The following is a 288358-nucleotide window of genomic DNA, read 5'->3' as shown; positions in this document are numbered from 1 at the left end:
ATGGGGTACTGTGTGAAGGGGCTTTATTGCGCGAGCAGAGGCATGACGCGTTTCGGCTTGGTGCCTTTCTCAAATGCCAGCTCTCACCCCACCATGTAGCAACAGTCCATTTTAATGCTCTCAGTCGCCCCGCCTTCAATGGTTATCCTGATAGGTCGGTTGGAGTCACGAACAGTTCAGTAGTTTATGTGGTAAACTACAGATCCCAGCATGCACTGCCACGGCATGCGAAGTAAGTGTTCCTCCCAACAACGGCGTAGTCCGTGATTATCAGGTATTTTACAGGGGCGCTGTTGTGGAATGCAGCTGACAGGGTACTTGAAACAAAGCTGACCTTCTGAGTCCCCAAGACGCCTCAAATCACACATATATATATTCACTGAAAAAACCATAGGTTAGAGACCATATATAGTTAGCTGGACATTTTATTGACATAAAACCAATGAAATTCCATATATAGTTAGTTGCACTAACTATATATCGCGCACCCGCAATCCACTGCTGATGATGTCACATATTACATCATTCATGACATGGTCAGTGACATCACTGATGACATCACTGATGACATCTCAAATGACATCACTGATGACATCACTGATGACATCTCAAATGACATCACTGATGACATCTTCTAGTGTCTGTGTGTTTTTGTAAAGTTTAAATATGTTTTACATATTGAAGAATGAGTGGATGTATGGAAGACTGAGTGTGTGTATGGCTGGCTGGGAGGTGTGTGACTCTGTGCATATCAATGTGTACTTGTATCAGTGATTGTATAAGAGAGTAAGTATGTGTTAGTATATGTGTGAAAAGTATGGTGTTCTGTGTTTAACTGTATAGATGAGGAAATCGAAGTGTGATTGATTCTTCACAGGACTGACTAGGTGTATGAGTGCATATGATAGTGTTGTAATAATGAGTGACTGTATGTATGAGTGATTGTATGGGTGAATGAGTGAATGTGGGTGTAGACGTAGGAATCAGTGAGTGCGTATGTAGTAACTGGTATTGGTGTGTCATTATGTCATCAGTGATGTCATTTGAGATGTCATCAGTGATGTCATTTGAGATGTCATTAGTGATGTCATCAGTGATGTCACTGAAGTATGGTGTTCTGTGTTTAACTGTATAGATGAGGAAATGGAAGTGTGATTGATTCTTTACAGGACTGACTAGGTGTGTGAGTAACTCCATGGATGAGTGGCAGTGTGTGAGTGTCTGCATAGGTGTATGAGTGCATATGATAGTGTTGTAATAATGAGTGACTGTATGTATGAGTGATTGTATGGGTGAATGAGTGAATGTGTGTGTAGACGTAGGAATCAGTGAGTGCGTATGTAGTAACTGGTATTGGTGTGTCATGATGTCATCAGTGATGTCATTTGAGATGTCATCAGTGATGTCATTTGAGATGTCATCAGTGATGTCATCAGTGATGTCACTGACCATGTCATGAATGAAGTAATATGTGACATCATCAGCAGTGGATTGCGGGTGCGCGATATATAGTTAGTGCAACTAACTATATATGGAATTTCATTGGTTTTATGTCAATAAAATGTCCAGCTAACTATATATGGTCTCTAACCTATGGTTTTTTCAGTGAATTTTCAAGGTTTTGTAAATGCAAATTCCTAACTATATGGTCTATAACCTATGGTTTTTTCAGTGAATTTCATTGGTTTTTTAAAAGCTAATATCTATAGCTGTAAAATATATTCTTTATTACGTGACGTATCACGTAGCCACGTGAGACGCCTCATGACGCGTCGCATAACCGTGACGTATCGGCTCTGCAGCGCAAACAAAACCCGTAACGTAAGCGTGCCGGAGCACGCTTACAGATATATATATTTTTTTTAACCTTAATTAGACAAAATCCACACGTGCACATATCTTGAGGCCTTGCAAAGGCACATCAAACAAACAGTCCCTACAATTTTGCCAAGTTTGCTGGAAATCTATTCCCTTAATTTTTTTTTACTGTTTCTCTTGGTTTTCCCCTTGTTACGCTTACCAGGACGCTACCCGGTACGCGAACCGGACGCTCCAAAAACACAAGATGGCAGACTCCCGTTACGCTGCCGGTTAGCTACCCGGTTCGCGTACCGGGAAGCGCCTCTACCGCGAAAAATCGCAGGGGACTTTAATATCCCCCTCATCAATCCTAGGGGGTCAGGAGGGGTTTACCTTGCCCCTTTCCTTCATTTCCCCCTTCTTTTTTCACCACATCTTGTCTCTCGAACTTACCGAGAGACAAGATGGCGGCCGCTCCGGACTGTTTACAATGTTGACAGCTACGCTGCCGGTTAGCTGCCCGGTTAGCTGCCCAGTGAGCTGCCCAGTGAGCTGCCCAGTTCGCTGCCCGGTTCGCGTACCGGGACGCGCCTCTACGGCGTAAAATCGCATATCCCCCTCATCAATCCTAGGGGGTCAGGAGTGGTCTACCTTGCCCCCTTTCCTTCATTTCCCCCTTCATTTTTCACCACATCTTGTCTCTCGATCGTACCGAGAGACAAGATGGCGGCCGCTCCGGACTGTTTAGAATGTTGACAGACACCGGAGAGCCAATCAGCTTCGCTTCGCGAAGTTCCGTTACGCGTCAGGTACGCGAACCGGGGCGCTAACCGGAGCGCTGTCACAGATATATATATTTTTTTAAACGTTAATTTCTCAAAATCCACTGGAGCACATATATTGAGACATAGCAAAGGCACGTCGGGCAAACCATATCTACAATTTTGCCAAGTTTCATGTAAATCTATTCAGCCGTTCGAGCTAAAAGTGAGTCCAACCGCTCTATGGAAAAATGAATGGGAAAAACGCGTTTTGGGACCCCCCTTTTTTCTCGGCCCCCCCTTGACGAAACCCCCCCAAATTTTATGGGGCTGCTCAGAAACAAACTGTGCCATTTTCCTGAAAATGTCAGCCAATTCCGTCCACAAACGCTAAAGTTATTAGACATAGAATTTTCAGAAATCCCATAGAGAAAAAATCCTAACTATATATACCCACTGGCTATCGCCAGTAGGTAATATACATATATAAACATATATAATCTGCATATCTATATAAATATAAATGCATGCATACATATACATATATGCATACATATGCATGTTATTTACATGAAAGTTTTAAAAACACTAATCAAAGCAAAGCTAAAAAGCCACCTCATTACAAACAGAATGGCTTTAACTTAAACGAGGGCGAGATCTATTGCATTTTCAATGCTTGTTTACTTTGGTTCTATCAAGAAGGCATTCAGATGTGTCACACATTTGCCATAAATTCTGAATGTTAGCACTCTAGTTGCTCATTAGATCACTGTAGTAAAGCTAGTGCTCACCAGGGAAGTCTGCTGCTAATCATGGTTTGCAGCCATTTTCCCGCATTTTTTATCCCGCAGACTTTCAGTCCGCATACCATTATCCCGCAAGGTCATTGACCTCGCATACCATTATCCCGCATTTTTTCAAAACGCATGTGCATTTATCGCGCATGCCTTTACAAAGAATTACGTTTTAAAGGCATGTATGGTAAATGCATTTGCGTTGTGAAAACCACGATGACGAGAGAGGTAAGTGGGTTTGTGTTAATTTTTTCGTGGGTTAGTGATTGTGTAGTGTAGTGTAGTGTTGTGTAGTGTAGTGTTGTGTTAGTGTAGTGTAGAGTTGTGGTGGTTGTTTAGTGTAGGGTCATGCTGGGGGTAGTGTTTTAGGGTTTAGGGTTGTGTTGTAGTGTTTGCGTAGTGTAGGGTCATGCTGGGGGTAGTGTTTTAGGGTTTAGGGTAGTGTTGTAGTGTTTGCGTAGCGTAGGGTCATGCTGGGCATAGTGTTTTAGGGTTTAGGGTTGTGTTGTAGTGTTTGCGTAGTGTAGGGTCATGCTGGGGCTAGTGTTTTAGGGTTTAGGGTAGTGTTGTAGTGTTTGCGTAGTGTAGGGTCATGCTGGGCGTAGTGTTTTAGGGTTTAGGATAGTGTTGTAGTGTTTGCGTAGTGTAGGGTCATGCTGGGGCTAGTGTTTTAGGGTTTTGGGTAGTGTTGTAGTGTTTGCGTAGTGTAGAGTCATGCTGGGGTGTAGTATTTTAGGGTTTAGGGTAGTGTTGTAGTGTTTGCGTAGTGTAGGGTCATGCTGGGGGTAGTGTTTTAGGGTTTTGGGTAGTGTTGTAGTGTTTGCGTAGTATAGGGTCATGCTGGGGGTAGTGTTTTAGGGTTTTGGGTAGTGTTGTAGTGTTTGCGTAGTGTAGGGTCATGCTGGGGTGTAGTGTTTTAGGGTTTTGGGTAGTGTTGTAGTGTTTGCGTAGTGTAGGGTCATGCTGGGGTATAGTGTTTTGGGTAGTGTTGTAGTGTTTGCGTAGTGTAGGGTCATGCTGGGGGTAGTGTTTTAGGGTTTTGGGTAGTGTTGTAGTGTTTGCGTATTGTAGGGTCATGCTGGGGATAGTGTTTTAAGGTTTTGGGTAGTGTTGTAGTGTTTGCGTAGTGTAGGGTCATATAGTTAGGATTTTTTCTCTATGGAACTTTTGAAAATTCTATGTCTAATAACTTTGGCGTTTGTGGACGGAATTGGCTGAAATTTTCAGGAAAATGGCACATTTTGTTTCTGAGCAGCTCCTGAAAATTTGGGGGGGGGTCGTCAAGGGGGGCCGAGAAAAAAGGGGGGTCCCAAAACGCGTTTTTCCCATTCATTTTTCCATAGGGCGGTTGGCCTCACTTTTAGCTCGAAAGGCTGAATGGATTTGCACGAAACTTGGCAAAATTGTAGGGACTGTTAGCCCGATGTGCCTTTGCTAGGTCTCAATATATGTGCTTCAGTGGATTTTGAGAAATTAACGTTTAAAACAAGATATATATCTGTAACAGCGCTCCGGGCAGCGCTCCGGTTCGCGTACTTTTCGCGTAACGGAACTTTGCGATGCGAAGCTGATTGGCTCTCCGGTGTCTGTCAACATTCTAAACAGTCCGGAGCGGCCGCCATCTTGTCTCTCGGTAGGATCGAGAGACAAGAGGAGGCCAAAACAAAGGGGGAAATGAAGGAAAGGGGGCAAGGTAGACCCCTTCTGACCCCCTAGGATTGATGAGGGGGATATTATAGAGCCACGCGGGGCCCAAAAAAAAAAAAAATTCCGATTTTTTCGCCGTAGAGACCCGTCTTGGTACGCGAACCGGGCAGCTAACCGGGCAGCTAACCGGGAAGCTAACCGGCAGTGTAACGGGAGTCTGAGGAGTAGCTGATTGGCTGTCAACATTGTAAACAGTCCGGAGCGGCCGCCATCTTGTCTCTCGGAAGGATCGAGAGACAAGAGGAGGCCAAAACAAAGGGGGAAATGAAGGAAAGAGGGCAAGGTAGACCCCTTCTGACCCCCTAGGATTGATGAGGGGGATATTATAAAGCCACACGGGGTAAAAAAAAAAAAAAAAAAATCCGATTTTTTTCGCCGTAGAGACGCGTCTTGGTACGCGAACCGGGCAGCTAACCGGGCAGCTAACCGGGAAGCTAACCGGCAGTGTAACGGGAGTCTGAGGAGTAGCTGATTGGCTGTCAACATTGTAAACAGTCCGGAGCGGCCGCCATCTTGTCTCTCGGTAGGATCGAGAGACAAGAGGAGGCCAAAACAAAGGGGAAAATGAAGGAAAGAGGGCAAGGTAGACCCCTTCTGACCCCCTAGGATTGATGAGGGGGATATTATAAAGCCACACGGGGCCAAAAAAAAAAAAAATCCGATTTTTTCGCTGTAGAGACGCGTCTTGGTAGGCGAACCGGGCAGCTAACCGGGCAGCTAACCGGGAAGCTAACCGGCAGTGTAACGGGAGTCTGAGGAGAAGCTGATTGGCTGTTAACATTGTAAACAGTCTGGAGCGGCCGCCATATTGTCTCTCTGTGGGATCGAGAGACAAGAGGTGGAAAAAAAAAAGGTGTAAATGAATGAAAGGGGTAAGGCAGACCCCTCCTGAACCCCTAGGATTGATGAGGGGGCTATTAAAGTTCCCTGCGGGGCAAAAGAAAAAAAAAATTGCGATTTTTCGCGGTAAAGGTGCTTCCTGGTACGTTAACCGGGCAGCTAGCCGGCAGCGTAACAGGAGTCCGACATATTGTGTTTTTTGAACGTTTGTGATATGTGCACGTGTGGATTTTGTCTAATTAAGGTTAAAAATATATATATATATCTTTAAGCGTGTTCTGGCGCGCTTACGTTTTGGGTTTGGTTTGAGCTGCAGAGACGATACGTCACGGTTATGCGATGCATCATGAGGCGTCTCACGGGCTACGTGATACGTCACTTAATAAAGAATATATTTTACAGCTATAGATATTAGCTTTTAAAAAACCAATGAAATTCACAGAAAAAACCAGGGGTTATAGACCATATATAGTTAGGAATTTGCATTTACAAAACCTTGAAAATTCACTGAAAAAACCATAGGTTATAGACCATATATAGTTAGGGATTAGCATTTACAAAACCTTATTTTATTTGCACAAAACCATTGAAATTCCATATACAGTTAGTTGCACTAACTATATATCGCGGACCCGCAATCCACTGCTAATGATGTCACATATTACATCATTCATGACATGGTCAGTGACATCACTGATGACATCACTGATGACATCTCAAATGACATCACTGATGACATCACTGATGACAACACCCAGTGACTGTATGTTTCTGTAAAGTTAAAATATGTCTTACATATTGAAGAATGAGTAGATGTATAAGTGTCTGGATGAAGGATTTAGTAGGTGCATGACTGACTGTATGAGAGAATGATTAAATGTGTCTCACTGAGTGCATAGGTTAGTGATTAAAGTGTCTTAATTTGGCAATCATTATATATGTTGTTCTGTAAAGTGCTGCATGTTTAAATCAGTAGCTATATCAGTAACTATATGGGTTATTGAATGGTTGCCCAAGTATTTGTATGGGAGACTGAGTATGTGTGTGGGTGGCTGGGAGGTGTATAACTCTGTGCATAGATGTGTGAGCAGTTGATTCCCTAGGTGTATGGGTTCAAAAGTGCATGTAGAAACAGCTGTATGGACAGTTGACTGTGTGCATGAGTGTATTGGTGAGTGAATGGATATCTCAGTGCGACATGTAAAAGTAAGTACATATGTAAAACACAGTCCATGTGAGAGTTGACATATATAAATAACTGAACATAAGAGCCAGTGAATGTGAGAGTGGCTGTATGAATCATTGTGAACTTGTATCACGGATTGTATAAGAGAGTAAATATGTGTTAGTGTATGTTTGATTAAGTAAGGTGTGTATAACTGTATAGTTGAGGAAATGGAGATGTGATTAATTCTTTGCATGACTGACTAGGTGTGTGAGTAACTCCATGGATGTGTGACAGTCTGTGAGTGCCTGTTTACACTGAGTGTATCTAAGGTTATATTAGAGTCTGAAGATGTATTATCACATAAATGATATCATCAGTGATGTAATCAGTAATGTCAAATGAGATGTCAGTGATGTCATCAGTGATGTCATTTCAGATGTCATCAGTGATGTCATCAGTGATGTCATTTGAGATGTCATCAGTGATGTCATCAGTGATGTCACTGACCATGTCATGAATGATGTAATATGTGACATCATTAGCAGTGGATTGCGGGTCCGCGATATATAGTTAGTGCAACTAACTATATATGGAATTTCAATGGTTTTGTGCAAATAAAATAAGGTTTTGTAAATGCTAATCCCTAACTATATATGGTCTATAACCTATGGTTTTTTCAGTGAATATATATATATATATATATATATATATATATATATATATATTACCTACTGGCGTTCGCCAGTAGGTATATATAGTTAGGATTTTTTCCCTATGGCATTTCTGAAAATTCTATGTCTAATAACTTTGGCGTTTGTGGACGGAATCGGCTGAAATTTTCAGGAAAATGGCACATTTTGTTTCTGAGCAGCCCCTGAAAATTTGGTGGGGTTTCGTCAAGGGGGGGCTGAGAAAAAAGGGGGGTCCCAAAACGTGTTTTCCCCATGTTAATTTCCATAGGGCGGTTGGACTCACTTTTAGCTCGAACGGCTGAATGGATTTGCACGAAACTTGGCAAAATTATAGGGACTGTTAGCCAGATGTGCCTTTGCTAGGTCTCAATATATGTGCTTCAGTGGATTTTGAGAAATTAACGTTCAAAACAAGATATATATCTGTAACAGCGCTCTGGGCAGCGATCCGGTCCGCTTACTTTTCGCGAAACGGAACTTTGCGCGCAGAAAGCTGATTGGCTCTCCGGTGTCTGTCAACATTCTAAACAGTCCGGAGCGGCCGCCATCTTGTCTCTCGGTAGGATCGAGAGAGAAGAAGAGGTGAAAAACGAAAGGGGAATTTAATGAAAGGGGGCAAGGTATCCCCCTCTTGACCCCCTAGGAATGTTGTTGGGGTTATAAAAAGGTCCCGTGGGGAAAAGAAAAAAAAAATGATTTTTCACGGTAGAAGCGCTTCACGGGCCGCGAACTGGGCTGCAAACTGGTAGCAAAACGGGAATTCGCCATTTTGTGCTTCGTTAATTAAATTATTAGGTATAAGGGGGTGCGGGAGACGTATCCTAATCCCCTATGTTTCCTGAGGGTGGCTGAGGAGGCTGATATATGTTGATACATCTCTTCCAGCGGCTGTGCGTGAGCTTTTATTTTTTTTGCTGCGTGACAGTCCGGAGCGGCCGCCATCTTGTCTCTCGGTAGGATCGAGAGAGAAGAAGAGGTGAAAAACGAAAGGGGAATTTAATGAAAGGGGGCAAGGTATCCCCCTCTTGACCCCCTAGGAATGTTGTTGGGGTTATTAAAGGGTCCCGTGGGGAAAAGAAAAAAAAAATGATTTTTCACGGTAGAAGCGCTTCACGGGCCGCGAACTGGGCCGCAAACTGGTAGCGAAACGGGAATTCGCCATTTTGTGCTTCGTTTTAATTGTTTAGAGATAAAAATTATCGCCGCACATCGGCCACAATGCATGAGTATCGTTGAAAAGTCAGCGATATTCATGCATTATCCAGCAAATGCTCTTAGCCGTGTTATCCACCTTCCATTGGATAACATGGTTAAAAACTGCTCTGTGCGTGAGCTTTTTTTTTTTTTTTTTTTTTTTTGCTGCGTGACGTCTGTTAACGTTCGATTCGATGGAAATCAGGAAGTGTTGACCACCATTTTGTCACTGCGAGTAAATATTTTGTTATAAATGAATCCTTATTGAAAAACATTGTCTGCGCCATCTTGCCTTTTTGTCCAATGCCACAATTTTGTCGTGCACGGCAGCCATTTTAGATGCCTTGACCAGGCCCACTCTCTGCACGCCGCCGATCCTCAGCATGGCTTCCCACCCTCGCAAGCATCTCCCCCACGCACTGGTCATCCCCGCTCTCTCTCTCATGCATGGGCCATATACTTCCCCCCATCTGCGCTGCTCTTCTCTGAGAATCACACCCTGTGCCCTCCCGACACCTCTCTTTCACCCTATTCACTACCGCACCCTCTGACACTCCTCTTCCTCTGTGTCCGATTGTCCAGGCCGGACCTAGGCTATCACCTACCCCTGCGGATGTAGTTTATGGCCCCAGCTGTAGAGAATTCAGACATGCCAACCCTCCCGATTCAGGCGTGAGACTACTGATTTCAGTGCTAGTCTCCCGCCTCCCGATTTCTGCAAGCAAAAACTCGGGGGCATATTACGAACAACTAGCGATAATTTTTGTCTCTAACTTGTTTAGAGACAAAAATTATCGCCGCACATCGGCGATTTTTATCGCAGATAAACCTTGCTATTATCGCAGAAAAGTCAGCGATATTCATGTATTATCGAGCAAATGCTCTTAGCCATGTTATCCACCTCCCATTGGATAACATGGCTAAGAACTGCTCAGGGCAGGTGTTAGATTTTGGAGATATTCGCGCTTAGCGCGAATATCTCCAAAAGTTGGTAATAGGAGATAGCGATGTTAGGGACTGTTTCCAGTCGCTAACATCTTGGCACGCCCGCTTTGCATGTCATTAGTGATAAGTATCACTGACATGCAAAGCGGGGCCCAAGATGGTCGCTATCTCCTTTTAGCTGTCACTAACTGGTGTTAGCGACAGCTTGGTAATAGGGAGATATTTTTATCTCCGCTTTCTTGGCTTTTAAAGCCAAAAAAGCGGAGATAAACCCCCTTGATAATATGCCCCACGATTCCTTGGGGGTTTCAGCTGACAGGGCTTGGTATTGTGTTACATGGTAATTTTACCAGGAAACGTCAGAGGGTCGATGCAGGGGTTCTAGAAGAGGTGATAAACCATTTAAGCCTCATGAACAAGCGCATGGTCTTTTAAAGATTTGTGAAGTACTCGGGGCGGCGGTGTGTGTGTGTCCTCTTTCAGGAGCGGGCGGGGGGGGGGGCACTGCCAGCAACTTGCCAGGTCAGGTAGTGTTCAACACGTGCATCACCCTTTCTCTGCCTGCTATTGCGCTCCATGCTTCGGAAAGGTAAGAAAAAGAACGTGCATTTGAGTTTGAAATGTCCGATCCTGCAGCAGCACACTTCCAAAGCCCACACATGACAATAACCCGATTCAAGGCCCCATTCACCCGTTTTAAAAAAAATAGATAACACTCCAACAAAGTAAGATTATAAAACTTTATTAACTATTAACTATAACGAACGGAACAAAAACTAAAAACATTTAAACATTTTTCAACACAAAAAGCAACAATGGTTAGAAGCTGTCTTTTGTGCGAATAGTCCCAAGGCAGCACAACGTGCAGAGTTCTGGACGGCAACCAGGTGATGTCGCCTGGGTGCCGCACTGGTTTTGGGATCCTACAATGCAGCACAGAAAAACAGCGTGGGGTCTCCCGGGTGGTGCGGGGGGAGGCCTCGTCAGTAGCGGTCTGTTGTGCGAATAGTCCCAAGGCAGCAGAACGCGTTGAGATGTTGATGGGACTGTGTCCAGTGTCACATGGCTGACACAACATGTACAACAGGCACCCAGGTGATGTCCAGTAAACTGCCGCACTGGTTTTGGTATCCTACAATGCTGCTCCGAAAATTGGCGTGCGGCGGCCCGGGGGTGGGGGAGGCGGCGTGAACGGGCCTCCCCAGGTGGCGGCCATCTAGCTGAGTTGCGCTCGCTTTTGCGGCTACAGCGTCTCGCTCACCATGTTGTTGAGTTGCTTCCACTCTTGCAGTGCAGCGATAGGCGGCTGCCACATGGCTCTTAAAATGGCGGACGGCTCCTCGGTTTTGGGCCTGGTCCACTGAAATGGCCCTGGGACACCTTGGAACTCGGACGCTTGCCTGCTAGGGCTTGGGCTCCATTCTCGAAAAGCGTCCCCTCAGCCGTGAAGATTCTACAAAAGTCTTGGGGGCCCCCGACTCCCGCAGGCTTCCGGTGGGGAGCGGCTGCCATGATTGCTCGCGGAATGACCACGACGGAGCCACGAGATGGTGGTGCTCTCATGCTGACGCCAGCTTCAGTCTGAATGATCCAGAAACAAGGTGGGGCTTTCATCGTTTGGGAAAAAAAAATGTTCTAAACCAATGAAAAGTGTTATTTTTAGGTCATATGACCAAGCCTTCCATCTTTAGGAAACCAAAAGTAAAATGAACCAATGAAAAGTTTTATAAACAAGTCACATGACCTGTTATGCGGCATAGGGCTACAAAAAGCGTAGAAAATCCGTTGGCACGTGAGGCGGCGTCAGTAGCGGACCGATGTGCGAATAGGCCGAAGGCAGCACAATGCGCCGAGATCCGGATGGCACCGAGGTGGTGTCCAGCAAATTGCCGCACTGGTGTGGCCATCCTACAATGCTGCGCCGAAAGACGGCGTGTCCAGCTGAGTTGCGGTCACTGTTGCGGTACAGTGACTCGAACGCGCCGAGATCCGGATGGCACCGAGGTGGTGTCCAGCAAATTGCCGCACTGGTGTGGCCATCCTACAATGCTGCGCCGAAAGACGGCGTGTCCAGCTGAATTGCGGTCACTGTTGCGGTACAGTGACTCGAACGCGCCGAGATCCGGATGGCACCGAGGTGGTGTCCAGCAAATTGCCGCACTGGTGTGGCCATCCTACAATGCTGCGCCGAAAGACGGCATGTCCAGCTGAGTTGCGGTCACTGTTGCGGTACAGTGAGTCGAACGCGCCGAGATCTGGATGGCTCCGATGTTGTGTCCAGCAAGTTGCCGCACTGGTGTGGCCATCCTACAATGCTGCGCCGAAAGTCGGCGTGGGGTGCCCCGTTGGCTTATGAGGTGATGTCAGTAGTGGACCGATGTGTGAATAGGTCGGAACCAGCACAAGGCGCCAAGATCCGAATGGCAAGTCCTGGATGTTGAGGGCCTCAGTTGAGAGTTCTGAGCAGTGCTTGTAAGACTATCTGAAGTTTATTATAAGAATCAGAGTAAGTTGAAGACTGTCTGAAGCTTATTTGCACCTTTTGCAGCTTCACTATTGCCCAAGGTGGTGTTCAGCGGAACTTTTTTCCTTTTCCTTTCTGCTTCTTTTCCTACAATCCGTTTCATCTGAAGACACGACCAGGTCCCTGAATGTGTGTAGGGGGACGCTATTGAGTGAATGAAAATGGCGGCTTGTCCAGCTGAATTGCGGTCACTGTTGCGGTACAGTGAGTCGAATGCGCCGAGATCCAGGACCGATGTGTGAATAGGTCGGAACCAGCACAAGGCGCCAAGATTCGAATGGCAAGTCCTGGATGTTGAGTGCCTCAGTTGAGATTTCTGAGCAGTGCTTGTAAGATTGTCTGAAGCTTATTTGCATCTGCTGCAGCTTCACTATTGCCCTTGTGTGGCCAAAGGTCGCACATGACATAGGCGGCCGGCTCCCGAGGTCCGGCGGAACTTTTTGCCTTTTCCTTTCTGCTTCTTTTCCTACAATCCGTTTCATCTGAAGACACGACCAGGTCCCTGAATGTGTGCAGGGGGACGCTATTGATTGAATGAAAATGGCGGCTTGACACAAAGCTGACTCAAGCGTTACTGTTGATGCTATACAGACAAAAATTGGTTTTCAGTTTGTACATTCTTCATGTTTTTTTTTTCCATCCAAGTCTGATTGAGAGTTTGTAGAAAAATGGCTTCAGATTTTCCACATACTACTCTTCAACATTCTTCCTAAATGTAACAATGTGAAACTCACTAGGAGAACGGCTGTTTCTGTTTCCTTTCAAATGCTGCCAACAATATTTTCTGAATGGAAGACACCATCTTGTAGCATAAAGGGCCGAAAGGGGTTCTGGTCTGGCCGATGGTTGGTGGAGACATTTTGACTATATCTTGGACCTGCCCGGCCTCGCCCAAAATGGTGCCGGTATAAATGGGACTCGTAACTCCTTGCCCGCAAATGTATATCTAGAAAATGTTATTGTAAGTGGCCCTGTCCTATTTTAATTACAAAATGTATGTCCACCGATTCCGCAACTGTTAGACACCTTAGTTCTTGCAACCTAATGGCCCGCTCGTTACGTTCCTCTACAGTGTAAATGTCTCCTCATCATATACGATTTCAATTTGCTCCGTGGCCGGCCCACGTGGTTATAGGCCCGTATTTGTATACTGACATTTTCACAATAAAGGTTTTTAAAACAAAACACGGTAGTAGTATTTACATTGGTAAAGTTTTTACTTTTAGTCACTGTTTTCGAATCAGTAAAAGGCAAGTGAAATAAAGCAGTCCAATTACATGACGGATAAAAGGTATAATATGTAGGAACGCAGTAAAGATAAATGGTCAAGGGCAGTTGTGTTTTTCATGTCTGCAACATAAAGTGATCGATAAGAATCTGATAATCAGGCGTATCGGCGACTAAGACAGCAGGCCGAATCTCTTTTACTCAACGGTTCCGTCATGGAAGGAAGAAACGCCCTTTTTCTCGAAAAAGGAATATATTTTACTTGCAAGACAGTTGTAAATTTTCCGGGAAAGTACATTAGCCTGGAATATTATAACATATGTTTGAAAAAAAAATATTGTTCGAAAACAATAAAAAGCGTAATTTTTAGGTCATATGACCAAGCTTTTCATCATTAAATTAACAAAAGTAAAATGAACCAATGAAAAGTTTTATTAACAAGTCACATGACCTGTTATGCTTACGTTACGCGCTGCGCGCCGCGCCTCGGATCACTTCCGGGTGCGCTAACGCGGCGTGTCATATAACGCATTACGCGACAACGTAGGTCAAGAATATAGTCAAAATGTCTCCACCAACCAGCGTTCAGAACACAACCCCTTTCAGCAGTCCAAAAAGTTCTGTTAAATGACAACAGAGGGGACAGGCAACAAGAACCATCAGTCAAAGAGGGGAGGGCAAGTTCTTCTCTTCCGGGTCATGTTGGGGCGCTACCGGAACTGATCGAATTGGTAGTCTACAGTGTTTCTGGATGTTTCAGACTAAAGCTGGCGTCAGCATGAGACCACTACCATCTCGTAGCTCCGTCGTGGCCATTCCACGAGCAATCATGGCAGCCGCTCCCCACCAGAAGCCTGCGGGAGTCGGAGGCCCCCAAGACTTTTGTAGAATCTTCACGGCTGAGGGGACGCTTTTCGAGAATGGGACCCAAGCCCTATCAGGGAAGCGTCCGAGTTCCAAGGTGTCCCAGGGCCATTTTAGTGGACCAGGCCCAAAACCGAAGAGCCGGCCGCCATTTTGAGAGCCCTGTGGCAGCCGCCTATCGCTGCACCGCAAGAGCGGGAGCAACTCAACTACATGGTGAGCGAGACGCTGTAGTCGCAAGAGCGGGCGGTAAACAGCTGAATGGCGGAAGAGGCACAGTGTAGCAAAAGCGGGCGGAATGGCAACTAAAACGGTAAAGAGGCGCCCCACTACAGCTTGTCTTCAGGTGAAACGGATTGTGGGACAAGGTCCAGAATTGAAGAGTCATCAAAAGGCAAAAAGTTCCGCGGGACCCCGGGAGCCGGCCGCCTATGTCGGGGGCGATCTCAGGCTACACCAGTGCTATAAGACTTGGGGAGGGTGTCGGAGCCAAGCGTCTTCTCCGAGTCCATGGCCATCACACCGCCCAAGTTTTCTAATGCAGTCAGGTCCACAAACGACACTCACTTACTTTGAGAATAGTGAAGCTGCAGTAGGTGGAAATAAGCTTCAGACAGTGTTACAAGCGCTGCTCAGAACTCTGAACTATGGCACCCAACATCCAGAACTTATGCTATTTGAGAATGGCAGTGACATCGAAGCATCTCAGGGACCAAAACCATTAACGTACTTTCACGTATGAAAATCTTACTTGGGGAGGGGGCAGGAGCGAAGCGCCCCCTCCCAGTCAGCGCCACCACACCGTATGTTGAAAATTTGAAGCCATCGTTCTACAAAGTCAACCAAACTTGGATTGAAAAATCTAGAAAAATGTACAAACTGAAAACCAGTTTTGGTCTGCATAGCATCAGTAGCAACGCTTGAGTCAGCTTTGTGTCAAGCCGCCATTTTGATTCAACAAAGCACAGGCATTGAAAAAGGCTCAAATTCAGAACTCTAAACTATGGCACCCAACATCCAGGAGCTTGCCATCCGGATCTTGGAGCCTTGTGCTGCTTTCGATCTATTCACACATCGGTCCACTACTGATATCATCTTATAAACCAACGTTATGTAAATAGTTTTTTAATAAAATGTTTTACCCTGTTTCTTTGCTGGTGTGTTGTCTATATTTTTAATATTTGCATAGGGTTTGTCGTTATTTTGTGCGGGATGGGTGATGGAGCCGAGCTGTCTTGCAGCCCTCATGGTGTGGAGCTCAGTTCATCTCACTATTTTCGTATTTCTCATGTATGGTTGTTCCTAATATTTCTATTTTAGCGAGGTCAAAAAGAGATCCAATTAGTGGCCTACTGATTTTGCTCGATTACTTTTATTTTTTTTACACGATTTTTCACTATCTGCAAAGACTAAACAGAGTATTGCGACTTTGTGCTTGTTTGTAAATAGAGAATGATCCAAAGAGAACCAATTCTAAAACAGTAAATGCTTGGACAACAATCAATCAAATGGAGAGACAAGCAGGCACGACGGATTAAAAAGGGGGGAAAGGCTTTGCGTTAACTACCGTTCACTATCTGCAAAGAGAGAGTACTACTAAGACAAAAGAGGGGAGGGGGGGGGGGTGCAGCGTTCAAAGCACATCAGCGTGCATAAATACGAAAATGTTTTCATCTATCACGTACTTGACATTTTAAAGCTTTTCATATTTGCTATTAAAAAAACAATGAAATTCACAGAAAAAACCATAGGTTATAGTGGATATATAGTTAGGAATTTGCATTTACAAAACCTTGAAAATTCAATGAAAAAACCATTGGTTTTAGGCCATATATAGTTAGGGATTTGCATTTACAAAACCTTATTTTACTCGCATAAAACCATTGAAATTCCATATATAGTTATAAGCGCTAACTATATATCGCGCACCCGCAATCCACTGCTGATGATGTCACATATTACATCATTCATGACATGGTTAGTGACATCACTGATGACATCACTGATGACATCACTGAAAACATCTCATTTGACATGACTGATAACATCACTGATGATATCATTCATGTGATAATACGATGAACCTCTTCAGACTCTAATATAACCTTAGATACAATCAGTGTAAACAGACACTCACAGACTGTCACTCATCCATGGAGTTACTCACACACCTAGTCAGTCATGCAAAGAATCAATCACACCTCCATTTCCTCAACTATACAGTTATACAAAATTTACTTATTCAAACATATACTAACACATATTTACTCTATTATACAATCCCTGATACAAGTTCACAATGATCCATACAGCCACTCACACATTCACTGGCTCTTATGCACAGTTATTTATATATGTCAACTCTCACATGTACTGTGTTTTACATATGTACTTACTTTGACATGTAGCACTGAGATATCCATTCACTCTCCAATGCACTCATGCACACAGTCAACCGCCCATACAGCTGTTTCCACATGCACTTTTGAAACCATACATCTAGTGAATCAACTGCTCACACATCTATGCACAGAGTCATACACCTCCCAGCCACCTACACACACACTCAGTATCCCATACAAATACTTGGGCAACCAATCAATAACCCATATAGTTACTCATATAGCTACTTATCAACACATGCAACAGTTCACAGAACAACAGACATAATGATGCACAAATTAAGACAGTTTAGTCACTAACCCATGCACTCAGTGAGACACATTTAATCACTCACTCATACAGTCAGTCATGCACCTACTAAATCCTTCATCCAGACACTTATATATCCACTCATTCTTCAATATGTAAGAGATATTTTAACTTTACAGAAACATACAGTCACTGCATGTTGTCATCAGTGATGTCATCAGTGATGTCATTTGAGATGTCATCAGTGATGTCATCAGTGATGTCACTAACCATGTCATGAATGATGTAATATGTGACATCATCAGCAGTGGATTGCGGGTGCGCGATATATAGTTAGCGCTTATAACTATATATGGAATTTCAATGGTTTTATGCGAGTAAAATAAGGTTTTGTAAATGCAAATCCCTAACTATATATGGCCTAAAACCAATGGTTTTTTCATTGAATATATATATATATATATATATGTGTGTATATACTTTCACACTTTCGTCTATTCAAACGAAACAGACAGCACTCTAAGGTCGTGTTCGTGGAAAAGATTTATTGGCAGACCCCCTGCCCCCTCCGACAGACGCGTTTCGCCTTTCGCTTCGTCAGTGTCAACGAGTGAGTGAGAAGGAAACCATTATACATCCGCATTAATCATAGAGAGTGAAAGGGGACTACCACACCCTACGTTTCGCGGTGGCCAACTTGTAATGGACCAGTAAATACAAGTTTGCAAGTGCATAATTAAAAAATACATATGTATCGAATGAACATTTCATATAAGAGTTTGAGTTTGAGTTTCAGTTGGGATTTGTAAAGCTCGTAGCTACCCTAGGGCGTCCCAGCGCAGGCATGACCTAAGTACCAGAGGGGAGAGTAGAAGAATTGACAGGTTTATGGAAAGAGCCAAGTTTTTAGTTGCCTCCGAAAAGCCAGGAGGTTATGTTCTCTCCGCATGGCAACTGGGAGGGCGTTCCACAGTTTTGGGGCATTGTAGGAGAACAAGCGCCCCCCTGATCAGGACTTTTTTATTCTTGGAACGCTGGCGAGGGAGAGGGAGTCAGATCTGAGTTGTTTATTAGAATGGTAGGGTTTAACGAAGGGTCTCAGAATCGGGGGGCCTCTGCCTTGCATTATCTTGTGCGAGATGCATAAGGTCTTAAAGGTAATCCTTTCTTTGACTGGGAGCCAGTGCAGGCTCTTAAGTGCTGGTCTAGCCGAGCCTCTCGATTTGGTTCCAGTTAGGAGTCTGGCGGCAGCGTTCTGGGCGCATTGCAGTCTATAAATAACAGATGCCAGTGCCCCCAAGTACAGGACGTTGCCATAGTCCAGTCTGGCGTTCACCAACCCCTGAATCAGCAGTTTCCTTGATTGGAAGGGGATCAGGTGGAGGATTTTTCGCGCCATCCGAATGAGGCCAAAGCAGGTGCCCGAGGTTTTTCTGACCTGAGTTTTGAAGTTAAGGTCTTGGTCCAGCCAAATGCCAAGACTTTTGACTTCGGGTTTAGGGGTAGGAGGCGTTCCCATGCATGGCAGCCAATAAAGGGATGGGGGGGAGTTTGTGAGGGTTCCCCAGGAGAAGTATCTCAGATTTTTCTCTGTTCAGTTTTAATCAAGATTCGCACATCCAATGGATAACACTCTCGAGACAATTTGCCAGATTATCTAGGCTATTGCTCCGCTGGTTAATAGAAACCACCAGCTGGGTGTCGTTGGCATACATGACTGTTTTTATGCCAAACGGGGCAATAATGTCCTCTAAAGGGGACATGTTAACATTAAAAAGTGTGGGGCTCAGGGAGGAGCCCTGGGGGACCCCACACTGAAGTGGCAGGGCTTTGGACATGGTGCAGCCATCAGAAACTTGGAAGGTTCTTTCTTCCAGAAAGGTCTTGATCCAGGACAGGGCGGAGTCGGCGACTCCTATCAAACTTAGCCGGTGGATGAGGATGGCATGATCCACCGTGTCGAAGGTGGCACTTAGGTCGAGGAGGATCACTGCCACTGATCCTCCAGCGTCCATGATGGTTCTTGCCTCTTCGACCACGGCTAGCAGAGCAGTGTCCGTTCCCTGTCCTGGTCTAAACCCTGTCTGAGATTGGCGCAGGAGTTTATTGGCTTCAAGGAAATTAGAGAGTTGGTGGTTGACAATTCGTTCGGCCACTTTGCTGATAGCAGGAAGAAGAAAGATGGGTCTGAAGTTGGTTGGGTCCAAGGGATCGAGGTGGGGTTTCTTTAGAAGAGCCCTTACAGTGGCTTTCTTCCAGTTGGCAGGAACAGAGCCCTGTGTAAAGGAGGCGTTAATGAGGTCAGTGAAAGGAGGGGCAACCATGGAGGCGACCAATTTTAATTTCAGTTTTTTCTCCAGAGGCACTCAAGTTTTCTACATTTCTTCCTGAGATTTCGTAATTCTTGGGTGAACCACAGGGATTTGGCTGATTTCTTTATACTGGGGAGGGATTTGATTGGCAGGGTAACGTCGAGGGACTGGTTGATCCACTCGTGTAGTTGGACATCTGCTCTGGAGGGGTCTGGGTCCAGTACTGGTAAGGTGGAAGAGAGTACTTGTGCCCAGGAGTTTATGTCCAGAGTTTTCCAAGGACGGGAGGGTGCTTGGGGGGGTCTCTCAGGTGCCTCAGCCGAGAGTTTTAGCCTAAAGGGGACTAAAAAGTGCTCTGACCATGGGATAGGGATGGGGGAATTTACTACTAATCTCATAAGATTGATAAATATGGGGTCCAATAAGTGGCCCTTATTATGGGTGGGTTGGTTGCTTTGTAGTTCGAGACTTAACGAGGCTAGGTCTGCTTTGAGATCAGCAGCTATTTTATTAGAGAGGTCATCGAAGTGGAGATTCAAATCTCCCAAGACCGTGAAGTTCGGGGATAAGCATGCGAGGGAGTAAATGGTGTCCATTAGGGAGTCACAGAAACAGCGTTGCAGTCCTGGTGGGCGATACACTAGTTTCCCTGAGATGGTGGTAGAAGGTGGCCGGTGGATAGAGAAATTTACGTTTTCACAGTCCAAGATGGGGCTTTCTTTGAACTGGCAGAACAGATAGTCTCGATATATAATCGCTATCCCACCTCCGATACCGGACGGTCTATTCTGGTGCTTTATAAGGTAACCAGGTGGGAGCGATTGAATGATATCTGGCTCTGAGTCTGCAGTGAGCCAAGTTTCTGTGAGGAAGAGTGCCTCGATTTCCGAATCCTGTAGGAGTGAGTTGATTTCTGTCTGGTGCTTCGGGAGGGATCTGCAATTAAGCAGGGCCATCCCGAGACAGGATGGTTTAGTGAAGAAGTGTGGGGTTAGCCTGTAGGTACAATTTGGACAGCGGGAATGTCCTTCCTCTAAGGAAATAGTACAGCGACAGTGGGCGGCTGAGAGATTCTTTAGCCTGTATAGTGTTTCCTGGATATATCTAAGGGGTAATGGAGTGGGCGAAGCAGAGGTTATGGGCTCTGGGCTCGGTCTGGCGCGGATGGGCGCAGACGGGCTTGCCTTAGGTGCGCCTTCGGCGCGCAAACAGCGCTCCTTCGGTGCGCAAACGGCTCTCCCGCTGCGCTCGTCCGCTGTGCTTCCGGTGGATGCACATGTTTTTATGCCGGAGTGAGGGGGGATGGATGGGCGTGACCTAAAAAGGGGGGGTGGTCTCCCTCGTGGCTGGTAATGGGGTCAGGGGGAGTGTTGTGGGAGGCTGCACGGCAGCGCTGAGATCCGCTGTGCGTGCCTGTCCCAAGTCGAGCGAGTGCTCTGAAGGTGCTCTCACTAGCTGGTGAGTTTTGTTTTTTTAAAGTACAGGTTATTAGTGACAATCAAGTTTTAAAAAGAGTAAGTGCACGAAATACAACTCCCGGCTTCCGCCTCAGGAGATAGGTCTTTCTGGCGAGCCGCTTGTAATCAGCGATTTTATACTCGGCGGCGGTGAGGAGCGTGGCCTAAAAAGGGTGCGTGGCCTCCCTCGTGGCCAGTAATGGCGTCAGGGGGAGTGTTGTTGGATGCTGCGCGGCAGCGCTGAGATCCACTGTGCGTGCCTGTCCCAAGTCGAGCGAGTGCTCTGAAGGTGCTCTCACTAGCTGGTGAGTTTTGTTTTTTTAAAGTACAGGTTATTAGTGACAATCAAGTTTTAAAAAGAGTAAGTGCACGAAATACAACTCCCGGCTTCCGTCTCAGGAGATAGGTCTGTCTGGCGAGTCGCTTGTAATCAGCGATTTTAAACTCAGCGGCAGCGAGGGACGTGGCCTAAAAAGGGGGTGTGGCCTCCCTCGTGGCCGGTAATGGCGTCAGGGGGAGTGTTGCGAGAGGCTGCGCGGCAGCGCTGAGATCCGCTGTGCGTGCCTGTCCCAAGTCGAGCAAGTGCTCTGAAGGTGCTCTCACTAGCTGGTGAGTTTTTTTTTTTAAGTACAGGTTATTAGTGACAATCAAGTTTTAAAAAGAGTAAGTGCATGAAATACAACTCCCGGCTTCCGCCTCAGGAGATAGGTCTGTCTGGCGAGTCGCTTGTAATCAGCGATTTTATACTTGGCGGCAAGGGGCGTGGCCTAAAAAGGGGGCATGGCCTCCCTCGTGGCCGGTAATGGCATCAGGGGGAGTGTTGTGGGAGGCTGCGCGGCAGCGCTGAGATCCCCTGTGCGTGCTTGTCCCAAGTCTAGCGAGTGCTGTGAAGCTGCTCTCACTAGCTGGTGAGTGGTTTTTTTTAAAGTACAGGTTATTAGTGACAATCAAGTTTTAAAAAGAGTAAGTGCACGAAATACAACTCCCGGCTTCCGCCTCAGGAGATTCTTATTTATACCATACACGATTCTTAAGGCAATGTCATTACGTTTTTAACTTTGAAAAATATCTACAATTCGATATTTATCACTGTAATGAACACTACGGGCCATAGTTTTGGGGATGCAGTGTCAGACATATTATTGTCCTATTATGTAATGAGTTGTTTTCATGGTACACTGTCACTGCTAGTGCAAGTCATAAGTTGCGCATTTTTGTCAACCTTTGGCCTTTATTATCAACAAATTTGTAATGGTATACTTGATCTTATTTTTGAAAAAAATATATATATATATATCTTTATATATATTCCAAAAAGGTGCTCCGCGGGTTGCTTGAGGCCCCTAGGGAGGTGGCGTGTACTCCGGTCGAGCACGCCGGAAGTCCAATTCTGGTCAGAAGTGCACAGTAAACACGCTCTCCACGGCAGCCAAAGATACGCAAAACAAGATCAGTCCAAGGGTGTTTAATCACCTGTTACATGTTTCGGCTTCTCACAAGCCTTGATCACGCAAATGACAGAGGTGTGCAAAAGGGTTTAAATGAGGTAAATCAAAAGAGATAGAAATGGGACTGCGGGACAAAATGAGGGCAGACATCTTGTGCAGAAATCCATAAAAGTATGGACCACCCTCTGGGCAGACCCATAGTGTCTTCCAAGGGCAGCGTGGCAGAGCATGTCTCTAAATATGTGGATCACTATCTCAGGGACTGGGTCCAGGGGCTGGCAAGCTATGTGAAAGACACCAAAGATTTCCTGTCCAAAATTCACAACCTAACCTGGGATGAGAACTACTTACTCATCACCATGGATGTCCAAGCACTTTATACTATTATAGACCACAAACAAGGCTTGGATGCTTGCAAGCACTTCCTCAATGGGCGTCCACTACGCCTCAGGGAGCACAGCAAAATGCTCCTCGAAATGATGGAATTCTGCCTGAAGAACAATTTCTTTCTTTTTGATGGTGCCATCTATAAACAAGAGATTGGTACTGCGATGGGTTCGTGTTTTGCCCCTAGTTTCGCAAATCTTTTCATGGGACATTGGGAGCAGACAATCTTCACGGACCCATCTTTGACTGAACAAGTGAGCCACGTAGTTACATGGTGGAGGTACATTGATGACCTCTTCATGGTCTGGAAGGGTACAGAAGATGAAGCTTTGCGCTTCATCGACATCCTCCATAACAACAGTCACAACATCAGACTCACTAGCAACATCAACAGGGAGATGGCAGAGTACCTTGATGTCAGAATTGACATCAAGGATAACATAATCAACAGCTCTCTCTTTAGGAAAGCCACTGCTGGCAACAGTATTCTCCATGCCCTCAGCAGCTACCCAGAACCCCTCAAATGGAGTATTCAATACGGAAAACTGCTGAGGGCAAAAAGAAGCTGTAACACGGAAAGCAGCTATCAACAAGCTGCTTCCGAAATGATGGAACACTTCAAACTCAAGAATTATCCAGCCTGGGTTCTCAAGAAAGCCAAAATCAGGGCTGACTCCGTTCAACGCAATGACAACTTGCGTGATGAATCCTCAGAAGAGACATTGTGTGATGAAAACAACGCACGACTCATCCTCACATACAATAGGGAGTCGAAAAAAATACACAAAATAGTAGCCAAGAATTGGAATATCTTAAAATGTGATACCACCAACGGCCATCTCATTGCGGACAGGCCCAGTATCACTTACAGGAAAGGAAAGAATATCAAGGACTTATGTGTCCGCAGTGACATCACGGTTTACCCCAACAGCCAAGATCTTGGTCTGAAAGGGTTTTTTCCGTGTGGCTACTGCAAGGCCTGCAGATACAGCACCTCGATCAAGAAGGCTACATAGAATGGGGTCAGCAAGGAAATCACTCAATTCCTCACCTGTAATACCATGTTTGTAGTCTACGTCATTGTATGTCCCTGCGGACTATGGTATATTGGCAGCACCACCGCGCATGCCAAAAAACGCATCCTCGAGCACTACCGTGCCATTATTCACAAAGATGCCAAGTACTCAGTGGCTAGACATTTCAGTGAACAACATTTCTCCAATCCCTCTCTGATGAAATTCTTCATTTTAGAGCAGGTAACCAGGAACCCCAGGGGCGGTAACAGAATACTCAAAAGGAGGCAGATGGAATACAAATACATCATTTCCTTCCACACCAAGGCCCCGGGAGGGTTAAATCACGATGAAGAACTAGCCGATCATCTGAAAGATGACTATACATAGACCTGCAGTCTTTCTTTCGCCCATTATTCGACCTGAAACTGTATTTCTCCATGTTGTTGAACTTGTTTATGAGTGCATGCACATGATGTTGTCATGTTGATTTTAACACTGTTCTCTTTTTTTCAGAGCACCCCAGGAACATAGCCCTTCACAGCACTCCGCACAGGGCGTGCCAACCTTCATGTTCCTGCCTACACTTTAAAGAGCACGCCCACTTGGGCATCACTGAACACATCACGGGCTTTAATGCGGGCACTGGGTTATGACGTGCAGACCTGACCTCCACTCTCTTAATCACCTAGGACCCCTGCACTGCCTTGCAGGTATTTTACCTTTAACTCTGCCTCCAGTACAAGGCATTTGACCTGGCCTTCGTTATTCAAGGCATTGCCTTATTTATCGCACTTTGGCACTTGTCTTGTTATTTGCATGTACACGTCATGCCCTTTATTTTCCACAGGGCATGTCCACTTGGCCAGCGTAATTTGGTGCTGTCACTTTAATGACAAAGACAGCACAAGAAACCTTCCACCTTCCCCTGGTGATTCCGCGCCACTGCAGATAAACAATGCTTCATGCCCCCGGCCCACGGATTTTCATGCATAAACAATCTATGCCCCTGGCTTATGGAAATTCAAATAATTTTTGATGTAATACCATCTGCTGCACATGCAATTTTATGCGAGTTTTTGCGGGGGACATTTGGCGCATTTGAGAACATTGGCATTATTTTCTGTACTTCGTGACTTTGATATGATTTGAATATCAATTCCATGTTACTCTGCATGTAAAACTTGCCTATTGCTTTCCGTTCATCATGGTTCTCAGGTTACCAACATGATTGAACTTGAATGTTCCGCACAATATGTCTGCCCTCATTTTGTCCCGCAGTCCCATTTCTATCTCTTTTGATTTACCTCATTTAAACCCTTTTGCATACCTCTGTCATTTGCGTGATCAAGGCTTGTGAGAAGCCGAAACATGTAGCAGGTGATTAAACACTCTTGGACTGATCTTGTTTTGCATATCTTCGGCTGCCGCTGAGAGCGTGTTTACTGTGCACTTCCGACCAGAATCTTTATATATATATATATATATATATATATATATATATATATATATATATATATATATATATATTTATACCACACAACGGTAAGAAAGTAAGAAGCATGCTCGGGAAATGTCATTTAATGGATTTCAGTTGTGACACGTTTTGACAAACAAGCTGTCTTGTTCACACAACTAAAGAAAACAGTGGATCCTTTCCATATCCTTGTACAGACATAAACAAAGGACTTGATGAAGCGTTGCTGAAAACATTACCCAAATGGGGTGGTCATCTTGGAACATAACAGGTTAATGGATATACTGTAATAAGACATTCTAATTAATCATAGCCCAGTACTTAAAGTAATGTAGTATATCATAAAATATATACATTTTGGATGTATTTGCCAAAACCTCCGAAATGCATTGTGCAGATGTACTTAAAGTAAAAAACATATATAAGGTATGACACCAAGGAAACAGTGTATTACTGTGCTTCATAGTGGCATATTTGTCATGTCAGTAGAGTCGAGAGCTTGTGGACCCATAGGACCTAGCTTGACCTGCATGAATGCTTAATGTAATCCTGCTGATTATATAATATGACTGCAAAGATATAGTTCATAATGTAAATGCCTGAGCCAAGTTGCGGCAAACTCTACCCATAGACACCCCCAGGGTAATAATTAAGAAGTACAGCAAAGTTTGACTGTACTAAGAATATCACATAGTCCACAAAAGTTTACAAAAATGGTAGATTACCGTACTAAGACAATAAAGAACCAAGGAAAATAAATAAATAGTATCTCAAAGATGCAAGTGCTCATGAATGAAGAGGAAGACAGGTAGGGGACCAGTGTGCCAACACCCTCCGTCATCAGGGGGTCCCTTCCTTTCCTTGTGAAATAATATTTTTAAAAAAACATGATTATAAAGATGAAAATGAGCACAATGATCAAATCAATGCATTACAGTTACATATGTCCTACAATTTGTCGAGACAGGTGGAGAAGTAGAAAACTTCAATTAGTCATCATGAAGATATAGCGCTAACTCCTCATCAAGATTATGTCTCCCTGGATGCTTGGTTTAGAGATCCATAATACACTTAGATTCACGTTTGCGGAGCTTTAAAACCTGGTTGCCACCCCTGGAGCCTGTGTGAATTTGCTCAATTGCAAAGAAACGTAAAAGGGAACTGTTTCCTAAGTGATATTACATGAGTGATGTAATATGTATCAGCAGTGCATTGCAGGGGCACAAGTTATAGTTAGTTCAACTAAATATAACTGCTGAATTTCTCTGGTTTTGTACGAGTTTTTTCAGTGAATTTCTAAGGTTTTTTAAATGCTAATTTCAATGCTCGTTCGCTGATTAAAAATAATATTGTATTCAAGGAACTGGTTTTAGATAAAACACCTTCCTGGGTTTTTATCACGGAGACCTGGGCCAAAGACTCTTCAGGCCCTGATCTGGTCGAAGCGGTCCCTGAGGGCTACTGCCTAACTCGATATGACAGATTAGGCCGTGTTGGCGGTGGCCTGGCTATTTTGTAACAGAACAAATTCCACTGCCACACTATACCCCTTTCTGACCCCAAGGACGTATTCCAGGTCTTATATTTTTCCCTCTCTGATTCTGTTAACCCAGCATTTAATGGAATCTTGGTCTATCGCCCCCCTGGCCCAAGAGCAGGATTTGGGCTGAAACTGATGCAGGTTTTGGAACCCTATTTCGGCCGACAAAATCTAACCATTCTAGGTGATTTCAATTTCCACCTAGAGCTATTGGAGGCTCACGACACTATTTCCCTGGTGGAAATGATGTCAGCCTGTGGACTCACCCAACTGGTGAATGGTCCCACCCACCGAGCGGGGCACACGCTCGATGGCATCTTCTCTAACGACCCTAGGCTGACAGTTACCAACCCCTTCCATCTCTCTTGGTCGGACCATCTGGCCGTTCCCTTCAATATGACGTATCCTACACGGGGCTTTATTAGAAGGGCCTCGAGCACTATGGAAGTGCGAAGGAACCTCAAAAAGATCAGGGAAGACTCCTTCCATCCATGGACATCCAGTCTGTCCATTCCTCGGGAGGCAGATACCCCCACAGCGGTCTCTATAGTTGAAACCATCATTTCGGAGGCCTTAGAGGAGCTGGCTCCTGCAAGGTCCTGTTATTCTGCTAGGAAAAGACCTTCAGCTCCCTGGTTCTCTGAACAGCTCCGGCTTCGGAGACAGGAAGTAAGAAGGCAGGAACGCTTATGGCATTCAAGCTGGGCCCCTAAGGATAGAGAAGCCCATAGGGTCCTGCTTAAAAACTACAAATTGGAAGTTATCAAGACCAAGCAGGAATATTTCACGGCACTCACTTCCTCACTTTCATCTCCTAGAGAACTCTTTAGGATTGTTGATTCCCTTACGGCCCTTCAGACCCCGGATCCTGTGGTTGCCTCTCAGGACCTGTGTAATAAGATAGCTGCCTTCTTTCAGTCAAAGATCGCTGACATCTACGCTGCTCTGGAGGTCCAAAAATCCCTGACCGCCGTTCCCTTGCTGCCTGCTCTTCCTGAGCCCGGTGTTGTTGAATCTTCTCAACATCAGGATCTGATTTCCTTTCCTCCTCTTTCCTGTCAGGATCTTGAAATCCTGCTTGATAAAACCAAATCTGGCTCTCCGCTGGATGTCTGCCCGCTAAAGATCCTCAAGCAGTGCAGAGAATCTCTCCTTCCTCCTCTGGTTGACATCATGAACAGGGCGATGAAGGAAGGCATTTTTCCCCAGCAGTGGAAGAATGCTGTAGTAAAACCTCTGCTTAAAAAGCCTTCTCTGGACCCCGGGGTGTTAAAAAACTTTCGCCCCATCTCACTGCTCCCGGCTCCCGCAAAGATGCTCGAAGCCCATCTGAATAAACATCTGGCTGCATTTGTGGAGAGCTCGGGCTGTTTGGATCTTTCCCAGCATGGTTTCAGGAGGGAGCATAGCACAGAGTCTGCCCTCACCATAGTGCTGGATAATATCAGCACTAGAGTTGATGAGGGTCAGACCTCCCTCCTGATCCTTCTAGATCTCACAGCGGCCTTCGATACCCTGTCTCCCGTGGTGTTAACATCTCGCCTGAGGGAGATTGGGGTCCGCGGGCCTGCTCTGGGACTCCTTTCCTCTTTTCTCGACCAAAGAGAACAAAGGATAATGCTGGGATCGTTTCTATCTCCATCCCTGTCTGTGCAATGTGGGGTCCCTCAAGGGTCAGCGCTTAGTCCTACCCTTTTTAATATCTATGTGACCCCCCTTGCCAGACTCATTAGATCTTTTGGGATGGAGGTAGTTTCCTACGCGGACGACACTCAGATCCTAGTCTCTCTCTCCAAGTCAGCTACGTCAACTGCCGCCAATTTTAGATCTTGCATGGAGGCAGTTGGCCAGTGGATGATCCACAACTCACTAAAACTGAATGGGGAGAAGACGGAGGTAATGGTCTTTGGAGGAAAGGAAACGATCTGGTCGGCGGAGTGGTGGCCGAACTCGCTAGGCTTATGTCCCGAGCCCACCTCGTCAGCAAAAAACTTGGGAGTCATGATCGACCCCACCCTTAGTATGTGCCAACAGGTCAACAGGACTGTTTCGACCTGCTGGGGGATTATCCACATTCTAAGGAAAATCAGGCATTTTTTGTCACCCCAGGCAAGAAAGCAACTTGCTGTCGCTCTCCTGGGCTCGCGACTGGATTACTGCAATGCGCTGTATGCAGGACTGAACAAGAGTCATCTACAGCGCTTGCAGGTGGTCCAGAACGCGGCAGCGAGATTTGCTCTTGACCTACCGAAATGTGCCTCTGCCACCGAAGCCCGAAAACAACTTCACTGGCTCCCCGTTGAGTACCGGATCCTTTTCAAATCAATGTGCCTGGTGTATAAAGCCTTAGCTAAATCCAGCCCTACAGGCATGGGATCCATTCTTTCTCAGCATAACCCCTGTAGGAATCTTCGCTCCAGTCACAAACTTCTTCTCTCTGTACCTCGTGTCAGAAAAGCAAGATGGGGAGGCAAGGCCTTTTCCTACCTGGCACCTAAATGGTGGAATGCCCTCCCTTTGGAAGTAAGATCCCGCCCCTCTCTGCAAACCTTTAGATCCGCGCTAAAGACCCACCTTTTTACACGTGCATACCCTTAGTGGTGCTCTGCAAACTTTGATTGATTGGTTTTGATAGGCGCCTTGACACCTTCGGGTTTAGTTTGCGCGTTATAAGTTGCATAATAATAATAAATAATAACAATAGCGTCCCTGAAACCTGTGTTTTTTCCAGTGAATTTCGAAGGATTTTTAAATGCTAATTACTAACCATAACTTCCTGGAAACCTATGTTTTTTTTAGTGAATTTCCAAGGTTTTTAAATGCTTATTTATAATTATAACGTAGTTGTCTCATTTGCAGAGTGGTGCAGACAGAGGGCTGGGCCTCTGACCAGCACTCAGGAATTTCGCTGTGAATGCCCTAGAGGAGGTACCAGTAGGGCTTCTTGGCACCCAAAGTCCCTCAGGAGTAAAGTGGACTTCATCCCTCAAACTGTAGTGTGCCAGGAGGCGTGTTTGTAGAGTTTTGGAGAAAGGGTGCGTGGCCTCCGAAGACCTCTTAGCAATGCCACTATGTGGGACTTACTGATTGTAACAGGAGGGGTAGTTGGCCCCAAGGACAACCTTGGGGGCAAACTACCCCTCCTATTACATCCAGTAAGTTTCATGAATTCTAAAACACATATATCCACCGATAATAAATTATTTTACACACTAGGGGTTTCTTAAATTATTCTCTAAAGTCATGTTTTTTTAGAGAGTTTCTGAAAAAAACATCCTGAAAACCTATTTTATCTTTTTGCTGTGACTCTGGAGATCGCAATGCCACTGGTAATTGTGATACCTGCCGACATGTCGTGAAAGCGGAAAACAAAAGCAGATATTCAATGGCCACGAACACATCCGCAAATAATATGTAAAACAATCCATTCTGAACGTTGCACTGCACATATTACTATATAAATATTTCATTCAAAGCATGTTTAAACTTACATTTTTGTACTAAGTTTCTTTAAATACCGTCTTCCAGACCTGTTTTCTTTTTTTGCTGGTATTTTGGACATTGCAACATCGCCGTTAACCGCAGCAGTTGCGCCTTTTCCAATAAGTGAAAACACGCATATGCACACATATTACAGTATTTAACACACTAGGGGTTTATTACTGTACACTTCAAACTCATGTCTTTCTAGTGTATTTCTAGAAAAACTATCTCTGAAACCTATTTTCTATTTTGTCTGTGAGGCTGGAGTTCCCGATGATGGTAGGTTGTCGCGAACCTCGCAGTTACATCATGAAAGATGAAAGTAAAAGTAGGAATTCAACAGCCACCACCAAAAATAAAAAATTATAACTGTATAATAAATTCTAACCAGCACAAGTAGATAACTCACTATATAAAGAACCTTATAAAAAGCATTTATGAAAATCGCTATAACATTTTGTAATAATGATTCACTAATATTTTTTTTATATTTCCACCAATATTCACAATGACATTAATAGTCGCAGTTGAGGGCCACAGGGAGGGTCGCACTGTCATCACGAACAACGCAGCAATTCATAAAAAAATTTTGAACACATAACTTGTGTCAATAATACCCCCATTTCTCAAACATGGGGTCAGAGTACCCCTACTCTGAGCCCTTATTTTAGCTTTTATCAGAAATTCAAAGCCCCGTAAACCGTTCCCGATAGATGAAATGGTGGCCACAACTTTCTGTGCAGATTGCATCCAGTCAATCATAGCATTTCCATTAGTGCATGCATTTGCAAGTAATCGGAAAACCGCTGTGAAATATCCACAGCCAGATATCACTATAATTTTCGGCTTAAATGTCACAAAAACTACTGAACAGATTTACATCAAATAGGCAAAAGGCACTTCCTTGAACCAACATCTGCCTACCTGCCAAAGTTGGTGTAAGTCCGTTCAGTGGTTCGGGCTGTATGTATGGCTAAAAGTTTCAATTGGAATTAACCTTATAAGCGTACCCTTATTTCGCACCCCAAATTCTAGGTCTCCACTGCACAGATCACCCCCCAACTGTCCATGACAACCAGACCCTACCTTGACACTGTTTTTGGAAACATTTATGAAGATTGCCTAAATGACATCAAAGTTATTGGCAACTCAAAAAATACTTTTTATATGAAAACATGGTCCTAACTATAACTACCTCCAGTAGGTAATATTTCTATTTAAAACAAAATGTTATGGCTAACACCAGACCTGGTGAGAAACAACCAATTGATGGCTGCCGCATGGTCACTTGCATGTCAGACTTCTGCATGCAAAGATATTTTCTGACAGAATTGTTTTTTTAGAAAATATTGTTTAGAGAAATATTGCCCGGTTGATTATAGATATGTATTATTAACTCCAAATGGGCTTTACGTGATAGCCCATATGATATGTAGGACACAATGTTTCTATCAGACAATAGCTTGCCATTAATATTATGGTTCCATACTTTCAGGCACTTACTCAAGTAAGAGCAGTATTTTAATTACTATTTGCCACCTAGGACTGCCTGGGACAGACCCTGTGAAATCATCTAATACTTTCCGATTTCCAACTGTGCCCGTTTGTTTAAGCCCTATGTAGGTCAAACCATGTTTATATGTCCATCATTTAAGCCCACAGTATGCCCAGTTGATAAAATTAATCAACTGCAGTGATGTTTTACGGGCCATATAGTGTCATCTGAAGTATGATACTATTGTTAAAGAGCTATCTTAAGGATTTTGAAGCACTGACATATTTTGAACGCAAGTATTTGACAATGTGTGCAGAAAATATACTTCTTTATGACCCATTTTCCCATGTCGATTTCAGGATGACAGGAGACTTAGAGTTGTTGTAACAGCTAGATCTCGAAATATTACATTTTGAAAATATGTAACTATTTCAGGTGAAGCTAATTGATTAAAGAGTAAACTTGAGCAAATATTTGTGAGTGTTCTGAATTTCTCTATCTTACAAGTCGTATGTATTCCTGTAAAGCAAGTCCTGGGTCATGGAGGTTTACATGTGTTTGGCACCAATCCATATAGGCCTGTCATGTGTACAATGTTCACCTCTGCTTTTGCAAAACTCACTTGTCACAATCACAAGACGTATATGAGATTTTCATCGGCAAATTTGTGTGGGCTAAGCATGTAAGATGTATAACCAAGTGGCTGAATCTGATGTCTTAGGGTGCAGCCTGTGAGACATGTTTAACCATAGGGGTAGGTCTGCTGTGTAGGGCATGAGCATGTATAATGTGAAATGAAATGAAAAATGTATAAAGAGCATTAAACCCAGGGGTGTCTAAGCGCTATACCAGAAACAGGGCTCAAACACAGCAACACTATGAGTATTAAGATTTAAAAAAGCCTGGTTTTCAAGGATTTTTAAAAGCAGAGTAAAGGAATTCAGGTTGCTAATATGGGTGGGCAGGGAATTCAAAAGCTAGGAGCAACGGCAGAGAAGGATTAGCCGCCCCATCTAGCTTTTCAGAATTTAGGAATACTGACTTTCCTCCAGAAGGGTATCTAAGTGACCTGCCAGATATATACCAGTCAAGCAGGGCCAAAAGTTGTTTAGACCATTTAGGATGGTGAGCTTGGAAAAAGCCTTATAGACAATGTGCTTTTTAACAGGGAACCAGTGCAGTGCCTAGATACCCTCTCTGACAGATGCATGCTAAAGAATATCAGGAATAATGGGTTTTAAATCACTCACAACTTATTCAATGAGGAGGTCTTGATATTCAAATAATGGGCATTGCAGTAGTCAAGTCTACATGAAACTAAAGCAATGTCCACAACATGGAACAGATCAGCAGAAATAAAAGGGAAGATCATCCTAAGAGTCTTAATGATTTTGGGGTCGATTCACTGAACTAATCTGAGATAAAATCCTAAACTTACTACTTTTGGTATTCACAGAAGGCATTTAGTAGTAGTAAAGTTAGGACTCCTAACTTTATTACTACTAAATGCCTTCTGTGAATACCTAAAGTCATAAAGTTAGGATTTTGTCTCTGTTTAGTAGTAGTAAAGTTAGGAGTCCTAACTGTATTACCACTAAATGCCTTCTGTGAGTACCATATAAACAGGTGATAGTGGTACGATTGACATGCAGCTCAGAATTCACAAGGGTATCAAAAACCACCCCTTGATTTTTAGCTGATTTAACTGGAGTGGGCAATGGGTCGCAATCATCTGGCCATCAACTGCCAGACCAGATGGATTCTTGCCCCGTGAACACCAACACCTCAGTTTTCTCCATAGTCAATCTGAGAAAATTTTCCTTCATCCAGATATTTATTCTGGTCATGCAGAGATTAAATCTGTTGGCAACAAGGGGCAGGTTATCTGAGCGATATACTATAATCTGTGTGTCGTCCGCATAGAAAATGATTGCATGTCTCACAAACATATGACCTCAATGAGCAGAGCGACATACATATTTAAAAGAGTAGGGCTTAGCAAGGACTCCTGAGGGTTCCCACAAGGGAGACTAAAAGCATTAGCTTTAAAGTCACCACAACTGACCACTTGCACTAACGTAAAGCAATGGAGGAGATTAAGGCCCACCCCCCCTAACACCTGCCTGATATAGATGCTGTACCAGGTGTGTGGGTGAGATGGTGTCCAAGGCCGGTGACAGATGCAGCAGCGTAAGGACAGCCACCCCACACTGGTCCCTCTTGTGACTGATGTTATCAGAGGCAGCCAAAAGCTCTGTTTCAGTACTATGGCCCCTCCTGAAGTCATTCTGTGAAAAATCAAGAATGTTACAGGTGCCAATACATTTGATTATTAACTAGTAAAGATATTTCTCCAGGGTGTTTGCAGGTGTGGGCAAAAGTAAGATGGGACAAAAAGTTCTCATATCCTTAGGATCAACATTAGCTTTTTTAAAGTGGAATCACAAACTGATGGTCAAATCACAAATTAATTAACATTGCACTAACACTGAAGTAGAGATAGTCCAGTAACGACAGAGAGGATAAAAGTTTGCAAACCATAACGATTTATTAACAAATGAGTAATGTTACAATCTCCAAGCACATCAACTTGGCAGAAATTGAAATATACCTGACTACATCATCCATCCATATAATCCAAATCATTTGATTAGCAATATGGATATTGCATTATTAAAGACAACGTATGCTTAACAAAGGAGAGACCTGTATCCATAAAGGTAACTCCCTAAAGTTAAGCTAATGTTGTAGGCAGTTCAGGAAAGTGTCAGAAGCAACAGTTGACAACAAATAAAGCTTCAAAAGAAAAACCAAATAAGGTTCCATTTAGAATGAGGAGGAAGGTATTTGATCGTAAGAGTGTCTGTAGTAGCAGGAAAATAAGGAACATTAGTCTGAAGAGGAGGAGGCAAATGGACATCCGCCTACAAAGGTAAGTGATCTAAATAAAACAACAAGCTTCACAGAGTTAAAACATAAATTCCATCTAAATAAAACATTCTTCGAGTTCCCACCAGGCAGGAATCAATCAAAATCGTGTGTTTTCTTGGTACTTGGTGAGGGTCTCATTCTCACGGAAAATAAAATGACAGCTTCTACTGTCATTGTGGCCCCCATTATATTTCACAAAGAAGTATTCACTTTGTCAGTTTCTAATTCCTTGCAGGTGCTGGAATCACTGTACAAATCAATTAGTTGCTACTCTACGATCTTAAAAATGTAAGCTAACAAAGAATACATTTCTAAATGAGCCCATGGGGAGTCTGATGTCAGAAACAGAAAAAGTGTAATGCATAAGCCTCTGTGGTGAGCTCCTCTCCGTTCACAGCTCTAGGAATCTTGAAAAACTCCTCGCTTGTTCGCCAACATCAAGTTAGCAAGTGTGAGTGAGGAAAATCCTCCTTCCGGCGACATTTTACTCGTTAGCGATCATCAATGTCAATTCGGTGAACGTGGAAAATCAACCTTCCAGCAAGCGGCCCATTTTTCTCATTGTGGGTGGTCGCGTTTACTCTTGACTGCTTGCGTTAGAAACCGTCCTTTCGCCTTGAGAAAGCTGCAGCTCGAGTAAAAAATATACTCGAGTGGCATAAAGAAAGCTTTGACCGCTTGCACTGTGCATGGTGCCCTCCACCGCTTGGAGAGCTTCGCGTAGCGCTGTAGAGTTTTGTTTGCACTTCCCAGAACTCCACAAACTCTGCCCATGCTTAGTTATGCATAGAAAGCAGAAATTAAATGTTTATTTCAAAGGCATGTAGGTCTGCTCAGGTCAATATTAAATTCCACATATAAGGGTAGATGCATCAACGTTTAAATTTGCGATTCCTTATTTGCGAAAAATAAGGAATCGCAAATAAGGAATCGCAAATGGCAATGCATCATTCAGTAAAAATCGCAATTTTAACCGAATCGCATTAAATTTGCGAATTCTTAATTGCGAATTCGCAATTTGCGATATCGCAAATTGCGAATTTACACACATGATGCATCTCATTGACTCAACTGCCTGAAAGCCAGTACAGCAATCAGGCGCAGCTGCTCCCTAGTTTGAAGGTGTGGTTTGGCAGTTTGCTGTGTGAGCTTTCCCTGGAGGTTTCTGCTGCAGTCTGTGCCTCACTTTGTATTTGAAAATGGAAAATGAGAATCCAGTTGAAGAGGGGCCAGCCAGAAAAAGGAAAATTAAGTTTTCTGATCAAGAATTGGAAATCCTCATTGAGGAGGTGACTGCAAGACAGGAGCAGCTTTTTGGTAAGTTGTCTCTTAAGGTCCCTGAGGCTGTTAAAAGGAACCTATGGATTGCCATACAATCAAAGGTCAATGCAGTAGGAGTGGCACATCGCGATATTAATATTCTCCAAAAAAGATGGTATGACCTGTGCAGCCATGCAAAAGAGAAGCTTGCAAAGAGAATGAAATCTGCTTAGCTTACTGGAGGCGGAACACCCAGGGATAGGCCCAACACTCCCCTTGAAGAAATGGTGGAAGCCACACTGTTGACTGAGGATGTAGTTGGAGTAACAAACATTGATACTTCTGAGATACCAAATCCTACAGAAGGTAAGTGAATTGTATGTGGTTTTCAAAGTGTGAATGGAGACCATTAATTTTTGACTGCTGATGTGTGATCAACATTGTAAATAAGTTGGGTATGAAATGATCTGACTGTGTCACCACCAACCTCCAAGTAATATTAGTTAACTGAAACCAGTGCATTATGGGAGTTGTAGTTAATATGAATCCGTTTTGTACAAAAAGATAACATTTTCAGTATCCTAAAACATTGATATCAACAAATATCAAGAATGAGACTAGATTCATTTCAGTGGCAATATTTTTAGACTTTATTACATATTGTAAGGGAAGTGCAAACTAAAATTAACAACATGTTTGCATTTTTTTAAATCATAGAGGCACTGCAAGACCTAATTGAGCAGGATTTAAGGGATTTCCACTACCAAGATGTTCAAGAAAAACAGATGGAAAATGCTCCCAGTACTTCATCAGCCAATTCACAACCATGTGAAAGACAGAGAGTGCGACAACTGCTCCAGACAGATTCAGAAACTGAGCAGAATGTCAATGTTACAGAAAGCCAGCCTCAAAGCACTCCTACAGTCACAAATTCAAGGATGAGTAGGCGAAGGAGACTTCAGCAGTTTACTATGCGTCGAGGTACTGTGCGTGAAAGTGGTCAGGTTGGAGAGGGTCCCTTCACTGGCAATCTTGTTGAGGACAAAATATTAAAGGTACAGTGTCTGCAAGGAAAAGATGCAGAAACATCAAAAGATCAGTGGTAAAAGGCAGGTTCAACTCCTGACCAACATGCAGGCCCATAACAGGGAAATGACTTGCCTTTCTAATTGTACACGTGCCCTCTGAAAGCAGACCCTTTCAACCCAGGTACTCCTAAAGAAAACTTTTAAACATATTCAAAAAGGAGTTGGGGCTACCTTTGAGCCATCAGCAAATTCACAGTCCAAGGCATCCCCAGAAAAGCAAATACCAATGGGAGAGAGTGGTACCGGCAGTGCTGTGAGTGGCACATCTGAGCATTGCTTGAGTGGCACACGGCGAAGTAATAGAAAGCAGAATGATGCCACTAATGTCAACATGCACACTGGGAAAAATACAGGGAAGGCATTAGGAGTGTGTGGGCATAAGAAATGACATTGCAATGCCTCTTGAGTGGTATTCATGAGGTCTAAGTTGTTTGAGATTCACTGCTTTTCATTTGTACATGCCTGATTTAAAAGCCCACAATTAAGTTTGGAATACAGTTTAACCCCTTCGAGGCTAATGACGAGCTGGCCTCGTCATGGCGCTTACCTGCCGTGCGCGGATGACAAGGCCAGCTCGTCATGAAACAATAAAAAAGAATAAAACCCAGCGCAGGACGGGAAAACGCCTAGCAGCCATGGGGTTAAGTCCACAAACTATAGCTTTTCAATTTCATTTACAATTAAATTTCACATTGCTTGCAACAAAATTACTTTTTCAGAGTTTTTCTTACCTCATTTAGAAGTAATGCTGTGTGATGTCTGCCCTTCTCCTTCTCCCCTCTGCTGCCTCTGGTCCATGTGCTCTTGGTTGTGGTTGTGGAGGCTGATTTACATTTGGAGGTAAAACATCATCCTCATCAAGTTCTATGCCTCTCTCAGTTGCTAGATTATGTAGCATTGCACATGCTGCTACAATTTTACAGCAAATGTCTGGTTGGTACTGCAATGCTCCTCCAGTTTTATGAAGTATTCTGAAGCGTGATTTCATCACTCCAAATGTCCGCTCTATGACATTCCTGGTTGATATGTGCGCCTGGTTGTAGTGCTGCTCTTTCCTTGTACTTGGGTTTAGGTATGGAGTTAAGATGTAAGACCTCACTGCATAGGCACTATCTCCTGCAATGGAAAGCAATGTAAATGTAATGTAAGCAAAAATGTGTGCAGTTCAATTATAAGTTAGATGAGTGGAGTGAAACATTTACCTAGCAGGTATCCATCTCCAAATTCACCAGCAAGCGGTCTAGCATGAATGGCACTATGTCTAAAAATAAAGGAGTCATGGGCACTTCCTGGGTAACTAGCAACTAGGTCTGTAATTATGGTTTTAGAATTACAGACAGCTTGAATATTAAGTGAATGGAAGCATTTCCTGTTGCGATAAATATATTCATTTTCTGAGGGAGGGCAGATGGGGACATGTGTGCCATCTACACAGCCAATAACATGAGGAAATTGAGCCATGTTGTAGAAATCCTGTTTGGTCTTCATTAAATCCTGTTGTGTGCTAGGGAATTTAATATGAAACCTTATTCTTTGTAACATGGCATTTAAAAAGGCATTAAAAAATCTGGAGAGGGAACTCTGGGACACACCACCAGCAATGGCCACTACCCCCTGAAATGACCCAGATGCAAGGAGGTGCAATGAACACAATAACTGCACATGGGTAGGTATGGCTTGTGTCCTGCGTGTTTGCCTCTGCAGAATTGGGTCCAATTCATGGATTAAATCTAATAAGTGCCATTCAGCCTATATTTCTTAAATATCTCTGCCTCAGTCTGCCCCAATAAGGTTATGCGCACTCTAAAGATTCTCTCCTGTATGAGCCTTCTCCTCCAACCTGCAGCTACTCTCAGCCTCTGCCTGCGTGCCAAAAAGTAAAGTGCAGCCATCTTGAAAGGCTGGGTCAAGGACTATGAGGTCCTTATATGCTGCACAGATGATTGACAGATGCAGTTGAACCAGTTAGTCAAATTAGTACCAGGTTCAAGTTCTTCTAATTTTAAGAATTCCTAATTGCAATTTTTAAAAAAATCGCAAATTGCGATTTTTGATGCATTGCATTTTTTCGCAATTTCACAAAGAATCGCAATTTTAGCGATTTTTTAAAGAAATCGCAAATGATATTGCGATTCCTAAATATGCGGAAAAAAAATTAAAATGATGCATTCCAAAAGCATGAATTGCATTAGCAAACGGCCGATTTTTGCGATTCGCACCGTTTGCGAATGCAATTTTCTTTGATGCATCTGGGCAATGGTGTAGGAAGCTGGGTTTCTGTTGCAGTAACCCCCACCCTGCCTTTTGCCAGATTCCTGATCCACTTTGACTTGCTGTTCCCTGGGTCACTGCCAATCAGGTTCCCAGGGCATGTTTTCTGTCCAAAAACTGTCCCTTTTTACCCCCAATTGGCACCTCTCTGGCCACATGTAAGTTCCGTGTAAAAGGTACCATGGATACCAAGGGCACTGTGTCCAGGGAAGGCCTCTAAGAGCTGCAGCACATATGGTGCCACCCTTAGAGATCCTGTACCCTAACACACACTGCCATTGTAGGCTGCGTGTTTTGTTGCGAAAAAAGTGAAAAATCGACATGGCACACATACCTGTGTGCCATGCCTGCAACCCTCTGCCTATGGTATACATGAACAGTGGTTCTGCCACCAAGTAGCTTTAGAAAGCGCCAACAATTATTTTTACAATAGGTCCCTCTACTGACGAAAGTCCAAACCAAAACAAAAGAAGCTCATGCACTTCTGAATAAGTGTATGATTTTATAGCAATTTCGTGAAAGTTGTGTACTCTAAAATGAGAACAACACATATATATGCACACACAGATATACACTATATAACAACAATTGTTATCAAATTAATGATGTGAAGTGAAAACAAAGAAATATATTTACATGTCACATCACATTATATACATAACAAATGAACATACTTCAGGACATACACTTAGACACAGTGTGAGGTATATGAAAATATGTTTCAACCCAACTAGCAATTAGTCTAGTTATTCTTGATTGTTCTGGTTGAACACTAACACTTGATAGTATGCGTTGACTTTTTGACCCCTGGGCAATAGTGTGATTATGTAATCATCTCTGGGGGGTCTTCTTCAGGACTATGGATAGAGTCTGTGTGAGGCCTTCAATAAGGTTCCACCTGCTTTAAGATAAAAGGTATTGACAGCACGGCAGCATGTGAAAAAAAGATAGTTGTCCTGAATCAAAAGCAGCTCCCGGATATTCATTGTAGGACATTCAGTGCCAGAGAGAATTCCGAGGAAATAATTAGCCTGCTGTCCCACGAGGGAGTTTTGTGTGGAGGTGGTCGGCCCCAACAAACATTGCCCTAATAGTGGAGTTTTGATGAATATCTGAAGACCCTGAGCGCTAGATGCCGGAGAGCTGAAGGCACGTTCGTGTCACTGACTACTAAAACCAGCCGAGAAGGAGAGCTGCTTTTAATTCAGGTCAACTACCTTTTTTTGTACAAGCTGCCGTGCTGGCAATATCTTTTATCTTAAAGCAGGTGGTATTGAAGGCCACACGCAGACTCTATACATAGTACTGAAGTATGTTCATTTGTTATGTATATAATGTGTTGTGACATGTAAATATATTTCTTTGTTTTCACTCCACGTCATTAATTTGATACCAATTGTAGTTATATAGTGTATATCTGTTTGTGCATATATATGTGTCGTTCTCATTTTTGAGTACACAACTTTCACAAAATTGAGATGAAATCATACACTTATTCAGAAGTACATTAAGTCTCTTGTTTTGGTTTGGACTTTCTTCATTAAATGATAGTCTCATCTGTGTAGAGGGACCAATTGTAAAAATAATTGTTGACGCTTTCTAAAGCTACTTGGTGGCAGAACCACTGTTCACCTAATGTACGAATGCCCAGGTTCTGCACATAACTGAGATACCCCATTGCTTTATATTGACTTATGGTATAAGTGAGACACCCCTCTAGCTAGGTGCACTATACCACTGGTGAGGAAAAGTTCCATGAGCACTGTACCCCTACAGTGTCTAAGTCCATTCTTAGACATTGTAAATGCAGTAAAACCATGAAGAGTATATGGTCTGGGAGTTTGTCATTATGAACTCCCCAACACCATAATGGCTATACTGAATTCTGGGAAGTTTGGTAGCAACCTTCTCAGGATAATGAACACACACAGATAACAATGTGGGATTTATTATACCAAGCACTCAGAGGGCATCTTAGAGATGCCCCCTGAAAAAGGACCAGCCTCTGGTGGGTTCCCTGAGCGGTAAACACTAGCCTGCCACCAGAAGACATATTTCTGGATCCCTAGGTTGGGAGTCTTCTCTCCCTGGACCCAGAAAGAAAGCCTTTCCTGGGCAGAGGTGGTAACACCGCCCCCAGGTCCGGAAGACCCATCTGTGGCAGGGGAGCTTTAAAGGCCTTTCCTCCTTTTTCGGCATGAGGACGGGGAGGTAAATTGAAGCCCACTCCTTATTACCCACCATCTTGCAGATAGCAGGCACTCGCTAATCAGTTTTGGGATTGCGCCCACTTCCCAACATCGGGTGAGCACACAGGGGGTGTAGTCACGCTAAGGTCAGTAGCACATTGGCTACTGACCTAGAAAAACCACTACATCGCCCTCTAAATACAGAATTTAGGGGTCAGCCCTGAATCAAGAAGACAGATTTCTGCAGCCTACAAAGAGGAAGGACGAATTAAGACGACCAGCAGAGGAGACTGCAGAGAAGAACTGACTTGGCCCCAGCCCTACCGGCCAGTTTGCACTTTCCAAAGATCTGGCACCAAAAGCTGCCTTGTCCTGCAGCCAGCAACCTCCAGAACCACTGGGAGGTCTGACTGCCTTCCACAAAGCCGGATCTCCTGTCAACAGCAGGTCTGTTAAAAAGAATCTCCAAAGTAAGACTCAGAGCCTGCTGAAAATAATGAAACCCGATTCCTGTAACCACCACTGCACCCATCGCCTATGGCCCAAGTCCGAGTGGCACACAAATCCTAGTGAGGTCCCCCAGCACTCCAGAGTCCGATTTCACCATGGATGACCTCTCCAGGACTTCCCGTTGCGTGCTGCTTCTGCACATAGACCCCTCTCAACCACTAGTTGCCCGGTAAGGTGAAATCTGAATTCAAAAAACACCCCAACATCCAGCCGTCCTGCACCCTGAAGAAGAGGACCTGAGGTGCACCTACATCCCTTTGCCCTTTAAATTACCGTCCCAGCTGTTGTTTCCTCCCAGAAGACTTCCTGGACTGAGCCTGCAGCAAAAGTTCCAACCCTGCAACTCCCACTGATAAGAATAGGGCACTCTATGCCAAATCAGCACTCCGCACCTGGCCGCCCTCTCTGCACCTTGTGTGCTAACTCGGATCCCCCTAAGTCCTGAGCTAAACCCTAGGAGCTTTGTTCCCACATCCAAGTGGCATGGCTGTGACCACCCACCAACCGGAGGCCCCTGATACCCCTTTAAATAGCATTGGGCCTCAGCACTCTATACCCGACCTCCCTAGTGTCGCTGAGGGTGTTCTTTGTGTACATCCTTAACCATAGGGAACCCTTGTTCTAACCCAATAGGATTGCATTGACTGTTTTCCTCTGAAAAACTTTAAAGTGTTGAGGGTGTTTTGTATGGAAACCTAAGAAACTGTGTTTTGATAAAAACTGTTTTACTCACCTTTTATCCAGGAAATGTCCCAGTGTGATATCTAGACATAGCACACAGAGTAGAAAAAATAATCTGATAAGTAACTTAAAACGTAATCACAAAGTAATTTCAAAGTAACTGGAAAGTAATTGTAACTATTTTTCTAAACATTTGACCTACCTAGATTTACATTCAACTGCATTCCACTGTAGTATCAGAAATTATTTATTTTTACTTACCTGCCCCAAGTCTGGCTTGGTTCTAAAAATCAAATACAACAATGAAATATTTTTATATAAACAAATTGGTCTGAGTTCAGTCTTTGGGTGTATGGAATGATATTTTGCCTGAGTGTGTACAGCAAATGCTTAACACTACCCTCTGATAAAGCCTTACTGCTCAACCCACACTACCACAAATACAGAATGAGGCATTATCTACTTTACCCTCTGCCAACCTTTTAGGACACACTGGACTCTGTGTGAACACTATGCCTTACTTTGGTAAAGTCAAACAGAGCCATCTTCCTTGGTATGCTAACTAGAGTTTTTCAAAATATATGATTTATTCACTCTGAAAAACCTAAATAAAAAACAACATGAAAAAATATGTTATAACATGCATAAATTATGAATACATCATGTGTAAATCATATATGCTATGGTTATGTGGGTTAAAGATTATCATAATATTGAGCTCAAATAAGCGATGATGACACTGCATCATCAATTCCCTCCTCTGATAAGTCTGGGAACAATCACACAAAACTCCCACCATTTTCCCTTTTGAAACTTTCGAAACCACTTGCGGTCTACTACTGCTTGAAACTAGATCACTCTAAATCCTTCAAATCAAAATAGACATAACACCATATTTCCTCCATCTCTATTTCGTCCCTGTTTCTTTTTAAGCCCCTACCTTCTGATGCTGTCCCTCTCTTCTTTTGTACCAATTTCATCCCTCCTTACATCAACTAAAATCCCTTTATGAATAAAAACAAATCATACAAACAGCACTAATCCATATGGGTCTTAATGTAAAACATAAAAGCCTACTACCAAGCTTACCAAGTAAGCTACATATAGCATAAAAGCCTTTCCTAATTGCTCCCCAAGCACCCAGCTATTGCAATGCCTTTAAATCTTTCAACAAATCTGTGATACACATACATGTTGGTCTCCTTAATCTTATCTGGAACATAAGTGCAGCACTGCTGAATGTGCAAAATGTTGCAAACTCGCTCTCCTTTGCTAGCAAAATGTCTAAAGCAAGGCAGATTTGAAACACCCAAGCTCTCATTACTATTACTTCTGAGTGTATCTAATGCACCTGGGGTGTCAACTCCGAGTCTATCAACTAAGGTAGACAATTTTCTTATTTTTAGGTCATTGAAAACCACAGCCACTGAAAGAATCATAGCATCAAAGATATCACACACTACTTGTCATGCACTACAAACTGATCTCTCATGTGTATATCTACTCTTGCCCTCTAACTTATCAACATGAGATATTTTTTGCAACACTAAACCCATGTCACAACTACCCACGAGTTAGATGGAAGCTGAAAATAAACATTAGTCCTATATATATAATACACTCCAGAAACTGCAGGTTCGTTATCCAGACAGTATGCAGTCATTTTTTCTTCTACTTCCTGTACACAAATATTTCACCCTTTCTCTAGTGGTTTCCTAACTAATTGTTACACCCTAACAAAAACTAACTTTTCTTTATTTAGCATATCCAGACTCAATTTAAGATATGCTCCGCATCCTTTAATTCCCGTTCTTTATTTTCCCAACTAGTAGCCTTGCTGGTCCTTGAACTGAAATAAAATTAATAAAAAATAATTTGTAAAATGGGCTAATACCATTAGGTGTCTTGGCGCTGAAACCACAGCCTCTAGAAGATAGCACTATAGAAGGAAAAAGAGCTTGAAAACATTAGAAACTAGGCACTAAACCGCCATGTTTTAAGAGCATTCCTAAATTGGCTATGTCTGACTAAAGATTTGATGCACAGAAGTAGAGAGTCCAGGACTTTGCTGACACCAAATCAAAAGTCCTACCTCCCCAACATTTGCCAGCAACTTTAGTTACCACAATAATCTTACTATCTGTGGAGACTACATGTGGATGCATATTGTTGAAATTTATATTTCATGTACCTTATGCCTGAGATGTGTAAGGCTTTATGTACTAGACAGAGAGTCTTAAATAGAATTTACTTCCTAACTGGAACCCAATGCAACTTAAGTAATCCATGGAAGACAGATTGGAATTCACTAATAGAGGGCCAGATGTATGAAAGCATTCTTCATTTGCAAATGGGGCGAATCTCCAAATTCAGCCGTTAGCGAATGGAAACTTGCCTTTTCCCTCATGTATGAAAGGCTTTTGGAGTCGCAATTTAGGTAATTGCAGTATTTTGTGATTAGTTAAATTGCTAATGCAAATTGGGAATTGCAATTTGGAAATCCCTAAAGCACATGTAGGAAGCCTTTCCAAAATGCGAACTCTGCATTTAGGAAATGGTAATTACCATCAACTTCAAGTTGATGATAACCATATTAAAACTTAGAAAAATGTGCAAAAATACATGTTTGAAAGTGCCATGTAGTGCACACATGCCCCTAGAGTATGTATGTGCTTTACATGTGCACACTTGCTTTTTTTAGGGTGCTTCAGAGGGGCATTAGGCCCCCGGGCACCCTTGGCTTCGTATTTGCAAATTTGAGAATACCAATCAGATAATCACAAATTAGCAAATGCAAAACCATTTGCACCTATGTGCCTGTAATTCCATAAGAATGAATGGAGTCATATTACCTAACAGCGATCCACTATTTAGTGAATCGCCGTTAGGTAATATTAAATAATCACAATAACTTTACAGATTCCTACATACATAGCATTTTGCGATTCCCAAATAGCGATTTGGTAAAAATTGCTATTTGGGAATCGTAAAATTCTTTTTTGATACTTCTGGCCCATTGAGAATAAGGCAGGCAGCCACATTTTGTACGGTCTGGAAATTGTTAAGCAACTATTGATTTATGATCAAGTATAAGGTATTGCAGTAATTTATGCACGAGGAGATCACTGCTATGACAACCGTTTTTCACACGGAGGTAAGTCTAAAAGGAAAGCATTTCTTAAGCATTCTGATGATGTTGAAACATGAGGACATAACCTGATTGATCTGGGTGGCAACCGTAAGCAGCAAAAGTACGCTTGTCAGCAAAGATCACCTCAAGATTTTTAGCGGTATTGACCAGTCAGAAGAACACCAAACTCACTAAACCAACACATAGGAGTCCAAAAGGATGGCATGTTGCCAAACAAAAATACTTCAATATTATCAGTATTATATTTTAGACAATTTCTTTCATCCAAAGCCCTAGTTGGCGCATGCAGTTGTGGAAATTTGATGCTGCGTCTTGCTTGTTACAGGAAGATGATACTTTACTTTGGATGTCGCCTGCATATGGCACCACAGTTAAACCAAACGGTCAAATGAAATGGGTCGGAGGAGAAACATAATGACGGAATAAAGTAGGGCTCAGGCATTCCCTGTGGAACTCTTCATGGGAGAGAGTGAGGCTTAGAAATGAAATTATTTATAGAAACAGTTTGGGACCTATCTGTCAGAAATGAGCTAAGCAATTCAAGAGCCTTATCCCTGACCCCTAGCTAGGCCAGGCAGGTGATGAGCACAGATGTCTAATGGTGTCAAACACCGCTGAGAGGTCCAAGAAAATATGGGAAGCCTTTCATCCTTTGTCCAGTCTCATTCTAATGTTGTCGGTAGTTGTGACCAAGGCTGATTCCATATTATGGCCACTTCTAAAACCCAATTGTGAAGAAACAAATAGGTCATGATTGTCCAAATACAACATACATTTTTCATCAAGTGCCTTTTCCAAGACTTTTGCTGCCATAGGGAAAAGGGAAACAGGACGGTACATTTTGAGGGCTGGCATTTCTAATTTTGTAGCAATGGAATCACTGTGTCTTTTCCCAAATCATGGCAAAAGTTTCCTGAGTCAATTATTTTATTTTACACCATGGTAAGGTGTTTGGCTATAATTTCAGAAATGAGTTGTAAGATCCTAGTGGTCAAGGATCAGATGAAGCCCCAAATTAAAAGGTGCAAATTATTCCCTTTACCAGATGCACCGTGAGATAGGAACATTTCTTAAGAACAGGTCTAACAGCTCCGCTAGCTACTGGGTCGGAAAAGGCAGTTGTAACTGATTGATGAAGTGAAGAGAATTCTTTGTAGATAGTTTTGATCTTCAACTGAAAAAAATCTGATAGATTATCGCGGAAAGACTGAGGGATTTCATAGTTCGTGGTGTTAGGGTGGCTAGTAAAGACTGTGATCATTAAGAAAAGTTCTTTAGAAGAGATTTTGAATGAATTGCCAATGGAAGAGAAATATTTAGATTTCTCAACACAGATGAATATCTTATAATAATGGATGATATCCATATATTTCGATTTTTTTAAAGGGCAACCTGTTCTCATCTTATTTCTAACTCTTCCATGAAATCCTTTTCCTCCCTGTTCATCTTACAAGTAAAATTCCCCTTATTGTAAGACAGGGTAATCTCACTGTCAAGAAAGTATTCCCATTCATTTACATGTGCATCCTGCACATACAGAATCACTGTCTTAAACATAGGTGCATTGTTCATGTGCTTGTGATCATTTCAAAAATTATAACTGAAGCTAACTTGTCTATGAAACAAACAAGTAATAATGATACAAGTTAGAGCGTATGTTAGTGAAATATGATGATAGTTCGTAATACCATCACCAACTGATGACAGCAGATAAGTGTACAAATAGCACACTTTAGTGTCTTAACTGTGGATAACCATGCAAATGCTTAAAGATTTATTTTGAATTACATTTATTTCATTGCTTCTAATACAGAACAAAACCTGATTTCTCTCTGCATTTTGGGAGGGTGCATCTTCAAAATGGCAGAAATTCTCTATTGAGACACCTTCTAGCTAATTGTTCATGTGATGAACTGGATATAGGAGTTCTTTCTCACAGTACTGTAGCTTGGCTGGGGACACTTTTAGTCAATTTTTGACTGGACGATTCTACAGTGCTAAGGTATTTTGCCTGCATGCTTTTGTGTTGTTGATGCCACCAACAGGTGAGAAATTGTGGGTGACATTTGCATACAGGCAAGGCTGTCTGGAGGTAGGGGTCCTTCTTGCCTTCCCTTTGCATGGTGAATTGTGGGTCTCTTCCTTTCCACTAGGAAACCTTGTTAGAAATTGGGCCTTTAGTTGTGCGCTATACAAATCTAGATAACATTAACATTAACAAAGGTTTGCACCCTGTCCAAGTAGGGACCACAATCCTAGTCAGTGTAAATCAGATACACAGCCTAAATTAACCTGGGCTCACCCTCTAGTAGTTTGGCACAGAGCAGTCAGGTTTAACTTAAGAGCCAATATGAAAAATATTCGTGCACACTTTCATTCAGTAACACAGTGAAAACACCAAAATAAGTCTCCTTAAATAATGAATATTTATCTAAGTAAACCAAGACTGAAATGACTAATATCCAATAAGTCGAATTTGAGAGGCAAATTTTTAAAGATTAAAAACAACAACAGTGCTAAGTAGTCAATAACACTAAAAGGTTACTTGAGGTCGTGCTAGACCGTGGTAAATCCAAATTTCCAGGTTGACCATGGCAAAGGACAGGCTGGCTACATACCCACGCAAAAATTACCTTGGGTGGAGCAAGCGTTGGTGCCAAAGACTTCATGCGTTGGATCTGATTCACGCAGATGCGTAGATGCACCGAAGTCGCGCCTCACATTCTGGTCTCAAGTCGTTGGTGAACCCCTCATGATGCAGGCTCTGAATCATCATCAGGCCTCACAGTCAGGACCTCAGATCCGTACTGCGTCACCGTTGAGCCTCACAGTTGGTCCCACGTCACCGCTGAGCAGCGCAGGGTTGTCTTCAGAACAGCACTGCATCTGCCTCAGAGGGCGCGGTGTCTGTTTCTATCACACAGAGATGACAATGCATCAATATTAGAACAAAACAACTGCAGAACCCACTTCTGTAGCCAAGGACTGGAGGGGCACCTCAGGCAAGGGAAGTCTCAAAGATGGCAGAGTCCTACAGATGAAGACATGAGACTTCAAGAACAGGGGAAAAGCTGGCAAGCCCTTGAAGAAACGTAGGTCCAAGGATGTAGACAGCAGATCCAGTCCTTCTCACTCCGAGGTAAGAACCATTAGGCAGCAGGCCACCACAGCAAAAAATTTAGCAAAGTGGCAGTCCCTCCTGAATCACAGCAACTCTTCCAACAATCAGAATGTCCTTCCTTCCAGCAAAGGTCTGATTTGGTGGTGCTAGGGGCCCAGTATATATACCCAGTTGTGCCTTTGAAGTGGAGGAGACTTCAAAAAGGCCTTTGAAAATAAGAAGGTCCCCACCTTTTCTGCCCTGGCTCTAGACACACTGCAGGGGGTATGCAGCTATTTGTGTGGAGACAGGAATAGCCCTATTCAGGTGCCTTTGTCACACCCTAGCTTCCTTGGTGAGAATGGCTAGAGGGAAATGAGCAAAGCCAAGTTGTCCCTCAACCATGATGTGTATTCAGGGACAGGCAGAGGTGCAGAATGGTTAAAGTAAGAATACACTAACCTCCTAAAAGTGTAATTTTCAGACTTGCAATTTAAAATTCAACTTCATACTAGGTTGTGATTTCAAATTTTGGATCCAGAGACACCAAACTCCCAATCTCTAGCTTTTTAGCTTTTTAAGTCAATCCCAATGTTAGCCTATGAGAGAGATAGGCCTTGCATTAGTGAAAAATGAATGTAGCAGTTTTTCACTACCTGGTAATTTAAACTCAAAAGTAAATGCCCTACTGTTTAAATACAATGCACTCTGCCCATAGGGCTTCCTATGGCCTACCTTAGGGGTGACTTATATGTAATAAAAGAGAAGGTTTGGGCCTTACAAGGAGGTTAACATAAAGTGTGAAGACAGTGACAGGATGCACTCCAATTTGTGCTGGTCATACTAGTGGTGACATTGCAAGTGCCCATTTCAAGGTTGTAAAAGTAGCCAGAATGTCCATATTAGCCTTGGAAAAAGGCAAAAATGAGAGGCCAAAATCCTAAATTTGTTGGATTGTGTCCTGTAGCACCAACATGTCACGATATATTGAACGATGACTGAATTACACAGCAGCTTTAAATCGTTTTAGGAGCTCTCTGTCTACCTTTGAGGAACTCAACACCATTCCAGAACTCTGCTTCCAGACTGGAATTCAAAAGGAACTGCCTGTCTTTGTGCAAAGGAATGGAAAAGAATGTTTAGCGCATGTTGATCGCTGCAAGCCACTCAGCGGCACAAGGGAACTGAAACAGCAGTTCAGCTGGATTTCGTACCACAGGATAACATGCAACTACAATATTGTTTTTTTAGAGCTTTTGAATGACCCTCAACTTCTTACTTGATTTCTGTATCCCCAGGACTGAAGATTTGCAGGGACTTAATACAATCTCTTTAAAAATGTTTTGCTCTATCATGGTTTCAATCACAGGGTTGATTCCAACCACTACCTGGTGAGAGGTTGTCCTGGATTATTTGAGGAAATGTAAGGGTTATGTTTATGGGTATACCAGCTATAAGAAGGCCTATATATTTACCACCATAATCCCACACGTCCCCTTTTACAGAATAGTTTAAGTAGGGAGGCAAATCTTCCTTTGTCAGAATGGGGAATAACTAAACAATAGGTTTATGGATGCTCACACAATCCTCTTACTCTCTTAGGCAGCATTATTGCGATTGATCTGACCCTGGGTGTTCAAAGGTGTCAAAGTTCTGATTTGGTGGTGCTAGGGGCCCAGTATATATACCCAGTTGTGCCTTTGAAGTGGAGGGGACTTCAAAAAGGCCTTTGAAAATAAGAAGGTCCCCACCTTTTCTGCCCTGGCTCTAGACACACTGCAGGGGGTATGCAGCTCTTTGTGTGGAGACAGGAACAGCCCTATTCAGGTGCCTTTGTCACACTCTAGCTTCCTTGGTGTAAATTGTAAAATGTAAATTGATACTTGTATAGCGCACTACTCACCCGCAAGGGTCTCAAGGCGCTTGTAAGAATACCGCTGTCGAACCCATCCTGGCTTTCCCTGTGAGGCGTCCACTCCTGGGCACCCCAAGGTGGAGGCCAGGCATCCTTAGCGTTGTGGGGGTCGTTGTGGAGATTAAGCAAGCTATTGCCCAGAGTTGCAGAGTGGGACTCCATGATTGGAATAGGCACTGTGGCAAGAAATATCAGGTCCGTGGAATTTTGAGCCAAAGACCCGCCCGAGTCGGGGAAATGAACCCTGGTCCCGGGCTAGATGTCTGCATCAGGGTCTGCCGCTCTAACCATTGTGTATACCTCTGCCAACTAGAGACAGCCAAGTCTAACATTGGTGGGTCAGCGGTGAGGATTTGAACTTTGCATTTATGACCCATGTGCAGTGATTAGTGTGCGCTACATAGTGAAAGCAGACCATAGCGCAACCACAATCTAAAGAATAGTTGCTTTTGATACTAAAGACTTTTTGTGCTAAGAAGAAACTACACTTGAACTATTATTTTCCCTTCCAAGAGTATTTATTAAGATTGTGGTATATTTTTGTCGTTATTTGGTCTTGTGCTAAGCCTTATATAAAAATCCTTATTTTTATAATACTACTGTGTCGTGTCCATTTGTAGTGTATTCACTTTATTACTGTATGTGGTCATAAATGCTTAAAGCACTGCCTCTGAGATAAGCCTGTCTGCTTTGCCAAGCTACCAAGGGGGTGAGCAGGGGAATTGTCTAGAGGAAATGAGCAAAGCCCAGTTGTCCCTCAACCCAGATGTATATTCAGGAACAGGCAGAGGTGCAGAATGGTTAAAGTAGGAATACACTAACCTCCTAAAAGTGTCATTTTCAGACTTGCAATTTAAAATTCAACTTCATACTAGGTTGTGATTTCAAATTTTGGATCCAGAGACACCAAACTACCAATCTCTAGCTTTTTGGCTTTTTAAGTCAATCCCAATGTTAGCCTATGAGAGAGATAGGCCTTGCATTAGTGAAAAATGAATGTAGCAGGGTTTTAAGCTTTAAGAAGGCCTATATATTTACCACCATAATCCCACACTTTACCTTTTACAGAATAGTTTAAGTAGGGTGGCAAATCTTCCTTTGTCAGAATGGGGAATAACTAAGCAATAGGTTTATGGATGCTCACACAATCCTCTTACTCTCTTAGGCAGCATTATTGCGATTGATCTGACCCTGGGTGTTCAAAGGTGTCAAAGTCTAAGAACTTTTGGATAGTATTTAAGCTCCAGAATGGGTTTTTTTCCAGCTTGTGCACTGACATTTGCATTGAACATTTGAGTGTTCAGATTATGCTACATCATGGGGACCTGTGGCATGTTAGGATTGGCTGGTCTTTAAACCTGGGCTTTTCGATTGGCATAACATTCATATTCGGCCCTTGGCCATCAAAATGTACTCAGTTTGGTTTCAAACAACACTAATTTTTCCTGTGCCCAAATTTATTACAATAATGACATGGTGTCGATTTCTTCAGCTTAGATATATAATTTTTCAAATTCAGGTTAACAGGCATTCCATGCCCTCTCCTGAGTGTGCCGCCATTTCCACCCTCCATCATCCAACCACAATCATGACATCCAATTTCCTGCATTCCATTTCCACCACGAGGACCATAACTAGGGGTTGGTTGGGGCTCGCAGATGTTCACTCCATATTCATAAGGGCTGGTCTTTCAACACCTGCCTCAAATTATCAAATATTCTCATGTTAAAGGTATCATGGGGAGGAAACAGCAAGGACCCTTTGATTGCAGTGATATTACTTAGTCAGTGAAAACCAAATACAAGTGTGTAAAACAATACTGGTTTGGGCAGGAATACCCTTGGAAGGAGCCTAATCACCCTCGCGGACAGGTAGCCAGCGCTACTCTGTTGCCGTCTGTGTTATCGTTTGCAGCGCATTTTTCACCGAAACTGACCTCATTTTTGTTGACTGCTGTCTGCTTGGGTATAGCGCTCTGCTTATTGGCTTTTCATTATTGCTAGCGTTTGCTCACTGCTGCATTCAAGTTTTCCCCCAGGCGCTCCTGCCGTGCTGACCCCTCCATTTTGTGTGTTGTTGTCCTCGTGTGCCCGCCCCGCCTCCCAGCTGAGACGCCCTCGCCCCTCCCCCTTCCCACTATCCATATATGACCGTCACATTCGCGCGCAGCGTCCACCCCCAGCGTTCGCGCCCAATCCGCGCCGAAGGTGCGCCAAAGGTAAGCCCGTCTACGCCCGTCCGCGCCTGGACCGCGCCCAGCGCCAGACCCCCTGCCCCACGCGCTGCCCAGCCCTCCCGCATTACCTACGATACCGCCACCCTCCTAGCCCTCGACCCCGGTCGCGCCCCCATCTGCGTCCAAGCCGCTCCTGGACACACCCATGGCCCTTTCTCCTGCTACTCCTGCAAATTCAGCGGCACCGACAACATCTCAGCTACGACCACACCTCAGATTCCCGACCCCAACCACCTACAATGCATCCTTCTCAACACCAGATCGATCCACAGGCATGCCATTGACCTATGGAATCTACTAGACACCATTTCTCCGGACATCGCCTTCCTTACGGAAACATGGATGAATGCTTCCTCCGCACCAGACATCACAATTGCCATTCCTGAAGACTATAAGATCACCCGCAAAGACCGTACCAGCCACACAGGAGGAGGAATCGCTATCGTCCATAAGAAATCTATCTGCATCTCAACCAGCTCTGACGTCAATCTCGCTAACTCCGAACACCTTCACTTCCAGATCCACATCGATCCCAAAACAACACTCAGAGGCACTCTCCTCTACAGACCACCAGGACCCCGCGCAAAATTCAGTGAAGACATCACGGACTTCATCACCCCACACGCGCTCCCCTCCAAAGACTACATCCTTCTGGGAGACCTCAACTTTCACCTTGAAAAGACCAATGACCGCAACACCACCACCCTCTTGGACAACCTCGCCAACCTCGGACTTAAACAACTAGTCACTTCCCCCACCCACATCGCAGGTCACACACTCGACCCCATCGTCACATCCAGCAACCATGTCTCCTTCAGCCACACCACGGATCTCCTCTGGACCGACCACAGCTGCGTTCACTTCATCTACAACAAGCCGAAACCCATCAACCACTCCCAACCTACCCTGCAAAGAAACTGGAACAAAATCACCACGGACCAAATCTCCGCATCGCTCCTTCGAAACTCCCCAGCCCCCTCTTCCAACGCCAACGAAGCCGCCGCCAACCTCACCCTATGGTTATCCAACACCGCCGACACCTTAGCTTCACTGAAAAAACGTCAAAGCAAACCTGGCAGCAAGAAAGCCTCATGGTTCAACGATGATCTCAAGAAGTCCAAGAAACTCTGCCGCTCCCTTGAAAAGGCCTGGAAAAAAGACCCAACCACCAGCACCAAGGACGCCTTCAAAAGCGCCACCCGCTCTCACCACCAACTGATCCGAAAAGCCAAGAAAACAGCATTCAAGGATCGACTTGACAACAACGCCCACAACAGCAAGGAACTTTTCAACATCGTCAAGGAATTTTCCAATCCCTCAGCCAACTCCAACGACATCACACCCTCTCAAACCCTCTGCGACTCCCTAGCCTCTTTTTTCCACAACAAGATTGCAGACATCCACAACAGCTTTGACAACCAACCCGGAAACCAGCCCACCCTACCATCTGCTGACCATCTTCCCCCCGTGAACACCCTTAACGCTTGGAACCCAATTTCCACTGAGGACACCATCCGCCTGATGAATTCCATCCACTCAGGATCCCCAACAGACCCATGCCCTCACCACATCTTCAACAAAGCAGACTCCGTCATCGCACCGCACCTCCGAGACGTCATCAATTGCTCCTTCAACTCCGCCACCTTCCCAGAAGACTGGAAACACGCTGAACTCACCGTCCTTCTGAAAAAACCAACAGCGGACCCCACCGAACTCAAAAATTACCGCCCCATCTCGCTTCTTCCATTCCCGGCCAAAGTCATCGAGAAAGCCGTCAACAACCAGCTCGCCGCTTTCCTCGAAGCCAACAAATCCCTCGACCCCTCACAATCTGGCTTCCGAGCAAAACATAGCACTGAGACCGCCCTCATCGCAGCAACAGACGACATTCGAACTCTACTGGACAGTGGAGACACAGTCGCCCTCATCCCCCTCGACCTCTCTGCAGCATTCGACACAGTCTGCCACAGCACCCTTCTACAACGCCTCAATAACATCGAAATCCAAGGAAAAGCTCTTGAATGGATCACCTCGTTCCTCACCGGAAGAACCCAGAGAGTCCGCCTTCCTCCATTCAAGTCCGAGGCCTCTGATGTCATCTGTGGCGTACCTCAAGGATCCTCACTCAGTCCCACCCTCTTCAACGTATACATGAGCCCCCTCGCGGCCATCGCACGCCAACACAACCTCAACATCATCTCCTACGCGGACGACACTCAACTAATCCTTTCTCTCACCAATGACCCCAGCACCGCCAAAACTAACCTACACGAAGGAATGAAAGAAGTTGCCGAATGGATGAAGCTAAGCCGTCTGAAACTGAACTCAGACAAAACAGAAGTCCTCATCTTAGGTACTTCCCCCTCTGCATGGGACGACTCCTGGTGGCCGGAAGCCCTCGGAAAAGCACCCATCCCGACAGACCACGCACGGAACCTAGGCGTTATCCTGGATTCTTCACTTTCAATGAACAGACAAGTCAGCGCCGTATCCTCTTCCTGCTTCAACATTCTTCGCATGCTCAGAAAAACATTTCGCTGGATCCCCTCCGAAACAAGGAAAACAGTCACCCACGCTCTGGTCACGAGCCGACTGGACTACGGAAACACCCTCTACGCGGGCACTACCGCAAAACTCCAGAAGAAACTCCAACGAATCCAAAACGCATCAGCCAGGCTCATATTAGACATCCCACGCAACGAACACATCTCTGGTCACCTTAAAGACCTCCACTGGCTACCCGTCAATAAGAGGATCACTTTCCGACTGCTTACCCACGCACACAAATCACTCTACGACATCGGACCAGATTGCCTCAACTCTCGACTGTCCTTCTACACCCCCCCCGCCAACTACGGTCTTCCAGCCAAGCCCTCGCCACTGTACCTCGCATCAACAAGACCACCATGGGAGGCAGATCCTTTTCATACCTGGCTGCTAAAACATGGAACTCACTCCCCGCTTACCTGCGCCTCACCCAGAACCACCTAGCGTTCAGAAAGCAGCTTAAAACGTGGATATTTGACAAATAATCCTCCTCCCCTCCCTAAGCGCCTTGAAACCCTCTGGGTATGTAGTGCGCTATACAAATTTTATGACTTGACTTTATGAATGAAATGTCAATTGAAAAAACAGGTCGTTCTTAGCAAATCATACGTTTACATGCAACGAAACTGACATGCAATCCCAGTGTGACACCACAACAGTGTTCACTCACAACACGACACTCTGACGTAATGATCAATCCAGCATGGCACACACACCAACCAACCAATACCACTGCTTCACCCTATGACACACCTCGCAGCACCTCACAGCAGTTCTCAATCAACAACAATTCAGCTTTGCAATAGCAAATCATTGAAAACCAAAAAGAAACCTCATGTCTGTTACACTAAAGGCAAATTCAAAGTACATAATCGCTTCAGAGAAATCAGAGAATAAAACTAGAAGGACATTATCACACACCCAAAGTGAAATCTTGACCAGCGAGAAGTCACCCTAACTAATATGGTCCTCTTTACTATGCAAAAGGAATCACCAAATACCAATCTCAATTTTTCACTCTCATCATAGAGGTTTAACAAGTCTCTAGCTCAATGTGCAGCACCTAGCACTTCACGTTCTGAAGCCACACACCTTAACAGACAGTTACAACATAATATACTCAATATATAGCCCAGGAACTTAAACTTTGATAGGCCCAATAGCCAAAACTTCAACTTTACAGCAAGTGCATTTTTCTTCATAAGCCCAAGTAATATACATTAGACAATATTACACATCTCATAACATACTGGGGCTCTCTTGGACTCAAAATAACACCTCTCAAAGCAACAAACTAACTCATCAAAACCCACAAATACTGCAATGCTTGGCACTTTCAAAGATGTATACCTCTACTATACTCACAAACCGAGGACTCTACAGCGCTTAGAAATCCCGGAACACCACCAATTCTCCAAATTGGACCATTGGAAACTCAGGGATACAGATTGGGTTGGAACAGATTCAGATGGATTTTGGGGCAAATTCTAAGAAAACCGTCCTCTCTTACCAGATTTGATAGATAAGGATGGTATTTGCACAACTTGGAGCAAATTCGGAACTCCACTATGTTCACAAGGATGAATCTTTTATATTCGACTGAGGCTAAAATTACAAATTCTTTCATATTGCATTGATAGCAAAGAAGACATTGCCCAGTAATTACAGGGCGGATTAAGTTTGTAAACCATAAAGGCTTACAATCTCCAATAAAATCACTAAGGCAGAAATTGAAATGTATCTAAATACAGTAATCACGAATATCATCCAAATAATTTGATTAGTAATATGGATATTGCTTTAGTAAAGGCAAATATACAAATCAAAGCACAGACCTGTTTCCATTAAAAGAACTGCCCTAAAATTAAGATAAAGTTGTAGACAGTTCAGGGAAATTCCGAAGCAGCAGGTGTCAGGAAATACAGCTTCGAAAGAAGAACCAAATAAAGGTTCCTACCAGAATGTAGAGGAATGTTTTTGCTCTCAAGATTGGGGCATATTACCAACAACTAATTACTGTCCAAACCTGCTTATTCCTACTTTATGACTTTCAAAATGTAAGCTAATAAAGTGTTTAATTTCTAAATGAGTGCACACTGGTGTCTGAAACAGAAAAAGTGTTATGCATAGAAAGCAGAAATACAACGTTCATTTCAAACGTAAAGTTAGGCACATAGGCTTACTCATCAATCTTAAGTTTCACATATGCTAACTAAAGTTACTCAAAATATATGATTCATTCAGTCTGCTAAAGCTGAATATGAAACAACATAACAATATGTCAAATATAACGTGTATATAATTAATAAATCATGTGTAAATCATGAAAGCTATGGTTATGTGGGTTACAGGTTAACATTATTGAGTGCAAATAAGTGATGATGACACAGCAAGGTAAACATTTGATGTAAAACAACAATTGTTCATTGAACTACCACCAAAATATTTATGAATAATGATAAGATTAGTCACTCCTGTGAAACAGTAGAGCACATATAAGTATACACAGCAAATGAGTTGCTGAATGAAGGGAGAAGGATAGAAAAGGAAAATACACCTATTCAGGTTGCAAGACAGCATGAGCAAAAGATTCAACAATAAGGTGTTCATACGTTAAAAGCATGCACTTAAAACACATGGACAATGTACCCATTTTTGACTGCCAGTCCTCTGTCCTCTGTTGGAAACTGGCATTTTTCACTGAACATTTGGTTGCATAACACCAAATATACACTTGCACGCATGTACAGTGGGGAAATACCTGCACTTAGTTCCCAGTGGGCTTTAAGCAGTGATAAATGTGTAGCATTTAATGCATAGGCCCAAAGTTTAGCTGAGGAGCCTGGCACCTCCAGTGCCAAATGCCTTGCTGTCACAAGACGCTCATTATGTCTGCAGGCAAAGTCTCAGTAGAGACTGTCCAGTGCTTTCAAGTGTGGAAAGAACTGTTAGTAACATCATTTACTATATAATCATGGAGATGGCAAGCAAATGCACCTTTGGTGTGTTTAAGAGCAGCTGACATGGCAGATGAGCTTCTTGTCTTTGTCTTCAGTTTATGTGCTTATAGCAAGAATTTTGAACTCTTTGGGGCATATTTACAAGAGTTAATACCACCAGAATGTCACTTTTTGTGACATACTGGTACTGTTAAGTCCTTCGCCTTATTTACAAGTCGGCGTTAAACCACTTAACGTGTCTTAATGCCACCTTGTAAATAATGCCCCTGTTCACACAGCACTTAGTGTGAAAGGGGAGGGCAATGGGTGTTGCAGTTGGCATTCCTCTGCAAAACCCATAGTTTTTTTATGCTGCCCCATATTTTGAAGGTATGGAGCAGTGCCAAAAATAAGACCATAAAAATACTTGGTCTTAAACAGGCGATACGAGGAGAGATGTTATATTCCTCCTTGTATATTGCTCTTTCCACGTGTACTGCATTCTGCCACACACATGGCTAGAGCAATTGGCCTATTAAGATTGTTTATGTGCAGTGAGTGACATCTTACTGCAGATAAACAGTTCCCCCTGCAGTGCAGGCACCCTAGTAAAATTGCGCTAAAGTGCCTGCACTGGTTCTTGGCAGCTTGTTTAAGGCCAGAGCTGGAGGAAATGCAGGGGTGCGCCATATTTTTTGTAAATTCAGCACATCACTGCATTTTGAAACTGAGAGAGCACAGTGTTAACAATTTTGGCGTAACATCACACTTTGCCAGTTTCTTGTACATATGCCCCATCTTGTTGAAACCAGATTGGCTAACCATTTCAGTAAGTTAGAGATAATATTTTCAAGTATCTTATTCTTTTTAGATATAGCAACGGTGTCATGGTTGGGAATTTAATACTAAGTACATGTGAGCCATTGCTGTCTCCATATTTTGATTATGCTGAGCCTGCACTTGTTTCTTTAGCAGCATCAGCAAAAAAAATATATATATTTTGTGGATAATTGTAGGCAATGTAGCTCAGGATTAGTTTGGCCGGTATTAATATTAGTTCTTTTATTTTTCAAAGAAGTTTCAGATTATACTTTGGATTTGTAGATTGATGATTACTAAAATAATTACAGTTTTTGACTATCCAAATACCTTGAATTTAAAGTTTGATTTTAAAGAGGTGTTGACTTCTGTTACAGGGGTTAAGAGAAATCGGTAGGAAAAGAGCAAGAGCAGGGCTGGACTGACTACCGGGCAGTTTGGAATGCTGCCGAGCTGGGGGCTGATTTCGTTCATAGAGACCTGCGTGTGCTCCGAAATAATTAATGTAAAACGAATTTCGTTTAGCACACGCAGGTCTCCATGAACGAAATCACCCCCCAGCTCAGCAGCATTCCAAACTGTCGACTATCCAGTCCGGCCCTGAGCAAGAGGAATTTGGGTTGCACCTTTCGCTATTTGTTGTTTAGCAGGGTTGGTAATAGGACCACTCTTACCTCTAAGGCGCGAGTACACCTATGTTTCCCTTTACGCATTATAAAATGTAAAGCGCGCACAGGCAACAGAGGACCTTCACACCGCCGCTTTTAAAATGCATGCGGCACGAAAACAGTCAGATTGTGTTGCTTTTTGTAAGTAATCATGTTAATCGCAACATCCGTCACGCGCTGCAATTAAGATGATTACTGTAACAAAGGCACACAATCTGCCCTGCAGTTGGGCCCTTTTAACAAATGAAAGGCAGCAAGTCTACAAGCATGTTTCATTTGTGAATAGAGTGGGGCAGATTGTGTTGTGGGCTAGGCTGGGCAGTGTCTGGAGTCTTATCTCCGGCATGCCCAAGTTTTCTTCTTGAGAAGAAAAAAAGGGGTGGTTTTCAGTATGGGAACGTTTCAACCTTTGAACATAACAGCTGTAACAGGCATATCTCTTCAATGTTGATTCAAACATATTCTAGGACAGAACATAGAAGGTATGCATGTTGTGTTTATAGGTACATAATGTCGTTTTTTTAAATGTCATAGTATGTAATATTGTTTTATTTATTCTAAAAAATAATGTGTTGTTATCATTTTGATAATTTTAGTTATTATGGCATTATAAGGAATTAGTATTATATTATTAGTTTTTTGTATTGTCTGTAATTTATAATCTGCAATTTAATTGTTTTTAAATGTAATTTGAAATTTCTGATTTACTAGTGGGTTGTAAAGTATTGCTTTTAATTTATAGTTATTTACTCATTTAATGAATGTATTAATTGCCCAGTTCTTGGCGCACATAGCATTTGCTGCAGCGCACAGAGGAAAATAATTAGAGGGAGCATTGAATAGGACACTGGAAAAATAGAAGAAACAGCATAGTTAGCTTTAAAACTTGGGATTAATTCAATAAAAATAGATTTAATTGACTACAAGGAGGGAAGAGGACTTCTGATTAAACCAACAAGAAGTTGTAGAGCTACCACCATTACTCTCCTTCCCTACGTTCCCCTATCATTGAAGGTGACTGTACCATCCTTGTGTTCTTCTTTTGTCACAGTTTTCCCACTGTTCTGTTTCCCCTTTTTTCTGCTTTTCTGCCTCTGTCCGTCTTGCTCCTGGTCAAAGTATTATGGAGAAACCGAGTCCTAGACCTCAAACGTGAGTGCCTGTACCCACCATAAACAAGCAGAGCTTAAATGGCTAAGGTGCTGGGCCAGAACTAACACAGACTGTGTCTTAAAAGGTATTTAGTGTATCACAGTGAAAAAACACTACTAACAAATAGTGCTAATAACAAAAGCACATATTAATATCAATATTTTAAAAATGCAAAAGCAATTACTGTAGAATTCTAAATAGTATGATATTTGATTGAATTACTGTAAGCGTGAATTGTAGGGTTACCTTGTTATCACTGTCATGGACAATATCCATCGTTTATAATCCAGAGTCACGTGCGGAGTGCAGTGAGCGGCATTTGGTGCAGCGTTGGACCTCGGAGCTCGGAGCCCAAAGCCCGAAGCCCGGAACCCTGTGCCGGTGCTTGAGGTCGGTGTTCAGTCTTCGGGCGAGAGGGGACAGCGGGGTACAGCTCTTGGAACTTGCTTGGGGCTTGCGCCCGGAGACTGGAGACCGGAGTGTGGCAAGAGCGGCAGCGGCCTCGGTTGCGGAGCGGGGGCGGGTGGTCTGGAGCAGAGCAGCAGAGCAGCAGAGACTCGAGGGGCTGCCTGTCTGTTCACCCTTGGCCTGATTCCAGCTTCGGAGCCTGTGTCCTGCCTGTGTCAGCCGCTGCAGCACTCCGCTGCTGCATTCCGCTGTGCTCCGGCGTATTTTGGTGTCCTGCAGAGGCTCCCCTGACGAGGTCAGCAGTGGAAGCGAAACGTGGTGAGCCTCCCTTTCCTTGCCTCCAGCACCACAACCCTTTCCGTAGTTGCCCTCTACCTGCCTCTAACTGCCATTACCTGCCAAGCCCGCAGAAAAGAGAGAAAGAGGTGCAGAGGGGAGAGTGTGTGTGAACTGTGAGCTATAAAGCGAAATGACAGAGACAATACCCGCTGCAGCCTAGCCTCCATTTTTCTGATCAAAATTGTAATACCTGTCTGCGAAGAACATCATTGAGTTGCAACTGAGCCACTGAGCTGCCACGGAGCCGCCACAGTATTGCCACAGTATTGGGGGGGGTCTGTCATCTTGGCTATCTTGGTCTTCCACTGCCTCCCCCACTGAGGCGTTGTTGACAAGTGTGAGCGCTGCATCGTGAGCGCTGCAATAACAACGCCGTCCAACGCTACCTCAACGCTGCCTCAAAGCAGCCTCAGCCTCAGCTACTCGAAGACCGCCCGCAGACTTTGAGATCAGGGACCAGGGAGAAGTCCAGGTGGCACAAGGCGCAAGGTGTGAGCGCTAAGCTCTGGTGAGCCGAGCGCTGTGAGAACAACACCAGCGCTGGAGGAACAGCACCTGGCAAAACCCACATCCCATAACTCATCCTCAGGCAGTTCTAACCAGGGAAAGGAGCAAGAAAGAGCTAGGCCACGTCCAGGTGTGAGCACCTAGCCCAGCTGAGTCAAGCGCTGGGAGAAAGCAGCAGACGGGAGGAGCCATTAAGACCTTCTCACTACAGGTACCCCGCTAGCACTGCTATCATCTGGGTTGGGAAAGAGGAGTGTCTGGGCAGCAAAGCAGACAAGTGGGTTGTAGGAGAGGAACAGCCACGGATTTGAACTGTACGCCACACACACAGCGAGCGGCTAGACTACATAATCCCAGCTAGCCCAACTAGCCCAGCCAGCCCACAAACAACACAAAATACCTGCGATTAAGACCGTTACAAACTACCAATTCCATATTAGCGGTTATTGCAGCCAGGTGTAGCGCTGTGCTGGGTGCGGGGGCCCACGGATGAATTGTTCCCATTTTCGGCATCCCTGTGAGGGTATAACAAAGGACAACTAAGGGACTATAAATAGGCAGAGCAATGAGATCAGGAACAATCAGACTTGAACCAAAGCCTAAAGCACCTGCCAAATCCAAAACGAGGAAAAGGAAACAGGCCAACCTAGAGCTGAGCGCTTCACCGAATTCAGGACATGTCCAGGCCACCAACCTTAAAGCGTGCAACAACACTGGAGAGGATCGTACGCTAGTAGTCGTGGATATACCATCACCCAACCAACCTCTAGCCCCAATTGAATCATTGGACATGTTGTCACCTAACCAGCCTCTAACCCAAACTGAAACCACCAGGCATCCTTGGCCCACTTGCAGCTTTGTCCAATTAATGCCCCCCACAACTTACAAAGGCCCTCTCAAAAGCCATCACAAGCAGCCCTGGAAAACTTGGTAACAATTGACGGAATGCCGCCGAAGAAAAAGATATGTTCATATCAGCCTAAGATCTACACAAAGTTCTCCTTTCTTAAAGACCCAGGGACAGCCATATTTTCAAAGACAGGGGACATCAGTGGCCTCCAAACTCCACTACTAAAAGGTGCAGCAGTCGATACCCACACAACAAAGAGCCTAGCAGGCTCATTCAACTGCTTAAATGACTTTGCTTCACTTAGCAGCGGGGTAGCCATACTCGCGTCAATACCACCACAATCAACATCAACAGACCCAGGGGACTTGGCTATACTCAATTCTACAACTAGTCATGCTTATACTACCATCTTTAACTTTCCGGAAAATGGGTCAGTCACAAAAAACAATATGGGCGAGCAGAGTACTGCAAACGAGGCAGAAATAATTGAGCCAATGTGTGTGCAGACCTTATCCACCTCTAACTTGACTCAACCGAGTAAGCACTGCCTACCTGCCTTGAGTAACCCAGAGAGGTCTCAGGAAACCATGTCCATGGTCCACAGGGAAGTGGAAAGAGAAGACTCGCCTGGCCTCCATCGATTTAGCAGTTCTCCAACTCGTGCAAGCAGTTCTCCAACTCGTGCAATCACTGGTATGGAAACTCGAGGCGTATGCACGGAGCCACCAGTGGAGTCACCAATGGCTTTAATAAGAGAAGAAAGTGGGCATCTCTTGCCCCAATCGCCAGGACTTCCTTTGACTCCCATAAAAAACTTCCAAGGCAACCTGAGCAGAATCATCGAACAACTAACTCCAACCACTGGACCAACGATGTTAACAGCATCTCAACGACGTACATTGCTGCAGTTTAATGACTCCCAATCTACAAATAATTCTATAAACAATGATATGGCTTCTATTTCTGCACAAGAGTGGGAGGAATTAGTTGCGGCCTACAATGCCAAACCCCCCGAAGAGAAACCGACGATCAATGCCTCCCTAAGATCGAAAGGGGGCACTAACTTAGGCAATTCAGTCCCGGATACCCTATGGTCTACAATCCTAAGCACTTTGCAACAATCGGCCACCGCTCTGGACTTTCAGTCACAAAAAATGGACTCACAGCTGACCGTCTTACAGTCAATGGCCGAGTCAATTTCAGGGATTGACTGGAAATCTCGGAACTAAACGGACTGATAAGGAGGGGCCAAGATGCAGTCCTTGCAGATCATCCAGTTACCATCCAACCCTCCCTTTATGACACCCTCTTAGATAAATTATCATCTTTACCATCTATGCTAGGGGACCTGATAAGCGACTTAAAAGCATCAGTCCTCCAACCATTAAAGCAATATACCGCCGACCCTCCTGCAGTTCCTCCGGTAACTGCTTCAAGGCAAGAGATCAAGTTGCCAAGTGTCCAGAGCCTAGCCATTACCTCGCCGCCCTAAGCTTCACCCACTGAGCTACCGGAAATAGAGGAAGCGACCACTACCACGAGCACAGCTGAACCTCCGACTCAAACCAACGCAAAGTCTCGCAGAAAGAACAAAAGGAAAGGTAGGAACCGTACCCTAATAGGGGTAAGGCTCAATATAGAAGAACTATCCCCATCCACTGCGGTTTCAGACACCGATGGCCGGAGCCCGTCACCCAGTGCCCACCGGTCCCCCTTGCCCAAAGCCCGAGACAGCGCGCCAACAGTGCCCCCATCACAGTGCTCAAAGTCAACATATAATCCCATAAAAAAGATGACACCAAAAAAATGCACCAAACAGAAACTTTTACAATTCGAAATAATCAAGCCAGGTCAGACTCCGGACAATAGTATAATTAAATTGGGTGAAGAACCCGCAAAAAACAGGTGGAACGCCACCCCTCCGGTTTCGATCTCTGAGATATGTTCGGAGTCCAAGCCGAAAACAACTAGTACCACAATTATGACCTCGGAAACTTGTCCTGAGCCCAAGCCGAAAAAAAACAGTGCCCTCTGGTCTACGAAGCTAGACAATGACCAAGGCGGGGGCTCACTCGCCTTAGGTGCATCATCTTCTAGCCATGCCCTTGATCAAGCTTCTCTGGCCATCAAGGGCCTACCGATGGTTCCAATAAAAGTGTGATGTAAGAGCATTCCAACCTCAATTCTGTTTATTCCAGAATATATATCTAGAGGGAATGAAGACACATTGAATAGGGGGAACATACTAAGACTCCTGCACTCTTCAACAAATCTAGCAAACATCAGCTCGAACGACCTTTTACAAGTAGGGTTCCAATCCAACACCTTGACCCATCAGCCTGATATTACCAAAACTACCTGGATCTCGCCGGAGATAGCTAACAAAATCTTGGAAGAGGAGGCAATGTTCCAGCAATGGGGAATTGCCTTGAAGCTGGAAAGGCAACCCTGCTATCCAACTCTGCTTTTACTCTCCATCCAACCTCAGCTTCAAAGAAACTCCACTTCAGCGTTAAAGGGAGCTAGGAGCTGGTCACTGGGGCAAGGTTACCGACACATTAAAAGTCCCCAACTGGGTCAATATTGCAATCAAGATACGAACCTGTCGTTATCGACAGACCCTAATTGGAGATGTATTCAGCGTACTATCGCGATAACGACTGCTGATGTTTGACAGAATGGGAAAGTGCCCTTTAACCCCTTGGTGGCACGTAGGGTTATAAGAATCTGCTCATGGAACATCAATGGCTTAGTTAATAAAAAGAACGATCCGGAGCTCCTACAATATTTAACCTCATTTGATCTCTTGTTAATACAAGAAACTTGGGAAGATAAGGGATTTGATCTTCAGGGGTTTACGTCACTCTGTACGCCAGCAACCAAAACTTCAACCTTCGGCCGCGGTTCAGGAGGACTGATGGTATTCGCCTCTATAACGACAATAGGCGAAATTAGGGCTCTGGACTTTCATATAACCCCCCCAAGTGTCATACAAGTGGCAAAGCTCTCACTCCCTCTAACAAAGCAGCACCAGGAAGTCATTATTATAAATACATATATTCACCCCAAATGGAAACAAAAATCGGTGGAAGAGCTGGGGCACGTTTTATAAAAAAATAAGGGACTCCGGGGAGTCTGACACCTTCATCCTGGCTGGTGATTTTAACATGCTTCTCATCAACAATGAGCAAGGCACTGACCTCTCTTATGAATTAGACGCAGCATGGGGCGTGCCGCTGCAAGGTCGAACAAAAAATAACAACTTAACGAAACATTAAAAAAACCTTCTTTGGCAACTGAATATCCATAAATGGACGTTATGCTGAAGACGATCCACCGGCAGCCACTTTCCACTCTAGCACACAATCCTCGCATTTGGATTACATGTTCATGTCCTTAGACATGTTCAGCTGGATAACTTCTTTCAAAATAGACGTGAATGATTTCAGCGACCACCTGCCCTTGGTGGCTGAGATAAAATCCAATTCGGCAGAGGAAAAAGAACGCTACATTGGCCCAGAAACAGAAGTCAGTGCAAACTTAAAACGGATACGGTGCAATCTTGACAACATCGACCTTATTGGTTCAATTGCGAAAACCTTCTTCCACCAAATTCATTGCTCATCTAAGTTGGCAAATGTCTGGCATGACTTCATCACCACCATCGGGGAACAACTGGGCAGTACCAGGCCTACCAATTTCCGCCTTGTGAGGGGACCCTAAAGCACGAGACAGATGCGGTTGGAAATGAAAACACAAAAACGTTTGATTAACCAAACTCTGAGGCGGATACGAAAGGATCAGGGAAACCCTAGTTTGCAAGTAGCGCTGAGAGAAGCAAAAAAGCAACTCAAACGGCTGAAATGGGTAAGCCAAAAACAAAGGAACAAAGAACTTTGGGGGAAACTTGTCCACGAAGGAAAGCAGAAAAACAGCTCTAGGTTCTGGCAAATGGTAAAAAGAATCCAGAACCCTGACCATCTGGGGCAAAATTCGCACATAGCAGAGGAAGTATGGATCAAATACTTATTGTCACACTTCAATAATGACAATATAGGAGACACCACAACAAAGTCTCCCTGCATGGAAATCACAAAGTTTGATCGCGATGGTAACCCCAGCAATCAATGGGGGACAAGCATGCATGGATTGGGATACACCCCAGTAGACATCGGGCGGCGAATCACCAAGGGACGACCAAATGGGGCTCCGGGACCGAATGGAATCCCCCCCATGTTTTACAAATCTGACGTAGCCTTTTGGAGTGTATCCTTGGGCCAGGTCTTTAACGAGGCCAGACTTACTTTATCCCTTCCGGACTCCTGGCATGGGTCCGTCATTAGTCCGATATATAAACAAGGGAGCAAGAGTAATCCGAACAGCTACCGTCTCATTGCTTTGCTTGACATTGAAGCAAAATGTTACAGCGGGCTCATTCTTGAAGAACTATCGACGTGGGCATCCAAAAAAGCCATCATCCCTCCCAACCAAACAGGCTTCCGTAAAGGCCAAGGGACAACAACCAACATCATGGCCCTGTCCCTACTGATGGGCGAAGCTAAAACCATCAAGCTACCGCTATTCCTTTCATTTATCGATTATATGGCAGCTTTCGACCATGTGGACCGAAACAAACTTTGGGAAAAACTATTCAATTGGGGCATTCCGAAACATCTCCTAGACGTCCTAATACTGCTTCACTCTAACACCTGGGTTAAAATTAAACTTGGAACTGGCCAGCACCTCTCGAAGCAGATTAGGACAACTAAAGGTCTAAAGCAGGGGTGCTTATTAGCGCCAATTCTATTCAATCTGTTTATTTCGGACTTACTGGAAGAACTTGACAAATGCTGCAATCATGCGCCCAAGCTAGGAAAAGTCACCCTTCCTAGTCTGTTATATGCGGATGATTTAGTGCTGATAAGCCGGTCGCCAATAGGCCTTCAGCATCTTTTGAATTGTACCCACGCCTTCTCTGTAAAGAATGCCCTAGAAATAAACCTCAATAAATCTAAGGTTATGACGGTGAACTACTGGAAGAAAAGGATCCCTTGTTGGTACCTGAACGGAGTAAAGCTCGAACGGGTAGCCACATAAAAGTACCTTGGCGTCGTGCTGGATTCTAAGAACACGTCTAGGCCTCAGCTCCAGTCTATCCGAGGGAAGGCATCAATGACTCACCTCGTACTGAAATCACTAAAGACCAAACTCCCTGACCTCACCCTTAAATCCTTCCTTGAAATCCTCCGAGCGAAACTTCAACCAACGCTCACCAACGGGAGTGAATCGCTGCATGGGAAGGATGTTGCATTGTTAGACACCATCATAGCCAAATGCTACAGGGCCATTTTCAATATTCCCAAATACACGTCTCCGGCCCAAATTCGTTTAGAATTCGGGGTGGTCAAACAAACACTAGAAAGACGGAGCGCATATGTAACTAACTGGCGCAAGATCCGCGACGCAGACCCTGACTCCTTAAATGCCAGAGTTTGGGAAGAGCTACTTAGATGTCGCACTTCACTGCCTAGGGACTACCTAATTGGATCTCTTGATGTGCTAGGCTTATCCGATATTTGGGAAACCGCCATAGACCACCAGGCCTTCAAAAAGTTGGCAAAAAAATCTGCCCGATTAATCTCGGCAATAGAAGATAAGAAAGACCTAGCCAACAGGGCGCATGGATGGATAACGGTGGGAGACTACGGCAAAATACAGCCACAACCGTACCTTAATATCAGGATGAAAAGAAAAATCAAAGAAAAGTTCCTGAAACTGCGCCTTAGAGCTATACCGATATTACCGCATCTGCCACCATGGGAGAGAACTCACGCCTCGGCCCTAGGTACCTACAAGAGTCTCAGTAGAAAGTAATTTTCTACTATTTGTAAGTCACTTGTATCCCCAATAAACCATATCTCTGCGCCATACACCGCTGAGTAAATTCTTTTAGCATTATAAAGGGTGCGCATCTAGGCAGTAGGTTTGTTGCCTAGCTTCGAGGCAAACCACATCAGACCTCCATTAATCCTGCTCATATTGAAATGCAGATCTCCCTATGGCGCTTCCAAACCAGTTTAGATGAAAACAGGATCCCCACATAACTAAAGGCGTTGATATATTGAAGTTCCCTCCCTTTAAAAACTTAGGGGGATATTATCAAGAAAGGGCCATACAATATCGCCGCTTTTATCGGTGGGAAACTGCCGATAAAGCGGCGATAATGGGCTTGATAATATGCTCTATGGAATTCCAATCAAGGCCCATGTTACATGTCTTCACATCTAAAATGGCTTAGATTTGAATTCATAGAGCATACTATCAAGCCCATTATCGCCGCTTTATCGGCAGGTTCCTGCCGATAAAGCGGCGATAATGTAAGGCCCTTTCTTGATAATATGCCCCAGAGATATGCTGTTTCCCTCCTGCAGAACCACAACTCATTCGGTAAGGTTTGTAATTATTGATTTTCATACTCCTCTTGCCCATAAATTCTGTAAATGTGTCTATTAAAAGCTGCAGACTTCTTGAGGTACATGCTAAGACAGCTGCATCGTCAGCATACAGGAGTGTTGGGACCGGCCACCTCCCAACGCAGCTATTTCAAAACAAACACTACAGCAAATAAGAAAAGAAGAGATTGTTTTGCTCCTAGCTGCTCGCAAATACTTAATGAGATAAGACACATGAAGCAGGGCAGCATGTGTGTTTGTCCTGCTGACTTAAGATATGGATCAGAGGGAACCTAGAGGGTTTCAGTAAATATAAATAGCTCAAATCGGTTCCCCGATAAGTCTCTGTGTAAAATCATTTGCCTTGGGCTTTATGGATTACTGTATAATATTCTAGGCAAACAGGAAACCATCCCAAATTACATACGCGTCCCGAGCCTTGTTTGCCCACAATAAATCTGTTTATCTAAATATTGCAGCATATCAAAACAGATGACAATTGCACATAAGGAACCTGTGCACAGATTTAGTGTGTGTATGGCCGTTCGTTTGAGTCTCTAAAAATAATACTAAACAGAGGTAACCGATGCAAACAAACACGTTAATCAACTTTTTGCATTCAAAAGGATTTCTGTGCAGATATTTCTCACAAATACAGTTATAAACAGTATTCTGTCTCACCAGCTCGAAAGTAAGGCTGTTCCAAATTGAAAAGTTTAATATTTAAACGTTGCATATGTTTTAGAAAACGTTGCCATATTTGGGAAGGGAAATGTGTTGATTTTTCAAACTAAATAAACAAGCAAGCAAACACCTAAATAAATATCTAAAGCTGCAAGAAAGGAACCATGTGCAACATCAGGAGCTGCAGCTTACCATTTCCTGAAGAGTTGGTTACTTGTTCATATACATCATTGCTAGAAGTCCTCTTGAGGGACTTTTTGTCAACAGAAGTGAACAGCTTGTTGGGTGTTAGGCGTTGTACCTATGAGTATGCCTAGGGAGGTGTGAAAGTTGCAGGTTCCCAGAAATACTACTGGAAAAAGTTGGTGAATTAGGCATGTATGGTAATGCAGAGGTAGTTCTGCATGTGTGCAATTGCACATTATAACTTTTTTCTCCATTGAGTTGAGTACATCTCAGACTCTTTTCAGTGTGGGTATGGGTGGCAAAAAAGTGTGTGGAAACTCATAAACCAGTGCGTTTGTGGTTGTTTTCAGAGGTTCAGGAAATTGTCACCCTCAAATTCTACTCTTGTGTCAATTAATCTTTCTCAATGAGTTTTATGAACTGCAAAATTGACAACCTCTCAATCGATTTGTGTGAATGATGATAGATTAATAAATGTATATTAAGAAGCCTGCTTACAGTGTATTTAGATTATTATATTTATTATGCAATGGCTAACATACATTGACACATGCAATAAGCTAATCACATTAGCCAAAGCAAATTACTATACCAACACCATCAATGAAGCTAACAACCGAAATAGAACTCTATTCAAGTCAATCAAACACTGCATGAACCCCCTGCTGGACTCACCTATTCCTCCCTTCACAGAAAAATGCAAATACATCAACCTCTTTTTTAGTGAAAAAATACATAAGATCCAACAGCATATCATAAACACCAAGCCTGTTTCATCTGTTAGACATGTCCCTTACCATAGAATGCAGCAATGATCATCCTTCAAAGCCCCATCTCTCTCAGATCTTGCAGACATACACACATCTCTCAAAGCCACTTCTTATGCATCATACACACCACAGCAGAACTCTGTTGTGGCCTCTGGACTGAACCCTATTCAAAACCAGTTACATCCTTTACAAAGCCATCCCACACAGCACCCTCCGTTATCTCGCATACAAATTCACCATCTCTGGTAGTTCTTAGCACACCCAAAGCAAGGACACCATCAGACTACAGAGTAAGAAATATGAAAAAGAAATATACAAAAAAGCACACAGTTTCCATCTAAGCACCTAGGTTCTGGACCAATATCCCTGTATGCATTAGGACTGCCCCTCCACTGCGCCAAGTTAGGAAAGAGGTGAAGACTCACCTCTTTAAAGAACACTGCATCACAAAGCATTATGCTTGTCTTTTACCATGTGTAGTGCTCTGCTGCCTTTTGGCTATGTTCGCATTACAGAAATATTTTATACATACATACATACATACATATATTGCTGGACATTTATGCACATTCTCCTATGTATACTAGGTGTAATCTATTTTTGTGTACATATACAGATCAGACAACCAAATAGCTCAAAAAGGGGCACATCAAGTACATAACAAACCAACTGCCAAGTCAATTAATATTTTGTTAGTTGGGTTAAATTGTGGGCCTATATTTGAAAAAATCTAATCAGATAGACTAAGACAAGACACATACACCTAGCTCTCTTACCATCACTTGTTCTACGTAGTACTTTATTTGTTTGCTATGTCCTAGTCAGCCTATACTAACATAAAATCACCAATATATTGCCACCCTCTCCCCGTTTCGACCTTTATCTCGTCCCTAATGCCCAACTGTACACTTTAGTGATAATAAATGTTTGAATATTATTCAAATCAATTTCATCATTTGTAAATTAAATACAGTTTAACTATATATTGTGCCCTTAAATTGATCTTCAACCCAAAATGTTTTAAAGTAAGTAAGTACGTTTTTATTGCGCAATTAATTAAAATCATTGCAATATACACACACTAGAATGACGGTTACGTATTGGGGGAGTAAAAAATACACTGAACTATTATTAACAGAAAAAATTATTCATTAATGAAAAAGACGCGCGATAATGTCAACGGGAGATAAAAGAACTCAAGATCGGTCAGAAAACGAATTAAGGGAATTAATTTCTAGAATAAACTTAAAACGAGTCGCCAACTGCTGAAAGTCTCCCCTCATACAAGCGTCTAGTGCTTCCTGGCAGGTCCTGATGTTGAGAAGAAGCCAAATGGGACACAACCAGAAGTTTCTTTGGGCTCAGAGTTTTTGGCAAATGCACAATATGTGGATACGATTTTCCTCCTCCTGTTTGCAAAAGCGGCATTGAGACAATGCCTTTTTCCTATACCCCTGGCCAAATTTGTATGCCATCAGTGGGATTAAACAAAATCGGAATCCCATTAATTGAAGTTTTATGTGTACTTTCATGGGAGCTGCTAGATATAACGAAAGAATTTTCTGGGTTTATAATTTAGAGACCCAGGGGCCATGAAAGAGCTGGTTGACCCGTTGCTCGTCGTGGTCGCTTAATAGAGTTTTTGCTGGTTTGGTTAGAAGTTTTGTTTTTACCGCAATGGGCAACGGGGATGACCATATGTCCTTTGCTTTGAGGGATTCTAAACATGATATCAGATATTTGTTCAACGGTGTTTTGTGGTTGCTAAAGACTAACCATAGACAGCTCTTTAAGGAGTGGGGGCTAGCGTGCTTTATTTTTAAACAATAGTTAATGTAGCTTGCACCCATTATCCACCTCTGGGAGGACAATGAAAATTCTTCCCGAATTTGGGCGTGGGCAGTTGAATTTGGCAGCCGAAACACCCCACGGTAGCAAGACGATTGTGCTCTGTCCAACCAATTATTCATTTTGTCCTTGAATATTATTGCACCAAAGGAGATAGTGAAGAGTAATTTTGCGGCGATCAGTTTTATTAATGGTACTAGGTTTTGAGAGTGCAGAGCACTTTTCGTTCTTATAGAGGCCCCTTCCAGACTACGGGCAACGGCCTGCATTTGGGTTGTATGCACAGAGGGTCTCCCTTTGGGGTCGATCCACACCCCAAAATACTTATAGGCAGTGACAGTTTCCAATCTTTTCCCTTCGATGAACCACATGGTCTTTTGGTGTTTCCTGGTGATATTATCATTGCTTTGGTTATCGTCACGTTTATCTCAAGCATGTTCGTATTGCAGTACTGGGCGAGGGAGTCGAACAGTCTCTGGAGACCAACCTGGGTTTGATATAGCAGAATGGTGTCTTCTGCATATTGAAGAGTTTGGATCCTTCTTGACTCTATTCCAGGAGGGAAAGCACGAGTGCGCGACAACCATTCGGGAAGGTCCGCGAGGTACAGATTGAAAAGCATTGGTGCAAGGACACACCCTTGCTTTAAACCTCTGGTGGTATAGATTTTATTGGAGGTCGACCAACTCGACGTAACTCACACTTTGACCCAGGTGTCAGTGTGTAAAGCAATTAATTGCTTTAAGTAACGACTGTGGAATGCCCCATCTTTCAGTTTTTTCCCATCATTTTGGCCTACTTACACTGTCAAAGGCTTTTCGAAAATCGATAAAACCAAGGTGTAAGGTTGTACCTTTTACGGCTAAGGTGGATTCCATCAGATGAGCAATGCATATCAAGTTGTCTTCAATGTGGCAGCCTATTTGGAAACCGGTTTGAGTGAAGGGAACTAGGTTGTTGGTTTCCGTCCACCTAGTAAGTGCAGTTAGAAGAATGCTGGCATATGCCTTCCCGTCCACGTCTAAGAGAGCTATCATCCGATAATTATTGGGGTTAGAGCGCAATCCTTTCTTGTGAAAGAGGACAAGAAGCAATCCTTGCCAAGACGCCGGAATGGGGCCACCCACTATTCCGACCTCAAAGAGGGATGTCAATATCCGGGCCCATTTTCCAGCAGAAGCTTTAAAAACTTGGGTTGGGAATCCGTTGGGTCCAGGGGCCCCACCCCAGCGCATTTTCTTTATTATTCTGCTTATGTCGTCCGTTAGTGTATTGACAATGGTGGGGGTTTCTTCCTGGTTGACTGGTTGATCGAGAACGGCCGGGCTATTAGTAATCTGGCCATGTGGAGCTGTGTAGAGCATTTTAACGTACATTTCCCAATCCGCGGGGGAGGTGTTGGTTGCAGTAAGTGGTTTGGTGGTTTTGCTGGCCTTATTAACCCAATTCCAGAATTTCCTTTGGTCTTTAAATTTTATAATCTCAAAGGCTGTTACCCAATGCTGGTCTTCCTCCAATTTCTTTAGGGTGAAGCGTTCCTTCCTATAGGCTTTCCGCGCAGCCGTGATGTCCTCCTTCAAAAGTTTATGGTCATTTTCGTTGTGGGCAGTTGTTCTTTGTAGCTTGTTTAGTTTACTCTTGGCAGTTCTTATGTGTTGTTGTTGCACTGACAGAATTGTCAGAGTCGGAGTGACCCTAGGGAGGTAGTTTGGCGGTTTTGAGGCGAAAAGGTCTCTAAAGCTGGTCAGTATAGCTTCCCAGGTGGGGGCTGTCGCCTGGATGCAAGCAGCTGTTGGGCCTCTGGTCATAAGTTTATCCACCTCCTTTTCAAATGCATCCTGGTTACTTTCCGACCATCGGAGTTTTCTCACAGTCTGCATACCTGAAGCAGTCTCTATTGGATTTATATTCGGACGATGTAGTGGCCCGAGGGCAATGCTGCATGTTAAAATGGCATGATCGCTGTCTGAAGACGGTGTCAGCAGAAAATGGGACACCAGATGGAAGGCCATTAGCGATATCCATATATAATCTAGGGTGGCCTTTCGAGAGGAGGATATGTGTGAATAGGCGGCCGGTTGATCTGTAGCCATCCTTCCATTGAGGATGCGCAGGCCGATATGGTTCAGTTTTGTTGCCAGCTTTATTCTATTCATATCCTTTCGCTGATACTGGGATTTTATCTCCGGAATTGCCCACATTGCATTAAAAGATGATATTTGGGAGGATTGGGTAGGATCGATTTCCATTAGATTTGCATTATAATCGCCCATTATCAGCCAGAGGTCAGTTGGATAAAGAACTTCCAGGTTGTTCATAATTGGTAGTAACGTGCTCAAGGTGGACCTGGGCCCGTTTTTGTTGGATGTAAATAGACGCAGCCAAGGATCATTTTTTGCTTTGGATTCCCCTTTGCCTGACTCGCAGTCTCTATGCTGATAAAGACATGGTCGCCGTCCCCACTATGGAGCATTTCACTCTTCGTAGTCAGGGAGTTCTTCACGGCTATCAGCACTCTCCCAGATGCGTGGCCGCCCACCTTGGAAGGAGTGGCAATGGATTCTATTACAGTAAAGTCTTCCCAGATGGTGTTTTCCAGGGCCCAGGTTTCCTGTAGGGCAAAGTCTTCGTGGGTCTTCAGCAGACCTGAAGTTAATCGCTCTGTTTTCTCCTGTGTGAGGCCCCGAATATTCCAAGAGCTTATGTTTAAATGATGGACCGTCTCATGGTTAGGTTTATGGCCATACACAGGTATCGGTGCATTACCCTAGCACCTGAGAGAGCCAAGACAAGTTTTCCGATTTGTGAGGTTTTAATATGCATTTTCGTGGGCCGCCAGCTGTGGAGGCAATTACTTGCAGTGGGTTCTCAGTCCATGAGACTGTTTTCGGGTCTTGCCGGAGGCCCAGCAGCATCGAAGATGACTGGGAAGAATGCTTTACTTGTTTTTGGTCCGGTCTGGTATTGGTAGACATAGCTATGTCAGAGAGGTTTTTCAGGAAGGACGGGTAGTTGGTGATGATATAAGGGCTGGCCTGGATGCCCCATTCGTTCAGTTGTTTTTTATTCTTCATTAGCATGGCCCGCGTTCTGGATTAAAGAAAGTTACCAGTGTGGACTCATTTCTTTGTCCTAAGACAGGGTCTATGAAGGACACTGTCTCAATATCCGTTGAGGTCACGCTTTCTAGACCCGGTAAGTGCAGGCATAGCTGTAAGATATGGCCTCTATTTAAGATATCCTATTGTCCCTGGGATTCCTACTCCGGATAGAGCAATATTTTCCTATGCTGTTGTTGTCCAAGGCAAGGATCTTGAAACAGTGAGGCTGGGTTGATGCTAGGAGCGTCAAAGTCAATGCCCGGGGGCTCTGTGTTGGCTTGTGTGCTTGATTTAATCATTAATGGGCGAGGCATTCTTGGTGGCTCGCCACTCGATGGGGGTTATTGGGGACAGGGCATTTTACTGTCAGAACTATTTGCATTTGCATTAACTTTGGGCTGTTTTTTTTCCTCTCCAAGACAAGTCAATGGGGAGGCACCCGCCACTATTTCTTCTTTTGGACTTTGGTCCTTCATAGCGGGTTGATGAATATCTAATGTTGATGAATAGCTAATTATTTATATTTAGTTTTAATTACTTTGTTTTACTTCCCATTATCTTAAATGTAATTAAATAAAAGTTCAATGTCTTGGGTTAGTCCTAACACTTACATTATCACTTACATCAAACATATATTTACTTTATATTAAATACATTAATTTAAATGAAACCAGTCAAACAACTCTACTCTAACTGTAATTCATATACCAATCACAAGCCTAACAGATGTTAACTATATCATTACTAAAATTACATTAAATTAAGTGCAGTTGTATTTTTATAGCTGGTGCTCTTATCCACAACCCATCATGCTAACCCTTATCCAAATACTAATCAGTAGTTATTATTTAATTATGTTATTTGTATTACATTAAATCAAGTTTCATTAACTAGAAAACGTTATCCTTTAACGGTAACTAAACTCAAAACTAATCCTAATTTTCAGATTTACCTTCGAATAGAGTGAATATTTTATTTATACAGTATCAAATTATTTAAGAACAATGACACAAAATCCCTGCCCTCACAGTAATTCTAATCCTAAACATAACATATGTTACTACAGGGAATCTAGTCAATTTACTGGAATGTAATGAAGCAGAGAAACAATGTACTTTAAACAATAAAACGTGAAATATATAAATTTGGAAGTTTCATGTTATTGAAGATATTGTGTGATTTTATCAGGCAATTTGTCAACTGTACTGAATAACACAACTGAGGGCAAGCATCAGTACCAAGAAGGCAAGAACTCCCCCACCCCCTCCCTTGCCTTCAAAACCACAAGACCATTAAAAGACTTTGATCCGAAGAACAAAAGGAGCTGGGGGAACATACCTCATAGGCCTATTTTTGATAAGTGGTGGGAGTTCTGAGAGAGCACATGATGAGTTGCACAAGGGACCTGGAATGTCCAATAAATAGGCCAACAATAATGTTCCTTCAGCAATGATACTGTCTGATTGAACACACAGGCACCTGTAAGCAATTAAGTCATGGTGCTTTGGATTTAACAAGGCAGTGGGCCCTTTTTACAACTAAAGATAAGCACTGTTGTCCAACTAAAACCATCTAGGGTGGTAACTGCCTACATATGGTCATTTCAGTTCAGGTACAAGTTATGGTGTAACTTAAATAAGCAGGGTGAGGACACATACACAACATAAAAGACAAAGGGACAGCTCAGTGTCAACCTAGAGGCAGAAGTTCTTAGCCAATGAGACCAGTTTGAACGCAGACTTACCACAAGTAACGATACGCAGCTTATCCTAGTACTGGACAAAGACACTAAGGACTGAGAAGAAAACTTTAAGAGCTGCCTATCAGCCACTTTCGAGTGGATGGGTAGGAATCATTTGAAGTGCAATACGGGAAAAACGGAAATCTTGCCGTTCGGCCCACAAAATAACTTTGTTCCCAAACAATGGTGGCCTGAAGATGTGGAGGTGCCTCCAAACACGACTAATGCAGCACGAAACATAGGCTTTAAGTTTGACGCCTCCCTATCTTTTAAACAACAGGCTCCGGCAGTAGCAGGCACCTGTTTTAATGTTATAAAGGGCTTAAGAAAATTCTTTGATCTACTGCCACTATCAGCCAGAAAAATGGTAGCAGTCGCCCTAGTAACACGAGACTCGACTACTGTAATAGTCTGTATGCGGGAACCAACAAGGTTGTCATACACAAGCTGCAAATGGTACAACACGCGGCGGCCAGGCTTGTATTGAAGTGGCCTAGGATATCCTCAGCGTCTGCCGCACTGAACACTCTCCACTGGCTACCAATTTACAAACGGGTATTGTTCAAAGACCTAGTAATCACCTTTAGAGGTTTTCACTCACGAGGACCAAAGTACCTACAAAAGAGGTTCTTGCTTTACCATCCATCACGCAACCTTAGATCCTCTAATGCCAATTTGTTGGCTATCCCGACTTTCAGACTCATCTCGAAGGGAGGTAAATCCCTGGCAGTTCTTGGACCCAAAGCATTGAATAAACTCCCCACACATCTCCATGCTATGGCCTTGGAATCTGAGTTCAGAAAATCCCTGAAGACTTGGATTTTTAGTCTCCCGGACATGTGCGCTAGAGCTTTAATATGAGTACCCTGGCCTTACTACTGGAAGCAGCACGAACAGACCCTTCACCTTTTCTGGTCTTTCAGCGTCAAGATGCTCCTTGGAGTGATAGCCGTGCTTTATAAAAAACTGACTTACATTACATTACAAGTCAGGGATGTCACCAATAGCCACCATATCAGTTTAACCAAAGTTAAACCTGAGCCAATCCAATGATTTACCTCCACCTTACAACATTGGCAACTTGGCCTCGAGGCACCCAGATTGTTATCCAACTGGAGGAGTGTATGTGTATCATCCTCATACATATGAGGCTTGAAGCACCTAGCTCAGACATACCTACCTTTATGGAGAAAGAATGAGGCTCCACATAGTTATCAACACGATTTAATAGTGATGATCCTTTTAGGACCCTAACAAAAAGACTTGGCATTTTACAACATGTTTAAAAAGTCTGCATCTAGTTATTGAGAATGAACATTCATGGACCATGCTACTTACCTCATGTTAGATGATGTGAATTCCAATGGTGTCTCATACTTCTGAGAGGTCAAATAAAATCAAGTCACAGACACAGCTGAAATTCAATATCGTCTTCATGTTATACAGTACAGAAGACAGGACTGATTTAGAGCTTCAGCATCATAATTCCTCCTGCAACCCATGCAAAAAACTGGTATTTAAGTTGTCCCCTAATTCGGTAATGCCCACATATCTAAACCCTTCCTACCTGCCATCAGTAAGAAATAACAGAAGACAAAGCCAAAAGCTTGGCTGATTGATGAAGTCTAGATCCAGGTTTTTAGTATTATGGTGATAGTAGCCTATCTGTACCTGGTGGGGAAAATTACAATCTGGAGTGAAAGATTAAAAAATGGTAATAAAAAAAAGCCTCCTTTTCACATCAACGTTTTAAAGGTCACTGACTAGGAATGGATCCAACTGGTACCCTGAGTTACGCCTTTCTGGTCTCATGCATATGTAACTTTCACCAAAAAATGTGATTGGTTAAATATGGAAGTTTAATGCCCCTTGGTTAAACCTGGTGAGTGGTCACAGAGCAGCATTATTTTGTGATAGGGTTATGATTCTATCATGCATTGTGGGAAAATCAAGCACTTTAATATTAAAAAACTTCTTCTTGTATTTGATGCTTGCCTTCAGAATCTGATTAAAGATCAGAATGGAGATATCAACTTAATCCTTAGTTGGATCATAGGACATGTGCAAGGCATGTTTTCGTGTTTTTTCTCTACAGGTATTTTTTATTTTTTTCAGGGATATACAGCCTGAGATGGAAGTAACCCAGTTCAAGACAGCCCTGTGTGCTACTGGCTAGTTTACTTGCTGAGAAATGCCTGAGGTTGGACCTTCCTCTTTCTGGAGTTCTCCCAGTTACTGGGAGGGCTGTTGCAGGCCTATGTGGGCACAGAGATGTGCCATAGATATGGAAGTTCAAAGTAAATTATAAAATGATCTAACCAGTAAAGTGGCAAACTGTACACATAAGAATCCACTCCTGAAGTTGCAAGAATAAAATGCAGGGTAAGGTTGGCACTTTGGTTCCAGCCTTAGCATCACACAATAACTAAGGCCTAACTTTAGAACTCCTAAATGCCTTCTGTGAATACCGAAAGTCTTACAGTTAGGATTTCCCTCAGTTTAGAAGTAGTAAAGTTAGGAGTCCCAACTTTAGGACTACTAAATGTCTTCTGTAAATACCGAAAGTCTTAAAGTTAGGATTTCTTTCAGTTTAGGAGTGGTAAACTTAGGAGTCCTAACTTTAGGACTGCTAAATGCCTTCTGTGAATACTAAAATGAGTAAGTTCCTTCTGTGACGACTAAAATGAGTAAGTGGTTTCTGTGAATACCAAAATGGAAGTAAGTTTAGAATTTTGTCTTAAGTTAGTTCTATGAATCAGGCTCATAGATAACCTTTCATTAAATAATATGATATCAAAACAACAAAAATCCAATCAATAGAAACAGAGATTTTTAAAGTTTTCAGTAGAAATAATGCATAAAATCAGAAAGCACAATGAGACAATCATAGTTATCTGGAAGTGACAACCAGGTCACAATGAAAGGTTTAGACAGACAGCAATGGAGCGCAGGTCAGATAGAGGGATCAGGTTTGTGTGGTGGTGGTCCACCCCCGTATTACAAGTACAACAGTTGGACTGCCACTGGACCACTCCTACTGCCTGGATCCCTGATCCTGTTGCGGTGGTGCAACAATCTGAGGAAATAATATACTGATGGTGCTGCTGCGGCACCACTGAGCATATTATGAGTTTCCCTACTGCCCTCCTTTTCATGGCGGTGAGCCGGCCATGGAAAGGGTGGGATTGTGGAAACTAAGGTGTCTCCTGTGTGCATGGGGGGTGCATGCAAGGGGGCACATGATGTGCCCCCCAGTCTGCATGTGCTCCGTGTTCCTGCACAATATGGACTGCACAGTCCATGCCATGCAGGAACATGCTGTGTCGCTCGCACAGTGCTGCATTTCTAAGGCTCTCCTATGAACCTTAGAAAGACACTGCCATGGCACCTCCGCTGCATGACCACCCACCAGGATTACAAACTCGTAATCCAGTGGGTGGACTGTATATGGGTTTGGTGGTCCTAAAGTCAGGTGCTAGTGTGGTGGCACTCTCAAAGAAACACCACCAAACTCATAATCACTCCCTTAATCTTGTTTCATGCGAGAAGCTCTTGTTGACAAGGCCATCTATGGGTTGGGCTGCAGGATGGATCCAATAGTCCTAAAACCTCTCTTAAGTGCGTTCTTGTAATCAATAAGATATTTCCCCAAAACTAAAATGTCATCTTGTAAAGCTGTCGCTCATATCAGGCTTTCTAGCATTTCCTTCATTGTTCTCTGGAATGTGTCAGCAGCACTCATTAGCCCAAAGGCCATCATTCTATACTGAAATAGATCCTCTGGTGTGATAAATGATGTTAAAAATGTTGTCTTTATGCAATACTACCTGATTATATGCACTAATCTAGTACAATGAAAACAGTGCTCCTGCTAATGTCTAGGCTAAGTCATGAATGTTGGGCAGAGGGCGTTGATCTACCCAAATAGCAAATGTAAAAGCCTAAATGAAGTTCTCAAATTACTTCAAGAATATTGTAACTGGAGAAATTCAAGGTCAAAGAAGGGTAGGCAATATAATACATTTGTCATACAAATCCTGTAACATATTTTTAAGTTTCCCTCTATAATTTCTTAAGACATTCCTGATCTTATAAAACACTGGTGTCACACCTTCCTTGAGTATAAACGATGTTTAAAACTTCTATATACTCTTAGCATGACTCCAAGAACTCCTGAAATCTTCCCTCTCAGGGTCTTCACTAAACAGTTGTGCTTTTTCCCCCCCACTTTGTCCCAGACAATTTGTTTCCCTCTTTGTCCAAAACAGAATAAACTGGAGGTGTAGCGCAGGGATATTGTTTTATCCTTGAATCTTGCTGATGCAGCCGACCTAAATTTGAATAACCCTTGTCGGCAATACAAAACTTTCCTTTTGGGCTTTCCACTCAGGATTCCAATACCACTCAAATGAAATCCAAATGTTGATTCTGTGTCCAGTGTAACAACCAAGACTAACCTCGGTATGTAATTATTACCTATCTGGCTACAATGACATGAACAACTCATGTGTGGTGTCTGACAAGGGTGTTTTCTGGCACCACTTTTATTTATCTTACACATAAATAATCTCTAACTGTTTTTAAGTAATATAATCCTGATGTTCCCAAAATTAAAGGCTCCTTGATGCCTTCTCTTTTGTACGTGGATGACTCTGTTTTGATGGCAGGCACACCTAGAGCCCTGTGTCTTTTAATTCATGGTTTTATAGATTTTATGGCCTGGTTTAAACTACAAACAAATTATATGAAATATTATATCCTGGCCTGTCTCTCTATGAAACACCCTAAGTCATCTTTTTCAATAGGCAATAGCACTTTAAATTGCACAAGCACTTTTACATATCTGGGCCTAACATTTGCAGATACAGCATCCTGGGCACACCACACATTTTGCATTCTTGGGCACGACATTCAAGGACAATTGACACTTTATTTAATTTACCTAAGCCCAGGGAAGGGGGTGCCTTGTTACCCCTACAACAAATCTATACAATTCAATGCATTCCCACAGCAACATATGTCGCCAAAATTTGGATATTCGAAAATGCAGCTCTGTGCAGATCGAGTAGAACAGGTTTTGTAGAAGGGTTTTAATGGCTCCAATCTCGTCCCCTCACCTAATGTGTCACAGAGAATTGTGTCTTTCATATGTTGAAGACTTCATTAAAGCTCCGGCCCCCTTGCCTAGCTTTCCATTTGGAAAAATAAGGAGGCATGCCTTCATAGGGAAATCCTCAAGAACTGTGTTAGACGTGGCATCTTTCGGCATGTTTCCCCTCTCTTTTTGCTGTCTGACCTCCTGGTTTCGCCTCTGTTTTTGCTAGTTTTGTGTCTCTGCGCACTTTCTCACTTCTGTACCTTGTTAAAGTGCACGTGCTTCTATTATAAATTGGATTATGGATTGGTGTTAGCATGATTGGCATATTTGATATACTGGTAAGTCCCTAGTAAAGTGCACTGATAGTGCCAGGGCCTGTAAATAAAATGCTGCACTGATTGTGCCACCAACACGAGCAGCCTTTCAAAGAGTTCTTAGAGCTTCCACTGAGTACAGTTTCAACTGCCATGTTGACTTGGCAAGTGCACCCACTTGACAACCCCTAACCTTCCTTTCATTACATGTAAGTCACCCGTATAATAGCCCAAAGGTACCCCTATGGGCAGGGTACAGTGAAGGAGAAAAGTAGGACATGTATTGGTGCGTGAACATGTCCTGATAGTGAAATACAGTGTCATTTGTTTTTCACTATTGAAAGGCAATCTGTCCCATATGATAGAATGGGGAATACTATGTAAACATTTTATGAGTATATCTTCCCATTGGGACAAGTTAGAGAACTGGACTAGTATGCCTGAACTCAGAATGTAGAAATGCATCTTTAATAAATATGATTTGTATGTTCTGTGTTTGAAAATACCACTTTTTGAAAGTAGGTATTTTTTTGCTTAGCCATCCTGTGTGCCTCTGCTGGCTTGTGGATTGACTGTTTAACTTTGGAGTGACAGGGGCTGGGGATGTGCATTCTCTTCAGACAACCACTGTTGGGGTTGAGGTGTGTTCTGCCTGTCCTGAATGAGTCAGGGCTGGGCTAAATAGACCTGTGCTGCATTTAGAGTAGTGGGAGGATATTTCCTTGCACCTGAATGGGCCTGGCTTGCCTCGGATCATGCTGTCTCAACATCCTGCCAGGAAGTTGGGCAAGAGAGGACCAAACTGGTTTAAACTGAGCACAGACACTCCCTGCCCAAGAGAAAAAAGAGAAACTGGGTATACATATTGGGGACCAGACCCCAGAACTTTGGAACTCGCTTGGATCAAGGAACTTGCCAAGAGGAAGAGCTGGTAAAACTGCCAGGAGGAGTACTGCCCCTTTGCTGTGTTGTTGCTTTGCTGGGTTGACCAGCAGTTGCTGCCTCTGCCTTGGGCAGTGAAAGGACTGGACTGACCTTTCTTTACTTGTCGCTGAGTATCTCCAAGGACTTGAAATAGAGCTTGCCTCCTGTTCACAAAGTCGGAGGGACAGCAAAGACTTCACTTACCTCTGGTACTGCCTCTGGAACCATGGGTTTCACTTGCCACAGAGGGGGAAATCAGCTGCCACCATCACCAATATGGATGCTAGTTCCGTGTCTTGAAAGCAACGCAGAAGGCATCACCGTACTTGGCACGCTACCCTGGTATCACCGACGATGACGACCATTGCTGCCACTGAGCTTCTGCTTGCACCACGACCAGGGGCACCACACTCCGCACCGCCTCGCTTCACTTTACTGGCCTGGTCTCACCGATGATGTCGCTGCATGCTGGCCTCAACACCCGTGCCTGCACTGGGGTTTGGGGGCTCTGCTCGTAAGTCAAAATACACTGCCCCATCCCACACTACAGTCTGGACTGCCTGACACCAGCCCCCATCAACCCGCACAGTCACTTGCACTGTGGCCTGTCAGCACCGCCACTAGCAGTGCCTCAATCTACACCACAGCCTGGTCACACTGATGACACTGGACGACCGTCACCGAGCAGCTGCCTGCACCACGACTTGAGGGCACCACACGCTGCACCGCTATGCTTCACATCACAACAGCAAAGGATGCCATGACCGTCCCACACCGACGAGGTTGACCAGAAAAAAAGGTACTGTTACAAGTCTATTGACACTAATGCAGGTCCACACCAACGCGGTCAGCTGGAAATGTTTGATTCTGGTTTTTTTCAGCACCACTGTAACCCCAGATGGAGCTACCGGCTTTAAGGAACTGCATTTTGTAGTTATTCTTATAAGGTGCATATATTTTATTACTGTATGTTGGTCTTTCACTGTGTTGGTCTTGTTTGCACAGATGAATATTGGTTCTTTTTCTAAAACTGGTTTGGTGTCCTTTTGTAGTGTTTTCACTGTATTAATGTATGTCATGTGCAAATGCTTTACACACAGCCTCAAAGACAAGCCTGACTTCTCGTGCCGAGCTACCAAGGAGGTGAGCAGGGGTTATTTTTTAAGTGTATCTCCCTTATCCTGTCTGTATTGAAGGGTCTCTATTTGGACAAAGGTGCAAACCATTGCCTACTAGAGCTGCCATTTCTAACAGACTGTCTTAAATGTGACATAGGTTCCGAGATACCCTGGCTTGCATGTGTAATCTAGCCTGAGCTTGTTTAATCTATAGCAGCTATTTATGGTTCCAGAGGCATATCTCCACATGAACAAAAAACAACTACACCAAGCGCTATGTGATTTAGCGGACACAGAAACAATGGTATCAGAGAGGCGGAAGACAAGTGTGGCCACTTATATGAATTTGATACCGCAATGTCAGAAATACATGACCAGACCAATGGGTCATTGGGAATGTAGTTTACTGTTCCATTCCAGGGCAAGCCCTCCAAAATATAGGTTATGTTTTCCATTGCATTTTAATTCTAATCTTGATTCCCTCCCACGTCCCTGGGATGGGAAGTCTGGCCCAATAATGTTGCACTGTACTTTTGTTTGTGGGTATTATGCTATGTATTCCAGACAATTTCTGCTGTCTTTTTTAAAGAAACACCAAACAAGCAATTTAAGAGAAGCCTTAAATGTATTGTTTCAGCTTATAGACGATGAAGCAACAATTCAGTTGGGTGCTTTGTTAAGAACTGTGGTACTAGTTTGTGGGTCAATGAACACAGGGTAGATGCAGCAGATGGCTTGATGTACTATTTTTGTGCCATTTTTAGACATATGTTTTATTCAATTGTTTTATAGTATAAATGCATTTTATTGACGTTTATGAATACTCTGGTATTCAAAAAATGTTTTTTAACAGAACTGAACTGTCTACAAACATAGACAGGGTTTAGTTCCAAAAGTTAATGCCATCTGAAAAGGAGGCTTTAACGGGAGAAAGGTTTTCATTTCTCCTTTCTTTTCCTACTTTGCATGCCTGCTGCACTATTCAGCACACATACAAAGTGAGAAAAGTGTTTGAACTTGTCTAAGCATAGTATTTTATACAGGAAGGCTACAATTCCTGTACAAAATCTATGCTAGAGTCAGGCAAGCACCTTAGCGCTATGGTGCTAAGGTGTGTGCCTGGTGTACGGCAGCTAAAATCAGTGACGGCACTTGGGAAAGGGGAGAAGAGAGACATATCTCTGTAGTTATAGCACTCTCCTGCTCTTTCCAAGTCACACCACGTAGATCAGCCTCTTTGAGGGATACACTGCATTGCATGCTTTTTTCAAAAATCTGGCCCTACATCTGTTATACGGTTCCTACGATTCAAGGAGGACTGTGTATCTGGACAACATAAACCACAGAATATGGGGACTCTGTTCATATCATCAGCGTATGTTGACTAAGTATGGGCGAAATTTGTGAATTCGCGGCACGCGAAAGTGAATTTGTGGTCCGAAAAATCGGCAAATTTGTGCGAACTTGCAGATGTTTTTATTTTTGCGTGTTCGCGGTTTTTTTCAGCGCGGCTACCGCGAACTTACCCATGCAGTCGTTTTTGGTCGCGGCCATCTTGTTCGCGGGAGGAAAACAACTCGGCAAACTCAGAATCAAGGTAAGTCAACGCAGCTCAGTTTTTTTGCAGCGCGGCTACCGCGAACTTACCCATGCGGTCGTTTTTGGGAGCGGTCATCTTGTTCACAAGAGGAAAACATCTCGGCAAACTCAGAATCAAGGTAAGTCAACTCAGCACGCGCAAGGTTGTATTTTTGAAGCGCGAACAAGCAAAAAAAATTCACAAACTTGCGAATTGTGGATTGTTTGGCAATTTTGCGCAATTCGCGGACCGCGGAATTGCCCAAAAATCCGCAAATTCCGCAAGCAGAACGAATTTTCAGCCCATGCTTAATGTTGACCCAATTTCTATCTTGCTCAACAGTGCACCATCTGAACTCCTAACCTAGCAAGGCAGCACATCGTATCTGCAACCTTAGAATATGGCTACTCTAATTCTCCAAGGAAATCGGGGGAATAGATCTACCCTTTTGTTGTCACTTAGGCATGCCCAAAGGGAGACACAAGAAATATACAAAGTAATGTTTCGAACATTTATTGAAGTAATTGTACTCTTGTGTAAAAAAAACATGAGCTGCAATTATCAGAAGGAGGAAGCAAAGCATTGTTATCAGCATTACAAGAATGGTGAAAAAGAAAAACAGTTCAACTATTTTGATGCTAGAGTGATTTTATGAATATAAATGGATGTATCATACTTACACTACTACCTAATTATACCTGAATTATAGAGAGCATAGTGGGAGTAACCTCTGCCAGATCTCTTGGGACAAACTAACTCCCTATACCTGTGTAAGATGTATCAGGAAGCCTGTCTGGTGTAGAACAGGCCGCCATCCTTTGCAGGATATAGATTACAGTCAGCAGGGTTGCATCTCAGTCATAGTTCAGCTTTCCAGGATGATCCGTAGAAGTGTTCTTCCAAGAGATCTGGCTTTTAAATTGTTTATATAATCCAAGCCTTGGTCTAATTGTACTGTGTCAGAGGTGCGACACTGTTGTGATTGTTTATCTTTCCGATTTAGAGCTGTCTCCAACCAGACAACCAAAGAAAGTGCAATGTGCTCAGTTTCCTTAGCCTTGGACAGAGTGTACAAATATCAAGATATGATGCTTATGAGAAAATGTGCAGCAGACAGAATACTTTCTAAATATGGTATCCTATACATGCAAAGCATGTAAAAAGTAACCGTCTAAAGTTATGTCTAGTTAAATGTTTAAAATGAAGACATTTAAGCATGGGCCATGTTGAACCTTACAACACCCACTCCTTGACAGGAGGAAGACTTTCACTTCAAACTTAGGGCCTGATTTAGAGGTTGGAGGACCTGATCTTGTGGAGCACTCGCTGAATAAGGAAAGCACACTTCACTGAAGAGAATTGCAGAGAGAGCAGCCTCACCAGAGTTCTCCATCGCAAAAGTTTCGTCAGGGTAGCGCGGCGTTGTTAAGACCGTCATTATAGTGTCTTGGGTTTCTGGTTACAGTAAGGAGTCTGGTATTGGATGTAGTGTCACAACTCAGAGTATGCTTATTGTAAAGTAAGTAGCTTCTCTCCCATGAGATGGTGCTTTTGTAATTTTGTTACTCCCATAGATACAACAGAGTGACTAGTGTTCAGTAAGACATCAAACTGAGAGTACTGCTTAGTTTCCTAATAGCATTTCTCTCATCTATGTTATGTCAATTAAGAACAGATACCAGCAATAATTTAAGATTTGAACTTACTTGTTGCTTTTGCAATACAAGTCTCTCCAACATCATTAATTGGAGACTCATAAGTTATTAGCAAGAGAGACAAATCTGACAAAAGAAATTAAGTGCTTGCCTGTGTGTTCCTGAAGTACTGTCTCCTTCTGTCTTCTCCACCTCCTGGTGCAAGCAGGTTTTCCTCTGGAAGAAACAGACATTTAATTGCATGGTAATTGTTGCACAGAGTAAAAGAGAAATACAGCATCTATAATGCAGTTAAACTGAAGACGTCCAGCTTTACAAGTATATACATATGCAAGAGTACAGCTTTATAATACATCAGAAGAGGAGCTGAAGTCTTAGACAGATTGAGTTAGTAATAGTATCATTTTAATATTAGTTAGAACAGTAGACAGTTCAGAGTAAATATGAAGTTTAACCATGTTTGTGTACTTTTGCAGTTTCTTGAAAACTCCACAAGGAAGGGATTGTTAGTGTCAATAGGAAAGCAGCTAGAAGATAGGAACACTGTACAGGAGAAGAAACCAACTGTTGCAGGCTGTCTCCTCTTTCTTTTCCTCATCTCCTTTTCCCCTTGGAGTGCCTCTGTTGTTCAGTGATTAATCAGGAAAACAGACTGTGTTCAAGTTGGGCATTGGGAACTATTGTCATTCTGCTCCAATGCAAGTCATAGATAAAAGCCTTCTGACAGAGTGAAGTGAACACACTGTAATACTTGTACTGGGCAAAATTGCAGAAGAATGTGACTTTTAAACTTTGGGAGAAATTGTAGAGTGCATCCAAAAAGAGTTAGTGACAGTGAGGGAAGATAACAAGACCTTGAGGCAACAGATAGTAAATTCCAGAAGAGCCACGTCTTATTTAGCTGCAAGGATTAGTGGGTTAATGTCAGGGGCTAATTTTAAAATCCCCTCACCTAAAGATTCTAGCTCTACCAAAAGCTCCTTGTCATGCACACCTACCAAAGTCATTCACTTGTTATCTCCAGTTATGCCCTTAGCCCCCACAGAGCATTGTGGTGGAGATCCTCAAAAGACTAAAGTTTTTCTAAGGCAATGCTCTGTGCACTTTATATGCTGACCCATGATTTTCCGAGATACTCAATATCGAATAGCCTTTATTTTGTCATATCTCAAAAGTGATGCAGCTGATACATTGACATGTGTAGCGTGATTACTGTGTAAAGTTAGCATGAGCGTTTTAGGAGTTTAAACGCCATTTTCCTTTCTGCTGCTTTTGCACACGGCACATATCTACTGCTTTAGCTTTGAGCCAAGTAAAATGTTTTCGGTTCATGCGAGAATAATATGTTGTTGCCCTGATATCAGTCTTGCTTGGCGAGCTGTGTCTGTACAGTAAGTGCTGACGTTCAAGGATATCTCAACACAGTATTTGTTATGAGCACTGATCTTCGCACGTTTCCTAGACATAACATATATGCAGCTGCAGCCAAGTTCTGGCTTTAGGCGCATTTTATATTGCTTTGCACAAGAGCATACAAACACACATGATGGTGATTCACATGCAGATAGCTGGTTGCTGATGATGTGATCCCTTACCACTAGGATCTTGAGGTATGGGGCCGCTCTGCTAAAACCCACAAGAGAACTTCTTAGATATAATATAACATACTAGCTAGGGAGGGTGAGAATTAGGTTTTGTTAAACCCTATTCATTTTAGTATAATATTATGCTTTCACCATTTGTGTTCTATGGACTAGTGACTATGCTGAATACTTTGTTTCTTATAATATGTTTACTTGTATTGGCTAATATACTGCGCTTGAGAGCACGGCATTAGTGAATAAACATTTCAAATATGCACGTGTCCTCTTTTACTCCTTGTTATGGATTGAAATGATTGTATAACGAAAGAGTGTTTCTGTGTTCCACGTTACCTGAGGTGTACTAAGTTCATGTTCTAGTTTGTCTAAGCATTGGGAGTTTATGATAACCAATGAGGCACTGTAGCTAGTCTGGTAGGGGATTTTGGGTACTAAGGTGAGTTTTGGCACACCCTAATTCACTGAGGTTCCAAGCCTCTATGCACAGTTCTGTCTGAGCACGGAATCCCTGAGACACAGCATCTTGGTCCATGCCCTTAGTGGCTAGAGATGAACCGATGTTATACAACTTCGAAGAATTCAAAAAGGAATTTCTCTTAATCTTCAAAAGAAAGATTGCATCAAAAGCAACCGATAATGAGCTACTGGAGCTAAAACAGGGAAATTGTGAATCATTAGCTTACCTAGCCCAATTTAACCAACTGGTAATAGAAAGAGAATGGCCAGGATGTGGTTTTCTACCGAGGTCTAAAGGACGAATTGAAGAACGCATTAGCCTAAGAGACCAATAGAAATCTCTGCATTAGTGGATTTGGTTCTGTGGATAGATTTTCGGCAGAATGAGAGGAGAGGAGAAAAGAAACAAGAATTCCATTCCAGTGTACCAACGTTTGGTAGAATTAACACAGAAAATGCAAAGATCACATCATCAGGTGTGGAACCCATGCAAATAGGCACTATCAGTGGTCCACTATATAAAGCAGAAAAGGAGAAAAGAAGACAAAACAATCTATGCCTATACTGTGGGACAAGTGGGCAGTTTGTGGAGGTGTACCCAAAGTTAACGCTGAAGGAAAACTCAAGGCACCATCAGTAAGAGGGGTTGGACTGGTGAGTGCAGATTTGGAAACAACTCCGAAAAACCATCAAGTAGCGAACACACTGTCATTTCCTCATCTAGTCCTTTCAGTGAAATAAAAATGTTGACACATTATTCTAAAGGAGATATCAGAAATGAATGATTCCAGGGCCACTGGATAAATGTGTTACCTGAAGTTTACAGATAAAATTGGCTTGAAGGCTACAAGAAAAACAAAGAGGGAAGGAGTTCAATCTGTCAATGGCACAAATCTTTCTTCTGGACCAATTGTGAATCATACTGAATCAGTGAAATTAATATTTCAAGAAGGATATCAAGAAGTTATCCAATTTAACATAATTGACACGCCACAATTTTGAATCATATTAGGACTTTCATGGTTGACAGAACACTCCCAGCAAAAATTATGGAGAGAAACATGAACATGCAAGTCAAGGTGTTTTTACAAGAAACACTGGTGTTAAATACAACCCAGTATGGTTTCAGAGAGGGATATAGCACGGAGACAGCGCTACTCAAATCCACGGAGGAGATTAGGACCACTCTTGATAAGGGAGGAAAGGCTGCATTGATTATGCTGGATCTCTCAGCAGCCTTTGATACGGTCCATCATGCTTTGCTGATGGGACAATTGCACAAGATCGGATTCCAGGGCACCACCTGGAAACTCTTCAATTCCTTCCTATCCAACAGAGCCCAAACGGGTGCCCTGGGCGAATACAAGGCTGATTCATTCTCACTACCCTGTGGAGTGCTGCAAGGGTGTTCATTGAGTCTGACACTTTTTTATATTTATGTGCCCTCATTAGTGCCTCTAATTGAATATTTTGGTTTCAATCTGACTTCCTACGCGAACGACACCCAAATAGTGGTGTCTATATGGCCAGAGGAAGTGCCAAGAACTGCGTCCCGGCTCCAGGATTGTATGAGTGCCGTAGGGGTCTGGATTGCACAAAATTGCCTAAAACTAAACTCCAGTAAAACTGAGGTTGTATTGTTTGGCAATAACCCCAAACTATGGACCTCTGACTGTTGGCCAGACACTTCAGGGCCCCTTCCCACAAGCAGCAGGAAAGTGAAAATCTGGGAGTGTGGATTGATAACAACCTTAGCTTTAGGGACCAGGTCAACACAGTAGCGTTGCATATTTCCTATATTTTGAGATCCTGCAGGAAAATAATGCCTCTGTTCCCCAAAGACTCCCAAAAAACAGTCATTACAGCGTTAACAATATCCAGACTGGACTATTGTAAATAAGGGTGGGCGCAAGACTACGCTCTGCCCACTGGGTGTACATAGTGTTGCCTACTTTGCATTTTGCAAAGTAGGCGTAGTAGGCAACACTACGCATGCTCCGTGGACCGAGCGAAGTTGCCCACCACCCGCCTCCCTCCCGCCCTCCTTTACATACATAAATTTAAGTAATAAGTGCAGTAAAAGTAAATAAAAGCACTTACCTGGTCCGCGGCGTCCCGGGGCTCCCACTTCTATTTTGCGCCGACTTCTCCCATCGAAATGCGCATGCGCGGCCGCTCGCACATGCGCATTTGAGAAATGCGCATGCACAGCCACCCGCGCATGCGTATTTCTCCAATACGCATGTGCGGGCGGCCGCGCATTTCGATGGGAGAAGTCGGCGCAAAATAGAAGAGGGAGCCCTGGGACGCCGCGGACCAGGTAAGTGCTTTTATTTACTTTTACTGTACTTATAACTTAAATTTATGCATGTAAAGGAGGGCAGGAGGGAGGCGGAACGCGTGTAGTGGGGCTACGCGAAGCATGTGAGGGGGCGTAGCATCATGCTCACTTTACGTAGCTTCGTGTAGCCCCACTACGCCTACTACGCCCACCCTTAATTGTAAAATCTTATATTTCAATATCCATGAAGGACTACTGAACAAATTACAGATCCTACAGAATGCGGCAGCCAGACTCCTGACTGGCACACCCAAGTATGCCTCCATTTCGGCTGAGATAAAAAAAAAACTTCACTGGCTGCCGGTTAGAAAACGCACCCGATTTAAAGCCTTATGTTTGGTTTTCAAAGCCCTTCATGGAACTGGGTAGACTACCTCTAACAGAGATTACGCTGGTATGCACTGAAGAATTTGTTGAGGTCATCAGATGGAAAAACGGTGATGATGCCTTGTGTGAAAAAAGCCAGTTGGGAGGGGCAGAAGTTTTGTATGCAATGCTGCCAAAACATGGAACGATCTACCAATAACCTCAGAACTATGACCAATCTGCTGGCCTTTAGGAAAGTATAAAATCATGGCATTTCATTAAATATTGTCATTGTTACTTCTTCCACTCTCTTTTTTTTCTGTAGGACTTCATACAGCACCAGGACACCTTCGGGTAGCAGTAGTGCTCAAAAAATGTCAATACCATAACCTAACATAACATAACACAACCCAACCATTGGCTGGAGTGCAAGAACAGCTGTAATGCATTCAGAATATTGCCCAGAAAATTGATTTGAAGGGTGTGAACCACTTCAAGGGTAGACCACAGCAGCTTTACTTTGTGAAGGTGGAGCTTCAGATTGCGTGATACAAAGTATAGAGATTATGCAGATGTAATTATTGAAGTGGAGGCAGAGTAACTTCCCCAACATAGATTTTAAGACTGCAAAATAGTGTTGGAACCAGTTCTCAAACTTACTCTGCAGCACCAATGGGATACTCTGCGGCAAACATACCAAATAAAAGCTTTTCTGTTTCTTTACCTGTACTGCAGTGCATCTTTTTCCACTGTCTACTTATGGCAGACAGGATATCCGCATTTTTTATCTGACTTGTGTAATATATTATTGTCGTCTGCCTCTTTAGGCTCAGGGTAGAATTGAACAGCAACCGGGGAAGAGCAGGGCCATTGGATTTAAAATAAGATAATAAACTGTCTATTACAGCTGCCCCAGGGGTAGTCTGGAGAAAGTAGTAAAGTACCTGATGAAATAGCTTGCCTTTGTTAATTTAGCACAAGAAGCATACTTGTCTTTCATATTGCCTAATGCGTTGAGAGGTAATTTTTTTTGTTTTCAGTTTTTTACACACAAAGTGTTAGTTTAGTTTTTTTATTAGGAAATCCTTTAAAAAGAAAAAAATCACTTAGCTTTAATCTGGTGGTATAGCAATCTGGCTTATTTACTTGGAGCCAGTCAGTGCTTCTTTTATGTGAGACATGCGTTGGGAAAACTTGGCCCTGTTACTAATCACATCGAACATTTCAATTGCCCTAGGGGACCAGCAATGTACTGCTACTGCTGTGCCACTATAGAAACAAGAGTTTGCATTGGGAATTATTTAAAATCTGTCCTTTTTCTTTTAGCTACTCCTGCTGGCCCACCATCTGAGCAGGAGATTGCAGCCTGGCTCCGACAGCAGCAGATGGAGGCCATCCATGCTGAATTCACTGACTGGTGCATCTGGAGAAGGGAGCTGCCATTACTGCCCCTGTTCCTCCAGCCAGCCACCAACATTCTCTGTCCCAGCCACAATGTTGACAGTGCTGCCTGCAGCGAGAATCCTTATCCCAATCCACCACTACTGCCCCTCTCTGACCCAGACCACTTCCAATGCCAAGGGGTCCATGAGCTGTTATGGCTTCACCAGAAAGTGGCAATCCTTTGTCAGGAGGTGTAAAGCTTTAGCTTTAAAGTTTATGATCTCTAATGACCTTTTTTTTTGCTTTGGTGGGAGGGAGTTTTGTTGTGGGTGGGGCGAGTGGTAATTAGGTAGCGAAAGTTGGACTTTTGGACATTCTTTGTTTTGGACAGTGAAGGAAGAGGCCCTTAGGGGCCACCCGGGTTAATTACAACCACCTGCTTCCCAAGAATGAAGAGTCGGTCAGACAGTAGAAATTATAAACATACATATTATTAGCAAAACTCTGCAGAGGATTCCATCCTGACCTGAACCCTAAGATGTCTGCCGAAGGACTGGCCCCCCAATAGACTACACCACGTAATGAATCCTCCCAACAGCCTCCAAACATGCCCACAGTGGAAAGTTACCGGCCTGGGCCGAACATAAACAAAGAGGACACAGAGGGATACACTACGACCTGACAGATGGGTACTTGTTATTGGCAACTCTAGGTTGCCGTGCAGGGCCTCAGCGTCTCTTAATGTGGGAGCAGAATTACACACTCAGTTAGGTATGCAAGGGCAAAATTATTAGTAAGTCGAGAAAGAGCCTTGAACAGAAGAGAAAATAATAACAAAATCTGCTGAGGGAAGCAATACGAATAATGAGACCTAGTTTCGGCACAGTCTAAGCAGTCTAATAGGCATTATGAAATGCAAAATGAAGTCACACTCACTAACTGAAGCCTGCATATTACAGGGATAGCTCAGTGAGTTGCATATCATGAATACAAATGGCATCCAGTTAGCCACACACTGTTAACCTAATATAGCATGAATCTAGTGCATTGCAGGATGGGAATTTCAAACCTAACAGACCCTCCTCTCAGCAAGGGTGGCTAAATGCTTTCTTGAGCTTTCTGGTAGGGTCTTTACAATTCTAAGGGGAGGGAGCAAATGCATAGGTACTCATGTGATAATCATGTGACAATGGCAAAGAAAATAACACACTTAGTAGTAAAATCCACCTAGTACTCAAAAATGCCCTTAACTATGAGCATCATATCCTGGATATCCTACATCATCATAGTATAGACCTTGTTATCACTTCCTGAGAACTTAGGAGTAGGGGTGAGCTTGCTCACACAATAGGTGCAACATGCTGGAAGGCAATTAATACATAATCAACATGTAAAGATGACACCTGTGATAGCTATTAGGACAAGTAGTATCTTCTAACCCCATGATGTCAATAGACCTCAGTGCCACCCTGTGAGGGACCATGAACCATTATCCTGATGGATGTCTGAAGCAAGTCTGTGTAATTTCTCTATTGCGGAGTATACGGTAGGGGCGCTATCAGGAATGTACAAGCAGCAGCTGCTGCCGATGACGGTGCAGGCTCCACCCCAATCAGCCAGAAAACCATCGAATTTTGAAGAGCAACGAGCCTTGTAGCCTGAAGCTCGACTGTAATATTAGTCAGTATACCTACAGTAGTATTATTAAATCCCTCACTTACTCTGGCAAGGCAACAAATATTACAGCTATTGAACATGGGACCCCAAAATGACAGAATCCCCTTCATTATGTCAGTAAATTGCTGTAAGGAAGTATCGGTCTGATCAATATCATCTGAATGACAACTCTCTTAACTCGAATCAGATGGAGATCCCTATGCTAATAGCCCATGATCCTTGTGATAATTAGACTGTGCAATGTAAACGGGAGGTAGGAAGAAAGAGACAAAACACCGCCCGGACCATCCCCTGGGAAGCCATGTATATGCCTGTTTCCCACAGATGAAGTATACATTCGGAGTTGTAAGCAAAGGTGAGCTACTAGTAGTGTTCAATCGGTATGTGTAGTTATACCTGATCTCTACTACAGGAGCGTTCCCTTAGCCTTTAACACAGAAACTAGCTTTTGCATTGATCACAGGTATGGGCATGGCTTTGTCTTTGGTGATATTTTGCTTCCGGAAACCTTTGAAGTATTCAGTAACATTAAATCCTTGGAAATCTAGCATTTCATTTTGTAACCAAGTGACATTTTAATTAGCCCCGAAGAGGTTCATGCAAGCTTCTGGATGCAGGGTACCCTCCTTACCATCTGCCTCAGGTGTATATCCCTGGTGTACCACTATATACTCCAACACTGCTTGGTAATCAGACTGTACCATTTTCATAGTGTCAGCATGATAGTGCATGTATACCATAGAAAGCCATTGAAACCATGCCTCACAAATACCCAAATATGACAGGGGCAATGACACCAGTAAATCATTCTTGGGCATAACGAAGTGGAGTAACCCACACACCCAACAATTTGAGGCATTCGTGGTACTGTGTACCTGATGCAGCATCTGAAGAAATGCATTCTCGGTATAAGTCTCTCTATGTCTCTCTTTATGCGGTGCAATGTAACAAATAGGTGCTCAGGGGGAATCAGGGTGGTCCCTACCGGAGTGTGCACAGGATGCTGTTCTTCTAAATACCAAACCACCCAAAATAATGTTAGCGTGACAATGAGGATGCCAACTACCAGTACCACCCTACTTCCAGTAGACCAACTAGACCACACAGGACCATTCTGATGTAATGGAAGGGCCGCCAGGGGGTGCTCCTCCTTTCTGGCTTTATGGCCAGATGGGTACATAGAAAGAAATCTTAAGAATTGTAGCCACAAAAATACAACCGACCAGAGGGGTACAAGTTACCCAGCATCTGTCTAGAGCCTCGCCGGTAGGCTCCTAATGTTAATCAACAATGATGCTATGAAGCATTCCCACGGGTTAGCTGCACATCTGGAGCCCTTGCTGAAAAACAAATCCTCTTCTTTCAGGATAAGGCACCCTTTCTCTGGGCAAGTACCCTCAACTCTCCTGTACAGTGTCAACAGCAGTGCACCAGTGTAACTCACTCTAGTCTAATATAACCACTTTAGGCACAGCACCTGCACCCTAAGCTCAAGTCCTTCCCTAACTCCTGGACTGTTCGGTTGGTGCACAGTTCTTCTTTCGGGCCGCAAATTATAGTTTGTTATTCCAGGCACTGTTGTATCAACAAAAAGGGGCAGAAACTCAGGATCAGGTGGGCATTGAGACTCAGATTCTGGTGCATTGGAAACAGGGTTATCCGAGGCGGCACTTATCTCTGGGGGATCACCTCAAACAGGGCTGTGTCACTTTATTCGTCCATCTGCACCCACCTCAATCGAGCATCAGAGAAGGGAATGAAGCATGGCACACACTATCCTTCCTGATCAGAAATGCCTTTGAGGACCCAGCAGTTATACAGAAGCGGTAGGGTAGGGTATAGGGTTGACGTGTGATCCATGGACCGAGTGTTTTCGACCATCAAGCTTCACTGCTGTGTGGGTGGCGAGAACGACAAGGAGAGCCCTTTCCACCTTGGCTCCAAGCAGCTTTTCCGTTGAAAGTTATTGGCAAGAACAAAGTCCCTGGGCTGTATCTGATGCCTATGCCCCTTTGGTACTGGTTGCAGCGTGATGTGAATCTGTTGGTGAAGAGAATGAAGATCTTTAGACAACTCATACAGATAATCTACAAGCAAGGGGTACTCTAGCTCGGAAAAGTGCTTGGGTCTTGGGATACTCCACCCCATACCACCTCATACGGGACAATCCTGTTCTAGAATGCGCTGTCACTCTGGTAGATAATAAAGCCAAAGGTACTGCATCTGGCCATCGCAGTCCCTTGCTTTCTTGGATCTTCGCTAACATCAGTTTGAGAGTACCATTGTACTTCTCAACCAGACCTGCTGACTGAGGGTGGTTCGCTGCATGAAACTTCTCCTTAATATGCAAATCTTTGCACACCAATTCAATGACTTTTGAATTGAAGTGACTGCCAGTGTCACTCCAAATCACACGCGGCAATCTATAGTGCAGGAAGAACTCTTTAAGAGTGCCTTCACAGTCGCCATAGCTGTATTCCCTTTAGTTGGGTAAGCCTCATTCCATTTACTGAATGCACAAATTACTACTAGCACTTACCTCAAATTGGTAAATCGTTTCATTTCGATGAACTCCATCTGGAGAACCTCGAAAGGGAAGGAAGATGGTGCAAAGTTACCAGCCAGTGTAGGAGTACCGTTTCCAGGATTATGCTTCCAACAAATGATATAATGCTTCACTAGGTGTCTGGCTACCTTAGTGATATTATAATTCTGACGTACTGGGTCCAGTAACTTGCATATTCCTTTGGCACTAATATACGCTGGACCACGGGCAATGGTAACAACAGGGAGCAAATATGAATTGAGCAGCAACCATCGCTGTTTCCCAGACAAGTCAGTCCAGCACCCACCCTCGTCCAAACGACCAGTGCTCTCCTCCTACATTGCCAATTCATTTAGGGTCGCCTCACCCTGAATTTCCCTGACATTTTCCAATGTGTCCTCAAACATTCCATTGTCTGGGACCCACCTAGCGGGATCTGCCACAAACATATCTTTCATCTTTGATCAAGCTGTCTCCTTAGCTGTCTGGTCTGAGAACGCATTACTTACCCAACATCGACAGTGATGGCTTTGTGAGCGCTGCATTTTATTATTGCTAACTTATCAGGAAGTGTTAATGCGGATAGCAATCTATGTATCAATGGGCCGTTCTGTATTCTCAGTCCATGCAAAGTCAAGAACCCTCTCTCCGCCCAGAGGCGCCAAAAATTATGGGCTACCCCAAAGGCGTACTGGCTGTCAGTGTATACATTAACAGCCAGTCCCTCACTCAACTCACACATGAGCCCTAAGTAGGGCAACTGACTCTGCAGTTTAGGCCGATTGGTATCGGATACAGGATGTCTCCACTACAGTGTGTAACGTGATTGCATAGGCTGCAGTGGTGGTGCCATATGGTAATTTCAAACAAGAGCCATCAACATATAGTTCCCCTGGATGGCCAGATAAGGTAACATCACTCAAGTCTACCCGTCCTCTTGTTTCTTCCTCAGTCCGAAATAAACAATCAATGACATCATTGCCCTTTTTTTCAAAAGGGAGGGGTAGTAACGTGTTTGGGTTCAGAGTGATGCATCATTTAAGGGTAATGTGTGGAGCTAACAAAGTTAACTCATATCCAGTCAGATGCGCACAAGTAAGGTGAGCGGCTTTGTCTTATTCAATAGCGTATCCACAGCAAGAGGTACCATTACTGTGAGATTAGTATCAAGGACGAGCCCTGCCGATTGTCTGATATAAACTGTCACCAACACAGCAGCTTTGAAGCAGGTCAGGAGAGCTCTGGTGACGTTATCAAACATGGCAGAGAAATAGGCACAGGGTCTCTGCTTACCAACGAAACCCTGTGTTAGAACAAAAAGCGCGCAACCATCTGCCTCATGTATGTAGAGCACAAAAGGCTTCTGGTAATCAGAAGTACCAAGCATAGGAGCAGAGCAAAGCGCCACCTTTAATTGCTCAAAAGCTTGCTGGTATGCAAATGTCCTTGGTGAGGTTATGTGGTTTTCGACTTCGCTTCGTATCTAGCCGCCATTTTGTATTTAACCGCCATTTTGTGTTGCCTCACTCAGGCAGCACGGCGGATGTAGTGAACGCAATGTTTTTGCTTTTTCAGCTGCTACGTGTCCTTCCCGTTAAAGAGTAACTTCTGCCTATGTTTATGAAACCGATGTCAATGTCTCCCGAGTTTTGTAAATCCATGTTTAGACTGATTAATCCATGTCTTACTCCACTGTTTGGGTCCCACCATTCTTCTCGACTTTATCTTGTTTTATTGGTCTTCGCTATTCTTTTCGTGTGTTCTCTTGTTACATAGACTGTCCTTTGAAGCATTCAATGTGTTCTACACCTGCAAATTGAATTACAGACACTAGTGTTTATTAACTTGTGGGGAGGAGAGCACACAGGGTCTGAAAGGAGGGTGTGTTTTAGACATTTGATAGCTTGTTTTCAAACTATTCCTATTTGTCAGTTTTGTATGTTTTGGGAGTTGGTATTGTAAACATATGTGCTGTAAGAGACTGTGAGCCACGGAATGAAGTGGCAGTCTCCTGATAACCTACCATTGGTGTACTTACAGGACCACTGTGCTTAGCTGCAGCTAATAAATCTGCTTTTCCATGCCTAAAAGAGTGTCTTGTGTCTCTGTCTGCCAAAGCAGGTGAACCCGGAGATCTCAGGCGTACCCTGCGCCGCCTGGCCCGTAAGGTCAGGTTCTCCAATTGGCGGCCCAACGTGTGGGCGACTTCAGCGGTAGTAGTTTTGCCCGAACGTCGTGAGGAGCTTCGCAAGAAAATTCTGGAGGATTTTGCGAACCACGCGAGCGACCCTTGTATGTCGAAGTGGACTCCTTCCCGATGGCTGCTGACGACTGCTGCCCTGACTGTCGCCCTGCTTTGGCCCCTGGTGATGATTCGTATTGTGAGACGTTAGATGGACATCTGTTGGCGTGAGAAAACATTTAGTTAAGTATTCGTGGGTAGCGCCCACCTTTTTGTATTTGATTTTTGTTATTCGATTAGTGCACTAACCAAAGCCAAGGGGTAAGTACGTTTGTTAGTCAAAAGGGGGAATCCCTGGAGTCGGCTGGTCGACCGATAACTATTGGCCTTTCCTATTTGAGAAGAAAAGGTCACAAAGTGCAGTGGGTATTTAAACGAATATAAAAATAGGTTTCCACAAAGAAATAGAATCGTTAACAATCTATATTTATTAAAAGTACAATCAATCAAGCAATAAAAAGCAAAGCAAATTCATACAATTTTTGCAAAACAATTTAAAATCCAAGGAAAAGGTACCTTGGAGGGATAAAAATTAAATATTCAACAATATTACACAAACACAATATTACGGTACACGATAAATAGAGACACAGCTAAAGCATATTTACAGTAAATAGACGGCAAACTACATGTAATCACAAAAAAACCCCTAGTGCATATGTGGCTCACCAGATATCTCTGCCACTGAATTTAACCAGATCCAATGGCCTGAATAAATTCTGTTACTATAAAGCTTTAGTGGAAAAATGAAATACCCATCTAAAGTTTTACCCGGCCCTGACTGGATTCTTTTAAACAAAAAACAGTGCGTCGACGCGTTTCGGTGCTGTACAGTTGATTTTGTGGCACCTTCCTCAGGACTTCTCTTTTCTGGGGTTTCAGGGAACGGATGGTTACACCATATCTGTAGATATATTAGGAGAGATGTACGGAGTCAATTATCGTGCATAATACCTGTTTCTTTTTCTCTTGAAACGGTGAGTATTGGCTTCTATTTTCTCAGATGCACATTATAGCTTACCCACCATGAGTTAGCTCCCATTGTTGTCTGACAATTCCTATTCTCCATTATAGGAGCTCACATCCCAGGAATCTTAGGGCAAATGTTCCGTATGGGCAACTTCTTCGCATCAGAAGAAATTGCTCAGACATCAAACATTATGACCAACATGGACAGACCTTCTGTGAAGAAATGTGTCAAAGGGGGTATCCCAGTAAGTTGTTAAAACATTCTTACAAAAGAGCACGATACACCCCGAGAGAGTGTCTTTTTGAGACTAAAGTCAAACGAGACTTAGAGAATCTGGTGTGCGTCACTACTTTCTGCGCAGAGACACATAAGATACGACAAATGGTGCTCAAGCATTGGCATCTTTTGGAAGAACTAGAAGTACCCTTTCCACGCCCAATCTTTGCGTTTAAGAAAAACCAAAGCATTGGTCAACAGATAGTCCGTGCTGATATAAGGTTAAATAAACCCAAAAGTGATTTATTATCGCAATGGGGTTTAAAACCAATCGAAGGCCATCATAGATGTGGAAATTGTGTGGCTTGTGATTCCACCATTGAAGGTAATACTTTTCACCATGCAAATTTAAGCTGGCCACACACTGCCTTTTCAAACTGCAGAACAAAAAATGTAGTGTACGCCATCGTTTGTCCCTGTCCAAAAGTGTACATAGGGAAAACGACCCAACAAGTAAATGCACGCATGACGCAACACCGATCACGTCTTAAAAATAAAGTCCAGACTGCACCCCTTGTACAACACTACATTGATAGCAATCATGTGGATAACGACTTTCAGTGGACTGTCTTATACAGCCTGAAGCAAATGAAACCTGGAATAAACATCGAACAAGTGTTGCTTAAAAAGGAGGCTTATTTAATTTTAAAATTCAACAGTGCCCAAACAGGCCTGAATTCACTGTCTGAGGTCGCAAGGCTTTAAGCACTTGCAATCTCCAAAAGACGTTTGCCAAACTACATATACCATAATGCCTAGCGGTGACTTAACCTAGTGGAAGAGCCAACATGCTGCCACGCAATTGGAGGAAAGTTCAGAACGCTGTGAATCCAGACTGAGAGGAAGGTGAGCGGGGAAGAGGGGCGAAAATAGCCTGATTAATCTTGGCATTAGCTCCCTAATCTAAACTGCAATACCTTTTTGCAGAACTAAAGCGCGAATTGAAACGCTGCCGGGTTGACCGTTTTAGGACACCGAGTGAATGCCCTGATCGGCAGGATTAATGCAGCGAGCAACACGAGGCCCGTGAAGAATACCACTCTGTGTGCAGCGGTAAAACAGCACAGGTACGCCGGGCTCCGGTTGTGAAATAATTTGTAGTTAAAAAAACAAGCAATATATATTGACAAGTGTTGCCCACCATGTTTTACAGGAGTGTGAACCCCCGTGCGAGTACGGAGGACTTCTCCTACACCTTCGGAATTTCAAACTAAAAAACACCTCCACGTGATAAACAGCAATAGAGGTAGGAAACCTCAGCTTTTCTGTCTGTATAGCAGACTGTCTTAGGAGTGGCTATGATCAGAAATAGTAAACATCCCTCATTTCATACAATAGGTCTACAGTCACAGAAACAGGACCCTGGAAGCTATTAGCTCCGTTACACATATTGGACCCGCGGGACCGCGTAGCCCATGGATCAAGGTAATAGAGGATATGACATCAGTCTTTTATAAGGGGATAAATATGTAGAATTATGGTTCAGAAGTATCTTTCTCTTCCATGAAAACTTGAATTTGATAAAAATTGCAACAGGTTTAAATAAAATACCTGCACAAACTGAATAGTTTCTTTGTTTGTGCTTTTTTGATTAAATTTCTCGCAATAATCATCATCGTGGGGGCTAGCAAACTCCTTTATGTTCACAATTCCTATCTCCTGGCACTAAGATAGTTGCTCAAAGAATACACATTCAGTCACTTCTGGTTTGTTAACAGGTACATCTGGCAACTCGGTTTTGTTTGCATTGTGCATTGCTATTACTTCAGGACACTCACATTTGCCATAAAACTATTAGGCAACTAGCACATCATTCCCTCCGAGTCGTTTTCAGTGTGGAAAACCTTTTAATTAAGGGGGGACTCCTACACCCAGGGACCCGAGGGAGGTAGGAAATGTGAAATCTCACCCTTAGAGTCGTGTGGGCGATGTTCCAGGATGGGGTCTGCTTGATATCGCACTTTGCTTCAGCAAATTTTGTTCTTGAAGCCTTCTGTCAAATAATAATATCCTTCTATTAGGGATGGGATCTCCTGCACCCTACCGACTAGGCGGATCTATGTGTTGACATAATTACCTCTCTCCTGACCTAGGAGCTCCTTGTCTTGGGGTTTCTTTCTTTCAAGTTGTCAGGCGTTTTCTCGATTTTCATGTATCTATAATATTAATGTACATTGGATATTTTTACAGTGTCTTAACTATATGCCTGTATCTCATCTAAATCTTACAGTGTCTTAAATATATGCCTGGATCTCATTAATAGCTTTATGGTGAAAGTATCTTACCTCATATAATTTTAAAACGTACTTTGAACGGGCATGCAATGTCGCTGGTCTATTCCAGAACTGGATATGTTCTGTTGGATGAAGACAAATGTGAAGCAGTCATTGCTACTTATGTTTTAGGTACTACAAGATTTTCTAATACTAGCTTTGTTGTTGTCCCCAGAGCATAACTTGCACCTCTCTTTTTGATACTCTCTTATGTTTGCTGCTGTAGTTTACCCTTATCCTAATGGACACCTTATGTGCTTAAGTTCCTATTTCTTGCTCCTATTTTTAGAAGGAGCCAGGGGTGCCTAATTATTTGTTATATTAACGCTACCCGCATAGCTGCGATTTGAATCTAGGACCCAGAGCCCCCACCCAGGATCAATAGTCAATGTAGAGAGTCATCCCTCCCCTATAACATTTGGTGATGTGGGGCTAAGGGTGTCCACTGTCTTTGTTCCTTGCAAAACATTCATTCCTGCTGTTTAAATTAAAATCTAAGTGGCTTCCCCTGGGATGATACCCCTGCTAAAGGGACATATGGGCTTGGTATACACTTACCAGAATTACGCTGTGGTGGTGCTTCTGCCTCGTTTCTTTACTCGCTCTAGTGTGTGGTGTTTGGTGCATGTATTTATATCTGGTCCTAATTATTAAAGTGCTCACACCTGTCGAAAAACGCGCCGAATTAGCGCTTCAGTAAACAATGCTAGCGTGGGCGCCATCTTTGAACGGTGTTTGAAACCGCGGTTTATAACGTGAGGTCTCCCCGCGTGCTATTTGTATGTATTGACACGGCACCCAAAGCATGCGTGCATTCATCTATCGAATATTTAGGTGATATACAAGGCCGATGTATATTTGAATTGCGGGAACGGGCCGAATTGGTAATGGGCGCCGTATTGTAGTGCTATTATAAGGACTAGAGAGGATTGCTCTCGAGTTGTTTCTCGGTCTCGATTTGTTGTGCACTAACCGATATTGTGACATCTTGAACAGTTTACACGGTCCAGGTCTGAAAATGAATATTTTATTTAGACCAATGGGCCGCCCCGATGTATACACTCGGTGTGGGCGCCATATTGGACTAGTAATTCAGATGCACGTTTCTTCGGCTCAGAAGAAATTGTACGGATTTAGCAGATTTCCATAAACATGCTCAAGAAATGAAAAAGAAATTTAAGGACCGAGGTTATCCCAAAAAACTGATCAACCACTCGCTCAAAAGAGCACAATGCTACAATAGGGATTGTCTGATCAACAAAAACAGACAATAAGAAGACACAGGACAAAATAGTTATGGTGAGCCAACACTCAGTTATAGCCAACCAAATCAAGAATATCATCAACCACAATTGGAAAATCCTAAACAACGGCCCAGACGTTACTCCTCTGGAGCGCCCCCTGTATGCATACAGGAAAAACAAGAACCTGAGGTCCAATCTTGTGCATACATATAGAGAGGACAGGATAGAGACCCAAACCACCCTGAGTGGACAGAAAGCAACGGGTAACAACAAGTGTGGAAACTGCTGCATCTGCGAGTTATGTATAGTAACCAAAACAGTGGTACACAATGGAACCACACATACAATCACCACCCTAAATAACTGTAGAACAAAGAATGCAATATATATGATCCTGTGTCCTTGCAACCAGGCATATATAGGTGAAACTGGCAGAGAAGTTAGGCTCAGGATAGGGGGACACAAATCTGCAATAAATAATAACAAAGAAAATGCCCCTCTTGTGTCTCATTGGAAGGAAAATGGACATGCAATAAAGGACCTCAGTTGGGTCATCCTAGAAAGAGTTAGGGAACTCACAAGATCAGGAGACAGCACAAAGAGACGAAAACAACAGGAACAATGGTATATGGTCAAATTCAATACCATCAGGAAAGGATTAAATTCTAGGGAAGAGTGGGAGGCTCTTATTTAGGCAGCCTATCTTGCCATGATACAACCTATTAACTACTCTAACCTAACAAACTGGACTGCAGGCAGATAGCCCTATACTTAAAAGAATCAATCACTGAAAGTTATAGCCTTACTAAAACAAGCGGGTAACATTAGTGATACCAGCAGGGGACTCTCTCTGCACGTATACATGTGGGATTGAGGAGATAGGTATTACCTATAGGTAGATTGCAGCCCACTAGCACTCAGAATTGGACCCAATAGCGCTGTAAACGTGCATCTGAATTACTAGTCCAATATGGCGCCCACAGCGAGTGTATACATCGGGGCAGCCCATTGGTCTAAATAAAATATTCATTTTCAGACCTGGACCGTGTAAACTGTTCAAGATGTCACAATATCGGTTAGTGCACAACAAATCGAGACCGAGAAACAACTCGAGAGCAATCCTCTCTAGTCCTTATAATAGCACTACAATACGGCGCCCATTACCAATTCGGCCAGTTCCCGCAATTCAAATATACATCGTTCTTGTATATCACCTAAATATTCGATAGATGAATGCACGCATGCTTTGGGTGCCGTGTCAATACATACAAATAGCACGCGGGGAGACCTCACGTTATAAACCGCGGTTTCAAACACCGTTCAAAGATGGCGCCCACGCTAGCATTGTTTACTGAAGCGCTAATTCGGCGCGTTTTTCGACAGGTGGGAGCACTTTAATAATTAGGACCAGATATAAATACATGCACCAAACACCACACACTAGAGCGAGTAAAGGAACGAGGCAGAAGCACGACCACAGCGTAATTCTGGTAAGTGTATACCAAGCCCATATGTCCCTTTAGCAGGGGTATCATCCCAGGGGAAGCCACTTAGATTTTAATTTAAACAGCAGGAATGAATGTTTTGCAAGGAACAAAGACAGTGGACACCCTTAGCCCCACATCACCAAATGTTATAGGGGAGGGATGACTCTCTACATTGACTATTGATCCTGGGTGGGGGCTCTGGGTCCTAGATTCAAATCGCAGCTATGCGGGTAGCGTTAATATAACAAATAATTAGGCACCCCTGGCTCCTTCTAAAAATAGGAGCAAGAAATAGGAACTTAAGCACTTAAGGTGTCCATTAGGATAAGGGTAAACTACAGCAGCAAACATAAGAGAGTATCAAAAAGAGAGGTGCAAGTTATGCTCTGGGGACAACAACAAAGCTAGTATTAGAAAATCTTGTAGTACCTAAAACATAAGTAGCAATGACTGCTTCACATTTGTCTTCATCCAACAGAACATATCCAGTTCTGGAATAGACCAGCGACATTGCATGCCCGTTCAAAGTACGTTTTAAAATTATATGAGGTAAGATACTTTCACCATAAAGCTATTAATGAGATCCAGGCATATATTTAAGACACTGTAAGATTTAGATGAGATACAGGCATATAGTTAAGACACTGTAAAAATATCCAATGTACATTAATATTATAGATACATGAAAATCGAGAAAACGCCTGACAACTTGAAAGAAAGAAACCCCAAGACAAGGAGCTCCTAGGTCAGGAGGGAGGTAATTATGTCAACACATAGATCCACCTAGTCGGTAGGGTGCAGGAGATCCCATCCCTAATAGAAGGATATTATTATTTGACAGAAGGCTTCAAGAACAAAATTTGCTGAAGCAAAGTGCGATATCAAGCAGACCCCATCCTGGAACATCGCCCACACGACTCTAAGGGTGAGATTTCACATTTCCTACCTCCCTCGGGTCCCTGGGTGTAGGAGTCCCCCCTTAATTAAAAGGTTTTCCACACTGAAAACGACTCGGAGGGAATGATTTGCTAGTTGCCTAATAGTTTTATGGCAAATGTGAGTGTCCTGAAGTAATAGCAATGCACAATGCAAACAAAACCGAGTTGCGAGATGTACCTTTTAACAAACCAGAAGTGACTGAATGTGTATTCTTTGAGCAACTATCTTAGTGCCAGGAGATAGGAATTGTCAGACAACAATGGGAGCTAACTCATAGTGGGTAAGCTATAATGTGCATCTAAGAAAATAGAAGCCAATACTCACCGTTTCAAGAGAAAAAGAAACAGGTATTATGCACGATAATTGACTCCGTACATCTCTCCTAATATATCTACAGATACGGTGTAACCATCCGTTCCCTGAAACCCCAGAAAAGAGAAGTCCTGAGGAAGGTGCCACAAAATCAACTGTACAGCACCGAAACGCGTTGACGCACTGTTTTTTGTTTAAAAGAATCCAGTCAGGGCCGGGTAAAACTTTAGATGGGTATTTCATTTTTCCACTAAAGCTTTATAGTAACAGAATTGGTTCAGGCCATTGGATCTGGTTAAATTCAGTGGCAGAGATATCTGGTGAGCCACATATGCACTAGGGTTTTTTTTGTGATTACATGTAGTTTGCCGTCTATTTACTGTAAATATGCTTTAGCTGTGTCTCTATTTATCGTGTACCGTAATATTGTGTTTGTGTAATATTGTTGAATATTTAATTTTTATCCCTCCAAGGTACCTTTTCCTTGGATTTTAAATTGTTTTGCAAAAATTGTATGAATTTGCTTTGCTTTTTATTGCTTGATTGATTGTACTTTTAATAAATATAGATTGTTAACGATTCTATTTCTTTGTGGAAACCTATTTTTATATTCGTTTAAATACCCACTGCACTTTGTGACCTTTTCTTCTCAAATAGGAAAGGCCAATAGTTATTGGTCGACCAGCCGACTCCAGGGATTCCCCCTTTTGACTAACTGTCTTCCTACCCTGTTCCCTGGTGAAAGTGGGGTACCCTCTCCTTTTGAAACCAGGTAAGTACGTTTGTGCTGTGACTATATTGTCTAAAATCCCTTGACGTTTGTAAGTAGTCCAGTTCGTTACGAAATGCCTGGATTTAGTAAGTTTAAGAAATTTTGTTGTTTTGGTTGTATTAGGGATTTCCGGCTAGAGGATTCTTGTCCGATTCCTCCAGTTGGAACTGTATCTAAAGACCAACTGCCACTCGAACTACGTTCGCTTCCTGCTACGCTTTGGTCTAGGGGTCGGAATGATGTTGGTTTGCTTCACATTCCACCTTATGTGATTACTGTGAAGCCTGATGTTAAGTTACCACGTATTCCACAATACAAAATCTCGAACGATGGTGAGAGAGCTCTGTTGGCTATTGTTCATGACTTTGTTCAGAAGGGTGTGGTTGAGGAGACCACAGGAAATGTTTGTAACAGTCCTGTTCTGCCTGTTCTTAAGCGTACTGACTGTGTATCGTTTTGTGATAGATCTCCGAGAGGTCAACAACATTGTTGTCCCTCAGTTTCCTGTTGTTCCAGACATTACTGCTTTGCTTACTATGATTCCTGCTTCGGCAGTTTGGTTCTCGGTTATTGATCTCAAAAATGCTTTCTTTATCATTCCCATTGCTGAGGAAAGTAGGGATCTCTTTGGTTTCTCTCTCGGAGGCCGAAGTTTCCGATTTAAGTGTGCATCTCAAGGCTATTGTGACAATCCCTCCATCTATAGTCAAGCTTTGAAGTCTCAGCTTGACACCTTTTCTTTGCCATCAGGTGCTACTCTTGTCCAATATGTGGATGATTTGTTAGTGGCTGCCGATTCGGAAGATGTCTGTAAGAATGCAACCGTATCACTTTTGCAACTTTTGTCTGATTTCCATCACAAAGTGTCGCTTTCTAAGTTACAATATTGCCGACAAGAGGTTACCTATATAGGTCATCTCCTGTCGAAGGAGGGAAGGCGTTTAACACCAGAACGTATCCAAGCAATTGCGCAAATGTCTGTACCATCAAAGAGAGGTGCATGCATTTTTAGGTATCACCTCTTATTGTAGACAATGGATTCCGAACTTTTCTCTATTAGCTAAACCCTTGTTGGCACTCACCTTGAAAGATACGCCCCAACCTCTTCCTTGGACTGATGAATGTCAAAAGAGTTTTTCTGATTTACGTTCTGCTTTGTGTTTGGCTCCTGTGTTGGGTACTCCAGATTACAGCAAACCTTTTACACTCTATGTGCATGAAAGAGAAGGTTGTGCATTATCAGTTCTGACACAACAATTCGGAGGGAAACAAAGGCAATGTGTCTATTTCTCAGCTACATTAGATCCAGTTGCTAAAGCATTACCCAGTTGTCTTAGAGCAACAGCAGCAGCAGCAATTTCTATTCATCAATCTGCTGGACTGGTGTTGGATCATACTCTTCATGTTATGGTGCCACACGCAGTAGATACTCTCTTGAATAGGACGAAAACCCAGCACTTAACGAGTGCTCGTTTGTCTGGATATGAGTTGATGCTTTTAGCTAGTCACATATATATCAGGAGATGTAATGTTTTGAATCCAGCAACATTGTTGCTTATTTTGGATGAGAAAAATGTACAAGATCAGCATGATTGTTTTCGTGGTACGAAAGAAGAAACTAAGGGTCGAATTGATTTAAAAGATACACCACTTACGGATCTGGAAGGGATCTTGTGGGTAGATGGGTCTTGCTTCAAGCTTCCTAATGGTGAGACGACAGCAGCTTATGCTGTTACAACCTTACATACGATAGTGGAAACTGCACGCATTTCACAGAATTCAGCACAAGCTGCAGAGTTGATTGCGTTGACAAGAGTGTGTGTGTTGGCGAAAGGAAAGAGAGTGACTGTTTACACAGATAGTCAATACGCGTTTGGTGTTGCCCATAGTTTCGGTCATTTGTGGAGAGAGAGAGGATTCTTTACCTCCCACGGCACTAAAATACAGCATGGTCAGTTAGTGACCGACCTCCTGGAATTACTTGCTTTGCCTACTCAAATAGCGTTTGTGAAGTGTAGTGCTCATAAAAAGATCATTGATGACGTGGGTCGAGTAAATGCATTTGCGGATGAAATAGCGAGGGAAACGGCAAAGAATGTTGAAAGTCGCATGTATGTTGCAGGACCGGCAAGTTGGGTCCCAGAGGCTGGTATGTGTGAAGACACCGTGGAAAGTGTGAAAATGATTCAGAAGGAAGGAACTGAGAAAGAATTCAGTAAGTGGAAAGAAGGTACGGGAATGTTGGATACGATGGGATGTTGGACGGAATTGTCAGAGCATCAGCGATGGTTGTTACCAGATGCATATGTATTACCTGTGGTTACTATGGCTCATGGACCAGCTCATATTAATGCAAGGGGTATATGTAAACTTCTAGTTCCAGTATGGCAGAATGAAAATATTCCTAAATGTGCAGAAAATGTAGTGAAGCATTGCATTCTTTGTTTGATGCATAATCCAGGAAAGGAAACTCCAACTCCAGCAGGTCACTTTGCTCCCCCTACGTTTCCTTTTGAGGTACTGCAAATAGACTACATCCATATGGAACCTTTCAACAATCTCAAGTATGTCCTGGTGGTGGTTTGCACCTTTTCCAGATGGATAGAGGCCTACCCCCTAAAGGACAATACTGCTTTGTCTACTGCCAAAGTCCTTCTGAAGGAATTTTTCCCGAAGTTTGGTTTGCCGCGCATTGTCTGGAGTGACAATGGGAGTGAATTTGTAGGTCAGATTATGCAGAAAGTGTGTGTGGGTCTTGGAATGAGACAGAAATTTCACGCGGCAAACCATCCTCAGTTAGCAGGTTTGGTAGAGTGTTATAATGGCACTCTCAAACTCAAGTTAGCAAAGATCCAGATTAGTACAGGCCTTTCTTGGCCTGATGCCTTGCCTCTGGCACTTCTTTCAACAAGAACGACTGTCCATTCTCGTTTGGGGCTTAGCCCATATGAGATTGTTTTTGGGCGCCCTGCCAATGTCTGGGGAGTCCATCGCCCCAAAAAGTATTCAGATATTCCGTATCCATTGTTGGTTGATTATTTGCATGACCTCACCACTAAATTATGTGTTATTCGTCAGCAGGTCCAAAACGCTTTGCCGGAGGCCTCTCCAGATCCTAGACACCCATCCAACCCGGTGACTGGGTGTGTCTAAAGAACTTCCAGTGGAAAAAGAACCTGGAACCTTGTTGGGGGCCGCCGAGACAAGTCCTATTGGTCACCCGTACAGCAGTGAAAGTCGTCGGTAAACGAAATTGGATCCACGGCGTGCACTGTAAGAGGGTACCATTACCTTTACCTTACGGCCAGTGGGTCTGAGAAGGCATTGGTGATAGTGAATGCGAAAAGGTACCCAGATTTGTACCGTTTAGCAGTGCACGCCTGGATTGGACTAGTTCTGAGAAAGAGGATGATGATGTTTTGCAGGAAGCTGTACCTCCACACTTACGACTAAACACATCGGATCCAGAGACTTTATTCAAGGACGTGACGATACCTGGCAAGACACGATACAACCTGAGAGAAAGGTTGCCTAAGAACGATTAAACTCCGTGCTTCATAATTTTGCCTTTTGTCAAAAAGCGAACCATTTCTTTTCCATTATCCATCAAGTTGCAGGGTCACGGTAGGAGTCTTAGGCTGTGACCTGAATAGTGACTAGGTCAACAGGACTTGCAGTGTCATAGGACGGCTAACAATCACAGCCAAGTGATTAAGGAAGATTATCATGAGCAACACCTTTAGAGTAATGGACAGCGCAGGAAAAGAGAATGATGTCAAAATAATGAAAAGAAATCATTATGAGAAATTAATATTTAGTCGTTGTGGCGTGGCATTATGTATTCCAGTATGTTTATGCAGTTTATTAGCATGTGTAGGATGGATCGTACACAGTATGCGGCCAATGTCTGTTCCTAATTCTATTCCTTTGATTTCCTCTACTACTGTTTCTCCACATAAATTTTATGCACTCCCAGACCATGAGCAGATGAGAAGAATGGAATATGTTAACAATTCATTTATCCAACTGTTACATCAACATCAACTGGTTGTTAATACCACTGATTGTTGGGTTTGTGGACTCATACCACATAACACAGAGAGGGATGCCGTATTTAGCCCTTCCATTTACATATGAAGGTTCTGCTTGGGCTTATCTGGTTATGTTTTCCAATGCATACCTGAACCTATTCCAATATCCTCCTGATAGGACCTATAATGGTGGAGTGGATTTCAGTCATAACTCTTTGATAAAGGGGAAAGTGACGATGGCAAAAGTAGCTGATATCATTAAGATTCCCAAAGATGAGAAGAGAGCATGCGATGGATGGTACGTGACTCGGTATATCACTAGTCTTACTGATAAAGTCAAACAGAAGAGATCACCAATTTGGGTTTTACCCCAGAGAGGTAATCTGTGTTTACAGATAAATGGCCAGAATACTAAAATTAAGCAAGAGAGGAGTAATTGTTCCCACACATATGTCTATACACCCTTGACTCCTTCACCGTTAGTGCCATCTCAAGGTACATACTTTGTCTGTCACGACAAAGCTTATACATGGCTTCCCACACATTTCTTGGAGACGTGTTATATAGGTTTTCTTCTTCCTCCGACACATACTGCTCCTGCAGATCACCATAGAAAGAGATTTGGTAGAGGGGTTATTAATGCGGAAGACACAGCCGGACAAGAGGGGGGATATTTTCTGAAAGGTTTTCTTCCTTTTTGGGGTCCAATGGCAAATAGTAGAAACATTAGACGCTTAGTTCGTGTGGTCGACGCTACCATAAATATAACTTCTGGAGCATTGACTAATCTGACAGCTGAACTTCAGGCGGATCGCCTTATGACTTTGCAGAACCGAATGGTTCTAGACATTGTCCTTGCAGATAGAGGCAGAGTCTGTAAACTGATTGGGTCTAGTTGCTGCATTTACGTTCCAGATAATGCCCCTACAGTATACCAAGCCATCTCAAAGCTAGACTTCATCTCCGAGTCCATTCATCAGGACACTGGAGATTGGTCTGTGAGGGGATGGTTTTGAGGACTGCTGTCCACATGGGGATGGAAAGTGTTAACTTTACTTGGAGCGATTCTAGCAGTCATCTTTTCTTGTTCTCTTTGTTTACAGTGCAGTCCAGCTATTTGCGGACTCTGTGCCACTGTGTGTGTCTCTAAGCCAGTTACACAGGAAACAGAGAATATCAGAATGATGTTGCAGCAACACCTTAAAGACCTCATGACCATTGATATCGACTCAGACTAACATGAGTCTTTTGTGCTTTGCCTGAGTATGGCAAAAGGAGGGTCTGAGGTTACGTGGTTTTAGACTTCACTTCGTATCTAGCCGTCATTTTGTATTTAACCGCCATTTTGTGTTGCCTCACTCAGGCAACACGGCAGACGTAGTGAACGCGATGTTTTTGCTTTTCAGCTGCTACGTGTCCTTCCCATTAAAGAGTAACTTCTGCCTATGTTTATGAAACCGATGTCAAGGTCTCCCGAGTTTTGTAAATCCATGTCTAGACTGATTAGTCCATGTCTTACTCCACTATTTGGGTCCCACCATTCTTCTTGACTTTATCTTGTTTTATTGGCCTTCGCTATTCTTTTTGTGTGTTCTCTTGTTACATAGACTGTCCTTTGAAGCATTCAATGTGTTCTACCACCTGCAAATTGAATTATGGACACTAGTGTTGATTAACTTGTGGGGAGGAGAGCAGACAGGCTCTGAAAGGAGGGTGTGTTTTAGACATTCAATAGTTTATTTTCAAACTATTCCTATTTGTCAGTTTTGTATGTTTTGGGAGTTGGCATTGTAAACATATGTGCTATAAGAGACTGTGAGCCACGGAATGAAGTGGCAGTCTCCTGATAACCTACCCGTTGGTGTACATACAGGACCACTGTGCATAGCTGCAGCTAATAAATCTGCTTTTCCACGCCTGACAGAGTGTCTTGTGTCTCTGTCTGCCAAAGCAGGTGAACCCGGAGATCTCAGGCGTACCCTGCGCCGCCTGGCCCGTAAGGTCAGGTTCTCCAAAGGCAACGGTTCATGCACATCTTTGGTGGTCAGGTAAATAAGGGGTTTTGTTAGTAGAGAATAATTAGGGATCCTGTGCTGACAATACAAAGTTATCCCAATAAACGCGCGTACCTCGCATTGGGTATTAGGAACAGGCATATTAGTAATAGCAACTATGCATTCAGGTGTTAGTCTACGACCCTCCTTTGACAGTAGGTGACCTAAATAGGTGACCTCCTGCCGACAATATTGGAATTTCAAAAGTGACACCTTGTGTCCGAGGTGTGCAAAATGCAACAACAATTTAACTGTGGCTTCTTTGCAACCATCCTCAGTGTCTGAGGCCACAAGGAGGTTGTCAATGTACTGCAACAGCACATTACCAGGGTGAAGCTCCAAATAATCTAATTGAGCTTTCAAGGCTTGGCTATGGATACTAGAACTTTCTGTATAGCCTTGTGGAGCACAGCAGAATCTAAAGCTCCGACCGGCTATTGCAAATCCAAATAGATATCTGATATCTATATGGATTGGTATGCTGGAGAAAGCATTCTTCAAATTTATGACGGAAAAGAATTTTGCTGATGGGGGAATAATTGTTAAGATCATAGTAATGTCTGGGACCACAGGTTCTGGGAAACCACTATTTTATTTACCTCCTTAAGGTCTATCAGAAAACGGTAAACTTCAGGGTGGGCATCAGAAAAATCTAAGGGTGTCTATTTAAGAATAGGAATAATAGGGCTATTACACACATTCCTCCACCAAAGCAAACTTAAATCCTGAAATATTTGTAATAAAACTTTTTCTCCTGCCTGTGAGCCCTTGTACTCGGGAATGTGTGGCGATTTGGTGTTGTCCTTTATATGGATGGAGACCGGTGGGATCTGGAGCAACCCCACGTCCTTGTCCCCTGTAACCCACAACTTGTGTGGCATGTTCTTAAACTCTGCAGGGTGGGGAGTGTATTTCGCGAAGCACTGTTTTGCACAGGCCACCTTCGGTCCAATAGTCACGTATACACTATCAGGGGAACAAAATATGGTTGCATGTAACCTTTTTAACAAGTCCAGTCCCAACAAATTCACCCCACAATTGGACGTCAATAAAAATGGTGAATCAACCTTGAAGGGGCCGATAGTCAAAGCAATAGGCTTGGATATGGGGCTAACAACCGCATGCCTGAAAAGCCTACCAACACATTATTTTAGCCAGACAGAGCTGCCCCCGGGACTAGTGAACAGAAAACAGAGCTATTCATAGCCCCTGTATCAACTAGAAATATCTTGGTCATACCCTACAAATCCACCTTAACATCATGTCCACGCTGATCTACAGGCACCCAAACCGTTCCCTTACACTGTCCCTGGCGGTCCTAGCTATGGGACAACTCTGTCACCTCATCCATGTCATAGTCATCATGATAGTATCATGATCATGATAGTCATCAAAATATTTCTCACTCTGTTCATTGTGAGATGTATTGTCTGACTGCAGCTCCCCATGGCCTCCACCTCCTTGTCCATGCCCTCTAAACCCTTGACCTCTCGGGGCCTCTCCTTTCTGCAACAACTTAGTCTGCCAATGTCCCTCCTGCTTACAATACGCACATTGGTTAAGCCCAAGTAGTGCACTCGAAGCACCACCCCTATTAGGCCTGGGTAACCGTTGAGCCGAACCTCTGCCTCTCCCCCTCGAAACCTGCTGCCTCAACACCCTTGTCTTCAAATCCTTTGACTTTTTCTCCACCTTTTCTTTGTCCTCATTCTCTCTATGCTCATAGTACTGTGCCATACTCAAAATTACTGATGGAGATGAGGTCGTCCAAGTTCTTTCCAAATCCTGCAACCTGATTGCGATCTCGGGAAGTAGATTAGTAACAAATCTGGTTACATACAAACGAACACCACCCTCCTGACAGTTGCTGGCCACTAAAATCTAAAAATAGCCCTTCAAATCTAGTAAAGAAATCAAACACACTTTTATCCTTCTTCTGACGACATGCAGTCAAATTATCCCAATCCACTCGCCTTGGCGGGATAGGGGAGTGCATGTAAGTAATAATACGCTCCGGCAAAGCTAGGAGCTCCACTTTCGGCTTGTTGCCAAGCTTATGCTCCTTATCCCATGCCTTTATCTCATCCCATGTGCCACTCAACTCCAGTGCATGGTCCTGCATATGTACCTGCCTCCATATATCTACTTGTACCAGCAGACCAAAGAACAATTCAATATCAGCTAACGTCATCACCGTGGAGGAGGCCGCCTCTGTGAATTCTTTATAATATGTAGTGGGGTTTTCCCGATGGTACAGCAGCTGGCTCTTTAGGGATAGGAGAACCTCACTCCTCTTCCAAGGAGTATAGATCCACTGTTCCTGGAACCGAGCATCAACCCATGGTCTAATTATGTTGTACCTGGAGTTATGCAGTTCTGGTATTTCAGGATGGTAAATGGGATGGACCTACGTCATATGGGGCTGTGTCCTGATCGTCGTAACCACTTTCCGCAATCTGCCACGGTAACGCACCAGTGTTGTTACATTGCTAAAAAACGAATTGGGAGTCATACCTCTAGCATATATCCTGTCCTGAACGTCATAGATTATCTGCGGTGCAACACCCTGAAAACCCTCTTCCCACAGTCCTACTAACTTGGCAGACAGGTGCTTAAGAGCATGCAGCTGTATGAAGGGCTGATAATCCTTCATCATACTCCACACATTTTCCACACTATAAATCGTGTTCTGAGCCCACTGAGCAGCTTGGTTCGCCACCATTTGCTTTTCCTCATCACCCACAGCAAAATGCACTTCATGCATCCCACGGGCAGGCGTTTCAACATTCGACAATGTTTTAGGTGGCACACCCAAGGGGGAAAGAGCGGTTGCAGAGACAGGTACCATCATGTAGGGAGACAGTGTTGTAGGGATGAAAGGGGGCATAGCAGTCTAAACTGAACCAATAGACATAACAGGAGTGCTAATGGAGAAGCAAGTGGGGCCAGGGCTGAGGCAGTAGTGCTAGAAACAGAAACACTACAGAGGGTGGCACTAGGGGCTGAAGACTGGGACATCAGAACCGTCGGGTATATCAGTTCAGGGGCATAAGGAGGTGGGGGTGAGAATTAGGCCAAGGTTGTAAATTCCGTTCCGCTCGCAGAATTTGCGGAATTTGGGTAATTTGAATTTCGCGTTCCGCGGAGAACGCAAATTGGCCCAAAATTCTTGCTTGTTCGCGTTCTAAAATGAGGGTGGCACTAGGGGCTGAAGACTGGGACATCAGAACCGTCGGGTATATCAGTTCAGGGGCATAAGGAGATGGGGGTGAGAATTAGGCCTAGGTTGTAAATTCCGTTCCGTTCGCAGAATTTGCGGAATTTGGGTAATTTCGTGTTCCGCGGAGAACGCAAATTGGCCCAAAATTCTTGCTTGTTTGCGTTCTAAAATGATTGTTCGCAAGATATTTCCCCCCGAGCACATGAACAGCAATTGCGAACAGGAAAAAAGCATTGTGAACAAGCAATTCCGTGTGTTCGCGGAATTTCTGCGTGTTGGCAGAGATTTTTTACCATTTCGCAGAGATTTGCGTAACACGATTACACAAATTCCACCTACCCCTAGTGAGAATCCAATAGCTCTCCAACAAAATCATCACCTTCCTTTCTAGTAACATAACATTGATCAGTCTGTAATCGTAACTTTCTATCCGCGCATTCTATGCCTTTTTCTCTTTTTCCCTTTCATAGGCTACTGCTTTCTGTGTTATAGTTTGCGTCTGCCTCTTCCGGGCCACTTTCTCTGCTCTCACACGCCACTGCTATGCTTCTTTCTGCCATACTCTTAGAGAATCAAACACAGACTGCCTGCTCTTTGTCCTACAAGAAATTCAATTTTTGTTCATCAAATGAATCAGTAAGTGGCCATTGCAGCTCAGCATTGTCCCTTGTATATTTATGCCACAACATGCTAAACATAATATGGCCAATACCATGCTTGAAGTGACGTATATGTAGAAATTTGGAGAACCCTCTGAAGGCGCAGGCTGGCTCTCTTCCAATCGAGCATCAGTAGAATAACATTGACATCCAAAACATCCAAACTTACTTAAAAAAGGCATCTTAATATAAAACACATACGTTGTCCCCAACGAACAAATACCACATCAACGATAATAATAGAAGGTAAATAAACAAGAGAACAATTGTTTGAGAGCCAAAACAAAATGGTCCGCAAGTCAGGAGACTGTACCAAATTCAAGAAGACAGGCTCTAGCCCCAGACCTTTTTGAGGAAAAACCAAACTACGAGTTGGCCTCGCAGACTTTTCGCAAACACTCTGTGTCTTTTAAAAGGGTCTGCAAACCCACCAAGTTCAAACCAAAACAGCCCAAAAGACCGTACCAAGACACAGCACGTTGGCTTGTGCTGTTCAAGCAAGGCAGTCTATAAAGTGCATTGAGGCAGTCAGGAGATTGTATCAAGACACAGCCCGCAGGCTCGTGCCGTTCAACAATTGCACAATTTTTCCAAGAATCATACCACTCACCTGGTGCACTCAGGTTGAGTCAAATTATTCTCCACTGCCGACTCTTCAGACCAAAAGGTCAACTCCAAGGTTTCGCCTTCTCAGGACCGCAGCCGATGACCACTAGACGAGGAGTCGCCCGATCAGACGGGTGGGGCAACTGCAAGAACCAAGCTTGATCACGTGGGGTAACCTGATCCGCCGACCAAACGGACGTAACCCGACCCTGCAACCCGTTTTTGGGTGAGTGGAGTCACCTTGCGGGGTTCCTGTTCGGGCTCCAAATTAAGGAAGTGGCCCTTGAGAGCCACCCGGTTTCTCACAACCACCTGCTATGCCTTCCCAAGAATAAAGAGTCGGTCATCAAGTAGAGAATACAAACATACATTTATCAGCAATACTCTCCAGAGGAGTCCATCCTGACCTGCACCCTAAGATGTTTGCTGAGGGACTGGCACCCAAATGGACTACAACACTATGAATCTACCCAACAGCCTCCAACTATGACCACAGTGGAAAGTTATTGGCCTGGGCCAAACATGAACAAAGAGGGCACAGAGGGATGCGCTACAACCTGCAAGGTGGGTACATGTTATCAGCAACTCAAGGTTGTCATGCTGGGCCACAGTGTCTCCTAACGTGGGAGCAGAACTACACACTTGGATAGGTATGCGACGGCAGAATGGCCTATTCATTAGTAAGTCGAGAAACAGCCTTGAACAGAAGAGAAAATAATAATGAAATACAGTGCTCTGCTGAGGTAAGCAATACGAGTAATGAGGCCTAGTTCAGGCACAGTCTAAGCAGTCTAATAGGGATTACGAAATGCAAAATGGAGTCATACTCGCTAACTGAAGCCTGCATATTACGGGGATAACTCAGTGGGTTGCAAAACGTGAATACAATTGGCATCTATTTAGCCGCACACTGCTAACCTAATATAGAATGAAACAAGTACATTGCAGTAGTGGTAATCTCAAACCTAACAAGTGGCTGGGGATGTGGTGGTATTTGGGGAGAGGTCTGGGCCTTTTGTGAGTGGGGAAGAAGGATTTCATATTGTTATTGTTAACAAAACTTAAAGGGAAATATTATTCAACTTCATGCCTCAAATTTTTGGGATGTTTTACATTGCACTGCTGCCTGTTTTTTTAAATCTGCTTAAGAAGTTTATACAACTTAGTTATACCATTGCCCACTACTGCCTGTAACTATATTGACCATCGGGGATTGCCATTGCCTATATTGCCTATGCCTATACCAACATAAATAAACGCCATTTCCAGTAGAAGTTATTACTAACTAAACTAGATCACTTCACTCTATAGTACTCTTACCTGAATAGATGAAGTGATGGCTGCTACTTCTCTCAATATTCTTACAGCAAGGTTTCCCAAGGTGCCTTCTTAATGGTGGTGGTAATAGTAGCAGGCTAGTGTGCTAACATTGAAGACATCACAAGTAAGATCCCACTCCTACCTAGGTGAACTACAACTGTGGATTAACCAAAGGGATATCCATCATAGGCAACTAGATTGAAAGAACCACAACTAAGTTAGTGGGTATTATTATATTTATATCATAAATTTAGAAAGACTGAGCTCAGACTATTACCCTGGCACAACAAAAAAACTAATATTATTACAAAAATTGGTAATAGTAACTTATTCTGAGCAATGGGGAGCTAATATTTAATTCAAACAAAACGAAATCATTGAGTCAGCAGAAGGGGACTCATAGACAGGGTTAACCATTTAATAAACGTAAGGCCTGAATGATGGCGATGAATTCTGTACTTCTATATATAAGATAGGGACCCCTTTTATGCATGGATGGGTAAGTGGGGCTGCTGTGGGTAACTACTCAGGTAATGTAAGATCCTCCAGTGAGTTGGTGTCACTTTAACCACTTCCGCCCCACCAAGTGTGTGATCTATTTATGATGTGAATTAAGCCACAACTCAAAAAATTACACTGCCCAGGGAAAGAGGGTTAGGGGTTTGAAGAATGGATGGGAAAGGGGATTTAGGGGAATATGCGACAAAGACTACACAATAATTCATCAAGGCCATGTGCAACGCATCATCTTCAATCTGTTGTGGAAGGTAATGAAGGAATGAGTATGACACAGCTCAGTTAAATGCATTGCAAACAGTCCTTCAGCCCCAGATGTGTAGTTGGCCTTGTGTGCAGGGCTCATATTGAGTTACCCCTGTGGTGCCTTATGGTGCCAATGATAACTTGTCTGAGTTTCCCAGAGACCACTGATTCCACTAACATTCAGTGCAGTGTTATTCCTCAACCCACAAGTGCCCTTAATCCTTGACCCTGTGTAAGCTACCCTTGTGGCGCCATATGGCACACTACTATTCCATGCTTGTGTTTCCCCTTTCCCCTCAGATTCCATCATGCCCGAGCTTGCAAGCATTTACTGAACATGTGAACCAATGGCTTGCCTTGCTTCCGCTGTTCCAGGGATCTTGGAGTGTATCCCTTCATGAATGTGTAGACAAAATGAAATATTTGTTTCCTGTTAAGTGATTTCATCCATTAGTTTACACCTGCTCTTCCTGTAAGGTTAAGCCAGTGTGCTCACACATATTTCATTCAGGAGTCTTGGAGATTGCTAAATACGCCACATACCACACATGATCCCGTTGTATCTATTGGACCCCTAGACTGTATATAAAGCACACCCAAACTCGAGCCCTTACTTGGCCTACAAACTCAGTGGAATAAGCTTTCCGCTTTCCCACTCATCTAAAGAATTGATCAGACCGGGTTTTGGTTTTCTTAGCTGCAGTTCAAGCCCTCAGGTGATTCCCTTGGCTCAAGCTCCCTCAACACACCCCTTGACTCCATCTCCTGCTCAGCCTTCCTCAGTGACTTCCTGAGTCAAGACCTTGAGACCTTCCTCAAACTCAGGACAAGTTCAAGTACTAGGCTAAGTACTTGATATCAGGTCGGTGCACACTATACATTTATAGTAGTAAGCTCGCTGTAGTATAGGCATCCTCAAGACTATGGACTTGTCTTCAAGTTCCCTCTCAGTGACTTACGTCCAGTTCACCTTGATTGTTCTTGCTCTTGACCCTTCCTGCAACTATGGCCTGTTAACAGTGTTCTCTACAAGGAATAAAACCTTTGATCTGTGTTTCTCAGATGAAAAGTAGTGCCTAGAGAATTTTCCTTTGAGAGTTTGATTTATGTGTGATCCTTCTACCAAGATCAATGTAACGTGAATACCTTGGGAGTGTCACACTCTAATCTGTGTTTTAGTATCTTTTGGGAGTTGCATACCCCAATCCATGTTCCTAGTATACTGTGGGGGTGTCATACTACTGTCGTAATTTGACGATGGCCGGGTTAGCGCTTAGCTTTGCTACACGTTGTTCCCCTTAACTTGGCCATATTAGAAAACACCATTTTGTATGTTACGGCGGCCATTTTGGGAATGAGCGGCCTCGTGGTCGGCATGCCCTTTTGTCCGTTGTCCGTACCACTGACCACTCGACTTTGCCCAGCAACAGGCTATTTTTAGCAACGGTCAAGCCTGTGCATGCGCAGTTCCAACTGACCAGTCACCCCTCAGGAATGTTCCTCCAAAACTGACCAGTGGAGTTGTAACCCCTCCCATGAGTTGGCTGTGCTCCAAAATGACCATATATGTACATAAAGCTCTGTAACCTTGTACCGCCTACCTTTTATTACCTGTAAAATTGTATAAAAGACGGAATCACACCAACGTTCGGTGTGATACTTCTAGCATTGCCGAAGGGTGCTGTAGGAATGTACCACCACCCCATGAGGTCTTAATAAACTTGTCCTTTGTACTTTTCAGTTTCCGTGCCAACAGTTCTTTGGTGTAAGTGGGTATTTCCGTGGAGCATGTAGGCCTTGGGAACCCGATACCACAAATTGGCGACCACGAAGGGACTCATCGGCGACTCGGATGCCCGAAGGAGAGGTCGTGACGAAGGATTGGAAACTCGCCATGGACGCGTACGCTGCCACCGAGTGACCAGAGTCTTGGCACCCACGGTGTTTTCTTCCTTTCCTTCTGATCTGACCTTCCAGGTGGCGCCGGTCTCCGACTGAGTTCTTGATCGTCTGCGTTGCTGGATAGTGCCGTTTGGCTGATTCGATTAAAGACCTTGGCAGTTGGAATCTGGACTTTTGAGATTTGGGTAAGATTTGTGATCGGTAAGGTAGTCTACGGACGCTTACCGAAGTTCTGTGATTGTGACTTTGATTTGAGTTAGCTAACATTTTGACTTTGTGAACTTTGAACCTATATGTGTAGTGCACTTCACATAGGCAGGCATGTAGAGATGTTTCTCTAATTTTGTTTTGTACTCTGAGCGGCACATTTGTGTGAAGTACTGTAAGTGCCATTTATATGGTATCACGCTTTTCGTGATACTTTTTGAACATGCCTGTTTTAAGCACACTCCGAGGGATGTGCTGCCTTGGAAATGGTACCACAATTAGGTTAGCGGAATCACAGCCGGCTCCCCCAGAAGGAACGCCAAATCGTGAGATGTACGTAAAATTCGGCCTTCCCCCTATATTGTACAGCAAAATATGGCATAAATATACCAGAACCGATCCCGAGTTGCAATGGCCACTACATGGGTCGTTTGATTTACGAAAGGTTCAGTTTGTGGAACAATGTTTGTTTCAGCGCAGGTCTAGACAGAATATGTTCGATTGTGTACGAATGTGGGAGAAAGCGGTGCGTGAACGTATGAAGCGTGAAGTTGCCTTGGCGGATAAAGAGCAGCGCAAGGCTGCTCGAGATAAGGCTTTACAGCTTGAGGAAAAGGAGGCCCAGGAAAAGAAAGAGAGGGAGGAACGGGAACGTAATCTGCAAACGACCGGTCAATTTCCTATTCGACGACCGCTTTATCCTGTCCTTACTAATGAAATTGATGATTTTTCGTTATTAGATCGATCACCGCCTCCGTATGTTCTTCCTACGGCTCCGATTGCAGATTCTGATGATGAAGGACAGATTAAGTCGGAAAAAGGGGATAAGTCCAGTGTCAGGTTATCCGCGGAGAAAGCTGCAGACTTGCGTAGTTGGGCCCGTAAATTGAATTTAAATTATGTAACTGTGTCCGACGTTGTTGCTGAGAGGGGTAAATGGACAGAACGAGAATTGATGTGTTTTTTGCATACTCTTGCTGATGAAGTTGTTGCTACATTTCGTAAATATTCAGAGACTTTAGAACCTAAGGCTGTGTCGGTTTATCGTGAGAATCTGGATAAAGGTTTATTTGTTCTTGCAGATGTTGATGCATTTTTCAAACAACTGATCACGCTACGGGATGAGAAGAAAAAGGAGTCTGCGCCGGGGTCACAAGAGCAGATTAAGGAGTGTTCTCTCCGGGGTTCAGATAAGAATTCTAAAGTGCATGTTATGCCTATGCGTGAAGCTGCACCCTTGTATGTTCCACCTAAAGGGGACGGTACAGATGAGGATAAAAGATCGAAGGATGCAAAGGGGTATTTTATATATAATTGGGTGTATACGCCTTGGAATAGAGCAGATGTTATGGCGTTGAAAAATTCTTTACCTGATCTTCGTAAAAATCCAGCCGCATTCTATGAAGGGGTGGAGGGGGCCATTTCCTCTTGTGTTATGACTCTTGTTGATATAGATCTGTTTTTTGGGTTTATTCTTCCACCTGATATGTGGAGATTGATTCGTAAAAATAATGATGAAACACTACTTGGGGGTACGTGGAAGGAAATAAACCAGGCAGATTTAGACAGAGAGCCTGCATGTAAACCGTGCGATTTGATTCTACAACTCCCAGCGGCTATCCTAACTAAACTAAAAACGCTTGTTCCTTCTAAAAAGATTGATTGGACTATGTTAGCTTCATGCAAACAAAAATTAGATGAAACGGTATCAGATTTCTTTACACGCTTCGAAGAAGCGTTTCATGATTACAGTGGTCAATCGTTAACAGATGATACGGGTAGGAATTTGTTTGTAGATAAGTACGTGGCTAACCTCCTACCGGAGATTGCAAAACGATTAAAGACGAGTGAAAGTTCCTGGGTCACGGCGACCCCTGCGTCTTTGTTAACTATGGCTCAGTATTATGAGCGGCAGGAAGTGGAGGCTAAAGAAAGTGTTGATAAGAAAGCGAAGGAATTGAAAACGAAGGTGATGTTGGCACAGGTTCGCAGAACGCAATCTAGAGGGAATGATAGAGGCAGAAGAGATGGGAGTAATGCGTCGTATGGTCGTACGGATATAGCGGAGGATCAATGTGCCTATTGTAAGGAGTTTGGGCATTGGGCTGAAGATTGTCCGGTACTTCGTGAGCAGCGTAGTCAGCGTGGTCGAGGAGGTGGACGGTCGAGGGCCAGTTATTCGGGGGCGAGAGGTGGAGGAGGTGATCGTGGTAGGGTTGAAGAGAGGGGCCGTGGCCAGGACGAACATAATACTTTTGATAGAAGGAATCAGTATCAGATATCGGAGGGTGAGAATGTGGAGCATCAGGATTACGTGCATGCATAGGACTGCATAGGATGGGGTACGGAATCAGTTGAAGTGCCAGTAGATCAGAGAGGTCTATATGTATCAGCGGGCATTTTGGGTTCTACTGATCAGTTTTTAGTCGACACAGGAGCTACTCGTAGCACTTTGTCTAAAAACTTGGTTCCGAGGGATCCCCTGTCTGGCGAAACGATAACATGTATAGGGTTTGATGGCACACCCTCTCCTAGCCCATTATCAAAACCTCTTGCACTGTGTCTTGATACATTTTTCAGTTTTGGTCAATTTTTGTTGTCACCCCATACCCCAGATAACATTCTGGGCATCGATTTGCTCAAATATTTTTGAGCAACGATACGTTGCGCTCCCGAGGGAGTGCTTGTTATTTTGAACGATAATTATCCAGATTCAGACAGATTTTGCACTATACAAGAAATCGAAGCATTAGCCTCTCTCCCGCACACGTTATGGGCGACCTCAGATACGGATGTGGGACAGATGCTTATTCCACCTATTCGAATCACTGTCAAGGAGGGAGTACTTTTGCCACGTGTGCCACAGTATAAGATTTCCAGGGAAGGTGAAATTGCCCTGACGCACATTGTTCAAGATTTGATCATTGCAGGAGTAGTGGAGGAGGTTCCTTATAATGTTTGCAACAGCCCTATTCTTCCGATCCTTAAGAAAGATACTGACGACAAGGTTTATCGATTTATTATTGATCTGAGAGAAATTAACAAAATTGTCATTCCCCAATATCCGGTGGTGTCCGACATCACGACATTGCTCACATTGGTTCCCCCAACGGCGACGACCTTTAGTGTCATTGACCTCAAAAATGCGTTCTTTTCCATTCCCATCCATCCTGATAGCAGATATTTGTTTGGCTTTACGTTAAATAATAAATCGTATCGATTTTGTCGTGTTCCTCAAGGTTACACTGAGAGTCCAAGTATCTACAGCCAGGCTTTAAAAAGATAGCTTGATTCTTTTGAATTGCAATCTGGAGTTGCCCTTATCCAGTATGTTGATGACCTCTTGTTAGCTGCAGACACTTATGTACAATGTGAGGAGAGTACTCTCGCCTTGCTTTCCTTTCTGGCTCAGAATAACCATAAAGTCTCGAAGAAAAAGCTTCAATACTGTAGACCCAAGGTGACCTACCTCGGTCATCTTTTGTCTAAGGAGGGGCGTGCATTAACTTCAGATCAAATTCAGGTGATTTTAGATACACCAGTCCCCCGCACTCAGAGAGATGTGCGTGCCTTTATAGGATTAACGTCCTTTTGTAGACAGTGGATCATGGGGTTTTCGCACATTATAAAACCTTTGTTAGCATTACTGTCCAAAACTACACCAATGCCCCTCGAATGGACAGATGAATGTCAAAATTCTTTTGATCAACTGAGACAAGCCCTTTGCTCTGCACCCGTGTTAGGTACACCAGATTACACAAAGATTTTCACATTGTACGTGCACGAGAAAGATGGGTGCGCGTTATCAGTGTTAGTGCAGGCACACGGGGATAAGCAGAGGCCATGTGCGTATTTCTCCGCTATTCTTGATCCTGTAGCACGAGGGTTACCTGGGTGTTTCCGAGCAGTCGCAGCAACAGCAGTAGCTATACGGCAAAGTGAGGGAATAGTTTTGTCACACAAATTGTTGGTACTAGTTCCCCATGCAGTAGATGCCTTGTTAAACCAAACAAAGACGCAGTATCTTACGAGTGCACGCTTAACAGGATATGAGCTTACACTCTTGGCGCCACATATCACACTGAAACGATGCGCTACCCTGAACCCTGCTACTTTATTGCCCTATCCGGTTGAGGAGGGTCAGGAAGAAAAACATCACGATTGTGTCTTCCTGACCGAGGAACAGACAAAGGGTCGTGTCGACTTACCGGATATGCCACTTCTACATGTGGATGGGGAACTGTGGGTTGATGGATCGTGTTTGAGGCTGCCAGATGGTACGACTTCCGCAGCATATGCGATCACGACACTAAAGACAGTGGTAAAAACAGCTAGAATACCACAGAAATCGGCTCAAGCAGCAGAGCTGATAGCCTTGACAAGAGCCTGCGAATTGAGTGCTGGCCTATGTGTGAACATATACACAGACAGCCGGTACGCCTTCAGAGTAGCGCATGATTTCGGGCTACTCTGGAGAGAACGTGGGTTTTTGACTTCTCATGGAGTACACATTATGCACGGAGAACTAGTGTGTGATCTTCTAAACGTGTTGCTTTGTCCAAAGAAAGTAGCGATAATTAAATGTAGTGCCCATAAAAAGATCACTGATAAAGTGGGTCAAGGAAATGCTTTTGCAGATAGTATAGCAAGACAAACAGCTATGTCCCGAACTGACTCCCTCATGTATGTAACAAAATCACAGGCTGAGCGATGGTATGATGCTAGAGCGGAGATACTACATATCCAAAAATCAGCGACTGAATCAGAACTTGCGGCATGGGCAGCAGAAGGGGTACTAGATGATGAGGGTTGTTGGAGAAGTAAGGATATGGAGAGATGGAAATTGCCTGCAGCTTACTTGCAGGCGATGGTTCAGATGACACACGGATTAGCGCATGTGGGAGCCCTTGCAATCACTCGATTGTTAACACGAGTTTGGGAGCATCCTGAGATTGCCAATACTGCCAAGAGAGTAGTGCAGACCTGTCTGATATGTTTACAACACAATCCTGCGAAAGGGACTCATACTCCGAAAGGAGGGTTCATTCCACCTTCTGCACCATTCGAGGTACTCCAAATGGATTACATTCAGCTTGAGCGCTGCAATAACCTTAAGTATGTCTTAGTGGTGGTGTGTGCCTTTAGCAAATGGGTTGAGGCCTTCCCCACGAAAGATAATACAGCTTTGACAACGGCTAAGGTGTTGCTCAAGGAGTACTTCCCTCGATTTGGAGTTTGCAAATTTTTGTGGAGCGATAATGGGCCTCATTTCGTTGGGAAAATTGTGGAGTATGTACTGAAGGGGTTGGGTATCCTGCAGAAGTTTCATGCTGTGTTCCACCCTCAGTCAGCAGGTCTTGTCGAGCGGTACAATGCTACGTTGAAGTTGAAACTGGCTAAGATTGTGGCGTCCACGTCATTGAAGTGGCCTGATGCCTTGCCGCTAGCATTACTCTCTCTTAGATCAGTGCCCCACTCTTGAACAGGCCTCACACCGTATGAAGTGGTGTTTGGAAGGCCTATGAACATATGGGGAGTGCCTAAGCTGCGATTGATACATGATGTGCCTTGTATAATGATAAACGATTATTTGGCACGATTAACAAATGATTTGCTTTCTATTCATCAACAGGTTCGAGAAGCGCTCTCTGACAGTTCTACTGGAGAGGCTCACAATCTTCGTCCTGAAGATTTTGTGATGGTGAAATCGTTTGAGAGGGCGAATAGTTTGGAACCGAGGTGGCGTGGCCCCGAGCAAGTCCTCCTGGCAACTCGAACAGCTGTGCGAGTGACCAACAGAAAGCGGTGGGTGCACTCAACTCACTGCCGCCGTGTTTCTCCGGATCTGGTGAATCCTACTGTGCTAACCGACTACAAGGAGATTCTGGATAAAGAAAAGAGCCCAGCTGTGACATCGGCCGAAGTCGAGGGAGCCTTCCCGGACCACACTGTTTCTGGACGACAGCGTTACGATCTGCGGCCACGATAGGAAGACGATTTTTGTTTTTCGAGACTGGTTGGTTACCGCTCTGGGGTTTGTGAAACGGAAGCCGGGAATCTCAAGGGGGGGGGATCAGTTCTGCCAAGAGTAGCGACACCCGTCTTGACCCCGGAGAAGAAAACAACGGCTACCTCGGAGCTCAGCACCGTATTTTTCTTTTTTAGGTATTCACATTTGAGACATTGTGAACTCTTTGAACTATGGCGTCTTCTGCATCACGAGACAAAAGAATACTTGGTGCCATCTTGTTCGTATTGACAATTGTGGTGATAGCGGTGATAGCCTGGGTAGTAGAACTTGTGGTGCCTGTACGTGAACATTTGCTGCCGACTACCCCGGCTCCATCTGAACATTTTCACTTCACTTTGCCCTACCATGAAGAACGGCACCGACAGACTTACTTGAACAATAGCTTCATTCAGATTTTGCATCATACTCACAATATGACGAACACTTCGAATTGTTGGGTGTGTGGGATGTTGCCTGGTCATCAGAAGAAAGGGGGCACTCCACTTATCCCACTCCCATTTTCGCATAATGGCTCCTGCAATGCCAGGTACACTCTTCTATTCACTTTGCGTTGGCCAACGAAAGGGGGGGTGCTCTTCCGCTTGAACAAAGTTTGTTACCATGACCGGGATGGGTATCCACGAGCTGAGGGCACTCGATTTGAATGGGAAGAGTACCGCCCCGATAATGTGTCTGCACCCCGTGTTTACAGTAATCAAAGGAACATCAATATGTCCAGTTCACATGTTATTAATGTTATCACTACAAAGGCAGATCTCTGCATTCGTAATAAAGGTACAATCCCGGTTGGGAAAAGTGAATGTAACACTACACTTACATTTGACAGTCCGAATGGCATATCATTTGTGGCGTCTCGAAATACTTACTTTATCTGTGGCAATAAAGGTTATCATCAGCTTCCTTTAGGATGGTTAGGCACATGTTATGTATCCTTTGTATTGCCCCCTGTATTCACTGCCCCGCCAATGTACCATAATGATTATATACTCTACCATGACTTTGTATTAAATCGTGTTAAACGTGCTGTGGTCTTGGACGATATTGACCAGACCGATACTGCTTTACAACAATATGTAGATTTTAATTTGGGACTGTTTTCCTTTGTGGGGGCTGCTTTGAATAGTCGGAAAATACGACGGCTGACTCGTGTTGTTGAGGCTGTATCCAATGATACTGCTATTGCATTGGGGAACATAATGGAAGAACTTCAGATTTCTAGAATTGTTACGCTCCAAAATCGTATGGTTCTAGATGTGGTTCTAGCTGACCGTGGGGGGGGGGGCGTGTAGAGTCATCGGAAGTAGTTGTTGTGTTTACGTGCCTGATAATTCGCCTTCTGTTTATGATGCCATTTCGAAGCTACACAAAATAGCTGCTGAAATACATCCGCACAATGGCACTTGGACTCTTTCAGGGTGGTTCTGGTCAGTGCTTACCGCTTGGGGCTGGAAACTGCTGACGGTTTTATGTATCATTGTTGAGATACTGTTCTTTGTATGTTTATGTATACAATGCGGTCCTGCTTTATGTTCCATGTGTTTTATCAGCTTGTATCCCATCCAGACGAGCTCTTGCTCAAAATGAAATGATGCTTCATAAAGAAGTAGCTCAACTAATGTTAATTGATATTGAGGATGAGTATGCCGACTACGTCCACTATGAGGTAGCTTCAGCTAAACGCTAAAAGGGTCGTCTGTCGTAATTTGACGATGGCCGGGTTAGCGCTTAGCTTTGCTACACGTTGTTCCCCTTAACTTGGCCATATTAGAAAACACCATTTTGTATGTTACGGCGGCCATTTTGGGAATGAGCGGCCTCGTGGTCGGCATGCCCTTTTGTCCGTTGTCCGTACCACTGACCACTCGACTTTGCCCAGCAACAGGCTATTTTTAGCAACGGTCAAGCCTGTGCATGCGCAGTTCCAACTGACCAGTCACCCCTCAGGAATGTACCGCCAAAACTGACCAGTGGAGTTGTAACCCCTCCCATGAGTTGGCTGTGCTCCAAAAATGACCATATATGTACATAAAGCTCTGTAACCTTGTACCACCTACCTTTTATTACCTGTAAAATTGTATAAAAGACGGAATCACACCAACGTTCGGTGTGATACTTCTTGCATTGCCGAAGGGTGCTGTAGGAATGTACCACCACCCCATGGGGTCTTAATAAACTTGTCCTTTGTACTTTTCAGTTTCCGTGCCAACAGTTCTTTGGTGTAAGTGGGTATTTCCGTGGAGCATGTAGGCCTTGGGAACCCGATACCACACTACAACCTGTGTGCCTAGGTTTACCTTGGGAATGTAATACCTCAATCTGTATTCCTAGTACACCTTGTGGGTGACAGAAACTCCAATCAATGTTTCCAGTGTGACCTTGGGAGTATCAGAAACTCCAACTCATGTTTCATGTGTAATCTTGGGAGTGCCAGAAACTCCACCCATGTTTTGAGTTTTACCTTGCGGAATGCTATGTTGTAGAAGAATCATGTCAGTGAATGTTATGTATATTAGTTCAATAACAATGAATAAGAAGGCCTGCTAGTGTAGTGATGGTAATTTACTTTTCTTATTGTTTCCACTTTTATTGCTTCATCAAAAAACCATACATTCCCATCTTCGTAGACACAGAAGGTCTCAAGAGCAACACATCCTGCCACCAGTGTCCATTGCCTCAGAGAAGATCAAGTATTGCAAGTTCTCTTTTCCTATTTTGTCCCTAGGCCCCTTTGCCTGATTTAGTAGTTGTATCCATGGTTCTCACACTTATACAAGAGGGATAGGAGGAACAGGATTGACCCCAGTGTCATCTACTCGATGTGCATGACACCAGAGACCCAAGTTTTTATATAACTAAATTACCTGTCACCTAGGTTTGGAAAATAGTAAATACAAATTATTGACGAGTGAAGTGAATCCACATAGTTCTAAAAATGATGATTGTTAAAAGAAAAATGATACTGTAATGCCAAATTAGGCGGTGCATTTGCATTCTTCTTGGTATGTATGCCACCCATGGGTGCCTAGCTGAAACAGTCTGGTAAGGTAAACAGGGCTGTTATGGAGCTTTCGCCTTTCCTGCAGGAGAAGATTAAGGCCTTCAGATTGTAAACAGAAACAATATTCTAGAGTCAAGGAGAAGGACAGAAGGTAAGCTTCATGAGGAGTGTACCATGAAGACCAAGAGGCAGATGTCAGGCCTCATGCAGCTTGTTCCATAGTTTGGAACAGTATTTGAATATTGTGGTGCAATTCTTGTGTGAGTATATAGACCAGATCCCTCATTGCACAATTACTAACTAAAATACAATGTTGTACATTTTCCTTTAGAAAACAACATTTAATCTCACTCCCTTAAGCCAAGGTTAAAAGTAATGTCTCAGGAAAAAGCCCTTGCTTGGCTTACTGTTCTGGGATCGTGTCCACGCCCCTTCGGATCCACTGTTCGGAAACCTTGTTCTAGTTGAAGATGGCTCTGGAGCTGGCTGTTGCTGTTTCCCAATTCCTATTATGGCCGTAGGCTGTGCTTCTTCCTTCCCCCTCTGAGTGAGCCACTGACTCACTCCTTCCTGGCAGAGCTGTGTTTTCTTTGCTGGCAGCCTGCTGCTGCAACAGACTGGGATGGTTGTTTACAAACCGACTCTGGATTGGCTTTAAGAGGCCCCCGGCTGCCTGCTCTCCACTGCAAGAGAATTCTGGACTCTCGCTGTATGCTTATAGCCGTTAACGTTTTTTTTTTACAATTTGCGAGTCGGTGCGGCACCGGCTTAAAGACTCCATTTCTTTTCTTCATAATGGAGTCACTCGTAAGCAGGAGCTTACGCGAGGAGATATAAACTTTCATCACACAATTACTTGGGGAATTATTAATATGCTCCTTTTGTTATTATATTTTTGGACTTCCAGAGCCTTCCAACTATTTCCTAACCCTTGAGAATTATTATCACTTACTATAGAAGTTCTACCAGGAGTGAAGATAACTCCTACCTTCTGGGAAGGAATGAGAGACGTGTGAATTTGGTAAGTGGATCGTCTCTTATACATGAATCGCAGTAGCCATAACAGGGGTATTAGAATGTACTAATAGGTTGTGTTGTTCTCTCCCATACAGATTGAAATTCTTATGCTTTACCACCAGACGTGATATGCTTCTGTGGCTGTGCTGAAGTGGTGTGGTCTTTCCCTGGATCTACCCTCCAACAGTCTCTCAGGGGAGAGTGGTCTATGTTGGAGTAGCATTCTTTTTCTCCTTGTGGCACTATCTTCTGGGAGCGAGGGGGACTCCTCTTCATTCCTGTGGATTCTGGTAAACTACAGGTTAGTGGTTATTCTGTGAGTAACAGCAGAGCAACAGCATAGGTTGCTGCAATTTTTCAATTTGATACTCAAGAACAATTAATTAACTGAGAAGTGAGAGCAATTTTACAGTCCATCATGGACGAGTACTAGCTGCATGTACCGGGCTGAGCAATCTCACAACTGCCATCATAATATTAGTCGAGTTTTGCATCATATGATGATGTGACAGCACGCCTGTCCCCATGTAGAACAACAGGACAACCACATAATAGAAGAGTTTCACATTTGAGCCAGCACACTCACCCAGTAGCAGCATTTAAAAAAATCAATGCACCTCTCTCCAGTCCATGGAGCAAAGTAGGTGTTCTAGAGTCATCATCTTTTTGGTTTTCAAAATGCTGTGAGACAACAGTACTGCCCCCTCTGAAAGTTAAAGTCGGCACCCCAGAACCTTTGCCCAGGAGTGGGACTCTAATGACCAGCCTTTCTTGTTCCAGGTCTCTGGCTCGCTCAACAATAAACGTCTTGTATTGTGAAACATCCCATTCTGAAAAAAGAATAAAAGTGGCCAGTAATTTTTTTACCTTTGATCAAGTATTGTGGCACAGATGTACACTTTGGACAGTATGATGTGTCTTTGCAGCCTTGTATTATCAGTTGAGCGAAGGATTAAACTCTCTACCAACTAATGAGCACCTTCATTTTCATTCCCACCTGTGAGTGCACACCTTTAAGACAACTTTTTAACTGGTCCTGTAGCAAATGCAACAATGTGATAGCTCAAACAGATATTGCAACATGCAATAGGTTGAATTCCAGCATGTTGGCACCTCCTGTATGATGGCCCTAACTGGTACTCTGTTAGCACGCAGAATGATCCTCAACTGCTTCCACGCTTAAAATGAATGACTGAAATGAGAGCAAATTCTTCTGCAGGTGATCAGTAAGTTGCTAACTAGATCTTCTTTTTTGAAACCTGTAAAATGATTCTGACGCAATGCACCAAACACAGGACCCTAAAATATTTACCATCAGCCATGGCCTTAACTATATTGCTGCCATTTTCTGAGGAAACAAATCCAATTCTGAGAACTCTGAGTCACAGCCATTCAAAATTCTTGCTGTTAAAGTATTCCCAGATGTTTGCAACTGTATGGGATTTGTCCATGCCAAACATGGCGGCTGTTGCATACCACCGAATGCTCTTAAAAGTTTAATCAGAGCAGAGACCTGTAATTAGCTGTTGCCTAACATCTACAAAAGAGATCCATTCTGCAAGGATACTCATGTAATCAATGACTTGACAATTGGTCCTCATGTCTGTTGACAGGTGGATAGTGTGAACAGCACTCTGCTGCAAAGCTTGTCCAACCAATTTCAGCACAACATGATGGAGTGCTGGAAAAGCAACTCTGGCACAATAGTTTGTTGTGGGGTGACAAAATCTCCCATGCAGACTCTTCTTGGCAATGCAAAGACAGAATTTACTAACCGTCGCAACGGGGAGAAAAACCCATCGGACTGTACCTCAGTCCTACTCAGGCTATCACTTGGGTTTTTCTCACGTGGATGTTCACAGACAGGCCTTCTTATACAAGTCAATACAATACTTTATTACACACAGTGAATAATAGTTGACTTGCAAGTTACACATTTAAGATGGAAAAACAATCAAAGATGCAACCTCATAATCCTAAAATCCTGAACTGAACCATTACACATTCTTCGTTATACTTCTGACAATAGTTAATGACAGATTATTCTTTGGCCTATGAATGTGGGTGTGCTTCATGGCAGATACAATTTATGTGAAGTGTGTGCTGGCAGCATAGTGTGCCTGAGCACTTTGTGTGCTCAGAACTAAGTTTCTGCCCTCCACCCATTGTTCAATCAAGCAAATGTGTGCTCTGGGCTACTTCGATTATGAACCCATTGTCTAATCAGGCCACAATCTGCTTGAAGGCATGGACTGTGTGCTGGGGGACTTGTGTGTTGGTGTCATAAATACTTTCAATCCTGTTAGACAGGAGTTGGCCTTTAACTGAAAAACCATTAACATTTCATATTCCTCTACTTTCTTTAGTGAACTTTTCACCTTGCTAGTGTCAATGTGGGATTTGGGTCTAAATTTGTGTTTAATCAGGAACAGCTGTGTGGTTTCTACCTGTGCTTGATATTTTGCAATATTTTCATGTTTCATATTTTCTAGTGTGTTAATTTTTTACATTTCCTACAACAAGGTCCATCTGGTAAGATTCCATTTTGACCAGATGGCCACCACAAATTCTAAAAACCCACTCCTTCCACCAAAGAAAAAAGGGACAAGGTCCAGCGCTAACATTTCAGCCATCTGCCATCTGCTCATTGTACAATTGTGCTGTTGGGTGGTTGAGTTTCCACAGGCCCTCATGCATAAACATGACAGTAATTGTAGCCTGGATAATTTTCCTTGCCACTGATGCATCCGATCTGCAGAGAGAAGAACCAGAAGGTAGACTCATGAAAATGGCTGTTCTGTGACACACTTTATGCATATGAAGTTAGGTAACTGCCTAAATTTTTTCATTAGAGATGGACTTTGCGAATGACCTTGTAGATCCCCCCGCTGATTTCTTGCCAACGTTCCATGGTAGGCACAATATTGACCTCAAGAAACTAAAGGACTAATATGTTCCTTTATTCACCCACCACATGGTCCTGAAGAAATCCCACTGACCCTGAGAGGCGAACAGGGCTGAAACATGTCGACCTTTTAAATCACGAAAAAGGATAGCGTGAGAATCTTAAAAATTCTTGCCACGCATATCTGAAATATTTTCATCACTAACTCGAATCCAGAAAAATAAACATAGCGAACTGGCTGTCCGAGTTATTTTAAAGTCACCACTACCACTATTCACTGGACACTACTGCTTTTACCTTGGGTTTCTTCCTCCGGGTGGAGGCTGCATACCTACTAACCCCGTGATTATGCAGACACGAGAGTAATTATAGCGGAGAACCAAGATATACCGCTACCAGACAACACCAACTCACGTGTATGAGGGTTTTTACCAAGGGACATCCCATTTTCCTGTAAATCCAGGTAAGCAGGACAAGTGATCCTTCCTCCCCCTAATTGATTTGAGAGCTTATATTTAAAGGAAACTGGATGGATCACATATCTTTTCCTTCTTCCCCGTCTATGATAAGGAATAATTAGCTGCGCACAGCAGTGGGAGTTACTAATACACTAGCGCATGATAGGTATCTGTAATACAAAACCATAGAGTAACTAAGCTGAACACCATTATGGCCGAAAATTTTGGCCTCAGTTACTCTATAGAAGAGATCGATGCAATACTCGCCAGACCACCGCCATTGGCAGATAGAAATCTGACTCAGACCCTGGCTAACACCAACGAATGGGACAAACTCTCTGATCTAAAAAAAGAACAAGTACGCACAGCAGTCCATGGGATCATCATGACTGAGTACCTAAGGGTCAACCCAGCACCCCGAGGACTTTGGGTGACAAATTCTCCACAAATTTTCTTGAAGGACCTAGCATTCCGTAAAGACTGGTCCGCAATATCGTGGAAGTGCACTAGAGACTATCTAGTCCTTATCATTAAACTGCAACCAGACTAACAGAGGAATTGACCATCAAAATTCAACTGATTGAGACCCAACTTACCAACATGGTAAATATCACAGTTTACAAGACTAAACTGGACGAAATCAACAAAGAGATGAGCGATACACAAGAGTTCCTGACACAGACCAAATTACAGAAACTAGCAAAAGAATTGAAAAAATTCTCCATCGAACGGATCCACCCGTACAGCAGCAAAGATTACAAGAGTAGTGACAATGCTTTCAATTATGGCTCTAACAATGGTTCACAAAAGGGCTCTTCTGGAGAAGGAAGTGATTCCAGGGGAGAAGAATACCCCGCCTACAACAGACGAGGATATCCGAACAAAAGAGGCAACCGAAGAGGACGAAACATGTGGCCAAATTACCATATGGTTCCATCAAAAATATTCCATTCCAACCCTTTAACCCCCACTTCCAAGGGTGGATGAATCCATATTTTCAAGGACGATCACCTATGACTCATCAACATCAACCCCAGTTAGGAGCGAATTACAATCAACGGATTCCTTTTTTAGGGGGAGGCCGTGCACCTCAAAATCAAAGGCGAAGAGAAGTGACGTGGTCAGATCAGACGCGTCAGGTTCAGACCAGGAGTGTCACGAAGGCGAAAGCAGGGCAGAGTACAGCTCCATCATCGTAAATTTAAGTGACAAACTATTATCCCCGGATGAAACCAGAGTCCTCAACAAAGGCATAGGCTATGTACCGACCCCAAGCCTAGATGTTTTCAAGACGAAATGCGAAATATCAGAGTTTTGTAGGAAATTGAAACTTAAGGCTTTTTTTTACCAACCGGGCATCATCATCCACAGATGGGGATACGTCCTTACGACAAAAATCTAAATTTTGTCCATGGAACTCTCAGGTACGGATGGAGATTGCGTCCTTTGAACAAGCCATGATGAAGGAAATTGACGATCTGAGTGAAAATATAACTAAACCTTTTCAGAATATAACGAAATTGGAACAAAGAGCACTGAATACACTAATAAATGATGACAGCCTTGTAATAAAACAAGCAGACAAAGGGGGTGGAGTAGTCGTACTCAGCAGAAAGGGCTACAATAAACAATGCCAGGACCTCCTTTCGGATCGAAAATTCCACGAGATCATCACAATTGATCCTAAACCCAGGCTACAAAGAACAATAACGCTAATGGTGGATGAAGCGGTCACCAACAATTGGATTTCAAAAAAGGAAGGATAGTTCCAAGAAACGAAAACACCAAGAATTCCCTATTTTTACTCCCTCCCAAAAACTCATAAAGCACGCCATCCACCGCCCGGCAGACCCATTGTTTCTGGCATAGGGTCTGTGCTGGAACCACTCTCTCAATTTGCTGACGAATATCTCAAACCACTAATCCAACAGACTCCGACCTATCTAAAAGATACGAGAGATCTTTTGAATCTGCTAACACAAGTCAATTATTCTGAAAGAACGATGATCCTAGTAGGGATGGACGTCGAAAGTCTTTACACTATTTTTCCACAAAAAAAGACCCTGGACACCTTAGAGAATCTCCTCTTCGATACAGAATGAAACTATAAAACTCCACAACATTTCGTCTTGGAGTGCTGCAAACTTGCATTGACAGAAACATTTTTGCATACAACCCCACCATGTACAGACAATGCCATGGAACTTCTGTGGGCAGCACATTTGTCCCTAGTGTGGCTGGGCTTTATGTGAGTAATTTTGAAAAACTAATCATCAATAACCAAGAAAACCCTTACCATCACCAGATTTATTTCTGGAAACATTACATAAATGATATTCTGCTCATTTGGCAAGGAGACATAGAAAGTCTAATTGATTTTCATACATTGCTAAACACAAAAGATGAGTGGTTGAAATTCACCTATACTGCTGATAAAAAGAGCTTAGACTTCTTGGATATAACCATCTATGTCGAGAACGACACACTGCAGACTAGGACTTTTTTCAAATCAACTGCAAAAAATAGCTTGTTGTCCTTTAACAGTTATCATCTTCGCCCTTTACGGGAAAATCTCCCCTACAGCCAATTCCTCCGTTTACGTTGGAATTGCAGTAAACCTGAAGACTATAAGTCCCAAGCCACTGACCTCTGTAAGAAACTAGAGGCACGAGATTATCCCAAAAAAGTGATTAATGCTTGCAAAAAAAGAGCAAGAAATCAAAATCAAGAAGGCCTACTGGAAACCACCATCAGAGCCCCTCATGAAGACCTGCTCACATGTGTAACAATGTATGGTCCTGCCACGAACAAGGTGAAGAAAATTATAAACAAACATTGGAGGATCCTTACTTCAGCAAACCTGTCTTGGCCTAAACCACGTTTTGCTAATAAAAGAACGACAAACCTAAAAGATCTATTGGTCCACACGAGACAAAAACCCACTGTACCACAGAAACAATCCACCTTGTGGAACCTGCCACCAATTATAGGACATTTTCCTTGTGGATCCTGCTCAGTCTGCCCACTAACTAGCCCCACTAAAGAATTACAGCTCCTACCGAACCTGAAATGGACATTGCGGCATCATACTAATTGCAATACGTGTCATGTTATTTACATGATCACATGCCCATGAAATATGGTCTATATAGGCATGATGTGCAGGAAAGCAAAACAAAGAATTATTGAGCATCGCAGCAACGTCAAGTGTAAGAAAGAAACAGCCAAAATGGCGACACACTACCTGGAAAAAGGCCACACAGTGGATGACCTTCAATGGGTAATTCTGGAAACTCTTCAAACCAAGGACCACAATGCAGATCGCATTCTCTTCTAAAAGGAACAGAGGTGGGTCCACAGACTGGGTACTGATGTAGGAGGCCTCAACGATAATATTCCATGGACCAGTCTGACTAGATGATCACCGAATAACCATAAGCCTTATCTGAGCCACGTAAAGACTGTGGGCACCATACTGCTCTCCTGAGTTATTTACAATTAATAACTAAATGAACCTACATACCTAATTAATACTTAAAATTAATTAAAGAATCTAGCTCAATCTTTATAATAGTTAGCAGAAGTTCCATGGCATTGTCTGTACATGGTGGTGTTGTATGCAAAAAAGTTTTCTTTCAATGCAAGTTTGCAGCACTCCAAGACGAAATGTCGTGGAGTTTTATAGTTCCATTCTGTATCGAAGAGGAGATTCTCTAAGGTGTCCAGGGTCTTTTTTTGTGGTAAACTAGTGTAAATACTTTTGACGTCCATCCCTACTAGGATCATCGTTCTTTCAGAATAATTGACTAGTGTTAGCAGATTCAAAAGATCTCTTGTATCTTTTGAATCCTTGGGTTTCTTCCTCCGGGTGGAGGCTGCATACCTACTAACCCGGTGATTATGCAGACACAAGAGTAATTATAGCAGAGAACCAAGATATACCGCTACCAGACAACACCAACTCACGTGTATGAGGGTTTTTACCAAGGGACATCCCACTTACCTGTAAATCCAGGTTAGCAGGACAAGTGATCCTTCCTTCCCCTAATTGATTTGAGAGCTTATATTTAAAGGAAACTGAATGGATCACATATCTTTTCCTTCTCCCCTGTCTATGATAAGGAATATTTAGCTGCGCACAGCAGTGGGAGTTACTAATACACTAGCGCATGATAGGTATCTGTAATACAAAACCATATAGTAACTAAGCTGAACACCATTATGGCAGAAAATTTTGGCCTCAGTTACTCTATAGAAGAGATCGATGCAATACTCGCCAGACCACCGCCATTGGCAGATAGAAATCTGACTCAATCCCTGGCTAACACCAACGAATGGGACAAACTCTCAGATCTAAAAAAAGAACAAGTATGCACAGCAGTCCATGGGATCACCATGACTGAGTACCTAGGGGTCAACGCAGCACCCCGAGGACTTAGGGTGACAAATTCCCCATGTATTTTCTTGAAGGACCTAGCATTCCATAAAGACTGGTCCGCAATATCGTGGAAGTGCACTAGAGACTATCTAGTCCTTATCATAAAAACTGCAACCAGACTAACAGAAGAATTGACCATCAAAATTCAACTGATTGAGACCCAACTTAACAACATGGTATATTTCACTTTTTACAAGACTAAACTGGAAGAAATCAACAAAGAGATGAGCGATACACAAGAGTTCCTGACACATACCAAATTACAGAAACTAGCAAAAGAATTGAAAAAATTCTCCATCGAACGGATCCACCCGTACAGCAGCAAAGATTACAAGAGTTGTGACAATGCTTCCAATTATGGCTCTAACAATGGTTCACAAAAGGGCTCTTCTGGAGACGGAAGTGATCCCAGCGGAGAAGAATACCCTGCCTACAATAGACGAGGATATCCAAACAAAAGAGGCAACTGAAGAGGAGGAAACATGTGGCCAAATTACCATATGGTTCTACCAAATATTCCATTCCAACCCTTTAACCCCCACTTCCAAGGGTGGATGAATCCATATTTTCAAGGACCCTCACCTATGACTCATCAACATCAACCCCAGTTAGGAGCGAATTACAATCAACGGATTCCTTTTTTAGGGGGAGGCCGTGCACCTCAAAATCAAAAGCGAAGAGGAGTGACGTGGTCAGATCAGACGCGTCAGGTTCAGACCAGGAGTGTCAAGAAGGCGAAAGCAGGGACGAGTACAGTTCCATCATCGTAAATTTAAGTGACAGACCATTATCCCCGGATGAAATCAGAGTCCTCAACAAAGGCCTAGGCTATGTACCGACCCCAAGCCTAGATGTTTTTAAGACTAAATGCGAAATATCAGAGTTTTGTAGGAAATTGAAACTTAAGGCTTTTTTTACCAACCGGGCATCATCATCCACACATGGAAATACGTCCTTACAACAAAAATCTAAATTTTGCCCATTGAACTCTCAGGTACCGATGGAGATTGCGATCTTTGAACAAGCCGTGATGAAGGAAATTGACGATCTGACTGAAAATATAACTAAACCTTTTCAGAATATAACTAAATTGGAACAAAGAGCAATGAATACACTAATAAATGATGACAGCCTTGTAATAAAACAAGCAGACAAAGGGGGTGGAGTAGTCGTACTCAGCAGAGAGGGCTACGATAAACAATGCCAGGACCTCCTTTCGGATCGAAAATTCTACGAGATCATCACAATTGATCATATACCAAGGCTACAAAGAACAATAACGCTAATGGTGGAGGAAGCGGTCACCAACAATTGGATTTCAAAAAAGGAAGGAGAGTTCCTAGAAACGAAAACACCAAGAATTCCCTATTTTTACTCCCTCCCAAAAACTCATAAAGCACGCCATCCACCGCCGGGCATACCCATTGTTTCTGGCATAGGGTCTGTGCTGGAACCACTCTCTCAATTTGTTGACGAATATCTCAAACCACTAATCCAACAGACTCCGACCTATCTAAAAGATACAAGGACGTTCTGATTGAAGTTCGAATTCACAATCACTCCGACAAAAAAACGAGTGTAGTGAATACTCAATTTATAAGCAAATATGGTAATAAAGACGTTCCTTAATGACAAGTATCTCTTCCTAATATAGTCTGTTTACACTTCCCATGACTGGGAAGTAATTTAGCGAGGCTCGACAGTCCCAGAATCCTACCGGGTCCAGGACGGCAGAGTCAGCACAAGCAGGACAGGAGGCGCCGAGCCACAGGTACACGCGAGGACGGAGCGGCGTTTGCAGGGATAAGTACAAACTAACTAACAATTTACTCCCTCTTTTTAGTGAAGGGCCACGCTCCCATTGACTCCTTGGTACCCGAGGAAGCGCGTAGTAAAAGGTGCAAATGTATATTTTAACGAAAATAATTGATTAAGCACGTGCATGCAATTGTTTGTCAGAGAGACCCCCCTCCCTTCCCGGGACTCCGCCTTTAAATAATGAAATAATAACGTAAAACCTTCCCAGCGTTCAAATCGTTATCCTGTCCAACACCAAAATAATAATAACAGAACAGTGAAAGGTACCGCAGCAGGCAGATACCTTGTAGAATTTACTCTGCATGAGACATTTTACTAACACCATATAACTATCAGTAAATGTTAGTACCACAGAGATACCTTAACATGCAGACAAGGAACTTTATTCACAGCAAACCACATTTAACCTGCACCATTTGACCGCAGTAATCTGGTTAAAATGAGACACTATGAAGACCTGACGAGCAGATTGAATCTAATCCACAAGTATAGCTTCAGCCATTCGTTTGAGTATGTGGTTTCTACTGTAAAGGTAGTGATGGAAAGAGTACTGCAACTTTGTACAGTCCAATAGTTGGACTCCAATGTATTAATATGTATAAACTACCCCCTTCATCTCCACCATAAGTTACCCACAATGTTTGTATTTTCAGGCACAATATTGACCTCAAGAAACTAAAGGACTAATACATTCCTTTATTCACCCACCACATGGTCCTGAAGAAAGCCCACTGACCCTGAGAGGTGAACAGGGCTGAAACATGTCGACCTTTTAAATCACGAAAAAGGATAGTTTGAGAATCTTAATAATTCTTGCCACGCATATCTGAAATATTTTTATCACTAACTCAAATCCAGAAAAATAAACATAGCGAACTGGCTGTCCGAGGTATTTTAAAGTCACCACTACCACTATTCAGTGGACACTTCTGCTTTTACCTTGAGTTTCTTCCTCCGGGTGGAGGCTGCATACCTACTAACCCCGTGATTATGCAGACACAAGAGTAATTATAGCGGAGAACCAAGATATACCGCTACCATACAACACCAACTCACATGTATGAGGGTTTTTACCAAGGGACATCCCATTTACCTGTAAATCCAGGTTAGCAGGACAAGTGATCCTTCCTCCCCCTAATTGATTTGAGAGCAGGCCAGTAGGCAACAGATATTGCTACTAATGTGGCCTGCCCAGACCATGTATCATCGCTGGCTGCACACACGCTGAGTGCTTTAGGTGCCACTAACTCTGTACAGCTCAAGTGAACGCCACATGGCTGTTGGCCCTTGCTGACCGCTGGCTCTGGCCTAAACTGTGGTCAGCAGGGCTGACTCCCATCTGACTTTAAAAGAGAGCATTTGATTGGTTCATTAAGTTTCCCATTCTAACAGTTGAAGGACCCCACCTATTTTCTTCATTCTCTCTGCAGCTTCACAGGAGAGACACCTGTTGTGTTTTTGCAGCTAGTCTGTACATTTTGTGGGTGTTTTTTGGAAAGATTTGGAAATGGCTTCTTCCAATCCTCAGCAAGAACATACTTCTGATGAAGAAGAGATAGAAGAACCACCTCCCAAAAAGAGATCAGAATCTATCATGTGGAGATTTTTTGCCATCCCAGATGGTGAAAAGAGAGCCAACGCAAGGAAGGTCAGTTGTAGTCTCTGTCCACTGATTTTGTCTAGAGGTAGTGACAAAAAATACTCTTGTGGCACGTCGAGCATGTACAAGCACCCCCAGGCAATCCACCCCAGACACTTGTACAAAATATGCAACACGGTAGCCAGGGAGCTGGTCCCAGAACTTCAGAAGCGTACATCATCTCAGGGACCAGACATACGCTGTGGGCCCTTGCTGTCTGCTGCCTCTGGCCTACACTGCGGTCAGCAGGGCTGACAATTCAGAAGGAGTCACGATTGCAGATGACGCAGTCCAGTAGGCAACAATCCTTTCTCACAGTGCGGCCCTCCCGGACCACGCATCATCGATTGCTGCACACACGCTGAGTGCTTCAGGTGCCACTAACTCTGTGCATCTCAACTCAATGCCACATGCCTGTGGGACCTTGCTGACAACTGCCTCCGGCCTATACTACGGTCAGCAGGGCTCACAATTCAAATTCAGTCTTGATTCATTAATGTCAAAGTCCAATAGGCAACTAACTATAACGCCCCTGAAACCTACATATTTGGACAATGTATTCCAAACATATTTCATGTTTTGTTCCATACGCCTACACGGCGGTCAGTAGGGCTCACAATATGAATTCAGTCTTGATTTATTAATTGCAGAGCCCAGTAGGCAACATGCATTGCATCCACTGCGGCCTGCCTGCATGAAGCATCATGGCTGGCTGCGCACACGCTGAGTGCTTAAGGTGCCACTAACTCTGTGCAGATCAAGCCAACATCACATGGCTGAGGGTCCTTGCTGACCGCTGCCTCCGGCCTACACTGTGGTCACCAGGGCTCACAATTCAGACTGAGTCACGATTGTAATTGACGCAGTGCAGTAGGCAAAAGACATTGCTCCCAGTGCGGCCCGCTTTGACCACGCATCATTGCTGGCTGCACACACACTGAGTGCTTCAGGTGCCACTAACTCAGTGCAACACAAGTCACCGACATCTGGCCTTAATGAGGCAGAATTCATTAGGCATAAGTAAACCCGTTTCAGGGGCTCTAGGTGGCACACGAGCAGAATGACGGCACTGTGTGAGGCTCCTGTGGCTCAGTGCATTGATCCGATAAAATATCCTGCTCAGATGGTCCCAATCAATTATTAACAGAGGCGCCGTAAAGACTATCTGTTCGTACCTGCCTTCGTGAAGTTTGGCGCCTGGGGCATGCTGCTAACTACTTCTGCGACTCCGATGTGTAACCCCTGCTGCTAGTGACCTGAGCGTCTAGAACTGCAGCAGGGCTGACTTCGCCATGCAAGCACCGCAGCGCCCATATGGTGACTGGGCCTCTCATCGGTGACAGCCTGCAACTCAGGACTAAAAGATAACTGAGGTGAGTTTTGCCAATAATTTGCTCCTGCAGCGCACTGCTGTGCCATATCCTGGATTAGCTGGCCACAAAATAAGCCTCACAGAATTACACGCCACACAGCCTCTCTCGCTTTCATTGCCTTTCTCGTTGGCTTCGGCTGCCATCATCACCTGGGACAGAGTTGCGGCGGTACTGACTTAGCGCTGGCAGCACGGAGATCACGACCATGCCACTGCTGGCAAATGCTGAAATAGACCTCAAATCCTGCAACGATCCCCCCGGTACAGTAGAGAGCCACAAACTGACATTTACAGCGCACCGTAAACCATTGTGGCAGGCGTGCCAGAAATCGTGCCTGAAGCCCCCTTTTTAAAAAAGCGCTACAGCACAATTACATGAGGCACACTAATACTGTGAGAGTAGAAGAGAGGGACTATGGCTAACCATAGGACTGTGACAATCACCACTGCTTACTGCCACCTCATACATGCTCTGCACCACACGAGCCCCTGCATGAGAAAACGCTGCGTTGCACGAAAACTGATCAAGGACTCACTGTGGCCTTTGCAATAACCCACTGGGACAGAAATCGACATGTGGTGATGCAAAGGGTCGTGGCCCAACCCACTCCATTGCATTTTTGAAAGCATTTGATTTCTTACCATCACACGGTGTGACAGACAAATCCAAGAGCCATACAACCATTGACTGGCAAGGCCCCACAGTTTAGCTACCACAAACATGGGAAGACAGATCCGAAACAGCCTAGACTGGTGTTCGATGCCAGGAAAAGCAACTGCACATAGCAACATGATCCTAGCACGACCAATGACGCACATACATTAGGCTCGACTCCTGCACCCGATTATGACTTGAAAGCCATTCTCCAGCAGGAGGTGTGCTAAGGTCTCACATCGATAGCTGAGAAAATGGACACAATGAATACCTGCATGGACGCCATTGTGCACAAACTGGAAGAGCGCAACAAAGAAGCGAGTGGCGCATCTCTGACACTGAGGATGCCATGTCCCATCTCCAGGCAAACGTGGAACACATGGACAAGCTGCTGAAGGTCATTGCTGCAAAAAATGAAGACTTAGAAGTGCGCAGCAGAAGGAACAACATACGAGTCCTGTGCAGTCCCGAAATCACCAACACTGGGAAGATGGAAGAATATATATTGAGTGGCTCCGGCGCAACACAATTGGCGCTGAATCTTTCTCACCCCAATTCATTGTTGAACGAGTGCCCAGAGCTTTTGGTGCCAGACCTCCTCCGGGAAGCACGCTTCTCCCAATCATTGCCCTGCTGCTGAATTTTCGGGACTGAGGCACCTCTCTCAAAGCAGACCGTGAAAAGCACCAATTGACCTTCGAAGGGAATCACTTCTCTGTATGCCCAGACTTCACAGCAACTGTGCAGGAAGAGCAACGCAAGCTCATGCCCGCCAAAAAGAAATCACGAGAGGCCCAAATCGACTACGCCCTCCTTTACCTGGCGCGCTTGCGAGTCCCTCACCAAGGAAAACAGACATTCTTCACCAAGCCACGCCAAGTGGAGGATTTCCTAATGCGACTCAAGCATCACAACAATCCCCCTACCATGCCAACTTCATCACCCAGACCTAGATCTCCGGCCACAGATTAGCAGTTGCCGGGAGCATGACGCGCCGCCTCCCGAGGTGCCGAAGAAATCGGATTGACATAGAGGCAGCTGATGGTGGAAGTCACACCCCTTGGACTTGGCTGCCTGGCAGATAGCTTTGGCTCAGAGATGGGGCCGGCCCACTGGCAACGAGCACATAGAGAGGGGGGAGGGTTACACCAGTCTGGCATGTTTGGGATGCTTCAGTGACAGGGGGTGGGTACAGGATCGTTTTTGGAGTTTATTTACAACACACATGTGATGAAAAATTGTATTGTTGCTAATACTATCTTCCTCACAGGCACAGAGTAGCTACCTAAACGCTCATCCTAACTCGCCAATACGCATGGCTAACCTAAAGTCTTCCCAAATGTACAGATCCTTACCTGAAATGTCAGGGTTTGGGGGACCCGACAAAACGCCCCAAGTGCTGGCATATATAGATAGGAATCAGGTCCAAATAGCAATGCTCCAGGAGACACACATCAATCTGAGTCACAATAACAACACATTTGCAAGTAAATGGGCAGAACACAGAATTTTCTCTTTGTACTCCAGAGGGACAGCCATAGTCATTAGGAAAAACACCCCTCTGCTCTGGCCGGCTCGGCAGAAGATCAGAACAGATGATACTGCCTAGCGTGGGGTAGGTTGGGCAAAGAGTCTGTCACTTTAGCATGCTGTTGTTGCCAAAATGTGGATTCCCCCTGACTTTTTAACACGCTTTGGGGTAAGATCATGGAGACAGGATCTACCCACTTTATATGGGGAGGTGATTTTAATGTTGCCCCAGACCCAGCTGTAGATGGAACTACCCCTGCCTGCACCACTATACTGGCTCACAAAAAGTGCTATGCAGCATAACAGCGACTAACAGCTTGATTGACGCATGGGGCCACTTCAATCTGCATGCAACTGAAGGCACACATTACGCGACTCAATTTGGGCCCGACTAGACTTTTCCTACTTATACGAGTGTTGGGTCCCTTGATTTCTAGCACTACGCACTTTGCGAGAACATACTTTGACCACACTCCAGCTCCAGCCCTTAGCCCTACTCGATGCGGTGTTCCATGATGAATTAGGTCAGGAAATACAAGAATTTCTGCAGAGAAATCAAGGTTCTATAGGCAGCGTAGAGACCATCTGGGAAGCCTTCAAGGTCAAAATTAGAGGGTTCTGTATTTCTAAGAGCTCGAGCGTCCTGCGGGACATACAGGGTTCTCTGAAAAAACTAGAAAATGAGATCAAGCAACTAGAGATGCGGCTTGCTGCCGGCAACGATAGGCAAGTCCAATGAGAACTCAGATGTAAAATAACTGAGTACACCGCCACCTCCGGCAGGGAAGCGTAATTTAGAGGCAAACACTGGGTCGCCAGATGGTACGGAGAGGGGGAATGCCCTGGGAAGGCGTTGGCTAAAATGATACGAAGGCCCGCTTTTCCAACCATGTATTAGAAATTATGGGGCCTGGGGACGTCATATATAGAGACACTGTTGATTTACTGCGTATCTTCTCCACACACTACTCTACGCTGCACACATCGCAACAACACGACAAACTAGATCTCACCGCCTACCTAGAATAAGTGGTATTGGGGTGGCTGGGTGATGCCACAAAAGCAACACAAGAATGTGCTCACACTACCAAGAGAAATACCAGACACCATATATCAGAAGCACTACAGTGGGTGATCCTGGAGGCATTTTCCAACATCTCTAAGAATGCCCTTTTTGTGAAGGAGCAGAGATGGATACACAGATTGTCCTCGCCTATAACAGGATTAAATGAGGAAATACCATAGAGCTCACTAAGAATTTAATATCAATAGATTAACTATCGACATATAAGTTACAGACTAACACAACATAACCCGGAGATCAGTAACAAGAGACAATAAGTGCACTGATTAAAGGTTACCCATACCCCCATGCGCTAACACACTCGCTGGACGTAAGGATCCTAGGGGCTTTCACCAATTGCCTGAATCCCACATTAAGCTTCTGCCACACTCAACATCAACAAACAGATATTGCAGGACACTGTGATCCAATGGGACTCTCACTAATTGCCTTCAAACCACCAAGGCACTTTTCGTAGAATGCTAACTTAATAGCATTATTTTTGACTACCGACTACAGGGGGTATTTTGATTTATTAGATGATACAAACACCTAGGGACTTAATGTGGTCAGGGTTACACATCACCGGGTAGACCTTGGTAAGCAAAAGACTCCAACTCACCACTAGGTGATGGCCGCGATTTTGCAGCATCGCACACCATAGAGACCCAGAAGGAAGTAAACACCAGTCTAAGATGGCCACCAAATAAACCACCTTTCCGACTAGGATACACATTCCAGCCTGAGTGGCAAAGAGAATGCCTACTAGTGACACACTCAAAGGACTATAAAAGTAGAGGTCTCTTTGACCACTCCACCTCCCAGACCCGGTAGACGTGGGTAGGTCGACTAGGATCTTGACTACAGTGCAACAGTGAGTATTACCGCAGTGCGGGCTGGCTGGCACCCCGCCCTGGCCACTACCCCCTTTCCCTACTTACACGTACTTACACGTTAGTTAACCGCAGCTAAGTGCTTGTTTAGGGGCATAGGAAACCAACAGGTGGCGTGCTTCACAGCAAAAACACCCTGTAATGTCACGAGGATGCTTCTAACATGCATCTAACATGAATATGAACTATGCACTAGCTAAAGATATCCCCGTAGTTGCCTATAGTAGCAGTGATGATTGAGTCCAAGTAAGACGCTCGAGGGCACTGAGAAGTAGCAAGTATTGGGCTGCACTTATATCAAAACAAACTGAGATGCCTTAATATGCACCCAACATGATTACAATAAAACGGGGGCCAGCAATAGGCACCTTGATTCCACGAATGTGTGTAGAACGCATCAAACATGATGACAATAAAGCGCTGAATAGGGAAATACACATTGACATCGCAAAGGTTTGTAGAAGTATTTCCCGAGCACGAGAACATTTATCTGCTCAATTCCACGCTCTTCTCTCTTCGATTAGATACCACAGTCGAAGGAGCTGATTAATTTTAAATGAACTAACATATGCATAAAACACCAGCTTAGACATATAAGACCGACGTAGAACCTGGTGGCCTATGATGCGCTTCACATTGAGTGTATGTATTTTCCAATTCATAAGATCTCTGCGCTTTTAAATATATACAGATAAGCATGAACGTGTCAAGACCAAGAAATGCCATTGAGAGCCTTGATCTGGAATACATATTTGACCCACTTATTGAGTATAAATGCACAAAACGAACTGACCTGACGAGTGTGACCAAATCTCTGTGCACCATACATATTGTTCCCCCCCTACCAGAGTTGGTCCAACACTAGAGGAACCCCTCTGGTTTGACCTACCGGGTACCGATGACGCCTGGTTAACTCACAACATAGGGTCCGAATAGATCTGCTGCATTTTATATATGCCACAAGGGTTAGAGCTCACACTAATCCATTAAAGGCACTCTCCATGTGGCACTGTTTATTTCTGTTTTATGTTCCATCATGATTTGGCTTACACATTCACAGGTAAGCCAAGTTGGAGTCACAAGGTAAATGTAACTGCCTATATATTGCGATATGTACCTTATGAGCATGATCAAGGTCAATCTTTTCTTCCCACAAAGGTAGTTCCAGGTTTGACAGGTACACATATAGGTATTTGTTTGGCTGACGTGAGTGTGTTGCCATGTCGCCATCCATAGAGTGTAGATAGTTTTCACAATAGAGGTCCTGTTGAATCGCATGTATACTTTTACATGGAGCGAGAAATATGCTGACCATATTATACCAATAGAGACGCTTTGACCTGAGACATGACACTTAGCTAAGTGCTGCACTGTTTATTTTAACTAGGGTAGGAGACTCATTGATTAAATTTGTTCACACGGGTACTCTGAGCCCTCATTTAAATCACATACATAAACCATACATCTATACAGTTTTGGCCCTACACCCGCGCTTCACCATACGGCAGTTGGAAAAAGATCCTAGCAAAAGTGCCCCTACTACAGGGAGCCCATTGGGTATTGCACTGCCGACCCAACGAGGAGCAGCCCAGATGATGAAGCATGACAACCATTCGGGTGTGTGAGTGCATTACAATCCAACAAATAGATTTCCAACTCTAAACCAAACGGTAAGGTTGGTGTCATTTCCCTTGCACAGACAATTTTTTACTGAGGAACAGCATAACATTAATTTCTCATAAGTGGCTGGGTGATGCCTAGGGGGAATTCCTGAGTGCCCCCTTTGAGCTGGACGAAATACGGGAAGCCATAATGCACACGAAATGTGGGAAAGCCCCCAGTTCAGATGGGCTTCCCATAGAATTTTACAAAACATACATAGTCTACTTAGCTCCCAACCTTCTAGAGGAATATGAAGATGCTCTGGACAAGGGTACAATTTCCCGTCCATGAGGAAGGCACTCATCAGATCCCTGCTGAAAACTAGAATATGCGCTCTCCCCTGTGACTCTTACAGGCCGTTCTCTCTTATTAATTGCAACACAAAATTCCTGTTCAAAGTCCTAGCTAACAGACTTTATCTACTCATGGACAAGCTGGCCCTCCCTGACCAAGCAGGCTTCATTCCCGGCAGAGCAACCACACACGATCTCTGCACATTCTTTGCGATTCTCCATAATGTAGACCCTGATTTGCCACTCGCTGCGGTATTCTTGGACGCTACTAAGGTGTCCGATTCTGTCAAATGGGATTACCTAATAGGGACTTTGCAGTGAATGGGCTTTCCCCCACTGTTCCTCTTCTTTATCAATTTACTCTACTGTCTTCCTGTAGCTAAAGTCTGCATAAATGGACACTTATCACCGGCAATCATATCTCCAGGGGCAGTCGGCTGGGGTGCCCACTATCATCCCTGCTCTTTGCCCTAGCGGTAGAGCCCTTGGCAGCCAAACTACGACAACACTATCAGGACAAAGCACTGGACTGCAATCTGAACCAAATCTTGCTATCTCTTTATGCAGACAATATCACCCTATACGTTCATGACCCGCAAACTAACCTTAAACCACTCCTCCATGAATTTATTGTGTTTGGGAAATTATCGGGATTCATATAAACTGGGGAAAGTCACAAATGTTTCCCCTTACCTCCACAGCCACACTATTCCCCATAGACTTCCCACTGAAGTGGTGCCACTCAGACATGCCCTACCTAGGGATCTGCATCACTAGAGACAGAGAAGAGCTCACGCCCTTAAACTATGGCAGAGCCTTGGACCATATCACAGACAAAGTCACTCCATGGATTTCTCTGCCCCTCTCACTGGTGGGCTGTGCCTCCTTGATCAAGATGATCGTTCTCCCACAATTGCTATATTTATTTCTCAATATCCCTTATAACCCCGGCCAACATTTCTTCACAGCCTTATGAACGGAAATGATCAGACTAGTATGGGGGGGCAAACAGCCTTGACTGCAATGGAACATACTCTCCACGCCCTACGCACAGGGAGGCTTCGATATCCCGAACGTTGAGCTTTATTATAAATGTGCCCAAGCACACAACACCTATTATTAGTTTCACCCTCCCCGCTATATGACACAGGTCATGGCAGAGCACTGGCTGGCTGACCCTGTACCGCTAGAGGGCATACTATGCGATCCTCCATCGCTACGAGATAAGACACAAACCACAGTCACCTACACGGTCGATGCCTGGCATCGCATATTAAGTCTATCACAATGCCCCATGTTCTACTCTCCACTGCTCCCCCTGACATATCACCCCACATGCATCTCCAACAGGAAAAAGGGATTCCACACACTCATGGACCGGACTAAAATTGCCATGTGGGGGACCTTTACCATAATGGGCAGTTTCAGGCACTAAACCACATATTCCAAGAGTTCCAGCCATCCCACCTAGATGTCTTCCTCTACGTGTGATCGCAGCATGGTTTCTGTTAAGTCACTCCAGAGTTCCCACACGAGCCCCCCACACGGGCCCCTTTGCACTTGGTGTTGTAGGCCCTCTCACCAGGGCATATGATCTCCACACTCTACCACACCATAAATACGACACAAGAGATGCCACCATGTCCCTCCAGAGCACTCTGGGACTCAGAGTTAGGCTACAAGCTCACAGACGACCAATGGAAATACTGTTGTTTGCAAACAGAGCGAATCTCTGCAAGCAATCAACTGTGAATTACACACTACAAATTCCTGCATCGCTTGTATTATACCCCAGTAAAAATGCACAAATATAAGTTAAAAGACACTGATTGCTGCGCACTCTGCAATACCCCTAAAGCCAATTTTCTTCAATTAGCATGGGAATGCCTGGCAGTGCGCACAAACTGGGAACACGTATTCTAAGCCCTGGACCAGATGATGATGCTGTCACTAGAACATACTCCCCTTGTCGCCTTACTTGGCTACACAAAACCTATTGCTAAACTGTATCACAAATACCTCGCCATTGCCTTACTAATGGCCAAGCACTGTGTTGCATGTCGATGGGGCAGAAGGCGTGCGACAAAGTTCAAAGACTAGCTCACTGATCTGCTATATTGCCAGGGGCAACTAACGAATGATGCAGAATTACTTCACAGGGCATTGCGTCTCCAGGATATATGGGACCCCCTAAAAAATGGCCTCATGCATCCCCTACATGCGGCTGAAGCCGATTCATCTGCATAATCATTGCAGTTACGCACCCCAGTGCTACCCCTAGTGATGCAGGCACCTCACCCCTTTGGTTCCCCGCCTTCTCCTCGTCCATCATCATGCTTTGGCACTGGGACTGTGGAATGAACACTAACACCACTTTGTTGCTGTTTGAACCTGTAATGTGACAAATACTTATGTCAAATGTGCAGATGTAATTGATATATGGGTTACCTAGCATTGCACACAAGGTTGTACTGCAACGTTGCACTGGAGGGCAGACTGAAATAATGGTATGGGCTAATACACCAATTCTCCACGCCAAGACACTCACCTGTGAGGAAAGCACTAGCTTTATATATCTGTAAATCACTGGCATGCTTGCACATGTCTGATATTGTGACTGTACGAGTTTATTATGATAAAAACTAATAAACACAGTTTAAAAAAAATAGTACATCCATTTCAGGCTATTGTTCATATGGAGCCTAAAACAGGTAAGCTGCCTCCATCAGATTTACAAAGAGGCTTAAAAGGAAGAGATGTGTATTTACCTTTAGATTTAAAAAAAAAATCTTGAAACCATTGCTGTGGAAAGAGAAGAAACTGAACCTGTAATTATTCTAGTTAATGGTGTTCCTACAAAGAGTCGAACAATATGGCAAGAATTAGCAGATGTCAGCAAAGTGCAGAAGGTTATGTTATATCTCACAAAAAACAATGTTTACTCCAAAAATGTGTATGTGGAAGAAGAAGAAATCGATTGAGTTGAAGATAGCGAAATTTCAAGTGGCCAAATTGAAAAAGTGGACATCTCCAAAAGTGAAGTAATTTATGAACATTATAGTGTACATCCTTTACATTCAAAGGAAGTGATTGGAAATTCTATTGAATTATTCCAAATGAAGAATGCGAAGGGAACTCCCATGAGTGTTTGCAAAGAAGTTTGGAAGCTCGTGGTTTTCCAAAGCTATTCCCCACTGGAAAAGGGGGACAATATGACAAACGACCCTTACATATTCAGGCATAAGAATATCGTACAACAAAATTGTACTCAGAAGATCGTACATTTCGACAATGTATTCCATATTTGTTTCATCTTTTGTTCCATACGCCTACACTGTGGTTAGTAGGACTCACAATTCAAATTCAGTCTTGATTCATTAATTACAGAGTCGCTGCCTGCGCACAAGCTGAGTGCTTCAGGTGCCACTAGCTCAGTGAACCACAAGTCACTGCCACGTAGTCTTATTAAGGCAAAATTAATTAGTTAAAAGGCATTGCTCCCAGTGCGCCCACCCAGACCACGCATCATCGCAGGTTACGCCCGCACTGAGCTCTTCAGGTGCCACTTACTCTGTGCATCACAACTCATGCACCCTTTATTATTGACTTTAGTGCTGCAGACATCTGATGCAAAAATGTCACCTCAGGCAGCAGGAATATCCCGAAGGGACATTAACAATTTCTTCACATGAGCATGCTCATCTTTGGTGCCCCTACCTCTGTGCACCACAAGTCATGGACCCTTTATGATACAATCTTTTGTGTGTGAGTTAAGATCTGGTGCCCCTACCTTAGTGCACCACAAGTCATGGACCCTTTATGATTGAATCTCTGTGTGTGATCTGATGATCACTGTTGTAGTTTTTGCCAGCACCATCCATTCCCTGAGGGCTGGCTTACACTCACAGCCACCGCATACAGTACACGCGTCACTGGACATGTGATCCTTGTAATAAAAAGGGAGCGGGCGCACATGCCCGTAGCCAGTTCCACTATCTATCTAACTGTGTCCATGTGTTTATTATGTATGCATGATGGCCCTGGGCCCTACCACATTAAATTGTGCTGTTGACTGAGCATGCAACCATGTTACCTCTGGCAGTGGGGAAGACCTCGGTTATGTAACTTTGTCTGGGTCATTCAATGAGTACATGGGTAGAACCTGGATGATTAAAGTACTGCAAGGAGAGTGTATGGTGAATTTATAAGTGCTTGGGGATTGGCAGAGTGATTGAATAAGTACATATGTTGGCAGAGCCTAACCCCCGAGCATAAGCTTGGCTCTAATTGGCTGCCAACCAGTGGCAAACCCGGATTGCGGATCAGGATTGCAAACCAAGCCTTAGGAGAGCCGACGCTATACACGGAGCTTGATTCGGCACGGCTCCGGTTCCTAAGGTACCCGCCTTTTTTCTATGGGATTCCCACAGTCTTTGCTCTAGTACCCTGGGTTCTCACCCACTAAAATCTGGGTCACTGAATAGTGGGAATACTGCACCGATGCCTGGAAAACCGAGCCCAGGAGCTTAGAATTCTCATTGAGGTACACAGCATTCTCATTCAGTGGATACCCTCCCAGGTTGTTGATCTCTGGATCAAGGAATTCTGACTGTTGGATCCCCGGAGTCCCTTCCACTGAATCTCCTAAAGCGAGCTGCTGGGTCCCTGGAGCACCAGTGATAAAAGGCCCAGAATCCTGTCTGCAAGATATTCCCAACCCCACAGCTGGATCATTGACATACGGCGGATGGAATCTTCGGAATTCTGTAAGCGTAAGTGGAGTGGGCAGAGCCGGCGTATGCCAGTCAAGGGTGCAACTACATCCAAATTTCGCGGGAGGGTGATAAAGATTTTGAGGGGACTAATTTTTCCAGTCATAGGCAGAGTGGAGACGCAGGGGCTCTAAGAAGGGGTGAAAACACAACAAAGCCTCTTTTAAAGGTAAATGGTCTTTTAAAGACCTGTGATGTATTCGGGTGCTGGCTTAGAGAGCCGTGCACCAAGCGCATTCACACTAGGATGCCACCCTGAGAGCCGCGCACCCAGCACGTTCACACTAGGGGGCCACTCTGAAAGCAGTGCACCCAGCACGTTCACGCTAGGGGGCTGGGGTGACCGCCACATTAGGATCGCCACTCCAAACTTTTCTTTAAAGAAACGGTCCACTTCCATTAATTTATATTCGCCCGAGGACCCCATCCACCCCGGCATGCCCAATTCTTGAATGTTTTTATTAATCATTACGAAGGGGGCCGCGTGGTCCCCCTTCCGTTGCTCACTACTGGCCCCGGGGACCCCATCCCCCGTGGACTCACCTCTTCGTTGGGGACCGTGGGGGAGCCCCAATGCCCCCATGGTCCCACCGGCTCCCCGCCTCCTGCGGGAACCGGCATTGGTTTTAGGCAAGGGCAGCTGCTAACATGCAGCCCCCCTTGCCCAAAAGCAATCCTGCTTTGCTTCATTAAAGTGAGAGCAGGTTTTCCTCCTCTCGCTTCAACAAAGCAAACCAGGGTTTGCTATGACAGGGCGGGAGACTTGCTTCCAACCTGTCATAGCAAACAATAATGTCCCAGGGTGGGCTCCCCGGGACATTGCAGGACCCGGCCCTGGGGGGTGGTGGTCTCCAGGCCCATCAAGGGCTCCAGGATGGGGGCCATGGGGGCCCCCTCCCTCTATTTTCAAAGCCCCAGAGAGGTGGTGGTCCCGGGGGCTTTGGTGGGCCTGCAAGCCCCCGCATATTTAATGAAAGCCCCGGGGTGGCGGTTCACGGGGCTTGGAAGCCTTGGAGGCCCCCAATAAGTACAAAACAAGCCCCAGGGCTGCGAGAGGGCTGTGTGCCTTCCCACACCTAATTTACATAGCTCTGGAGAGGTGGCGGTCCCTGGGGCTGGGGAGGCCCCGCAGGCCCCTGCGATATAATTATACGATTGCCCCCAGAACCTGGCCCTCCCGGTGGTTCAATTAAATGAAGTGAGGGAGCCCCAGCTTAATTTTTTAAAAGTTTTCTATCCGGATTTGTTCACCCAGCCCGCATTCTGATTCGCAGGTCCATGTGGGACCCCTTGAGCAGGAGTAGGGCTCAGTGTGTTTCTACCCTGCCCCCTTTTCTTCTTTTTTAATCCTTTTTTGACTGTTTTCTAAACTCGGTTCTACTGAGTCACAAGATGGCTGCCAACACTTCCTGGTTTAAAGTGTTGGCAGCCAATCACAGTGAAGCTCGTGGTCGTGGCAGCCAATCACAGTGAAGCTCGAGGTCGAGAGGGTGCGCTGCCCCAGATATTGAAACTTTTATTTTTTTAATTTCTCAGCAACACTGAACGGATTCTACACCATTTAAAAAAAAGGTCATTTTCTGAACCAAGTTCTACCTTTTTGCTAAATTTGATGTCATTCAGTTTAGCAGTTCGGACTGTAGCCTGTAATAAAATTTCCTATGGAAATTAACATGGAGAAAAGACTTTTTGGGACCCCTCCTTTTTTCTCAGCTCCCCTTGACAAGTCACGCCCAAACTTTCAGGCTAGGACCTTTTTTGGGAGTATTTTCCGAACATTCATCAAACAACGCCAAAGTTATTCGCAAATCAAAAAATGCTTTTCCTATAGAATCTCGGTTCTAACTATAACTACCTACTGGCAACCACCAGTCGGTGATATATGTAGTTAAAGTTAGTACCAACTTTTCCCATAGACAAAGAGTTTTTGTTTTGCTAATAACGTTGGCACCATTTGATGAATGTTTGCAAAATTTTCAAAACTTGTACGCAAGTTAGCTCAGCTGCTGTCCGCAACATTTTGGGATGATTTGTCAAGCAGGACCTGAGAAAAAAGGGGGTCCCAAAAGGCTTTTTCCCCATACAATGTCTGTTGGGATTTTTCACTTTTTAGGCACTGCTACAGCGCAAACTGCTGAATGGAATTTCACAAAATGTGCCGGAAAGGTAGATCTTAATCCAGAAAGCGACCTTTTTGTTATTTGGTGTAAATCCGCTCAGTAATTTGGGAGTTTGTAAAGAAAGTAATCTATGGATATTTAGGGACGTAGATTCTTCATGGATCCACCAACAGGGGATTTGCGGGTATCTGCGGATAGCCTTTGATCTGGGGGAAAGGCTTATTCCTGATTGGCTGGCTGCAACCTGAAAGGAAATTGCACCCGCCATTTGTTTGTCGCTTAGCCCGGAGTAGGGAAAAATAAAGTGCTAAAACATATAAGGGGTCAGGTTACAGGTATCGTGACTCCATAGGACCCGTTGAGGGATGCCTGAGGGACCCCTCATGGGCATGAAATTGCCCCCGAAAAGGTTTCGGTACGAATTGAGGATCAACGGCTCCCTGCGGATCCCCTCATGAGATCCACAGATACCCACGGGTATCCGCGGATCCGGGGCCCAATGGAAAAATGACCTCACATACCATACACACACTGCACACGGCCAAAGGCGAGAACACCCTTGCTTCACCCATGGAACACATCCCTGGGGCAGATTAAAGCAATGCAGTGATTTGGACTTTGTTGTGTTACTCTAGATTTATCAAGGCAAGCAAGGCACATAGGATGATCTTGGGTGGCTTGATAAATGAATGCGTCACTCTTGCACTCCATTACTTTGCGCACGGGTGATGCAAAACCCACATAAATATGCCCCACACAGTATATATTTAACAGCTGAAATGTTACATTTAGAGCATGAAGAACTACATCACAAAGTTTTTGGCTTGCAAAAGTGCCCTGACACCATTATGAACTTAAGTAACAATATGAATCAACCCCTACTTCCAATATTTATTTATGCTTAGGGCAAGGAGTGTGCAGCTCACTGCAAGCTACACTGCTTCAGGGAGGACTTCGATAGGACAGATCTGATATGGAATTCACAGGGTGTCCTGGTAATTATTTCTAACAGATAACGTTCATGTCACATTATGTTCCCCAGTTGAGTTCTCTCTTAATTTGCATTCATACATTTACATTCTCATTCTCATTATTGATGGCGGGAAGCATGCAAGAGGGCGTAAATATGGCTTCTGCTTCCATCCTGTGCTGCGACGTTTCACTGCTCATTTTCAGCTGTCCCTGCTGTAATCACTGCTTTGCAAACATTTCTGAGACATTTCTCAGTTGCCTGGCAATAAGTGTCTGCCACTCTATCATGCAGTTTTATAATTAAAAGAGCACACGCAGGAACTCAGTGGAGACATTTTCAAATCAATTGAATTGTTTCTGATTAACATCAAATCACTAAGGGCCTCTTGACAAGATTTCCTGTAATTAGAGGTTTTGATACTGGGGGCAAAGTTAAGGATTTCAGATTTTTTCAGATTGTATCTCCCGACCAGTACTCCTTCATTACAAGCCTTGCCCACAATCTTTGACCAGATATCAGCTGGCAGATCATGTCCAGAAACAAATGTGTGTTTTTACAAGGAGTGGTCCTGCACCCAGTACAACAATGGGTGGGGTGGTATCCGTTATGGGTGTACTGATCCACTTGGCTTGTAATTAAAACGTCTTTGCTGTACTGAACTATACTAGTGAGTAGACATTTTAGCAACCAGAATATATTTAAGAACACTGCAGGCAGGGTATTTTCACGTAGAGAGGAAGAGCTGGGTGTGTCGAGTACAAATTAAAGAGAAACTTAAGAGAAATACAACACAACAGAGTTTAACATTGTTTAGTTAACGTTTTATAAGTTTTAATATTGATTTAAAAACCCACAGAAAATTTCTTATGCCAGTGACCTTCAAACTTTTCAGTGTAGCACCTCCCCTCTAGTGTTTTGTATCTGCCCACGAATAACAAACAACATTTTTTTCAAATATACTTTAAAACTGCCAGTTCTAGGCATATTTAAAACACAATCACGGAATGTGTTCTTCCTTTTCAAAATGCAACCAAGTGCATGATTGCAAACATGCTATGTGCAGCCTGGTCTTTCAAAGTTTAGACGTATCCAAAGTATGATCCTGTATCAATCAAAAATGGGCGCAGAGAGCTTGAACGTTATTTGGAATCCACATGTTGACACCTAATCCCTGACAAAATCAGGGTAACAAAAGATAGCTGATTTTAGGGTGGTTCCAAGTCATTCTGTTTTCATGACAGCACAACAGTATTTTCAGGATGAGTCTACAATTGCTCCCAGTTGGAAGATCGCTGGTTTATGAAAAGATATATAAATCCATCATCATAATTTAAAACAAATGAAAAATACACAGTTTATGAAAATGATTGAAAACAACTGAATTGAGTCCATGCCCATTACCATTACAGACATGCTTATGCCACAAGGGCCCTCTACACCATATTTCTGCTTCACATATATTCGGTCAAAAAACAGGGCATGGTGCATTTCTTGAGCAGTTTTTTTCAATGATAATGCAAACTAGTTCCCCCCGCAATTCCCTAACCATTTTCAAATTTCATTTCGACCAGCATGTCACCAGAATGTTAGCTTACTAGCAGTGTGTTAAAGACAGATTCCTTGAAACCTTACAATATATGTGCATACTGTCTTGGGATCCGGATTCAAATATTTGTTAAAGTCTCCATATTTTCATAGAGTGTGCCTATAGGGAATAAACGACCACTCAGGGTGGAGGTCCAAGTAGGTATGACATTTAGACCCACAGTCCTAGTTTAAACATCAGTTTTTTATTGTGATTAGCTTTGATGTCCTCTAGAAGCTCCTAGAGCTCAACATTACCAAAAGTGAAACAACAGGTTTTTCATATATCCAGGAAATTCACATAAATATATGTGATCAAGGGCTGTTGCCAGCCCGAAACGTGTCATCTGCCGTAGCTGTTGGAAACGCGTCTTGTTTATTTCCAATAAAACCGTTTTCACTGCTACCCCCGGAGTGCTGTGTTCCTTTCCGACAGAGACGATTTTGAGCGTCATTTATATATATATGTATATATATATATATATATATATATATATATATATATATATATATATATATATATATATATATATATATATATATTATATATATATATATATTACCTACTGGCGGTCGCCAGTAGGTATATATAGTTAGGATTTTTTCTCTATGGGACTTTTGAAAATTCTATGTCTAATAACTTTGGCGTTTGTGGACGGAATCGGCTGAAATTTTCAGGAAAATGTCACATTTTGTTTCTGAGCAGCCCCTGAAAATTTGGGGGGGTTTCGTCAAGGGGGGGCCCAGAAAAAAGGGGGGTCCCAAAACACATTTTTCCCATTCATTTTTCCATAGGGCGTTTGGCCTCACTTTTAGCTCGAACGGCTGAATGGATTTGCACGAAACTTGGCAAAATTGTAGGGACTGTTAGCCCGATGTGCCTTTGCTGGGTCTCAATATATGTGCTCCAGTGGATTTTGAGAAATTAACGTTTTAAAAAACAGATATATCTGTGTCAGCGTCCTGGATAGCGCTCCAGATCGCGTACTTTTCGCGTAACGGAGCTTTGCGAAGCGAAGCTGATTGGCTCTCCGGTGTCTGTCAACATTCTAAACAGTCCGGTGCGGCCGCCATCTTGTCTCTCGGTAGGATCGAGAGACAAGAGGAGGAGAAAAACGAAGGGGGAATTTAATGAAAGGGGGCAAGGTAGACCCCTCTTGACCCCCTAGGAATGATGTTGGGGTTATTAAAGGGTCCCGTGGGGCAAATAAAAAAAAATTAATTTTTCGCGGTAGAAGCGCTTCCCGGTTCGCGAACCGGGCCGCAAACTGGTAGCGAAACGGGAATTCGCCATTTTGTGTTTCGATTTAATTAAATTACAAGATGGAGGAAAAACAATGTGAGAAATGGGTATAAGGGGGTACGGGAGACGTATCCTTACCCCCTATGTTTTCGGAGGGTGGTTGAGGAGGCTCATATATGATGATACTTGTCTTCCAGCGGCTGCGCGTGAGCGTTTTTTTTTTTTGCTGCGTGACGTCTGTTAACGTTCGATTCGAAGGAAATCAGGAAGTGTTGACCGCCATTTTGACACTGCGAGTAAATATATTGTTAAAAATAATTGTAATAAATTAATCCGTATTGATAAACATTGTCAGCGCCATCTTGCCTTTTTTCCAATGCCACAATTTTGTCGTGCACGGCATCCATTTTAGATGCCTTGACCAGACCCACTCTCTGCACGTCGCCGATCCTCAGCATGGCTCCCCACCCTCGCAAGCATCTCCCCCACGCACTGGTCACCCCCGCTCTCTCTTTCATGCATGGGCCATAAACCTCCTCCCATCTGCGCTGCTCTTCCCTGAGTATCACACCCTGTGCCCGCCCGACACCTCCCTTTCACCCTATTCACTACCACACCCTCTGACACTCCTCTTCCTCTGTGTCTGATTGTCCAGGCCGGTCCCAGGCTATCACCTAGCCCTGCGGATGTAGTTTATGGCCCCAACTGTAAAGAATCATCCCTGTTCAAAAGAGTTACAGTAGATCAAGGCCCCCACCTCATGAGATCCGTCACACCACAAGCGTTCCTACTATCTGATAACGATCCTGTATTGTGATTGGGGAGGGGATTCTCACTGTAAGGGTGTGTGGGATCGAGCCTGAAGCGAAAGATTCCAGGGATGCCTTTTTGTACATCAAAGTCTTCACAATTATGTGTCACATTAAAAATATATAGCACTTCAAAAAAGTAGTAGGATTATAACACTTTAATAACTTATAAATATATACAACGCTCCAACAAAGTAAACACGTTAAAAAAAAAATTTTAAACAACTATTTACATGATATTGCTTTAACCAGGATAGACAAAGAAATGACACAGTGATGTAAAAGTTTCTGAAAGAAATGCCAAGAACGTCCCATGTGAAAGTGAATTTTATCTGGCAATTTTTTTCTTTTCCTTCTCATGAAAAGAAAGTTAATGCCAGGTTCGTTACCTGCCTCATCTGCAAAAAAATAACTCTTGAGAGGGACCGAAAAAAAATATAGCTATGGTAATCATACCATGCATCGGCACATGGAGAGGTGGCACCCTCTTAATTATTATAAAGCACAACTTCGAGATTTGGTGGATAACCCCGACCGGTAAAAACATCCACCAATGACTTAGCAATAAGTGAGTCAGAAGCAAGGGAAACGGTCTCAAATCTGCAAAAGAACTTTGGGCAGATGAGATTGACTTGTGTAGCATGTGGAAAATTAATTTCATGCGGAGAGATGAGTATTACTTTAATAAATAGATCATATGAAAATCATCAATGTCCAAAACGTCCTAGAAAGTAATTTTTGTCATTTTTGAGGAAGAGAGATAACCTACAGTGGTACGGGGTCGTTTTCGTTCGTACTAGGGGGGCCAGGTGACATTCCTTCGGGGTGGCTTAGGGGCATTTAAAACAACTTCCCTGATACAGGTAGCACATAAAGTAGGGGCTAAATACCAGGATCTTTATCGATTGCTTTATGCTGTACAAAAATGAAAAACACACAACAAACCTGGACCATTCATATTTTCAATGTTTCTGCGTACTATACTTTTTAACCCTTAACTAATTGAGCTGCTTCATTTCACCTGCTTTTTAAAAAAAAAAAAAAAACAATCGGAAACAGTGGCCTTTTATTCGAAACTTACCAATCTACGCGTTACAACTACGTTTGCTTTTTCAAAAACCTTTATTAAAAATGTTGGTGCCCAAATACGGGCCTACAACCCACGCTGGAACTGTAAATGGGGGGTGGGGGTATTTATATGTGGAAAACATAACAGAGAGTCAGTGGTCGTTGATTTCATAGTGAAAAGTGCGACAAGTGCAACAAAATCATATCGATAATTCATTGTGAGCAAGTACCAAAAGTGTTGACAATTCGAACGTTCAATAATAAATACAGTAATCAATGATGCATTAGAACTTAATATCAATTCATTGTTCGAACGTGTAATCAGTACCCGTCCCATGTCAATTCATTGTTCGAACATACAATCAATACCCATCCCGGATCAATTCATTGTCCGAACATATAATCAGTCTTATCCCATATCAATTCATGTGCTAAAAACTGCATACATATCTCATGATATCAAGGCTGAGCAATCGGGCACAACAAGGAGTTGAGAGTTTCATTTGTACCGGCGCCATTTTGGGTGAGGTCAGGAAGGTCCAAGTATAGTCTAAATGTCTCCACCAACTCGTGGTTGGACCGGGACCTCTTTCGGCAGTCCAAAAGTTTTCGTTGAACAGTAGCAGAAGGGACTGCCAACATGAACCATCAGTCAAAGTGGGGTGGGAGGCAACAATCTCTCCTACCGGGTCATACTGGTGTCCCAACGGAACTGATCAAGTTGGTAGTCTTGCAGGATTTTGGTCATTTCAAGACTGAGGCCGGCGCCGGCATGAGCGTGCTGACGTCCCGCGGCTACGTCGTGGTCGTTCCCTGGGTGATCATGGCAGTCATTCCCTATCGGGGGTCGGGGGCCCCCGTGGCTCTTATAGAATCTTCAAAGTTGAGGAGAACGTTTCTGGACGCAGGACTCATTTTCTAGTTGAACTCAGAAGCGCCGTTGCACTGCAACAGTGGACGAGACCCCCGCTGGGTGAGCGGAGCATCATTGCCTCGCAATAGTTGATGAGACCTTTTGTTGGGTGAGTGGAGCGTTGGGGGTGCTGAGGGGCCCCCACCTGTGGGGGTGGGAGAGGCTCGTTCGAGCCGCCTCTCCCTCCCAGCGCACCCCACGCCGACACCTGGCGTTGATATCCGTGATGTCCGGACCAGGCGATAAGAGGGGGGGGTCGGAGGCAGAGGCAAGACATCCCCCCCCGTGGCCTGCAGGGCGCCGCTTCAGGCCCGAACGGGGAGCTCATATCAAGCACACGTGGGAAGCGGTTCAGCGAGCCCGTCTAGAAGAATACCCTCCGGCCTGGCGGACTGAAACTTCATGGACTCACGCCAGGAATTCAAGGCAGCGAGCACCTCGCCAAGTGTAGGAACACCCCTACAGTATTCAGCAAACGCGCTGTGCGGTAGGCCAGTGTCCCCGTCAACAACGAGTCCAGGATACAGGGTGCTGGCCGCCATTTTGTCAGCCCGGCGGGGCCACAGCACTCTCCGGTATCGATCCAGCCGCCAGCAGGGTTCAGGGAGAGCCAGCCCGGGACCACCAACGGCACCAACGATGCAGGGAGGCGGGCCACCAAAGCAGTGGAGGTAGTCAGCGCCTCCGGCCCATGGGCACAGACCACCGAGTCCGGGCGGAGGGTTTCAAAATGGCCGGCTGGAAGACAAAGGGGGCGATCCGTCTCCCATGCGATCAACCCCCGTCCGTCGCAGCCATTATTGAAAAAAGAAGAAGGATCCCGTCGGCCCCACGCCGACACCTGGCGTTGATATCCGTGATGTCCGGACCAGGCGATAAGAGGGGGGGGGTCGGAGGCAGAGGCAAGACATCCCCCCCGTGGCCTTGAAGGCGGCAGAAGAAGAGAATCGGAAGACCATAACATTTCGGGCCATCCACCCCACGGCTGATGGCGGTTAGCCGGGCCCCGCCCTGCACGTGTCGAGGCGTCAACTTCCGGATAGGCGTAAATGTGGCCCTGTTGCACTTCGGGAGTTTCCGGAATGGGGGTAGGTATCTGCTGATTTGTATTTATTTCATGTTACCGTTATTGGGCGTGGAGGGCGGTGGGACAGACATGCTTGGAGCAGTGGGGGGGTGGCGGAGCCTAGCTACCTCGTGGCTGCCGTAACGTCAAGCTTGACTTCTCTCACCACTTTCATGTTTCTTATTTCTAGCGAAGTCAAAAACTCATCAGTGGCCTACTGATTTTGTTCGATTTCTTTCCCTTCCTTTTCAAGTGTGTTTCATGCTAAAGTTTCTGTTTAACAGGATACAGTGATTACTTCGTATTTTACATATGTCTTCTTTATTAGGGGTACTCTCCGGTTGAGTCAGATGATGCACCTCTAATAAATGGTCCGGGTGGAACTAGTTTCTCAATCAGTGGGGAGTAGATGGGCATGACAGATTACAACGGGGGACAAAGGTCCGCATTACCCACCCTTCACTACTTGCAAAGACTAGACAGAATATTTCTATTCCACGTTATTTGCAAACAGAGAATACCTCGAAAGAACTATTCCTTGAACAGTAAATGTCCAGCCAAACAATCAATCAGTGGGGAGAAAAACAGGCATGACGGATTACAACGGGGGACAAAAGTCCGCATTACCTATCCTTCACTATCTGCAAAGGGAGACAGAATATTCCTATTCTTCTCTGTTTGTAGACAGGGAATATCTCAAAGAGCAATAATCGATAAAAAATGTGTAGGATTATAACACTTTAATAACTTATAAATATATACATCGCAACAAAAACAGTAAACACCTTAACACATTTTTTATTAAAACAGAAGCAACAATGACAACTAACAGTAGTGATATCCTGGGCGGGTGATGGAACTGGGATTGTTAATGGAAAAAGATCTACAGAGAAAGCTATTGGTGAATTATACTTCTCCGGAAATTTAAAACTCACAAATGTTTTATTTGTGTAATCGTTTCAGGTCAAACGGATTGTGGGACAGTGTTCACAATGGAAGAGTCACCAAAAGGCATTTGGATCGATGTTGCAGCAGGCTGCCATGTATATAGTTATTTAATAAAACGTTTTACCCTGTTACTTTGCTGGTGTGTTGTATATATTTATAATATTTGCATAGGGTTTGTCGTTATTTTGGGTGGGGTGGGTGGCGGAGCCGAGCTGTCTTGCAGCCATCATGGTGTGGAGCTAAGTTCATCTCACTAGTTTCGTATTTCTCATGAGGGGTTGTTCTTAATGTTTCTATTTTAGCGAGGTCAAAAAGAGATCCCATTAGTGGCCTACTGATTTTGCTCGATTCCTTTTGTTTTTTTAAACGATTTTTCACTATCTGCAAAGACTAAACAGAGTATTGCGACTCTGTGCTTGTTTGTAAATAGAGAATGAACCAAAGAGAACCAATTCTAAAACAGTAAATGCTTGGATAACAATCAATCAAATAGAGAGAGAAGCTGGCACGACTAATCACAACGGGGGCAAAGGCCTGCGTTAACTACCCTTCACTATCTGCAAAGAGAGAGTACTCCTAAGAGAAAAGAGAGGGGGGAGGGGGGGCAGCGTTCAAAGCACATCAGCGTGCATAAACACGAAAATGTTTTTACCTACCACGTACTTGACATTTGACAGCTTTTGATATTTGCTATTAAAAAACCATTGAAATTCACTGAAAAAACCATAGGTTATAGACCATATATAGTTAGGAATTAGCATTTACAAAACCTTGAAAATTCACTGAAAAAACCATAGGTTATAGACCATATATAGTTAGGAATTAGCATTTACCAAACCTTATTTTACTCGCACAAAACCATAGAAATTTGCATATATAGTTAGTTGCAATAACTATATATCGCGCACCCGCAATCCACTGCTGATGATGTCACATATTACATCATTCATGACATGGTCAGTGACATCACTGATGACATCACTGATGAAATCTCAAATGACATCACTGATGACATCACTGATGACATCTCAAATGACATCACTGATGACATCACTGATGATATCTCAAATGACATTACTGATGACATCACTGATGACATCTCAATTGACATCACTGATCACATCACTGATGACATCTCATTTGACATCAATAATCAGGTCAATGATGATATAATTGATGTGATAATACAATGCACCTCCTCACACTCTAAAATAACCTCTGTTACACCCAGTGTTAAATACAGTTTCATTTTTTGAACCATTGACACACCAATACCAGTTACTACATACGCACTCACTGATTCCTACGTCTACACACACATTCACTCATTCACCCATACAATCAATCATACATACAGTCACTCATTATTACAACACTATCATATGCACTCATACACCTATGCAGACACTCAAACACTGCCACTCATCCATACAGTTACTCACACACCTAGTCAGTCCTGTAAATAATCAATCACACTTCGATTTCCTCATCTTTACAGTTAAACACAGAACACCTTATTTTTTCAAACATATACTAACACATACTTACTCTCTTATACAATTACTGATACAAGTACACATTGATCTGCACAGAGTCACACACCTCCCAGCCAGCCACACACACACTCAGTCTTCCATACAAATACTTGGGCAACCAATCAATAACCCATATAGCCACTCATATAGCTACTGATCAAACCATGCAGCAGCTTGCACAACAACAGACATATTGATGCACACTTTCAGACAGTTTAGTCACTAACCCGTGCATTCAGTAAGACACATTTATTCACTCACTCAGTCAGTCACGCACCTACTAAATCCTTCATCCAGACACTTATACATCCACTCATTCTTCAATATGTAAGACATATTTTAACTTTACAGAAACATACAGTCACTGGGTGTTGTCATCAGTGATGTCATCAGTGATGTCACTGACCATGTCATGAATGATGTAATATGTGACATCATCAGCAGTGGATTGCGGGTGCGCGATATATAGTTATTGCAACTAACTATATATGCGAATTTCTATGGTTTTGTGCGAGTAAAATAAGGTTTTGTAAATGCTAATTCCTAATTATATATGGTCTATAACCTATGGTTTTTTCAGTGAATTTTCAAGGTTTTGTAAATGCTAATTCCTAACTATATATGGTCTATAACCTATGGTTTTTTCAGTGAATATATATATATATATTTTCAGCAATAACTTCTCAGAAGAGATAAACGCCGCACACTACTTCGTTAGTTGAATTATTGGTTTATTTTCTGTAGATTCCCCACCTACGCGTTTCGGACATGAAGCTGTCCCTGATCACGGTAACAAACAATAGTCCATCATTACTGTTTACCTTAGATGACTGTAGACAACACATGGCTATTAGGATGCATTGTGGGCTCTGTAGTTTATGGATCAGTGTAATTCCAAACAATGCACTGTGAGTTCCCGGATCGCGGCATTTACGCAACACAATTAGAGCTCTTTGAGTGATTTTAGAGAGTGATTGCCAATGCGCAAAATATTTGTCCGAAGGACTATTAATAATAATGTGGCTGGTTTCGCTCACGTTGTATAGCGCAAATTATCACAGTTGGGGGAGTAACGGACTGAGTGTCCATGTTGGTAGTAGTGGCTGAGTGCCTAAGAGTTCCATTGTGTCGTTTCATGCTTTGATCAACAGTAGTCACAGTGCAAGGATCATTAAAACATCTTTCTTTTTATAAATGTCACATGCATTGAATTTATATTGCCTATTTTTAGAAACAAAGATTTACTGATTATCATAGGTATATTTCTCAAAAATGTTCAGATTGTCAAAATTATAAGTGTACATAAAGTTCCTCATCGGCGTTGAGGCCCCACGGGCTCATGGTTTTGAATCTTATTATTAGCTTTGATTCAAGCCTTCTCAGTCTGGTTACACAATCACCTCCTCTTTCATTTTCACCAACCATAGCAATTCCAGCATATTTCATATCTTTCCAAGTTTTTCCTGGATGAGTTTTTAGATGTTTAGCTGTTGCATAGGTTGAATCATTGTTCTGGATCGCTCTGGTGTGTTCAAGAATTCTCTTTTTTAGTGGACAAATTGTAGAGCCAATGTATTTCTTTCCACAAAAACACTGTATTTGATAGACCACAAATTGTGACTCACATGTTATTTTATCTTTGATCACAGAAGTTCTTCCCCTGGGATCTATTAAGGTTTTGATGTTTTGACCAATTTTGCACGCTTTGCATGTAGTACATTTGCTAAAGCCCAGTTGTCTTTTTTCTAGCCAGCTCTGAGTTTTTTTTTTTCCTGAAATGGCTGTTTACTAGTGTGTCTCTAATGGAAGGAGCTTTGCGATATGTGACCAAGGGTTTGTCACCAATTAAAGTACCTATCTCAGTGTCTTTTTTGAGCACATTCCAATATTTTGTTAGATTTTGTCGGATTTTATAACTTTCCTTGGAATAGGTTAGAATTAGTCGTGGTTGGTCTTCTTCCGTGTTATTCGCTGTGGATTTTTGCCTTGATATTAATGTTTCCGCTCTTGACTTGGCTCTTGCTTTTTGTTCTCCTTTTATTATATCTGCGTGTTTGTATCCACGTTTGTAAAAACGATCTTTGGTTTCTTTGAACTTGTTTTCCATGTCATTCTCTTCTGAGCAATTCCTTTTCATTCTTAAAAATTCCCCATAAGGGATACTATTTTTCAATGAGGTAGGGTGAAAGCTGGTTCCGTGTAGTATCTGATGATCTGTTCCTCCTTTGGAAGGGCACGAAACAAAGACTCACAGAGTATATTGACATCCTGAATGAAAATGAAGTTGGACTACAATTCACTTCGAACATTCAAAAAAAGGAAATAGAGTTTCTGGACATGAAAATCGATGTCAAAAACAACAAATTAGAAACAACTGTCTTCAGGAAAGCAACGTCAACAAATAGTGTACTACACGGAACCAGCTTTCACCCTACCTCATTGAAAAAAAGTATCCCTTATGGGGAATTTTTAAGAATGAAAAGGAATTGCTCAGAAGAGAATGAAATGGAAAACAAGTTCAAAGAAACCAAGATCGTTTTTCCAAACGTGGATACAAACATGCAGATATAATAAAAGGAGAACAAAAAGCAAGAGCCAACTCAAGAGCGGAAACATTAATATCAAGGCAAAAATCCACAGCGAATAACACGGAAGAAGACCAACCACGACTAATTCTAACCTATTCCAAGGAAAGTTATAAAATCCGACAAAATCTAACAAAATATTGGAATGTGCTCAAAAAAGACACTGAGATAGGTACTTTAATTGGTGACAAACCCTTGGTCACATATCGCAAAGCTCCTTCCATTAGAGACACACTAGTAAACAGCCATTTCAGGAAAATAAAAACTCAGAGCTGGCTAGAAAAAAGACAACTGGGCTTTAGCAAATGTACTACATGCAAAGCGTGCAAAATTGGTCAAAACATCAAAACCTTAATAGATCCCAGGGGAAGAACTTTTGTGATCAAAGATAAAATAACATGTGAGTCACAATTTGTGGTCTATCAAATACAGTGTTTTTGTGGAAAGGAATACATTGGCTCTACAATTTGTCCACTAAAAAAGAGAATTCTTGAACACACCAGAGCTATCCAGAACAATGATTCAACCTACGCAACAGCTAAACATCTAAAAACTCATCCAGGAAAAACTTGGAAAGATATGAAATATGCTGGAATTGCTATGGTTGGTGAGAGGAGGTGATTGTGTAACCAGACTGAGAAGGCTTGAATCAAAGCTAATAATAAGATTCAAAACCAGGAGCCCGTGGGGCCTCAACGCCGATGAGGAACTTTACGTACACTTATAATTTTGACAATCTGAACATTTTTGAGAAATATACCTATGATAATCAGTAAATCTTTGTTTCTAAAAATAGGCAATATAAATTCAATGCATGTGACATTTATAAAAAGAAAGATGTTTTAATTATCCTTGCACTGTGACTACTGTTGATCAAAGCATGAAACGACACAATGGAACTCTTAGGCACTCAGCCACTACTACCAACATGGACACTCAGTCCGTTACTCCCCCAACTGTGATAATTTGCGCTATACAACGTGAGCGAAACCAGCCACATTATTATTAATAGTCCTTCGGACAAATATTTTGCGCATTGGCAATCACTCTCTAAAATCACTCAAAGAGCTCTAATTGTGTCGCGTAAATGCCGCGATCCGGGAACTCACAGTGCATTGTTTGGAATTACACTGATCCATAAACTACTGAGCCCATAATGCATCTTAATAGCCATGTGTTGTCTACAGTCATCTAAGGTAAACAGTAATGATGGACTATTGTTTGTTACCGTGATCAGGGACAGCTTCATGTCCGAAACGCTTAGGTGGGGAACCTACAGAAAATAAACCAATAATTCAACTAACGAAGTAGTGTGCGGCGTTTTTCTCTTCTGAGAAGTTATTGCTGAAAGTAATTACCGCGAGGTTGTCCTGAACCTTGCCGCCGGCACCAGCTACTGATGCTCCTCTCATCTTGGGACATTTGCTCGTTGATATATATATATATATATATATATATATATATATATATATATATATATATATATATATATATATATATTTTTTTTTTATATATATATATATATTTATAGAGAGAGAGAGAGAGAGAGAGAGTATAAAGGGAAGCAGTATGGCGCATCATGTCGCAAAGAGTCACATTTATGTCTGTATTACTGACATAACTGTAGGTGCAAAAGTGACGCATTGCTGCGGTGTGTCTGAAAACAGACACTATTCCAGCAATGCGGCCTTTCACATGGGGCAAAACCCATGTGAAAGGGCCTGTGAAACCCTTACGCCTGCCATGAGTCAGGCGTAAGGTTTTGACGCAAGGGTGTCCTAGAAGAGGTGCTTTGAAATCTTATAGATTTCAATGCGTTACTTCCATGAGGCTTTGATGGGAGGGAAAGCCCTCCCTGCATACATTATACCTGATGCAGGTATAATGTAGCGCAGGGATTTGCAAAGTGACGCATCTGCCTAGATGTGTCACTTAGTAAGTATGGTTCAATGTGGTGCAGTATTTACGCTACCCGAGCATCAAAAAAGTGACACAACGGCGGCATAAATGTGGCACAGGGCTTCATAAATAGGTCCATCAGTACTTTTGCCATCCTAATGATTGAGGGAGCAGCCACTCAGAGCAGATGGAACGATATTGTGTTCTTTTTCTTTCTTTTACTCATTCTGCAGTCCCACCACACCGACACTCTCATGTCATGTCTAGTTGAGTCATTATCCAAATGCATACACTTTTCACAGTATTCATGAAAAAAATATGGAAATTTAATTGACACAGCATAGTACTGGAAAGAGATTGGAAAAAAATCTAAAGCAGTGTCCAACCATGCAACTAGATTTATACACCAGAAAGTAATGCCACAAAAGCCTCTCTCGATCCATGTTCATGGTGCTGAAAATGCTGCATTGACTTTTTTTGATATATTACATGAGCTAACTAATCCATTGTCTGCCACTTCTATGAACGAATGAGTATTAAAAGCAGTTGGTGTAAGTAATTTTGTTCCTTCCTGTACAGACAGACCCACCAAGTGAAATAAAGATAATTGATGCCCACGTCACGTGTTGAGTACGCCAGGAATCCATCTTATCTTCCAATGACTTTGATGTTTTTGAAGTGCTCTTTGTCCGGATTAAAATATGCTACAACACCGATTTCCACATGTAAACAGAAGTTTGTGAGCTCCATTTTAAAATGCAACAATTGTTCTTGTCTATGGCTTGGTTATTGCCAATTGCCGAAATGGGTACAGAAGTTAAAATCATTTCTCTCTGGAAGAACCAGGCGAGGAGCTTTTGATTGATGTAGGACCAAACTCTGCCCTGAGGTGTTATCCATATGTGATATATTAATGGCTGAAGACTTTGTCTATAATCTTTTGATAGTTGAGGGTGTGGGTCTACTTCCTGAAACAAAATCAGGAACAAAACTGAAATGTTATATTCCCCTTATCTTAACTTACTTTTCAAAACTGTAATGTTCACCTCTCAGTCGAATGTTCCCCTGCCGCCTTCACTCGAGCAAATGTATTCAATGGGCTTCAATTCTCTTTTCAAGGGCAAATATTGATACAACTTCAATGTCCTGCTTGTTTCAACTCAAAAAAATTAAAAACATCATACACATCTCTGAATTCGGCACCACTGCAAAATCACTAGTCAGCTTATCTCGTGCTCCAAACAAAACAGCTTTTGGGAGAAGCATGCACTGACCTCAGCAGTAGTAGTGTAGTCACAGAATGTCCATCTGCGAGGTAGGACGGCCTCTGTACCACAACCAAAGGAAGGCCTGCAGTATCCCTCCAGGGACACTGACACTGCGGAAAGAGGTTCTCTGTCGGCGTCTCAGAGGGACTTTGGGGCATATTAGCAAGAACCTTGTTAAAATAATTCCCGTTTTAGCGGCAGGCAACGCAAAGACAAAGCCATGCGGGGGCAATTTGTGCCGCCTTGCATAGCACTGTAAAGACCTGTTATGAATCGCAGAGGCCTGCACTGTGTTACACTACATTTCAAACTGGGAGGCATTCCATTGGTTGAGCATGTGTGTTCCCATGCACCCACCCATGGATTTTGGTGCAGTCCAAGATTTATTAAAGCTATTAAATCAGGGAAATCATCACAATGCGATGTTTTCTCCAGTGAGGCAGAACAAAGAGAAATATGTTAATTTCTCCTTTTTACTTCCTCTTTCAATGTGTGATGCATTATGCATCGCACATAGAATAAGAAAATGCATTTTAGGATTGTTTTTGTGCAGGAAGGTGTACCTTCCTGCAAAAAACAATCATGCCTGTAACACAGCCACCCTTGCATAACGGTGCCTGCGTTGACACTAGGCAGCATACAGTGCACGAGCACCAGCACTAGAAGAGAACAGAAGTGCTCCATGTATGTAAATATGGAGCAGTTCTGATCTCTCCCTTTCACACAACACAGCACACCAACTTTTTTTTGATGCTCTGCTTTGCGTGAAAGATTTGTAACTATGTCCCGCAGCTTCCAATGAAAATGATGTCACAATGTGGTACTTTGCATGGAAGTCATGCTCACAGAAACATGAACCATAGAATCTGGCTCTATAGAATTTTATGGTAGACAAAAATCCGGTGCACTGAAATAAGGATTATTGTATGACAGCACTTGCAACATAAATCTCCGCGTATTATGCTTGCTACCTGTCAACATGTTTTGTTATGACGAAGCGCGGAATATTATGAAAAGATTTTTTTATTTTTTACCTATGTAAAGTAGCCTGTCCTTACACGATCAAATCTGTCTGTGCTACGATGAATGCATCTTCTTACATGTAAGTGGTACTTACTATCGAACCTGTAGTATCTTCCAAGCATTTATTTTCCCTTCCCTAAAATATTCCAAGAGATGAGCTCAAAACCTCCTTGTTCTTCCTCTTCTAGAACCAGTGTACTAAAAAACTCCCACTTTCAACACAAACATGTGAGCTACGAAAGTGGGGGGGGGGGGTTAACATATGAGTACCTTACACATATTGCCAGTAGCAGACACTGGCATAACCCGCGAGCCCATTTACAGTGGAAACACGTCCCCATTCTGATATAAAAATAATGTGCCCAAATAAGCCATCTGAATAACGAGTCACGTTCCTGCTGGAGGTTCCCATGCCAACATCTCAAAGCAGCCCAAATTTAAAGATCTTTGAGTTAGCTCACACGAAATTCAATTTTCTACCAAGCTATGAAAGTGCTTTGCTAATCATGGTGGCACCTGAAGTACTACGAAATATTAACAGAAAATTCCGGAGTGATTTCGAGTGCTTCGAAGAGTTTTGTTGTTTTGAGGTATTCTTTCGTTTCCATGGACACCACACATACAAAATCAGATACAAGTACTTTAATGTCCTTCTTTAAAACGTTCCTGGGCGGTCTAAGCATACTCACAGGCACAGGAAGGGACATCTAAGTGCATAATCAGAAACATGTCAGTCCAATTTAAGACTCTTCTCTCAGGCACAGCAAAAACAACGAATAAATCAAATTACTAAAATGATACTGTCTAAGAGGCTTCAGAATGCGTCACAGATCATATATCCATGTTACAATATTTAGTGAATACAGAAAGGTCACATGTGGGAATAACTCCCATTAAAGGAAACAAACAAAAACTTACCTGAAATACAGTGAAAGCTCTTGTATAAGCCCTGGAATGAAAGAAACGCACTTTTACTGAAGTAGAGCATAGTTTTACCTAAAAGAAAGTATAGCAGGTACTAACGAAGCACTCGTATTAAATTATAAGGGGGCACATGCATCATTGTTTTTTGCGGTCGCAAAGGGGCAGATTCGCCGAATCTGCCCCTTTGCAACCGCAATTTTTGCATTTGGGATTCATCATCCCAAATGGAAAAATCGCTAATTAAGTAATTGCAAAATTTGCGATTACTTAAATTGCGATTGCATTTAGGGACGAATTGCGATTCCCTAAATGCAATGCAAAAACACAAAAAAATTGCCATTTCGCTTTTAAGAAATTACCATCACCTTAAAGTTGATGGTAATTTGCGAAAACGTTGAACAATGCACAAAAGCGCATTTTTCAAAGTTCTATGTTGCACACAAACATGCCCTTGGGCATGTGTGTGCGCAACATGTTTTTAAATTGCACTTTCAGGGGTGCATCAGGGTGTCCTTTTGGCACCCTTGCACCCTTGAAATTGCATGCGCAACTTGTGAGTACCTATTTGGTACTCGGATGTTGAGCATGTTATTCCTATTGATTCCTATGGGCCTCTAGGCCCCTAGGAAAGAATGGGAAGCCATTACTTATTTGCGATTTGCAATTTGCGAATCGCAAATAGGGAATGTGTAGGAATCACAATTTTTTTTGCGATTCCTAAATGCATAAGAAATTGTGATTCCTAAATTCAGATTTCTTAAAAATCGCAATTTAGGAATCGCAATTCCTAAGTTTGATGCATGTGACCCCAAATGTTTTCGTTGAGGATTGAAGGTGCCAAGATTTTTGCACCATTTTGTAAAGAAACTCCTTTTTGTACAAGAGGTGTATTTTTATCATCAAGACATAGACTACCCTCAAATTATATTACTATAGAAAGTGTAGTGCTCTTGACTGGTTGCTGCGTGTAGAATTGGATTTTCAGAGGTTGTCCTGGAGCGGTCATACAATACAATGGAATCCCAAACACAAGGATGTATTGAAGCAATACAGTTCTGCAAAGTGAAAAGAGGTGATAGGTCCCAATCCCTTACTGGCTATATTTAGTTGAGCAAAACAAGGTGAAGGTACTTGTCCTTGACAGGGGAAAGCCCCTAACCCCCTGGTCACAAGAGAGTTCCAAGAAATAGTCAGGACAAGTTAATATATAGTCGTTTTGTGCAGAAAAAATTCCAGTACACGGTATTCAAAGGTGTGATTTTTATATAGATGTGTTATAACTCGTTTCAGGGATTCCGATTCAAATTGCAAAAGAGTAGTAACAGCCAACACGTGTTTTGCCCCCTTTACATTGCCATCCAGCCTGGGGATTGCTCAGGACATTGTGGATGGGCATTCTTATCAATGATCTCTATAGTCTCGGGCATAATGCCCTGGGTTCGGTAGTCTTCATAATGCTGATTATGAAGACTACCGAAACCAGGGCATTATGCCTGAGACTATAGAGATCATTGATATAAGAGTAAACTGAGAAGAATCTAACTGGTCCAAACCAGAATCTATGACGCCATGTGGAAGCCCCAGGCCGGTTAGCCATGTAAAGGGGGCGAAACACGTGTTGGCTGTTACCACTCTTTTGCAATTTGACTCTGAATCCCGGAAACAAGTCATAACACATCTATATAAAAATCCCTACTTTGAATACCATGTACTGGAATTTTTCTGCACAAACTGACTATTTTGACCTGTCCTGACTATTTCGTGAAGCAATACAGTGGTCTGCTATGGCACTCAGGGATGCAATGGGACACATGCCAAAAAAAGGTGAATGCTCATCTGCCTTTCTCTTGGTTCACAACACTCATTTAGGGCCGTTTTCACAAGAGTAAATTTAGACTTTTGTGTAAGTTTACGTTTGTTGTGGTATTCACAGACGAAAAGTAAATAATACGTTTACAAGAGCAGAGTCTCCACAGTAGGGTGGGGAGCTCACCGCATAAAATGATAGGCATATCTCAAATGTGTAAGTTTACCTTTGTGAATCAACCCTCATAGGCTTATTTACACGCCCCTTGCACCACCACTGCGTTACTTTTCCCATATAAAAAATGTGACGCACCAGTGACACAAGGGGCTTGTAAATAATTCCCTTAGAGAGCAGAGAAACCCTGCTGATTTTTAAGTGGTCAAAGGTTTCATTACTTAGAACACCTTTAGGGTGGAGCCAGTAGTACAGGAAATGTCATCCAAGGAGCAACCAAACTTTGGGCAGCTACTCCAACAAATGTTACCAGCATCTTTCAGTCCAGGATAACCAGGCAACCCAAGGAGGTAATGGAAGTAAATAGTTCTGACATATATCCTCAACTACTAGGAGGCACCTGCATCATCCGGAGACATTAGCTATGCTATCACTGAAGATACAATCCCATTTTGATGGTAAATCATCAAGTGTGACAAAAGTTAAAACAGGTCCGAATGCGATCATGGAATGTCAGAATTGCTGTCATGTTTTTTCCCTCTTATGTGGCTCGACTTATGCATGTGGGACCTGATTTAGGACACAAAAGGACAGCATACAATGCAGACAGCCTTACATTATGTAACGCAACCACTGTTGGTGTGGCATAGCTGCTACCTCCCCCACAATTGCATTTTTGCGGCTAGGCTGCCTTACATGAAAAAACTCCCTTCTCCAAAGTCCTTTAATGAAAATGATCTGAATTATAGGGGTATGATCTCAGGGTAGGACTTGGACAGAAAATAGAACAAGACACCAACATTAAAGTGGCCACCATTAGAGAATTAGATAGATAAAAAAGTGTCCAATTTTTGTAAATTGAGGGAGTTTTGCACTTGTAAAGACATGCTGTATAATTATTTTTCCAGCTATGTAATACTGCATGAATTTGAGCTTGCTGGATGTAGTGTTAATTTTAATATCAAGTGAATCAACAGTCAAAGCTGGTGCAGCAGAAACAGGCCCAGACAATGACCTGTTGGAGCAGCCCATTGGGCACTTCCTGGTTGCCCTGTAGGCCACTTCCTCCCTGTGGTATTTTTAGTTGAAGCCTTACATGTGCTTGCAAAATTAGGAAGGATATTCATTTTAGCAGGCAAGAGGTTTTTACAGGAGACCTAGCATTATTATTAAGCAGCAACGGCTTGTGTAGGGCGTTACACTGGGCGGTGACGTGGGGCTGGTGAGGGGCAGGGTGGGGGGGGGTGTAAAATGCGGGAAACGGACGATTACAGGTAAGTAACGTAAAAATAAATAAAACTAATTTCGTTGCGCGCGCTGCAACGCCAAATACGATGCAGCGCGCTCAACAAAATTTGTTTTATTTATTTTTTGCGTTACTTACCTGTAACTGTCCGTTTCCCATATTTTACACCCCCCACCCTGCCCCTCCCCCGCTCCACGTCACCGCCCGGTGTAACGCCCTACATGGGCCGTGCTGTAATTAAGGATACATTTCCTTCTTTTTTGTCCCTCATAAGTAGTTTGAAAGTGTGCAAGGCAATGCTCTTTTTCAATGTAATGGGGCTAAGGGTAGTAAATGGAGGCGTTGAGGTTGATATGGATATAACCAACATAGCTAGCGTTGTGGAGTGGGCCCATAGGGTAGTGGATCCTGGATATAGGGAGGACAGGTTAGACAAACTATTCACTAGATGCTAGTGGAGACTGTGCCTGCTTTCTGGGAGATTTAAGTGCACAGAAAACCCTCTTTTCTGTCTTTTGACTTTATGTAACTTTTATGGATGATTTTAACACTGTGTTAATGTTCTTCATACCAAGGGCACACCAACAACCAAAGAAATGGGTTGAGTTCATTTCTCTCAAATAGACTCCAATCTTTTGTTCTCCCAGTTTTCGGGTGCAGCATTTCTTCTTTGTATTCTTTTTTTACCCCAAGGATCATCCTTGACCCCTAACCTCTATAAACCCTCTTTCGCCCCTCACTAAACTTATTTAGTCATTTGTGCTGGACTCTATATCATATACCAACGATACACAAATCATATCTTTCTTTCAAATAACCCTTGTTGGAATGTGGTTTATTAATAGGGGTATGTAGGTACCTACCACTAATATTAAGACCACAATAATAACATAAGGCGCAGTTAAGGCCTCAATAAACTATTCCCTTGCTCAACTCTCTGTAGCTAGCTGCGAATAGGCAGGCTTCACTTAGAAGATGGGTGTGTAAAACATTTTAAAACACCAATACATTAAGTAAGTAAGAAACAAAACACAACAAAATCCGACTCCAATTTCTAAAAATAGGGTATACTTTTATGATTAAAATGACACAAAAATAACAAAAATCCAACATAGGGAAATGGAGATATGAATTCTTATAGATTAAACACTTTATATTGCCTAAAAACGGAAGGTGCCAACTTGGGACCTGCTGGTTGTGCTTGACTGGGACAAAGTCAAATTTTGAGGTGGACCACGATGGAGCGCAAGTTAGATACACTAAGCGGTACCTTCGGACTTAAGACCTGATTTAGATCTTGTCGAACAAGTCACTCCATCACAACATTGACAGATATCCTGTTCGCCAAAATATAAAAATAGGATAGAATATAATGAGATTTATATTTTGGTGGATGAGTAACGCCTCCGCCAATATCTAAATCAGGCCCTTAGTAATTTTTCAGCAAATTATTCTCTCGACATTGAGCGAGAAACCTCGTCAGGCCATGTTTCGCCTAGACGATGGCAGCTTGGTTCAGCGTGAGGCCTCTGTAAAATCCTGGAAGTCTTGAACTCCAGAGCTTTACGTGGGACAAATCTGAAATCCAGTTGGGTCACGGTTCGACATCGACGTAGGCGGCTTGCCGCTCAGTGACAGGTCGGTCCACTTATAGAGCTTTTTATCTAAAAAACACCAAAGCTCTCCAAACGTCTAGAACGTCTTCTGGAAGGTCCTTTTGGGGATCCAAAGTGTCCACAACACCAATCTAGGGTTCCAGGACCTCCGAGTTGCTCCTTGGGAGGTTGGGACTAAGTCTTTCACAAAGCACCTGGCTAAAATCTTTAAAGTCTAGGTGAAGGTGGCCACCTGGTATCTTCTTGCTGGAGATTATGCTGATGGATCTCTTTTAACTTGTGGCTTTCAGGGAGTCAACACCTTCACTTTTCAAAGCAAGGAAAAATCCTTATGGGCTGTAGTTCCAAAGTGTGCAGCAAGTGCGGTCATTCAGAGTGCAATTCTCTTGGTGCAGGCCAGGGTTTCAGCAGGGCAGTCCTTCTTCTTCTTGTAGTTTCAGGCAGGGATCTGAGTAGCTAGGCAGCTATCTCATATTTATATGTGCTTCTGGGGTAACAAGCAGTGGGATACTCCCGACCAATGGGATGCAGAGTGCTACCCTCAGGCATGACAACGTCCTCAAGATTGTGGCGTTTTGTTGTCCCTAGAAGCGCTATTCTTGAAAATCTAAATTGGGGAAACTCTCTCCTGCAGGTTAAGATCTGGCTAACTCATCCCACTGGCAGGGATAAAGTTCCCTAAATCTCTCCTTCCAGCCTCTCTGCTAATTCAATCACTGGGGCTCCTGTCTGGGTGGGGATGCATGGAGTAGGGATTAGCCTTTGTCTTGTCCTGTATTAACTGCCAATCCCTCCTTAAAGATTAGTTTGGCTACTTCACTCCACCCTACCTTTTCTCTGCAGCTGCAGATCTCCTCACACCAGATTTCCTTTGGCTCAGCCTGTCAAAGTCTGGCCAATCAGGAGAGGCTGCTCGAAGGCTAGAATTCAGTTTATCAGAAAAACAAGTTATATAACAGATCTGGAGAATTAAACATAACTGTTTACCTAAGCAAAGTGCCTTACTAACTAAAATTAACCTCACTAATACAATGTAAATTCCTAATCCAACTCATCCCTTCAAAAATCTAAGTGCCCCCACTTGTAACCTCCTTTCCTTCATACACCCTAACCTGTCACAATACTCATGCACCCACAGACATCACCACTCAGTTCCCTGTTACTTTTGCCCAGTCCATTCTTTTGCTACCCGACCATACCCCCAATGTCAGTGGGCTGTGCTCATCCACCCTTGGAGTGGCCCGCGATGGAGCAGAGCACAGGTGAAACACCGCGGAAGCTGCGGATGCCACTCCTAGAACTGCCGAAGAAGGAGAGAGGCACAGCAGCAAGAACCCGGCAGGGGGCCACATCGATTGCCGAGATGTTCTCACGGAGATAGAAAGAACAAAGTGTAAAGAATGCAGGTGAGGAGGGCTCATCCGCCCTGGCAGCGCATCCACATAGAGTGATGCCAGGAGCACAGTTACAGGAGGGGGATTGAGAAGAGACTTGCATACCACAGTCGGAGAATGTTAACAACAATCAAGGAAATCCAGAAAGGCAGGCTAAGAGTATCCCAGACATAACGTACCCGAACCCACCTACAGCTGACGCCAAGGAGACTAAAATTGTGGAGTGTGATGAGGATGGAAACTCCTGCGTCAGCAGCATGGGGTCGGCCGAGGCTGTGGCATCAAGCAAGAACTTTTCCCTCCCACAAAGAGAGAGTCAGCCAGTATTGGAAGCAGAGGAATGTCTCTTTTTAGGTGGGGCGGAGAATGGAGTGCCATGCTCTTCAGAGGCCAGCTTGGATGAGAAAAGAAAAGGGTGGAATATGAAAACGACAAACACCCTAGTAACTGCTTTTTCTCTGTTTCAGAAGGGGCTGAATGGTCTGAAGAAGAGCGTAGCTCGTCCTTTGGGGGTAGCAATTTAGATTCAGAGAGCAATCCTGAACATGACCTCCCTGTGATGGCCAAAAGGCCTAATACTCAATCAGAAATTCATGTGCAACCTATAAAGGATCTAAGCTGGGATCACTCATCTGCTATGCCACTCCAGGGGAGTCCGAGCATTAAAAATACTACAACCCATCCCCGATATTGGAAGCAATCCATCAGGCAATTCTTGATCATAGGGAGAAAACGCCCCTGGATAGTCGCAAATCCCAAGCGGCAATGAGAAAGATGCAGGGTGTGCTGAGTAAGCTGTCTAAGGCTTGTGCTAATGTAGGGGACAGAGTCTTGAATCTCGAGGAAAGGACTGTTGCAACAGAATCTGAGGCTGCAGCGGCCTCCACCAACATGGAGTCGCAAAACGTTCAGGTCAAGGACATCCAGTGGAAGCTGAAAGACATGAAAAATAGATTGAGAAGAAACAACCTCAGGGTGCTGAGGATACCAGAGGGGGTGGAGGGGTCCGATGTGAGGACCTATATGATCAATCTATTTAAATCTGCCTTCCCCGAGTTCCCGGACTGGAATTGGTCGTTAGAGGTTCAGAGGGTGCACCGTACCCCATTTAAAATACACACAGGCTCAAATGGAGGAGACAAGTCAAGGGCAATCCTTGAATTTTTGGGGAACTTCATTCTCTGGCAGGCAATAGCCGAGAATGCCAGACCAGAAGCAAGAAGGTCCAGCGGGGGAGTCACGTTCTTTGTCCGGCCGGACTATTGCCATGTAACGGTGGACAGGCACTGGAGACTGACACAATTGATCAAACCTTTCCAAGACAAAAATATTCAAGTGTATCTCATTAACCTGGCACAACTCACAGTGATAAATGAAGGATGGACCTGGTACTTTGCATTTGAAATAAAAGCGCAAGAGTATTTAGATTCCCTGGGCAGTTAGGAAAGATATTTGAATGTATGAAGTATTTTTAGGAACAGGAGGGTGGGAATAGAGAAGATCACTCTGTTGAAATGTCTCTTTGTCTACGGATAAAGATAAGGGGTCACAGGTGTCAAGAGTTAAATGGTGAGGAAGTCTCCATCTGCCAATACTGCGTGCAACCTAAGCACAGACTAAGGTCTGAGCGCTTCACAAGGGAGGGTGGTGAAGGGGAGAGGGGAGGATGGGCAGGGGGTTAAGGAGGAGGTAGGAGGGCCATAGGGAGGTAGGAGGGGTACAGGGGAAGTAAGGAAGGGGCAAGAAAAGAGAAAAAGGAGAATTTAGGGTACTTACGTGATTTTATTTATGGAGATGGTGTATGGTGTACATGTTTCTTATGCTTCACAAGGGTATGTTACTCAGCTGCTGATACAAAAAGAGAAGGACTTTCACATAGTGAAGAATGGCCAAACTTAATATATGCTCGATTAATATTGGGGGTCTAAACAATTGGAATAAAAGGCGTAGATTGGAGGAATTCATGGGATTAGAGCATATGGATGTTTTATATGCCTACAGGAAACGCACTTGCCTTGGGTGAAAAACAGCTGCTGAGTGTGAGAGGTTTTGATATTTTGTCCGGCTCTTCTCAGACTTCTACAGTAAGGGGGGTAGCTATTCTAGGTAAATCTGCACTCAGGGCTACTAAGCGTTTTAAGGCTGACACATCAGGGAGATGGGCGTTGGCTGAGCTGTGCATGGGTATTACAATCTGTGGTATTTACGGATCCAACCAGTATGACCCTGATGTTTTTGAATTATTAGAGAATTAACTAACCAGCTGGCCTACCACCCTATTAGTGTGTGGAGACTTAAATATATCTGTAGATTTTACTAGTAAATCTTCATATGCGGGTGGGAAGCCAAGGGTATATCAGGCTCTGTGCTCCTTGGTTCAGTCACACAGATTAATAGATGTATGCGGGGATAAGGAGCCTGGCAACCCGAGGTTCATCTACTTCTCGTGTCCGTACCAAAAATATACAAAACCCGATTATTTCCTAATCTCGTCAACAGAAGTAAGAAATGTCAATATAAGGAAATTACCAAAAATGATATCAGACCATAGCCCGCTAATATTGAGCTATGGCCTGTCTATGTCCATGAGAAAACAGAAGGGCTGGACCTTCGATAGAAAGCTGCTGGTGGATAGTGAATATGTGGAGCATCTGAGGAAATGGACAGTAGATTTTGTTGATGCAAATCGCTTTAGTGCACCAAGGAACAGTGTTTGGGATGCATTTAAAGCAGCCCTGTGGGGCGAGACAATTAGCTATGCTTCCCAGCGTAGGAAAAATATATTAGCAGATAATGCTACGTTGACAACCCAGCTGATAGCAACTGAAGAGCAGCACTGGGAATATATTCTGCAAAGAAGAGAAGGGAGGGAAAGTCAACAGAAGATTATTTCTATTAAAACAGAGATTCATAAACATCTGGCTAAAAAAGATGCCTCAGAATATCAAGCCCATAGATGTAAAATGTATGAAACAGGAGATTATGCTGGGAGGGCATTAGCACTATGGATTAGACAAAGAACCCCTAAGAATGTAATAACCAGCATTCAGGAGAATGGTCAGGACTATGCAGAACCAAAGGATATTCTGAAGGTGTTTAAAAACTTTTACCAATTATTATATCAGGAGGAGATGTCTGCATATGCGTTACAGGGGGAGTTGGGGGATATAGGCACTAAACTTGATGAGCTAGAAATGGAAACATTGGATAAAGATCTGACAATTAATTAAGTTCTAAAGGCACTGCAAGAATTAGCAACGTACAAGGCTGCAGGGTCTGATAGTATTCCATTAGAGGTGTATAAGTGTATCTCACATGAGGTAGCCCCAATACTCTTAGATATGTTTAATGGGATAGTTTGTACAGGCGGAATTTCTGATACATGGAAGGAAACAATAATATAATGTTTTATAAGATTGAAAAGCCAAAAGAAAATCCTGGCTCATATAGACCAATATCCCTCATAAACACGGATAACAAAATGTATGCGAAGATTCTGGCTAGCCGGTTGGGGAGGGTCATTGGGGGACTTGTCTCTCCTTGGCAGCATGGGTTCATCCCAGGTCGCAGAACAACTGAGCATATAAGAAGAGCTATTCCCCTGTTTGATTACCATGCTGCCGGGGAGGGAGGGGTTGATGGCATGATCCTCCTCGATGTGGAAAAAGCTTTTGACCTCTTAAGATGGCAGTGCTTATGGGGGGTACTGGACCATAGAGGTTTTGGACCAAAAATCCTGAATGCCCTCAAAGCCATGTATCGAGATCCAGTGGCTAGGGTTCAGCTTATGGGTGAAAGCTCAGGTAAAATCTATATAACAAGGGGGACACGTCAGAGGTGTCCCTGTTCACCCATTTTGTTCGCTTTATATATAGATCCATTAGTTAGGCAGATTTTGTGCAACATGGAAATTAAGCCTGTTATCACAAGTGGATTTGAGACAAAAATATTGGCGTATGCCGATGACTTGGCAGTAGTTTCCATTGAACCAGACTCATCCATGCGCACATTAGTTGAAATTACAAAGGAATTTGGCAGGCATTCAGGTTTCAGGTTGAATGAGGGAAAAATCTAGGTAATCTGCACCAATAACATTGTGAAAGCAGACCCTAGATATGTGGAATCTGCAATATATTTAGGAGTAAGGGTTAATGATTAACATCATTGACATCCACGACAGTTTCAATGTCCTACCCGCCCCGACCACGACAGACCCCACCCCGAACGACACCACCTACTGACCTCCTGGCCCCACGTAAATTACACAGAAACACGTAAGATCAGGAACTCCATCCACTCAGGATTGCCAGCAGAACCCTGCCTACACCACGTGTTCACCAAAGCAGACGCCTCCATCGCACCCCAACTACGAAAGGTCATCAACATCTACTTCAACGCTGGAAGCATGCCAAAATCAACACCCTCCTCAAGAAGCCCAAGGCAGACCCCAAAGACCTCAAGAACTTTCGGCCCATCTCCCTGCTCCCCTTCCCGACGAAAGTCATCGAGAACATCACCAACATACAGCTGACCCGCCACCTCGAAGACAACAACATCCTAGACCCATCGCAATCCGGATTCAGACGGAACCACAATACCGAGACAGCCCTAGTTGGCCCCACAGACGACATTCAACACCAACTAGACACGGGCGAAACCTCTGCCCTCATCCTCCTGGACCTGTCAGCCGCCTTCGAGATGGTCCGCCACTGCACACTAAGAACGCGCCTCAAAGGAGCTGGAAATCAGGATACATCCCTGGACTGGACCTCGTCCTTCCAGTCTGGCAGAACCCAGAGAGTCCGCCTCCCACCCTACAGAGCCGAAGCAACCGACCTCATCTGTGGCGTACTCCAGGGCTTATCCCTCAGCCCGACGCTATTCTACATCTACATGGCCCCCTTCGCACAAGTGACCCACCAACACGACCTGAACATCATCTCCTACGCCGACGACACCCAGCTCATCCTCTCCCTCACCAAGGACCCTCACACCGCCAAAACTAACCACCACGAGGGTATGAAGGCCGCCGCCAAGTAGAAGAGTAATAGCCGCCTGAAGCTGAATTCAGACAAGACGGAAGTCCTCATCTTTGGCCCTACCCCGTTAGTCTGGGACGACTCCGGGTGGCCGACTACATTAGGAACAGCACCGACACCCACGTACCACGCACACAACTTGGGATTCATACTCGACTCCTCCCTATCCATGTCCAAACAGGTAAACGCCGTCTCCTCCTCCTGTTTCAACACCCTCCGCATTCTTCGCAGGATCTACAAGTGGTTCCCGACCGATAAAAAAGAAGAACGGTGACACAGGCCCTCATCAGCAGCAGACTGGACTACGGCAACACACTCCACATTGGTATTCCGACCAAACACCTACAGCGACTACAACACATCCAGAACGCCTTGGCCCGCCTGATCCTCAACCTCTCCCGTCGCAGCCACATCACCCCCACCTAAGAGACCTGCACTGGCTCCCCGTCAACAAGAAGATCACCTTCAAGCTCCTCACCCACTCACACAAAGCGCTCCACAACTCCAGACCAGCGTACCTGAACAGCAGACTCAACTTCTACACCCCCGCCCGCCAGCTCCGTTCTGCAAGCCTCGCCCTCACAGACGTCCCTTGAATCCAATGGACCACTTCCGAAGGCAGATCCTTCTCCTTCCTCGCTGCCAAGACCTGGAACACCCTCCCTACCCACCTACGGCAGACCCAGGACCTGCTCACCTTCAGGAGGCTCCTCAAGACCCTCACGGGTATGTAACGCGCTTTATAAATACTGTGATTGATTGATTGATTGATTGATTGAATGCTGCGACAGATTGGATCATCAAAGATAATTTCACCCCACTGTTAAAATCAATTGAGCAAGATCTTAGAAGAATGGATACATTACATTTGCCACTAATAGGGAGGTCTAACGTGTTGAAAATTACGATGCTCCCTAAAATCTTGTATCTGTTCAGTGCTATCCCAGTGTTAATTGACGAGGGGCTGTTTAAATCAATTGAAGCAATATTTATGTTTTTTTTATGGCAATATGGTAAGACTAGGCGATCATTAAAATTTATGTCCCTTCTGCAGTATTTGGGAGACCTAGGAATTCCTAATGTTAGGTTCTATCAATGGGCGCGCCTGCTAACTCAAATGATATCAAAAGAATGGGCAACCCAAACAACCCTTGAGGGCTTGGGCAAAAATCAATGATCAGGTATGTATGCCTTCAAGGGATTTTATTTCACAATATGTTGTCTCTTTACCAGAGAGTTTCTAGGGGTCAAATGAATAGACAGCTTTCTTTATTGGAAAATAATTCCTATTCTTAATTAATCTGACACCATTAAATCTATGGTAGTATCTAAGTCTGTATCATTTAGTTTAATCCTACAATGAATTAAGTAAACTTACACATGCTGTCAAAGAAGTCATATAAAAAGAAAAAACTGAGAGGGTGTATATAGAAAAATAGATAATTTTTTCTTGGTCAAATGACTTACAGAGTACAAATATAAACAATGTATACAAATGCAACAGATAGGTAACACTATTACTCAGGTGACCTCACTGTGACATTAAAAGATACAGGTTTAGAACAATTTTTTCCATAAAACAAATGTATGCTAAGTTGTTCTCTGATCCGTTCCATATTGACCTGAAATTATGAAAGTGAATGTATACGAATATAAGAGAGCCATAATATAAGAAAGCCGACTCAAAACTGGATAAGACCATAATTTGCTTGTTACTATATGAATGCCCTTTGATTTGGGTTTAGAACAATGTTTTCTTACAGAACAAATGTACATTGAGTTGTCCTTCGATCCGTTCCGTATTTATCTGAAACTCTAAAAGTAAATGTGTACGAATATTAGAAAGCCATATACTACATTATTAATTCTGTTAAAACAAATGACAAATTATAATATGATTGAATTCGTACATGTCTCTCAGGTGTTAGAAATGTGAATATAAAATCGTCTATGTATGTATCAAACTAGATTGGATGAAATTTTGCATTACATGTGTATAGTTCCAAAGACAATATTGACCAAAAAAGTAGTTTTTATTTCTGAAGATGGGTGTTATATATGCATAATTGTTTTTATATAAGTAATTCATTCAATTTGAATAAGGAGTAATATTCTCTGTTTTTTACATTACAATAGGGGTCAACTGTAACATTTATTTCTGTCCTGAAGATGGTCTCGTGTATGACAACGTAGAGACTGAAACGTCGATTAACACCTTCTCTTTTATGATTTATTTGTAATTAATATTTTGAAGAAAGGTGTCTTTTAATGTCACATTGAGGTCACCTGAGTAATAGTGTTACCTATCTGTTGCATTTGTATAAATTGTTTATATTTGTACCCTGTAATTCATTTTACCAAGATAAAATTACCTATTTTTCTATATACACCCTCGCAGCTTTTCCTTTATAGTATGACTTCTTTGACAGCATGTGTAAGTTTACTTAATACATTGTAGGATTAAAGTAAATGATACAGACGTAGACACTACCATAGATTCGATGGTGTCAAATTAATTAAGAATAAGGAATTATTATCCAAAAAAGAAAGGCGTCTATTCATTTGACCCCTATAAGTTGAAACTCTCTGGTAAAGAGACAAAATATTGTGAAATAAAATCCCTTGAAGGCATACATACTTGATCATTGATTTTTGCCAAAGCCCTCAAGGGTTGTTGGTTTTCCCATTCTTTTGATAACATTTGAGCGCAGACAGCTGTCTGTTGTGGGCCACTTTTTCGGAGTGGTTATTTTGTATTGAATAATTTACTTATGTCTGAGGCTGAGACATTTTCCTACTCAGAAGAATATATATTGAAGATAGCAGCAGGTCCATCACTTTTGGGTAATAAAACCCCACAGATATATTCTCCCTATGAATCTGACATAAATCAACTCGAACGATTAAAGAAAAAACGAATTCGCACTGAGTTACATGCTAAATTTCTAACCGATTGTTTGAATGCCAATATTATCCCAACAGGGCTTCAAATTCGTAATATACCTATAATCTTCACAGAAGATGAAGACTTCAAAATAGGTTTCAGCTTTTCAGCCAATAGATGTTCGTTCACCTGAATGGTGCTCAGCATTGAAACAGCTCTTAGAATTATTAAAACATTAACTAAAGAGATTGATTCACTTGAAAAGAAAATCACAGGAGATTGAACAATTACTAACAGTAAATTTCTCCTAGATAAGGTGCAACAAACCATTAGTGAATTTGAGGAATTCAATTCTCATAAAAAGACAGAAAGATTACAAAATGATATAAGACGCTATAATAAAGAAAAGACATATTCTTACCTGAATAAAGACTTTTACATCTCACAGGGTCAGAACCATCAAACTAGAAAACGGGCTACTTTTTCTGAAACTAATTTAGAATCAGGAAGCGATAAATCATTTGAGAACAATCCTAGACACTTTGATCAACAACCATCTACTTCACATCTGACTTTTTTAGGTCAGGACCGCAGGGGTTCAGGGCCACCACGGAGACATCAAGCCCCAAGGAGAGGATGGTATTGAAACTAATATACACCAGGGTTTCGCAAAACTCGCAACCAATACTACGAGTGGTAAAACCAAATCAAACCATCCCCATTTTTTATTTATCCTCACATATTCTGTCTGAACAGGAGACCGCAGTGTTATCAGCAGGTCTCAGCTTTGTTCCAACATATAAGAATTACCTTTTTCAAACCAAATTGGAGACATATGGATTTTTTCGAACAAGTGCGCCTAAAGAACTTTTTTACGAATAACACCTGCACATCTCATGATGGTATTACAGGCTTAAGAAACAACTCAACCTTTTTTCCAATGAATTCTATGATAAGTAAGGAAGTACTTGCCTTTGAAAAAGCCACCATGATAGAAATAGAGAGTCTCTTTAAAGAAAAAATGAGATACAATTCCAAATTCCCCAAAGAACATCAGGAGGCCCTACAAAAACTACAGTCTCTATCAAATACTGTTATAAAACCTGCGGATAAAGGGGGTGGAATAGTGCTTTGATATAGAAATGACTATAATAAAGAGGCACTAAAACAATTGACAATACCAACTCACTATAAAGAACTTAAAAGCAATCCCACTGATCGATTAGCAAAGGAGATTGCATCATTAAGTAAATTGGGATTGGAAGGAAGCTGGCTGAACGATAAAGAAGCAGCCTTCTTAATTAATAAAACACCTACAGTGAAAGCAATCTACATGCTCCCAAAGGTGCACAAAAATCCTGCGGAACCATCTGGACGTCCTATGGTTGCAGGTTGTAATTCAATTCTGAAGCCTTTAGCTCAGTATTCTGACTTTTGTATTAGGCCCTTTGATGTCAATCAGACATCCTATATCAGAGACACCATGGCTGTGATCAATGATGTGGAAAACTTTGATTTTGATCCTCTGAATGACTTTCTTGTCACAGTGGACATTGAAAGTCTTTACACAAACATCCCTCAAATTGAAGTTCTGACAATTTTATCAAATCATGCTGGATACACGACCAAGGCCCCATGAAGTTCCTACTGACTTTGTTATCGATTGTGTAAGAATTTCACTTTGCGAAAACTTTTTTCTATTTGAAAAGACCTTTTATAAGCAACTTAAAGGTGTCGCAATGGGCGCAATTTATGCTCCGGATATTGCGAATATCTATGTGGACAACTTTGAAAATGAACACATCTGGCATGTATCTAACCCATTTTCTAACAACATCAGAAAATGGCTAAGATACATAGACAATGTCTTCATGGTATGGCATGGCACACTCAACCAATTACAAGATTTCATCTTTGGTTGAATGGAAGAAGCCCCCACCCTCAATTCACACTTGATCACGATAAACAGGAAATTAATTTTTTAGACATTATCATTAAGAATGATGTAAACAACTATCTATATACGTCACTATACACAAAGCCAACTTAAAGAAATACCCTTCTAAGCTACCAAAGTCATCATCCCCAGGCACTCAAAGAAGGACTGCCATTTGGACAGTTTTTGCGGTTATGCAGGAATTGTACTCTTAAACAGGACTACTTTATAGAAGCAAAGAAACTAAAGGATAAATTAAAAGCCCGGGGATACCCAGCAAAATTGCTTAAAAGATCATTAAAATGCGAGTGGTATAACAACCGAGAAACGCTACTCACAATCAAAGAACGTGAAAAAAAAATAATCTGGTTTGTGTCTCCACCTTTGGTACCCACTCTAATGCCATTAAGAAAATAATATCTAAACAGTGGAATTTATTGAAAGGTATTCCAGAATTTATTCAAAAACCAATGTTTGCATTTAAGAGGGGAACCAACTTGCAGGATAGATTGGTTCATGCCTATGAAGACAAAACTTCAAGTGACATCATAGAGAACATGAGACAGTTGGTCCCATTAGTTGGCCATCATAAATGTAATATGTGCAGAGCTTGTGACACAACATCTACAATTAAATTGTGCAAAATCAATGACTTAAACCTGACAGCTAAGTCGTTCTCTAACTGTATCCAATGTAATTTATTGCATCCAATGTCCTTGTGAATTGCATTATTTCGGTAAAACTTTTCAACCGATCAAAAAACGTATTCTACAGCATCAATCACGTATACGCTGCCTGAAAGAGAATGCACCTCTGGTAGAACATTACCAACGACAAGGTCATAAAGAAAAATATATGCTATGGTGGGTTCTCGATGTAATGAAGCCTTCCAAAAGACAGAATAATGTAGATAAGATATTATCACTCAGGGAAGGCAAATTGATTTGCATCACTGACACAGTTAATCGCGGCCTCAATACCACCACTGAGTGGCATACTTTGGCCTGAATTAAGTGAACACTTCCCCGTCATGCCATCGTCTGAGATTTAGGATGTCTTTATAAACAACTGTCATTCAATATAAGAATAGGAGTCATCAGTATTTTTTGATCTGAGATTTACAATAGTCAGGTCTGTTGGAATAGAGAGATTTGATTGTGTCATTTTTGCTTGGAATTATGTAAACTATTGACTTTTCATTGATGTACACTGTGCAAATTAAGGCATGTACCATCACTAATTCTTGACTCAGTTATAAATGATTTGCATTGTGAATATAATATCGGAAATATGATATAAAGTGGGACATTCATTGTGTATGCAAGTGTTAAAATTTATAGAAAATGTAATTTCTGAATATACCACAGAATAATTTACTTTGATTCTTAAGATACCAACAAAATGTCTGAAACACGAGAAACACTTTTATAAATATGTTTCTATTTCTTTCTGTAGGCCACGAACTGTTTGTCCCTTTTTTCAATAGTCATTGTCTAACTAATCTTAAAAAGTCTGCTCTGACAGAAACTAACAGTCCTAAAGATCTAGTATTATACCAGCTATCTCACTTCACTTAATAATGGCCGACGCATTAAATAGCTACATTAAGATGGCCGCCATGTGATATGAAGTCCTCTTTCCATCTCCAAACAACCTATAAAATGTTGTGCAAACTTCGGGGCAGCTACATGCCAATTCCCTGAATGTCACGCTACGCTTCGAGTGATTCAAGAAAGAAATAAAGGTATGTAAGGGGCTAATCTCGCATAGCTTTAGTAACTGAAAGATCAGCATCTGAACTAAAATTGGTTTCCCACTCTTTATATTAGAATTAAGAATTCTTCTAAAATTAGAACACCGTTCCCGCGCAGAGCTTCACAACTATTCCAGGAAGACATCCGGTGTGCCTACACAAGAAATTTTTCATCTTGTGTCCCTTTATATAACTACATCAGGTAATACAATGTTTAGGGCTTGGCCTAATTTATTTTAATCTTTGACAAAGGATAGCGACACCTAAACTCTACTACTTTGTTGTTTTTTAAGCAACGCAAGACAGAACAGTTTCATCTACTTTTTGAAAGGCACGATACAGCTTGATAAAAAAGAGGTAATTCACACAATCCCGTTTTTAAAGTAAATACTAGAGTTTAAAATGAGTTAATAGACAAATCACTTGGCAATAAATTGTGTTTTAACCAGTGTATAGTTGATTAAAAGACTTAATTAAATACATTTTTTCAAAAAGATACCACTTTATCGACTCAGGAAAGGACAATGGTTTCATTTGCTTTGCCTACATGGTGTTGAGCGAAACCTTTGAATTATTTACATTTATAAATATTCGCTCTTCATATTAACAGATGTTTTAAACTAGATCTGAGGATACATAAAGGCGGTGCCCTCCCTCTCCTTACCCAGGTGGCACTTATTAACGCCATCTAACTGCACATCAAGGTAAAATCCAACTGAAAGCTTACCTTACTACACCTCAAAACTGGCTAAACCATAATAGGCTTGTCACTATATGAATGTCCCTTGATTTTGGTTTAGAACAATTGTTTCCATAAAACAAATGTATGTTAAGTTGTTCTCTGATCCGTTCCATATTGACCTGAAATTATGAAAGTGAATGTATACGAATATAAGAGAGCCATAATATAAGAAAGCCGACTCAAAACTGGATAAGACCATAATTGCTTGTTACTATATGAATGTCCTTTGATTTGGGTTTAGAACAATGTTTTCTTACAAAACAAATGTATGTTAAGTTGTCCTTCGATCAATTCCGTATTTATTTGAAACTCTAAAAGTAAATGTGCACGAATATAGGAGAGCCAAATACTACATTATTAATTCAGTTAAAGCAAATGACGAATTATAATATGGTTAAATTTGTACACATCTCTCTGGTGTTAGAAATGTGAATATGAAATCGTCTATGTATATATCAAATTCAATTGGATGAAATTTTGCATTATATGTGTATAGTTCCAAAGACAATATTGACTAAAAAATCTGTTTTTTGTTCCTGAAGATGGGTGTTATATATGCTTAATTGTTTTTTTTATATAAGCAATTCATTCAATGTGAATAAGAGTAATAATCTCTTTTTCTACATTACAATAGGGGTCAACTGTAACATTTATTTCTCTCCTGAAGATGGTCTCGTGTATGATAACGTAGAGACCGAAATGTCGACTTACACCTTCTCTATTATGATTTATTTTTAATTAATAATTTGAAGAAAGGTGTCTTTTAATGTCACAGTGAGGTCACCTGAGTAATAGTGTTACCTATCTGTTGCATTTGTATACATTGTTTATATTTGTACCCTGTAATTCATTTGACCAAGATAAAATCATCTATTTTTCTATATACACCCTCTCAGTTTTTTCTTTTTATATGACTTCTTTGACAGCATGTGTAAGTTTACTTAATACATTGTAGGACTAAACTAAATGATACAGACTAAGATGCTACCATAGATTCAATGGTGTCAAATTAATTAGGAATAGGAATTATTTTCCAAAAAAGAAAGGTGTCTATTCATTTGGCCCCTATAAGTTGAAACTCTCTGGTAAAGAGACAAAATATTGTGAAATAAAATCCCTTGAAGGCATACATACCTGCTCATTGCTAACCCAAATGGCAATTTTATTGGCTCCAGCCACAAATGAGTCATATGTGTCATATGGCAACCAAAATCTCCCCTCTATATATGAACTGTTATAGGGTAGGGAGGCTGTGGGTATTCTGTTAAGGAAAACAGACCGACAGTATTTCAAGGAAATGCAATTCAAGATTATGGGTAGTGTGTGAGGGCTCTGGAAATCGATAAAAAACACTAGTAATACTGAAGATCAACTGCTACACACCACTGTGGAGGTCAGGGATCTTCCTAAATCTAAGTATCAACGGGATGTGGAAATGCTGGGAGCAGTATGGATTTCAAACAGTGGGTGATGTTATAGAGGGAAATAATATGATGAGTTTCTGGTTATAAAACAGAGATATGGAATCCCTAGCAACCAGGGTTTTACATTTTTCCAGGTTTCACAAACACTTAAAGCCAAGGGACCCCGGTTCACTTTTGGAAATAGAAACAACTTATTGGAGTAACTGTTAAAAGGGGGTAGTAGGATTAAAATTGTTTACAAGATATTCATGACTGGGGTTCAAGATGATCTGGAAAAAATGAGGCTTCTTGGTCTTTAAAACTGGATAATCCTGATGTGGACCTGGATAAAGCTTTACAGTTAGATAGAAGTATTTTACGATCCTCGAATTTAAAAGCACAACATTTCAAAACTTTATTTAATCTTTACTTTACGCCTGCAAAATTATTTGATTAGGGTGAAAGGGAAGATAATAGATGTCCTAGATGTTAGAAAGGACCCGCTGATTTTTTACATATGTTCCACCAGTGTGAAAAGTTAGATATAATCAAGGAAGAGGTCGAGACATTCTGGGAGGGGTTGCTAGGCATCAAGATCAGTCTATCCCCTACCCTAATGATCCTGGGAAGTGAGAGTAAGCAGGGTTTAAAGAAAGAAATTAGCGCCCTCGTTTTTATTTTGGTGGCAGTGTTGCGTATTCTTATATCAGCAGGGTGGAAAGATACAGCCCCCCCCCCCCCTTCATTCCATTTGTGGACTAGACTTCTGGGAATACATAACATGGAGGCCACCTTATATGAACACAAGGGCAGGAAAATGCGTGAGTTGGGGGCTAAACATCTGGGCACCATTAAAAGCCTGGGGAGGCAGGCGTATACAAAACAGAAGCTAGTATATGTATATGGAATTTTATTCTAGTACACAGTGGTTTTATCGTCCCTCTGATTGTGGAAGTATATGTGATTATCTGAGTGTTTATTCACTGTATTCTCTTTTAACGTCATCATATGGAATCACGTAAGAAATTGAATTTTATATGGCTAATTTTGTACCAGGAAATTCTCAAAAAAAAAAAAAAGAAAGCATATTCCTTCCCTTTATGTAGGAGAACTCTCAGCGGTTCCACTGCTTGTGCATAGCCTGGCACAAACCTAGCATAATAGTCAGCCAGGCCAAGAAAGAGACATTAAGCATAACTGGCAGGAGGTGCCTCTACCTCCTTTAAGGCCTTAATGAGTGAACAATTCAGCTTAATGCCATTGGGCGAAATGTGTAACCCAAATATTCTAATTCTTTTGTAGCAAATTTACACTTATCCTCTCTAATCGTCATGTTTCTTTGTGAAAAATGTGAAACACTCTCCTAAGAGTGATAATGTGTTATTCGATAGTATCAACATGTTTCAGAACATCATCCTGATAGGGTCGCACTCCCTTGAGACCAACAAACAGATTATCCATCAGCTTTAAAAAATACACTGATGGCTGATGCCAGGCCGAAAGGTAGAACTTATATGTGCTCTAAGGAGTGAGAAAAGTAGTTAATTCTTGTGACTAATTAGCCAATGCAACTTGATGATACGCTGCCCCTAACCCCTTCCCTGCTGGCTCAATGCCCCTGCTGTGCTGGGCGGGAGGGGGGCGCGCACGGCGCCCGCATGCTTAAATTCTCCTCAACAATGGTTCATGCTAAAACCACAAAAACAATGTTTTTTTTCTCTATCCTATATGCTATGTTTAGTCTAAATTAATTTATATTTTTCCTAAGCACCTATACAAATCTTTTATATGAATTCAATAAATAAACTATATAAAAAAAGGTTAATTATCTCTGTCTGATGTATAATTGGCTCTGATACATGTTTTTTGTCACCACTTATTTATACGTAAGGATCCCCCTGGGACCTTGAAACATATCCTGGCAGGAGAGCTTTTGTCTCTATTGTGTCGTCATGGCATACACCTCTCGCATGCTCCTGACGAGTTGAGCTCGTCACAGGTGCATTGGCTCCCATGGAACGCTCAGCACAGCAGGGGAATTCTCCCAGCACCTGAGCGTTCCACTGGCCATGACGAGCTCAGCTCGTCATGAGCATGCGAGAGGTGTATGCCATGATGAGCTGGGTTCGTCATGAGCATGCAAGGGGTTAAATCTATCAAGGAAAACCCCTTTGCCCCTCCTAAATTGGCTAACAATTCATGTGTTCTGGCGAAGGGATGCAGTCAACCAGGATATTGGCATTGAGACTTCCCAAGTCTGTGCATAATCTAATTTCCCCATACCTCCTGCACATGACCACAATGTGTGCGACCCATAAGGAGGAATCACAAGGCTCAATAATACCCTACTCCCAAAGAACATTGACGAGGGTGCTTCAACACTTCTCTTAAACTTAATGGCACAGGTCTCACTTTATGTACGATAGGTTGGGCTTGTGGTTTTAGTCTAATACAATGCTTAAAACCCTTCATTTTACTCACCTGTACTCGAAAGAGATATTTAAACCCTGTAAGTAAATCTTTGATAGGTTCATCAATATAATTGACGCAATTTGGACAAATAGCCTGTTCTATGACCTCAAACGTTGAACGTATGCTCCCCTCGAGGTCAGAGAGCAAAACTGCTGGGCTCTCAGGCTGATCCACAAATTTTTCCACATATGGCTCTCGAAGCTTTGCAACCTCCTCCTCCTCCCTCGCCCTTTGTAACCCCTTCACCTTGTTTGGAGAATTATCAAGCTGCACGAAGCCTCCTGTCCCCTCGAGAGGTGCTGCAATCGGTGTACTGGAATATTTAGAAGTTTTTCCACCTCCGTCCGCCGCTACTTGCTGCCTCTCCGTGACTGCCGCCGAAACCGCCGATAGAAGGTCTCTACGGAGAGAGCGAGCCCGCCTCCCTCGACGGTGCTCCAGGGCGGCTCGGTCCCACCTCCAAGGTGCCGGCGTGGGAACGATCAGCGTCTGCAGAGCTGAAAGGACTGGCAACGAGGGTGTGAACGCCGGCCGTGAGCGCGGACAGAACACGCCCCCAGCAAGCCCAAGCATGGGGAGCGGACGGGCGCCACCAGCAAGCTCCATACACTCTGCAAACCCGCTCAGTGCAAACAACGTTCCAAGGTACTTTGCCGACAGTTATGGCTAAAAAGAAGGCAAAAAAGAAATCAACACCATGATTCAGCCTGGAAGCAACGAGATCAGCCCTCGTCAGGGAGTATAGCAGAAAAACGCCCCGCATGAGCCCAGAGCGAGGTATCGCGGCCGCTAGCCTGCCGCCGCCATGTTCCTCCCCTTGCGCCACTTTTGCGTCACTTTTAATATGGGAAAAGTGACGCAAAAGTGGCGCAAGGAGCTTGTAAATATGCCCCATAGGATACAAGTCAAACTGTCCAAGGAAAATGTAGCTGCGCAGTAAGGGTCTTATTTAGAGTTTGTCGGACGGGTTGCTCCGTCACTAATGTGAGGCATATCCAATCGGCCTCATTGCAAGGTCAGGAATATAATGAACTTGAAATACGGCAGACTGGACGTTTGTGACAGAGTATCCCATCTGACAAACTCTACAACAGGACCTAATTGAGCAGCAGCGCATTGAACGCCATACCATCTACCAAAAGAAAGTATCTTGCAGGCAGAAGTCGACTTTGAGCACTTCAATCCTACACATGATTTATCCAATCACTCCTTCAGTGAGCTCCTGTCAGTCACTCCCCATGACCTCTTGGAGGCTGCTGGGCAACGTGCGCCATTCCATATATAAAGAGGTAGAAACAGTGCTAAATTTGAGCTGGTGGTTGCCACTTTCTGGGAACCAGAACTTATTTTTCCTCAACAAACATTTACAGAGACCACGACCTGGGAAAACAAACAACGCGGAAAGAAGGAGGAAGAGAAAGACGGGAAAACAGTCATAAAGGGGACAAAGCAGGAACCTCAAGAGCGAGATGAAGGGGCAGCCAGGGAGTGACATGAAGTGGATTCGAGTTCGGATCTGAACAGAGCTTTAGGCACGTGTACTTATTCTTTTGCAAATGAAACACTGCGTAGAAACGACTAATTGTTATCCTTTCAATCTACCGTGTTCCTTAGACTGAAAACGTTCAGACGTTTCGGCCTCTCTCGCTCCAGAGCCTAAACATATTGTCTAATTGTCTCTGTGTTTCTACAGCGTGGTGCGTGTCATCATTTATTAGAAGATGGAGTTACTCATGTTCAGCAGCTAAGACTGTAGCTTTGCGTGATACACATTTCTGCTGCTCTATACATGGGACCGTTTCATTGTTTTCGCACAATAAACAAGGATGCACATGCGAACTTAAAAACAACAGTTTAGTACTGTTTTAGCAAATGGATTTTCTAAATAATTGACGCCAATTTTGGAAAACATAATCTCTGCAACTAGGAGAAACATAGTCGTGCGTGAATTCCAGGCTGACGATTTCCGGAGGAAAAGTACAATAGCTAATTAAGGAGACCAACCATAGCATGGCACTGAACAGAGAGAAATATGACTTACTTAAAACCGCTCATCCGGGCTGTCTGAGGCAAAGAGAAGTCGTTTAGAATTCTACCCGGTCCTTCTGCCTAATGGCTTTCAGAAGGTCACATCAACCCGCGTGAAAGTAGCTCGCGTACAGCAGCAGCCTCTATCGGACTGCCCCAAATGCTCTATTCCCTGGTAATAGAAACGAATTAAGGATACGACGACAGCTTTATCTGTGGCGGGGCTTATGGGTTTCTTTGCTGGCTGGTATCTAATAAATTGAATATAGAAAAAAGGCAGTGAGATGTTTATCTTCGAAGGAAAATAAAATCCGCGCGCTTCGGCGCACCCCCATAGTGGAAATGTCGTCTGAGAAGATGATTGCGTATTTCACTATATCATATGTATATACTCGTGGTCTTCGTCTGTATAAATAGAATTTAAAAGGCTAATTTACCGAGGTTTTGAAAGAGGTGCAAGGCCACACAAATCATTATGTCATTTGTCTTCCCATTATAAAAGGCTGCAGGAGCAGCACAGAATTGTGCAGCGCCCTGTAAGCATCCACAGAACCCATGGCTGCCTACATAATAACCCCTCAGGAATATGAAAGGGGTAATATTTCAGGGACAGAAAATACTGCGCCTGCCTCATCTGGAAAGCACAGTTCTCTTTAGTTAATGAAAAAATGGACTGCAGGCAATGGTAGTGTTGTGGCCATCCTGTAATGGGGATGCAACATGTGTGAGGAATTCGTGCAATAAGGACCCAGACACAAGCCTTCATAGCAGGAAAGGCCACTTTATTAGGACAGGTTTGTAATCATTTAAATACATTATTATCAAATAGAATACATGACCCAGAAAAAATCCTCACTAATACATAACGTTTGCTGACATCCCCCCCTTTAACGAGTCCCAAACTTTGCAACAGTTCCCCAGAAGAAATAACTTGCTTTCTCTGAAATATCATCATTTTCATAATCGACACCTCCGTGAAGCCGTAGGTGATGCTGCTCCGCCCCCAGCAATGGAGTTTCAGAGTGAGCACAGAGTGAAGGCAGTGCTCTGGCAGTCCTGTTTTCTCCCCATGGCTGTAGCGCGGCGTTGCAACTTTACCTCTGCATACCGGGCCGGGGTCCTTGGTGCTGAGAGAGGCGGGAAATAACGTCTTTCCACAAAGGTTTTGGGCAGATTGAGGAAGTTACAGAGGACCGGACAGGACGATGGAAGCAGGAGTCTGGAGGTAGGAGGAGCATTATCTTAAACCCCCAAAACATTGATAAAACGCTGCCAAGTGGATGAAAGTAGCCCTTGAGGCGGAGCATTATATTAAATCCTAAAACATTGATAAAACACTGCCAAGCGGACAAAAGTAGCCCTTGAGGTGCGGGACTGAGCAAATAGGAATAACTCTTGGAGATCAGGGCATTACCCCCAGGTCCCTCCATCCTCGACACCTTCATACTTACAAGTGGAGATGATCATCTCCCAACAGAAAAAAACAAGAGGAATGCTGGGATACTAATACTGACCCTCCCCCGGGAGTACATAAGCAGTACTTACCCAGCAGACCTCCTGTTCTTTTTTCTGTCTGTCGACAGTTTTGAAGGTGTGCTGGTGCTGCTCCTGTTGGGCTTGAGTGACGGTGCTTCTCTTCTCTCCCCGCCCTGCAGCCTGGCTGTGTGGGCGGGGGGGGGTTCCTGGACTGCCTCCTGGCCTGCCGGGCTTGCTTGGAGTCGGTCTTGCTCTGGTGCCGGTGTTTGGATTGAAGAGTTACTGGCTGTGTGCTGCGTGCGCTTACCGGCCCTTTGTGGCTGGTGTTGGAGTTCCTGGTTGCTTCCGGGCCGCGGGTTCGGCTTCCCGAGCCTGGCCGGGGAGCCTTGCCTCGCTGGATGGGCTCCTGATGGACTTCTGCTCGGCGGTGCTGTGGGGGCTTTGTTCCTGGGGTTGGCCCCCACTCCTGGTGAGTCCCGATTTCGGGATCCCTTTTTTCTTCTGCCTGACTGTGTATGCTGCCCATTCTCTTTCTGTTTCGGTGGCCGGCGCTAACGGCAGCGGGCGCCTGGCCTCGCTTCTGTGGCACTCTGCTCGTGCCATTTCTCTGCCTGCCCCGGAGGGTGAGGGGGGGGGCTGCAGGGTCCCCCGCTCAGCATCTGATGTCATCTACAGTGTGGGCTTCCCACGCCGTGCCGCTGGCATCGCTGGAATGTTTCCTGTTTGAGGCTTGCGGGGGCCTCCGATGTCTGGTTCGGGGGCCGCCTCTGGTGTGTTCTGCTTCATTCCTGATGTCTCGATGGGGGGTTTGTGCCTGGTGTCTGGGGCTGTGTTTCTTCAGTCCCTGTGGATACATGGGCGCTGTGTGTGGGACGTTCCTTTTGTTCCTGTTCCCTGCCCTCTGTTGACTACTCTTTTACCTGCCTTGCAGGTGTGCTCGTGTTTTTTACTTTCTGTGGGAGTGGATGGGGACTACTGAGGGTTTGTGCCTGTTCCCTCGGTTTGGTGCCCTTGGCAGGCCGAGTGGTCTTGGGCGCCGGACTCCAGTGGGCTTGTCCTTCGGTGTGGCTGTGCCTTCTGGTCTCCTCATATGCCCCACCTTTGCCTGGATCATCCTTTTTTTCTGACAGTTGCTGTCTTTTCACGGAGGCTTTCTCCGGTGGCCTGTGCTGCGTTTGTATGTGCTTTGGGCTGCGTTTGTATGTGCCCTGGGCTTTTTGCACGAGCCGGGGGTTGGGTTTTCCGGGTTTTGTGCACCCTAGGTTGCCCTTCCGTTTTTTGGCGTGTCGATGTGGCATGCTTCTGCGGCATGGAGCGCTGGGGTGTCTTGTTCCTTTGCTGCATGTGTATGTGTTTTTCTCACATTTGCGGTGGGGGCCTTGTTGTTTTGTTGGCCCCCGCTCTGGCTGTTTTCACCCCCTCTTTTTTCTTCTGGGTACTGCAAGGCGCTGGGCTCCATGCTCCTTCTTGTGCCTCTGGTTTTGCTGGCGCTCGTGGCCGTGGGTTCGAGTCCGGCCGCTGCTGTCCTGATGTCAAGGGGTTGATGGGTCCTCTGTTCGCCTGCTGGTGCCGGTCCTGGGGTGATGACAGGTGTGCCTTCTGGCGTGTGTCTTGTCCCTGGGTTGGTGCCTCCTGGGGGTGCCGGGGTTTGTTGAGGACTTGCGTTCGGCACTGTGCTACGTCCCGTATTGCTTTTTGGGGTGTCCTGCTGCTGTCTCTGGAGTCCCCGCTGCTTGCCTCCAGTGTGGCTTGTTCCTGGTCTACGCCCTTGCCGCTGGCCCGCCCCGGATCTTGCTGTTGTTGCATGGTGGGCTTTCCGAGGATCTGCTCCCTTTGGTTCTCTTCTTCTGGATGTGCCCGTGCTCTTTGCGGCTCTGTGGGCGTTCGCCCTTTCTGTTTGTGGCTTGCCTTGGGTTGGCGTGGGTTCCGGTCGCCTCTGTGGTGGCGTGTTCCTTTTCGCTGGCTCTGCCTTTGCTTGCTCCCGGGGTTCCCTGTGTTGTTGGGGTTTTCCTGCGTGCTTGCTTGCGCCTTGCTTTCTTCTGCATGGCGTTCCTCTCTTCTTCAGCGACGGCCTGTGGGGGGTGCGTTCTGTTCCCCCTCTTCTTCGGGCTGCCCGCCCCGCCTGGTGGTGAGTCGGTGTTCCTGCTCCTCGGGCCGATGCGGGGGTGGGGTCATGTGGGCTCCCCTGGTTCAGGTTGGCCTGCCGTGCTGTTCTCCCTCTGTGGCCTTGCCTCCCTAGCGGGCTGGCTGTTGTGCCTCTGCTCTGCTTGGGTGTCCTGGTTCTTCGCTTCCTGGCTTCTGTGTGGTTGGTCGCCTTTGGGGCTCCTGGTTCCTGGTCCTGTTCCTCCCGTCCCTTGGGCTGTGCCTGGTTCTGCTCATGGGTGCTTGCCTGTGTCTTGTTGGGGGCTCTTTGGGGTGGTCTGTCCCCTCTGCCCGCACTTCGGTGGCTTGTGCTGCCCTGGGTGCAGCTGTTCTGATTCGGGCCTGCCGGCTCCTGTTCTCGTCTGTTCCCTGCTTGGTGCCTGTTTGTGGTGCCTGCCTGGGTCTTCCTGTTGGTGTGGGCTTCCATTGCTCCGGCTTGGGGCTTCTGGTGTTGTCCGGGGGCTTTTCTGTGTGCTTGGCCTGGCTGCTTCTGCGCTGGCTCCCCCTGGGCTGGCCTTTGGCTGTCTGCCCCGCCTGTTTCCGCCGGGGTGCCTGCCTGGTTTGTTCCTGGCTGGGGCCTCCAGGCTGCTGCCGGTTCCTGTCATGCCTCCTGTTCTCCGGGTTGGTGTGCTGTCCCCGTGCTCCGCTGTCTGCTCTGTGTTGTGCTTGGTCGGGCCAGGTTGGTCCCTGACTGGCCTTCTGGGGCTGTTGGCTTTCGGGTCCGTCTCCTGTTGGGGGTGTTTGCTCCCTGAGTTGTTCTGGTCTCGTCTGGTTCCCTTGGTGGGTGCCTGGCTGAGGTTTCTGCTGCTGCTTCCTGCTCCTGCTTGTGGTGCTCCTTTTTGGGCTCTGCTTCCTTGCTCTTCTCTCTTTGGAACCTGGTGGGGTGTTCTGCAGTTGAGGCCGCTTCTGGTGGTTCCTTCTGGGCCTTCTCCTCCTGTTGGTTCTCTTCCCAGGCTTGTTTGCCCGGTGTTGTGAGCCGTGTGGGGTTCTGTGGCTACGGTTCTGCCGGCTTCTTGCTGGTTGTGTTTGGCTTCGGGCCGTGCCTCCTGGGTTTTCGGGCTGTGCTGTCCCATTTTTGGCCTGCTCTGGGGGTTTGTTGCCGGCCTTTTCCGGGTTCTTCCTGGTTCTGTGGTCCTGGCTTGCTCCTTCCTCCCTTGCTTCCCAGGCTTTGTTCCATGTGTGGGTCTGTTTGGCTGCCCCTCCCTCTCTGGTTGGGGTGCTGTTCTGTGGTTCTCATGCCTGTGCGGGTCCCTCCCTCCTTGCTGTGGGTTGTCTGTGGTTTTCTGCTGCTTGATCCTCTGCTCTCCTTTGGGGTTTGCTTGGGCCTGCTGTTCCTCCTTCGTGGTCGGGTTGCTTGGCTCTGGTCCTGGCTTCCCGGTTCTGTTGGAGTTTGTTGGCCTCTTTTTTGCGGTTTTCTTGGCTCCTCTCCGGCGTTGCTGGGTTGGGGCCTTGTGGTTGTGGTCTGGGTGCTGTTCTCCCAGGGCTTTCTTTCCCGCTGCTCCTGCCCTTGCTGCTTGCCTGGCCTGGGTGTGGGGTTCCTGGGCGGTCCTGTGTCTTTTGGGTGCCTTCTTTGTGCTGCCCTCTGTGCCTCGTTGGGCGGCTGCTGGGGTTTTCCCGGTTGCTCAGTGCTCCCTTCCTGCCTTGTGTTCCATCCCTTTGGCGTTGGGGTTTTCTGGGCTTGTGGTCGGTTTCTCTGTTCCCGACCTGGTTGGGTTTTCTTTGTTGCTGGTTTCCGGTCTTGTTGGCCTCTCCTTGTTTGGTGAGTTTTCGGCTGGGTTATGGGGTTCTTCCCCGTGGCTGTCTTTTTGGTCGGGTTCTCGGTCATGTCTGGCTCCTGGGTGCTTGTTGCTTCCCGGGCATCCTCAACGGGGTTTCCTCCTCGGGTCTCTTGGGCTCATCTCCTTTCTTTTTGGGAGTTTGGCCGTGTTTCCGGCCTGTGCTTCTCCTTCCTTTTTGGGCTGAGTGCTTGTGCCTGCGCTCTGTTTGCCGTTTCTTCTTTGGCTTTCTTCTGGGTTGTCTCGTCTTCCTGGTGGGTCTGCCTGGCCCTGTGTGCCTTCCTGCTGGTTCTGGCCTGGGCGGTCTTCTCTGGTGGGTTATTTTGGCTGGTCTTGGTGTCCTGGTCCGGGTCCCGGTTGCCGGTTGCTCGGGTTGGCGGCCTCCTTTATTTGGAGCCCTGGATTTTTCTTTCTCTCCGGCCCTTGTCCCTGCTGTCCTGTTCTGGGTTGCGGACCGGCTGTTTCCTGCGGTCTTCCTTTCCTCCTTCTCGGTGCTCCCTTGGGTGGCTGCTTTTGTTGTGGTTTCCTGGGTGTATTTGTGCGTGCGGAAGGCCGGGTTTCTGCTTTGGTATTCTCCACTTGTAAGTATGAAGGTGTCGAGGACGGAGAGACCTGGGGGTAATCTCCTATTACTTACCGGTAATCTTCATTACTCCCGGTCCCGTAGTCCTCGACACCTTCCTACGCCCCTCCCTCTCTCCCGGGCGGCCGGCCTTCCTGTCTGGGCTTGTTTGTACAGGAGGTCTGCTGGGTAAGTACTGCTTATGTACTCCCGGGGGAGGGGCAGTATTAGTATCCCAGCATTCCTCTTGTTTTTTTCTGTCGGGAGATGATCATCTCCACTTGTAAGTATGAAGGTGTCGAGGACTAGGGGACCGGGAGAAATGAAGATTACCGGTAAGTAATAGGACATTATGTGGTACACTTGGCACCTTTGAGAACGGGACTGAAATCAAGGCTTAAAATTGGGTAAACACCTTAAACATAAGAATGCAGTAGGCTAGGTCGATTCAGCAGCCAGGCTAAAAGCTAAAACCCGCTAAGCCCAGGCGAAAGCCACAGTGCAAACTGCCAGAATTGAGCACAGTGCAAATCACATGGTTTCAATTCTAGCTTTGAAAGCTCTGAAGAAGAGCAGCTTTTGTCCCCGGTGTAGCCAGAGGGAGAGACACTAGAGGTGCAAATAGCTACAGATTCTATATCAACGTTGGGAAGGGAACAACAAGGTGTTCCTACAACCTGGGGGCCTTAAGAAGGATCTGAAAGGAGCTAAAGATTTTTCTCTGTTTACAAAAAAAGCATCCCTACTGGCTCATCCTAACCTCTTAACAAAATCTCAAGAAGTGCCAGGAGAGTTGTTACAGGATTCAGTACAGGTCCTATCAACTCCACCACAAACTCAGATGCTTGGACAGACCTCATCTCCTCCATCAAAGGGGGTCCGGTTGAACAAAATGAGAACAATTCACTGAACAATCGAGAAGCACTGCCAGCTCCTAAAGTAAACATGTCTCTGAAATCTACTCAGCCAGCATTGCTCACGCCGGAGCCTATATTAACATTTTCAATGGAGACTCAAAACCAGTTGCAGCCGCAGGCTTTGTTCTTGCCTCAGCCTCAGGGGCAGCCACAGGGCAGAACCTGTCTGGAGATTTAGGCATCACAAACCGGGAATAAGAAGCCTGATGGGAAGACATTCCAAGATAATAGTAATCCCTCAACTGAAGGATGCACCACGAAACAGATAGATATAAGGGATATGCTGAACCTTATCTTGGAGGACATAAGGGAGATGAAAAAATCACAAGAGCTCGATATTGGCTCCCTCCATTTGCGTCTAGGCAAAATCGAAGAAGCAGTTGCTCGTTTTCCAGTCTGGTTGCAGGAAGCTGTAACAAGAATCGCACAACTAGAAGACCAGATTAGCGACATGCTTTTTAAGACAAATGAAGTGCTAAAAAATAAAAAAAATTGAGAGAACAAACTCTAGGAACTCGAAAATCACTCCCGAAGGTCAAATCTTCGAATAGTGGGGATCGAGGGAGCGCAAACTATTCAATGGACTGAAATGTTTATTCGACAAAAGGTTCTCTCAGAATTTGATGGGGATCTAACAATCACTAGGGCACAACGAGTTCCCTCTCATCCTCTACTAAATTCAGAGATATCACGAACAATCCTGTTGAATTTTTCTGACTTTCATGTTAAGGAGAGAGTACTGGCAAAGGCAATACAGCAAAGATAATTTGCAAGAAATGAATCTATTAACCCCTTCGCTGTGGCGGCAATTCCGCCGCAGTGCTAGGGAGGAGGGGGGGCCACGCGGCGCTCCCATGCTCGTGACGGAACGGCTCCATCACGAGCCTCGGGCTCGCTGTGCTTGTGACGGAGTGGTTCCGTAACGGCCCGCCTGCTCAATGGAACATCCAGCGCAGGCACGAAATCAGCGCCACGCATGCGCGCCGAGCGGGCGGTGACGGAACCGCTCCGTCACCAGCACAGCGCAACCGAGGCTGGTGACGGAGCGGTTCCGTCACCAGCATGGGAGGGGTTAAATGTTGCATATTTTCGGACATGTCAGCCGGGAAGCACGTAGGCAGAGGGAATTTCTTAGGATGCCTCATCTATTTAAAGCACAGGGCACTCAGGCCTCAATAGCGCAACAATCAAAACTTTGGGTTCTTGAAAAGAGGAAGTTTCATCTTTTCTCAAATATAGAAGATGCTCAGGGCTTACTGAAAGAAATTTCTTCTAGAAGTTAAAAACGATCTGTGCATTATAGGAGGTTTGGTCTTCTTTGCTGCTCGGGGTAGCAGGGTCACCTGGATGTAGTTCCATGACACCCAAAAGGTTTGTAAGGTGGGATGAAATGTGGCTAGCGTGGCTAGTGGGGTTTTTCACATTTCAGGGAAGGGGTTCTCATTTTTGTAGGGTAGGTGGTGGGGTGTGCTGGCAGTATTTTCTAGTAGGGAAAAGAGCAGTAGCAAAAGCGACAAAATTGGTGATAACCGGATGTCTTATTTGATCAAATATCAAGTGTATCTAAGAAAAAGAAATGGCTAGTAATTGTAATATTCTGTCACTCAACATAAATGGGATCCTCAACAAACAGAAATATGGCGGGCTCATTAGATGGCTGGCCTCCTTTACTCTGCATGTTTTGTTTCTGCAAGAAACCCATCTCAAGTCCAATTAACCTAAGCTTTACCTACCAAGGACATTTTCTGAGACATTTGCTGGGCTAGCTATGAGAGGGGTAGACATCTATTATTCTAGAAAGTTGTGCTCCGAATTTGAACAAGTTCATAGGGACCCACAGGGGAGATGGCTATGGGTAGCCGCAAGATTGAATGGGAGGATTTTAAATTTTGTAAATTTCTATGGTCCTGATATGGATGATGCTTCTGGGCTGGTGAAGATCCACAAGCTGGTAAGGGGTGTCCCTGGTCAAATTATTATTGGGGGGATTTTAATTATATACAGGATCTAAAGCAGGATACCTCAAACAAAAATAAAAAACAATTAAAACCTAACACAAAAAGAGTGTTTATTGCCATCAAGTACGACTACCAACTAATAGATCCATGGCGTAAAGCCAACCCAGACACTAAATCCTATACTTGTCATTCCCTCCGGTATCAGACTGCATCCTGCATTGATATTTTTTAACATCCAGATCATTCAACACCTTAAAGGTAGATTTTCTGATCATTCTTACATTAGCCTCAAACTAGAAATTGGTGAGAGGAGGAGGGAGCGTTCCAGGTGGCAGATGGATCGCCTCCTCCTTCAGGATCAGCAGTGGGTAGAGGGTATCAGAGTATGGATCCTTGAATATTTTAGGATCAATGAGGAGATAATGGAACCCTTTTCGGTTTGAGGGGGTTTTAAGGCAGCAGTGAGAGGACAACTTATCTCTTTCTCAGCCGCCCAGCCGAGAATTCATCAAGCTAAAATAGCTAAACACCAGCTGGCAGTGGAAAGGTCACAGGTCCTTATTGGCTTGCAGTTGCCAAACAAGTGTTGAGGGAATTCTTTTTATTAGAAGAGATCAGTAGCTCCTGCATCTACCAACAACGGGTCTACGAAAATAGCCTAATGGTTGGAAAATTTGCTAGCTAGCTCCACTAAAACTAGACAAGAAGCAGCTTTAATCTCGAAGGTGATAGATCCTAAGACTGGAGGAGTGGTATTAAATAGTGGCAAGATTGCGTAGATTTTTATGGACCATTATCAGCCGCTCTACACAACAAAATATCTGGTTGGGGGAAGATGTAATTCAGGGATATTTTGATAAAGTAGATTTCCCAAGACTATCCAATGTTTGGGTGGATCAGTTAAAAGCAGATATAGAAGCTACAGAAATCTTGGCTGCCCTAAAATCAATGGCTGGTGCTAAAACATGCGAGAAGGATGGACTCCCAATAGAATTTTACAAGGTATTCGCAAAAGAATTGACTCCGCCCTTGACAACACTCTAAAGAGGGGGCAGTTGTCAGTTTTGTGAAAAAAGACTAAAACCTAAAAGATATAAATAGACCTATCAGCCTCCTCAATGCCGAATAAGATCTTAATGAAGGTCTGGATGCAGCGCTTTCACCCGCAGCTCAGGAAATAATCCATAAAGATCAGACTGAGTTTATAGCTGGTAGATCAATGGCCGCAAATACCAAATTTTTCATACAGGCGTTGGATTATTGCACCATCAACTTAACCCCGGCTTGTAGTATGATGGTTGATGCGGAAAAAGCTTGTGACCTGGTTAATTGGAATACTTTGTTTTTAGCTCTTGATAGATTTAGTATCCCTGCCAAGATCATTCTAATGCTGCGAAATATCTATCCGGGGGCACAGGCTCAGGTGGTAATAAATGCAAAATGGGTGGGTTCAGTAAGAAAAATAGGGGGACAAGACAGGGGTGTCCGCTTTCCCGTTTACTGTTTACGTTTTTTATAGAACCATTAGCTATCCTTATATGTGAAAATTATGCAATTAATGCCCCACTCTTGGTTATGGCCAAGCTAAAGCTATTTGCGGACAACATCATTTTATACTTGAAACCCAATAGCAAGAACTTGGAGTTGGCTATTAGGGGATTTAATGAGTGTGAGTTAATTGGGGGCTATGAAATAAATTTAAAAAAACTGAAATTCTCATATTGAATACTGACACAAATATTCTGTAAGTCAACCTTAAGATACAAGCAGCAAAACCCGACCCAATACAATATTTAGAGATATATGTCTCTGCTCAATACCAACAACTATTTAAGTTGAAGTATGAAAAAATGCAGGGTAAAATAAAGCGATTGTTGGATAGGTGGTTGTTACTTCCTTTAACTTTCGTAGGACGCATTTCTCTTATAAAGATGTCCATTCTCCCTCTACTTATCTTTCTGTTTATTAATTTACCGATTAAAATAATATTATTTAATTCAAAGAATTGGAAACCATGTTTAGACAGTTTGTTTGGGGAAAAAAGACTTCACAGGTTAAACTTCTTTACAATTAACTATTGAACAGGGTGTACTGGCCTTACGGCACACATGTACTTACTATGAAGCAGCCTTCTTAGATTTTTCAGCTTGTTTACTGGCTTTTAATGGATTGAAAGAGAACTTTTTTTTAGAAAATGGTGAAGGACGCCGGGTCTCAGATTCCGATATCTCTAAAAATTTCCAAACTACCAAAAAACTGAGATATAAGACGTTGAAAGAAAGGCTATTCTGGGTTCCATTATTTAAAATTGGCAGAATGTAAAAAGTTCAATCTCCAAATTCAATCTCATCACTTAAGAAGCTGGAAGGCTTGTGGTTTAGAAGAGTAAAGACACTTCATAATCCAAGACAGGGCAATCACCTGGCAAGAGTTGCTGATGAGAAGTGGGGATCAGGGACACCTTGCTTTTTTTGAGAACTTGCAGATTTATAATTTTTTGAAGCAACAGAATTTTTCTTTTGGAGCACCAACCAAACTGGCAACAGCCCTATTCGGAGCTAAGTTAAGTGGGGTGGAGAATTGGTATCGTCTGTTGCGTGACCAGGGTCAATCCCAATTGGTGGAGAGCCATCTTGAAAGGGTGACGCAGGAAACACAATGTACCTTCTCCAATCAAGAATGGGAAGTCATATGTTTGCGAGGGAGCAAGGCTCTGAGAGCATCTAATTTCAAAAGAATGGCCTCCCTCAGTGGCTGGCTTACTTTCTAAAAATGTCCAAACTACCAAAAAACTGAGATATAAGACGTTGAAAGAAAGGCTATTCTGGGTTCCATTATTTAAAATTGGCAGAATGTAAAAAGTTCAATCTCCAAATTCAATCTCATCACTTAAGAAGCTGGAAGGATTGTGGTTTAGAAGAGTAAAGACACTTCATAATCCAAGACAGGGCAATCACCTGGCAAGAGTTGCTGATGAGAAGTGGGGATCAGGGACACCTTGCTTTTTTTGAGAACTTGCAGATTTATAATTTTTTGAAACAACAGAATTTTTCTTTTGGAGCACCAACCAAACTGGCAACAGCCCTATTCGGAGCTAAGTTAAGTGGGGTGGAGAATTGGTATCGTCTGTTGCGTGACCAGGGTCAATCCCAATTGGTGGAGAGCCATCTTGAAAGGGTGACGCAGGAAACACAATGTACCTTCTCCAATCAAGAATGGGAAGTCATATGTTTGCGAGGGAGCAAGGCTCTGAGAGCATCTAATTTCAAAAGAATGGCCTCCCTCAGTGGCTGGCTTACTTTACACCGAAAGCACTAAAAAATAAATATCCGGAAGTCAAAAATAGATGCTTTTGCTACCAGGCAGAAGGTGAAGGGGACAGGCTCCATATTTTTTTTACATGTCCTAAAATAGGGCCTTTTTGGGAGAAGATTTTTTTGGCCTTAAACAGAACATATAGGAAAAGGATATTGCAAGAGGCCGAGGGGGCCCTGTTCGGAATTAGCAAATATCAGACTAATTTGAGGAAGGCTGAAGAGATTTTTTTTCCTTTGCCTCCTTAATAGCCTGCTCTCTATTTATCAGGAATTGGAAGTCAAGGGAGGTATCCACATACAACAAATGGTTCAATAAAATGAAATGGATGAGGGTTTTTGAGGAAGCCGATGCTCTGCGAGTGGGTGCTTCCAAAATGTTCAGTGAGAATTGGAAGTTTTTGAATAAATTGGAATATTAGACTGACCAGGAGTATTATGCTGAAAACCGAGTTTGGAAGGGTTTTCTGGTTGAATATAGCACTGGTTGAATATAGCACTTTAGTACAGAGTTATATTCTGGCTTCTCTGCACGTACTCACTTTAGCTCCTAAAATAGATTAGCTAAATATGATTCCTTTCTCTAAGACGGCTACTCCGCTTTTTATTAATATTCAAGCAATTACATTGATCTTATTTGAATGTTAACTTATGAACTAGCCCTTTTATTGTATTTCACATGTGATTGTTGTGTTCTTGATGCTCTGCTCAATAAAAAATGTATTAAAAAAATCATGTTCATCATCCATTCCCAGACCTTCCCTTGCATTACCAAATTGCTCTCACCCAGCCTACCAATTAGCTCCAAACAAGCTCACTTTCTTCAACAAACACTTCTTCCCCCCCCCTCTGAGTCCCCCCTCACCCCAAGGGGTGGATATGTCCACACCTGACACACCACCCCCCAATAAAATTCTTCCTCTAAAATGCTACAACCTGTCCTCCCATGGCTTGCTTGAAAATCAGTATTCCCATCATGAAAGCCTTAATACCCCAAAGACCCAGGGAAAAATGGTCTAGGGTGTGTGGGTGGATTGTCCTAAAAAAAGAATTGCCCTATAGCCTCCTCACCAGGGCTCAAGTCAAGGGTAGACTTGGGTAGACACTATCCAACCACTATTTTCAGAGGGTAGATACGTCTACCCTGCTACTAAGCTGGATACTTCCAGTGGAGTGCCACATTCCTTTCTTACTTCTCCCAGAATCCAAAAAATACTGGATAGTCTATTACCACCCTGCACCTGCCTTGTTGCTGGTGGGTCCATGGTCCTCCCACAGCAGCACTACAGGGCTGTCCATCAATCAATCATTTGTAAAGCGCACTACATACCCGCAAGTGTCCCAAGGCGCTGGGGGTGTGTGTGAAAGCTCTACTAGTGACAGCTCTGAGTTGCACGTTGTAATGGATCTTGACCCCTAGTGCCCTTGTGGCCTGCCTCTAAGTGAATGCCTTGGCCAATAATTGATCATAACATACATCCCTGGATGGCCATGTGTGTACCTCTGCAGGCCCACCCTTGTGCTGCTTTGTTCTTCATTTTATGGGCTCGCCTCCTTTAGCTTCTATACTTGTGTGAGTGACCCGGATATGCATTTTCTCCTTGCTGCCCACTCGAGACACCACCTGTGTTCCTCGCCTTGCCTGTTGCCTAGGCTGCCTGGCCTATCTTTTCCTGCTTGGCTGCTCCTCCTTGGGCTGACATTGATAACAAAGTGTTGTGTGTCGATTTAGATACCATCTTTAGATTTCCCGATTCATACCTTATATAGGTATAGTTCACATAGCCCTTATTTAGGCATAGAAATCCAGCCCTTATTTAGGCACTGCACATGCTAACCAAATATAGGCATGGTCAACTACATCCGATCCTCTTTGTCACAACGAGTACTTGGAACACCAGACTCTTAAGACTTTAGGAATTTGCCTTGCCTGGTTATTGATTTCTCTAGGAACACATTTTTTATGCATGAACATCTATTCCTTAGGGGTTCATTCATGACGTTCATATACCCGACTTGTACATCAATACAGGCATTCCTAAACACCTTCAAGGTATAAATATACCTTCACTTGCAATGGCAAGGCACAGTGTGGTTCGGCTACCTACTTTCACGAAGCGGCTTGCCATAGCAAATCCTGAAGGAAGGCATCTCCCCAACTGACTTACTGAGCAGACGCTGTCATCCTCCTTGCCGAGAATCCAGCTCCAGGGCTTCTAGCTCCCCTTGAGTGGTGTTAGAGATCGAGTCCTGGGAAAGAGATACCAACCTCTCTCATTCTAAGGTATGGATCTGATTAGAGTCTAGAGAAACTTTCGGCAATTCTTGGTAAAACTAAACTAAACTAAACTTAAGCTAAAACAGCACCTACTTCTTCCCTCGTACTAAGACGTAGGTTAGGTACATTAGGGTAGGATTGTTTTAAAAGCACCAGTTGAGTATTTTAGCCTGTGTTATTTATGTATGTATTTTTATATATGTCATAGCTACAGATCATGCTATTACTGTATTATTTTATAGTACTTCTAAAGCTGTACGCATTATACTTCCCATTCTGTCTTACAATTGTAGCAGTTCATATCTCTTGCATGAAAAGTAAGACTGTTCAATAAACCCTTTTATTGAAACCCCCACTCTTGGCCTGCTCTCTATTTAACATCTTTAACACCTCCTTTGAGCTCTCATGTATGCCCAGCAGCTGGAAGGTGGCTCAGGTAAAACCCATCTTCAAATAGCCCGCCAGTGACCCTACCATTGTCTCTAACTATAGGCCTATATCGTTACTGCCCTACTTTGGAAGGGTACAGGAACACCTAGTTAATAAACGTATCTCCAGTTTTGTAGAATCCCATTCACTTTTAGACCCCTCGCAATCAGGCTTCCGTGCTGCCCATGGCACAGAAACGGCAGTAACGGAAGTGGTGGATAACATTCGCTCACCCTGGACAGAGGTGATTCCACATTTTTGATCTTGTTAGATCTCTCAGCAGCCTTTGACACCATCCCTCACAGCATTCTTCATCAACGGCTGTGGGAGATAGGTGTCAGAGGCAAAGCTTTGGCCTAGTTCAAGAGTTATCTTGCGGACCGGCATACCTACATTAAGGTCAACTCCTTGGAATCCAGTAGGACGCCTCTCTCTGTTGGGGTACCTCAAGGGTCCATTCTGAGCCCCATGTTATTCAACATTTATCTGACCCCTTTAGCCAGAATTATAAAATCTTATGGTTTTACCACAGTATCCTATGCGAATGATACTCAGGTGCTTATCACCTGTAGTTTAGATGTTCTTGACACCCGCACTAGATTTAAGAGGTGTATGATTCAGATTAGCGAATGGATGACTGGAAATAAACTCCAACTTAACTATAGTAAGACAGAAATTATGCTACTTGGCAAGGCAAAGACACTATGGTTGCATGATTGGTGGCCTTCAGAACTAGGACCATACCCCATGCCCAAAGAAGTTGTTTGTGACCTGGGAATAATGATCGAATGTGCCCTTTCTATGAAGGCTCAGGTCACCCAAGTATCAGGCTTCTGTTATGGCATACTGCGAAAACTACGGAAGATCTTCAGATGGCTACCCATCGAGTCCAGAAAACCTTTGGTTCAAGGACTGGTTGTTAGCCGTCTTGATTATGGCAACGCAATGTATACTTCCATCAATGAGGGCTTGTAGACTAAGCTTCAAACCCTCCAAAACGCCGCTGTACGCCTGGTGCTAGGCATGCCCCCTAGGTCCCCCTCCTTGCCCTGTCTTAGACAATTGCACTGGCTTCCAGTGTGATAAAGAAGCCAGTTTAAGATCCTTTGTCTTACACATAAACTTCTTCATGGGATAGGACCCTCCTACCTTGCTGAGAAATTGGTCTGGTACAAACCCTCCAGAACCTTAAGATCTAGCACCAAGTCCCTCCTGGTACAGCCAAGGGCCAGATCATCGAGAATTGGATGTAGAGCCTTTTCCTACATAGCCCCCCAACTTTGGAACAAGTTACCTGCACATCTACTGTCTCTATCCAATCATCAGGCTTTTCGTAAGGGCTTAAAAACCTAGCTCTTTCCCAAGCAATTCCTCACCTACCCCCCACACCCCCCCCCCCATACACTTGGTTGTCGTTTGTTGCTAAGCGCCTTGAGACTCCGGTGAACTATGCGCTATACAAGAAACTATGACTATGACTGTGTGCAACTCTGTTGAAACGAAGCATGCACGATTGACTGAGTGAAACTGTAATCTATTGTTTCCATGACTCTGAGGATATTGTTCAGACTCTAAGGGAAACAAAGTTGTCATGTTTATGCGGTTGACAGAAACTAATCCCTTCTTGTTCATTCGAAAAAGTTTCTAGTGACCTCTGAGTTAGCTAGCACACACAATAATTAGGTTTAATGTACTCCATAGAGACATACTGTCCTCAGTCCTATGTCTAATCTATAGTGTATATTTTAGTGTATATTATTTCAATGCGCAGAGCCTATCAGGGATATAGGAACTACAGTACATGGCACCCAACGATTTGGTAAGGCACTAATTTAATGCTAGATACCGAAGTTACTCAGTCGTACTTTTCTCAGAGTCCGTTTTAATCTAAATACTCAAATAGACATCTGGAGTGGGTAAGGGATAATATCCACCATAGCTGAGTAGGACGAAAACTCCGATGTATTAGCTTTTTAGTTTGTTCAACGTTGAAGGATACAGTGTTCCAAAATATTGTGTACCTTATCTTTGTTCCCTTGAATCTTGTTATGCAATTTTCATTAAACAATGATTAATAATGACAATAGCACCGAAACCAGTGGAGCTGCAGCTGATCCAGTTGAAACAGCTTTTAACTTAACCTCGTGTGCAGGGGGCCAGCTTGACTGCCGAATCCACCGCCAATAGTCACGCCGGCATAATTTGGAGCGCGGAAGCGCCGAGCGCCATCACCGCCATCACCGCAGCCGCCCCAAGACTACGAATCCCGGCAGCCCCAGCGGCGGTGCGGTCCAGTGACGCATTGGGAGCGCCAGGCGGCACATAAAGATGCTGTAACCCCTGCCTCGCGGGACGCCGAGCGAAGCCCGGGCAAAGGGTGGGTCCTCTGAGGCCCTCAGAGGTCGAGGAAGCCGGGCCGGGTGCACCCCCCTAACACTGACATTGTAGGTGTCCCCAAGGTACGCTTATCCCACACTTCTTGTTGCATCTGGATTGACTTCCGAACTTCTACATATTTTACCTACCATTCAAGGGATATATCGCAGACTTGTATTTATCTCCCTGTCCCTTGTGAACTTTACTGTACGGTATACTGCTTTTTGCATCCTCAAAATCTCTACCCTTACAGCCACATCTGGTGATATATCTGAGTGACTATAACTACAGTATATACCGTATTGAACTTGTGCCCTACACTGAGTTTATTTCAGTACTGGGTTTGTCCCAACTCACCCGCTTCTGTGCACTAGTTTCCCTATAGGGGATCCGTTTGCCATCACTGCCATTTAGCAGGGAGAGTCAAAGCCGAGTATAACATCTTCTGTCTTTTGTTTTGGATCTGAGTAACATTCTAATTGTGGTAATATAAACATTTTAAAATTTACACTATGTCTACTAGGGGCACTAGAAGCAAAACAGCAGCTGGGGGGGCTCCAGTGATTGGCCCAATAGATAACTTCATAACAAGGGCCAATGATGCCATAGATCAGGGCAGTTTACTCCTGGAGCGTAGGGTTTCGCAAGACTTAGCCCTAGCAAAACGATCATCCTATGGACTCATTGCATCGGCAAGTACACCCGTCCAGGCCAGAACTATCAATACCGGACCTATAAGAGATGTCAGTGCCGATATTCACAGTATACCAAATGAGGTTAATTTATCAGCATCAAACCCCTTAATAGACTCAGACCCGGAATCTAGCATGGAACTGGAAAGGACCCCTAACCTGTCCATCAATCCAACACCAGATGAAACAGTCATAGACACAACAAGGCAATTAAGGGGCAGGCGGGAGTGTGCCATACGGAAACAAACAAAACACACAACAAAGCATAGTATGCCTAAGGCTAGAAAGCATAGCGCGCCAAAGCAAAAGCCTAGGAAGGGCGCTAACTCACACCCAAATGCAGACGGAACAAATGTAACCATAGAGATAGAAAGCGAAGAGTCTCAGGGGAGTTTGCCCGGGCCCAGGGGACAAACTTGACGCAAATATTGTAAATTACCAACTGTTGGAAAGAATGGGTGAACTTCTTAGCATCTATTTGTCCCCGATAAAATCCAGACTTGTACGCATCGAAAAGCAACTAGCTGAATTAAGCGCTCCCACTAAAAACACTTCGAGCGATGGGGCGCTTACTTGCATGGGAGCTAAATCAAGCTCCTGAAAACCTACATGTCCTAAACCCAAGAACCCACCCAGCTCCAAACACAACTACAAAGCTTAAAACCCCACAAGTTCCATGTAAAGGAAACACTAGCGCTAATCCTACTGATAATCTTAATACGACCAAGGTAGTTACACAGTCAGGGAAGGGGCACAATATTGCCCAGAGCAAGGGGATTCCAACGAGTCAAATTAATAACTCTGCCCAAAATCTCCCAAGGGCTCAGCAGGTCCAAAATACAGCAACTAACATGAGGCAGATTCCACAACACATCAGCCTGCTGCCTGAATGCGGGGCATACGTGCTGGTCCTAGTTAATGTTTCCAAACATAGGGAGGACCAAGAAGAAACCCCCACATCCCTTAAGAATAAGACCCTACATTGGCTAATTGCAAATTGCAACTTCCCAATGGAAGGGGCAAGGGAGATAATTCATACCCAGAGAGTGGGATGGATAGGCCCAATGAGGAAAAAGTTAGAGGGGGACTGCATAACCATAAATTTCAAGAACCCCCAATGGGCCGAAAAAACCCTGGCTAGTGCACCACTACCCTCACCATGGGAATTTAACACCACCCTGCTCCCATTGGGTTACTTTTATAGACACTTGATTTCCCCTAAGCCGAATATGGCAAACAACCTTGTTGTGCCTTACCAGGACCCAATTTTCTGTACTAGGATTAAGTCTCTACTCTTTCACCAGAATCAAGACTTTAATCCCCTGAAGGGCCCTGTCCAGCGTCATCAGGCACCATTGCCAGCACATCCGTTGTATTACCCTCACTTTCCCATTATGCCCCAGTACGACCACAGGGAAAGGTTATATCCAGCAATCACCCCAAATCAGTTTACGCAGCGGGACGAAGCAAGGCCATTATTTAATATTCCAACCTATAATCGGTTTGAATATGCCTTTTCAAATTTAGATGAGCAGGATTGACTGGATAAAATGGCTGGTAACAACATCGGAAGTATAGACATAAGCAATGACAACAAGGGATATTTATTATCAGTAGGAGATAGAACAATTCAGAATAGACTAACTGGTGATATGGATGGCAATAGTGGCTGTCCAGTAGTTGGCAACATTAACGAGGAACACCCACTAGTAACACCAGCTAACGCCACCCAGGGAACACCAATACACGACCACACTGCTACACTTTTAGCCACACATGAATATATAATTCCCACATTCCCTGAACCCGATGTGAATATAGCGAGGAGTCTTAGGAATAAGCCTATTAGACATCCCAGTCATCGTGGTTTGTCAATTCTTAGCTGGAATGTAGCTGGGCTAGAGCCAAGGCTCTCAGATACTCAATGGGCCAAGATAATTGTTGGCGTAGACATTGTTATGTTTCAGGAGACTTGGGCTGTTGGGAACCTACACATAGAGGGCTATCACTGCTTCAGGGTAACAGCGCCCAAATCTAATTTTGACCGAGCAGTGGGCGTTTTGTTTATTGGGATTAAGATATTGGCTAGTGGCACAATCAGAGATTTGTCTAGAGGGAATCCGCACATACAAATTCTTGAATACAAGTTAAAGACCCGGATTTATTTAATCAATTTTTATAATAATGATTTTTATTGTGTACCTAATAAGAACTTTGAGGCACTTTCAAAGACCCTACACAACCTGGAATTTAGTCCACAGGCTGATGTTGGGTCAGGGATTTTAATTGGGGGTGACTTCAATGCAAAGATACCATAGAATTATGGGACTGAGGATAGGACCCACTTAGATTAAGCGGAACGAAGGGGCATTGAACTAGCCAACATACTAACTGAGTTCAAGCTTGGTGATGCCATTGAAACAGGCCACACCTCTAGTGCTTCTCATGCTCCTACATTCAGAGATAGGGACAGTAGTTCCACCATTGATTATATCTTTATGTCGCCCCATTTAATAGATTGTGTAGTAAAGTCTACAGTGATGGAGTCATTGTTTGGCGATCACAATCCACTCACAGTAACTCTGGACTTAGCCCCTAGTTCGGTCTACACAAACTTAAATGGTGCAAGGGATATCACACCCTCGGCTGATGGTTTTTTAAAATGGAGGGGGGTTGACAGCGGGGCAATTTTGGATAGTGTACAAACTAAATACCCCCATCTGATTAACTCCTGCTTATCCATGGACGGTAATCACCACAGGATAATTACTGATTTTGCCAAACTGTGTTCAACTATAAAAACTCTCTTGTCAGTACCGTTAGCAAAGGAAGGGAAAGAACCAAGGTGGTTTGATTCGGGTTGTTCACTGGCAAATAGGGAATTACGAAGGGCACTTACCACTAAATCCAGGTGCATAACAACTGTTCAGACAGCTAGGAAGCAGTACAAACTTAAAATAGCAGAAAGACCGTACTACTCTCGGAACAGTGGGAATCGCTGGTCGCCAGCGCAAATCTGGGGGGCAGCGGGCCCTTCTGGTCTGCAGTCAGGAAAACAAGGGAAATGGGTAAAAAGTTAACATCAATTAGCTGTAATATAACTAGTAGTGTATGGGAGGCCCACTTCTCTAAACTATATGCCGTACCACCTGAGGAGTCTATGCCTTTCAGCCCTGGACAGTTGTGCGGCCTACAGATTGATGCCCATGAAGTAGAAATAGCTATAAAAGAGAGCCTTGGAAACAAGGCACCAGGCCCAGATGGTTTGCCCATTGATATCATTAAGCATAGCCCGGATTTATGGGCACCAATTCTTCTTAATGTCTTTAACAGCTTGCCTATTTGATCATAGACTCGATAAGCTGAGTTGACACTTCTCAACTTAGAAGGACCAAACATTAAAAAGGACTACAAAACACATTTCCGTAAGTTGTTCAGCAATTGTCTTCTTCTTTTGAGGCTCCGCAATTCCATTGAATACTCACGGACCATTCCTCTCTTTTACACAGTTCCTTCGAAAGAACCCGACGAGAAAACCCGACAGGTACTACAAGTGTGTGTGTTGGGCTGAATGTTAAGTTGAGTGTCTCTCTTGTGTGCTGATATCTGACTGAGCTTGTTTCTTATGTTGATTTATGTTTTTCAGATTTTGTCTGTCTTTGGTCCTGAGGAGAATCCCAAGGAGTAATGGGATTCGAAACGCGTCAACCCCTCTAGATTGAATAATTGTTAATTTTCTCCTCACGGTGACCTATTGTGTCATCGGGGTGATTGAGATTCAGCTTATTGGTTGCATAGAGTGCATTTTGAGTTTACAAATCTAAGTGTGCATTTTTTTCATATTGATTGTATTTTTGTGTTTTCTCATTAAGAATTGAGCCTTTTTTGCTTACCCTAGTTGTATATATTGGATAGGAATTTCCTCCCCTTGTAAATAGCCACTTTCACACTCCCCCACTTGTTTGTATGTTGTATGTGTAGCGCTTCTATGTGGATTGATTGTAGTACGAATGCCAGGTTTGTGAGCTAGAGTGAGTTGAATTGGATATTCGTGGTGTTTATCGTCTTCCCCTGTTTCACTCACACATATTCCTCTTTCTGTACATTTGAATTGTATATATTGACAAACCTTTTTATGTATAGACCCTTACGATCTTTCTTTAGTTGATACAAACAAAAAAATGTAAAAAGTTTTCAAAAATAATAATTTTGTAAGTAGAAAATAAACTTCTATATAATAACATTTGGTGTGGACTGAATGTTTGGTCCTTCTAAGTTGAGAAGTGTCAACTCAGCTTATCAAGTCTATGATCAAATAGTCCGAGCAGTACTGGCAGTTGTTTTGTTTCATATAGTTGTAGGCGTAGCCTTACTGCGCTCAAGCCAAACCCTTCTTTGTTTCAAGACTTTAACAGCTTGCCAACAGCGCCCATGCCCACTACTTGGGCAACTAGCGCCATCGTCCCAATCTTTAAAAAGGGAGACAGGTCGAACCCAGTCAACTATCGTCCGATCTCCCTCTTGGATAACACCTTAAATATTTTGGGGCGAGTAATCTATAACAGGGTGCTGGAATGGACTGAAGACACAGACTTACTGGACCCGTGTCAGATGGGATTCAGGAGCAGGGTGGGGACAGTGGAGCAATGCTTGAACCTAAAATTGATAATTGACAAGTATAGCATTGCTCGATCATCCCCCATTTACCTTGCTTTTATTGATCTTTCATCCGCCTTTGATCTAGTGAATAGATCTAAACTCTGGACCACTTTATTGAATTACGGGCTAGACGACGCTCTTGTTAACTTCTTGGCTTATCTTCATACTGATCTTAAAGCACAGGTCAGGATTGGGATGGGTGGAGAAGTCTCTGGAGCCATGGATATCGGCAGGGGGGTGAGACAGGGGTGCGTTTTAGCACCCCTGTTGTTCATCATCTACATTAATGGCTTAGCCAGAAGTCTTAAACAAGTCACTAGTGACGTATCGATAATCCTGGGGAAACCTCTACCAATGCTATTATACGCAGATGATGCAGTGCTTATGGGCCGCACACCAAATGCCCTCCGCTTACTTGTTCAAAGCTTTGTCCAATATATGGAGGGATTAGATCTGCGTGTAAATTTAAAAAAATCTTTTATCATGTCATGCGGCCCTGGGAAACGGAAGCTCAACACCATACACATAGGGACAGATAAACTTGAATCTGTCCCTACATTTCCTTAGTTAAGATTGGTTTTCGCTGCGAACGGCTCGTGGAGTGGGCATTTTGCCCACGCCACGAGCAAGTTCTCAAAAGCCACCAATTCTATCTTGAGCTTGCCTCGCCCGAAGAAAATAGGTGCCACAAGAGCTATCTTAACATTTTTTAGACTACAGTGCCTACCAGTAGCCTCGTATGGAGCTGAGGTTTGGGGGATGGGAAGTAGTCCATGCATTCAGCGCGAAGAAAGTCATTTTTGCAGAAAAATACCGGGCGCCCCAATCTCATCTTCTGATTTTATCTGTCATAATGAATTAAATCTTCCCTATGTATGTGATTTTATCAGAGCCAGACCAGCACTATTCTGGGTTAGGGTTTTGAGGAACAACTCAGCCACCCTCACACAAAATATTATAAAGGATTGCTTAAATTTTGACCATGGCATGGAGATTCCATGGCTCTCAGGAGTCGTCAAAACACTGAGCGCCGTGGACAGAGGAAATCTTTTCTCCGACCCCACCAGGATTGAGCTCAAGGATAATATTGAGGTTAAACACGCACTGTATGCACTTTATAAATCTGAACGGATGGGAAGAGAATTATCAAAATCAACTGTTGTAAAATATATGGGAAACAAATTGTGTAGGCAACCACTCCCGCCCTATCTTACTCTACCCATGACCAGCTGGGAGAGATCACTTTTGTTTAGATTAAGAGCGGGCTCAGTGACATTTTTGTTGTCCTTCCCTTTGGGTTATCGACACAGCACTGATTATAATCCATGTCCGTGTGATGGCGTCAGTACACAGGATGATTTGCACTTCCTATTCTTTTGTAAATTGTATCTAAGATATATCAAATGGTTTTTAACTCCATATTTTAAGAAACATAGACCCCTCTCGCTCGAGGAGTCTTATTTAATGTTGGTTTCCGTGGATTCAGATGAATTAATATTTCGCACTAGTACTTTTTTGAGACTGATAACACAAGTGCGCAAAATGATGGAAAATCCTTGAAATTAGCCTCATTAGAATTGTATTACATTTTAATCATGAATTTTTGTAATAATGTGTAATGTAAATGAATTGTTTTTATGTGGTACTTTTATGAATTTTATGAAATTCGAATAAAGGTCTTTTGAACTTGAACAGGTTTCCAAGAAACAGACGAGAATGCTATAATTATTCCTCCAAATTTAAGGAGAGCCATCACTCTGAAACTTATAAAACATGGCCTAACATCAAGATGTGGTAGAGCAGTTTTTGTAATAGAGGCACATGAATATCATCAGAGAGAGGTATTCTACTAATAGATAGTATTCCCTGGATCAAATCCAGTAACACATACGTTTCACTTCTACAAAGAAGATGATCCACCAGAGGAATATATTCCTTTTGAATATATTGAAATTTCACTTACATACCAGGAGCATGAGCTCTGGTTTAAAGGCGCCCTAAAATTTTTAAATCATATTATCAAGCTCGGTCCACTAGGTAGACCAGGAGCAACATGGCCGGTTTTATGCACCTCATCCTGACATTGAAGACATGTCAGACGTAGAATTATTAACTCAACTCAAAGAGTTACTCCACATTTTTAGACAATTGGTTCAATATGTCATGCGGACTCTCACTGTCCAACCTCCAGTAGTTATTCCACAACAATCCTCTCACCAGAGGAATATACTAAAAATTACACCACAGACTTTACACGCAGTCATTGGTAAATTACCCGCAAAACGTGAACAAATTCTGTTCTGGATAGCTCAGAAAATTGCTCAAATCGAAGCAGTATTTCCTAATACTAGCCCTCATGAGAAACATAGAATTTTAACAATCTGTTTACCGACGGGGATCACAACACACTTGGAAGACTGCACCACTTGGGGTACAGTTTTCGCTGCTATCTACACTAAAACACATGGTATTCTGTCTATGGCGGTAATACCTGACGTCCTGAAACAGATTCAAAACAAATACGGGTCAGAGCCTGCTCTAAATTTGGGTATGAAATTACAGAAAAATATTAGCCAGGTATCATCAATAATATCATCTAATATTAAAGGAGAATCAACATCAGTGGCGATCCGCCAGATATTAAGGGAATTTGATGTAACAGGACAACCACAAGAACTAGCCAGAATAATTGAAAAATCCTATGAAGAATTAGGCAGAGGCAGTTTGGGTGGGAAACCAGTGAAACCACACCTGTCTGAAAGTTTTGAAAAGGTTTTTACTAAAAATTCTCCTACATCTTCTAAAAAGAAGTGAGAAAATAGCAAACAACCTTCCAGAGAGAAGTGTTCTCATTCCAGAGGTAGCTCTACCAAAAAGGAGCCCTCAGAAAGGAGGTATAACCTCAGAAATAGGGATAATTTGAGAAAACCTGACAGGTATCAAGATACTGATACACATTCCTCTAGTACCTTTCAGATATCGTCAGAGACATCCGAAAGAAGAGAATGGTCAGAGAACAAGGAAGAACGCGTGAAGTCCAAAGACGATCAAAGCATTCAGAAAAGCAAATCAAAATCTCAATACACTAAAAAGAAGGTAGCAGGTCAAAAAATCAGGCATGTCGAGGATCTTGAGAACGCAACTCAAGAACGGAGAATGAGCTCAGACAATGTTTGGACTGCGAATGAGGACATTGAAGTTGAAACTACAGATGCCAGGGTTAGTTCTCCACATAGGTTATATGAAATAACACTCCGTATAGAGGGAGACATACCAAGAAAAGTGAAAGCACTCTTTTGGGAGCGACTTTCTAATGGGGTATGATATACTTCTAGCTGAACAAGACTGGCCACCAGAATTTGTCAGGGAGTGCCCACATGCCAGTACATTTAAAATAAACTTATGCCAGTCAATGGGCAGTGGCCCAAGCTCCAGCATTATACAAAAAATTATGTAGGATAGGATGAGGATTCTCCTCACCATAAAATCCAGTTAAAAAATCAACCAACTGCACAAAGGCAGTACCCATTAAGCAAGAAGCTAAAAACAGGTCAGGGGGATCTTAGATCAACTTGAAAATCACGGGGTGATTAAAACATGTACCTCATCAATGAACAATCCTTTGTTTTCTGTCTCCAAACCAGACAATACATATCTTCTTGAATTACAGACATCTAAACTCTTGTTGCAAAACATTTGCAGTGCAAAATGCACACAGTACAGCATTAATTAATAATATTGTGCATAAAAAATATAAAACCACATTAGACATTTCAAATGGTTTCTTTTGTCAAAACATTGCATCTTGAAGTAGGTATTTGACCACTTTCTCAATAATGGGGACACTGAGTCAATTCTGTCGTCTCCCTTCAAGAATAGTCCTGGGTTATTCTCAGCAAGGGTAACAGAGTTACTACACACTTATCATGATGAGGCATTTTCATATGTCAATGATATCTATCTGACATACGATGACCTAGATAGATACTTGAACACGGTGAATACCATTATACATGGTTTCACCTCTGAAGGGTACAAATTCAATTAAAAAAAATCTTGAATTGCCCATCTCAACGTCTTTTTTCTAGGATATGAGTTATCAAGTGAAGGCAAAAGACTGGCAGACAACTTTTTAGCAAAGAGTGCGCTGCTCCAACCTCCAAAGATGCTAAACTCAATTTTAGGTTTCCTGAATTTCGGAAGAACTTAAATTCTAAATTACGCAGAAAGGGTTAAATCTCTCTACAAATTAATCAAACCGGATTTTAAAACAGTAAATTGGACACAAAAACACACAGAAATGTTGTGTTCGGTACAAACAGACATGTTAACAACCAAACACTTACAGACACGTGTAAACGTACACAACTTAGAGATCTCAATCATTACGGGTCAATGCAGATAAACCTACTTAACTTTTAACGAAGGTGAAAAAGTACCAATTGCATACAAATCCCTTTTGTACACACAAGCAGAATGGTTGTAACTCCTGTACCAGCCTTAGAGGTATTGACAAAAGCGAGAATTCCAAATGCTTAAGCTTTACATCCGAGATCGATACAATTGTTTAATTCTCTTGCTGCAACTGAGGTTGAATAAATGTTTTAACCTTATTTGAAAACACAAGCATTCCTCCAATATGAACAAGAATGTCCTTTGCCTACTGAAATTCTTCCTCTAGAGCAGTATGAATGTATAAATTATACTTATGGATTTGTACAACCTGCTACGGCGGTAAACAAGCTTATAGTGCAGCATGCGTGATCGGTAAAGGTCTTGTGTGCAATGGCAAATGTAGGCCTATGGTCACAAAAACGTAATTTCTAGGAGATTGTACAGCTCAGCGAGCTGAACTATAACCATTCATCATGGCACTTGAAAATACGGATACCAAATTCCCCACACTCACAGTGTGCGATTCTTTCTACTGTGTACAATCTTACAATGAATATTTATAGAATTGGTTTCAAAGATGCAAAAGGTGGCACAATTAAGCATAAAACGCTTTGGGAACAAGGAGTTCAGTTGCGAAACGATAACAAAACACCTGATACACACGCTGAGTCATCAACGTGATGGCGTTCACGTTGAAGGGAATTCATTGGCTGATGAAGCAGCGAAGGGGGCTGTGCAAACGGCTTCCGTAGCTGTAATCACTCGTTCAAAAATGAAAATAGAGAGTGAAATAATACTAGCTGTCAATGCTAAAAGCAGCAACGCAGTGTTACCTAAAGGGTTTCCACTCAAATACTCCTATATAACTGATACAAACAATGTTCCGTTTGCTCGAATCCCAGGAGTGGGGTATAGGGTGACTCCAAACATGGAACACAGATTAGGACTGATCCTAGCAGCACATGACGGGCTCGCCTCTGCTCATACAGGTGTTTCTGCCACAGTATCATTATTAAAACAGAGGTACTGGTGGCCAGGCATTAGGAAACAGACCCGGAATTATGTTTTGGACTGTGAAATATGTCAAAAGATTAAAATCTCTACTGTGAAACGTCCTATGCAGACACCCCTGTTAATCTCAGATAAAACATTTGCTTGTGAGCCACTGCGGTCCCTCACAAAGGGATGGTAACTATAAATATATCATGGTCGCAGTAGATTCGTGTTCAAGGTTCCTTTGGATGTGGCCTCAGTGCTCGGCTAACACTCAAACTGTTCTAAAAGATTTGCGAGGCTTTATCAGCACATACGCAATGGGCACTCTACATTTTGACCAGGGTCCTGTGTTTAGCTCTCGAGCTTACAAAGATGCCATGGCCAGTTTGGGCGTTGCATTGCGGTACTCTTTTCCATTCCATCGTAAGGGAAATTTGGATGTGGAAAGAAAAAAACGGGACATATAACAGTCTATAACAGGTAGGGTATTAGGTTCGGGTGACGGGTGGGTAAAACATCTAATTGGGCTCCAATATAGTCTTAACAACTTGCCAAGAAGTTCTCTAGGGGGGTCACTCCATATGAGGTCCTATTTGGGACAAGAATGTTGGTTCCGGACCTTGATTGTCACACATCAGTGGTGGAAAATAAGAAATTTGATATCAAAGATCTTTTGGCTGTTTTACAGGACTTACATAAACTAAGAACTAAACAAAGCAACGTGCTCCAGAAGCCAACCACCACTGGGGAAAAACCAACCGTCCCAGCATGGCATGTCTGGATCCCAAAGCTTGGTGATCTAGTCAGAGAGAAGATCGCGGACAATAAGGAATTTGGGCCTTCTAACAGATAACCAGTACCTGCCCTAGCTATCCAAGGAACAAGAACAGTGATACTGCTACCCCTTGCTGGTAAAACGGAGAACTGATTCTTGTCTATCAACCTTATCAAACCACACTTTGTGGCCGATACTAATCAGTAGGCCAAGTGGACTCCGCCAATGTAGCAGAAGCACTCCTCTAGCTACAATCGAAGAGGATCAAACTGAGAGACTCATCACCATTGAAGAATCTGCAGTGAGAAAAGAAGGACTAAGCAACAAAGCTATGGAACTCGTTTCTCTTGTAACCAAAATAACAGTTCGTCCTGAAACGCCTGTTACACTAACGTTACAAGTGATCAAGGGGTTCCAGCAATCTCAACAAATCCGGATTCAATTCCAACCATTGACAGAACTGCCTCTTGCTATTTCATTAACTTTGATACGTTTTTTGACGATCCCAGCAAACCTGAAACAACCCCAGCAAAAAGAACTTTCAAAGAACAAGCATTTGCCTTTTTCTTTGGTTACCTCTGGAAATAACTCCTTTGCCAGGTTATTAATTTACACGGGGCCTGTGATAGTTCCTCTAACAACTTATCCTGTCACCTGCAAGGTTCACCAGCTGCAGTGATTGATGCAATTTTTGGGCAACTTTCAAATGGAAGTTACCTCATGTTGAACGATCACAGCTGCTGTGCATGTTGCCAAGTATTCCAAATCTAGTGGCTGTTACGTCCAGGGTCACTTGCTGTATGCAAGTGTTGTTTCCATAAACCAAGACAGCCAGGGAGTCGCCTTTATGGCCATAACTAAACATTTCTTATATACAAATTGATACTCTAAGCAGAATGAAAGTCATTCTTTTGCAAAAAACTGTGCCACTGACCTCGGCCAAAGAGTCCTATGATCTGCAAGTTGCAAGGACTTCTGCCGAAATACATGCCCTTTTGAATACAAACTGCCCTATACATTTTCTCAGAAATGCTAGGTTGTATCCTAAACATATCTGATACAAGCGGTATTGTACATGTATTTAAGACTGTGTTTTCCGGACTGTTAGCACCTTTTCAAGCAGTCCTCATAATCATTCCAAACTTTGTGTACTCTGTGTTTGGTGGACTGCCCCTACTTTTGGGACTCATTGCAGAGATACTATTTTTGCTCCTTCTGCTAAAATATGGCAAACCAAATCACCAGCGACACCTAATTAGCCATGGAGAGAGCTCTGCAGGAGATGAAGTGTCGTGAGGGCATCGTCCAAATTTTGGGGTTACCTCGTCTATGAGAATTAAATACCACCTGGTTTCTGTCATGCAGACCAATCTGGCAAGATTGCATCTTACCTGTTCTATGCTGCCTGCTTTGCGGTGAAAAATGCGTGCTAGACATCTGTCTAACACTTCCATCGATACTCTGCTGGACCCTCTAACGGTCAATTCTCGGTGTTGTCCCCAGCGACTACCAATTCTGATGACGGCATTCATTGAGATCTCACAGACGCAAATTGAAACTGCTCAGGAACAAGAGGAATCAACAGGTGAGAAGGTAACATCCGAATCAAACATTGCTGATTCGACCAATGCTGAAGGCGATAGTTACCATCTATCTGTGGTTAATCTTCTAAACAAGGTATTCCAACTTTCACCCACAACCTACATGTTTTCTCCAAGCCCTAACACTGACTTTTGATTTTGGCACACAGGGTACTGATAGACTATGAATTTGATCTTCATTTTTCAAAACAAGGTAGTAACCTTGGAACTTTTTTCCAAATTTGTCTTTTTCATTTTTGGGCACAAGTAATCTGCTTATAGTAGAACTATTCATAGAGAACAATAATTCTTTGAATACTTCCAGAGACAATATATGACCTTGTCCACAGAACAGTTTTATGTAATCTGACATGAAATGGTTTTGGGCTTTTTTTCTTCCGTATTTATTTAGACATTTCATAACATGTATATTTTCATGATCCATTCAATTAGCATTCAAATGTAAACATATGCTTAGAATGGAACATTGCTTTAATGTGTACACCACCAATGCATTTTCATGCTTACAACTAGTTTTATTGCATTATTTACAATGTGTTTGAAACATGTTTTTAGCACTTCGTGTGTAGATATATTTTTGATATGTTATCATGTTTAGGATCTAGTAATGTTGTTCACACGAAAATGGAGTGGTGGTGTTTGTCGATTTAAATATCGTCTTTAGATTTTCCGATTCATCCCCTTATATAGGTATAATTCACATTGCCCTTATTTAGGCATAGAAATCCAGCCCTTATTTAGGCATTGCTCATGCAAACCAAATACAGGCATGGTCAACTACCTCCGATCCTCTTCGTCACAACGAGTCCTTGGAAAACCAGACTCTTAACCCTTTAGGAATTCCCCTTGCCTGAATAATGATTTCTCCAAGAACTCATTTATTATGCATGAACATCTATTCCTTAGGGGTTAATTCATGACGTTCATATGCCCAATACAGGCATTCCTAAACACCTTTAAGGTGGCAAGACACAGTGCGGTTCGGCTACCTACTTGCACGACGTGGCTCACCTCAGCAAGTCTTGAAGGAAGTCATCTCCCCAACTGACGCACTGACCAGATGCTGTCATCCTCCTTGTGGGGTGTTAGAGGAAAGAGATATCAACCTGACTCATTCTAAGGTATGGAGCTGATTAGAACCTAGAGAAACTTCTTGGCAAAACTAAACTAAACTAAACTAAACTTATGCTAAAACAGCACCTACTTCTTCCCTCGTACTAAGACTTAGGTTAGTTAAACTGGGGTAGGATTATTTTAGAAGCACCAGTTGAGTATTTTAGCCTGTATTATTTATGTATGTAATTTTATATATGTCATAGCTACAGATCATGTTATTACAGTATTATTTTATAGTGCTGCTAACGCTGTACTCATTATACTTCGCATTCTGTCTTACAATTGCAGCAGTTCATATCTCTAGCATGAGCTATGACTGTTCAATAAACCCTTTTATTGAAACGCCCGTCTCTCTATTTCTGTGCAACTCTGTAGAAAAGAAGCATTCACGATTGACTGAGTGAAACTGTAATATATTGTTTCCTCGACTCTGAAGATATTTTTCCGACTCTAAGGGAAATAAAGTTGTTATGTTTATGCGGTTACCAGAAACTAATCCCTTCTTATTCATTCGTGAAAGTTTCTAGTGACCTCTGAGTTAGCTGGCCCACAGAAGTAATTAAGTTTAATGTACTCAATAGAGACATACTGACCTCAGTTCTACGTCAAAACTATAGTGTATATTATTCCAATGCACGGAGCCTATCAGGGATATAGGAACTACACTACAAAAGGACTGGGAGTGGTGTCAGATGTCCCCTCCTGCGAAGCCTCAGCCCGAGCCCCTTCACCTGTTACCTGTGTCATTCATTCCTGTGGCCTGCCCCAGTGTGTCCAAGCCCCTCTGCCATCTCTCCTTCCATTGGCTGTATTGCACAGGTAAGTCGAGAGGAAGGGGACAGTGTGCCAGATGGACTAACTAGTTGCCAGTTGGGCGAGGAAATGTTGATTTGTGCATAATCCCCAATACTGGGATATTTTTTAAATGACTGTGCTATTTTCAAGGTATTGAGCTAGGCATATTATTGGTAACATTCTCAGTCAGCGCAGACCCACCCTGTTTTAAATGTGAGTAAAGCACTTAAAAGAGCAGCTTTGTCATGCACATTTCCACACTAACCTACCTCCATTATTCACCTGCATTTGCAGAAGCTTTGTTGCACGATTCTCAGGATAATGATAAACTGTTCACACAGAGTGATAGCATGTAGCTATGACCCATTTTAAAATCATCTACTTTTTCGGCCCTGTAACCCGTGATTTGTTATGCATGAAAGTATTGCTGGCTTAACACACTGGGCCAGTCATACATCAGTTTGTCAAATTCCTTTTACCTTTATCCAGTTTGCATCAAATACATATAGAGGTATTGGCAAGATGGCGGCCGCACGGTCGGTTGTGTGAGCTGGCGTTCTCTCACACGGAGGTCTCACCCTATCTGTAAAAGCATCTCAAGGATATCTCCCCTGTTACTGCTCTTCCGTTAAAGAAGAAGATCTGGCACATAATATATCTAAAATGTACGAACTCTCATGCTTAGACTAATTACTTGCCTACCGAGCTCCGAATCCAGCATCGGTCATTGGCTTCACCGCTCCTCTACTTGGTGTGTTGTCTCGATTTATCAGTGCTCTCCCTGTGGCGGCTGCAGTATGGCTCCGAAGATCATTTCCAAAGCTGCACTCACGACGAGGGCGTGTTCCGCGGCAGCTGCAGCGACGGCATTTCTGAATGGCCGAAAGGCGGGGAGCTGTTATGTTCTTGGGGGCACGCCCCTGACGCTTGGAGCGTCCTGTGTTGAAGTCATGTGACTCACTATAATAAAAAGAGGTCTCGCATGCACGCACGCACGGATTCAGAAGCGCGCAGACCGAGCAGCCAAGTTATTCCCAGTGTCCGACTCTGTTATTCATAGGGCCACGTGTTAGGCCTAGCCGATCCTAGATGCCCCGGAGTGTAGGCCCCAGAGTGCAGTCCCCAGGGCGGTCATTCCCTCACGACAGGACACAACAATTGGCGACGAGGGTGGTTGTCGACCCCTCGCTCGGGGTGTGTGTGTGCCCACTTCCTTGTGAGGCGGCTGCAAGCCCTGCCTGTGGCTCACGGTGCTCGTGCCTTGCTGCCCCACACGCCCCCACTCCCAGCGCCTGGAGAGAAGTCGACCTCCGCCCATGGGAATTTGCAGGTGAGCCGTTTCGCCCTGTGTCGACCTGCTGCGCTTCGTGGCAAGAGTGGCCGTGTAGCGAACTTCTTCCACACGGTATCCCCGTCCGGCGCTGCACCGGGCCCAGTGGCACGTGCGTGAAGCGCGGCGATCAGGGAGGCGCCCAGGGTCGTCTGGCAGCTCGGGGGGACGTGGCTCCTACCCATCCCGCAACAGACCAGTCCCGCTTGTGGCAGTAGCGCCGGTCACACGCGCTCTTCTACCCTCCCTGAGGTGCCCGCCACAGCCAAAGCCCAACCTGCCTGCGGGCACCGACAACCTTGCACGAGGAGAAAGTAGTCCACCCAATCCTCCACGCACCAGATCCGGTGCCGCCCGGCCGGTCGCAGGCCTGATCAAGCGCGTCCTGGGTGATGGCTACCATTCCGCCCATTGAACCATTTGTGGTGGAGGGTGTGCCCTCAACTCTTGCCCCGAAATGAAGGAATTGGTTGGACAGGCTCCTAGTCTTCTTTGAAGCCACGAAAGTCCACAAGGAACAAAAACGCGCCATGGTTCTTCACCTTGGCGGCAAAGACATTCACTCCATTGCTCGGACCCTCACAGAGGCCACCCCCAAGACTCACCACACCCTAATTAACGCCCTCAATGCACATTTTGAGCCCATGGCAAACCAGGATTACGAACGTTTTGTCTTCCGACAAGCGCAGCAACTCCCCGAAGAGTCCCTAGATTCATATCACACCAGACTCAAGAAATTGGCACTAACGTGTGGGTTCCAAGACATAATGGAGGAGATCAGGGGACAGATCATACAGGGTTGTGCCTCTGCCAAACTAAAAGAGAGAATACTAGAAGAGTCAGGGAAGCCGTTGGCTGATATCCTCACACTTGGCCGCACGAAGGAACTCTCCAAAGCCAGAGCGGCACACATGGAAGCCGCACTGCAAGCTACAGTGAAGATGGAACCGGTCAACAAGATACAGGTCCAAACACCCTCCAAGTGGCACAAAAGAACAGCACCTGCCCAAGGTGGGGCATCTGGACAATCGTGTGGATACTGCGGAGGTCCGCGCCACCCGGCACCAGAATGCCCAGCACGGGGCAAAAGATGTTCTGGCTGTGGCAAATTTTGAGAAGGTGTGCCGATCGAAGAGATTCCGCAAACCTCGCCAAGCTGTACAAACCGTCGTGGAAGGCGAGCCAAGCAATAGCGACATGGATGATGACGAAGAGGAGGAGCGATCCGTGCACAAAGTGCACATGATCGGTACCGCCACTCGGCGCACCAGAACTCTGCCTCAGTGCTCGATACAAGTAGCGGACCAGGAGATCATGGCAGTAGTGGACACGGGAGCGTCCATAAATCTCATGAGAGCTTCTCTCTATAGAAATATGTCCACGCCTCCTGTCCTCAGCCCCACTCCTATCACTGTCTTCGCTTATGGACAGGACATTCCACTCCGAATCAGGGGCAAGTTTCGAGCGGCTGTCCGCCATGGAGACAAAGTCACAAGAGCAAACATCTTTGTGTCGGAAGAAGGACAAGGCATGCTATTGAGCTGCAGAACAGCTGAGGACCTGGGAGTGGTTACATTTTCCTTCGGAGTTCATGAAGAATCGGTGCAACAACTACTCAGAGACTTTCCGGATCTGTTCGAGGGAATTGGATGTTTCAAAGGGCGTGAGATACACTTACACATAGACCCCACTGTGCAGCCAGTAGCTTTACGACATCGTCGCATTGCCTTCCACCTTCGGCCGCTTGTGGAAGAAGAACTACATAAGCTGGAAGCAGCCGGAATCATCGAGAAGGTCTCAGGCCCCACCCCCTGGGTCTCGCCCATTGTAGTCACACGGAAACCGAAACAGCATGGGGCGGTTCGGATCTGCGTGGACATGCGCCTCCCCAATGCCGCCATCAAGCGGGAGCGCCACATCACCCCCACGATCGATGACCTGATTGGGGAGATGGCAGGGGCCTGCTGGTTCTCAAAACTAGATCTCCGAGCAGGATACCATCAACTGGTGCTAGACAAAGAATCTAGAAACATCACCACCTTCTCCACACGCATTGGACTACGCAGATACACAAGACTCAGTTTTGGGGTCTCCAGCGCGGCTGAAGTATTTCAAAATGTCATACAGGAACTGATCGCTGACATACCTGGCGTGATAAACGTCAGCGATGACATAATAGTTCATGCTCCCACCATAACCGAGCACAACCACCGGCTGGCGCAAGTATTTCGCAAACTCCGAAGTGCTGGGCTCACACTTCATCGGGACAAGTGCGAGTTCCTGAGAACCAAAATAGGGTTCTTCGGATACGTCTTCTCAGCCGATGGCATACATCCAGACCCTGACAAAGTAAAGGACGTCAAGGACGCACCACCACCTACGACAGTCACCGAAGTCAGAAGTTTCCTTGGCATGGTGAACTACTGCGGTCGCTTCATCAAAGACCTGGCCAACCTCACGATTCCACTGCGTGAGCTCACAAAGGACTCCAGCCCATGGACCTGGGGACCGGAGCAGGAGAAAGCCATCCAAGACATCAAGGCCTCCCTCTCCAGCGACGCCACGTTGGCATTCTTTGACCCCCGAAAGGCCACACTCATAGCCGTAGATGCTGGACCGGCAGGGTTAGGCGCGGTGCTAATGCAGAGGCCGAGGGATGAATTAGACTGGAGCCCAGTCGCCTTTGCTAGTCGATCTCTCACGGACACAGGACAGAGATACTCGCAGATATAGAAGGAAGCAATTGCCATACACTGGGGGTGCAGACATTTCCACCTGTATGTCTACGGTAAGCCCTTCACGGTGGTGACTGACCACAAACCGCTTGTGGCCCTGTTTTCAGGGACTTCATCGAAGCCGCCCCCACGAATTGAGAAGTGGCTGTTGCAACTGCAGGAATATAACTGCAATGTCGAGTATCAACCTGGAGCGAAGAACCCGGCAGACTATCTCTCGCGCCACCCCAGGCCAGCTACTCCAGAGGAAATGGATGAAGCGGAAGAGACGGAAGCGCATGTGAAGTGGGTAGTTGCGCGATCCTGCCCGCGCCCCATATCTCTCGAGGACGTTGTGAGCGCCACAGCACAAGATGCCTGCATACAGAGAGCTAAAGACATCCTTCGAACTGCGAATTGGCACAAAGCAAAAGAGAATTGGAAGGCGCTCAACCCCGAGGCGCAAAGGATCATGGAGAGCCTGTACCATGTCAGGGAAGAGCTCAATGAAGATGACGCGGGATGTCTGCTGCGAGGGCACCGCCTAGTAATACCCTCGGCCCTCACGGGTCAAGTCGTACAACTAGCACACGTGGGCCACCAGGGGATGGTCAAGACCAAAGCCCGGCTGCGAACCAAGGTATGGTTCCCCCTAATGGACCAGATGGTGGAAAACATGGTAAGGTCGTGTGCTGCCTGCCAAGTCACGGGGGACGCTCCCCGGGAGGCTCCTATCATAGTGGAGCCTCGACCCCAGAGGCCGTGGGAGCGGGTCAGCATGGATTTTGGCAGTCTCCCGGATGGAAGACACACACTGGTGATGATAGACGATCACTCAAAGTACCCGGAAGTAGAGGTCGTGGAGAGCACAAGTGCAGAGTGTGTAATACCAAAGATGGAGAAAATCATTGCCACTCACGGAGCCCTGAAGGAGCTCCGAACGGACAATGGACCCCCATTCCAGGGGCAGGACCTAGCGGCATATCTGGCCTCTCTGGGAACACGTCACCGACGCATAACGCCCAGGTGGCCCCAAGCCAATGGAGAAGCGGAGAGGTTTATGAGAACCTTGAACAAAGTCATCCGCATCGCCCATGATAAAGGACAGTCAGTGGAGATGGCCATCTTCACGTTCCTCCAAAGTTACCGCCAGACCCCGCATTCCACCACGGGGGTGGCCCCGGCCCATCTCCTCCTAGGGCGAGTGGTAACTGATTCTATTCCTCATCATCCCCAATGGCTACCTGAGGTGGCGAATGAGGAGGTCATTGCAAAGAAACAGAAAGCCACATTTGCCAAGAGCAGCCTGAAAAGAAGGGCGGCGATACCCCGATTTAACAAAGGAGATGTGGTGCTTCTTCGCAACCGAACAACCAGTGGCAAGTTCAGGCTCAATTACGAGAAAGGACCGTGGCGAGTAATTGGAGTGAAAGGCACCCGTCTCACTGTGATCCGAGGACGAGAGACAGTAACCCGCAATGTATCCCATTTCAAACATTTTCACTCAGCAAGTAATGAATCTGGACCTCGGCGGAGTGCTGGCAGAACTGAAGCTGCAACTAACACATCCGGAGTTGAATCAACACCCAGTCACGAGGTCACTTCAAGTAGCGATCCAAGAGCAGCGAGTGAAGAAGTGGGAGGAGACGCTGAGGCCCTCGAGGAGGCACCAGATCCGGAGGGGGCCGACAGCGAGGCGCCAGGTCCTGTCTCAGGTGCTGGAGCGGAAGTGCTGAGTCAGAGGGGGTCGCAGTACCGGCTGAGAAATAACCCCACCCCCTCCTGCCGTCTACGAGATCATTTCACGTAAGACTGTTCCTGTAGTTATTTGTGTTGAAACAGTATTTGTAAGGTTGCTGCCTCATGGTAACGATTGATGGCATTTACAGATAAACGTCATACGAGACTGTCTGAGGACGCTCAAGTTGGGTTGTTACTGTTTTTGGTTTTTCCTTGTTTTAGGAGGAATGTTATGTTCTTGGGGGCACGCCCCTGACGCTTGGAGCGTCCTGTGTTGAAGTCATGTGACTCACTATAATAAAAAGAGGTCTCGCACGCACGCACGGATTCAGAGGCGCGCAGACCGAGCAGCCAAGTTATTCCCAGTGTCCGACTCTGTTATTCATAGGGCCACGTGTTAGGCCTCGCCGATCCTAGATGCCCCGGAGTGTAGGCCCCAGAGTGCAGTCCCCAGGGCGGTCATTTCCTCACGACAGGACACAACAGGAGCGATGCAGGGAGCATCACGAAGGTTAATCAAAGTAGCGAGAAAGCGGCAGGATCAGCTCGCAATTGCGCTAACTCTAAGGGAAGCGTGAAGACAGTACTGGCTTTGTTTAACCAGGTAAACGCTAAGCTAGAAAATCCTGCAGTAGCAGTTTCACCGAGCTTCCTAAGGCTCGCTGAAGGTTACTGAGGTGGAGATAGGGGGGCACCGGCAACTCCGGTCCCGGTATCTGTATGTGATGGCAATGATGGCAATGTGCCCCCCGTACAGGATAAGACTCGCAAGATTTCTATGATGATGCGTTAACTGGGGGCCATGGCAAATAGCTCGGTGCTAAGTCCTCAAAGGGAGGATTCCGGTACCGATTTAAGCAATCCGGCGAATGGCATTCTGGGAAATGCCGTCCAGCCAGGAAACAAAGTGCCAGGCCCTGTATGTACTCCCCTAGCCAGCATATTTGCTTCCAAGTCAAGTGATACCACTAATCAGGGGGCAGACGCTGTAAATGAGCCTTTCAAAGAACTTGAAGGTGAAAAATTCTTCTCACTCTCAGAACATACTGGTTCATCTCTGGACGGGGATGAGCTTGACTCTGATTGGACGGATGATGGTAGTGACATTGGGGACTGGCGACAGAATGATATTTTGAGCGGGGGGCTCGTTCCTCGGCACAGTCGGACAGTTCGAAAAGGGGATGGACAGAAAGCTCGGAGCGCAGAGATGCACGGTCTCTCATTTACTGATAACTCTTTAACCGATGGGTTTGACCCAGGGTATGGCAAGTTCATGGCAGCAACTACAACACAGCTTCATGAATCTGATCTACCACCATCTGAGATCACACTCACGCTTATTTATCAGACGATCATTGCACATCGCGAGGAGTCGCGCCAAGACAATGTCCGTACTTAGGGGGTCTGCCGTAGAGGTCAGAACTCTATTCGCAGAGTTGCAAAAACATGTACGGAAATAGCAGCTAGAATTGGGGAAGCAGAGGAACGGATTTTCAATCTCAAAGATGCTCTAGCTGCACAGAAGAGTGCAACCGATTTGATTGGCGCACAGAAAGAGGACATACTATGGAAACTTACTGAATTGGAAAATAGAGCCAGAAGAAATAATCTCAGGATTTTAGGGGTTCCAGAAGGTTGTGAAGGGGAGGATGTGAGACAATTCATGGTGGAGCTCTTTGGTGAGGCATTTCCGGAAATCTCACAGTGGGACTGGCAGCTGGAAGTCCTCCGTGCTCATCGATTTCCCTTCAAACAGCGGCAAAAGACTGGGGACAAGCCCCGCGCAATCTTGATTTGCCTTGATAACTTTTTAGCAAGGGAAAAGTTATATGGTCTAGCTTAGCCAGACAGGAAAAAGCAGGGTATGGGTTGTGATTTTTTTGTTTGGCCGGATTTTTGCCCAACGTCAGTGGAGCGGAGGTGGCAGCTCCGCCAACTGATTTCCACCTTTCAGGCGACGGGGGCACAGGTCTTTTTGCTTTTCCCTTCTAAATTAAAAATCATCTTTCAGGGGCAGACAACATTTTTTTCATCTGGGATACAGGCCAAGGAATTTATTTCTCTGATATAGCTGGTATGGCTGTGCTGGGAGTAGCCACTTTGGGGTGCTCAGCTTTCTAGGTGGGGAGGGAGGGGGGTCAAGTGCTAGTTGGATAATTGGGAGATTGTAGGAGACTTAACCCCTATCTTCTCTCTTTGTCATAATCTTTTCTTTTCTCTGCAAGTGTTCTCGTCCCTAGCCCTCCATTTCTCTTTTTTTTCAGATCTAACGGGGTGAAGGAACCCGTGTGAGAGTGGGTCACCAGCTCTTTCCATCACAAGGACATCAGTTCTGTTGCCACATAAGGGTATTGTAAGGGATGGACAAGAAGGGGAGTGGATTTGTTTGGGTGGTTGGGTAGGGGCAGGGAGGGGGGTTGGTGTTGGGGGTGAGGTAGGCACATGGCTAAGTAGGGATATGAAAGTGTTTTCTGTACTGGCATTTAAGTCTGATCAAAATGGCTATATGTTTGTCTTTTTTGCATTGGAAAAATTAGGAAAGTCACAAAGTAGGTTGAATATTGATTGTTTAGATGGGGCAGGATACATTTATTTTAGGCACATGGAATATATGTGGTCTCAACGATGGTAAGAAGCAGACTTTATTTTCTAACATTAAACAAAATATGCATCTTGACATCCTATGCATACAGGAGACGCACATACCCTGGGGGAGGCGGGAATGTCTGAAATTGCCGGGGTTTGACTTGATAGCATGTCCTAAGCAGACCTCTATGATAAAAGGAGTGGCTATGCTCATGAAGCGGGGAGTAGGGGCCTGTAAAAGGGTTTGGGAAGACTGAATGGGGAGGTGCGCCATAGCCGAATTGTCAATCGGCGGGAGGCTGCTAACTGTTTGTACTGTCTATGGCTCAAATACAGCTGAAGTGGTTAAGTATCTAAATGTAGAACTGGCCACTTGGCCTAGTCCACTTCTTGTGTGTGGGGTTATGAATATTAGCATAGCAAGTGATTTTAATCTTGCAGGGGATGATAATTATTATCGAAGGAAGCCCAATGTGTTCAAAGCACTTCAAATATTACTTCAAGAACATGGGGCTACAGACTTTTGGTTTCGGCATAATAAATTGGAGGATGGATACACATATTATTCGGCCCCCCACAATACATTTGTCAGGTTAGATTATGTTTTTCTTTCAGAGCAGATTGCTGCTGTTTCTTCTATTTTTGCTCCTCCCGGGATCCTGTAGGATCATACTCCATTGATAGCTGAATGCCCGTGGCCCCGGACTAGTAAACCTCCACGTGAATGGACATTTGAAAGAAAGTTAATATTTGATGAGGCATATCATGCTCATATTAAAAAATTGGTAGGTGAATTTGTAAATATTAATAGGGGCACTGCACCAGATCAGGTAGTTTGGGATGCTTTGAAAGCGGGACTACGTGGAAAGACTAAAAGTTTCTCCTCATACATTTGGAAGACAGATCAAGGGCAGATTAAGAGCCGTATAAAGGAGCTAAGGGATGCGGAAATAGTGCTTGCCCTCAAAATTAAGCATGGTTATAATATAGAGGCTGGCCAACAGGAGGTTGCTCTAAAAAAATCTAGACTTTTGGAGTCTTTTGGCCAGGGCCTTGCCACTAAGTATCTTCAATACCGCACAACGATGTTTGAGTTTGGTGAAAATTCTGGCAGGGTTCTGGCCAAGAGACTCCATCAGCGGAGTGCACAGAGTCGTATCAATAAAATTCAAGATCAAATGGTGCTAGTACAGGATACTCAGGAGGGTGTAAATGAAGTGTTTTAAACTGCTATGTCGAATTGTACACAGAGGATATTTTGAGGTCTCAGGTAAAGACAAAGTGGTGGATTTTCTATCAGGGGTCGACACCCCTAAGATTTCACAGGAGATGGGTGAATTTCTGTTGGCTCCTATTCAATGGGAGGAGGTGGAGATCGCAGTTAAGTCCTTAGCTAATGGCAAGGCCTGTGGCCCAGATGCCGTGCCTCTTGAGTTTTATAAGACATTCCTGGTGGTGATTTGGTTGGACCTCCTTAAAGTACTTAGTGCCGCACAGAATGGTATTGTGCCGGAGTCTTGGCAACATACTATTATAGTGTTGTTTAAAAATAAGGGTAAACCGGAGCTGCTACCATCATCCTTTCGCCCAATTTCAGTTATTAATAGTGATTCTAAAATATATTTGGAAATTCTAGCAGCCAGGCTAGCTCAGGTGATTGTCCCTTTGGTCTCTTTGCGCCAACACGGATTCATTCTGGCGAGGGACACTGCAGACTACGTTAGACGTGTCATAGCTCTATTAGATTGGGCACAGGTCACGGCCTCCCCCCTCGGGGTGATCCTGTTGGACGCAGAAAAAGCGTTTGACTGGGTCTCCTGGGGGTTCTTGTGGGCCGTGCTTCAGTGGAAGGGATTTAGTACTGAATTTATTCAGGCGATCCAGGCATTGTATCCCTCCCCAAAAGCTGCACTTCGTATTTCCGGCCAATAGACCACCTCTTTTTCTATAAGTAGGGGCACTCGGCAAGGGTGCCTGTGTTCACCCTTGCTGTTTGCCCTCTACATCGATCCATGAGGGTCACCAGAGTATAGCAGCGATAAGGGTTGGCTGTACTATATATTGTGCCCTAGTAGATGCAGACGATATCGTCGTTTTAATATCTGATGTTTCTTCTGCATTTAGGGCACTTAAGGTAACTGTGAAGCAATTTGGGTCATTGTCAGGGTACAAGCTTAATGTATCCAAAACTCAGGTAGTTCAAACACCAGATATGCCACACTCAGAGGCTCCTGTTGGTACAGAAGCTACGTATCTTGGGGTTCGAATAACTGCCGCTGTCGAAACTATCCCAGACTTGAACATTCTTCCGGTAGTAGATGCGGTTAATACCAAATTAGGGCGGCTAGACCATCGTCACCTCTACCTCTATGGTTGATGCAGTGTCCTTAAAATGCTAGTACTTCCGTAGTTTTTATATTTATTAAGGACGATTCCTTTAGAATTATCACAAAGTAGTTTGATTAAGGCAGACAGGATCTGTTATAGGTTTTCATGGGGGTATAGGCGCTCTCGCAGGGCAGCTAAGTGGATATGCCTTCCTCTGGATCGAGGTGGCTGGTGTGTACCAAACTTAGTACTGTATTACTGGTCAGTGATGGTTCAATCGTTGGGAGTACCATTGCTTGGGTATAATGCTGAAGTGCCATTATGTAACCGTCCAACTATTTTTGAGATTGGCTTAGGCACTGCGTCTAAGCGTATCTTGCTGGAGGTGCTGGAACCGAGCTATTTTAATAGAACCAGATTCAAGGTCATCATAGCTATGCTCGTAATCTGGCAGAAAATTAGGCGGAAATTATCTATTCCCAATCTCAATATATATACTCTCTTCAAAGCTGCTCGACTTTTGCCTGGTATATTTGAGGATCAGACAATGTTGAGATGGCAAGCGCAGGGGTTGCATGTGATAGGGGATTTAGTTGGTGATGGGCAATTATTATCTTATGTTTCTTTAAAGGAAAAATTTCAGTTGTTATCACGTGATTTTTTTAAATACCTTCAGGTACAAAGCTTTGTTCATAAACAGCTGAAGGGTGCACCCTCTATGTTAGATAAACTGCCAATAGTTGAATTTATTTAAAAAAGAGGTAGAATAGGAATGTTCTATCAGTATTTATTGTCTAGTCTTCCTGATGATCTGCTTGTCCACAGTGCTAAAAGGGAAGGTAAACTTGGAAAGACTTAATACCGGTATTGGAGCTTGCCAGTGAGGTGTTGGTGTCTGGTAGTCTTAGAAACCAAAGTTATATGGCAATGCTTGACTTAAGATTAGGTGTACCATGACCCCAGAATTGGTGAAATTTGGCTTTGATCCCGAGAATAATGGAAATATTGGAAATACGCGACATATAACAGCCATTTTGTTTATAGCTATGTCCGAGATCCGGCTGTTTATAACTTCCCAATGGTTGTCTTCTGAAGCACCACCTTTGTGAACTGGAGAGCTAGGTTGCTTGCTATTCACAGGCTTGAATTTTCCATTTTTTCTTTAAAGGTTAAGAGGAGGAGGGAGATGGCATCTAGGATTTGGGCACCAGTGGAGGGCTGGAAAAAATGATAGGATATTTATATCTGTGTACCTCCTTTGTATTTTATTTTTTATTTTTTTCAGGACTTGTTTATTTTCATCTTATTTCTTATGACGATCAGTATCTTTTTTCTTTTTGCTTTGTTTCTCTTTAAGAAATGGTCTTAATCTCATTTGCTTGAAGGAATATAAATTTATATTTTGATGTATTAATGTATTAATGCCATGACTGCATTGTTTGGATGTAAAATTCTGTCAATAAAATAATTTTTAAAAAATACATATAGAACTAAATACCTTACTGAGGTTAAAGTCCTCGGGATTCTGGCTCCAAGTTACTTGAAACTCTTAAAAGTCAGGCTTTTGTCCGAAAACCAATTGATGTACCATAATTAGTGCCACTAATTGCACCAAACGCTACTGTTATGCACATGTTTTGCCAGTTTTAAAACTGGAGGTGAAGTAGAATTTTCCGAAATGAGTGACAACCTGTAGCCCACCTAATTGTGAGTAAGTCATGTGGATAAGAACAGGGGTACTTAGTAGATACTATTGACACAGCGAGTCCAGTGGCACCAGAATCCAAACCCCTGAATGGCCCACTGATACTAAATAATTGCTGTATTGTACTACCCCAACAGACCAATAGACAGTTTTCCTGGCTAGCACCATGGCATCCTTGGTATGTTCTGCTCCATTGACTAGCCATCTATGCCACATAGCTGCCATGTTTCCCAGGGCGCTGCCTGATGTGCTAACCTAATCCAATCCAGATTTTGTATTTGAGTTCTGGGACTTGTAGTCCTGTTTTACTATGAAATAAACAAGACTACAACTCCCAGGATCCAAAAAAAACCTTATACTGGAACAACAGCACACATGGACCGGGGAAACTTGACCGGAATGCTGCAAGGACTCACTAGAGTCAAAAAAAGCAGTTAGCAGGGACAGACATGTTTTGTACCACCACCTTTGTAAAATGATACTGCTTCTAAAGTACCATTATTGGGCTCCTTTTGGTTCCTTTTTGGGCTAGAGAGTGCTCCAGAAATTTGGCAACACTGGAAGGAAGTGTGTATTGTTTTATAACTGGCTTTAAAGGACAGCCCTAGCCTGCACTGCTGACATAAATCGTGTTGGTGTCCCATCTCATCAGACTTTTTTGCCCCCCATGTACCATAAGTATTAAACATGTGCAGTGCCCTCCTCAGTAAAATATCAAAGCCCTTAGTGTGGAGGATTGGTGGGTACCAGGACGGTTAGGGAGACTTAAAGAAGAACAGTTGGGGTCAGGGTTGCCACCTTCCCAAAAATAAAAACTGTCTATTAGGTGTTGTTATAAGAATATCCACACCTTGCACATGATACTAAATAGGATTGTAAACAAAATTGTATGTATTCCATTGTAAAATTTATTTTCTGTCTTTGTTTAATTTAATTTGTAGCCATGGATAATACCAAAGCTCTAGAACACATTTAAAAGTGCTTTGTATTTATATTTGCTTTTTGAAGTGTGCATAGATAAAGGCTATAAATACCAGATGTGGCCCACTTCATTATTATATATGGAAACGTTCTTCATATTTTCTTTTATTACTGTGGCTAACAGAAGTGTAAGGTGTTGGGTTAACGCTCAAGAAATCATGTACTTAAGGAGTTTGCTGATCTTGCTATATATTCATGTATGTTCTTCAATGAACATTTAAACTAACAGCTGCATAAATACCATCATATCATGTCCCACACACAAATTAATGAGAGTAATCTTTAGTGTATATGTTTTGAGGTAGTTTATTGACAAATTGCACTGAGGATTTGTTTGCTGTCATTTGCTTGCCAGTGTCTTGCTGCAGTGGTTGCCAGTGTCTTGGTGGATTGTGATGAAGGCATGTCACTTACATATATCCTCATTAAGTAAGGAATGGGACAAGGATGGGGATGAGGATTTAATGTCTGGATTACTGACTTGTAATCATCATCTTCCATTTGTAACTCTCTCACTACCTGGGCATGTGCTATGATGCCAGATCTCTCATCCATTTTCATTATTCCTTGCACCAGAGTCCACAAATTTTTGCAAGGACCATGTCTAATTTTTGTTTCACTGGTAGAACATGGATGCTGAAAACATCAATGTAAAAAATGTCAACAAATATATAGAATGCACAAATATAGACTCCCTAGACTTAAACAGGTAAGTACAAAAATATCCAAGTTAAAAACATAGATGTAAAAAATATTGCTTTAAAAATATAAAGGATGTATATTAAATAAATAAAATATTAATATATTTAACAAAAATAAATTAAATATAATATACATTTTAACTAAATATAAAACAAAATAAAAAATATATAAACAGGCAAACAATAATGTGTACATATAAATATATTTACTTAAAAATAATTTATTAACTATTATCTTTATTTAATTTTTAAACTTCTAATTGTATAAAAATAAAATATATACATATATCAATAATTTAAAATAAAAAAAATCCATAATTAATTAAAAGATTGAATTTCACAATACAAAATATACAACAGTAGGGAAAATGTTAGCAAAATAATTAAGTTCACTATTCCAACTTTAGTGAGGGCAACAGTAGGGAAAGTGTAGGGATAAAAATTACTATTCCCACTCCAAAGAGTGCAACAGTAAGAAAAGTATTGGATAGCGGAGGGTTAAAATGTACTATTCCCACTCCAGAGAGTGCAAAAGTAGGGTAAATGTTGCATAGCGGAATAATTAAATTTACTATTCCAACCCCAGTGAGTGCAACAGTAGGGAAAATGTTGGATGGCTGAAGGGTAAAAATTACTATTCCCACTCCAGTGATTGCAACGGCAAGGAAAGTGCTGGATAGCGAAGGGGTAAAAATTACTATTCCCAAGACAAAGAGTGCAACAGTAGGGAAAGTGTTGGATAGTGGACGGGTAAAATTTAATAATCCCACTCCAGGGACTGCAAAAGTAGGGAAAGTATTGGATAGCGAAGGGGTGAAAATTACTCTCCCACTCCAGTGAGTGCAACAGTAGGGAAAGTGCTGGTTAGCTAAGAGATACAAATTACTATTCCCGCTTCAATTAGTGGAACAGGAGGGAAAGTGCTGGATAGCTGAGGGTTACAATTTACAATTCCCACTCCAATGAGTGCAACAGTAGGGAAAGTGCTGAATAGCAGGGGGTGTAAAATTGACTATTCCCACTCCAGTGAGTGCAACAGTAGGGAAAGTGCTGGATAGCGAAGGGGTAAAAATTACTATTCCCACTCCAATGAGTGCAACAATAGGGAAAGTGCTGGGTACCGGAGTGGCAAACATTATTATTCCCACTCCAATGAGTGCAATAGTAGGGAAAGTGCTGGATAGCGGAGGGGTAACAATGAATATTCCCAACCCAGTGAGTGCAGCAGTAGGGAAAGTGTTGGATAGCAGAGAAACAAAAATTGCTAATAATATTTAAACAATTGAAAAAAAATAATAATCTTAAAAATAAACAATATTTTCAAAAAAATATGATTAAATATATTAAACATTTAAAAAGAACACATAATATAATGTTAAGTACATATAACAAAAAGGTACAATATTATATCAAATAAATTAATAAATACATTTATAAACAATATGTATTGCAAAGGAGCAAATATTAACAAATCAACAAATTATTTCAAACATAAATGTATTAATATTATTTCCTACCCTATAACACCAAACCAATATAAAAAGACTTCAACATTTTTATTTAAATTTATTTCCATATTTTAACATAAAAATAATGAATTTGAAATATGATTACTAAAAACAGATAATAAACTTTCATTGCGTACACATTCTTTAACACTGTAATATCCACAACACACACCTAAAATTAATTGCATGATTTGCATAATTAATTACTAATTAATTAAGTAAAATTAATTATCATTTAATTAATATTTCATCATTAATAAACAAATTACTAGATCAACCTAGATGGGATGGCACACCACGCGAGCATCCAGTTCAGGCAGCATTTAGTATGAACAGTCCAGAGGATGACGGTGAAGTGGTTACTTTGAATACAATTTACAAGATCATTATGGCCCACCGGGATGAGACAAAGGCAGAAGGCTTGCGAATACAGGGGGCGGTGCGTAAATTACAAAATATTGTACGCTGTATCACAAAGTTGTGTGCAGAAATAACTACTAGGGTGGTGGAGGTAGAAGAGCACATCCCTGGCGCAGAAGACTCTCTGGTCAAACAACAGTCATCTATTGAAGTTTTGCAAAAGACCAAGGTGGAGGTTGACTGGAAACTAACATCTCGAAAATAGATCGAGACGTAATAACCTTCGTGTTTTGGGCATACCTGAGTCCAAAGAGGGGCAGGATGTGAGACAGTTTGTTGTCGGAATGTTCAAGGAGGCTTTCCCTGACTTGAAAGACTGGAACTGGGAAACCGAGGTCTTCAGGGCACATTGATTTCCTTTTGTATAACGTAGTAGAACAGGGGGGTCCAGGGGAGAGGTAAACCCACAACCTAGAGCAATTTTAATTTGCCTTAACAACTATCTGCTTTGCGAGGCAATATACGATTTTGCTCGGCCTGACTGGCGTCGGTCTGGCAAAGGGTGCGAATTTTTTGTGTGACTACGATTTTTGTCCGACCACTGTGCAACAAAGGTGGAAATTGCGGTAGTTCATTTCACTCTTCCAGGCCAAGGAGGGGGGCAGGCATTCCTTTTAAATCCTGCCAAGTTAAAAGTGATTTATAAAGAAAAAACTCAGTTTTTTACATCAGAGGTTGTGGCGCAAGACTTTTTGAAGACAATGGGTTGTCAATAAGTGTATAGTACCTGTCTTTTTCACTCTTGTATTATCTCAGTTTGTATGTTCTATTCCTTTTTTTCTCCTTCTTTGTTTTATGCTTTTCCCTCTTTTGGTACAGTATCAGTATGATTGTAATACTAGGATATCAAGGCAATGTGTTGATTAGTCAGAAAGGTATATGACTATAAATGTAATGCTTTTATATTTAAACTTATGAATAATATGCTAGTATGTTAACACCGAAAGAGGGGCGTTTTATAACTGAAGAGATATGGTGGTGACGGGTGGAATTCGGGCGGGTGGCCATGGGGGGGGGGGGTGCCACACAAACACTCTCCATCACTGAGGACATGGTCCTTATGTCCCGTTTTGGGTGGTTGGGTGGGGAAGGGCTGGGAGGGGGGGACGGAGGGCAGGGGGGCGGTATTGGGGAGGGGAGAAAAATAAAATTAATACATGAGTACATTTCTTTTCATTGTATGATAGCTAGCTATGTATGGCACATGTTTCTTTCCGTTGGAGGCACAGTAGAGATAGATGGCCGTTAAGGGTATTGGATTTAGCTCGTTGAATGTCAGGGGATTGAATCATCTTTATAAAAGGCAGTGTGTTGCAAGCGAGTTGCAGATGCTCCACTGTGATGTGATGCATCTCCAGGAGACCCATATAGCATGGGCTAAGAGAAAATTATTAACATAGTTGGGGTATACTGTAGTGGCTTATACTAAACAGGCTTCCACATCAAGGGGCATTGTAATTATAGCAAAAAACACATTGTTAACACAAGTAGGATATTGGCGGATGGTCTGGGGAGATGGGCAATAGCTGAGTGTGCTGCTGGGACACTGAAATATACGTTGTGTTCAATATATGGTTCTAATATGGATGAGGCGTCAGTCTTAGAACTCCTCAATGTTGAGCTGGCGCTATGGCCAACTCCATTGATTGTTTTGGTGATTTAAACATAAATCTACTGCCCAATTCTTTGGGAAATGACAATTACAGATATACCGGCAGAAAACCAAAAGTGTTTAAGGCGCTGAAATCTTTGATTACTGCACATGGCTTTGTAGATGTGTTGGCCACATTGAGGGGAAACGACCCAGGATACACTTTTTTTTTCTTGTCCACACCTAAAATTGGTGAGGTTGGATTATTTTGTTCCAAACACAAATTTTATGTGTTAATACTGGCCCATACACTGATCAAAGGGTCTTACAAGAGGTGACTTACTTGGGGATTAGGATACGGGCCTCCTTAAGTCCGCTGGTTGAGGCTAATTGGGGGAGGCTTGTGGCGGGGGTCCGTAGACAATTTGATCAATGTGAATGTCTACACTTATCCTTGGTGGGAAGATGTAACGTCCTAAAAACTATGATCTTACCGAAAATGTTATTTTTTTTAGATGTGTGCCCTTGGAGATACCTCGAGCCAATCTCGCTCTATCAGTCTATTTTTGCTAGATTTATATGGGCACGAGGAAAAGCGAGAAGAGCAATGCGATATATTGTTTTACCAAAGGCTCAAGGGGGCTGTGCTGTTCCTGACTTTACTTTATACTATTTTGCGTGTATGTTGCAACATATGAGTATATTGCTCATTGGGGTAGGACCAACAGATATGTCTGAGTCTCCCTCTATCTATCAAATGTATTTGGGCAGCGATGCAAAAAATTGATTGTTTATCAACTTTTACTGGAGCTATTATAAGCGCACGAGATTTAAAATTCTTATAGCTGCCTATAAAGTATGGAAAGCTGTCAAGAAGATGTACGAGGTAGAAAGAGTTTCTTGGTACACTCCACTAACAGCATCTACCCTTCTTCCAATAGTAATTTGGGACTGGGTAGTATACAACTGGCGGGCTAGAGGAGTCTTCATGGTTGGTGATTTATTTATGGACGGTTGGCTAAAGTCGTTTGAGCAGCTTAGGGATCAATATAATTTGTCTTGGGTGGATTACTTTAAATATCTACAACTTAGGGATTATTTGTTGAAAGCCCGCTGGCAAATTCAACCCAACCCTCTTATTGAGGTAGTAAGGAAAGAGGCACAAATCGGTACACTCTATACCTTAATGCTGGGCACAATGCCTAATGATTTGGAAGTCCATAGCCGCAAATTGGATAATAGATTATGATGCGGGGTATACAGGTTGAGACTTCCATAGATTTGGCTGGACGACTCTTTATGTCTGCTAATCTTTATGCCCAAGACTATAAGACTGTCGTCAACTTCTATTTTACACCTGATAAAATCGCTAAATTGGGGGGTGGTCAGGAGGAAAAGTGTTTCCGCTGTGGGACAAAAGCTGCTGACGTGGTGCACGTTTTTTACTCATGTGGGCACTTAAGTATGTTGTTTGGGCATATGGAACCATTTCTCACCGAAATCTTGGGGGAGCCTACACAATTGTCAGCCATGCAGATGTTGTTGGGGGTAGAGATGGGAGCAGCAGCGGACAAAGTACCTAGCAAATCAGTATATTTGATTTTATTAGCCACAACAGTTATTAGAATCTGCATTGCATCTTGTTGGCTACAAAAAGACGCCCCATCATTTGAGGCATGGAGGGCAAGGCTCCTCGCAATGTTCAATATGGAATATAGTTTATATGCTCTTAAAGGTAGGCGGAAAATAAAAACTCGGTCGTCAAATTTGGGAGGCAGTTATGACTTATATGGAGTTCTTACAAGTGTCTATTTTTGTTACATTTACACATTGGCATTGATATCAGCATGGTATATTATCCCCTGCTCGTAAGGGATGATATGCAACCAAGTATGAATTTAGAATTATTTTTTTCGATTTTTGGGATGTTATCGCCTATTATACATGTGCCTTGTCTTTTGCCTTTTGTCTTTTGTGTTGGTTTTGTACTCATGTAATTTCAATAACAATATTTTTTTTAAATAATAATAATAATAATTACTTCCCACACTTCCCATTATTCAAACCTATAAACATCACAGCACACACTTAAAATTAATTACACAATTACCATAATTAATTACTAATCAATTAATTAGAAGTAATTAACAACTAATTATTAAATAATTAATGATAAATTAAGTTACACTTTTAACACTATACCATCACAATTCAACAAATATTAATAAACACAAATTATTCAATACATTGTATATAATTGAATTACTTTCCATCCTATTCCCCTATAAACCCACAACCCGCTACAGAACTAAAAATGCAAATTAACAATATATATTTTTAATAACTATTAAAAATAATCAATACATTTCATATAATTAAATTACTTCTCACCCTATTCCCCTCTAAACCCACAACCCGCTAAGGAACTAAAAACCTAAAATTAAAAGAAATGAAATGAAAATTAATAACTACTAACATTTTAACACATATAATAAAAAAATTCAATCAAAAAAACCAAGCATCACACACATATAAAATATACACCAAAATACATAACATTAATAAAAAATTGATATTTTTAACAATTATATTTTTGCAAACGATATTAAACACTTTGATATTTTTTACATCAATATTACTTATTAAAATCGATATTCTTGACCACGAGAATTTGTCTGTTGATATTCCTGACCCACAATATTTTTGCCATGATATTTGTGCAATTTGATATTTTTTACTCAATATTCTCGCTCTGCACCCTAATTTTCAGTAATGGCAACTTGCACCTCCTTCAGCTTCATTCAAGGGTCAAGTGTGGCCACCAATATTTTAGCTCTTTCAGCAATTACAGAAAAATATCAAATCAAGAAAGCAACCAATTTACCTGTATTATATAGGTTTAAAGTAATTTGATGGTGTACAGAAGCAAATCCTCTGGCAAAAGTTGAATAAACAAGGAATTCCTGCAAGTCTTTTAAAGGCAATCAGTTATTGTACCCTGACACCTGGATCATGGTGTGAATAGGCAACAGTTCACACTTGTCGAGAAAATTTGAAACCTCTCAAAGGCTAAAGTGAGGATGCATTTTTGCACCATATTTATTTCATATATTTCTGTTCGATTTACCATTTGCATTGGACGAAGAAAGTGGGCATCCCCCAAAGTTAGCAGACAAGTGCATTTCAAACCTATTATATGCGGACAATGTTATCTTGTTAAGTCAAACAAAGGTTGGCTTGCAACGTCTCATGAACATATTATCAAGCTACTCACTCGTGAATGACATGGCTATAAATGGGAAAAAGACAAAAGTTATGGAAATAAGTCACAGGATTCAGAGAAAGCATTAGTGGTACCTACAAGTTCGCCAACCCAAGATGGTGAAAACATATTGGTACCTGGGAGCTGTTTTTGATGACTAAGGTTCCTTCCAGCAGCACAAGATAGATTGGCAGAGAAGAGCGAACACCTTACCTTTAGCTTTTCACACTTTTCAAAGGATTCGAGGTGGGCCAAGCCATCTTGCATTGTTAAATAATAATGTAATAACAGCAACATTATTGTTTGCCATTTCCTATGGAAGTGAGGCACTATGTGGTAGAGATTCTATAGTTTTAAACAATATAATGACAAAAAAAACAATAAAATGCCTCATCAGCTCAGATAAGGCTGGAATTGGATTAACAAACCAGATTGTTGACAGAGAAAGGAACTTATATCAAGATTTGGAAGAGAATAAAATTCAATTAGCTCAAATCAAATGGGCCAAATTCTTTGGCAAGAAATGCAACAAATCGAAATTCTCCTCCTTGGAGGAATCTAGAATCAGCTATAGATGATCTATCAGCTCGTTCTGTTTGGGAAATGTTACTCCCCTTGGAGTCTTTAAAAAAGTTATCAATGGAATGATGAAAAGAATGTCTGTGGAAAGACAAGGAGACTATTAAGCAACGAGCTCATACTTGAATGATACTGAACAACATAAATCTTTTAAACTAAAGCCCTATCTTGAGACTGATTGGTCTATGAAGCAAAAACACAGCTTTTATTAAAGCACGATTTGGACTTTTACAAGGCCTGGCTCATGAAATGCCTTGGCAGCAAATAACAAAAAACTACATCCTACAATATTGAAAGAAAGGAGGAGGCTATTAAAGATACCCTTTAATAAACAGGTTATTTGTGACTTTAGATCAGCTGTGACAGCATGTCTTAAAACATCCGATATAGTTCTGAATTGCACTTTTGCTAAGTTTCTGATACATGTGACTAGAAATCTGGATCTCTATGATCCCATATCAGCCTAAAATCCCTGTGGGTATTGGCTCAACTAATTAGAAGTGGTGACTAGATATTTACAAAATGAGAAGCTAACTTTGTTTTTTTTTATTTGCATTAATTAACTTAAGAGCCCAGTGGGGATAACATTTATGACCAAAATGTAATTTCATCACTTGCAAAAACCAGGGTGCTGGTATTTTAGGAATTTTACATCAATTTTACAGCGTAATTAAATGTACTTTGGAATATGCCTAAGTGTTGGTAAAATATTTGATTTTAACAGGCTTTGTTATGAATGTATATTGTAAGATTTGAATTAATCAACAATAAATGTAATTACTCCTCCTTCAGCAGGCAAAATCCCTTCAGCTCTTTGGCATATTAATGTTTGGTGATTCCAGCTTGATGGCTATCCATGGAATGCCCCGGAAGTGTTTCTAAGGAATGGATGATCAGACCAGCATGATTTCATGTGTTCTTCAACCACTAAATGGCCTACAGTCTTCCTTTTATATGTAGTCTTCTTTTTATGTGCCACAGCTCTCAGACGTTATCTCAGAAGCCACCCAATTAAACACTGCTCTGTGTCATACATGTTTACTTGAAGCCCAATTTTTCTTTACTGTTCACACCTGCCATGGTCCATCGTTCAGCACAGCAGAGCTGTGCCGGGTCTCATTCACACCTAGGAGACTACACAGATCACAAGAAAGCCACAAAGCCATCTGCTGCCAGAAAGAAAATCTTGCTTTCACTCTCTAGTATAGAGGTTGCATCAGTGGGGCCCAAGAGAGGTAAGAACAATATTACACTCTGCAAGAAAAGTTTTGACCCACTTATGACCACAAACCCTCCTAATTTAATGCCCCACAATACATGAGAAACTAAATGAAGAATGATATTTTCGGTACAGGCTCACGCTATTAGCCTGGAAAGTTTCTTCGAAAGGGCATCTTGTTACTTCCTTTTGTTTAATTATACATTTCACCACAAACCTGTATTGGGGATTCATTTGTCAAATGAGTACAAAAATGTGTTCCAAATCAAGTTTTAAAAATGCTAAATTTATCACCTAGGTCAAGTCATGGTGCAAATATTTTTGCCAAACAACTTTACATTTTCTAAAAACGTTTTGGCTCACCGACCAAAAGTGAATATCTACACAAGAGTGACCAGTGCAATAATATGCAGCTGGACCCATGTCTTCCTATTTCTACAGAAATATTCAAATGCAAATCCAGCATCATGGAATTCTTTACAAATGCCCACAAGCAATTGCAGTTCGATTTGGAAAGTAGCCTAGCACAAACCAGTTTGCCCTGCAAGATGTGCCTGCCCCAGAGAGGATGATGTCAAGCCAATGATAGAGCCCACCTTCTCTACTGAAAAATGGCAGAGCAGCAGACAAAGATGCAGGTGCCAGGTTTGAAAGGGATTCCAGCTTGTTAGAGTTTTGGGACCACAATCATTGGGCTTAATTTAAAGAAAAGTATCCATGGCAAAGCACAGACAATTGCCACCTTGGGTGAAAATATGCAGTGAGGTAAAACTACTTGGAGGGTCCGCATTACAGGGTTTGAGAATCGATCACTGGGAGCATTGCTGCATATAGTCCAACAAAAGCTACCCAGTTTAACCTCTCTACGAAGAAAAATTCATGAGCACAAACTTTCCGAAGTACATACTAAAGCATGTTATATCCAAGCTGCATCCAATACAGAGGGGCCCATTAGGATGCCGGAGGTGGCACCAGTGCGGTGCTGGCGGGGCGGAAATACGCCTTTTTCCGCCCGCGAGCAGCGGTAAACACGTCCGCCATATTAGTATTGTAAAACATAGGTCAATTCCCATCCGCCGCGGAGTGACACGCACTGCCATCAAAGTGCACCCACCACCGCTGCGGTGCCCCCCTCCAAAAATTAGGATGTCCCAAACAAGCAGACGCACAGCAGTGTAGACACCGCCCGACCCAAGACGGCGGAAACTCAAAAGCTGAGCGCGATACCACAGTCCCGGTCCTCTCCACCTGGTCACGACCGTCATGGACCCTTCCCTACACATGTTCCCGGTGGTGTACCTGCTACAGCACTATCATCTCATGGGCCGCCGTGGACGCCGCCGCAGGTACGCAACTACACAAAAACAACACACACCCTGCTGGGGGCATCAACACATCCACACGGGCACCCACACCTGACCCACCTGCCACCAAGTCACCCCACTGCATCCTGGACACACATCAACCTCAAACTTGCAGCAACGTCCCGGTCACGTCACCGCAGCGGTCAATACATGCGCACAATGCAGAAGGCAGGGGAAGTCCAAGGCATGGGCAGGGCACAAACACCCCAAGGACACACCTCTCCCCCACACATTAACACACCCCATGAAGGCACAGGCCAGGTGCCCATCCGGTGCACCCCCATGCACAGCAACAAGCACAGCAGGAAGCAAGCTCAATCCACACTCTGCACCACACAACAAACAACCAGGGAGACAGCCACTGCAGGAGTGGTTGCACAGGAACACACAACACCAGTGCCACACATGCTGAAGGCTGCCAATACTTGCCAGTACATAGACACACAAACAAACACACACCCTGGGTGTAGCCACAAACATAACACACATGCCTGAACAGATGTCTGCCCAAAATTAACACACAAAAACAAAACACTACAGAAACACACACAGAACCCCATCAGAAACAGACATACCCTGTCAGCAAAACTGATGAGAGGTAATGGGAGCACCGACACCACAGGAGTGCACAACATCATTAGTCAGGAATAAAACACACACAGCATACCGCAAATCACACAAGAAGTGCACCATCACAGAACTACGCTGCCACTTGAAACTAACTACAGAAGCGCATGAAATAAAAAATGAACAAACAGTACAGGACATCAGGGGATGCACATCAGCCAATGCCAAGGCCACATACACACAGCACTATATGCACAACAAGCAGTTTGTGCACAACAAGCAGAACAGTCTCACACAGACATGACTGACACAACCTCAACACATACAACACAAATCAGCACAGCACAAACACAACAACACACCCAGGAAGTGAAGGAATACCACAGCCAACACACATACATCCAACACAACAACAACAGATGCACCACTCTGGGATACAAGAGCAGAACCATCTTGACCAGAGCACTGAGCAGCATACACAGCTGAAGTGCACATGAGCAATCTTCACTGATTAATCGCACAAGGACATCACACATAAACCATTGGGGCAATGTCCATACTGAAACATCACACTTGGCCCATGAACTGCACCACAAAGCACAGTGTCACAAATGAAGTGATGGGGAGCCCACACACATGTAAACCAAAGGGATAGCTGACATTAAAGTGAACTGTCTTGCATGTGAGTAGTTGACCTGTAAGGGGTGTACCATACTAAAATAGAGGGAGTGCAGACTCACAATGGGCAGGCATAAGTGGCGCACTTAGGGGATGGCATTACACCAGACACACCATGCCATACAGAAGGATAAAAGGCACCATGTACCTACAATGCATGAGAAATACAACCACAATGGCAGTGTGGAGCAGCAGGGATGCACAGTCTACACAAAAACTATCAAGACACATGGATGATCAAACAAACACAACACTTATGTGCAAGTCACACACTCTGCACACTCATAAATGACAAAAAAACAATTAGGAGTCATACAGAACAGCACGAACACACCAACACGCTGCACAGTCCACAACAGACAACTCACACATGTGCATACAACCACATCCACAGGGCAGAACAATCCAAACTACAGGCACACAACTCCTGGGTGACACATGTGTGTCTTTCACAATCCAGGGGCACACACACATCCACACCCCCTACAAACGCACACCCTTTACACTACACACTTCTTGACTACCCAAGAGCACACATCTCATGTAGGCCATGGGACCAGGATTAAGGGCCAATACAAGATGACCATACACATACACAACTGGGCACACATAAAGGAATAACACACATACATGATGACATTGCCCAGCCTCCATGCAAATCTGTGCACAGCATCACACCCTGTGCTGGCAGTGTACCCCAACCTGACATCTGAACAATGTAGCCAACAATAGCAAAACACGAAAAAGAGTAAGTATTTTCCGCAATTTCGCGATCCGCCAATCTCGTGAAATCGCTGCAAAATCCGCAAATCTGCGAGCGGGACAACTTTTGTTCAGGAAGCACTTACAGGGTTACAGCAGGTGCAGACGTTGAAGCTAATTTCTTTGTAACCTTTTACAAGGGTTACAAAGAAATTAACTTCAACTTGGGAACCTGCTGTAACACTGTAAGTGCTTCTGAGCGGCGCCTCGTTGCCTTCTTGCAACTATTCTCTGACCCTGCTCTGACCCTCGAAGCAGGGTCAAAGAATAGTTACAATTAGGCAACCTGGCTCCTGTCACAAAAATTAAACCTCAACAGGAAGCACTTACAGATATAAATAAAGCAGGTGCCCGAGTTCAAGCTCAAATTCAGTAACGAATTATAATCAGCCCAAGAATCTAGTGAGCACGGCCGATGCTAGGCAGGTGTGCTTTCTCCCCAAATAGCTGTAATCCGTGATGGAGGTCTAGGCATCCACGAGTTTCTCGAGCGCAATCGCTCTGTACTTCCAGTGACCAGGAGGCTGCTTTCTCCTCCTCTGCTGTTCTGATCGGCCTCCGACCTTTATAAACAAGAGGCATGTAAACTCGCACAGAAGCCAGGCCCCAAAAACACTAGGCTATGCAAACTCTTCCCACCCTTTCCCCCACTGTGATGGATAGCTCACTCGAGGGACCTCAGCGCCTATGGGTGCTGTGGCAAAGTTACGGACACACGGGGTCACTGGAGACAACTCTTCTGGGCCTTTACACAGCTGTAGTGCAGGAAAAGCACGATACATTTACCCAATGAGGTAGCACTTACTGCTGTCTCCTCATCTGCTGCGCTGATCGGCCTCTGACCTTTATAAACAAGAGGCATGTGAACTCGCACAGAAGCCTGGCCCCACACCCACTAAGCTATGGAACCTCATTCCGCCCTTTCCCCCACTGTGATGGACAGCTCACTCGAGGGACCTCAGCGCCTATGGACGCGGTGGCAAAATTACAGACACATGGGGTCACTGGGGACAACTCTTCTGGGCCTTTGCACAGCTGTAGTGCAGGAAAGCGGTACAAAAGAGGGTGGTGATGGACTGAGCATCTGAATCAATCAAACACTCACACCCAGTCAAAAGATCTGGGTTTAATCCATCACCGTTCTTTAGCCCACTCTGCCATCCCAGTTCAGACATGGCTATATGCAAATCAGTCTGACCCTGTGCTTCATGGGAACAGTCCAGCCCGAACTGCCAAGCCATGTCTTCCCTGGACCTGAAACAAGCTTCCGAGGACCGGTTTCTGGCATTCCAGCCGTCTTCAGCCCGGCTTGCTTGAATCCAGGCTAAGTGAGCAAGGGACTCACGTCTGAGCATACCCTGCCACACTTATGGAGGCCAAAAGCGGTACAAATGGGGGTGGTGATGGATGGAGCATCTGAATCAATCAAACACTCACACCCAGTCAAAAGATATGGGTTTAATCCATCACCGTGGGTTTAATCCCACTCTGCCACCCCAGTTCAGACATGGCTATATGCAAATCAGTCTGACCCTGCGCCTCATGGGAACAGTCCAGCCCGAACTGCCAAGCCATGTCTTCCCTGGACCCACCCCCTTTTGTACCGTATCCGTTTGCTCATACACGCAATTGTCAATTCACTGCCAACTTTGATCATTGTTTTGTGGATGTGTGCCAAGTTTGAATGATGAATTGAGGTCTGACAGGTGCAGCAGATGAGTATGAGACAGTTGTGTTGATTTGTTGCACAATGGCTGGATGACATGCTCCCAGGCGTGCACATGTGGAATGTGGCCTTGAAAATATGTGCATTCACATTGACCAATGTGGTCTTTTACGCAATAGTGTATTGTAAATGGAGAGGTGTGCCCTCTGTGTGACTCAAACATACACCCATGAAACATGGTGTGTCACACACCCCTCAAGTCAAGGTTTGTTCAATCTGTTTCATCCTGAACGTGAAATGCTGTGGGCATCTCATGATGGATGTCATTGACATGTGTCCAATTTCATCTCAGCTAGGAGGAGGCCGATTGAGATATGTCACTTGACACTGCTTGAGGACATGGAGGATATGGCGATCATTTGCAAGTTCCATCTGAACTGAGCCACCCTGAAAACCCTTTGTGATCTGTTGGAGCCCACCTGCAGCCTTGTCGCCACTACCCAACAGTTTTCACACCAACTTACAAGGTGATGGCAGCCCTCCATTATTTTGCCACTGGATCCTTCCAGGAGACCGGGGCCAGCGCTGCTGGGATGTCTCAACCCATGTTCAGCATGGTGCTGCGGGATGTTCTTGCAGCCATGATGATCTACACCGACAGATACATACATTTACCCCTGGGAGCAAAATTGGCAGGTGTGAAGGGAGACTTCTATCCCCTTGGGCACATCCCCTATGTTGTTGGGGCCATTGATTGCACACACGTTGGTCTTGCAGGGGAGTGAGCACATTTTCCATAATAGAAAACATTGTCACTTGATCAATGTGCAGATGATGTGCCTGGCCGATATGACCATCTCGCATGTGTTTGCCAGATTCCCTGGCTCAGCCCATGACTCCTACATCCTGGAAAATAACATTATGCCCAGGCTGATGGCCAATCTGCTTCCCGAACGTGCTTGGATTTTGGGTGAGTATGCCTAGTCATATGGCATGCTGGGTGTGTGACTTGCTGCCCTCTGCCTGTGCAACAATGTGCTGTGTGTCTGTCATTAAAAGGTGACTCTGCATATCCCTGCCATCCATGGCTGCTGAGCCCACTGCGTAATCCCAGGACCCTGGATGATATCAGATACAATGAAGCTCATGGCAGGACACGTCGTGTGGTTGAGCATACTTTTGGCCTGCTCAAGCCACGTTTCCCCTGCCTTGACAAAACTGGAGGTGCACTGTCATACTCGCCTGGGAAGGTGTGCAAGATCATAGTGGCATGCTGCATGCTCCACAACCTGGCCATTCACAAGCAGATTCCTCTGCTCCTGGATGATGAGGAGGACCCAAGGCCCCCGCCTGCACAAGAACCTGAGTCCAGTGATGAGGACAGTGGAGAGGAGGAAGGAGGTGACGCGTCAACAGCTCTTCACCCCTACTTCACTTAAAGGTGGGTGACAGAGTAAAACATGTACATTGTCTGGTGTGATTGCTGGTGTCATGAAGGGCTATGTACAAATGGTACAGCCAGCCAGATGTGAAGTAGCCATGTTTGTGGATGTGTGACAGTGACATGTAATCTGTGAACATATACCGGACATGTTTGTTGACACTCGTTGCCCATTGTGTCATCTGATTGTGGGCTATGTAGATGGTTTATGTAGTGTAATATCTGTGATGCCACACTCACACCAGTGAATGATGTTCTGTTGTGTTTCCCTAGGTGCCTCAAATGTATCCATTCCTACATTCAGTACATATTTCTGATACATTATGGACACCTTGAAGACTGTTGACATGTGAGGGGACGGGCAGATAAACATAAAGTTGGTGATGGAGCAGTGATGTGACAGTCAAGTAAATGAGATGAATGAGTGGACACCACATTGATGTGGTGACCCAGTGCAACAGACAAGTACCATTCCCAAGGCAGTGTGGGGAAGGACTGTTCAAACAGTCAATGCAGTGGGGAAGAGGGTTGCCATCGGGGCTGGCTCCGTGACTGGTGTTTGGCTGGTGCTTTGCCTCCAGAGACTCCCAGGCTCTTCTTTGGATGGCCCATTGGTCATTTCGCTGAGTGGGCCCTGCTGTGGTGCCAGCGGCATCTGAGGACTCACCCCTCTCAGTGGCCGCAGGGGAGGATGGTGAACTGTCCTCCTGCAGCACACCAGAGGGGGGTGGAGGTATTGGTTGGGACACAGGCCTGTCCCTCAGTAACGCCTCTTGATGGCCCATGAGGTCCGTCATTTGACCGATGAGGTTGTCGATGTGCCTCATCAGCAGGATGAGCTCGCATAAGAGTTCATCAGACCGGCCACTTTGTCCTTGGACCTGTTTGTAAACCCTGATGACTCTGGTGAAGTGGTCCAGGGATGGGGTCCCAACCTCCTGATGTCTGGGGGTGACCCTGGCCCTCACGCCTGCCCTGCTGCCACAGACCTGTTGCCTCGCCACTGAGGGTCCACGCACACTCACCCTGCCGTCCACAGTTGTTAGTGTGGGCTGGTCATCCCCTGAGACAGGGAGGGTGTTACAGGTGACACTGGTGGTGGTGGTGATTGCGGTGGACGCACAGGCCGTAACAGCAGGGCTCTGCTGCGCAGTTGTTGTTGCCTCAGACGTGGTGGTGGGGAGGATGGGGTCCTGGGACCTGGTGCTCCCTGGCACACCAGATGGGCCGGCCTCGAGCTCATCGTCCTGAAAATCCTGGGAGTCTTCATCCGAGAGTCCATGTACCGGGGGTGGAGACTGGCTCTGCTGGTCATTGATGTTGTCCTCAGCAGTGAGTTCTTGATCACCTGTGCATTAGATGGAGAATGGTCAGTGTTGTGCACTCAGTAAGAATTCTGTTAACTGTTTGTCATCCAGTGTCTGTACACTACCTAATTGACTGATCTTTACATCTTTTGCTATGTGCAACACTGTGCCTCATGACATGATATAGAGGTACATACATTACTCGTACATGTAGTCAGATGTTGATGCATTGCATGCAAATCTTGCTGTGATCATGTTCACAGGGACCAGTTGCCATGTAGGGACCAGCACAAATTAGTTTAATGGTTCTCTCAATGTTGATTGTATGCCCTGGCTGACGTCACATCTGGCCATGGAATGGCTATTTTATTGTACTGCATGACTTTGACCTGTAATGTACATATTTGTATTTATGAGCCCACACATGCTTCCTGTGATTTAACATGCTCCTTGCTGATTGGGCCACATGGCAATGCACTCATCAGTGTGTGCTGTGCACGGTTGTGCACGGCCTTCCTTGTGCATGTCCATTGGTTTGTGACTCTTTGTTATCTGTGACCGTTCCCTTTGCTTACCTGTGTGCACACTGTGTATGTCAAACGGGGTCGGTGTGCATATTTGTGCATGGAGAGGCCTGGTGTTGGCACATGGTACCATTTCATTGGTGACAGATGTGTGGCTGCACGTACATGCTAGTCAAGTCAAGTCAAGTGATTTATATAGCGCGCTGCATACCCAGAGGGTCTCAAGGCGCTTGAAGAAGGGAGGGGAATTACTTGTCGAATATCCAGGTTTTAAGTTGCTTTCTGAATGTAAGGTGGTTCTGAGTGAGGCGAAGGTGAGTGGGAAGTGAGTTCCAGGTTTTAGCTGTCAGGTAGGAGAAGGATCTGCCTCCCATGGTGGTTTTGTTGATGCGAGGTACAGTTGCAAGGGCTTGGTTGGAGGATCATAGGAGGCGGGAGGGGGTGTAGAAGGAAAGTCGTGAGTTGATGCAATGACTGCCACATGCTTGTGGGTGGGAGGGAGTGATCCAACCTGCTGGGGTGTGGGACAGGGGGCATGGTTAGAGTAGTGGTACAGGCCTCCCTCCCCCACACAGACCTCCCGGGCAAGATGGCTACATACCTGTTAGATGAAGGTGAACAATGCAATGGCTGAAAACTTCTTCTGGGTTGGTGTGGTGTGCTACATCCTGATTATGGGTAGGACAGGGGCATGGTGGGAGTAGTGGTACAGGCCTCCCTCCCACACACAGACCTCCCAGGCAAGATGGCTACCTATCTGTTAGGTGAAGGTGAACAATGCAATGGCTGCAAATTGCTTCTGTGTTGGTGTGGTGTGCTACATCCTGATTAAGGGTTGGACAGGGGGGCATGGTTGGAGTAGTGGTGCAGGCCTCCCTCCCACACACAGACCTCCCAGGCAAGATGGCTACCTACCTGTTAGGTGAAGGTGAACAATGCAATGGCTGCAAACTGCTTCTGGGTTGGTGTGGTGTGCTACATCCTTCTGAGGGTTGGGACATGGGCCATGGTGGGAGTAGTGGTACAGGCCTCCCTCCCACACACACACCTCCCAGGCAAGATGGCTACCTACCTGATAGGTGAAGGTGACCAATGCAATGGCTGCAAACTGCTTCTGGGTTGGTGTGGTGTGCTACATCCTGCTTAGGAGTGGGACAGGGGACATGGTGGGAGTAGTGGTACAGGCATCCCTCCCACACAGAGACCTCCCAGGCAAGATGGCTACCTACGTGTTAGGTGAAGATGAACAATGCAATAGATTCCAAGAGCTTCTGGGTTGGTGTGGTGTGCTACATCCTGCTTAGGGGGCGGGACAGGGGGCATGGTGGAAGTATTGTTACAGGCCTCCCTCCCCCATACAGGCCCCCCAGGCAAGATGGCTACCTACCTGTTAGGTGAGGGTGTACAATACAATGGTGTTTGGGTTGTGAAAGAAAGTACATATCAGTGTGTTGGTGAACATTTGTTTGTACTTACCAGTCTCCACTCCCCCAGATTTTCCTGTGAAACTCTCAGGATGCAGTATGGCAAGCACCTTCTACTCCCATGGTGAGAATGTTTATGGTGGAATGGGAGGGCCACCGCCAGTCCTGTCAGCCAGCTCCCGGTCCTTGCTTCTCCTCTCTTTGACAACCCTCTCCAGATCATCCCACCGCTTCATGATCTCCTTCTTGCATCGCCGGGTGTTTCCTACTGCATTGACTCTTTGGAGTATCCTTTGCCACATTTGTGTCCTTGTGGCTAATGGTGTCTGTTGGACCAGGCTACCAAACAGTTGTGTTCCACTCTGACTATCTCATTTACCATGACTGTCAACCCACTCTCTGTGAATTTGGGCATTTTATGTGATGCCATGGTGTGTAGTGTGCAAAGTGTTTGTGGGTGCAAGGGTGTGGGTGGTGGGTATGGTATTTGTGTGTGAGGTGTGTTATGTGCTGGGGGATTGTTGGTGCTGGTGTGATGGTGGTGGTAGTGGTGATGTGTGTGCTGTGTTCTCTTGCCTCTCCTGTCAGGTCTGGTATATGCCCTCCTCTTCTGGAGTGTTGCAAAGGATTGTGGTCAGTGAAGGGGCTGGTTTTATACTGAGCTATGTGGGTGTGTCCCAATGGTGTTTTGTTGTCCGGTGTGTTGTGGGAGTTGTCCTGGAAATTGTATGTTCCTGGTTGGCATTTATTTGTTTCATTGGGATGTGTCTGGTGTATTGGGGGCATGGCTACTTTTTTTGTGCAATGTTTGCCTTTGTTGTTTTGTTTTTGCTACGTCGGCCAAGTTTTGTGAGGATCGTCCGCTGCAGTGGCTCTGCTGCAGCTCTTCCGCTGGCTCTCCCATTCACTCCAGTGTGCGACCAAGGCGGTTGGAAACGGCGGATCGTACCACGGGACCATCGGGGATTTACTAATTTCCTGTGTGCTGTCTCTGCTATGCTTGCGGTAGGTTGTTACTTTTCCGCTGAGTTTCCGACCACCGCGGTCGTTTTTTGATCGTCACCGCCACGTCGGGCGGTTTTTATTCACCCGCTACCGCCGTGGTCGGTCTTTTTTGGTGGGTGATCCTAATTTGACCGCCGATTTATCCACGGTCCTGGCGGGCGGTTGTTTCCTGCATCCGTGGCGGTCAGCGTGGTTTTCCGCTCCCCATCCTAATGGGGCCCAGAGGGACTGCTGTCAAATATCAGTGACCAACAGAGGAATTTCCATGCTTCAGTAGTTAATGTTTTTCATACTCATTATTTTCAGACACGTTGCAAACGAGGCAAAGGTAGGCTCAATTCTTCACAATGTTTATAATGCAGCACAGATAACCCATTGTATAGCTAATGAAATGTGGAGGAAACTTTGCATGGGTATTGTTGAACAGGATCCCAAAATCTTTGTTTACATTGATGAGTCGACAACCTTTCTTCTGTGTCAGTATGAATAATTTTTAGCCATGATGCAATCAATGGAAAAGACCCCCTCACCTTTTTCCTGACTTGGTTGAGTTGACTAGGGGGAATGCAGAGTGCATTGAGGCCTCACTGTTAAAATGTTTTGTGAAACATTAATTTTGCAACCGATTCCTTGCAGAAAATTGGATAATGGTGTGCAGTGATTGTACCAGTGTGATGTTTGGGAAAAACTCTGGTGTTTTGGAGCGCCTGTGTTCAAACGACCCCACCTTGTAAAATGGCACTGAATATGCCACCAGATTAAAATTATCGGCTCATTATGCTGGAGAAATGATCGCCACTGCCGGGCCGGCAATGACAATCAATCCGCCATCATGATGAGATTTACCCACCACCCTGTTAGGATGGTGGTTGGTATCAGAGTGGACGCAAAGTCTATCCATCCCTTTACCGCCGGTGGCAATCGTAACGATTGCCTAGCGAGGGGAGCAGGGCCACTAATTTGGTGGCGGTGCCTAGCAGACACAGCCCACCATATTAGGATGTGGGAAATGAGAGGCCTTTCCATGGCAGCGATACCGCCATGGAAAGGCTTGAGGGGATTGGGTCTAGGGGCCCGTTGCCAGCCCCCTTAGTGTCTGGGGGAGGTGGGGTGCACTTGGGCACATTGCAGCGGGTGCTGTCAGCAGCGCCCTCACAATGTGTTGAATTGCAGAATGCGTTCACCACAATTCACGATGCAGAACAGTGGCATGTATGGCAGCCAGTACCCTCACCGCAGGGATGGTGGGCGGACTCAGGTCCACCCACCATCCTAATGAGCCCCTTAGTGTATAGAACACAGTTGCCAGGTGTTAAGCACCTCACATAATTTTATGAAAAAACATTATGCTATATATCAACAGTTACCAAAGAATCGATGGAAACTCCCTGAGTGTTCAAAGAGTTGGAAATGGTAGTTCTCAAAATTGGGCAAGTATTTTTAGTTCAGTGGATTGCCTCCAGCAAAAAGGGCATATTGACCAGTCTGGGAGTCATACCCTGCCCTTCACAAGCATGTCTGTCAGTCCAGCTAAGTACATATCTTAATGCCAAACATCATTCTACTTTCAGTGACTAAATAAGATCCTGACATCAGAAGATTATTTCCTGAATCTAGCTGGTGTTGCTGATGCTGTTCAGGAAATTGGAACACTTACAGAAGCACTGCATATGGATGATATAACTGCCTTGAGATTACCAGCTCATCAATCATGCAGTAAGAGCATTTGAGAAGCTTAAGGGGTTTCCAGGGACACATAGAAAGGAAGCGAAACATGCTATTGAAAGTGTTTTTTTTAAAGTGTGCCAATCAGCACTGAGGTCTCACGTGGACAGTTAAAAATAAACCTCCACCAGTTTTATCAAAACCTGTCACATTACATGTGCTCTAGGCTGTATGCAAAATTATGGTTTAATTAGTCTGGCATGTCATCTCACCTAGATATATTTCTGACTTTTATCACAGATTTATGTTATCAGTCCACACAAGTTGCCAAACTATACTGAGAGCCCATAGTATGAAGGTGAGGAAAAGCTGAAAAATCTTTGTGGGATATAGTTGCTTAATTATAGACTCATAACAGAAGGTTTCAGAGACTGTGGAGACAATAGTGGGAATGAAATCTAGAACAACTGCAACCTGTTTGAGGGAAGTAAATAAATGACCATAAAAGAAGGTTCAGCACCATGAACCTAATGATGTCACCCTCACAAAACTGTCTTGGTAGTGTACGTCTTTCTTTATTAATATGTATAAGTCTAATTGACTTTCTTCTATCCCTCTGAAATCCAGTGACGTATGTTAACAGGTAGCTGACTGCTCATCACCATGCAGATAATATTCGGTCTAGGAAGGTGGATCCTGCTGCCCAGCACAATAAAATATATGCAGATGCAAGCAAGTAATTTGTTAACCACTTGGTATGGATTTGATGATGCAAGAAGTAATTTCTTATTGTTAAACATCCTGTGACAATATAGCATGTCCTATGACGTCTATAATGACAGATGTAAAGAATATCGTTCGCCATGCTCAGAGTATCAACTACAGTGTGAAACTTGCATTTTTTCTTATAATGATCAGAGTGTTTGTAATTGGTCGTGGTTACGGTGGTGCTATCTTGGGTAGAATAATACAGTATATAGTTCGCAATAGCATCTTTATTGCAATGGGTTAACTGTTTAGTTCTTGGTGGCAAGTTTAGTATGTCACAGTCTGTTGTTGTGAGGACAGTGGTTTCAGTGCTGTGGGTCTTCCTGAAGCCTGGTTGGGAGGAGTCGAGAATGTGGTTTTCTTCCATGAAGGCGGTGATTGGGCAGTTGAAAGCTTTTTCTATGACTTTGGCCGGATAAGGGAGTAGGGAGATCGGTCTGAAATTCCTGAGGGTGGTGGTGTCCCCTGAAGGATTTTTTAGGAGAGGTTTGATCTCAGAGTTTTCCCAGTCATCGTGGAAGGAGGCAGTCTTAAAGGAGCAGTTGATAATATGTTGAAGCTTGTGGGCAATGATGTGTGCGGCTTTGCAGTAGATGTGGTATGGCAGGGGTCTGTGGCGGCCCCGGACAGGGTTGTCTTCATTATTCTCAGAGTGTCTTTGATGCTGAGGGTGGTCCAGCTGTCTAGTGTCGGCTGCGTGCTGCTAGGAGGGTTGTGAGGGGGTTTCTCCTGAAGGTTGTTGTTTAGAAGTTGTCATAGATAGTCTTGATTTTGTGATGGAAGAAAGCACTCAGTCTGTCACAGAGGTCCAGAGAGGGAGTGATGTCTGTGTACTTACCGTTGGGTTGTGCAAACTCTTTGATCATGCAGAAGAGTTCCTTGCTATTGTGTGCAATGGTGGAGATTATGTCCTGAAGTGCTTTCTTCCTGGAGTGTCTGATGAGCTTGTGGTGGGCATCAGTAACTATTTTGAAGTTGTCGAGGTCTGTATGGGTTTTGGAGTTCCTCTACCATTTTCAAGACATCTGTAGGTGCGTGTGGAGTCTAGTAGTTTGGTGGAAAACTAGATGGCTTTATTGGCTTGGGGCTTGGAGGCTTTTTTTAAGGGGGGTGGTGGTGTTGGCGCAGTCAGTGATCCATTTGTGTAGATTGCTGGCAAAGGTGGTGGGGTCATTGTCTGGGATGGTGGGAGCAGAGCTGTTGAGGGCGGCGGCAAGCTGTTCGTTGGAGATCTTGTTCCAATTCCTGTGCTGGAGTTGAAGTTGTACACAGCGGTAGTCAGTCCAAAGGAGTTTGGAGGAGTGGTTGAAGATGATGGAGTACCCTGCTGTGAAAACTGGGTCAAGGATGTGCCCAGCTGTGTGTGTTGGTTCTGGTACTTTCTGCTTGAGTCCTTTGATGTGGAGGTTGTCCAGGAGGGTGGTGGAGTTTGGGTCCTGGCGGTTGTCTAGGTGGTAGTTGAGGTCTCCTAGCAGTGTGAAATCTGTGGAGGTGATGGCATGCTGCGTGATGATGCTGGTGATGGAGTTGGAAAAAGGAGCGCGGAGTCCAGGTCGTCTGTAGATGAGGGTGCCTCGGAGGGTGGAGGAAGAGTTGGTCTGGATCTTGAAATGGAGGTATTCCATCAGGTCTGTGGGCCCATCGGAATAGGTGCTCAGCTGGAGATTGTCCAAGTGGGCTATCGCGATGCCTCCTCCCGGGCAGTTGGGGCAATCCTTCTGGGTGAACTTGTATCCTTCGGGGATGGCGATCACAATGTCTGGTCTGTAGGTGGCGTTCGTCCAGGTTTTGGAGAGGAAGGCGATGTTCGAGGTGCTGCTGTTGAGGAGGTCCCAGATTTCTGTGGCGTGGCTGTGGAGGGAGCGGGAGTTGAGGAGGATGTTTCTCGGGGTTTGTGGTGTGATGGAGTTTTTGCTGGAGGGACTTATAGGGTCCTGGGTCTCAGCGAAGGTGAATGAGTGACGACAGTGATGACAGGTGAAGGGTCCGTGTGTTTTGAGAGGTGAAGAGAGCTTGCAGTTGAAGTTCTTCCTGCGTTGAGTTTGTGGGGAGCTGAGGAGCTGTAGCGCAGGAGGGCCGGAGGACCAGGGGCCCGGGCGCTGGTCGCGGTTTTCCTGCATCACTCCTATGACATACAGCAATCCACAGTTTAAAATGTCTCAATTCTCACACCACAATCTCTCATTTCAAATGCTTACAAGCAGCTCACGTAACTTCAAAACATGAAAAGAATACCCAAACATTGACAAATGAATTCCATCCACCCTGAAAAAAACTCTTTGTCTTCCTTTATATGAATATGAGCTATTACCTTTAGGTAGATAGACAGTTAAAACAACCCTCATTGCTCTATTCAATTTCTGACAAGCCTTGTTAACCGCTGTATGTAATAAGGCACCCCTACAAAATCTTTGTTCTACAAATGCAGTCCAGACCACATTTTTTTATACCCACATCTTTTTTATTAGCATAAAATCATCTTTCATTTGTTTCAATAAAGTCAAACCTGATTAAGTCACCACATTATGTTCCCCAAGGTGAATAATCAATATATCAGGAAATTTCTCTGGTAGCAAAGAGTTCAGATAATAGTGAAGTCAAACTGCCTCACCTCATTCCACTTTTTTACTTCCATAACACTTTGAATCTGCTACTTGGAAGGCCAGAGATTTGGCTTAAATGTGTTGTTACATAAATTGTGCTGCCCAGCAAATAAAAGAATGCTGTATGATTCAGTTAACCATTTTGGCTGTGGCAGGCCCCGCTATACTACCTGCATAAAAAGAACATAAAGACCGAGGCACTACCTGTGCACTTATGCAATAACCCAAGCACTACCCTTGCAGTCCTCCAATCTTCCAGCCACTATCCATGCACTTCACCAATCACCCAGACATTACCCCTGCACTCATGCAATCACCCACGCATTACCCATGGACTCCTTCAATCACCCAGCCACTACCCATGCGCTTATAAAATCACCCAGGCACTAACTATGCACTCCTCAAATCATACAGGTGCTACCCCTGCAGCCATGAAATCACCCAGGCAACACCTATGCAATCATGTAATAACTCAGGCAATACCTTTGCATTCCTTCAATCACCCAGGCATTACCCATGCACTCAAGCAATAATCCAAGAACTACCCATGCATTCCGCCTACTACACAGCCAGTACCCATGCACTCATGCAATCACCCAGGCATTGCCCATGCACTCCTTCAATCAATCAGGCATTACCCATGCAGTCCTCCAATCACTCAGGTAGTACACATACGCATGTACTCATTAAATCACCCAGTTGTTACCCCTGGACTCAGCCAATCACCCAGGCCCTACCTATGTACTTCTCCAATCACCCAGGTACTACCCCTGCAGTCATGCAATCACCCAGGCACTACCTATGCACTCATCCAATAACTCTGGAACTAACTTTGCATTCCTCCAATCACCCAGGCACTACCCATGCACTCATGCAATAACCCAGGTACCTCCCATGCATCCCTCTAATTAGCCAGCCAGTACCCATGCACTACTCCAATGAATCAGACATTACCCCAGCACTCATTCAATTGCCCAGGGATTACCCATGCGCTCCTTCCGTCACCCAGGCAGTATACATGCATTCCTCCAATCACCCTGACATTACCCCTGCACTCATGCAATTACCCAGGCATTACCCTTGCACTCATGCAATCCCCTGCTAGTACAGTTGCACTTATAAAATCACCCGGGTACTACCTATGTACTCCTCAATCCCCCTGACACTATCCCAGCACTCATGCAATCACCCAAGCACTACCTATGCACTCATGCAATAACCCAGGCACCACCCTAGCAGTCCTCCAATCATCTTGGCACTATCAATGCACTCCTCCGGGGCGTCAGGTTTGGGACTGAATAATAGGGGCCTATTCAAGGAAGGAAAAAGAGGGTGTGCAGATCAATTCGAAGTATGGCCAGTAACAATGCCTTTATGGATGTCTGGGAAGAGCTTAAAGTGGGCGAGGACGGCTTTACTTACTACTCGGCCCCCCATAGGAAGTGCGTCCGTCTGGATTACTTCTTCACCTCCGGATTACCTTCAAACACCCTCACGATAGCGAGGCTACCCCGTATTCTGTCTGATCATAACCCCCTATTATTGACAATAACGGGTAGCGGGCTTAAAAGACAGGCTAAATCATGGACATTTGAAAGGGAACTCCTGACGGATATAGATTATATTACACACATGCACGCTTGGATAAAGGGCTTCTGGGATATCAATAGAGGGAGTACTAATCCAGGAAATGATTGGGATACCTTTAAAGCAGGGGTGCGAGGTGAAACACTGAGTTTCAGCCTAGCCAAACAGAAAAAGGAGAAAGCCAAGGTAGATCAAGTAAACAGCGATCTGTTGAAAGCAGAGCAGAGACTGGAACAGGCTATTACTGAGGGGTGGGAGCTGGAACAATATTTAATTGAGACCATGATGGCTAAAGCGGAAGCAGAAGAGACTATAGCAATAAAATCAGCTAAGATTTACAATGCTAAGAGAGAGCAATGCTATGAATACAGCGAAAGGGTAGGGCAAACACTTGCAACACGCACGAGACAGAGGATGGCAAAAGGTGAAATTAAAGAGATAAGAGACAGCGGGGGCAATATGGTTTCAGATAGGGAAGGCCTCCTCGGGGTCTTTAGGGAGTTCTATAGCAAGCTTTATGAGGAGGAGCAGGACAGGGATCCTGCCGATATTCAGAGGTACCTGCAAGACCTACCAATTAAAACCCTACAGGAGATAGATAGGGACTCTCTCGAGATCTGCTTAGAGGCAGAAGAGATTAAGGAGGCTATGCTCAGCCTACCCTCCGGTAAGGCTGCTGGGCCGGATTTGATACCCGGGGAATTTTACAAAGTGTTTTCTGCATCAATTATCTCAGAGCTAGTCAGGACACTTAGGCAGGCACAGGTGGGGCATTCTATACCAGCCAGCTGGGCAGGGGCAGATATTGTTATAATCCTTAAAAAAGGGCAACCCCCCGCAGAGCCCGAATCATACCGCCCGATTACACTGATTAATGCTGACCTAAAAATCTTCTCTAAAACATTAGCGAACAGACTTGCTAGGGTAATAGAGCAACTAGTAAGTATTAATCAGCATGGCTTTATTCCACACAGAGGAACTACACTCCATGTTAGAAAAATGATCACGCTATTTGATGTAAAAGGGGCGGAGGAGAAACCTATGGCAGCTATGTTACTAGATGCCGAAAAGGCCTTCGATCGTGTGGCGTGGGAATTCCTGTGGGCAGTATTAAGGAAAGGGAGAATCGGAGAAGGATTCATAAAATCAATACAATCATTGTATGTAGGACCAACGGCATGTGTAAGGGTGAATGCAAGCCGCACTACCCCATTTAGAATTACACGGGGCACACGACAGGGGTGCCCATGCTCACCCCTGCTCTTTGCACTTTACATAGACCCATTAATTAAGAAATTGGAGCTAAATGATGGAATTAGGCCGCTAGACACTAAGATGGGGCTGATTAAGGTACTAGCATACGCAGATGATATTGCGATTATCACACCCTCACCATCAGAGGCCATCAGTAAAATAGAAAAGGAGGCGGAGCAATTTGGGCGGGTCGCGGGGTACGCACTAAATAAAACTAAGACACAAATCATAAAGAACATATATGCAACATGCACGGATTCACGGGTGGTGGCTGAGGGGGTTTATCTAGGAATAACAATCACGGCTGACCTGGGCAATCTAGTGGACTTAAACACTTCTCCTATCATCGCGAAAGCGAAGAAGGATTTGGATAGGGTACATAATCTGCATATGTCTATAGTTGGCAGGGTAAATTATATTAAAATGAATCTCCTCCCGAAATTTTTATATATATTTAGAACTATACCTCTATTTTTTAGCCCACTTTTGTTTGGTAGAATAGAGCTCATAATAAACCGGTTTATTTGGTCACAGGGCAAAACAAGAAGGGCACTAAAATATATGGCATTACCAAGAGAGAGGGGGGGTGGGCACTACCCGATCTGAGACTCTATTACTGGGCAGCAGTGTTGCAGCAAATAACGGGCCTTATTGGCGGGCCGAGATGGAAGAAGAATTCTATACCGGCTCGTTAGAGATCTTCGGTTTGATTTTAGGCGAGGAGGCACAGAATGTGTTCCTGAGATATACTGAACCGAGTTGCTTCAAGAGAACCAGATTCAAGACCCTGGAGGCAGCCAATAAGGTGTGGAAGGCATTTAAAAAGAGCTTTGGACTGGGTAGATACCATGCATACACTAGGTTAGGGAATGATCCCACATTACCCCCAGAGATCTTTGCTGATACTGTTTTCAAGGAATGGGGACGGTTAGGAGTGAAAAGAATGGGGGATTTGATAGGCCCGCTAGGAGTGCGCCAATTCTCAGAGATACAGAGGAAATTTGGGGTCAGTACAAGGACGTTTTTTAAGTATTTGCAGACAAGAAGCTTATTGGCTGGAAAGAGAGGAGGACCTCTAGGATTTGGGGACAATACAATATTACAAATAATAGAAGGGGGACACAGCTGCACGATAAAAAGGTTCTATGCCGAACTTATAGCACACAGGGGAGATGACTTGGGTAAATTTGAAGCAAAATGGATGGATGCGCTAGGGATTCGGGAGGGGATCTTTGAGAAGTCATTGCGGATGGGACAGGAGGTTCTCCGCTCTTCTTCATTGCAAACCCAGCACTATAAGACCTTGTACAAGCTATACTACCCCCCAGCCAGAATTGCACAGTGGGGGGCACACAAGGCATAACATGCCCAAGATGCGACAGCCAGGAGGCAGACATAGCTCACATGTTTGGCGAATGCCCAAACCTAGTTCCTCTGATAAAAGAAATCGAAGGGTTTTTAGATAGATCACTGAATTGTAAGTTAACAATGACACCCCAAGTAATATTAATGGGATTGGACGGGATTGGAGAACAACCACAGTTGGAGAACTTTCTGTTCGTAGCTATGGCAGTATTTCGTCTATGCATAGCTTCAGCATGGCGAGACAAGCTCCCCCACACTATGCAGCAATGGTTGGCCAGGCTTTTGTATATATACAACATGGAAAAAGCGCTATACGCCAGAAAAGGGAAGAATGCTAGATCCCTAGGTCTGCAGATCTGGAAACCAATAACAGATTGGAAGAATAGGGTGGCAGGAAACTTAGAACTTCCATAGGGCCTCAGGGCGGGTGTATAATGCAATCAGGAATATTATTCTAGCTGTATACATGGGGTTATGTTTGGTTATTCGCCCTTCAAGGGGTTTCTACCAGTTGTTTTTAATAATGCTCTAGCTTACCCAGTATAATTTGCCAGTCTGAATTATTGTAAATTGTAACTTGTGATATAGTAATGTCATGAAAAAAAACGAAACTTGATTGTATTCTTTTGCTATTTTTCATGTCCTGTGCAGGGGGGGGGGGGAGTTAAGGGAAAAAACGTTGTAAAAATTTTTTTTTGAATAAAAACATTAAAAAAAAAAGCACTCCTCCAAATACCCAGGCAGTACCCACACACTTACAAAATCACCCGGGCATTACCCATGCACTCTTTAACTCACCCAGGCAGTTTCCATGAACTCCTCCAATCACCCAGACATTACCCCTTCTCTCATGCAATGACCCAGGCATTACCCATGCACTACTTCAATCACTCAGGTAGTAAACATGCACTACTTCAATCACCCAGATATCACCCTTGCTCTCATGCAATCAGCCAGGCATTACCCATGTACTCCTTTAATCACATAGCCACTACCCATGCATTTATAAAACCACACAGGCACTACGTATGCACTCCTCCAATCACCCAGGCACTACCCATATACTCATGCAATTACTCAGGCACTACCCATGCACTCATACATGTACTGAGGCACTTCTGCTGCACTCATGCAATCATGCAAGTACTACCCATGCAGTCTTCCTATCACCCAGGCACTACCCCTGGACTCATGCAATCACCCATGTACTCCTCATGCACTCCTTCAATTACCCAGGCACTACCTATGCACTCATGCAATAACCCAGTCACTACCCTTGCAATCATACAAACATCCATGCACCATCTGTGCATTAACACACAGCCACTACCCATGCACTCAGGCAATCTACCAGGCATTGCCCATGCACTCCTTCAATCATTCAGGCAGAACACATGCACTCCTACAATCACCCAGACATTACCCTTGCACTCATACAGCCACTCAGGCATTACCTATGCACTCCTTCAATCACTCAGGCTGTACGAATCCACTCATCAATCACCCTGGCACTAACCCTGCTCTCATGCAATCACCCTGGCACTACCTATGCCCTCATGCAATAAATCGGCACTACCTTTGCACCCCTACAATCATCCAGGCACTATCCATGCACTCATTCAATAACACAGCCAGTACCCATACACTTACAAAATCACCCAAGTATTACCCATGCACTCCTTCAATCACTCAGGCAGTACCCATTCACTCCTCCAATCACCCAGACATTATTCGTGCACCCATGCAATCACACCGGTTTTACCCATGCACTCCTTCAATCACTCAAGTAGTACCCATGTACTCCTCCAATCACCCAGACATTACCCCTGCACTCATGCAATCACGCAGGCTCTATACAAGTAGTCCTGCAATCACTCAGACAGTATCCTTGCACTCATGCAATCACTAAGGTAATTTTTCTATTTTAACCAGTATATGTGGTTCCGTAAAACCCGTTTTTAAAAAAAAGAATTGTAATTTTTTTTGTATTTTCTAACAAGTTGTTTTATTTTTGGGTGTTTTAGACTTTTTTAAACAAAACAAAATTGCAGAGTCCAATATAACTGTTTGGAAAGAAAAAAAGGAAAAGAAGATTTGTGAGCAGATAAAAAAAAATTATTACTTATGTGTTGGATCGATTACTACATCAAGTGCATTGCTCCCCAATGCAGAGTTTTGCATCACACTTTTTGCAATTAACTGTGGCATTCAGAAGCTTCGGTGTAGGCGGAACTCCGGATGACGAAGTTGATGGAGCATTTGGGTCAACTTGTGTCTGATTCATTTCTCTCCCTCTGTGATACTTCTTTGGCCAAATGCAATGGGTGAATTTATCTCCAAGTGTTTCTTCATGGAGGACGCTCCACACAAGTACGTTTTCTCGGAACCTTTGGACAGTACTCTTTTGCCCATCTTGCAAGTTACCTTCCTCACAATTACCTTCTTGTCATCCTCTGGCACTGTAAAGAAGGCCAAAACAACACTTACTTTTCTCTTCTTGACAAGCTCCACCACATCATGTCCCTCTTCCAGTAGATCTTGATGACTGGATGCCAGTTTTTTAGGGGAAAAAAATTTGCTGGGTCACGTTAGGTTCTATTTACGGCTCGACAGAGGATGACCCAGAGATTTTCACATTCCTAGACCTTGAGCTGCCGGCATGAGCCCCCATAGCAATTCTCTGGGGGATCTTAATATTAATGGTATAGGTGGCCTTGGATTTCACCCGACGGAAAAATATTGAGGGTGTTAAAAAAGGGTAAGTAGGGCAATCATTAGCCTGGCAAGAAATAACTCACTAACTGACGTATTGTCTACACTTAAGCCACAGGATGATGGGGCAACCTATTTCTCAGCCCCTCACAGGGTCTGCGTAAGGTTAGATTATTTTCTGATCTAAAATAGACTGGTAGCAAAATCCCAGATAGAAAAATTTCCCTTCATCACATCAGACCACAACCCATTGGTACTCTCCTTAGACGCCTCAATAAAAACTAGACCTACGCGCAAGTGGACCTTTGAACGCAGATTATTAATGGATAGTAGCTACATTCCTCACATGAAAAAATGGATAGAAGATTACTGGGATGTTATCTGGGGTAGCACAGCCACAGGTACAGCCACAGGTTTTACATGGGATGCCTTTAAGGCAGGGGTTTGTGGAGAAATGCTGAGCTACAGCCTATTTAGACAAAAGCAGGAGCGGGAAAAGGCTGCCGGGTTGTCTCAGATTGTAGCAAATTTGGAGCCAGAGCTAGTAGAATTAACTTTAGCAGGGGCATCCATAGACCAGACTCTTATTAAATTAGCCAGGGCAAAGGCGGAGGCAGGGGAAAACATTGCGTCAAAAGCAGCGGCGGTATATTCAGTAAGGAGGGAGCACTGCCACAAATATAGCAAGCTGGTGGGTCACACCCTAGCAGTTCGAACCAGACAAAAGGCGGTGCTGGGGGAGATAAAGGGAATTGTAGGTAGCACTGGGAGTCTGGTAACAGAGTCAGCTGGGATCTCTGAGGTGTTCAGACAATTTTACACTAAACTCTATAGTGAAGATCAGTCACCTGATCAGTTGCAAATACAAAAGTACTTTGCAGATATACCACCCCCTATGCTCATGCAGGAAAGCACTGATGAACTAGAGGCATTTATGGTGGAGGAAGAAATTAGATCTGCCCTGGCGAGCCTGCCTGCTGGAAAAGCCGCTGAACCGGATCAGATACCCATTGAGTTCTATAGAACATTTCAGGCAGAGAATTTTAAATACTTGGTGGAAACATTGCAACAGGCACAAGGGGGTCATTCTACACCAAAGTCGTGGGCGGGGGCTGAAATCTTTATTATTCTTAAAAAAGGCAAGCCATCGACAGAGACAGGGTCCTACAGGCCAATTACATTATTGAATGCAGACACAAAAATCTATTCTAAAGTCCTGGCCTCCAGGCTCTCCAGAGTGATAGGTACACTAGTCAGTAAGTGACAGCATAGATTTATTCCAGGGAGAGGGACAACAGAACACAATCGGAGGATTATTATCTTATTTGACGCCTCGGAGGTCTCAGGAGATCCTATGTCTGTTATGCTTTTGGACGCAGAGAAAGCGTTCAACCGGGTCTCCTAGGACTATCTTTGATCGTCGCTACACTGGGCAGGTATAGGGAACAGTTTCATACAGGCAATACAGGTGCTGTATTCTGCACCCATAGCGCGAGTCACGGTTAATGGGGAATACACGAAGGACTTAGAAATTATACGGAGTACAAGGCAGGGTTGCCCCTGCTCTCCATTATTATTTGCGCTATATCTGGATCCACTGCTGCGTAGATTGCCACGATTAGGAGTATCCCACCAGTTAAGACCATGAGTGGAGAAAGTAAAATACTTGTGTACGCCGATGACATAGCCGTCATCTCGCCGGCCCCCACAGAAGCCATTAGGGAAATAGAGAAAGAAGCTGTAGTATTTGGTAGAATCGCTGGCTACTCCCTTAACAAATCGAAAACGCAAATTATTAAAAACAGTAAGGCGCTTTGCTCTGATAATCGCGTCATAGACTCAGGGGTATCCTTGGGGATAGATATATCTGCAAACCTGGATAGCATTGTAGCAAAAACATTGAGCCGATATTTAACAAGGCAAAAAAAGATCTGGACAGGCTGCACAGTCATCACCTCTCGATAGTGGGATGGGCGAATGTTATAAAAATGATATTATTGCCAAACTGTTATATATCTTTAGGGCGATTCTGTTAACATTCAAGGCGAAATGGTATACTGCATTAGAGCAGATGGTAAATAGACTCCTATGGGCACACAGGAAGACGATGCGGGCCTTGAGGTATATGGCACTCCCTAGAGATAGAGGTGGCTGGGCCGTACCTGACTTTAGAATGTATCATTGGGCGGTGGCCCTCCAATACATGTCTGATCTTATAGGTGGAGCATCAGAACAAATAGCGGACTCTGTGTCAATATACTCAGTACTGTTAGGAGGAGAAGCACTTAATGTGTTTTTAAAATACACTGACTTCAGTTACTACAAGAGAACTAAATTTAAAACCCTGATCACAGCATATAAAACATGGGCAGCTTTCAGGAAGAATTGTGGACTTGGGAGATACAACGCATACACACGATTGTATGGGAATAAAACACTTCCAACAGAAATCTTTGCAGACTCAGTATATTCAGACCTGGGACGTTAATGATTTGTGAGCATCAAAGACCTGATGGGAGCTCAGGGTCTGTATCAGTTTTCTGAGGTGCGGCAGATATATGGAGTAGACAAGAAAAGTTTTTATAAATATTTACAAGTAAGGAGTTTTCTGGGGTCAAAAAAGGGGGGCCCGGCTGGATTTGGGAAAAATACAGTAATGGAAAACATACCAAAAAAAGGGAAATGCACTATTAAAGACTTTATTTTGAACTTTTAGTAAGTAGCGAGGATGACTTAAGGAAACATGAAGATAAGTGGGCTGAGAGATTAGGGGTAGGGCAGGACAGCTTCCAACTCTTACTAAAATTAGGGAGGGTTATACTGTGCTGTGGTACATTACAGGCGCAACATTATGAAACTATTTTCGCCCTGTATTACACGTTGGCCAAGATCTCACAATGGGGGGCATATCTGGAATCACATGCCCACGATGTAATAGTACGGAAGCAGGGGTAGTTTACATCTTTGCTACATGCCCATCTCTGCTTCCCCTACACAAAGAAATTGAAACTTTATTTCTGGAGAAATCTATGGGTATTAACACGGTGCTTATACCTGCAAGAGTTGTCTTGGAAGTAGACAGGGAATGCACAGCTATCTACTTCTTGTTTGTAGCGATGGCAGTGTTACGACTTTGCGTGGCAACGGCATGGTTAGATCCAATGCCTCCCAATTTTCATCAATGGTTGTCCAGGCTTCTATCCATATATAAGTTGGAATGGGAGATATACGCAAGGAAGGGTAGAAGGGGGAGAAGGTTAGGCTTACACATATGGGAACCTATGAAAAAGATGTGGTGTCAATTAACGTACTTTGATTATAGCTATCTATGATAACATGATGATGCAAAAGTTTTCTTTTTTGTGTATTTTATCATGCATTCAATAATGTGAGTTTTTGTTATTATTAAGTTTGTTCATACATGCTTGACAGTATCTGCACTTGTACGTGATGTGCCCTGCAAAGGGGAAAAAAGAGGGGAAAAATCTTTAATAATAAAAAAAAACAGAAGACACGCTTGCGAGTGGGCAAGCCAAATAATTTGTAGCCAGCCTGGTGATCAGTGGCCATTGAGGCCTTTTCCCATTCCAATACACCAATGGGTTATGATCAATGAAGACCTCTGTTGGGTCATCCAGATAGGCCTGCACCATCCGCTCAAGGTCCTCCAGGGTTGCCCCAGTTTATGTACCATCTGTTGCCTTTGCATCAGCACTGGAACGAGCAAACCCTTGATGAGTTATCCAATCCGCTTCCGACAATATTATGGCTGGGCCTGGTACAGGTGATGATCCAGTTGCTGGTGTCCTTAACGACTCTGAGGGAAAGTAATTGCCTTCGGCATAGAAATGGACCTTGACGCCGGATGGCCTGCTGCTTCAGTAGTACTTGTGGTGGTTCCTTCAATTTCCTGCCGCTCTTTTTTTAACCGAGTGTCTGACAGAGCTAGCCAATGTTTGTACTTTGAAACATCTTCTTCAGAAAAAGGAATGAATGCATTGCTGGCCAGAGCCTTTTTGTATCGTGGATCCAGAATAGTGGCACAAATGTAATGTTGTTGTGAATGTATGCCTTTAAGCCTTACATTGTCAACTAGGTGGCTTATTAAGCTCTCCGCCAACAGATATGCGCCTTGTTTTTCAGCATCAACTCGGAACATTGAAGACACTGCCTTCAGTTGGTGCTCTAGCATGCGCAAACAATTGGATAGCTTTGCCCAAACTACAGTCCTCCCTGCTGACTTCATGGGTGAAGACCTTAAAAGGATGAAGCATGTCTGTCAGGTTTTTAACCCCTTCCATGCTGGTGACGAACCCCAGCCGTCATGCACTACGGTGCTCGTGTGCTGATGACGGCTGGGGTTCGTCATGGCCCGCCCGTGTTCGGCCGGCGGCCGCACACGGGAAAAATCGCGGCCGCATCGAAGGGGTTAACTAGGTCCCATTCCTCCAACTCTAGCCTCATGTCTGTTATAGCAGCAGCCTGTGTGTTAAAGACATACTCATTGATTACCAAGTACTGCTCAAACAGATGCTCAAGCATGTAGAAGGTTGAGTTTCAACATGTTGCCACCTCCTGGATGAGTACTCTGAGTGGCACTTTACGGTTACGTTGAATGATCCTCAGCTGCTTCCGGGCCTTAAAAGAATGGCTGAAATGTGTGCAGATTCTTCAGCAGGTGGTCAGTAAGTTTCTGACTGTGTTTTCTTTTTTCAAGAAATCTTGAACAATAATGTTAATGCTGTGCGCCAAACACGGAACTCTGAAATAGCCATCATTCATGGCCTTAACTATATTACTGCCATTATCCGTGAAAACATAACCAATCATGCGCCTTCTTGACAGCAGACATTTAAAGATCTTACTGTTAAACTCCTCCAAAATGTTTATTGCAGTATGAGATTTATCCATGACAAACATGGCTACTGTTGCATGTTTCGGAGTAGCTTGAAAAGTTGTGTCACTGTCAACACCTGCAGATATCTTATCTCTAGCCCCCGCAAAAGAGACCCAGTGAGCAGTGATGCACATGCAATAAACGGCTTGGTAACTGGTCCACATGTCTGTTGTCAGGTGGATAGTGTGAACAGCACTCTTCTGCAAAACTGCCCCAATCACTTCCAGCACATCTTCATGTAGTGCTGGAACCGCAACTCTCGCAAAATAGGACCGGCTAGGAACCTTCCATTTAGGGCAGACTGTTGCCACAAATTCTCAAAAACCCACCCCTTCCACGAAAGAAAAAGGGAGAAGGTCCAGTGCTAGCATTTTAGCCAGCATTGCATTGTACGTATGTGCCTTTGGGTGGTTGCGTTCAAATTGCGCCTCCGACCAAAACATGCTTTTAATGGACCATTTTCATATGTGATGATGATGATCCAGATTTCTTCAACCCAGTTAGGCTCATTGATGTACTTTTTCACATTGGTGTCTCTAACAGACTCTTACTGTGCCTCATAGATGTTGCTGGGGTAGAGGGTGTGGGCGCTACCACTGCAGTGCTGCTGCCAGGGGTACTGTGTGTACCAGAAAAAATGTCTCTCGCTTCTTCACCTCCCGCTGAACAATCATCTCCTCATCATCAGATGCAATATCAATGGCTACATTTGGATTTGTACTTTTGGCTTTCCGGATGTCACTTAGGTGAGCCTCACACTGGATGCTGTGGTGTTTTTGGAGATGACCTCTCGGGCCTCCGGAACCATAGTTGTTTTACAAATCGAAGAAATCACTAGGTTTTCTGCCTTTTTGCTAATACTAAAGAAGTCCCAAACTGGGGAGTTGAGATTTCTGGTGGTGGTGGTGGAGGTGTTACTTTCAATGCCAGATGAAGTGGAGGATGGGCGTGGCTGAATTTGACTCTGTTGTGCACTTACAGTTACAGCACCACTACTTGAGGTAACGGAGGTCGAGCTGGATGGCGGTCCCTGCCGGCCCTTCTGAAGAGAAAATATGGCAACTGTAGGTCATGTTGGTGTAGTAATTACCTGTGTTTGTGGTGGTACAAGTCCCACGCCGCCCACATCCTGCTCAGCAGCATTTCAGGACAGGGTAAAAATATCTGTCTGCTGCATGCCCGCTGGGGTTGGAGTGACGACTGTGATGACTGGGTCGTCATCATCAAACTCTTCATCAGCAGCAGAATACTCCACTTCTACCGCTTCTTCGTCATCACCTATAAGTGGAAGCCTTGCGGGAACCTTCCTTTTACTTAACTTTGTCGGCTCATGGCGTGCCTCCCTCTCAGACTGAATTGGTGGCTGCCAATCAAGATCATCAGAAGGAAGGGGGCTTGAAGAAGAACTTGTACTAGCCCTCCTTTTCCTTGCTGGGGATCTGGAAGACAATGGAGCATTAGGACTCAGAGTGGCTTGCTCGGCTGATACCTCCGCATGAATCTCAATTTCCTCATGTGAGCTACTTCTGGAGGAACAAGCATTCTGGGCAGTTGTGCCTCCCCATGCGCCTCTCCATGTGCCTCTCCATGCGCCTCTCCATGCACCTCTACTTGCACCTCTACTTACGCCTCTACTTGCGCCGCTACTTGCGCCTCTACTTGCGCCTCTACTTGCGCCTCTCCTTGTTGCACCTGTGGTTGTCGTTGCGGCTGTGGCTGTACAAATAAACTTACTTCAGAAACTGACGCTGTATATATGAAAGGGGTGACAGTAAAAATGGAATTTAATAAAATATCAGTCAAGCATGTCCATTCCCTCCTTTTTTCTGCTATAGTTTGTAAAAGTGTTGCCCCATAGTCTTGATGATGTAAGAGGGCATCAGTTACTTTTTAGATAAAGTAGAATAGAAGTGCTACAACAAATACTCCCACACTACATTATCTGAGGTCATGAGAACAAGTAAAAAACAGTTAAATACAAGTGACTTCATATTACATAGAAATGTATGCATTATTATTTTTCAAATTTTCTATTCTGTAGAATTCAGGAAAGTTCTGTGGTAGTGCTTAGAGGTCGCACAGTATTCCGCTAACAAATCACATACTCACTTAAGAATATGTAGGATAGTACTATTATAATATACAGAACTGGTCCTATATATTCTTTAGGGAGAAGGTGAATAGGATCCGCAAATGAGAAGAATAGAAATTAGAAAATAACATTCAGAAATATAGGGTTTAGCAAATATTTGAAGTAACAAAGTATGTATAAAAGCTATATTTTTTTCTGCAATTTCGTAAAATATGCTTCCTGAAAGAAATATCTGATCAAGTACATTCTTTTTTTTAAGTTCAAATCTTTTTTTATTAAACAATAACAGGAATGAGTATGGCAGTTAAGTATACATAAAGCATTCAGTCATGTTTAAATTGCCACTGTCAGAGATAGGGTAGTACATAAGAAAAATAATATTAATAATAATAATAATATTAATAGTAATAATGGCAGATCCATCAAAATCAAAAGAGAAATCAATAGCCATAAAGAACAACAATCAGTAATAATGCAACACATTGTAGATTCCAACCCCGTCTGCGTGTGTGAACGCATGATGTTGCTATCTTGTCAACCGTAGGGATAGAATACGCATCTACATTATTATGCAACTTGTCTCATTATGAAAATGTGATTTTGGGGTTGAGTACGTAAACATTCTGTCTGGAATACAGCCTATGAAATACAGTTCCGAGCATCTACAGTACAAATATAGCATTACAGTCAATCCATTGAGCACCATGCCTAGTGCACTCCTGTGCGGTATTTTCTCCAAACTACTGGGTGTCCATTTATTTGTACAGACATCTTACGGCGGGTCAAAGGTAAAGGAGGCAGCATCCAAGGAGGACCATAATTTTTTATTGGTAACCTGCCATGGTGATGAGTGTAAGGCAGGATTGTCAGTCCCCCTAATGCAGGATAACCATTCTCTCCAAGCGTTGAAAGAGACCTCAGACGATGTCTTCCAATGGCATAAAACCACTTTGCACGCTAGTGTTAGTAAAAGATCAAGAAGCTGGCGGTCATGATCTCTCACTAGTAACGGGTCTATGGCCCCTAGAATAACATATATGAATTCTCTTGTGGGTTTTATGGAGAATATGTTTTCAATATAGTCAAAAATCTTAGACCAATATGTCTTAAGCAAGGGACAGTTAAATAACATGTGCGGTAGGTCACCGTCTGATAGTGAGCAATTCCAGCACGTTGGTGTGTCTCGCAATCCAACCTTAAATAGTCTCTGTGGGGTCCAAAATGTTCTGTTGAGTATCATGTATTTGGTTTGTGAGAGTATCGGGGAGACCTTATGTGTGAGTGCCGACGCGTGTATCTTGGTCCAGTCTATAGCTATACTGGTGTTGTTTGGTTCCGCTTCCCATTTAAGTTCATTTCGTCTCA

The sequence above is a fragment of the Lissotriton vulgaris genome, chromosome 3_1, assembly GCF_964263255.1.
Source record: "Lissotriton vulgaris chromosome 3_1, aLisVul1.2, whole genome shotgun sequence".
Classification (NCBI taxonomy): Eukaryota; Metazoa; Chordata; class Amphibia; order Caudata; family Salamandridae; genus Lissotriton; species Lissotriton vulgaris.
Note: the sequence above shows the minus strand (reverse complement) of the source record.